Source organism: Haemorhous mexicanus, chromosome 4 (genome assembly GCF_027477595.1).
Source record: "Haemorhous mexicanus isolate bHaeMex1 chromosome 4, bHaeMex1.pri, whole genome shotgun sequence".
Lineage (NCBI taxonomy): Eukaryota > Metazoa > Chordata > Aves > Passeriformes > Fringillidae > Haemorhous > Haemorhous mexicanus.
Genome location: NC_082344.1, coordinates 49,474,548 through 49,689,740, shown reverse-complemented (window position 1 = coordinate 49,689,740; position 215,193 = coordinate 49,474,548). Strand labels below are relative to the sequence as shown.

The window sequence follows — 215,193 nt, the reverse complement described above, 5'->3', positions numbered from 1 at the left end:
GGGTGACATGGTGTGTATTCATAAGAATTACACAGAGCACTAGAAAGGGGAGGATGCATTGCTGCACGTTCTTGCACTGGCCAAAAGGTCCTGTTCTGCTTGCCTAACATCCAGTAAAAACCTGTGATTACCAGCTAACATTACAAGCATCTCTAAGGTGCAAACAACATATTAAATAACGTGGGGGAAAAAAATCTTTTTTTTCTTAGATTTTATCTAGTTTGCAACAAGATTGTTCCACTTAAAAGTTACGAAGAATATTGTGTTAACTGAAAATATTGTGTCATATATTATGTATTAAATTTTACTGATTAAAGCCAGCTTAGAACAACAATTCAAAAGTACCTGAAAATATTTGTACCACCTGAGGCTTCTCAGCCATGTATATTCTTGGTGGGTGCATCTTACACATTTTACTTTCTAGGTCTTTCATTTGCCAGTTACAGGAGTGAAGAGGATTTTGTCTCTAACTGTTACTTACCCATTAAGACTGTTTGTAATTAAGTCAGTAGTTTCCACTGATGCTAATTAGTGTTAATTATTCAGGTTGATTTAGTAAGGAGGAGAAAACTCATGTCCTGCTCTTGATGTCTTCGGTGGTGACTTTTAAATATCCTGTTTTGTAAAGAAACCCTTTTAAATTGGAATTATTTTTTTAAAAGCTAGTGTTCCACTTTGTTGAAAACCGTGTGTTTCATCTTACTAAAAAATGCATATTTTGGCATTATACTTAAAACCATAACACTTCAATTAATACTAATTCCTACGTGGATATATCAATTACAAAGAATTAGGACATCATTGAACACAGGTGTTGTAGTAAAATTGGTATCATAGTGGTGAGCAAAGACTGTGCAAATTTCCAGTATTAAAACAGTACTAATATTTAGACTGTAGTATAGCTGTCAATTTGTCTTCTTGTTACTATTATTTTCTATACATTTTTATAAGCAAACTAGAGTAAAACAAAAGTAATTTTTAAACAACTTTGCTTTTAAATCAAGTATTTCAATTAATGAAATAGAAAACAAGCATAAATTTGTGGAAGATTTAAATCTGTTGACTACTGCATATGCCATGTACAAATGAGCCTTATGTGGGCAAGATGTTTATGTGGCTCACCTGGACTCTGCTCCCGGAGGCTTCCCTGCTGTTCTCACCTTTGGAAGATCAAAAGCACCCTTGGCTGTTGTGTGTAGTCCTCAGCTGGGGTGAGTTACAGGGGGGGAGTGTGGCAGACATGAAATGATGATAAAACTCCATATACTCAAGTTGTCTGTCATACTGTCTGCAGTTGGGATGGGGGGAAAAACAGCTTTAGAGAAATAATTAAGGAGAACAGTAATCATTGGGGCTGTTTTTCTATGAGAAATATATAGAGTCTAGCATCAGAAGCAGGGGAATGTAGAGATAATAAAAGGGCAGGTGTTTTCAGTTCATTAAAACCTGAATTTCTCAATTAAACATAATAATGTGTTTTTGAGAAAATTTTAGATTTGTTTTTGGGGTTTTTGTGTCTTATGTCTCTAAAATTTAGGTAATTAACCTAAAGATAAGTAAATAATTCTAGGGTTCAGTTGGGAAGCCAAATTTGTTCTTTTTTTGTCACCCTCAATATAAGAAACACCGACATTCATGTGTGATGCTAATTAAAGAAAAAAAAAAATAAGCGATTCAGTCTTCCAATTTAAAATGTTTTATACACAAATTGACGTGGCAACCTGACCTAGGCAAATGCTGTTATTCCTTAATGAAACCTGCAGATTTTAAATCATTGCTTGGAAGAGAACTTAATACTTTGTCTTTGCCAGCAGTATACGAAAACAGAGGTGTGTGGTTTTGGTACTTTAAGTGAGCCAGAGGTGCAACTTTGTCTAAAAAGATATTCCAGTTTCGTTTCATCCTCTGACCCTTCACAGGCCACACAAAGATCGTAGTAGCTGCAGCGGTATTAATTCCTGGAGCTAAAGCCTTACCATCCATGCTGCACTATAAATGGTGTGGGGGAGAGAAAGCCTCGATGCTGTGCAAGCACTGACCAGCAATAGCTGAATGGTGTCAGGGGCTCCACTGCTACCACAGGGCTTTGGCCACAGAGGCAAAGAACCCCCCATCCATCTCCATCAGTCTGCAGGGCTAACTCTGCCCCAGCGCAGCAGCTGAGCTGGCACAGGGGCTCCTGCAGATCCCCTGCACAGTACCAGCCCCTGCCCACATTTGGGCTGCAGACATGGCCTGCCCAAGGTAATCAACTCCCAGCATACAGAGTCTTCCTTAAGGCTCCCAAGACAACATGGACATGGCTGTTCTTGGGAAGTGCGGCAGAGAGCCCAAAGATGATTAAGGGATTGGAGCATCTCTCCCATGAGGACAGTCTGAGCAAGCTGGGGCTGTTGAGGCTTGAGAAGGCTCAAGGGGGGGAGCATCTCCATGTGTAATAGTGGGTGGGAGTGGGAGTAAAAGTGGGTGGGAGTAAAACATCTCCTCTTGGTTGTATCTGGGGGAGGTACACGACTGAGCACAAATTGAAATACAGGGAATTCAACTGAAACATCACTTGGCTTTTTTTTTTTCCATGAGGGTGATCAAATAGTGCAACAGGCTGCCCAGAGAAGTTGTGGAGTCTCCTCCACAGAGGTATTCAAAATCCACTTGGAAACAGTCCTGGACAGCTGTAGGTGACCCTGTTTTGAGCAAGGGTTTGTTGCACTACGCAGTCTTCAAAGGGGCAACAACCCTGGGGCTGCAGAAAACTTTCCTACAATTCCCCACAGTGTGATCAGGTAAGTGCCTGGCCAGCTGTGGTGAAATTGACACTTATTATCTAAATTATGAGCTTTGACATTCTAAAAATTACAAGTATAAAAATAATTGCCATTGTTTTGTCTCGGTATTAGTTGTATCTATGTTACAACTTGGGTGAGTTTCAGAATTTATCTTGTTGGTTGCCTCTCCCACCTGTGTGTGCTGCAAGCTCAACATCATCCAAGCAGCGCTGCCCCAGCAGCATTGTCAGTGTGTCCTTTACCATTTCAAGGTGATAGCACAGGAGTTAAACTAAGTAGAACGGCATGATGGCAAATGGAGGGGGGGGGGGGGGGGGGAATGAAATTATATTAGCTTCTTCTCAGTTTAAATCCTCCTGAGCAGGGATGGCTGTATTTTCATGAATACAAACACAGAAATGAGTTTCAGCATGGTTACTCAGCTGTGAGTCAGTCAAGGTCTGCAGGAGCAGATACTGCTCTTGGGGGGAGATTTTCACTGAGCTTCCAGTCCAAAGGAGCCCATTGACATCTGAACTTGTCTTTATGAAAAGACATGTGTGGGTTGCTGGACTATAGCTGTGTCTGCTATCTTTATCTGTACCCATTTGCTTTGCATAAATACATAAAGATGCTGAATGGAAGGAAAGGAACTCCCGGCCTGCTGCTGGCTTTTACGTGGACTCTTTGTGCCACCTAGTGGACCTGGGTCTTCTCCAGTGATCATGGTACATCCTGGAAAGGGTGTTCAGGTTTCTCCGTAGAAATTCTAGATTTTTAGTATTTCTGTAATAAGGTACACTAAACTCAAAGTACAAGACTTGCTAATAGAGCTATACATGCCTGAAGCCCATTCATCATTTTGCTGCTGAGATCTGTGATTGTATCACTTTCCAAAAATTGTTGGTTCTTAAAAAAAAATTTTAAATAACCCGCTTTTACTTATTTCCTGCTCCAGGAAAGTGAAAAGTTTGACCTTTGTCAACAAAGGTCTGATGTAATTATGCAATTTGATCGATCGGAAGGAACTGGGAAAAGCTGGATTCACCTCTTTCCTGGTGGCTACTGTTGAAGTTTTCTCACTCTGCCACCCAATTCTATCTCTTAAAAACGGGCAAGTGCTGTGGAGAGCAGTAAAGCCAAACACAACAAAACCCCTGAATCTTTTGGAGGATTGCTACAAAATTCAGCTCTGGTAATCAAGGTGCTTTGTATCTGTGTATTTTGGATAGAAATCCATATATAGATATGTAACACTAAATGTTAAAAGTAGCAGTCAATATACCTAACAGCCATCTAAATAGACCCAGTGCGTGAGCTTAAACTTCTGAACTATCAGTGCTCTGTAGATTGTGGCTTTAGTTGTGATGGGACTGAACAGGGAACAGACTGTGCCTCCCAGGGCTTGTGTGACTAGTCATCTCTAGAAGACTGCAGGTGAAAAAATGATTTCTAGCAATTAGGGTTTATTTAGAGTCATAGACTAGTTTTTCTCATAAATATCACTTGGATACAGGAATTAACTGAGCAATAGCTCACTAAGGAGTGGGAGAATATCAGTTAATGCCCACCTAAACTTATATTCTTCCTTTAAAACCTCTAGTATTGGGCACAGTCAGAGACAAAAAAAAAAAGGGAAAAGATAGCTCTTTGATCCATCCCAGCATGGATCTTACCTTTTCCTTTTAAGAATATCAGAAGGACCACTTCTGACTGGGCCAAAAAATTAAGGAGCAGACAAAATCTAAAGCTGCAAGGCCTTTTTCTCCAGGGACCATCTGAATCTGGAGAGCTGGCTGACAAAACATACTTGTGTCAGTGATGGAGGATCATGAATCGTGTGACCAATGTTGGTTCTAAAAGTGGAAGAGTCTGGATGGGACCAAGAGCATCATGTGCTTTTACCATGTTCTCCCTGGGAAACTCAGGAAACAGGTGTCCAGCGCTATTAAAGTCTTGCAGTAGAGACCTGAATTGGAAGAGTGGGGCCCCAGAAGAGCTGATACAAATACCGGATTTAAGGCGATGAGAAAGAAGGGAGGCTGATTTCTGTGCTTCTATACTGGGGGACAGTTGGTTCTGGTTTTGTTTCTTGCAGTTTTTCCTATTTTTCAGTAAATTAAGGAGATAAGTATTTGCCTAGCTACAGCACGGGCTAGGTTCTGGATTCAGACTTCGGTCTTGCTGGGAGAAGAGAACAAACGGAGGTTCAGAACGCGGTGCATCTGGAGCTGCGGACCTCTCCTCCTCGGGCAGAGCAACGGTGCTGGGTCCCGGGGAATGCGGATAGACCCGGCTTGACCCCTTCCTTGCCAGCAGCAGGGGCCGAGCGCCGCTCGCTGCGGGGCGCGATCAGGGACGCGGGCAGGGATGCGAGCAGGGACGCGGGCAGGGACGCGGGCGCGGCCGGGGCGCGGCGCTGCGGGGCGCCCGTGAGCGGCGGCGGCCGCGCTGCCATGGGGCGGCCGCCGCGGGGGCGGCATCCGACGGGCTGGGCGGCACCGCGCCCGCAGCAGCCACCGGCGCTTCCCTCTGGCAGCACGGATAGGGAGCACAGGTAGGACCCTGCGCCCCACCCCTTCCCCCGCGCAAGGGCCGCTGCGGTGCCGGTAGCGGGAGGGAGCCTCGCCGCAGACGGAGCTCCGCAGCCTCCCGCGGGGCTCCGCATCCCGGCCTCGCCGCTCCGGGAGCGTTCGCCGTGCGGAGCCGCCAGCTGTCGTGCGGGGCAGTGCGGGGCTGTCCCTGCTGCTTTGTGCTGCCCGCTCTGTGCTACATGTGCCCTTTGGCTCGGCAACGCCAGCGGCAGCAGCCCGGGGGCAGGAGGCTGCGCCGGGAGGACGGCCAGAAAACCCCCCGGTAAGTAGTTCCCTGCCGCTGTTGGGCTGCCTTTGTTCGGTGGAAGGCGTAAGGAGGCGTACGGGTGATTTTCAGAAGGTGTCACTTCACTGCTGCCGCGGAATTCAATGGCTGGGCTGGTTCTCTCCGATTCCTTCTGCTTCCCCTTTGTTAGCGGTTTCCCGGGGAGTCCTGTATTGTTTCAGCTTCACTGAAAAAAAGCAGGAGCTGTCAAAGAGATGACTTTGTTCCCTGCGATGCTTCTCTAGAGCAGCATCGCTTTGTTCAAGCTCCCGTGAGCCATTTGTCACACAAGTGCCGCCGCGCTGCCGTAAGGAGCGGGCTCGGCTCCTCTCAGCTCCGCTCCGCGCCGGGCGGGCGGCGGGGCCGCGTTCCTCTTCCTTTGCCTTCCCAACAGCTGGAGCAGGTAAGCCAGAGGTAATACCATTTCACAGGGGAAATCCATCTCCTCAGTCACAAAACGTCTGTTTCAGCGGCAGAACTGTGTGTAACGCGCATCTTTTCTATGTCACGGAGAGATTTTTAATGAATGACTGTTTGGGGGTTTTTAATTAATTTTGCTGGTGTTGCCACTAGTCAGTTACAAATCTGGTTCTCTGGCTGTAGGATGTAAAACGTTATTACGCCTCTGCTCTGACATTGTAAGTGTAAAAATGCCCAGTTAAAACACAGTTCAAGGAGTAAATAGAGACCTGGAAACCACAACTGTGCATCCTGAAAATTTAATATGCCTGACAATAATGGCACTGAAAATGATCTGCTGTTGGGGGGATGGGACCATGGAGAAAGGGAAGAGTAATTTGCAACCACAGGCCTAATAATAGGTATTCTGTCGATAATAGATACGTAGATAATATGTTATCTTCCCGAACACATTTTCTGTACCTACTTTAAATGGTATTGAATGAAAAGAGCTGTTATCTTAGACTCTGGGTTATTTAAGATAGCTGATAGCAGTAACATGTTTTAACAGATTAAATATGATAAATTAGGGCCAGAACTGACTTTTATTTGGCATTTAGTAATGCATGCTCAGTAAATTCCCAACACTGAAATAAATTTAATTGCACCTTCCATAGACAATTAAGTCTTGTAACTGTACCAAAACATTAATTAATAGGCGTAAATGTTATCATGAGTTTCTTGAACAAAGCCATTGATACTGCAGTAGCCAGCAGTTCAGTGTATTACTTACTTTGGGTGGTTTGAATCCAGGTCAGGAATTCATCAAATAGACAAATTCAACTCTTCCTTGGCTGCTCTCAGTTTATCAGGTTAGACATTCTGTTTGGGATTGAATGTTTCATTGCAGCAATTAGCTTGAATTGAACATTGTGAAGTGTGTTGAAATTTTATATGAAAGTGATTTGTATGTTTATTTGTGCTCCAGTTGGATAATTCCAAGAATTACTGTGGAAATGTTTGTTGGTAAATATGGAACATAGCAAAGAGATAGCTTCTGGTTGGTACTGGGTTTACTTTTCTCCAACAGGAAAATTTGTCTTTATGCACACTGTTCTAAAATTAAGGACCATTTTCAAATACCCACTTGGGCAATCCTGCATTTTAGGGAGAATTGCATCACACTTAAAAGCAAAAATTATTTTTTATTTATATAATGTATAACAGAATTTTTAAAAGTGCACTGGTTGCAAACACAGTTGGTCTGAAGTATGAATGGCTTGCTGGGTCCTGTGCTAAGACACTGACTTTTTTCTTTCTTCCCCACACTCCACCACTCCCCCCCACCACACTTCAAAATTTGTCCCTTATAGGTCTTACTTTGGCCTGTTGTTTTGTGATGTTACTCAGGTAGTAGCATTTGTGAAACAGAAGGGCATTTGGTATCTTTTTTCTTTTAAACATACAGTTCCTTGAAACCTTAACAAAATTTGTTAACTACTAAAAATATTGTTTGGCAATAATTTTTCACTTTAAATACAGATACTAAAAAGCAGCCGTTTTGGTTTCACACTTCTGATTACAGCAATAAAAACAACTTTTGCAGTTTCTTCTGCCTAGGCTCTTAGTCACTCTGAATAGGGTATCTCAATAGGTATCTCAGTCACTGAAAATGGATTTGTCTGTTACTAATGTAGTTTAGAGTCATTTTAATATTCCTATTATAGATGTGTCAGGTAAGCTCTTTTTAAATAAGAAACACATGGCATAATAAGTGTTGAGTGAAATGTGGTGATGAATTTATGAATATGAATATATTTGGTTGTTATTTTAGAATGAAATCTAACACAAACAGAATTTTTATAGACAGTGTTATCTTGAATGACTATGTTTTGACTTTTAGTCCTCACAAGCCAAGAGACAAGACTTTTTTTCATATTCGGAATTATTCATATTTGAAAATTGCTGAATCTGATTGTTGAGAGGGATTTTTTCCCCCTCCCATAAAATCAATGCAGCTTTTATTCCATAAAGGCCCAAATAAGAGAATCATGGCAAAAATGGATAAACCTACCATTGGCATGTTGGAAAAGTACAGTCAATTTTTTTTGAATCAACAGACTCAGGGCAATGTAGTTGCATAATAGCTGCCATCAGCATAATGTAAATGTTGAGATGCTCTAAATGTTGAGATGCTCTAAACACCTGCATGTTGACGTTGAGCCAATGTATTAGAACAAGATAGAATAAAGTTGTATAAAGTGCACTGTAAAATAGAATTGATTGGTGTTAACTAGTATGAGAGAAGGCAAACTAAAGTTACAGGGTTAACTTTAATTACATTGCAGCTTCTACTGGAGGGGCCAAATTTTTTTTATCTGTTATTTAAATTAGTTAGTGATGAATAAAAATTGTGTTTGTTTCCATGGAGACTCCATGAGTTCTGCCTTTAGGGAACAATCAGTTGTTTTGTAGATCTTACACTTATTTTTTCCCATCATTTTCTGAAGGAACTTTTACTCCTTTTGACTCTGCATCACACAATTTATCTCTTTAAGAGCTAAAATATATTTTGCCAGAAGCACACAGCATTTACCCTTGCTTCACACTCAGCATTTTCACTTATACCAGTGAAGCCTTACAAAGAAATAAAATTGACTTGTAACAAACATTTTTTAATTAATGCTGTTCAAGACCGGTGCATCACATGAGTCAAATCACAGTGATTTGGTAATTAAGTTTGGTGGGAAGAAAAATGTAGAGATTTTGCTGCATATTATCCTGGGTAAGTGGCTTACAGTGCTATTTTGCCTCACATTGAGTGAAGCTGATTCAGATGCCACTACGAATGTGTAAAGTACATCAATACATTTTTAAATATAGTTCAGTTTCCTCTTTATATATGTAGGCTATGTACCAAATTATGGGAGTAAAGTTTTTATGCCTCTAACAAGGCCATTTAAGAAAATACTGTCATATGCAGATGATTTTAGTGCATTTAATTCACATCCCAATGTTGCTTTGAAATGGCTTATTGTTTTAATGCTAACACATGTGAAAGCTTTATTTTCTTCTCCATTATTGCCTTGACAAAAACAGTAAGAAAATTATCAAAATACGTAAAACCTTTCCTCACACTTTAGTGTTTGGGAGTGCAAGCTGCTGTGCATTTTGCTGGCATGCTTGACCACGTCTTTCATTACTCAGCATGTTCTGAAAGTCAGCTGTCAGACTTGGGCAGCTTCATAAAGCAGCTCAGTCTAGTGGTTTGTGGTAAGGCTTCTGTAGGAGGATGCCACACGTTGAAGATTATGTTTACTGTTAAGCTGAAATGTGGAGGGAGGGTGATGAAAAGAACTGAAGTGAAATGAACCATACAAAATTCTGACTTTCATGTTGCTCTTCAAAGAAAGTTGATATTCTTCAAAGTAACATGCTGTCTTTCTCTGTGGCTTTTAAGAAAGCTGCATTTGAAACTTCAGCACAGAAAAAAAAAAAAAAAAAAGATACAATTACAGTGATCTGTGGAACAGTTTGGGCCAGATGAGAAAAATAGTGATAGGAAGCCCTGTGAATCTCTATTATCTTTGGGTATCTGTTGGCCCATAGATGAGATAGTTGGGTTGAGTGGATTCATCTGCCAACAAAACCAAAGTGCCTTCCATGTTGTAGAACCGCTTTTCTGTTGCTTATAACTTTGGCAAATTTTAGCCATGTGCTCTGTAGCTCATCACAAGTATTTGTGACTCATGTTAATTTTTATTGTAATTATTAATTAATTGAGAATTAGGTTAGTTGTTTTGCCTTGCTAAAAAATCCTAAGACAGTTCAGAAACATGGTACTGTTCTGCTTTTTAGCTAGGCTCCAGATCCTGCTAAGGCAGTGTCCTTTTGTCCAATCTTCATTTTTACTTCCTTCATGAAGGTCTGCCCGAATTTTCTGTCTTAAGTCTATGAAATGCCAGTCTACAAATGAAGTTAAAATACTTAATCTACACACTATTGTAGTCTTCATACACTTTCAACACTGTAGTTTTCACATAATTGTGAAAATTTTAGCAAATAAAATGAGAGATTACATGTTTATTCAACACCAGTGCTACAGAGTATTTTTAACAGTGACTTCAGTGGTGCTTGCTATATCTGCAGTAGCAATTGAAGTGGGACTGTGGCTGTGCTGGAGACATAATTAAAATTAAGGTTTTCAACAGGACAAAGATGTTGTAGTTATGAGCTGTATAAGGAAGGGATTGGGCAGTAGATCTTTGGAAGAGCTGTGGTTTATGGTAGATTATTCAAGTTGCTGCTGCAATAAAAACAAACAGTGTATGGTGATACATAAGATAGGACAACAGCATGGAAGACACGAGAAGTCCTCCTCAACTGTAACACCATGTCCAGGTAGGCTGCACACTGCAACAAAAATGTCTATGAATTGGAGATTATCCAGAGGAGATGAATGAAAAGAATTAAAATATTTAGAATATATGGCTTATGAATGAATGCTGAAATGTCTGGAGTTGTTTCAGCTCAAAGAATGAAGACTCTCATGGTTAACAAGACAGGATAACTTTCTAATGCCACAAAGCTGTTGTGAAGCAATGCTGTCCATACCTGTGCCCAACCAGACGATATGCAGTGGGCTCGGCAATAATGAGGTTGATGCAATAGAATGGATTACTGAGTTTGGATTTTCATGATTTTAGCATCATTAAACACTGTTTGAGTATTTATCAGGAATGACATAAATATAGTTGAATTCTTTCTGGAGCATGGTGGTGGAACAGATTACTCTTTGAGGTCTCTTGTAGACTCCTTAATCTTCAACATCCATGCATCCTGATGTTAGTCAGATTGTACCTTGTTCCCCAATCAGTGCTGCGTGTGGCAGAATTGCCTGTGTGCAATGTCTCCAGAGTGCACAAGGTTCTGAGCAGAGCAGTTCAGAGCTTTTGCTGTGATCTCTTGGTTTGGATCAGCTCTGACATCCATTCCTCTCTCCTTTCATAGTGATTCCTGTGCTTGGGCAGGAAGGGTGAGGGAGGAAAGTACCACGGGGTCCTGGGAGGAGCCTGAGATCCACTGACATAGGGGAGAGCAGGTTTGGAGAGCACGGGTCCAGATTTCACAAGGAGCCGAGCTAGTAGGATACTACATGAACATGGGACGTGATGGATGTGGAGGGGAGGTAAGGACTGGGAACAGGTGACTGGCACTTGAGAAAGAGGAGGATACAGAGTGAACTAGTGGGTGGGAAGTTGGGTTACTGGCAGGGACTCCAGTATACCAGAAGCCTTAACGATTGCAAAGTGGGATTGACATAGTAAGAAGACAACAAAGAGCCAAAGGAGATTAAATTAATGACTGGGAAAGTTGTGTTGGAGACGATGGGACAGAAGTAATTAAAAGCTGGAAGAAAATTGCAGAGTCTTTCTTCCTAAGATTACATTGCCTTCTAAATCTTAACATTTGTGTTTTAGGAGACCCATCATAAATGATTTCTTGGTCTTTTCAAATGGAAAATGACCACCTGTTACTCCAGAGATCAGTGGTAGGGATTATTCTGTACCATACTGGTCTTAGGTGGGTGAGCAAAATAAAAGATGTAAAGGAAGCATTTTTCAATTTATTTTGGTTTTCTTGGGGTTTTTTGTTTGTTGTGATTTTTTTTGAGATTGACAAGTGAAAGAAAGGAAGTGCTAGAACTTCACAGACCTGTCAGAGTTGTGAGTTGCTAAGAAGAAGGAGGATTTTTTTGTCCTTTCCGGATCCTGTTCCAGGCTTGGTAGATATTTTGCAGTAGCCTACACTGGCCCATCTGGGGGCTATGATGATGAGCAGTGCCATACTGCTCTCAGCCCTGAAGCCTTGGCAGTCATTGCTTCATCCACTGCTCATGTTTGGAGGAAGGACAGACACCCTCAGCTCATGCCATGTGGGTTTTGATGTTCTTCCCGAGCACCCTGTTCCAACATCCCCTGCTGACAGCTCAAGGGTGGGCTGTACTAAAGAGCCCTGCTGTGTTTTTTCTGCCAAGTAGATTAATCTTTCAGCCACCCACACAGCCTGCTGAACACTGTCACGAGTTGCTGGGATCTGGTAGCCTGATACCAACACCTGATATCTGACAAACTGTGTGCTTCAGGTTATTGTGTTTCCTTGGATAGGAGGCCGGAAAAAAACAATGTAGGTAAGCTTTGGAGCACACAACGGTTACTTCAGATGTGAAGGCTCCATTTGGCCCAAAGTTACATCCCCTCATGCACCTGCCTGCTGGAACACCCTTTCCAGCCATAAAAGGATAGATTCCCAATGTCTTAAAGTTCCCCATTCCTGGCACTCTTCAGGAGCCTTTCCAGACAGAGGCTGCGTCAGTAAGAGGCAGATGGGCCTGAAGCCAGAAGGGTCACTGAAGTAATTCTTTCTCAGCCCAGGTGTTTTTGTGGACTATTCTACATTGTCAGAGTGAAAGAGAAGCTGATCACCCATTTGTGACTCTGACAAGATGTCGAAAGCTGTTGTTTGTCACGCAGAACTGTGACAGTAGCATTAGTTGCTAGACTGCATTTTGCCTCATTTTATCTGCACTGTGCTTATTTACAAATTGCAGCTTGTCTGGTTTGAGAAATCACCTTTGTAATGCCCTAGCCCACTCAGCAGGTTTAGCAGAAGGTAATTTGATTCACTCTGGGTGATACATGGGCGAAAGAGCAAAATTCTCAGGGAATTTGACGGCAAATTTTTACTTGCAAATTTTAGCACTTTTGGGTAGAGTAATGTTCTTGGCAAATTTTAAAACAACATTCAGACAAAGTAAGGCACTTCACAAACTTAGTAAACTTTACTAAGTAAACCAAACTAAGTTTACCAAGTTAAGTTGGTGAACCATAACTTATTCAGACACACTAAGGCATTGACTGAATTTTTAGTCTGGTTTCCAATATATTTTGAGAAGAAAGAAGGAAAGGTGTAGAATCACCACTCTAGGATCCTGTGGATTGGGCCAGCTCAGCACACGTGTTGCTGTCTTTTCTTCTGCTCTGGTCTGCTGGGCTCTCCCCCAGGCTGTGCTTTAGAGTTTCCTGGATGTGGCTGGCATCATTTTGGGGCTCACCACAGGCCATGAGGTCAGGCCACCATTCTGGTGAGGCTCAGTGAGGTTGGGGTGAAGAGCAGTGCGTCATTCCACATACACAGAACTCACCCTTGTCCCCCCAGCACTTCCCAGTTCCCTGTTGGTTTGTCCAGTCAGTCATTCCTCCAATCTCCTACAACCTTCGTGTCTGCAGTCAGAGGGGTTTTTTTGCTGAAGGGTTTGTTTACATATCTGAACTTCTGTAAAGCCTTTGACATGATCCCTCACAACATCTAGACTGGGAAGAGATGGATTTGATGAGGGGATGCTAGATGAATAAGGAATGTGTTGGACCATTAAATCCAGAGTCCTGATGGGCATCAGTGGCTGGTGGTGATCCTCAGTGGTCCATATGGGAACCAGTGCTATTTATCACCTTCGTTAATCATATCGACAATAGGATGGAATGCAGTCTCAGCAAATTTGCAGATGGCACCAAGCTTAGTGGTGCTGTTGGCACACCTGGAGGATAGGATGATGTAAAAAAGGGACCAGGACATTCCAAGGGGGCCCTTGGGAATCTCATGCAATTTAACACACCCAAGCACAAGGTGTTGCACCTGGGTCAGCACAACCCCTGTGTATCAAGATAGGCTGGGAATGAACAGATCCAGAGCAGCCCTGCTGAGAGAGAGCCCTGCTTGGGGCTGTGTTGGTGGAGGAGATGCTGGACATGACCCAGCCATGTGCACTCACAGCCCAGAAAACCAACGTGTCCTGAACTGCATCCACTGTGTTGTGGTCCCCAACACAGGAAGGACATGGACCAGTTAGAGGAGGGCCACCAAGATGACTAGAGGGAGGGAGCACCTCTCCTACAAGGAAAGGCTGAGACAATTGGGTTTGTTCATCCTGGAGAAGAGGTGGCTTTGGGGAGACCTAATTTTGGCTTTAGAGCACCTGAAGGAAGCCTACAAGAAAGATGGAGAGGGGCTTCTTACAAGAGCATGTAGTGATAGGAAAAAAGGGAATGGCTTCAAACTGAGAGTAGGTTTAAATAAGATATTAGAAATAAAGTCTTTACTATGAGGGTGGTAAGGCACTGGAACAGGTTGCCCTGAGAAGTTGTGGATGCTCCCTCCCTGGAAGTGTTCAAGGTCAGTTTGGATGGGACTCTGAGCAACCTGGTGTAGTGGAAGGAGTCCCTGCCCATGGCAGAGTGGCGGGGACTAGGTGATCTTTCAGGTCCTTTTCTACCCAAGCCTTTCTTTGAGTCTCTTATATGTACATGGAGTACATGAATGTGCATATAAGGCTATATACCCTAAAAAAACTCCAGTTGTTGCTGCAGGGACTTTCCATCTCCATGGATTTTCTGTGTACCTCTGCATCCCTTGAGCTAACCTGAGTTCACGTGGTCCTAAATTCCATGTCCTTTGCTTTGTGTGTGCCTCAGTTAGAAATTGTAGCTAATTTTAATAATTTTAATCAAATCCAATTAATCGAATTGCTGAACATCATAACTGACTGCAGTTAACAGCTGCCTTTTAAATGTGTCAGTAACTACATAGCATTAAGTAGTCTCAAAAAGCAAGTGTAGATATTTTAAGTTGGACACTAAATATTAGTGACCATGTTTTTGCTATAATCTCACGTATTTACTTTACTTCTGTCAGGTGGGTTAAAAACATCCTCCTTGCCTCCAGTGTGCTCTGCCGTGTTAACCCTTCCCTTGGAGGTCTTTTGGGCCCATCTGTCCCACTGATGACTTTTGAACATTGGGAGTCTTTGACTCCCTGAGATTTGCATTCTTTTGTGTTGCTACTCGTTTGTGGCACGGACACAACTGACCCCAGGTGTCAGACCCCATTTCTCCCAGGGACCAGACTCAGTTTTGCCCAGGCACACAACTCAACTGTGTATCAAATTTGTCATGTGCATTTGTTTATGCAAAACTTGATTGCCCATGGCAAGAAAAGCAGTACTCTGTAATGTGTGACAGAGTCTCAGGTGTCCAGCAGTAAATCCAAAACAGCCCAAGCAACGACTCTCTGTTAGGTCCATGCAATCAGTTCTTTACAGCTGGTGCTATGGACTCTGCTGTTGGTTGTGACTGTGATTATCGTGTAGACTTTACAAATTTTCATTCATTGCTTTTACCACGTGTAAACCACTAATGCAAGCTCCCCACTTTAGTAGCACTGCTGCCTTCCCATGTTATGTAGCTGCTGGATGGTGCTATTCTAAAGTTTGATCCTGCTTTAGTTAGAGAGCTATAATAAGTAGCACAATTTAATATTTGTTTTCTATAGAGAGAAAGATATGTTCCATAAATTCTAAATGTTTTTATACTGTAGAACTGTGACTAGATCTGCATGGCTGGAGCCTGCATGTGGCATTCTGATGATACAATACTGACTGCAGCAGAAAGGTTTGTGAGGAAATGAAACATTTGGTCTGCAGAGCAGAGCGTGGCTGCTGTGGCATAAATCAAGCCTTTGTTTCTGAACAAAAAGAAAAAATTGTCCAACTGCCCACTAAGTCAGCTTTAGTTTTTCAGTTCTCTAACCTGTTAATTCTTATATAATTATTATTATTAATAATAATAATATTAATAGTAAGTTTAGTAATGTTTTGAGTGCGATACTTTTTATGCATGCCATTGGATGCATTTGTGCAGTGTTTTGCTTTTTTTGGGCAGAGCATGCCAAGAAGATGTCTTAAGTTCTTTATAGCCACTGCCTGCAATTCACTTTACTCTTCCTCTAATGCATTTGCTTTATTTGGGCCATAGAGTCATGGAATTATTAAAGTTGGAAAGGTCCTTGAGTCCAATCTTTGACAGAACACCATGGACCATGGCCAGTTTACTGGCTTGTCAACTAGATCGTGCCACTAAGTGTCACATCCAGTTGTTTCTTGAGCATTTCCAGGGACAGTGACTCCACTGCCTCCCTGGGCAGCCCATTCTAATCTTTGATGACTTTTTGAGAGAAAAAATTCTTCCTGATGTCCAACCTGGCACAGCTTGAGGTTGTGTCTTCTTGTCCTGTCAAAAGGCTTCAAACCTCAGAATGAATTAGCCAAATAATGAATATTCTTACATTTTTGAAAAGCAGTTGATGTTCTAAATACCTGAACTGAGACATTTAGGATTTTTCTTACAACAAAATGTTAAAATAGGAGGTTTTTAGTAAAATTTGATAACTCTAAGTGAGTATGAGGGAAATTGGACTGGATTGCTTAAAAAATAATTCTTAAAGCAACCCTCAAATCTCAACCTTTATTTCTAGTAGGGAGAGAAGAAAATCAAACAAAAAAACTATTGACAATTTTTTTTTAATATTAATTTCACCTTTGTAGTGCTGTATAGTTTAGGATAAAATATTGAGTTCATAATTTAAAGCTTTAGAATATTGTAAATTCAGCATTTTCAGACAATGAAGTTGCTTGATTCACAATGAAACAGAAGGAAAATGGGGATAATAGGAGAAACACCTTAGGAAATGCGTTGACTTGGCTTTGTTTTTTGTCATTTTGTGAATCATCTTAATTCCCTTCAATCCTCTCTTCCAAATGAACAAATAACTCCTACTCCCCAAGAATCCTGCTTTTCTTTTTTTTTTTTTTTTTTTTCTTTTTATCTTCAAAAAACAGACAAGTGCAGAAAGAATTCTGGCTGGCACTAATAGTAGTTTTGTAAAAGTTGGTCCTACATTTGCAGTTCTAATTATCAGGAGATATTGAATTATAGAATAGTGTGCTTATTAAAAAATAACACAGTAAAGGTGTGTGCATATAAATTCACAAGTGTGTTGTTGAATATAATGTAATACATAGTAGAATTAATTTTTATCCCAAATAACAAATTAGAGAAACCACAAAATGCATCATAATTTTATAGCACTAGCCTGCCTCATCTCATTTCTGCAGCCCTTGTGTAAATATCAGTCTTACAGCAGCTGCTTAAAGAGCAATCCCACTGCACTGCCATCCCAAAGTGCCAGTGCTGGGAGAAGAGATTTCAGCAGGGAGAAATATGTGCCACCATGGGAGCAGAAGCAGTGCATGCAAGGTTTCACTACATGCTCACTGGAGCGGGGCCAGATTTGCTTGAGGAAAGAGGCAAAAGGAGTGTGTGTTTGTATTACACGCCTCAAAAGTGAGGTCTGAGGACATGGTGGAGTCAGCTCTGCCCCTGGGGAACATGAGTTACTCCTCTATGTACATGTTTATTGTTGTGTCTTGAAGAGCATCAGTGGTTTCACATCTGAGAGATTTGATCCAATGGGGAAGGTGGCTGCTGTCAAAATCTAAAGGAACAGACAGCTACACCATCACAAGTAAACCTGCAAATGATGGCAAGACAAGGCTGCTGGGGGGCTGGTGCTGGGAAGGGCTCTAGCTGTGTTTAATCCTTCAGGCTGTTATCTGGTGACCTTCACGTGTGCTGCTCTGTGTGTGTTTGCTTTGGGCTCTGTGCTCCGTGGCTGGAGCTGATGCTGAATTCTGCTCTGCTCCTCATGCCTGCAGGGACCGCAGTGCCAGCTTTGCTGTTCTCCCAATTAATTGCACTTACTCATTGTTCTCTTGTCACTTACAAGTTTCAGCTCTCTCCTGTGACTTTGAGCTCGGAAGTTTTTGCTAACCTATCAGTCTGCAAACAAAGAGAACATTTGGAAAAAGAGAACCTGTTTTATGCCCTTTCCTGAGTGCAAACATGATTTTTTTAAAGCCCCATTAGTTACATTTGTAGGACCTTACATTCTTGGTCTCAGCCAGCAGAAAAAAGGCACCTTGGTCCTTTTGCTAAAGTGTCTTACAGAGTTGCAGAAAAAACTCATTGTTATAATGAGTTATGAAATTTCAATAAGCAAGCTATAGAATGTCAATAAGTAAGCCCTAAACTTGCAATAATTTATAATATTAAAATAAACAAAAAATGTTAAAATAAACAAAAAGTGTTGCTGCATGGTAAGTAATAAGATACATTGATTAGAATCATGCAGTGGTTACCAGGATATGGATAAGAAGATAACTAATGTCAGACTTTTCTTAGAGAGGTAAGAAGCTGAAGACATTAATTCCTTCAAGAAACTTTTTTTTTTAATCTCTTGGTATAGTGGATGGGAACCAATCTTATGTTTCAGTAAAAAAGGAGAGCAATTAAGCCCTCAATAGCTGTTTCCAGGCTTTTCATTGGGTGATTTAAAGCAGGAAAATACGGACTGATTATGCCATGTGTTGGCACTTTGTAACTGGTAACCACAGAAAGTGAATTCTTTTCTTCTTTTACTGTTCAAAGATTGCCCTCAAAAACATTCCAGTGATGTTTACCTTTGATATTTCTGTTAAACACTGCCAGAGATCCCCTGTGAAGCGGGAAGCAGATACAGATGGCTGCAAACAACTGCAGGTGTTTGGTAGTCAGCTCTTGACTTCTGATGAGGGTTTTCAGAACAGGAATGAAATGTCACCGATATGCTGAAATGCTTATGTGCTGAATCCATAGGTTTACGTGACTGCAGTTTGTGAATTTCTGGATTTAGAAGTAGAATGAATAACTTATGGCTTTGAACTTCAGGAAAGTGTTGTGTTTCATTCTTTGTTACTTTGGCATAAATCTTCTACCAGAGCTGTTACTGGTGTGAAGTACAGCAGCTTCCATTTGTGAATCCTAGACGGGGGTGACAGTGGCATCAACTTTGTCCTTTCATTTTGCTCCTTGTCAAGAGCCTCATCAGCTGGTTAGAGAGACATTTTGTGCTTGGACAGAGGTCTGGCTCCCAGGTATTTTTTGTTGGGCTTTTTTAACCGTTGCCAAGATCTGGAAGGCTGCTTGATCAGTGATATTAAAATAATGTCAGAAGCAAATAAATTAACTTGCAGCTGCTTCGTAGGTTTGAAAAATAGGGAGGACAACTTCACTTGCGCAAGGTGATGTACAACAAAGAGGCTATAAATTTTGTGTGGTCTGTTTGGTCCTTCGTCTTTCCCACAGATAAAGAAGTATGCTGGCTTTTCATTCAGTTGATAGTCATGTAATTTGGTGTGTGTGGTCAGACTGGGGAGAAAGCAGCGGGAAAGCACAGAGACTGGGCTTTGAAACAGCAGTTTTCCACTTCAGGTAATTCTGAGGTAATCTCTTGGTCTGTGCTGCTGAATCTGGATCCCCCTGATAAATTATATATTTATTTTACTTAGAGACAAAATGCAGAAGTGAACAATGAATGACGAGACAGCTTTCTTACTTAAATGGCAACAATTCTGCTATAAAAGTAAAGCACAGGACACCTTTCTGTCCTTGCACAGACCCCCCAGAGTCCTGGCACAGGCAGCTGCTGGCCCAGTGGCCTGGTCCCCAGCTGATGGAGAGGCAGTGAAGCACTGCTGGGCGTGAGGGAATGCCTCTGCTGGGATGGCTCCACTGGTCAGCAGCTTTTATCCTCCCCACAAAATGCTCTGGTCACTTTGTAAAAGATTAAAAGGAGAAGCAGCACTGTGCTGCACTTAGATTTGCTTTCTTGTCAGCCAAATATGTTGTCTCCACCTGACCAACCATGATACTTTTGCTCTTTTTCTGAGCTGCTGTTATTCTTATAACTTATCCCTCATTTATTCTTTTCCCTTTTTCTGACGAGGAAATGCCTAAGATCTTGCCAATGTGCTATACATACTGCCTCATTCTTTTAGTTCTCATACAATTTAGTCATATTTGACATGGACTTTTCTCAAAAAATAATTGGTATTCTAGTTTTTCTTTTATCTCCTACAAGCTGCACTAATATTTCACATCTCCCTCGGGATTCCAGTGTCATAATATTCAACATATTTTTTTTCTATTTAGGAAGATACAAGTAAATATCCCTCATTTTCCTTTCAAAATATTCCTTATTTTCTAAATATTTAAAGAACTAATGTTCATCAACAGTCATTAATTCTGCCGTACAAACTTATTCATTAGTATTTTCTATTTTCAATGTGTACATCTGTTCTGTGCCTGGGGAGATGGGTTGGTCGAAACCCAAATTATTTTCTGATGGAGGAAGCCCTGGGACTGACAGTGAAACTCAGGTTCTTCCCAGTGCTTTAGTGTGCAAATAAACACTGTGCCTCACAGCAGACTTCACAGTAAATAGCAAGGCCAAGAGAAATACACATCTGTTTACAAAGGGGATATTTGCTTTGTTTTTCATGCAGCACATCTAGAGGAGGAATGCAAAACTGGTTCACGGTATGAAATGAAATTAAATGTTTTCACTATGTAAGTTATTTGTTCTTTTGCTTCACTTGAAAACACCTTGAAAAAGAGTGTGATAAAGTAGTGCCTAAGGCAAATCTCACTCATTGATTATCTCTCTACTGCCTGTATCTTTGCTCAGCTATTCCTTGATGCATTAATACCGTACTTAATGCAATGGCTTTTTAATATTCTAACAAATTATAGGTTAATACATGCTAGAAGGATTTGACACTTCTAACTCTAGCACATTGTGATCATAGAATCATAGAATGATGGGTTGAAAGGGACCTTAAGGATCATCCAGTGATCATCCATATCATATGACTGTTATATCAGATAGCAGAGTGGTAGGGAAGAATATTTTGCTTTAGGAAAAAAATTTTTCTCCATAAATTCTAATGTCTGCTAGGGAGACATTAGAATACAAAAAATTCTATGTGTAGAGTATATGTAGAAAATAACATAGAATAAGGAGAATAATATTTTTCTTTACAAATTCTAATGTATGTTAAAGGATGACTAAATTCACATCTTAATATATCGCATGCTGTTAAAAATTCATTCATAAAGCCATTTACAATGAGTTCTTCACAGATTGTTTTCATATCTGAAGGACATAGAGAGCATTCTTGGGTCACATATGCTATGTAGGACACAGGCTTGGCTTTAGTAGTCAGATAATTGTCACAATAATGTATAATAGGCCTGTCCACCAAAGGCACTAGTTATCATTGCTTTCTGCAAATACTTTCCTGATCACCTACATAATTACTGTACCTTGTAAAATACATGGGTGTGAATATATATAAAAATATAAAAACACATCTGTTTAGGTGCATCTGTCGCTCAAAACTTTTTTCTTTTGTAATATATAAAAACCTTTTCTGGCAATGTTCATAAACTTCATTAAAAAAATCAAGTCGACTGTACCTAATCAGATTTTACCTCCTTTTTCCCAAAAGTAACAGATGGTTTTTTGCTCTGCGCATCTTCCTACATCTGTCTGTGTTTTAATTATGAACAGTTGAATATAGCAATAGTGTCATGCCAGTTATCGTCATAATGAAAAATAAGAAACAATATAGAAATATTTTCCTCCACAATATAAACTATGTTTTCATTGCGAGGAAAGTGAACATGTTAATTAAAACTTTCAGGTTATTTGCAGTTTCTTGTTATTAAATGTGAACTCCAGCTGGTCTCTGAGTAACTGAAGGAGCTGGCATTGCTCATCTTGAAGGAAGGGAGGGTCAGAGGAGACCATTTTTCTCTCTACAAGTGCCTGTAAGGAGAGTGTAGCCAGGTGGGGGTCGGCCTCTTCTCCCAGGTGACGAGAAGATGAGTCCAATAGGACAGAGGGAATGGTTTTTAGCTCCCCAGGGGAGGTTCAGGTTGGACATCAGGAAGAGATTATTTTCAGAAAAGGTTCTTAAGCATTGGGATGGGCTGCACACAGGGAGGTGATGGAGTCACCATCTGGGGAGGTGTTCAAGAAACAGCTGGATGTGGCACTCAGTGCCATGGTCTAGTTGAAAAGCTGGTGACCAGTCCGAGGTTGGACTTGATAATCTCAGAGGTCTTTTGCTATCTTAATCATTCTGTGATTTCTACAGCCTCAGGCTGTGGGCACTGTGCTATGGAAGGGGCATGAACTGCTGGGTTCAGCTGGCTGAGTTGTGCTGTTCCCAGTTATGAGTGACTTATCTCAAAGGCTGTGCAGACATTTTTAGGGTAGCACTCTTAGGGTAGCTAATCATCAGAAGTGTTGGATCCATTGAGAAACAACCAGTGAAGGAATTTGGACCTGTCATTCACACTGTCCAATTAAAACACTTCTGATTGAAGATCTCTATTCTGCAGAGGAAATACAGCAAACACAATGTTTGCTGTCCTGATCTAGCCAAAAAAGAGAGCCTTTCTCTGCTTGTCTGATGCCTGGACCCAGCAGCTGAGGCAGTGTGAGGGATGCTTTGTGTCCTGTAGCCAGGCCCTCCAGCTTCTGGTCTCAATCTCTCCTCATTTGCTGGTTCTCTCTGAGTTATTGGAGTTGGCTTTGATGTTTGTATGCAGGTTCATCTTCATTACAAAATGGCAGCCTTTCCTCTTGTGTGTAAAGTTTAACCCAGCCATTTACTTTCAGGAGCATATGGCTGTGTGTCCTTTTTGCCCCTAACCTTGCCTGGACTGAAAACCATGGACACCTCATTGTCAGTGGGGTCTGATCAAATTGTGTGCCCAGTTACTGGAAGGCATGCTCCTCTTCTTGCTTACCTTCGTAAGGCAGTACTCTGCTTTCTCTCAGCTGGCAGATCTCCCATTGATGTGAGCCTGGGATTAAGGTACTGGAGTAAGGAAGAATAATTGTGGAGGTTGCTGACATTTGGCATTGAGAAAAGAGGTTTCCAATGCATTAGAAAACACAGAATTATATAGAACTCTAGGATGTACCATATACAGAAAGGTTGGAGTCTCCTGTGCTTGTGTGTGTGGGGATAAAGAGCTGTTTTCTTAACATTACCCTTTCCCACCACATTATTAATGTAACCAGGAAGACTATATTGAGTTTGGTTATTTCGTCAGTGGGATGGCGGTGGGTTCTTGGAAAAGCCAAACCCTTATTAAGAAAAAAGGAAAAGTGAAATGGTTATCGCATGAAATATGTCTGTTTTTTTAGGCAAGTGGTGCATTTTTTTTTTCTGTACCTACTAATTGCTAAAGAATAAGACTCACCCAGATCTATCTTCTCCTGCTTTAGAAAAAAGCTTTCAGAAAAGTGGGTGACAGTTTGATCTGAGAAGATAGTTTAAAGCTGATTAAATTGAAAAGTATCATGAATATTTTTTATATGTGTTTTCTTTTATACCTGAAGCTGTTTTGTAACTGATCTAGGTTGCATAAAATTTAAAGTACATAAACTGTTTATCCTATTTTTTTCCATTTCTTGCGGACAAATCTTATCTATCTTATACATTCAAGAAAAGCAATACAGTGATTTAATGCCCGGTGGGAGATGGCAGAGGACTCATGACATTATGTCAACAGATGAGGAATATCAGGCAGGTCATGACCAAACACTGACAAATGCAAAACCAGGTTAGAGTCAAAAGACTTTTTGTAGTTTTGGCTTTTATGCAGGTGTAGTTTTAGACCAAACAGTTAACAATTGTTCTTCTGCTTGATTATCTGTGAAAATATATGCAGCAACATCGGAACTGCTTCATCTGGTAACTCAACAATTTGATTACATTGTTTAATGCCTTTGTGCTTCTCAGTTTCTCAAAGCCATCTGTTGGTGGTGTGCAACTGGAGTTAAATTTCTCTTGAAGACATACATAAAAGAAGAGAGGATCCTGGAGATGTTCTTGCATCTTGGGCTATATGTTTGTATGTGCCTGTGCATGCCCATGTTTCAAATATGCATGACATGTTTGTTCTGCTAGTGTCCAGTCTGGCAGCACAGCCTCTGATAGCAGTGAGGCTGGAACTGCATTGGGCCAGACCAGTAAAGCAACAGCCCTCTCTGGTCAGTACAGGACATAACAAGGCTTGACTGAGACATGTAGATGAAGAGGGATCTGCTTCTTGCTAGGACTTATGAGAAGTGATAACTTAGTTATGACAGTCCAAGCCAGATTTTTAATTTATTGTCTAAAACAAAAAAGAGGTCTCTGTGATATGCCTGGGAGCAAGAAATCATCTGAGCTATGCTGACCTCAAGCTGACTTTGTCTCTGTGAAGAGAAAACAAAAAAGAAACCAGCTTCCACTGTTCTCTTGTCTTGCTGAAGGATTAATGAGTTGACTAAGCAAATCTAGATTAAGGCAGCAAACTTGGAGCATCAGCTTTAAGCCTTAAACTCAGAGGAGCATCAGAATTTTTAAAAATTAATCCCTAGCCCTCTTAGCAATTTCTGTGCAGAAACTGGCATGCCCTTTTCCTATCTTCTTAATAAACCTGGTATATTTTCCTGCCAATACAGTGTCCTGGCATATGTTAAGGATCAGTGAGCCTTTGCATTGGGTTCTTATTGGTAATAACAGTAACTTGTTTATTTTTCACTCAAAGATTTCCTGGTATTGAAATATTCATTCAGCTGTCTGTGCTTTAGCTTGATTTCTGAAGATCTCCTTCTACTCTGAAAAGATTTGGAATGGTCGCCAGGATTCAATGGATTAGTGATGCTGCCTTGTATGAAGAGTATGTTTTCACAGATCCTATGTATCCAGCAATGCTGGACTACTGAAACATTCTGTTTTTACTTTTTAATGCCTGAGACAAGCATCTAATGTATGCAATAAATGAGACAAAGGTATGAGAAGAAAATGGTGTAAGGTGACAAATGAGTCACAGAAGCTCGTTGCAAATGAAGAATGTTCAAAACTGTGGGGATAACCAGCAGACTTTGTAACCTGCATCATAAGCCATTTCTGGTTTTATATGACATTTTTTGTGCTCAAGTGATTTGCTATGCACATTACAGATTAAATGTGACACACTACAAAATTTGGAGTGTGTGTGTAACCCAGCTCTCAAGGGAAGGCTTGCTGTCAAGCAGCCCCATTTGTCCTCTGTGCTTTCCATCCACAGCAATCATTTCCAGTTGGCTCTTTGCAAACCAAGTTAACAAAATAAAATGTCAGAAAACAGTTTTGTTGTTGAAAGCAGCCATTGTGATGTGCTAGAAAACAGACTAAACCAAGCCATTCTGGGGCAGGAGACTGCTGTATGGCAAGCTAGAATCTAAATAAATGCATTCTTGTCACCCCAAGGACAGAGTCACAATGCCACTTGTATGGACTGCAGGCTGGGGTAGCCTATCAGTACAGGCATCAAAAACATGCCATGTAAAAATGATTTTTTTGTTCTTGGTGGGCAACTAGGTTGTTCAAACCTTTTGTCTGAGCTTTCTAAAAAGTCATCAGGCTTACTCAACAATTTACCAACATCACCAGTTTTCTATCCAGATAAATGAGAGATGATTTTTGATGGTTTTTTTTGCTTTTGTAAAATGCTACATTTCAAGTACAGACTATTAGGCTGGTTTTCCACAAAAGAACTTTTGAAAAAGAAAGCATGCTGTCTGTTTTGCAGTGAACATGGCATCTCAGAGTTCAGTAGAAAATGCATGCTTATGTGACAGAGAATAGTGAACGCCCTCATGTCCACTTTGCATAATTGTCACCTTGTATGAAACAGAAGTCATTTATCATGAACCAGATATGTGTTTCTGGGCTTTTTGCTGGCTTTCTTTCAGCATGGTAAATGTTTATGGAGACAGCTTTTCTTCTATCAGGGGAAATCCTTCTAATAAGTTTTCTGTGTTTTTAAAGAATAGGACAGAAATCTTTATCAGGTTCAGAGAAAAAAATATTTATTTAGGCTTTTCTGTGCATTTCAGATTTTCTAGTGATTTTTTTAAACTCAGAAAGCAGAAGATATGAACCCAGTGTGGGGATACACTTTTGGTTAAATCAGGAGATTGTTCACTGATAGTTATTTAGAACATTAAGTTCTAAAATTTAATTTTAAAGATGTGTTTTTTCTTTTATGCATACTGTGATGGAAAATCTAATTCTATAATTTACATTATCTGTGTCGAAAGGTTTGTAGTATCTGCTAAAGAGAAGTGATGTGTGAAAGTAAAGAAGGAAGTGTAGAGTTACTGGAGAAGATGAAAGAGAGAAAGACTTTGCGTGCGAATTTTTAATATCCTGTACAGTTCAGCTCAGTTCCTATATCTGAGTCTTTTTGAAAATGCCACCTTAACACGACACTACTTTCTTTTAAATATGTATTTTAATCATGTCTCGGCTGCCATTATTCAGCCCTTATGAAGCTGTTCATTCTTTATACATTGAAACTCTTTCAGTGATTATTTTAGCCACGAGTCTCCTGCAGCACTCTCACTCAGGAGTGGAATCTTGCAGATGCAGCTGCAAGGGCTGTGTGGAAAAGAACAGCGTTTTTCTCTGGTGTTTGACTGAGGGAAACACCTCCAGCTTTGACTGGAGGAAGAGAAGCTGGAGCAGCAAAGTTTGGAGGTACCCTCCTAAACTGCTGCAACTTTTGAAAATCAGTGTGTGCATGGCAGCGATGGCCAAGCCCAGCTGCTTTGCTCCATGGCTGCCTAGGCAGATTTGCAGCTGATGGCAATATGGGGTGGCTGTTTATTTTCAGTTAGTGTAACAAGGACATTCCCTCTTCTTTTCACCAAGTTGATGAACTTCCTTCTGCTGTCTGGGTGGGGAACTTCACAGGGCTGCCACCTCTGTGCTCTCTGCAGCAGCCTGCTGTCAAGGTCTGGGTGGGGACAGAAGCTGGAAAGGCTGCCAGGAGCACAGACAGCCCAGATGTGGGCAGGAGGAGCGCTCTCTGTGTCTGAGGTACAGCTGGCACAGCTGGCTAATAGAGTAAGGTCCTGCTTTGCACCGAGTGCAGGATACACCACCTAATGAGGAGGTACCTGCAATGCTTGTTTTCTTTGTAGTTTGGGAAAATCTGATATTTTTGCCATTGCTTTCTAGTCTGGACACCATGATTGAGAACACTGTCAAGGCTCCAGTGGTCCATCTGCACCAGTGCTACAACTGGTGCTTCTCTTTCAGGGCCTGAGGGGGTCAGCAATGGTGGATGCCTTTAGGGGGAAAACTAGTTCAAAAAAGAATATATAGTCAGATTTAGTGGAATTGCGTCTTCTAAAAGTCTACATTTTGTGGATTCTCATACCAGTCTGCTAATACATTTCCCCATTTATATTAAGAATTGCTTAGTGTTTGCTGTTTTAGGCAACATGTGTAAACAAGAAGTGTTCAGAGCACTGAAGCAGCTAATGTAAGTAAGAGGTTGTAAAACAAATAAATCTGGATAAAGGGAAAAAAACCCAATGGGTGTGTTTGGGAGGGGGTCTCTTTAGCTACAAATATATACTGTCTTTTATAATAGACTTCTCTTCACATGAAGCACTATTCACATGATGAATAGCCTTTTTAAAAAAAAAATACGGCTTCCTGGCATGAGCATCAAGAATTGCTACGGCTGTCAACATCTGTTCTTTTATTCTCAGAATAATTTTTCTGTCTAACATTAGAGGCCAAAAGGATTTCTAACTATGGTGTAGCATTACATTGTAATTTTCCTACTACAGTCAGTCTGGCAGTAAAATTTCTTTCAATGAGAACATGAAGAAAGCAAGGTTGTTTGTATGAATCCAGTGCAACAAACCTCTTCCTCCACAACACTGTTAGCAGAGAAAGCATTCATTTTGTAGAGAATGACACACAGATTTTATGTAAATAAGGGGCAGTTCCTTCAAAACAGATGTTTAACACTTAATGAAATTATTTTCATTAATCACCCAGAAAAATAATATTTCATTCCAAATAATTGCCTGATTGTGATTGACTTTTAAAATGCAGAAGTCTATGAGCAACATTTAAAAGAAAAAGCCCTCTTTGTGTGAGCTTTTCAAACAACTGCATACATCATTTGTGCTTTGTTCCTAGCACAGCCTCTGCCAGCATCTGTGTGAGCTTCACCAGGGAAGCATCACTGGGGTCTTTGGAAGCTATTTTCCAGCCAGCTATTCTGATCCTCTGTAAAGGCTTGTGGTGTCTGGTTGTAAAACCCCATGCAAGAGGCAGATTTTGCAGTTGAAGCTAGCACTGCCCTGAGCAATAAGGTCCAGGATCTATTTTTACTGCTTCAGTAGGATGACCAAGAGCAAGGAGGGGAAAAGCCTGCAGCATGTAACCAGTGCTGTTGGCTGAGGTGGGTGTCCAAATTGAGGGGCACTTTTCCTTCCTCCCCAGTGGTGGGAGGCTGGATCTGTTCCTTGTGTTCCTTGTGAGGCAGGTGAGATGCAGAGTCTGAGATGGCAGCAAGTGAATTTGCTCTACCCCAGGTAGTGCTTTTGCTGCTGCCAGGAATCTCTGCTGGTGAAGTGATTGTTGGCAGGGCCTCCTGCCCTCCTTTTGGTCTGGTGTGGATTACACCTGCCTCCAGCTTTGTCTCCAAATCATAGATATTTCTGGTGTCTGTCGCCAAGGCATCCTAGCAACTGTGACAAAAATAAAGGTGGGTGAGTGCAAAGCTTTTGCTAGAAAGTGGAAGAATTCAGAGAGGTTATAAAGCCTTGTTCACTGTAACGCTTTCTGTCAGCTGAAATTGCTGAAATTCCAGCAAGCCACGGGCACAGAGCTGCCACTGCCCCAGCAGAGAGGAAGGATGTTGAAATAACCACCCACAATCTGATGGGAGAGGTAAATTTATAGTTTTTTTAGCCAAACTGCATTTCCACAGCAGAGTATTTAGTGACATCAATGGCGGTTCTAAAGACCCCAACAGTTTAAATGTTTCATTGATTTATTATTACTGATATAATTTAAACATTTATTAGCAGAACAAGTAGATTTTCAGCCTTTCATAAATGTTGCCTTGTGTACTTCCTTTTAGTCCCTGCTTACTCAGTGCTGTGTTCAGTTGACATATAATGGCACTTCAGGCAGAAAAAGCATTTGATCAGTCTGCCTCTCACTGCTGTTGCTCTGCATATACTTTCTGTTTTGAAGAATGGTAATCCTTTGTATTACACAATCCTCTTTTGAAAAAATAATCCTGGTGTTATGTAAGTGATAAGTAATGTGTCCTTAATAATTATCGTGGGTGGGAATATTTCATCACGAATGCTTTTATCCACATAACTCTCAGTGAAAATCAGGGGGAATAGCACAAAAATAAGTGGCACACAATGTCATTAGGCAGCCAGTGGTTCAATCAGGCTATGAGAGTCCCTTTCCAGACCACAGGTTTCATTTACTTTCAGATTTCCTTGCTAAATATTGCTGCCTATTGCTGTGCCTCCCTTTCCATAAGCACTGATGTTTCCACTAGAGTTCACATCTCTGCTGTGGAAGAATTTTCAGTAAAGCGTTCAGTAAGTTTAATTATTAAGACGCAATATCTGCACTTGGATTATGTCTATTTCCAAATCTGGAACTCTTCTTGAAAAAACTATTTGCTTTTTCTTATGCTTGCAGGATGCTAGGCTGCACTTACTCTGGATAACACCATCTGTGCATACAGAGCATCTTTGAATGCGTGATAGAACAAGCTCAACAAATCCTTAAAGGAGTATTTTGGGGTTTTTTATCTTGTATATCAAAGTGTCAGAATTATGCACTTCCAGCATAGTAAGCCACTGAAAATTTATAAAACTTTAAAACCTGCCTAAAGAAAACAAACATGCTACAGAGGTATTGTATCCTATTCTGTGCTAATCATTTTCCTGACTCTCCTTTACCTTTAATTATTGCACACACAAACCGTCCCAAGTAGGAAATCCTTTATTCAAACAAATGCCATGTTGTACTTTTGTCTTTTGGATTAGAAAAAGATTATTTTCTTTTCATTAGGGAAATTTGTCTTTGTAAGAATTATGAAGTCATTACCATCTCATAAAAAGCCATATCTGGTTTTTCACCCAGATGTGAAATGTCTTTACTAGAGTGATGGTTACACACCAAAATAATAAATATATACAGGGTGTCATGCTATGTGACTGTATCAAGCTGTTAGTTTCAATTAACAACAGCAACTGGAAAAGCAGTCATCATTTCTGTCTACACTGTGTAGGACACAGAACAGGCCTGGAAGCTCATGGGTTAAGTGATTCAGGGGTGCTCTTAGACTGGATGTATGGGAATCTGTTTATACTTCGAAATGCTTTAGAGTTGTAATGTTGTTTCTCTTTTCTGAAAGCAGAATCTTGGGACAATAATGGTTATAAGTAGATCAGTTAACTGTCCAGAAAACTATTCAGCTTTAAGAGATTATGCTTTTGATTTTAGAAAATAGAGGACATGAACAAAACAACCTATTGGACCATAATAGAAACTCCAGATTTGAAAGTTGTTTGCATGCTCACAAACAATTAACATTGCTTTTTCTTTTTTGAACATTCTTTTTCTTTTTTTCAGTCCTTTTTCAAAAAAGAAAAAGGACTGAAAGTGGAGATGGAGTTTGTGCAGCTGACCAAGTTGTGCAGTTGGGCTAGCCAAATGTCTTCTCTAATCTAATTATGATATGTTGTTGGGAGACTAATTGAAGACCCTGGAAAAGCTCATCTGCAAATCCTGCAAAACAGTCCTTGGATGGTGTCATAATCCTGCTTGCAGGATCCAAGTTATGCACTTCTGTGGAAAGTCATGCCATTCTTCCTATGTTGCCCTCATTTTCTTTTCCATCCCAGAGCAGGAGGAACCCCCACCAGCTGCTGACTCTCACTGATAGTAGAGAGGGACAGGTCCAGGCTGACACAGCAGCTGTAACCCACAAAGTCCTTCAAAAATCTGCAAATACAGCTCTGGGGGACAGAGATCCTCACAGCCAGCCAGTTGCCAGGGTGTGTTTTGGAGATTGAAGAGATTCTGTGGATTTTATTTGGAGTTGATGGTTCCAACACCTACTGTTAGCTCAGTCTTGTAAAAGTCTGTGCTCTGGTGATGATAAGATCTCATAGGTCTGAAGATTTCTGTAAATATGTGGCCTTAGAGTCTCTTTGTAGGTCAGGTGAACAGGCTCTGTTTTTAGAAACTTGTCTGTTTGGAATGATTTGTGAAAGGAAAAAGTCTTAAGATCTCAGTAACTTGGAAACACACAGGAAAAAGCAATGCTTTCCTTAGTGGTGTCTTGGACAAGGAGAGGGAAATCCTTTGTGGAGCAGAATGATCTGGTGTGGTTGCACGGACTTGGGTGGCAGGGGCCAGTAAATGCACTCTGAACTTTTCTTTAGATCTGACATTCCAAGCAGATACTTCTATGAGTTTGTCTGGCTCTTTTTGAGTTTGCTTTGGTAAAATTTCATCATTTTATCAATGCCTTCCCTCCCATCTACTAGACTAGCCTATTATTTTTAATACATAGAACAGTTTATTTATTATAGTTTGAATAGCTGTCACTTCTAGAAAGCATCTTCCTGTTGGAAGCAGCACAAGGTCTTTACATGTTTTTTGCTATGAGAAAGCTGTGCCTGGTGGGGGGCTTCTGTCACTGAGAGAACTGAAAATATCCCACACCTTGGGATCATAATGTCAGGCTTACTGTGACCGTCTTGCTGGTGGCTATCTGTCATACTGAATATGTGAAGGCCTCCTCTTTCCTGTCAGCCATTCAGCTAGTGGAATGCAGGCAAAAGTGATGGATCCACTCTGCATTTGCCCTTGGCTCTGGGTGAAGTGAACTGTCAAATGTTCATCCTTGTTGATTTTGACCCACAGCTGGACATTGCTAAGAGGCAGCCTGCAAAATGTGCCACAATATCTGCAGGTGCCCTTTCCAAATCCCTGTATTTCCAGGGCACACTGTGCTGTTCTTGTTCACAGTTTCTCAGCTTGGTGCACTGCCTTGTGTTCTGGCACACTGTGTTGGGAGCAGCATGCTGAGAGTACAGCTCCTCACAAAACGCCATCAGGATCATCCAAACTTGTCCTATAAATTGAAACAGACTTTTGCATTCAAGTGCAAGAGGATATTCTGTGTCCAGGTGCCTCCTTTGCTTCTGCTATGATGGGTTGACCCTGGCTGGACACTTGGTGCCCACAAAAGCTGCTCTGGAACTCCCCCTCGTTATATGGACAGGGGAGAGAAAGTATAAGGCTTGTGGGTCAAGGTGAAGGCAGAGAGAAATTACTCACCAATGACTGTCATGGGCAAAACAGACCTCAACTTTGTGAAAATTCATTTAATTTATTACCAATCAGATCTGAGAAGGATAGTGAGAAAATAAAAACTAAATGTTAAAACACCTTCCCCTCACCCCTCCATTCTCCACCTCCTCCCTTCCAGAGGCACAGGGGACACGGAGTAGGGGCTCAGGTCAGTTCATCACTTGCTAGCTCTGCCACTCCTTTGTCTTCAGGAATAGTCCTATTCCTTCTTCACACTTATCTCAAATTCCTCATCCCACACACTGGGTGCCAAAAAGGACTGTGGTGTGTTGACTTTGGCTGGATGCCATGTGCCCACCAAATGGCTCTATCAGTCCCTTCCCCTGCAGAACAAGGGAAAGGAGAAAGTAAGATGGGGAAAATCTCATGAACAGTTTAAGCAAAGGCCATGTGTAGAAGCAAAGGAAAACAAGAGACTTATTCCCTACTTCCCATCAGCAGGAGATGTTCGGCCACTTCCCAGGAAGCAGGGCTTCAGTATGTGTAGTGTTGCTCCAAAAGACAAGCAGTCCCTTAGCTTTTCCACCTGAGCAGACATCATTTGGTATGGACTGTCCCTGGAGGCAGCTGGGCTCAGCTGTGCACCACCAAGGCTGGGGAGTCCAGGAGAGCACGGTGTGCCCTGCCAGCCATGTGCTGGGAAGTCATTGCTGGGAATAAGCGTTGCTGGAGAGGCATTGAGCTGACCAAAGAACAATCAGAGAACAATCTCCTCTTGAGAAGTTCTGCTTTTGTTAGTCTGGATAGGAAATGCTTGAACTTTCATGGCATCTTCTTCTAAGTTGTTGCTATAAGTTCTGTTGTTTTAGTTAAGCTGTCAGGCAGCCCTGGGAGTTAAGGAATTACATTGCATTTGGCTGTTCAGGTAAGCTTTAATGAGCTTAGTGCTCTTTAATGTAGCTTTTTGACTGGGAGACTTTTAGAACTGAAAGCCTGGAGTCAAAAGGCTGGGCTCTATTCTTTTTGGGGAAGATTGCTTATGTTGGAGGATTGCATCCAAGACTTCTGATCATCTTAGGGGAGGGTGTTTCTCTCCATCTCCCATGTTGTCATTCTGTGAGGGTAAGACAGACAATTAAGGACTTGCTTTGCAAAGTTCCAAAATGTATTAGTCTTTAGGGTGTTCCTAAGACCATCTGTTTAAATAAAAGCCAGCAAAGGTTTTGAAGAATTCAGCAGTTAAATATTAAGTGTCAAAAAAGACACACCTGGACACGGAAATAATTTCTGTTCAGGACTCTGTGTGGAGTGTATTAGGACAATAGCAGTTGAAGACAACGTGGTACAAGTTCTAATGTGCCAGGTAGAATGGTTAGTGAAATTTTGACTTAGAATCAGCTATTGGTTTTGTCTTTCAGACACAAAAAATGTGGAGATTTTTTGGGTTTTGGAAAGAAAAAAACAGATGAAATGTAGGAAAAAAATACCCACTTCAAACTCTCTGAGAGGGCAGCCATGCAAGTAACAGATTTGGCATTAGATGCATTTGGGAGATGAAAATGAAAGATGGGAGTCAGCTCTCTATTACTTGCATGGAACTGACAGACTTTTAGTCTTTTATTTTCAGCAGATAAAATGTATGAAAGCTTGGAACAAGCAAATGGTACCAACTCAAGTAGCTAAAAAAGATATTTTTACCTGTAATTTGTAGTAAACATGAGAATGCATCCAGTTTCTAGTCAATAAACATGGACTAATTATTGCATTAAAGACAGAAGGTTTATTTTTTTATGCTGCAGGTTCCTTCTCCAATTACATTTGCTTAACATAATTTAATAGACAACAAGTTAGTATTTGCACATGAAAACATTTAAGATGTAGGAAGCATTTATTTAATACTTTCCCTCCATTAAAAGCTTTTCTAAGCTTTTAGGTTCTCAGCATGTTTTAATTTAAACCACTTGCGGAATCCTTCCCACATCTGTTTGTCAGGATATTTCAAACAATTTTACAAATGATTAGAAATACACAATGTGTCTTTTCTACAAAGTTCTCCTGGTCTGCCTGGCAATCACAGGTGAGGACAGTGGTGCTCCCACTAGGTGGGGCAGCGACCTGTCACGTTTTTAAGAACTAGCACACTCATGTTTTCTTCTGTGAGAAAGCACAATTTGCCAAAAGCCTGTGGGAACCTGTTGAGAGCCAACCCATCTGGAGCAGACTAGCTCAGGAGATACCTCCTCTTACAGCTCCCCTTGGATGGTCATCCCAGCAGTCGGCACAAGAGCCCGTTCTTTGGAAACACTGGGGTTTTTGCCTTCAGGTTGATGGGATCAGTGCCTGCAGGGCTGCAAGCATTGGAACACCACTGTGCCATGGCCCAGCTGACTGCCTGCACTCCATCAGCTCTCTGCTGGAGGGAGACAGGACAGGATGAGCAGGGAGTTTAGGACTGCCACTCAGAGACAGGATTTAAGGGTAGTCCAGGTTTGGGAATATTTAGTGCTGAAATGCTTAAAAATATTTGGTCTGAAAATAGTTACAAGTGACTTTTGCCTTTGCTTGTATGTGGGATTTTTCTCATAATTCTGGAACTGCTGTTGGAGCAGTAACTGTGCCTTTGACCAGGTCTGTTGGTGCCTGAGTGGAAGTGCTGTGTTGTGTCCCTTGGCTGCTGAGTTTCCATTACGTGCAGGTGCTGTTGATGCAGGGTGCTGTTCTGAACTTGCATTGCACCCTGTAGGAGTAATGAACCAGAACCATAGCTCTGTTTTTTGGGTACCCTCCAATCCTAGAAGTGTAATGGATACAGAGAACACCAGAATGTTCTGCAGGAGCATTCAGACCTATGTGGCACGTGTAAGTTTTCCTTTCTGCACACTTCTCCTTTTCTGGATGTTTCTTTAAGTTGTCTCCATTGACTGTCAACAGATGTGTATGAAGGAGTTTGTTGCCTTTTTTCTACAAGAAATGTGATGATTCAATGATGCAAAGGCCTATGCAGATTATAATGTAATTTGTTCTGAAGGTTGTCTGAACCTTGCTTTGTCACAATGCTTGCCCTGTTTCTCATCCTTAAATTGAACTTAAATGTTCCTTCAATGTCAGATTCTTACTCTTCTAAGAGTCCCTGTTTCAAAACAAACTGTTTATAATTCAGAGTACTCTGTCAGCTCTGCTGGGAATAAATTTGTTTTTTTTTTTTTTTTTTTAATAAGCCAGCGACAATATTTTTTCTTTTGCCTTTAAAAGCTGTAATTAAATGTTTCACTTAGCAGACATTCATTCATGATGATTCTAGTTTATTATTTAATGTTTTTGAATTATATGTATCAGCCTATGAAGGGCAAGAGAGTGATAAAAACACTGAATATTTTGTAACTAATTCTTATTAGAAAAATAAATAATACAGAAGATTCTTTATGTGATGATGGTTCTTCATGTGGTGTTAGAACAAGGGGGAATGGCTTTGAAGTGAGAGTAGGCTTAGAATGGGTATGGGGGAGAAATTCTTCATTGTGAGGGTGGTGAGGTACTGGAACAGGTTTCCAGAGAAGTTGTGGATGCCCCATTCCTGTTCAAGGCCAGGCTGAACAAGGTTTAGAAAAGCTTGGTCTAGAGGAAGGTGTCCTCACCCAAAGGAAAAAAAAGGGTTTGAAGGTGGCAGCATTTCAAAATTACTGAAATCCCTTCCTTTAAAATCATTCTTGTCTCTTTAGGGTCTGAACTTTTTGGGTGGGAGGATGATGGGTTATTGACTTCCAATAAATTACTTTTAATAAATTATTGTTCACTGTAAATCATTCAATAGACTACTATTAAAAGTGTAATACAATCCCAAATGGTTAACATTTAACACTAATGATCTTCAGTTATGAAAAATAGTGACAGTAGATGGAGGAAAACCTAGAAACTGAGATTTAAGTGAAAAAAATAGTATGGATGGAATACTGTGCAATACAATAATAAGAAAAACACTAATTTAAATATGTCCTAATTTTCCTTCTACTCTGTCATTTCAGGCTAGAATTATCAGTATCTTTCTATTAACATGACTGGACAATTACTAAAGGTGCCTCTTACTTTCAAATCCTGGGAGCATAATGTTTTTTTCTGGAAAGAATCATAAAATGCCTGAGCAGCTCCCCCTCTCCTCCCTCCCTCAAATTGCTTGTATGTGGTCTAAAGAAAATTCAGGTTCTACTAAAGATACTTTTTTAATTTCAAAGAGTGAGAGAGATATTCTTTGTATTTTCCTCTGGCAGGCAATATTTAGATACCAAAGAGAGTGAGGCACTTGAGCCTTTTTAAATTATTCAGGGCTGCCATATATTTTACATGAGAAGATTTTCTTGTATATCTTGATTAAGCATAGGAAACTGGTCTAATACAGTAGGCATTCATTTGTAGAATTCCAGTTCCTAAGAAATGAGTATGGGGGGTGTGTGTGTATATATATATATATGTGTGTGTGTGTGTGTGTATTTTACTTATTTATTTATTTAGGTTATAAATTAATATAAATTTTATTTATATGATGTAATTCATTGAGGAGGGACTGGAAACCATTAGTTTCCATGGTTGATTACAGGCTGAATTTTCTAGTATCATAAACACCAGCTAAGGTATGTGAACAAGACCAGGAGCTGGGCTCCATGATCCCTTCCAACTCAGCATATTCTCTAATTCTGCATGACAGCTGTCTGCAGAAAAATATGATGTCGCTCAAGTGTAAAACTAGCAGGAAAAATGACTGTTGTCTATTTTAATTAAGGAAATTGTACAGAAGTATCTCTGTTTAACTCTGTTTCTACTTTTTTCCTCATGGAAAACAGCTTGAGTCAAGCTTTCGGTCTTGTTGAGGAAAATTCACTTGGTTTTAATCTTTACCAATGAAGTTAAAATTACAATAAATGTTTAATCCTAGAGCATAAAAGCCCTGAATTCAAAGATATAAAATACGATAACAGAAAACTAATAGAATTAATCAATGTGTTTGTTGATGGCATACAGGTGTTCCATATACCCACTTGCTAGGCAGCAGTAGACATATTCATCATGAGACACTTCACTAATGCCTACAAACTCATGACACTGTGCTAAATACATTTGGAATTTTGACCTGAAACAGGAATAGAAATATTTATTAAAAAAAAAAGTACTGTAAAGAAAGGCCAGATTACTCCTCAAGAATCAGCTTCTTTTTTTTTTCCCTCCTTTTTATTCTTTTAGAGAAATTTGGTAGCTCTTTAGTGTGTAAAGACCTGCTATTTATTTTTCTCCTTTCTGGAAAACTCTCAGATCTGTTTTTTTACAAATTATCAATGTTATAAAGGTACACTTGTACAAATAAGCTCTTTCACATTGTGCTTCTGCAATAGGTGTGGAGTCCTCTGGCTAAGAGTTTTAGCCTCTCCACTTCCCCTAGAACATGGCTGAAGTGTCATTACCTGGTAGGCTCACTAAAATCTGACTGTTATTACCACTCATCATGGGTACACTCCAGTGTCTAGCTCCAGAATAAAGCACAATGAAATAGGTGGCATCCCACTGCTATGAAAAAAGAAGGATTTCATTATGAATCATTCTCAAATCACCAAGTTAAATTTAGAGTCTTTGGATTTCATCAATGTCAGAAATTTAATCCTACTGGTAGAGTGGAAAATAGAATTGATTTGCATCTAAAAATATTCAGAGTAACCTTATTTACAAAGCAATCCAACTTGTGTAAAAATACTTCTAAATGTGTGTGTGCCTGCTTATATACATCTAAGCAGCTGCTACCTTATTTCTAGCATGAGCAATAAAATAAATAACCTTTAAATGGTTTACATATTTGGGGAATGAACCATAACTGAACATGGAAATCACAGGTTACTGTCTTTGTCTATTTATGGTGATTCCACAAAATATTTTTGTGCCACCCTGGCTGCCTGGCTTTGTCCCATTGCTGTGGAGCATGGGATAAAGTCTCTGGAAATGGTGCCCCTGCACGTGAAACTGCTGCTCACTTAACCTTTTTTGCTATCTGGTTGCAGCATTTTTTCTGTAAATAAAGTAAAGCCAGAATTAAATTAAGTGGAACAACTGCATGTACTACTCCTTAGCAGAGCATTTCTTGTGAAAATATCACTGCCTTACTGCAGAATATATCATTTTCTTTCACAAACTGTGATGGTTTGGTGAGATGTGTACATTTTAAAAGAAACATATTAGCAGAAGTATGGTACAGCAGTTGTCCTGAACAGTTCAGGAAACCTGAATTGCACACTTTGCTGACAGTCAATAAGATACTGTATTACACCAGGAAAACAGATTTCTCAGTGCTTTGTCAATACTTTGGACTTGACAAAAACTGAGACATGTGTGTTCCTTTACTTCAGGGGAATAATCCTCCATCTCCTGCTATTCAAACACCAGCAAGAAAACATGCTGCTTTGCCAGTGTTTGTATCTGTCCACCTTGAATATTTCTTCACAAATTGATTTTATTGTTTCTGTGGAGAGGAAAAAAAAAAAAATCTCACCCAACCAACACAGTTGTAGCCAGCACAAAATCTGTGCATAGTCCAGAAAAGCAAAATGCTCTCACTAGGACATGCTGGAAGAAATCCTGGCTTTATATAAATTAGTGGGCGTTGTGCCACTTACTTCACTTGGAGCAGGCTTTTTCTCAGCATGTGCCATTTAAAGAATTCTGAAAAATTCAGACCAATTTTGGTGGACCAGATGGTTGTGTTTCAACCTCTGATGGTACAAAAGTAACTCATTTAACTTTTTGGCACAAGGGCTGCACCTTTTCAAACTCAAAAATAATGTTTGGAATTAAAACTTGAACTATTATGATAAAATAAGAAAACTGGACTAATATAGCCACATAATGATGTTAAATTGGAAATTAACATTTCAGAGAACAACAACAATTCATAGTGGAAGTCAGGTTTTCTTCCCTAATACCATTTTATTTGCAATTGATGGGAAAATCAAATCAGAAAATTGTTTTATGGCATAGCTTCTTTATTATTTCCGTCATTCATTAAAAAAAAAAAAAACAAACGTGAATTGTGAAACGATCCCAGTTGTTTGCAGTTGATTTAGAAAATCAAATTTGGTACTGAAACAACACGTAAGGACTTCAGGTCAGGAAGGAATGCTCAGAACACATCTAAACACTCTTTAAAGCATGTAACAGCTTTTAATTAGATTACCTTTTGAGCATTTATTTTTAATTCCATTGCTGCAGAAGAGCTGGAATTCTGATCTAATATAATGTGCAAGGGTTGTTGATTTTAACTGTAATCTTCTTGTGAAAATAAGATACATGTCCAACACTTGTTTCAGATTCCTTGCCAAGTGCCAGAAATACAACCTTAGGAAATGACTGTGGAGCTGTCATTAAATTGCTCTTTCCCACAGGAAAAAAAGGCAGTAATTAACTTAATGCAATTTAGCTTAATTAAATTAAATATTAAAAAGTTTTATGTAGTGCTGGAGCACAGAGTGGGTTATGAAGGTGATTTCCAGATGCCCAGGAAAAGAGAGCCCTTTCCCACTTCCACAAAGATGTGCTGCTGAGGGTGCTGGGGTATCAGAAGTCAGTTTCTCTTCAGAGATTCACTTCAGTAAAATACTTAAAAGGGAAATTGAATAGTTTCATCAAAAAAACTCTACAGGACTACTTAGAAGTCTTCCTATTTAGGTTAGATTTCATACCTTTGATGTTGTTTAGTTAAAATGAATGTAAACATGTACTTTCTTTGTACAAGGACAGACTAGCTTCAAAACAATGTAAAATGTGCCCTGTGCTCTGCTCAATATGTGAAAATCTTAAGGGAACTGAGCTGATAGTGATGTACATCACTGAACTGGGGCATGCTTAATAAGAAAATCTGCTTAATTGGGCCATCTTCCAGAGAAGATGTTTAGGCTAAGACCAAATGGAAATGACTGCTGCTTAAAAGGAGCATTATGAGCTACAACAAAAATGTCTTCTAAATGAGGGTGCATTTGGCTAGGGACATTGTATAGCAGTAATTAACTGGGTATTTAAATAGATATGAAATACAGGAGTCTTTTTCTAAACAGAAATAGACTAATAAAGATTATGCCTTCATGTAACTCTGCCCTTACAATTTGTGGGGCTATATAAAGGGCATCATAAACCAATAATGGCTAGCAGCTAAATGAATCCTAAACATTCCCTGTTTCTATATTCTTTTCCTGGTCTGCATTCATTTGCTCACAAGACTACACTCACAGATGATTTTAGACAAGTGACAATCATTGCATCTCTAAATGTTATGCTTTGATCCTTGTTGTTATGTCCTAGAATGCCTTAGAGCTTTCATCCAGGTCTGCTCTGGTGGAGGCTTAGCAATTTATTTCAGTAGCAGCAAATGTAAAGTAATACATAGATGAGTGAACAAGTATCACTTCAAGTCTTGTGTTGGGCTTCTGTTCAGATCTGACAGTTTTGATTCAAATTGGATAATTTTAATCTACATAAGTCTGTTTCCTGAGATGTATTTTCTAAATGCATCTTATAAATGCATCTGTCTTGGTGACAGGTTCTTTTCCAGCTTCTTGGGATGCTTGTTTTAAGCTGTGCTGCATCCTTTGTGTAGAACATTGAGAGGCTTTTGTGTGTTATGATTTCCCCCAAAGCACTGATGTCTCTGAGCAGCAACATATATCTGCACCTCTTATTTGGCAATGTAATTCTGTGGGCCTCATCCTCTTGCTGGGACACAGGATTTTGAAGTCTTTCTTATCCTTAATGTTTGATTTGGTTCTCATCAAATGTAGTACAGACTTTCAAGAATTAGAGCAGGGGCTGTCCATGTGTGTTAGCTGGCATGAAAGATTTCCTTAGGCAGGCAAATAAATGTGATCTGTGCCACAGCTGACTAGGGAAACACAGCACAGGGGTTCGGTGGAAGAGAGGCTGGGCAGCAGCACTCTGTTGGTGTTGTCTAGAATGTGGTCCTGCTCTGCCACACTGAAGAATTACACCTGTATCCATGATATCCTCTTAGATCTGGCTGCAAAAGTGGTGAGATTAGAGACTAGATGTCTTTTCTTGAAGGAAAGATTGATTTGCTGTATAAAATTTTAGTATGCTTTTTGGCTTTAATATTTTCATTTAAATAGCAACCCCCAGATTTTCTTGATTTATAGAAGGAAAGAATTACAAAGAAGTAGTTTTAGAACTAAATTTAGATGCTACTGCTTGTCCATATAAGTCTTACAGCATGTTTTGCGTGCTTGCAGCTGTGGCCAAGGAGAACCTGCAGCTGTTTGCCACTGGCCCTACAGAAAGAAAAGAACACACGGACTGGGTCTGTGCTCCAAGTGAAAGGAAACGGGCTGGAGGATTTAATGCCCTTTTGCTCTTCTGCTACTCAACAGCCAGATGAGCTGCTTCTTGCACTTGCAGGAACCTAAGGCTCTTGGAGGGAGTGGGAAGGAGTGAGTGGGACGACAGAGACTGCCATGTGTGAGTGCTTCCAGGGCTGTGGCCTTTCCAAGTCCTCCCCTTTGGACCTGGCTCCACTGGATAGCATCATTGTGTGAAGGCAGGATAGGAACAGCTGTGCAGGATCATGTGTTTTCCATGGACTGCCTGGAGAACCACATTTTTACTTATATTTCAATGTAGTAAATTTCCTGTCTTTTAAAATGGTATTTAGCCTGGTTCAAAAGGATGTCATGGTTCAAAAGGACGTAGGGAGATGGACTTGGTAAGTTAGGGCCTGAGAAAAGATGGTCTGACTTTTCACCTAGAGAAAAGGAAAATGGTGGTGACAACTACTCCTAAGCAGCATCTACTCCTACTAAAATTTGCTTGGTATTCAAATTTTACCCACTTCCAAAAGAATTAAGAAAGATGAAGAGCACATGGGATGACAGTTCAGCTTTGTCGGCTGACATTGTAGTTTATTTGCTTATGTTTTAACTGATATTTCTATTTCCAATTCTTATTTTCTAACCATAAGAAATATTAGGACCTACTTCACTCTGGATGTGAAAAATTCTGTTTTATTTGATCCTGAGCAGTACTTTCAAGGAAACTGGAGGCAGCAGTCTCCCAAAACAGAGAACAGCTGATATTCTTCCTAACTGAAGTGTAGGGACCTCAGTGACATTGGAGGACTGAGCTCTGTGAAGTGAGGATGCAAAAACTGGTTTGTGCGCATCACCAAATTTCTACAAAGAAAAGTATTAGTTAAAGGTTATTGTCTCCAGCACTAGACAGTAAAATCAGGGTCTGGTTTCATCTGGATGATCCGAAATCTCTAAATGTTTCTGTTGGGTTTTTATTTTTTAGGCCACTGTAGCTGTCAGAGTTATGTTTTCCTGCTCCAAATGTATGTGGGTGTTTGGGAATATGTAATGCAATTAATTATCCAGAATGGATGACATTTCTTTTCTTTACAGGGCTGAAATAGAAGTCAATTATCACTTTAAAATAGCTTGCCTTTCTAGCCTTCAAACAAATAGAGAAGAATATAGAATTTGCATGTGATGACCGCACCCTGTGAAATTCTTTCTCCTATATGCATTTGCTCTCTTTCATGCTATTACAGCAAATAACAGAGTGTTATAGGGAATGATATACTGGCTTGACATAGAGCCCCTGGAGATGGGAAAAGCCTGCTTTTGCCTGAGCCAGTTCTGCAGGAGGAGCTGGGAATCCTGTTGCTTAGCCTAGGTGGTAATGCAAGAACAGAAAAACTATCTGAATAAATTACTCTGAGGCTCAAAATAAGTGTCAGAAAAAGACTAAGCCTTAAATGTTCTACTCTGCAGCAAGTACCTGCAGAATATGAATTTTAGTGTTTTAGTGTTAAGCAATAAATGGTAAAAGAATAAAGACAGAGAGGTCAAGTGCAGAAGAGTTTATCTTCCTGCTCAAAAAGTTGTTTTGTTGCTGCATACAGAGAAGTTTTAGCCTTTTGCCTTATTATAATAGTGTCACCATGAGCCACTGCTTTGCCACTCTTGTAGTTTTTGCCAAGAAAATAACGCGTTCACTCAGTGTCGTTGGGATTACTAGTGGGTTGATTTACAGTGCTACTCAAATTCCAGCTTTGCTACAGAATGTTTATGCTTGTATTTTCTGACTGATTCATTTGTTTGTCTGTTTTCAATTTTCATATGTTTTCAATACACAACTTTCAAGGTGCTATGTGGAAGTAATTTGGCATTTTACCTTTCTTAGCCTTCGAGTTGCAGTCCGCTCCTGGAATGGGCAATTATGGCATGCATTTCTTTCATGAACTCATCTCACTCCAGTTTTGAAACTGGTTACAAATATTTTGCTGCCATATGTTGTGCATTTTTTCCCCATATTCTTACAGTTTTGTATCTTGGAGGGGTGTGGGTGCAGGGCAGGAAGTTTTGTGGATTTGACTTTTTCCCCATGACCAGTAGATACATACTAGTTCTCATCCAAGCTGCCCATTATCTTAAATTAACTTTTCTCTTACATCTCCTACCTCTCTGATGTGTCTCTAGAAGCTCTCTGCCATTCCCTGTTTGCTTTAGTTTTACCACTTTGCAGAATCTGGGGTTTCTGTGCCGTTGTCCCACTGTGTGGTGCAGAACAGACACACACACAAAGATCTTGGCTGGCAGGGAGGTATCCTGTTCCAGAAGCCAAAGCAGCAGCTCTGTGCCTCAGCTGACAAGCCTTCCTCAAAACATATGGTCATGCTAATGTATCTCCTTGTAGCATGGGAGAGGGTGCCTTCATGTAGGAGACACAGGAGCAGCATAAGGATGTGCTCTCCTAAAAATAATTAGGCTGCTAATGTGAGGATTAGATTTGCTTCCTTTCTTGCTGCCTCACCTTTTAAATGCTTAGATACATCATAGCTAGTAATCCTTTCCTGCAATTTAAGGATTAGTGGTGTGGCCAGGTTGGAGTTTCGTAACTGACTCTGGACTGCCACTCACCTGGATGATGTGCTCAGCAGATGTGTTTAGAGCTGGGAGAACATGGCAGTTGAAGTGCCACCAAAATCTGAAGATAAATCCTGTATGTTCTTGCTGCTCATGACAACATATGTAAGCAGAACATCTTTAGCTACCACAAGATCACTCTGTTCCCTTCCAAAGCAGTGTCTTGTGCCGCTTGTGTGCTGACACCCACTCAGCAAGGAATCTGTTCTCTGGCATTTGATTTTTTATTTCTTTCTCTTTTAAAATATAGTGTCTGTCACTTGGGAAGGTGTCCTGTCAATGGCTGTTTCAACACAGATTAACAAATAAAACTCTCTCAACCAAAAGGCCCAGCTTAAATGAGAGCCGAAGTTTGATCCAGGGTTTTGGTTCATCCCCAATTTCTGGATCCCAGTTTTTCAATTTCCCCCCCTCTCCTTGGGGAGCTCAGACCCTGTCCATAGTGGATGTAGGTGAGTGAATACCTGAAAATTTCCTGTGGTTTATTCATAGGGACAGAAGAAATACATCAAATATGCTAACCTCACGATATTTAGAATCCTGAGATTAAATGAAAATGCATTACTCTTTTACAGGGTTGTTCATTGTACCAGACACGGGTTCAGCTTGGTTTGCTCAGAGACTTTACAGGTACCACAGGTAATGTGCAAAGTGTACTTGCTCAAGAGTGCAAATGAGAATGGAATTGGGTGCATGAAAACCAAAGAGAACTGCATAAACAGCTCACTGTTTGAAAAATTGCACAGCTTTTTTCAATGCAGAGTTCCCTTACTGCTATTTGCCCAGCTGGGGTATAGCAACCTCTCAGACCTCAAAAGTAGCCCAGAAAAGTCTGACTTGTTTTTTCTCTGCAGCACAGTAGATTGCTTTATGTAGAAGAGCACAAATCTGTCACTTCAGAGTTACATGCTCTTCTATGAAGACTCACTATGGAAATATTTTTTAAAGAATTTTCAAAAGTGACAGAGCTGCAATGGAGTATTTAAGGTACTGTTATCAAATGCTAAATAATATGTCTCTGTCCAGCAGGCTGTGATAAGGCAGGTAATCAGGACAGTAATGAGCATTTCATTTCTCAAATTGTTTGTGCTGGGGAAAATTGGTAATATTGTGAAACAACAACAGTTTCATTGAAAAGTCTGAAGTGCTGACATAGGCATTAAAAAGTGTGGTGGTTCACTGGCTCATGAGCAAAGCATCTCACTACTGCTAAACATGCTTTGCATTCCTTTACTTGCTGTCATCAATGTTCTTTGGCCACAGATACCACCAGAAGCCTATTGCTCAGGGACCACTGTTTAGGAACACTGTTCTGTCTTTAAAAAGGAGATATTAGTAAGTGAGTCAAGATGAAGATAGGTTTGTGAGTACTGACATTTGCTAGGTGTTGGTATAGGAACAGAATAATGTATAAAGAAAAATATTACACTTAAAATGTATTCTTCTCCATACTGTCGGCAGAAAGCGGTGTGCAGGTTTTCAATTTTAATGAGTCAACCAAATTAGTAGTTTACCAAAAAGCAAAAATCCTTATCATCATCCTAAGGTGTGACAATCCAGGAGTAAAATTTCTCTTGATATCTTCTGGTCAAGCAGTTAAGTTCAATATTCCTAAAAGACCTTGCTGGTTTTCTCTTCTTTTTCTGATCTTCAAATTGTTTGGTTTTTGGTGCTAGCCACCAGGGTACTTAAAATCCTCTTTTAGAGTAACAGATAATTGCATTTATTTTCCTAATATCAAACAGTATGTAGATGGTTGAAAATATTGGGTGGAACTCTTGGGAAATGCAGTTTTTGTCCCACTCTCCCTCCAAAATTAATACTGCTGTGAGACAAGGCTTTAGCTGTATGTTTTTACAGCCTGGAGAATAGATGTTACTCTTTTTTCTTAAAACTGGAAAACTTCATAGCATAGAGTTCAAAAATTCATCACCTTGATGAAAAATATTGTTTTCTCTGTTATTCACTGAAATGGAGCTATTAAAGATACCTGTTCTGGTTTTATTTGCATGATGCTCTGGTAGAATTGCAGCTTCCTGACTCATATAAAATATTTGGTTGTACCCAGGAGGACGTCCTGAGTCTTAGATGATAGTTAATATGGCAGAAGAAAATATAGATGCCCCTAGAAATGGTTTATTGTTGAAATGTCCAGGCTTCTTGTGCAAAATAATGTATTTATGGCATTGAAGGCATCTAAGGTGGCATTCTAGTACCCTTTTAATATTTAATGTTAGAGGGTTAAGTTTGTTGGTCTAATTCTGTCCTGATAATGGATCCTTCAGACACCGGAGGGTCAGAGGGTTCTTTCTCCTCTGTACTTCTGAAGTATAAAAGAGAAATAACAGGCTGAAGGCTACACCCATCAGAAGTCTAGCAACTACCCTCCAAGGTAGCAAAGCATCTAGTGGAGGCCAATATCTAATTTGTAATTATATCTAAGTTGTAATGAATTTGAACAATTTTTGGTGATGTTTTAGCTATTGTTTAGGTGTTGTGGTTGTTTAGACCCGCTAATCTGAAAAAAATTTTCTCAGCTTTTCTGACCTCAGGAGTTTTGGGACAGTACCTAAGTTCCTTTTATACTTAGCTAGCTATTGGGGACCACAAGAATTTTATCCACATGCTTTGTTTTTTGTGCTGCCTTAACTGCTGTCCTGCCTTCTTGCCTCTGTCATGTTGCCCACCCTGATCCCCCTGGTCCTGCCAGGTCCTGCCCTTGCCATTCAGCATCTCACACTAGCAGTGTCATGCCACAGCAATGAACTTCTCATCCAGAGGAGCCACACAGAGGTGCATAAGGTCCCTGCTCTCACAGGCAGCTTTCCAGGTGATCTTATCACCTGTTAAACAGCACTTTGCAGCAGCTGCCAATGTCACATCTCAGGATCTGGGGAGAATTCTTGGCCACTATCTTCTTGCAAGGAAAAGCACACCAGTGCCTTTTAGTGTCACAAATCTTGGTTAACCCTCTGCTAGGCTCCATGGAAGCTGAAAGGAGCTGGATCCTCCCTACATCTGGCACAACACTCAAGTCAGCTTGGCACAAAGATGTTTTTGTGTCACATTTCCTGTAGTTTTATCTCAGATGTGATGGAATAAGGAAGAACCCTGTTCTTGTCCAAGCTGTGCAAGGTCACATCAGGAAGGAAGACAGTAGGACAGTTTATTTCAGTTGCAGGGAGAACTGACTTTATCATAAGATTTAGAGGAACCCACAAATACTCCCTTAACCGTTTACATGCTATCTTTTCCACTTCATAATTCCAATTACAGGACACGGTAATGTGACAAGTATATGACATGCAGTTTAAAACAGTTTTAAATGTACCAGCCACTTAGGGCTCTCCTTATCTGATCTAGCTCAATCCAAATCCTTTCTGGGAGCAGCACAACCCACACTGCAGTGCAGTGAGAGAGGCAGGCTGGAAGCTGCTGTGAGAGCAGATGGTTCAGTGGGCCGCAACTGATTTGTAGCTCATGGGAGCATGAAGTATTTATTGCACTCAGGAGCTATTCTTGTTTAAATACCCTTGCATATTAAGTGCTGCTATTCCTATTTTGTTTCCAGTAAAGAAGATGAACGTGCTTGTGCTAAATCCTTCCCATTGTAAATACATTTGGGGATTTCTGCCTGAAGAGCTCTTTCCAGGTACCCCTGTCATGACGGCTAAAATTAATTCAGGATGAGGTGACAGAAGTATCTTGCTACTGGCCTAAATAAGGAACATTGATAATATCTCCTTCCTGCCAAGATGAGCTTGTAACCTCTAGAGATGAAGGCAACAGAAACTCTTGGGACAGGTTTTGAATGAAAAATGTAATTACTCTTTCTTAATATTGAAAATAAGTAAAAATTAAAACACTTATGGAAACAGTTGAATGGTAGGTATTTTAGCAACAGTGTTTTGGGAAAATTCAGCTCAGAAAGCAGAGAAGGGTTCATCTATTATGGGCAGATACAAAACCTTTTACCTTTAATGTCATGTTTCTTGTCCTTGACCTTCCCTTCCTCACCAGTTTTCAGGAGTCAGTTTTCAGAATGAAATAGAGATCTAAGTTGGAGTGTTTAAGAACAAACTGTGTCTGAACACTGGGTGCAAGTCTCAAACAAGTTTTGTTTCCTCCTGGAAGTCTGGCTGTTTCTGTCCTGATTGGTCTGTGGTTAATTTAGCACAAACTGTCTTGACAAGAAAGTTTTGTACAACTTTTCTTGTCCTGGTTGACCCTTTCACCCAACCTATTCTGTCCTGAGGATTATTTTGAACTGTTTCAGAAGAAACTGGCTGCTCACTCATGGGGAATTAAATCTGGGCAACAGGGAGGTGGTTTCCTTTTTTTAAGTGCTGGAGAAATGGAAAGTCTACTTGCCCTAGAGTCCAGATTTCCAATGTGGTAAGAGTCACGACATGATGTCATGGCTCTTTCTACTGCCTTCACAAAAGAAATAGCTAAAGCCACATCCCCTTTCCATATCTGTAGATCAGAGTTTGTGAACATTCATTTAGGATTTACTAGTCCTGCATTGTAATTAGGGTACTGCTTGAGATATTCTCCCAAGAGAACATCAACAGTTGCCTCCTCAAGCCTCTATTAATGTGTAAGTGGATCTGTGCATGGACTACACTGGAGCAGAGAGGTCTCAGCAGAGCTTTCTCCCAACACTGCTTTATGCTCTGGCATTCAGATGTGCTTCCTACACCTTCCAGACCTTTTTCAGACTCTAGTTAATATGCAAAACATTTTAATGGTGTTTTGCTACCAAGACCATCGTTAAAATGTTGTTCTCATGTAACTGTTCAAGAATAATGATTTTTGTGAGGATAGCTCTGCAGGCAGTCAGGAACCAGTCTGGAAAATGTAATAATTCTCTCTAGAGTGGATTCTGTGAGTGAGTGATACACGAGTAGCATGCTGAATGAGGAAAAAATGAGCACTTGTAAAACAAATACTCTTGATGCTAGAGCCCTACTTTACTCAGGTCACTAGGGATTTGTGTGATGTAGATCTGGACAGTACTGCTCCTCCACAGAGATTTTCACTGCCTAGATATAAGGCTCCCTTCTGTTCTTCTCAAACCCAACTCCTGACCTGCACATTCTTGTTGTGTTCCCTTCACTGTGTCCATGAAACAGCTCGTCTCTTTTCCTCACTCTTCTGTTAAATAGCAGCACAAGTCCATAATTACATAAGGGTTTTTTGATTTGCTTTGTGTGCTCTATGGTTCCTGGTTTGGAGGCAAGGCAGGAAAACATTTTGATAAGTAGAAAGTTCTTGGTTTCCTCTCTAAGCTCCACCCTTCTTGTTCTATGGCTTGTTGCCATCTCTATGCTGAAGTTTGCCTACCCTTTGGATCATAATTCTGTGAAGGGGAGGCATCGAGTCTGCCAGGTTTGAGGTGAGCAGCTGGTGAGGGAGAAGAGAAGGGACTCAGTGAAGGAAAGCTTGAACAACAACCATTTGTCAAAATAGGCCAAAATTTGCTTACATAACAACGACTTAGGTTTAGGAGTCACAACTATTTGTTTGTGTGTTACCACCCTCAATCACAGTTATTTCATTGCACTCCAGATGGCATCTATAATTTGTATTTTAGCGAGGTAAAACAATAAAAAATGTCTAACAAGACTAGTCTTAGACAAGAGAAGCTGTTTCTTTGTAGCTTGCCGACATCTGAGATTTGTTCAGGGTTTCATGGATTTACAGTTCTAAATCCTACTTGCCCAGAGGATCCAAATAGCTGCTTCCAAATTAAAATTCTTTGCAAAAGCTGCAGTAATTTAATGAGAAAGGATCTATCCCAGCCCATTATTGTTGAATAGAGGTGATAACACCTCCTTTGCAGTTCCACACATTCCCTTTGTTTGTGTGGTGAACTTTCCAAAATTAGGTGGCTAATTCTGGCAAGGAAACAAAGCTTTTCTGGTACAAGGTACTTGAGCTAAAGTAATCTGGCTGCAACTGAATTGTTTGGAAATATGCAGGTTGCATTTGGAGAGTATTTGATTGCTTCCTTAATGCATTTGGTTACTGTAATCCCTTGGGACAAGTCTCCAGGGGCAAGAAAGCTTTCTAAAGCACTTCTTCAAAGTTCTGTCTCCATTAATAACTTCATGCCTAGAGAAGATATTCCATACAACAAGGAAGATGCAATTTATAAATTAAAGACTCCTAAGGGAGCAGTCTCTCATTCCATTAAAATCTACAACTGTGAACCTTGCTTATGTGAATATTTTGATTGACTTCTCTTTTATAACAATTTCTGGAAGCATTTGAGAGATTGTTTTTTAGTTTTTTTAAATCAAAAAAAGGGTTAAACTAATCACTCATGCTATAAAGGCATAAATATAGCTCTCACAAATTAACAATTACAATGGACTTGTTCAACCCAGCCCCTACCTGGACTGTGTGAGTACATTAATACCTGTGCACACATCTTTGCATTTCTTCCTCTTCCCTTTTGATACAGTTAAAGTTATCAGTGAAAATCTTATAATTTGCATATAGACCCTGAGCATATCAGAGAGGGATTTTTTTGTGCTATTATAATTAGCTAGGTCTAGCTCTCAGGGTTGCAGGGTGGAGGATAGGATTTGTTACCCGAGAATCTGCCTGTCCCTAATACTCATGCTGAATCACCAATTTTCTTCAAATCAGAAGTCTTGATACGCTCCAGGCTCAAGATATGTTTGTGACATTTAACCTTTGTATGCTTTCAATAATCAGTGTATCAAAATATCAATACCTCTTTTCACAGGTATACCTAAACCATGGCAGGCTGTCTCCCTGTGAGGAATTAAAAATCTTTATCAAGTACTGAAGATTAATTTAGAGAAAAATGGTCAGTCAGTGGTGATTGGCTTTGACTGAAATAAAACACTAGACCTCTGTAGGAAGAAACTTTACTCATAAAGTCACAGAAGGGGTTGGGTTGGAAGGATTCACCACAGTGTGTCATGTGGTCCAACCCCCAAGCTCAAGCAGTGTCATCTTAGAGCACAGGGCATAGGATTGTGTCCAGACTGTTCCTGAGTATCTCCAGCGAGGGAGACTCCACCGCCTCTCTGGACAACCTGTTATTGTGCTTGGTCACCCACACTGCGAAGAAGTTCTTCCTATTCTGGTGGAATTTCCTGTGCATCAGTTTCTGCCCTTGTCTCTTTCCTATTGCTTGGCATCACTGAGAAGAGCCTGGATCCCTTCTCTGGTACCCTCCCTTCAGACACTTACAGACATTGATGGGTTCCTTTCTCAGTCATCTCCTTTTCAGGCCCAGCTCCCTCAGCCTTTCCTCACAAGAGAGATGCTCCAATCCCTTACTCATCTTTGTTGCCCTCCACTGGACCTGCTCCAGGAGCCCCATGTCTCTCTTGCCCTGAGGAGCCCAGGGCTGGGCACAGCACTCCTGATGTGGCCTCACCAGGGCTGAGTAGAGGGGCAGGGTCACCTCCCTCAGCCTGCTGGCAATGTTCTTCCTAATGCTCTGGGACACCATTGGCCTTCTCATCCACATGGGCACCCTGCTGGGTCATGGACAGTTTGTTGTCCACCAGAACCCCCAGATCCTTCCCTGGACAGCTGCTTTCCAGCAGGTCAATGCCCAGCCTGTGCTGGTGCATGGGGTCACTCCTCCCCAGGTGCAGGACCCTACACTTGCCTTCACTGAATTTCCTCCCTGCCCATCTCTCCAGCCTGTCAAGGCCCTTCTGAAGGGCTGCACAGCACCCTGGGGCATTGGCTGCTCCTCCCAGCCTTGTGTCATCAGCAAACTTGCTGAGGAGGCATCTGCCCCTTCATCCAAGTCATTGATGGATAGCTTGGGGAACACCACTAGTGATAGGCCTTCAACTAGACCCTGTGTGACTGATTGGCCAGCAAGAAAGTTTTGTCTTTGTAATATAATTGAAAAATCAGTCATTTTCTTGATCAAAATGTGATTCAGTGAAGTGTCCTCTTTTTCTAGGAAATCTATTAATTTAATAGCATGAAACAGATGTCTATAGAAATGTACTAAGATTCTGTACCAGTTACTCTAAGAGCTGTTAAATTTAAGAAAGTCTGGCACCCTCTTCCGATTCATTGTATTCTAGATATTTACCTATTAAAGTGCAACAAAAAAAGCCTAAGAAGTCTACAAGGAATATGCTGGTATTTACCTGGAAGAGTTCCATCCCAGCATTTTTGATAAAATAATGTAGCTGTGACATGGTTTGTTGGTTATGTTCGGGTCTTGGACGACAAGAAGTGACAATATCAAAGCTTTTGGAGTACTCAGGAGGATGTCCAGAAGGAAGGTCACATAAGAATTGTGAAAAAAAGTTGCTGTAATAAATGGAGAAGTCCCAAATGTCTTCAGTGCAGGACAAATCCTGCTGCCATTGCCCGTGTCATGCTTGTTTTGTGAAAAAGAACTTCTAGATGTGTTTTTGTGAAAAGCCTTCTAGATGTGTTTTTTTTTGTAATATGGGCAAGGTTAGTACTGTCAAGTTGGGCAGAGGGAGTTGTGATGATTTTGCTTCGATTGAGCCAGCCAGGAGCGCCTTTCCTGCTCATGACTATCACACTGAAAAAAACCCACTGGTTCCACTCAAACCAAACCAAGGAAATATTTTTACAATTTTACAGAATATAGCACAATTTAATGTGAAGTATTTTGACTCCAAAGAAAATTTATGCAGTAGACTGTGTTGGATGAAACCAATTCTGTAATCTTTAGTTTTGACGTGAGCCAGGTTATAGTGTTTGTCAGTAGGAATGTATAAAGCTTTTAATATAAACTAAGAATTTTACTTTTTTTCCTGCTTTATTTCCTTCTTCTTTTTTTCTGTTTTTTTTTTATTTTTTCCCCTTTTTCTAACAGTATTATCTGGTTTATTGTACAGTAAGCTGTGGACCAATTCTTAGGCTTTTACTTCTAAGTGGTAAATGGACACACTGATTGTTGGGGAAAAAGCATAATTTTGTTAATTGTGATCAGATCTATTCTTCATACTGCCTCTGTTGCTAGTGAAGCCTAGAATTTTTCAGATTTGTTCATTTTTTGTTTCAAGCAAATGAACTTTTGTATCTCTCTAGCTATCTTTTGGTAACATTTTGTGTATTTTCCAACATTCACTCCTTCTAGCATAGTGAATGATTTTTTTAATATCAGGAGCAGATGGACTTATCAAAGATTTGAAGTTGTATTTGCCTTAGGCATGCATGCTAGACTGGTTATTTAGGCTCCTTGAACCTAGACCAAAGATGGAACAAGCTGGAAACATTCACTCCATGCTTTTATGTAAATTTTCATTCTATTCTGAGATCCTGGCAGCAGTATTCTGGGACCAAAATTTCTGGTAGTATTTTGGTACTTCTTGGAAACTGAAATAGAGCATGCAAGATCTTGTGAAAGCTTCTTAGACATTTTATTTAAAAATAGCTGTTGAAAAGAGCATTCCCAATTATAGCCAAATGATTCATCTGCTGGAAGTGGGGTATCAGCACTGGTGTTCTATCTGCTCACCTGCTTTTGTTGCCATAGCAGGTCCCCATGTTCCATGCTGTTGATATATACATGCAGCTTCTGTAGCTGGCATTCAGGTCCCTTTAGTTTTCCTTCCCAGCTCACTTGTTTGTACTTCCTATAGAGTTCTTTCCTACCTAACTGCTCGCATCAGCTGGATTTCTTAATTCCTTGTGAGGGTCATGGTCATTCCAGCACCACTGAGAAATCATTTATTCGTCACTGGGCAATATCTGAAATACTGAATTGAAAGCAGGCAGGAAGTAATTGAAACAGTTTTTATTTTCTGATGTCACAACATACCACTAGTACAAATATCATCATCTGGAAAAATGGTTTGTAACTGGGTCCTTTTTAGTGCTCAATATCACTTTCATTTGGCCATATTTACCTAGCTATCGGAAAAGGGGGAGAATTAAGAGAAAAAAATACAAGGTCAGTGCACTGAAAGTCTCATGGGAGTTGGGCTCTCTGGGTTTAAAATGGTACAACCAAAAGTGACTCTACGCTTGGAATAATTCCTTGGTGGTGAAGAACCTTTTGCCTGTCAATAACAAACTGTGGTGGGTTGACCTCGGCCAGCTGCCCACCCAGCTCTCTCTCCCTCCCTCTCGACAGGACAGAGGGAGAAAATACCACTTCCCAACCCAGCTCCTTCTTCCCAGGCTCATCTCATACACTAACAGACATCAAACACACATTTCAAAACACTCAAGTTTTTTTGTCTTGGTACCTAATTACATAAAAATCATCCTGATATAACAATTAAATAAGCATTTGTTGCACAGCATGCTCTGCAGGATGCGCCCCAAATATGTAATGGTGGAGCCTGCAACTGAGCTGATGGTGGGCTTTTCCAGGTTCTCTGAGCTCTACCAGAAGAACCTGCTCCTCCAGAGAAGCTGTGGTCTTGGTTTGTTGTGTTGCTGGAAATGCCTGGTAGACTGCACATGTCCATGGAAATACCACAGCAGTCTTTTTTCTCCATCTCCTTTCCTCTCCCTTCAGGGCATGCTACTTGAATGGGTTTTCTTTCAAATTTCTGTCCATTTTCCTACTCTCAACATCTTCTTACCAAGAGAAAGGGAGCAGATGTGTCTCTGCCACTGGCAGTTGACATATTTACCTTCTACCAGCTCATTGGTAGAGGTGCCCTTTTAAGGATGTTGATGAAAAAGGATGAGAAACATAAAATTGATCCACAGGCTTGTGACAACTTCTTACTGCTGGGATAAGAGTTCCAAAAACATGTTGGATGCTTCTCAAACTCAGAAAAAGACACAGTGGTTATCCAGAAGAGTATGCAAACCATATCATTAGAGCAACAGCAGCCTAGGAAATTAAAAGCATAGGAGAGCTTCCTAATCCCTACATCTTTTCACATGGAGAGAGAAGGCTTCCAGAAAATATCTGCAGGACTGAAACCTTATTTGGTGTCCCAAAACCACAAAGACAAAGGCAAATGCTCACTGCTGTGTTTGTGCTGTACTTTCACAGCTATCTCTCATTCACTTCATACATTTTCTGTCTGTCACACTGGCAGTGCTGATGGCACAACCAGCCATACCTGGAAAGGAAGATCTGAACTGCTTTAAAATGTCACTGACTTGGTAGGATGTATGGTGTTCACCCCAAACTCAGTCCAGGAGATTTTCCTGGTGATAGAATAATAGATAATTGGTGATTAGAAAAAGCATCCAGTTAGAATCCTTTAAATGCTGTGATATAGATCCTATTAATAAGTTCATACTAGAATAAAGAACTCATTTTACATCTGGTTGCTTTTTAAAATGTCCTTTTCATCTAATGTATATTTTTGTAAGAATAGCTTCTGCAAAAAATGCATTTTCCAATTTGAAAATAAACAGAGTAAAGATATTCATCTCTTGCTTCACTTTGCTGGGAGACAGAACAAATTAAGTGAAGGAACAGCATGACACCAAATAATAAGCAGCACACATTCATCTTTACTAGAACTGAAATTGTAGCCCACTACAATTACCAAAAGATAATTTTTGAAATATCTATATAAAATTCTACATGCATTTTCTTGAGATTAAAAAAGATGTAGCAGGAAGGCCTTACAGTTTGGGGAGGAGGAAGAAGCTTTTAGAATTATTTCTTATTTATTCTGTTGTTTAATTCAACAAAACCACGAATGTCAAACTGGCATTTTTCAAATGTGTTCCAAGATATGCCCCTGAATAGGTGATGTGGGAAAAAAGACAAAATTTCTAGCAGAGCTGTCATTTTTTTCGAGTCAATATTTGATATTTGAATAGATAATAATTAGATTTAAGCTGTGTAAAAGGTCACTTGCCTTATTAACTGTTTTATTTAATTCTGCTGACTAAGGCTGGGGAGTTTTTTATTTATATTTTGGTAAGATCACATTGTGAAATGCAAGTAAAAAATTTTTTGTTGTCTGAAGCTTTCTTTAATGTATTGTAAAAACCTGAAGATTGGTTGTGTGTATATATGCCTAAGGGGGTGAATAGCTGTATTTTTGCATATGTTTTACAGTTTTATGTTTTACTTATCACCAGTAGTAAAAGGTTTAGGAACTTTGCTGCTGGTAAGGGCCAGTTCTCAGTGTCAAGTGTAGAGATATTAATGTGCTTTCTGGAAAAGTTATATATTTTATTCATGGAAGTGTCATGGAATTGAAAGAAATATTGTTCCATGGTGTTTGGTGTGGGTCATTTCGAGAGTAGAGTAAACTAGACAGTAATGATTTAAGTGATTTTTTTACTTCCTTTGAGTCTTTTGATTTTGTCATAGTTTTACAGAACCGTTTTTTCACAAACACCCATGCAATTTCTCTTCCACTACATGCAGTGCTTTATTAAATGAACACAACAAACATTGAAAGTCCTAAGAAAAAAATTATATATCCTTGTATTTCATAGAAGACTGACAGATTTTAGTACAGCAAATTATTTCCTTTCCTTATCCCTTCCTGTCTCTTGGTATTTAATACATCTCATATTTTATATCTGTAGGATAACCAGAAACAATTAAGGAAACTATTGGTCCTTAGCACTTCATTTTCTACCTTCTCTCTTTTAATATGTGAGGGAGAAAATACAGAAGGTTACAAGCTCTTCAGGAATGGAACTATTGATTTATCACTAAGTGATATTAATCTCATCTAGACAGCGTGGCTTTTTGCATATAGATTTCTTGCAGGGAAAGAGGGCCAAGTGTCTGTGCAATCTCAATTCTTGATTTCCAGGTAACAGGACTACAAGAGAGGAGAGAAGAACAACCCCTTCAGTGCCTAAGCAATGATACATCAGTATGAGAGAAGCAGATGGGAACTTTATGTGACAACAACTGAAACACCTGCCAGGATGAGATACTGGGCTGCCAGTAACCATCAACAACAGTTTCAGAGGCAAATTGTCATATTAGGACAGACTAGCTGGAACAATACAATACTTCAGTTGCTTGTATAGCTAGCTGGAAAACAAGTTATTATGTGTACAGTAAAGGCAGCTTAGGCCATTTGTCAGGTGAAATCATTGCATGCAGCTGGAACAACACTCAGCTGAGTTCTTTTGCTTTGTTAGCATGATGAAGATGCCAGTGCAATGCTCCCTCTGTAATTTCTCTCTACATAGAGTTAAAAGTGTAGCATATCAGTCACAGAACTGCTGGCTCCAAAGAATTGTCCAGCATGGATTCATTTGGCTAACTTTACCAGACACAACATCTCTTCTGCTGTGCCAAAAAACCCTCATTTTTTTTCCCCACAGAAATCTTTCCCTTTGGGTTTCTTTCCCTCAGAGATGATGTTTACAACCTCATTGGGAGATCTTGCAGTCACCACATCCTGTCTCATTTAAATTCTCTTTAAAGGAGTGCTGTCCTCTTGAGGACATTAAGATACCTGTAGTTACTGGAAAAATTTGGAGTAACCGAATTTTTTGTTCTAGGCACTGCAAAAGTCTCTGTCAAATGCCATATCCTTGATATCACAGGACTTGGATCTGTAATCCTTATTTCATGTAGCAGCAGCTTTACCCGTGTGCAAGAGGCATTCTCCTTGTCTGACTTCATGGCAGCAGCTGCCCTTTGTTCCTGACTTTTGCGGGCAGCCTTTGCCTCCTGTGTCTTCCATGTGAGTGGGCCAGGGAGCGTGTTTGGCTGGAGCAGCTGCAGCCACAGTGAAAGGTGAGGGATCTGGGCTGAAAGGACAGAGCCCCAAAAAGCTGAGCTCCTGCTGGCATTGCATGGGGTGTAGGGTCCATCCCTCGGTGGGGCTGGCAGAGCTGGGTGTTACTGAGCAGAGTTTGTGTGTTTGGCCCCCACCTTCCCCAAGATAGGGCTGCATGCCACAGGCTGGACCTCGGTGGTCTGTATTAACAGCCTTGCATCATTTATCAGCTTAGACACAATTACTATTTTTGTGTTCTTAAAGCTAGCAAGATGTTTTTTATGTCTATTAAAGGCTTCACTTCAGGCAAGCCTTGGATGAAACAAAGAGATCAGGCAGGGTTCCCTCTCTTAATTATTGAACTGTGACCTCATTTGTCCTCAGAAGCTTCTGCTTTTTGCCACCCATGACCTGTAGGGGTTGAGACAAAAACACAAAGCCTGTCAAGAGGGATCTGCAGTGCCATCAGGATGGATACTCTTGTGTTTACTGCCCACTGGTGCATGGCACTGCTGACTAGAAGACTTTCTACCTCTACAGAATGTTGGGTTCAAGCTTCTCTAGTTACCCAAAGATGAGGTCACTCTGTTCATTAATGATTCATTATTATATAGTGCCTTTCTTCAGAGAGCTTCCAAGCCAGCTGGCAAGTTTATATCTGCATGAGTGAGTGCCTGAAAAAAACTGTTAGTGATTTCTCCAGACTGAGGACCTGAAAGAAAACTTCCTTTTCTCTATACTCTTGGGTACTCAGTAGGGTTAGGCATCATTACTCCATGAGGCATTTGATGCCTGTGCACTTTGTGATGTGGCATCCCTCAAATAGGGGTTTCTTAGGCTTTTTCATTCCCTTTTTCTTTTTCTTTCAAGTTCATTTGACTGAAGTTTTTTGGTTGGTTTTTTTTTTTTACTTTTTAAATAACTTTTACTATGGTACAGCAGGATCCTATTCCACCAACAATTTTACAGCCTCATTTGAGTCAGCCTGTAGCACAGAATTCAATTTGTATCAAGTAAAGGGAGTGGAAACTGGTCACATAATAGTGCAAATAATTTTTTTAGCCATGTCTGGAAACAGTGTGGTTATATAGCCAGGAATGACCCATAACCATAGAACAGTGTTTTGAATTACACATTTAGAGGATGAAAAGTAACTGGAGGATTTTGCCATCATAAATTAATCTTGCAGCATTTAGGGCCTGTGTTATCATTTAAGGTACTGAAAAGAGGCAACTTTTTTTCCCCCTAAGCGTTAGAGGTTATACTTGGCACAATAAACAGAGAAGGAAAATCATAGATCTTGCTAGTGAAATAAAGACATGCTAATAGATGATGGTTTTTTCTTTCAGAGTGTATTAGGAGCATTTCTAATTGAAGATGTTTGTGGTACTTGAGAAAGAACATGATATATTGTTTTAAAAGAACATGATCTATTGTGTCTATTGTTTAAAAAAAAAACCCCAAAAAGCGATGTCTTCTTAAGGCAGTGTTGCATACAAAGTGTTTGGAAAAGAAACCAAAGCACAGGGAGAGCCTGGGTTTCCATTTATTCCTAAATTCTGCCATTCTAAGCATAACTGACACACAATAAAGTGTACTTTGATTCCCACTTGTGCAAGCTCTGGTAGTATTTTGGTAGTATTTTGGTGCTTCTTGGAAACTGAAACAGGGCATGAAAGAACTTGTGTCCCCATGGCTAGGGACAGGTTGTGGTTAGGCAAGCATGATCAGAGAGCTGGATGGGATAGTCTGACAGAGAAGCTCTCTCTAGCACCCTACAACACAGGCAAAGCTTTAATTTGGTTTAGTTCTTTTTCAGCATCAGTGAAGGTAAAACTGCAGCGTGCCCTGGCTGTGCTGCAGGACTGTGGTGCATTGGTCATTGCAAAGATGCACCCACCTTCCTACTGCAGTGCCATGAAGCTCCCCTAAGCCCAAGAGAGTTTCCCCTTTTCCATGTTTTATCAGCAGGAATATCATGCAGGTCAAACAGCCTCATTTACCCATCTGGATGTCTCCCAGTGTCTTTGATGCAGCTTTGAGGCAGACCTGTGCTAATATAATTAACCTTCCCTGCCCCTGGCTGTGCTGGAGAGAAGAGAGGGAGCACAGAGGTGAACAGGGCACACAGGGGCTGGTCAGCCCTGCAAAATCTGCATTTTTCATATTAAGATCTGACAGATTTTTCTAACAAGACTATTTCTACCATGTAGTTTGGGAGATCAAAGCTTCTCTTTTACCCGGTCTTTTGCTTGCATTTGGATTTTATCTCTATAACCTTGACTGAATAGATGAGTTTTTAATGGTGTCAGCTTGACCCAGGGAAATTACAATGTCAACAGCAATTGTTCTGCAGGTCTGTTAATCCAGTTTCATCCTATTTACTCATGTTGTTGTTTGGCTTGTGATAAATAGGGTTGTACTTGAAAGAAAAAAAAATAGGAAAGTTTTCAATTATTTGTTTCTTAATCATGGGAATTACTTTCCTGGTTTCTTCCCTTCCATTTTCACAGAAACACAAATTGTCTGAGTTTGCAAGGCACCTCTGGAAGCCATCTGGTCCAACCTGCTCAAGCAGGCTCAGCTAGAGCTTGTTGTCCAGGACTCTGTGCCTTTGGGTTTTGAATATCTCCAAAGGATGGAGATTGCACAACCTCTCTGGCCAACTTGTGTCAGTGCTTGGTCTCTCTGACAGTTAAGAAGTGTTCATGATGCTCAGAGGGACCTCCTGTGTTTCAGTTTCTGCCCATTGCCCCTTGTGCTGTCCCTGGATACCACTGGGAAGAGCGAGGTCTTCCATGCATCCTTCGCATCATTCTACCTTGTTGCCCTTGTGTGTATTGTTCAGACATACAGGCTTGAAGAATACTGCTGATAGTCAGCTCAGATCTTTTTCAGAGGTTTTTGGTCATTTTTTTTCCTTCTTTATTTTCTTTCCTGGGTTTGCAGCTCAGAAGAGGATTCCTTGCAATGCATGCCGGAAAATAACGGTGTAAGGAGATCTGGGAGAATTCTCCACTCCCACCCCTGCCACTCCTGCCTCTATTGAAAACTGTGATCAGAACATTTTTGCTGCTTGTTTTTCCATCAAGCAGCTGTATGAATTCAATGACATTTTGTGAAGTGGAGTTCTAGGACACAATACATATCAATCGTAATAGGTATGCTAAGTTACCAAAGCTTTTAATCCCAGAATTCATGTGCTCCTTTTTGAGATATTATTTATTAAACATGATTTTTATATTTTCTGTTATTTGCAGTTATTTTAACTACTAGTTCTGGATGTTTATCTTCTTACTTATCTCTCATGAAAACATGTGAGTTTAATTTTGGCTGAGAAGTGAGCACATATTTTGCCCACCATGTTTGGGAACTTTTGTCTGCATATAGAGTAAAAACATAATTTGCTACTCTAATTGGAGGGATGGATAGGAGAGGTACATTTGATGGTGTCCTGGAAGCCCCTTTTGACTCCTATATATGTTTTGGTTAAGAAATGTGTAACTTGCAGAAACCTAAGAAAAGGCAGGCCAGATCATAATTGCTGGCTTTTTTTTTTTTCCTTTAATGAGTTGTGGTATTTGCAGTGAGGGGATTCATCAGAGGTTTGGACTGTTCAATTCCCCTTGAACAGTCCAAACCTCTGATTTTGGGAAGGAAGTAATAATGTAAGTAATAAACTTACTCTGCCATTGTAAAATTCTGTGTGTATGTATGCACATGCATTTTTGGGAATTGTGCTACTACTGCAGGGGCTGAAGAGTCAAACCCAAGTTTGGCACCATGATAAAGCATTAATCTGATCTAATATGATCTCTGGAGTTTATTTATTTTCTCAGCTTTGAACAGTTGTGGATACTAAGGATGCATTATCAAAGACAGCAATCCAAAGTAATTGATTTGTTCCATGTGTAACACAGAACAAGCTCAGCATCTGACACAGAGAAATTAAGGTTTCAGTGGCCACCAAAGTGCCTGAGTGTTCTTTTGGTTTTGGGTTTAATTTAAAGCTAAACCTTGATATCAAAAATATGCTATAACTTGCTAGTAAAACAGCTTGTAGTACTAACTTCTTTCCTAAGCCTGACCATGCTGAAAGTGTTTTACTGAATTGTACTGCTTTTCCTACTGCATGCGAGAAGCTCTCCTTTGAGGGCAGGCTGGGGGAGCTGGGGCTGTTAAGCCTGGAAAAGAGAAGGCTCCAGGGAGACTTCAGAGCACCTTCCAGTACCTAAAGGGGGCCTGCAAGAGAGCCGTGGGGGACTTTTCACAAGGGCATGTAGTGATGGGACAGGGGGGAAAGGCTTTAAGATGAAAGAGGGGAGGTTTAGATCAGATATTGGAAAGAAAGCCTTCACTGTGAAGGTGGTGAGGCATGGAAAGAAGTTGCCCAGAACAGCTGTGGATGCCCCATCCCTGGGAGTGCTCACATCCAGGCTGGATGGGGCTCTGAGCCACCTGGCCTCGTGGAAGGTGTCCCTGCCCATGAGGGGGAGGGACACCTTGAGTCAGAACTCAAGGTCCCTTTGATCCAAAATGATCTTTAGGTCCCTTCTGATCCAAACCATAAACCATACGGTTTTAGGATTCATAGCTGACTACTCACTGTAAGCTTTTATCCGTAAGTAGTCTGGAAAACACGTATGTTTTAACTGATATTCCACATATTTTAACTGTGTACTAAATGCATTAATTTTAGGTGTTATTAAAATTAATTTGAGGATCAAATTTTAAAATGTGCTAGCCCTGTTTTGTTTCTAGTGCATTGATCTACTATGTTTTAAAGAAACCATTTAAGTCATAGAGGGTTCTTCTTATTCATGATATGAAACACTGAGTCATAGTTTTCAGTATTTTGACAGGCAGGTATCTCCACACTCTTCTGCTTTTTTCAGGAGTTGCTGTTGGTTTTCTCTGTCTGATGATAATTTTTATTCTTTAAATCACAAGCTTTCTTTTAATTTTAAAAAAATATTCTGTGAGTAATGTTGATTTTATTTACCTGTGATATGCAGAACATATTTCCTCTTGGACCGTTACTCGGTTATCCTGAGAAGTTGAAACATGCTTTTAGAAGAATGGGGACTTAATAAGCAGGGAGAAAAGATCTAGTGGACAAATATTTGATGGTTTGCCATGCTTGATTGTCTACTAGTCTTGTGTTGTGTGGCAAAATAGCAACCGTGTGGACTAGGTACAAGAGCAACTATTGTCTGGATACTGAAAATAGACCACGTGATCAATTTACCACTTGTAACTCTAGCCTTACAGTAGGTATTTTCTGGGACTTGCTTTATAATGGCCTTTCTCTGTTCTAAAGTTTTGTCCTATTATTATGTGTTGAGTTAAAGTATAGATTGTGAAAAGATAAAATGCACAATGGAGAGGTCTGTGTTCTCAAACAAAAGCTGAGGCTACTTTTTATTTCCTGATTTCTGCTCTGCTCAGAATTGCATAGGTCTGGCATCATTGCTTCTATCAGGTACTTATTACTGTGAGATACAGTAGTTTTCCCTAAGTGTATGCAGAATGGGCATTTGCTTAGCTTTCTGTGTAGGAAACGTATTTCTAATTCTGCAGTCAAATTTATGGCTCCATTGGAAAAGGAGAGTATAGAACAGTTTCCTGAAATAATCTTTCAGGATCCAAATATTCCATGCTGGCCTGTCTTCAGGAAGTTGCTTTTCTCTGAAATGCTTCCCAATCCATCTGTCTTCATATTTTCCCCTGAGAATTAATAGAGTGTTAGTAAATAGAAGGAAGACCTTTTCTGTTTGTCTGTTACTGCCAGGGCATCTCCTTGTATGCATCTTGAGCTTAATGGTTTACCCTGACTGTGCTTTAAATTTCTTTTTCTTGCACCTTGAACAATGAAGGTCTGTTTTATACCCAGGAGTTCAAACTGCTTTGAATTCTGATTTTTGAGAACAATAAGCTAATTCAGAACTTGTCCCACTGCTCCCATGCTTCCAAACCTCACCCAGAAGAATGAAAATGGCTCTCTATAATGGACTGGTAGATTTGCTGGTTCCCCTGGGATGCAGGCAAGGCACCAGACCTGAAGCCTCTCAGTTACAGCAGGCTCCTTATTGCAGGTACACTGAACTCCTGGTTTCTGTGATGCCATAGCCACTGCCATCAGTCACTGAGGTGCAGAAAGAGCAGGGAAACCTGTGAAATTAGCACACTGAGAGATGTTCTCTGCCCCGCCTTTAACAGCACGATGTCTGCAGGGCAGGGACCGAGAGGCTGAGTCAGGCACTTCAGATGCATGCAGGATTTAAAGCTATGAACTAACAGAGATCTTTGCACAGGCAGTTGGTTACTGGGGGTGCTTTCTGGTGACAAAGGAAATGTATTCCCACCTGTTTTGCCAGAACCACATTGGCCTGATGCAGACCACAAACTTTCCATGCTCAAACCATTGCACATGCTATTGTCCATGCTGCATCTCGAGCCCAGATAAAAAGAGTGTAGTGCTGAGTCTGCATGTGAAAATTAGATTAGAGGTTGATGTGCAGATATGAGATTTAACACCTGAAGTTCCCAGTTACACATATGCACCACTTTGAGACCTTCACATTTTGTCATACGCATTGGCAGTACCTTTATTTATTTATTTATGTTTTAGAATTGGCGTGGCAAGCTCAGGATCTTTTCATATTGCTTTTTCACCTCTCATTCACACCTTCAAGACACTCTGAGTATTATGAGTGGTGCAGAGTCAACTGAGTGCTAATTTCTCATTTCTCAGCTGAAACAGACTGCTTTGTTCAGGCACCTTTGCTAGCAAAAGTGCAATTCTAGATAATCTGTCTTGGCAGCCTGAGAGCCCTCACCAACATTTAGTCCTTGAACTTCAGCAGTAATAATTTAATGTTGCAAGCAGTTTGATTTGATTACCAAGAGCCAAATACACACTTACCCTTGTCTTGTCAAGTGGGGCATGATTTAATCTATACACTAATTACATTATTACAACAAAATACTCTTATTTGTGGATGCTTAAGGATATAAGGATGAATGAATATAGGAAATACTATTTAATAACTGATAGAGTCTAGGAATAGGATAGTTGCTACAAATTCCCTGTCTGATCCTTCTAGTTATATGTAAAAGGAAGTATAAACATCCCTGAGAAGAGCAAAAAAAATGGAGGAAATTTTTGAATAATACAAGGTCAAAATGGCAAAATTACAGTTAAATTTTTCAAAGTAAAACTGGAAACTAGTGAAACCAGGAGAAAAAAAAATCTGTTAAAAACCTTGGTGCTTTGTTCAATTTTGCAGGTTGTTTTCACCTGTCTAATTTTTTTCTGTTTTGTAGTGTATTCAAATAGATTACTTAAAGTTTTTTTGCAGTAGATACATTTTTAATTTTAAAAAAGGCATTTAGTTATTTTTTGCCAGAAAAAATAGTTAAAACTTATTTCTTCATACTCTAGTAGAGAGAAACACAAAGATATTATAAGCTCACATTTTAGTTTTCTGAAGTTATCATTTTTTCATTTTAAGAGAGCCATACATGGCATTTTTATTTCAGTCAAACTACAGTAAAACCAGTGACATATTTTTCTTGAGATATAATTGATTTAGAACTGCAGAATGTGACTGGAAGGAAAAATAAAGAAGTGCTGCCATTTCACTAGTTAGAAAGAGCAAAGAAAGACCATTTTGTATGGAAGTCTCAGAGGGAAATCCAAAGCTAATGAAAAATTTCTCAGGTTGCAATATCTTATTTTTCTTTCTCTCTCTTTTTTTTTTGCTTTTTATACAGCAAACATCTCAAACCATTTACAAGAGATGTGGCAGACAAGAATTGCTCAGCTTATAAGCACCCTTCAAAAGAGCGAAAACGCAAAACCATCACTCTTAGGTTTGCCTAGAAAAGTTGAACTAAAGTTCTTTCTTTTCCACTTATACCTAGGCAGTCTGGGAGGAGAATGTTAACCACTGGTCCCTAGAAGCATATCCTGACTTCTGATCACTTATATTAAAGAAAAACACCCGTTTCAGAGAGAGTACAAGACTGTGTGGAAGTAGAAAATACCACACCCCACCTTAAAAAGGTAAGAAAGGTTTTCCTGCTGATGCTTTAACAATGGGAGTGATGTCTTCATTTAACAATTCATTATGTTAAAGGCAGAAGTAAAAATTTAGACAACTGAACTCTAAAATATTTATTTAACCTGCGTATTCTAACTTGGAAAAAAGGATTCTTTTTGTTTTAAAAGGGAGAATGCAATGAATGTGTTCCTGAGCTTAAAACTATTTGTTTTGTAGCTTTTCTGTGTGTTGTGGAAAAAAAAAAATACTGTGTAAACCAGAAAATATTATCTTTCATGTCAAGCACAGAAGTCTTTCTTAGCCATGCTAAGTGTTACCTAGATTTCCAGTGTACCATGCAAATCTCACTTTGCCAGGACATGCACAGCGTGCTTGCAGAATGCTGCTGCTGGGAATTGGTGCTAAAGAGTGATTCTGCCATTTGTGCTTTTATCAGAGCAAACCTGCACTGTTTCCCTTTCTGCTGGGTTTTGGATTGACTGGTTATTAATAAAATATTTGCAACTCTGCTTCCTTAGATGCTGCAGTTCTAAAAAGTATTGGAAGAAGCTGAAAACAGTTAAAACATACTGTACCCAGAATGTTTTCCTCTGAACATGGAGTGACAGCAACAGAAGATTTTTTCCATTCAGATTTTCTTTGCACACCCTCCCCCCCCAACCTTTTATTTTTTTTTTTTTCTGTAGAGAATGTTGAAATTCAGATAATTTCTTTCTATAGCAGCCATTCTGTAACATGGTTCCAGGACAAATGTGTTCATCACATTTGTGAACACCTACTCTACAGGACATATGTATAAATTTTGATTTGGAGTCTATCTAACTTAGAAATGCTGTCTTTGCTTTTGCACAAAGCAGTATGATTCTGATGTTTGAAGCTGTTGTGGTTTTAGAGAATCTGTGCTGTCTAACTAACCCATATCACCTTGTAAATTCAAATGACTATTGGTTACCTATAAGTCCTGACTTGTGACTGTCTTGCCAAAATGTTTGCTTGGCTGGTGTTTTATGTGGCAGGAGAATGAATGACAAGCAGGTGTCTTTGACAACTCTTCTGAAATGATCAGCTGAAATCCATTGGCTTGCTGCTGAGAAACAAAGGTTCTGTTTTCTTGAGATAGTTATAGTAATTTTGACATTTTTCTACCATAAAAACATTCTTCACCTCAGCTGAGGGTACAAATGTGTTTGTGACATACCTGTTTGTGAGATGGGGTCTGTTAATGTACTACAGGCAGGGCACATTCTCATTTCTTCAAAGCAGAAAGGTAAGAAATGTGCCACCACCAATGGAAAATGCTCTTTGAGTACAGGATGCTTCCTACCTGCTCTCTCTAACCCCATATTTCCATGCCATTTTTATGCAAGGATTACAGATTCTGAACTATCTTCTCTTTCTTTTGGATAGATTTAATTTTTGCAAGCAATGCAGCCTTTTTCAAACAGCACGTTTTATATTTTGCCCAGAAAGATACAATACCCATTGGCTTAAAATACAGATGTTCAAAGAACAGTCTGTGAGGGTGGTCAGGTACCATAGCAAGTCCAGACTGACTAATACAAATTTCATAACTAAAATATGCAAGATATAGGTTTCTGTATAGAATTTGCATATAATATTTCTTCCAAGAGAATTAAAGCTACATTTTTTTCTTACAGTGTACCCAGTGTTCTTTCATAACCACCCACATATCCTGTTGTTAGAATATTCTGCTTTTTACTGCAGAAAAAGTCCAAATCTTTTTTAGAAAGTAATTTGCAGTTAGTAGAGAATCTGCTTAATGCGTGAGATTCTCGTTAATTTGTGAATGTAGTGTTAGTCAACTTTTGAACAAGATTATTGAAGTCTAATATTTTCGGTTTTTTCCTAATGCAGACAATTTTTTTTCTAGTTCATTCCACCATTTCATATTTTCTAAGCTAAAACGCTCATGGCTTCAGACTCACATTTACTGGTGATCCTACCCAGCTTTTCCAGAGACTTCAGATTTCCTTTAAGGTATTTTCCATTAAAGCTTTTTCTATTTTTATTTTTTCATTCTTCAAAAAAGCTGCAGAACAGGAAATCTTGTTCTTTTATATTCCATTAATATTTTTCATTTCATTTGTATCATCCAAAGTTTTTCCCCCTTTACTCTGCAATTTCTTGTTCTCCTGATTTTGCTTCTCCTGTTTTTTATGTTTGCCTAGTTCATATTTCTATCTTACAACACCTGATGACTATGGGTACATTTGGTTGTGTCCTTTCCGTCCCTTCAGAGGAAGTAAAAATAACAAAGTTTTTCTGAAATGAGTCACTGTTGAGTAATTAGCTATGCAAAGAATCTATTTCCCATTTTAATGAAGAAGGGTCCTGCCAGGAAGACAGAGACCTTGGTTTAGTCAACATTATGTTGCAGCATTTGTTCATGATTCATTTTCCAGATTTTTAAACTTCTCTTGTATTATTCTGGCAATGAGTTTTAGTGATAAGCCTCAACAGGAAAAGTGCCTTGATTTGTGAAACCTTTGCATATTAATGTGAACAAATTGGTTGTCTTTTCAAATTTAAAATCACAAAACCAAACAGGGAGTCTCTCACTGTAAATGGACTCGGACTTCATGCTCTTCTGCAATTCAGCCTTCGCCTGTTTTTGTGCAGAGCAGTGTCATGTCCCTGCTCCAGCCCAGTAAGGGAGTGACCCCACGCACCTGAGAAATTTGCTTATTCAGTCCATGGTTTGTTCATCTGGTGCCCCTGGCCATGCAGGACTGGGACCTGGGGTAGTGGAGCTCAGCAGGATGGCTTCATCCTTACAAAACTCACCTGTGCTTACTGTAGCTGTACCTGTCCCCTGTGTTGTACTTAGAAAGAATCAATTCCTTTGTTGCCTCCATGACCTGAGAAGTACAACCAAGAAGATGGCCTGACAGTGGCAGCAATCTGAAATGATGTTCACAGATCCATGGAAAGTATTTTCTGATATGCAGTTAATTAGTAAGCTAAGCATATCACATCATCTGCAGAACTTTGCAGCAGGAGTTGAAAACTGGGGTGGTTACATCCATCTGCTAATTGTTGTAGGGCAATAATTACAGTAAAAATGCTCAAGATTTTGATGATGTGAAACCTATACTGTAAATATCCAATAATTGTTTCATATTTCACCATTTGGGGAGTCTGCTGGTTGGGTGTATTTCTCTCTGTGGCCATCATGAAGGGCATTGGTGGTTACCAGCTTCTGAGTCTAGGCACCTGGTCCTTCTCTTGATAAGAGTTGTGAGACCCATGCCTGATTTTTACCAAGCTGGCAACCAGTAAGGTTTTGGAAGTTGAGAGATTTGGCTATTTTAATAATTACTGGCAGGAAAGTTGGAGGGCAGTAAGTAGATCTATTATCATATGGAAGCTACGCCAGACAATTTTGGGATCCTCCAGAGAGCCGGGAGAGAATGAAGCAAAAGGCTCAAGCTCCTTCTGCAGAAATTTTGTCTGAAAGGTAATATCATCATGCTGAAGAGCAGAGTTATTGTTGATCAGCTCCTTTTGAAACAATGGTATGACAGCTCTAAATAAAATAACAACGAACAAAAGAAGTTGTCATGGCCCATTTTTCATGTTTCTTTATCTTCCCAATATATAACAGAACTGGCTACCTTTTGCATCTGCTCTGTTCCATGAGAAAGCTGCCCAGTATGCAAGAACTTGTCTTGATAATTTTGCAGTAGTTTTTTCTGCTTTTACTTCCTTTGGATAAGATGGATGGTATATTTATGTTAAAATCAGAGGAGTATTTATATTCAGCCTCTAAATGCCTGTATGTTTCTGAATTTTTGTGCTTAATACAGAATAAGAGCTTTAGGAAAATGAATATTATATGTTCTAAGGCAGAGCTAATTCTTGTGAAGTGGTTTGATTGCAAGAGTATAGCTTGATTGTAATTAAAATTGTTTCTTTCTTTTGGTCACCAAGTTATAATTTGAATTGAAATTATTTTTTCTTAATTAGATTAACTAGTTCTAAGCAAAATTTCCATGCTCACCAGAAGAATTCTGGAGCACCTTATATTTTAAAATGGGGTCCAAACTGTGCAACTTGATGATTCTTGAGTTTTTTCAATGTTTTCGGAATTTCTTTTGGCAAGCCAATATTTTCAGAAGGCCAGAAACCATGTTTGCAAAATTAGGATTAGTTTCTGTTTTGGTGGTTATTTTTGGGATCTTGCTGACAACGTTTGATTCAGGTTTAGTAATTCTGTAGACTAGGTTGTTTTAATTTCTTCTATGCTGAATTTTGAGAGAATATTGAAGAGTACTGTAGGAAAAATTATCTGAGGGCAAAAGGTGATTTATGCTTCCTCTACTACTTTTAGAACTGGGTCAATTAAAGGATTCCCTATGGTAATACTTTTTTCATTTCTGCTTCTACGTTGCAGTTTCAAAGTTCAAATTTGCATCTTAAGAGTACTTAGGAATTCAGGTTCATAGGATTAGGACAGGAAAAATTGACACAAATCCTGATTTGACTTTGCTAATGAGATGTATGTGTTTGTGATGTTCTGCCTCAGGCATCTGACAGTGGTTAAATAATCTTAGAAAGTCAGGAAAAGACACTCACATGCTTAATTTTAATATAGTTTAGTGCTTTCTTGAGCTGAAAGCTCACTCTAACCCTGGATTTCAGTGGCTGACTAGGATGAAGAGAAGTAAAGTTCTTCAGGAAATTCTAAAGAGAAAAGAAACCCAAGTATTTATCAGAGGTAATTATTAAATGTCATGTTAAATGCTGTTATGGCAGTGGTCTCTCTGGTCTGTATTCAAGGACTTAAAATTCCCTGTGACCTTCCTCCACTACATCCAAATGAATCTCTCAGCTGAAATGCAGCTCATGGACTTAAGCAGCTTTTAAAAAGCTTCTTGGAGATCTGTAATGTTGTGAACTGAGAGTAGACAGAGGTGTCTCCAAGATAAGGTCCTTCTTCAGCTCCATCATCTTTATCCTTAGGTTAGGAGGGGAGCTGAACTCTCCTGTAATTTTTGGATAATTTCCACTGAGATGATTGATTTTTATTGATAAAACCCAGGCTAAAACAATATCCTACAGTGGTGGTTTGTGTCTTTTGTAGTTTCTATATTGCATATGCTGTTGTCTAAAATGAGACTTCCCAGAACCAAAGATTGGTTCTGTAGATGAAGCAAGAGCACAAAAAGATATATAACCCACAGGCTAATTTCCCTAGAAAAGCTCTTCAAGGACTTTTAAACTGTTATTTTAATCTGACTATGTTTTATAGAGGACAAATGTTGTAATTATGAATGGCTGTAGTATTTTCAGATCTAGAAGATACAATGTGACATTATAATGCTCCTATGTAACATAGGTAGTAAAAGAACATTTTATTGAGCCTATTAATGTAGTTGTTTATTCTTTGGTGCAATTTAGAGTATGGGAAACATGCAGCTAGATAATGCAGTCTGAAGAAAATGAGCTCTTGTAAATCCTTGTGCTTCTGCAACATTCAGGTAACTAACACAGTGCTTACACTATAATACTGTTCAATGCTATTAAGCTATCTAATAAAACGTTCTTGTATAGCACTATTTGTTTATTATATTAAATAGAAATGCTATTTATAATTAAAGTGTTTATTAAATAAACATTTAACATTATTAGTTTCCATTAGTGAACAGAGGAAGGAATGCAGACAGTAAGAAGAAAAACATGTCCTGTACAATATGATTTACTTATTACAGAGTTCTGCAGTTCCTGGGAGTTTTGACTGACAGGTCCTTGTTATGAAGTGCAGTTACAATTTTCATATGTTGAAGACTTCTAATGTAATGGTATGTCTGTTGTACCCTTACAATGCTGCTACTGCATTGTTCCAAATCAGTCTTAAATGTAAAACACTTTAGTGCATGATTTAAAGATAAGGGAGAATTTATCTTGCATTTGATTTCAAAATCTCAGTGGTCATATAAATGTGTTGTGCTATACTTCTTGTTTCAATAACATTAAAAAAAAAACCCCAAACCCAAAAACCAAACCCAAACCAAAGGCACCCACAAAAAACATGGCTGCAGCTGAAAGTGATACTAACCAAAATGTTCAGTCTGAGGTACTGGGTACTGATGATTCAGGTACTGTAAAAATAAACTGGGATTTTAATTGTGAATTAAAGAGACAGAACACATTTTCAGTTTATTTACAGAGGAAACCTCTTCCTTCCTCATAAATTGTTATGAAGGATCTGCTTATGTCTGAAACTTATGTCTAAAAAATGTAGATGTGACCAGGCTGGTCTTGCAGTTCTTTCTCACTGCAAGTGTGTCACCCAGTGTCTTACATAATCTGGAGCATCTCTGAACACTTGGGATAGCAAGACCCAAGTATTTGTGTAGGAATTCTAAGATATGGGCTTTTGCAGCAGGAACAGATTTAGTGTTTTCTTTCTTCCTTCCCTTTTCTTTTTTCTTTTCTTTCCTATTATCTCAAGCTGCAGCAATGATCAACTTAATTCTAGTATTTGAACAAGAGAGTCCTAGAAATTATCTCTAAGAAGCAATACAGCATTCAGTTTATCTTGTCTTCCTCTTTCAAGTGTAGAACTGGTAATTTCATTGTATTTCCGAGTACCATGTTAAGGTGAATGTACCTGCACTTCATGGGTGTGTCCAGTTGTTTAATATACTCTGTTTAGAAACTTCTCCTGATGCTGAATTGAAACTTTCTCAGGCAACATTTTGTCATAGAAAACACTCAGAGACTCCTAAACAGCCCTACTAATTTCTTTCCTCTGTAGTCTCACTTCAAAAATTAAAGTTTAGAACCGAAAGACAAAACTATCTTTAAGGATTCAATATGTAATCTTTCTATTCCCAAACTTATTGGAAGTCCTCTGCTAAAGTATAAAAACAAAGCTGCGATAAGGAAATCTCCAGTGATAGAAATATAGGAAGGAATTATGGAAAACTAGATCATGAACAAAATAACTCTTTTAGATTTCAGTTCAGGAAGTGGCTTGAGGGTAAATTAAACTGAATTCTTCAGCTGGGGTTTCGGTGTCTTAGTTTCAGAAATTGTTAATGAAAATAATGCCAGCTATATATTTTACTTCTGCTGAAATTATTAAATAGGCTGCCCTCATGGATACTTGGACTTTTCCAAGGGAACTGGCCCCACAACTTTAGAGTTTACAGGCCTGAAAATGCATTTTGGAAGACTGCCGCGTGAAAATGAAAGGCAGTCCTTAACCTCAATAGCTTAGTTACTTGTAATTCATATTAAGTGCAAAAGGGAAATCCATATAGCCTTTATGATGTTTAAATGAAGATGTGAATGGATGAGCCTAAAATCCAGTCCATTGAGGGACTGTAAGAATATGTATGAATGAAGAGATACTGAACTTTCTTATGGAAACCTTAATGCTGAAAAGCATAAAACGTTTCCTTAGAGGACTGAAATGCCTCTTAATCTCTAAAGAAGTCCGACCTGTGTTGGGAACCAGTTACAGAAGCTGAAGTTAACAGTGCTCTCTCTGCCTTAAAAGATTTGTATTTATATTCAGCTTACTAAAAGCTAGATGAACATGATCATCCTAGGTCATTCCACCTATGATATTTATCACATGAGTGCAACAGAAAACACCTGGGCTGTTTGCCTTCCTTAGGAGTGCTAGACTGTTGGAACCAGCAGGATGTTTAAATGGTAGAAATTTGGGAAAGACTTTTTGTTTATACTAAAATAGATAGTTGAGTTAATTATGAAATGGGAGTGCTGATTTTTAGATGCTTCCACTAAATGCCAGTTTCTCCTTATGTTTTTAAGCAGCTTGGCAGAACTATGCCAATTTCTCCTTATGTTTTAAGAAGCTTGGAAGAACTATCCAATGGTAGCTCTTAAAAGTTAAAATACTGCTGAAAGTTTTCCTCATAAAAGTCATCATACATCGTGAACTGTCTGTTTTCCACTAATTTCATGGCCATGACTTCAGAAGTCCCAAAATCCGTTAGGCAGTGATTTTAATCTTTATTTAGGATTCACTTGTAGCTAATATTGTTTAAATTCTCTATGCCTCCTTATTTTCCTCCCCCCTCTCTTCCTTCTGTCAGCCCTTCATCCATTTGCCTTAGAGGCCCAGGGTGGATGAGTCAGTGATTCCAATCTGCATTTGCTTAGATACCAACTCCCTTTTAGGCATAGCATTATCATGCTTTATCTCAGTAGGTAGTCATGCTTTTTGAACAATTTTGACATCTGGAACTTTCTTTTATTAGATGTAGACTGCTGCATTCCTTTCTATATATATTAAAAAAAAAAGACATGATCTCTGGGTATACTTTTTAAAAAAATCCAAACCACCAACAACCCAGTTCTTGACTGCACAGATATCACCAATCCAATGAATAGACAAACTGGTTTAAGCTTGTGTGGATCCCTCACTTTCTTGTCTACTTCTTGGTTGTTCCTTCATCTGTGGTCACTTGAATAGGGGTCTTCTGCCTTCCTGCCTCTCCCTGGTCCTCACCTGCTCTGCATAGCCAGGGAACCCTTAATACCTCTGGCCCTGCCAGACCTTGTGGCTCTGAATTTTACCTTGTGTGACTTGACAAGTTTGGAGGGAAGATAAAATTATGTCTCTCCTGTGGTAATAGTATGTCTCTCTCCTTGTCTCTCCTAAAGAACAAACTGCAGATATCTGGCATAAGAAAGGCTGAAAAGCCAAAATACCTGATGAGAAGCAGACCTTTCATGCTGCCACCACAGCAACAGCTGAGTGCCCGAGCAGGCACAAGATGTTTCTGAAGCACCCTAAATGCCACAATAGCTTGATGTTCTGGAGCTGCACCCACATGCCCAGATTAGGGGTGTCTCACTTGGAGGACATGGGGAGGGAGAGAACACTTTTCACCCTTCTTAATTCTCTCTTCATCTGTCAAGCTGGGAGGAACCTGGAAGGGGAACACATGATTGTATTGTTCTGTGTTAATTATTTTTCCAATTAGCCAGAGCATTGAAAATGCTTCTGTCTCTTTAAAATGATGTGGCATTTTGTGCTGTGGCTACTACCAAACGTGAAGTTGTTTGAGTGAAAAGAATAACTTTGTGTGTGTTGAGGTGTGAGGTGACCTCATTATTCCTAAATCTGTTCCTGTTTTGTAGCACTCCTTATTCAGCTCCACTCTTTCAGCTGCTCAAGTGTTTTTATTTCTGCTCTGGTTGTGTAACAGATTTTTTTTGAAATGTCAGAATCACGGCAACATAAGTCGATTAGTTTAACCAACCTGGCAGAAATTTAGCTGCTCATAGATAAGACAATAATAGAGCAATATTAAACAGGGTTTGTGGCTTAATAAGATAAGAAGCAATATTTAACAGGTTTTACTTTGATGGAAGGCTGTTGATTAATGCAAGACATGCTTCATTCCAACTGAGGCTTCTGGTAAAGACATTTAAAAAATTATCATTTTGCCTTTGCTTGCACAAAGTCAGCACTTCAGAGAAGTATTGTGTTGAAAATTCTGACAAATGGTATTCCTTGTCTGCCTTCAGAAGGGAGTGTCACAGGGAGTGTTAGCATGCACTCTGCAGTCTGTGCTTGCTCCAGGGCAGAGGTGCACATCTCCAGGGAAGTGCTGCTCCCTTCAACCCTTTGTGCTTTTGCTTTTGCTGAGGACTGCGCTGCTGTAACTGTTCATCTGAAGGTGGGGCACCTGTCCACTCTCAAGGAAACAGAAGAAGTCTTTCTCAAAGCTCACTCAGTGGGCTCCAGGCAGCCTTGCTAGTCATACTTAGCAGAGTTTGTTTGAAGAAGATTAGATGACTACATTGCAAATGCCATACATTGACAGGTTTTTTTATGCTAACTTGAAAGTTTTACCATTCGGACCTCCAGCATTAAAGGGGCAATGAGAAACAGGATTCCAACTATGCTGCTTGAGAACTCTCTGTCACCTCCTGAGAAGTTCCCATGGGACATGTTTCTCTAAATAATGCATCCCACCTTTTGTACAGTTAACCACTCATTAGAAACTTCCTGGCTCCAGTGGTTTTTGCCTGCTTTCATTCTCTGCCACTCTCTCTGGATTTCTTTTACTAGCTTCAATATTCTCCGCTGACTGCATGTAGCTTTGGAGCACTTGAGTGAGTTGGTGATCTGTTGGGTTTTTAACAAGCAGGTAAGTTTTCTGACAAAGTGTGCTTCCTGGGTTAAAGGTTTAGTGCCTATGCCAAATCTATCCTTGCATTAATAACCTCCACATCTACGATTATATATAACAAGCTTTTATAAGTCCCACTGCCTCCATTTCCCGTTGCATTGAAAATAAATCAAGATTAAATTTGAGTTAAACTAAGATGGCAAGAGGATGCAAAAATTTCAGTTTGGCATCGTGCATTGCATTGCTACTAATTCAGGAAAAAAGAAGACTTTTTAAATGTCCACTGCATTGCACTTTTCAGCTATTAAAACCTATTTTCATGCAAGAAAATGGAAGGAAAATACTTTTTCTCTTTAAACTTTGCATTGTTTGATTTTGTCACTTCACCTTTTAATCCTCTTTCATTTAATGTTTTGATGTGTAACAAAAGCTTATGTTTCAATTTTCATCCCCACTTAAACAGAGTAGCAGGCAGTTTGAGTGTGACTGAGATGAAGCTGATATTAGGAAATTACAGGTTGAGTGGCTTCTGCCTCTTCATTACCAGATGATTGTCCACCACTTATCTTCATGCTTGCTGTCTGAGTGATGCTGCTTCCCTGCTGCTGGTACAAAAAGTCCTTAGATAACCTGGTGTGACAATTAAACACTACTAATTGTCCTCAGCTAGGAGACTGTTCTGGGGCTGTTCATGCACCTCCAAATTTGATGCTAGATTAGGTACTCCCTCTAAGAGAGGTACCCCTCAACACCCGTGCTTTTCAGTACTGCAATATTCATCTGTTGGTCTCCAAGGTGAATCTTAGTCATGGGGTTTGAAGTGCAAAGGACCTGAATAGCTGCAGAATGTGCTCAGGGCAGTGACCACACCTGAGTACAGGGAGTGTTTGCTCAGGAACCCGTGTAGCCTTTCTGATGGTCCTGAGCCCTGTCGTAAGCTCTCGTGGTCTTAATTAACCCTGGCTTGCTGGCTGTTTGGAGGGAGGCTGGATCCAGTGTTGTGCTGCAGGAGGAAGGCTGGGCAAAGTGATTTATTTGCTGAAGAGAATCTTGGTCTGTCAGTGAAGAAAGTAGCCCTTATAGATGGGTCAAAAAGCCATGTATTTAGTCAGACCAGAGCAATTTCATCTTTCTATTCCCCCTTTTTTTAAGCTCTTTCTAATTAAAAATTAAATCGAGTGAAAGTCATTCTCTCGGTTCCTGAGAATGCATCATTAGTGAAATAAAATGTGTCCCTAAAGAAAGAAGTTGCTGAAGTCATTATTACACATAAATCTTGCTATATCTGCCAAAACAAATCTGTATGACATACCTCAGAGGAGAAAGCAACAGGGGGATATTACTCTCAAGTTCTTTATTTTATCTTCTCTCATTTCCAGTTCAATCCCATTTGTTTGTGTTTAGGGGGATTATTCTGTAAGTCAGTATTTGCAGTGCTTAGAAAAAAAGGGACTGCTAAGCAGCCTGGGATTCCTCAATGTTTCTCCACATACACTGTTTTTAATTGACACAGAGGGAGATTTGAGAAATCAGATACTATTAAATGCACTGTGTACAAAATAGATTAATTAAAATTTCTCTCTGCTGAAGCTTTATCTTACTTCAAGAGTCTCTGCAATAGATATGCAAATGCCAAGGACCTCTGTTGAAACTAGATGACAACCAGAAACTTTGGTTTCACATAGAGCAAGCACAATTTTGTCTGGATTTTAAATTTTATGAGAAACATTTTTGTCTAAACACTTTTGGGATATGAAGGCCTAAGCTTAGCAACTTGTTGCTGGTCTTTGGGTAAAACTTGTAAGACATGATTTTGAACAAACCCCAAGCAAGATTTGAAAAGGCATCCCTAAACATTAATTTCCTGTAGAGGTTTTTACTGCATGGTAAACTACCTGGTTCCCAGGAGATTTGGAAATCAGATCTCCTCTTTCTCTGCCAAACTACAGATCTGGGAGCGTGGCTTCACTGGGTATATTTTCCCTTAAGCCCTGGTTGCTAAGGTCTGTCTGTGGAAGAGTGCCACCTTTGTGAAAGGAGCTACTGGAGCCATGGGAAGTTCTACCCTGAGCACAGGGAAGTAGGATTTGGCTCAGCCAGTGTTGGCTGAGAACTGTATAAGGAAGCCCTTTTAGGATTTATTCAAAACTTTATTGCTTTCTAAGAGGAATTTGCATCATTGTTGCTTCTTTCATGAGAAATAATATAGACTGCTTGTGCTGGTCTCCCTTTCATGGTACTATAGGATGCTTCAGGAAATACTGGTCTAGCATAAATTTTCTTGGAAAATGCAGCCTCCAGATGTCATGGTAGTTATTGACATTAAACTGTTCTTGTCTAGATAAAAACATGGATAATATAATAATACCAGGATTATTCTTACTTTTTAAAAACCACTGCTGTTATTCATAGCACCTATAAAGAGTTGCCTAGTCATCCCCATTTACCATATTGCCCATGTGGGAAGGTAATGCTATGTTTGGCTTTGTGGTTGGGGAAGACTGAGCAAAAAGCTGTTGTATAAACTAATGTACCAAATGAAAGATCAGCTGGGAAGTCGTACCTTTCAATCTGAAATCATCTTGGCTGTTGCTAGTTGATATTTCCCTTAGCATTTTCCACAGGGAAAGTGCAAAATAAGAACAGAGTGCTGAAATATACACCCAGCTTAATTTGTAAGGCTGTTCCTACAGACTTCCTATCACAGTACAATATGTCCTTCTGAGTTCTCTTTAAAATCACAACAAAAATAGCCAAACAAGTCCTTCTCTTTGGTGATTTCATGGCTTCTGTTTCTTCCTCAGAGAAGATCAAGTCTGAAGTTTCTCTGACTACGTCTGAAATTGTAGGCATGATCAATTTGTTTAAGAAACCTTGTAAGTACTTGACTGCTGGAGCACATGATGTCCTGTCATTCAAAAGCTCACTGTTAAGTTTCTGTGGCTTAGTCTGGAGCACTTCCAGCTGGGAGCTGGCTGAGGGGGGAATGTGCTGTGCTTCTTGTTTTTGAGTAGGAGCTGCTGCTAATGTATGTGCTGCTTTTGTCCATTTTTATGGCAGGTAGAATAAGGAGTGTACATGTGAAGCACAGTCGAATTCAAACCAGAGAGGTTATTCTGGTTAGTGTTTTTGCCCTGAGGCATTACTTGGGGGTTGCTGCTCCACTGTGGGAAACTTTACTCCTCCATTTGTGGTACGTCAGATGCTGTGCTTTACCATGCCTTTTGAAATGGTCCTTTTAACTGAAGAAAGTTTAGAATTTATGGATTTAAATTTTTAAGTAAATAGAAAAATACATGCTTTTTTTATGGTCATCTGGATTATTTTTCAAAGTTGTCAGAAAGTTTGTTATTTTAAAGCTTACTACTGTAGTTTTAATTTTGATGGGTTTTCCTATGTCAGTTCTCAAATATCTTTCAGTTGCTCTGATACTGACTCAACATAATTCCATTTTTATTTTTGCATTGGATTTGCAGGGATTCTTCGACAAATGCAGAATTTATTTGAGCTAAATGTGAATGGACTGAAGCAGTGTAAAGTTTGTACTTCTGTGTAAATAGCAAGCATGCTGTCAAGCAGTGGTGTTGGATTCATGTAGTGGTGTCCTGTTCACCTTTTTGTTTGGGGGGGTTGGGGAGGGGGGACTCTGGGGACAAGGGGCCATCCAAAGTGTTTATAACAAACAAGACTTGCTTTTACTATGACATGATGGTTAACATTGTAATATGTCTAAAGCTTTAGTCTGTTTTCAGATTTCCCCATTATGTATCTATTTCAGTTCAGAAGTATTTGGTGTCTCTGTTTCCACCGGATTGCATGATGTTCTGCATGAGCTTGTGGTATTGAAAAGGCAATAAGGGGGAAAAAGACTCTCACTTGATCACCAAGAGCCCTTCAGAGCAAGGCATGAAGCTCCCCTGTCACTGTATCCCTGTCACAGGCAGGTTGAATGCCCTCCCAGGGAAAGAAAGAAGAAAGAAGGAATGTAAAAAAAGGCTTTACTTCTCAACAATTTCTTTAATTAGCTCCAATTACAGATTTAAATGATGGAAGTAGTAAGAAGACTTATTTTGCATGTACTGTTGAGGAATTCATGTAGGAAGAAGAGCCACAAGTGTTTGAAATACCTGGCTAGCTGTCTGTTGTCATCTGTTAATAATTCACATGGCTCTTTCATTTCAATTTTGTTGAGAAAAAGAGAGTAGGCTTGACACAAAGAAGCTCTTAACTTCCTTTGTAAAGGAGTGGGAGTACAGCGTGTCCATTCAGTACAAAGAAAAGAATTTACTTTTGTGAAGTTTTCAGGCTTTTTTAGGGTTTTTTTTTGTAGGCAGCTTCACCAGTGGACTGTGGGAAGGAAACTGTTTCTCATGTGGCTTTTTCACTTGTGTTAGCTATTGTTAGTTAAGCCATAACTGAGCTGCAAATTCCAGGTCCAGACTTTCCCAGAATTTGGTGCCTGCTTTTATAGAGAATAATTTGCTCTACAGTTGCCACCAAATAAAATGGTGCATTGCTGTCTTGCCTTATACTGAGTTTGTGGTGGATCTCTGTGGAGTCCTACCACAGAGGCTTAAAAAGCCTGGCAGACAGTTGCAGGGCATGACTCTGATTCAGTGTCACTGTGACACTTCTCTGAAAGCTGCTGTTCCAGAGAACCTTTGCCTACAACCACTGCCTTGTATAATTGAAAAGGGATTAGCTAAATTACATGTTTTCTCTGAGGGTACTTGTGTTCCATGGATGGGATTAAAAGCAGAAAGGTAGAGAATATCTACAGTTTGCCAGCATTCCAGCTGAAGTGAGTGATGACATTTCTGCATGCTTTGGTGGTCTTGTTCACAGAACCTGCTTCCCTGATAAGGCTTTATTTTGTCTTTAAGTCTCTTTTCTATCCTGGTATGTGCAATGGTTTCTGAACTCCCTTCTGCTCAACAAACTTACCCTGGGTAAAGCACAAGTTTTGAAAATATTATGCAATTAAAATCTTGTTGGTAATGTCTTCCCTGGGATGTTTGTTTGTTTCTGTTTCCCTAAGAAGGATACATTTTATAAAGAGGTAAGTATTTTGTAAAGAGGTAAGAGACTTATCTTACTCCTGCATAAGTATTAGCAGAAATCTAAAAGATGAGAATGTGAACACAGCTGATTTATTTATTCAAGATCTCTCTACTTAGGATAATAATGCTTTCTATAGATGGAACATGAAGTTTTAATAGCTCATGGGTGGAGACAGACACTAACTGTCTCACCTGGTCATTTGTAATGAAGGCATTCATTATTTTTGTCCTTTAATGTTTCTTTCAGAAAAGCTGGAATGTATGGTCTGCCTGCCTGTCCCCATGGGTCAGGACTGAATTGCAAATTACTCCTCTGCTGCTTGAGCAGACTGGCTGCTGTTGGAAATGTGACACTCAGCTACGTGGAATTCTTGTCTGTACCAACCTTGCCATGCCTGCATCCATTTTTCCTGAATTACTAAACAACTTACCCTTAATGAGTTGCAACTAATTAGTACCTCTTGCTTTGCTATACCTGTAAAATTATACTTCTAGTAAAATGCTTCATGAACTAATTAGATATCTCAACCCAGTTGACTTTTGTCCTCTTGTTTACTGGTTTCTCACTAAATAGTGAGATTAAAATCTTGTCGTCTTACTTCAGAGATGCAATCTCTTCATGTTCCTCTCCCATTACAGACTACATTTAATTCTTATTCTGGAATGCTGTTTCCCTAAATGAGGTGTCCTCTTTACCCTGTGGAGCAGAGTGCCTGTCCCATTTCACAGCATAGCCCAAGGCAGGGATGACCAGCTGCTCTGTGGCCACACTTGCCCCAGGTGATGACTCGGGTGCTGAGGATAATAAGAGGCTGACACTGCAGAGGGTGCTTGGGGTATCCTGCAGAACAGGTACAGACAAACCTTACCAGTCTGGTGGCATGGTCCAGCAGGGCAGGGCAGGGACACACAGCTGTTCTCAGTGAGGTCAGGTCCTCAGCACTTACAAGCTATGGCATGGAGCCCATTCCAGCAGAGGAGAGCAAGGTCCTGGTTTGGCTAGGCTGCCTTGGTGGCTGTGCCCTTGCCCATGAACACCTTGAGGGGCTCACAGCCATCTTGTTTTTCCCCACTGTGGATCTTGGAACAAAAACTCTTTTCAGTAAAAGAAACTATGTAAAGTGAGCCCCCTTCCCCCTTCAGTTTGGACTGCTTCTGGTGGAGACCAGGTAATGCTGGTGTTGCCTCTCTGTGTGTTCCCCAGGACAGAGGTCTTCAGAGCTGCTTCTTGGGACCCCGCTGTGCTGTAAGCACTGTGTTTCCACCATGGCTGCAAAGGTGATATCTTTCAGAGAGTTGGTTTCTTGGGGGCTCTGAGGAATTTTCTACAGGAAGTTTTGTGGCAGACGGTTTAAGTAAACATTTGCTATTACAAGGAAGCAACACAGACTGCTGTATCTTCTGATCCTTCCTGGGACCTTGCATGCATTTTAAGGGCCATCCTTTCTTCCCCCTTTCTTAGGCCCAGCTAATTTCAAACCCTTTGGTTAAGGGGCTTTTGGTCTCCCTTAGAGTGATGTGCAGTGCATGTGGTGTCCATGCAGCAGTGGACTGCCTTGAGTGCTGCCAGGCTGAAACACTGGCCAGCTGGCAAGGCCTGCAGCTGGCTATCAGTTCCATGGATATACAGATCCCTAAGGCACCTTGAGGAGGAGCAGATACAGGTAGACAGCCCATTTCAGCTTCTATCCTGTCCCCTTGCATTTTGTTCAGAATGTTTTATTTAAGCAAAACTGGTAAAAAAACTTCCCTCTGCTTTTAGAAGAACTTAGTAAAAGTATTAAAGTATTTTTAAAAGCAGTTCAAGTAGCTGTCTATTGCAAAGTAGTAGAGGCTGTAGCCAGGAGGGTGTGGGTCTCTTCTCCCAGGCAACCAGTGACAGGACAAGAGGACAGTCTTAAGCTGCACCAGGGGAGGTTTAAGCTGGACATTAGAGAGAAGTTCTTCACAGAGGGGTTGATTGGGGATTAGAATGGGCTGTTCAGGGAGGTGGTGCAGTCGCCATCCTTGGAGGTGTCAAGGAAAAGACTGAATGTGGCACTTAGTTCACAAGGTGGTGTTAAGCCATAGGCTAGGCTTGATGATCTGAAAGGTCCTCTCCAGCCTAAATGGTTCTGTGACTCTGCAGAATCTCACCACTCTCTTATTTTCTCTTGTTTGATTAAGTGGCTATTCAGATACTCTCTGGATTGCCCTACCATTAGTGAAGCTTTAGGCTGCAATGTGGGTGGTGCCCTTACAGGAATCTGTTTACCAAACCCAAGTACAGATATTTTAACATATTTTAGTCACATGTTTTACTGTGATTTCTGAAGTGGCACGTTAAAAGTTAGTAGCAGGTGCCCTCCTGTTAATGAATCTATATCAATATGTATGTAATGCCAGGCATGCAGTCTTTCAAAAGTTTTTTTTTTTAATTCATCAGTGATCTGCTGTATGCAAGTACATGATAAATTTTATGTACATGTAAGTTTCTGCACTAATTTTAATTCAGCATTTATTTGAACATCAATAAACCAGTGATTTCTCAAGTGATGCAGCAGATCAGTTGCCATTAGCCAATTTTCAGTTTACAGTCTGAAACACTTAAACTGTTTGTGCAAGTTCATCAGCCAGACAGCAGATATGTGTAGTATTAACTGTGACCAAAGCAGAACAAATTGCATTTGTTCAGAGTCATGTTTTCTGCAAACATATTATGAACAATCCATATCCTGTAAAATATATGTCATCCCTCTACCATAAGATAGAGACATACCTGGTAAATCAAGCCCAACTAAAACCCAGAATATCTGGAGAGTGTCCTATTTTTTTCTGATGTGGTGTGTTCATTAATTTTAGGGTTTATCTTCAAACAATCTACAATGTAAGAACAGGAAAAAGAAAAGGAGGGAATGTGCTTTTTCTTGCAATTGAGTCATATCCTCTGGTGGAAAATCCTGGAGGAGATGATGTTCTGCATTGGCATTACAATGTATTCCTGCCCAGCAACTGACATTTTTCTTTCTTCCATATAATATGTAGGACTTAGTCTGAAAAAGTCAAAAAGAAGGGTGAAGGGGTGGGAGAAGCCTAAGCTTAACTTGTACACTCCTATTGTTGGCAGTGCTGTCATTTCAAGTATCTAAATTAAATGGTTCTTTCCTCTGACTGTCCTGGGTGGGTGTTACTGCACATATGGCTTTTGGGCTTTAGTCTGCTCTTTAAAAGAAAGATCAAGTTTAGCACAGTCATTTAGAGCATCAGGATTTTTCTGAAAATGCAGTATAAAGCCTGGCATGAGGATCTGGAGATCTAACAGAGGGGCCAACACAGAGCACTGGAATTAATGTTCTCTTCATTCAGGACTTTTAGGTGTGTTGCTTTTCCTCTTCTCTAAGCCCACAGGACAAAGCAACAGCTATGGTTGTTTCCATACTCATATTTCACAAATCTTTCAAAAACATTAATGGGAGCAAGGTTTCAAAAAGTAGAACTTGGATTTACTTTGAGATTCTTTGCATTATCTCAGTGTCAAAATATGCCACAGAGAGAGAGATGTAAACATATCTTGAGGATATTTGGTCACATGATGGAAACTGATTGTATTTTAAAACTTTTTTCTTGTTTATTATATTTGTACTGTTAGAATTCTTTTCAAAATTGCATGTCTTACTGTAACTCTCTGTGATGTTTTACAGAGATGGAAAAACACTGACTCAGCTACAGTGCTTGTAGTCCAGTAGGTTAAGAATAGGTACAAAGCAAGTAAAAAGGGTTAAAACTCAGTAAGTGGTCACCTCTCTCCTCTGGCCCAGCCCTTAGGGAGCTGCTCTTGGACCTTGAGTTTAATGAGTAGAGCAGGAGTATCAGGTGGAAGGGAGTTTATGCAGGGTGTAGAGAAGTGTGTGATGTCAGAGAAGCAGTTAAGGAGGGGAGATAAACGCAGTTTGGTCAACCTGGGATTCCTCCAACTCTCATTGTGGACTTCCCTTAGCTGGACAGTCAGGGCACCCAGTCCTGTACCTTGCTGCTCACAGGGATCCAAAATTTTCTTCAGCAGCTGGACTACAGCAAGTATCCAGAGCTGCTGAAATGGATTCCAGCTTCCATCCATTCTAGACAGACAGACCCTGGCACTAGTCAGATCCAGGACAGAATTTCTGTTCCTTGGTCTTGCCACTGGACTGGAGCAGCTGGGAAGTTATCTGGTCTGCCAAAGTTATCTGATTACCCTGTACAAGTAACATTTTCTGGAGTGATGGTGCATCATGAGACATAGCACTTGGCTGGTCCCTGGGGCTGTCACAGCTGCTGCAGCCCCTCAGAGAATGACAGACACAACCTGCACTCCCAGTGTCTTTCCAAGGCTTACAAACTGCATACTTGAATAGTTTTCACCCAAGGGCCCATCTTGATGTCATATCCTGCAATTTACAATGCATTAAATTCCCTTGGCTGTAGTTCTGTTTTACCATCCTCACTAGCACATGGGACCTTGTGATTTGCCTGGCCACCTGAGTCCCCTCCATTCTTCGTTCTGGCACGTAGTAAATGGTGAATAAATTCCAATATGGGCAAAGTGATGTTTCAGAGAAAGTGCTGTCTCCATTCTCAGTGAAGTTTAATCATGTTCACCTTGTGCAGCTAAATTTGATGTATTTCACCAGTATAATGAGGATAATGCTTTGTATTCTCAGCACAGTGAGACAATGGGTGATTACAGTGATCAGTCACATCCTGGCCTGGCAAATCCTTGCCTGGAACCAAAACAGCATGAAAATGGGAAATAGTTTCTTCTCTTTGCTCTCGTTACCTAAAGGCAAGATGTTTTAAAAGGAAATATCTGGTTGTCTTAGTTGTCAGGGATAGAGAGAGTTGTGCTTTTGTGCAAAAGCCATTTTGAATTTGAATAATTTTAGGTGTTTATTAAAATGTTTAGTTTTATAAATGTTTGAGTATCATCTCTTTATGGCTGCTTCTCTTCTCCTCTTTAATTTTGCTTCTTCATGAGTAATTAATTTTATTCTAGCCTCATAAAATAGAACAGAGAGGGAGATTTCATTTAGCATCACTGTAGTATGATGGATTTTTTTTCTATTTTGATGTTACAGAATTTATAAAGAACCCTTTCTTGATATTTCTATTTAAAGTAGAAATCTTACTTGGTTAACATTTAAAATAACACTGCTTCTACTTATTAGTGTTATATGTTAATATACTCAGTGTTAGCCAAATAACTGTGATGGCAAAGTACATCTGAGTGTTCTATGAAGTGAATATTCTAGGTTTTGCAAATACCAGAAGAAAACTATTCAAAACTTTTTATCTCTTAGATATTTATACATAGGTCAAAAAATAAAATTTCATCAGATTTCTCTGTTTTCCAGTCAGTAAGTGCTTCAAGTGATGTCTCACTCCTCTAGTTTTAATTTTGGAAAGAAAAAGCAAACCAAGAACCTCAATCTTATTATTCTGTAGATTTTGATACATTATGACAAGATGAGGAATTGAGTCAATTTTAGGGTCCTTTTCTAAAGCAGATCTAGTGTCTGAGAAAGTTGCCAGAACTTCAACCTGAAGATTTACAGTCCCATTCCTATCACAAAAATGTCTTAATTGCATCTTTTGTCTGTGCTTGATCTGGGTGGTGAAGACAACTCAGGCTGAGGTCTCCAGTGTGGATGTGGGAAAGCAGCTACCTGTTCCCAGTCCTGTCTTTAATCCGCTCTTTCTGTGTAAAAGTTTTTTGAGATTTGCCTTTGTTCCTCAGCCTGTTGCCCGCTCTCTGCCTGGGAACAGGTGATGGATAAAGAGCAGCTAGGTTAGGTGTGTGCAATGCTAGCATAATTAGTGATTAATACTGATGATCAGTTTTATCTCCATGGTCTGTTTAACTGCTCAAAATCTTGTTTCTAAAATTGCTGGTAGGTAATAGTGTTGGTAAGGTGCTGGCTCAGGCGGAAGTTTTTTTGTTAGCATTGCAGTCAATATTAAGACACTAATTTCATCCTTCAGCTGACAGTGGTCTATGTTACAAATACCAGCAATTTCTGAAAAAGCTGGAAAAGGCCATCTAACCCAGGTGCTCAGAAGGGAGATCCAGTGCAGACTGGAATAAGGAAGTGCCAGCAGGAGAGGTGGCAGTGCAGCACAGGGGTGTTCTCTGTGCCGTGCCAAGGAGAGACTGTGACGCTGGGGATGAGACAGAGACAGGAGGAGTTGCAGGCTACACACAAGTCGCTGGTTATCCTCTTCTACTGACATGCTCAGAAGGCAAATCTTGTCCTCAACAGCATGGGGAATGTCTCAGTGCTCTTCTGCTCCTCCTGAGGATGATAATCTGGGCCTGTGTATGCAGTGAAAGCTGCTCAGACAATGAAAATCCAGACGTTCGTTAAATAGGTAATTTCCAAGACTCAAATCGGATGCCTCAAATCTCAATCTGGCCACAATTTGTGTCAATATCAGAGGATTTGTTTGTCAGAAGGAGCAAGTGAGCCTGGCAGGGTGGTTGGAAAGGGAAGCATGCAGCAGGAAGGCACAGGGGCAGCAGTGAGGAGCCAAAGGTGTCCTTCTGCCGCAGCTTTGCACAGCTCCAGGGGCAGAGATAGTTCCATGGGAGAGCACAGTGCTTCCAGGCTTTGGAGTGGAACACTGAGCAAGTTCTTTGGCCCCTGTGCTGCTGGCTGAAGTTACTTCCTGTGATATTTTGGGGATATGCCAATCTGGGGAATGAGTGCCACGATTCCTTCTGTCTACATTGCCCAGCAGAATAAGGAAGTTGAGGTTTGGCTTCCTTCAGAAGTTAAGAAAACCTCAAGCACTCAACAAAACAGAACTGTTCCCAGCTCTGTGCTTCTATTCACTCTGATTTTCACCATGCAAACATTGACTTTAGTCTTTGCTTTTTACCAAAGTTTGCTGGAGAATTTGTGATTGCTATGGTTTATGCAGCTCTTTTCTTAAGGTATTGTTTATTTCCTTTATTTTGCTCTGCAGCTGCAAACCACAATAGCATGATTTAATTCTCTGAAATCAGAGATCAACACAAGTTGTTGTAGTTTTTTTAGGCATATTCAGGTCATATTTAGCTTGGTTTTCAGGTTGCTCAAATAAGGGGGTTTTGTGAATCTTTGCAAAAATTAGAGATGATCCTGATATTTTAGTTCTTTAAATCTGGGGCGGGGGGGGGGGTGGATTTACTGCCTTCTGTTCAGCTCTACCCTTATAAAATTTAATGAAGAGCTTATTAAATTAATATGTCTGCTGAAGTAGTTAATAATTTGCTTAGAATAAGACCCCTTTTACTCCTGTGTTTTCCATATCACTTTATAATTCTCAGAACTGTAAAAGAAAACACACAGGCATAAAGTAATTATTGGGGTTTCCCATTCCCCTAATCTCCCTCCCCTTCATTTAGAGCTACACGTAGAACTATGTTGGAACTTTTTAAAATGTGTTTTTACTTCACTGTGGAACTGCCCTAACTCAAAAGGTAGATTGATAGTTTCAAGAAAACCAACTAATATCTCATGACTGGGGAGTAAGTAAATTCATAAAATGAAAATTTTAGTCTCTCCATTTAATCTGACCTATTTAAAATATTCTAGCAGTTCATCTGAATTGCAAATTTAAAATGAATATATGTTTGTCATTGTAAAATGTATTATACTAAAACTGTGCAAAAGTGAAAAAGTGACCACTCTAAGTCTGTAGTGGTCTCAGTTTGTGTTAGGCATTAAAAGCAGAAATAATGCACCTGGTTTTGCACCATGACATGAAATTTGCATCCAATAATATTGCCTTTATGTGACATTGAAGAGAGAATTTGTTTTGTGTCATAATGACTCAGTAATGCATTAGTTTGTTGTTCCCCTTAAAAAAAAAAAAAGGAAAAAAATTCCAAATCCCAATCTAAAATATATTGGATGCACCTGCTTTCTTACAGCCTTGATTTATTAGCCCCTAGTGATTTATTAGCCAGTGGGCTCTCTAGCCCCCTGCTTGGGCAGTAACCTCTGCCACTCCCCTGAGTGAGCCCTTTCCAAAGGAGAACATTTAATTTTTGCAACAGCACCATAGTGCTGGCTTATAATTATCCTGTGATCAGCTGGAGTGGTCACATCTGTCTTCTTTGGACACTTCTTTGCTTTTTCTTATTGAAGAGCTCAGCAGCATGCTGGTAGCACTTCTGCCTTACCACTGAAGAAGTTTGGTCTATGCCTCATACTCTCTTCATGAAAACTTCATTAAAATAACATTTTATATGGTAATTTCTGTGATGGTGAAATGCTCCTCCTCTCATTAGTGGAAAACTGGAGGTGGTATGGATCTAAAAATGTTGGCCAGTGCAATACAGGGTTTATTTGGAGGTGGAGAGGCATGAAAAACTGTTCCTGTAGCACAACCCCTTGCAAGAATGATCTTATAAATTGTGATTTGAGTGTAGGATCCTGGTCTGTCAGCCTGTGCCTGCCTTGAGGAGGTATAAATCACCTCTGCAGCTGGGGAGGGGCAGTGGGAGCTGTTTGTCCAGTGCACGTGGCACTCCTTGGACTTTGGACTGCTCTGACATGGGGCCTCAGGGAGGTAACTTTGCCACAGGGAGGTTTATCTTTTCACACACAGCATGGCCAGGACTTCTTTGAGTCAGGAGTTTTCCCACTTAAGAAATTAACCTGCTGAGGGACTCCAATGTTTTACCTTTTTTTCCTCTGAGAAGGAAATAATGCTCCAACATCTCTTTATTGCATTGACATCAAGTGTTTGAATCACCTCTGGAAACCTCAGATAAAACCCAGCACACCAAAAAGGATGTCCCATCATTAATAACTTGAGTTGGTAACCCTTGCACTAACAAAACAAAGCTTTCTCCCTTCTGTTATGTAATATTTTGTTGGTGAATCAGAAGCTATTGTGGTCTCTTCCTTTCTAAGAGTCTTACATGCATCACTGCATCCAGAGCTATAATAAGCAGGTTTTATCTTATCAGGTATGTTCTGCAGTGCAGCCCAGCATCTTGGGAACATCTATTGCATTTACTTAACCCTTTCCCAAATGTCCTCGTGGCTATGAACTCCACTACCCATTCTTACTGTCCTCAGATATGAATTCTAACTTTCTTTACACCCTCTGGCTACTCTCTGTGTAGCCTGTAACTGGAGCTTTCCCCTGGAAGAAGAGAACTCCTGGGCCTCAGTAGGGTTTGCTCCCGAAGTTTATACTGATTTTTTCATACTGTCTTCCCTGATGGGGTCTCTGCTGTCCCCAGCCCACCTCACACATTCCCAAAGTGAGCTACCTGCTCCAAGTCTGGTTGTGTTTTTTGGAGGGCAGTGTCTTCTCTGTCCCTAAGGTGCTGCCCAAGAATGGCAGTGGGATGGATTAAAAAGGCAGAATGACAGTGTTAAAACTAAGGGTTGGATGAATGAGGCTTTCTGACCTCTAGGACCACTCATTGTGATGCTTGATGAAAATAGAAGGCACAGAAATACAAGGATTGGCTGTGAAGTCTTTGATTAAAAGGTGGGGAAAAGAGAACAGGAGCTCAGAAATGAAAGGAGAATTTTGCCATAGAAAATGAGACTGAAGAAGTGGATATTTCACTCAGCTCTAGTTCGTCTTCTTAAGAAGAAATGTTTGTCATCCAAACATTTTGAAAATTTTTTTTATTCCTCCTTTTCATTCATATTTCTTTGTTGCTTTTAAAGAGCACTGTGCCAAACCTCATACTGTGGAGATTAAGTCCTTTTACCTTCAAGAGGTATTTCCTTGTATATCAGGAGAAGTGTCGAAATAGCTCTTTCCTTGCTCTAGATGATAAAGCATATTATATGCTGCTTGAACATTAATGGACTCTATTATGATGATTCATAAGTGTCTCCTAAGAGCTGACTGTCTCAGCTACATATGGTTTCTGTGGAAAATATGGTCTTTGGGAGGACAAAAAAACCAAAAAATGGGCTGGTTTTTGTGGAAATGTTTTTGCTTCTGTAGATGGCAAGGGAAAATAGATTTTTCTGGAAAGTAAGATTCATTCTTGCTATGTTATGGATACTTTAGGTAGTATTACTAGTTTATATCAGGTAATCCAAGAATACCCCATCCTCTCTGGGGCAAGGTTTGCAAGAAATACTATCTCTTGTAAGATCACCTGATACTCTTGGAAAAACAGGCAAGTAATGGCCCACTATTTTTCCTTTGCTTTGCCTAGGTGTTTCATTAGACCATAGTGACTACACCAATTTGATGCCTTCAATACCTCTCAATCTTGTTTTCATTTAATGTTTCTCAGATATTGATGTTATGTCAGGTGATATTATCTCTGTCAGCATGGGACTATTGCATGCTGTCAGCTTTATGACTGTTATGTGCTATCACTAAATGTCTCACAGAGGTGAACCCATTTCTGAGAAGTTACTTTATTGAATCTGAGCATCAGACTTTTTTTTTTTTTAAATGTCAGTCTTTATTCTCTGTATGCTCTCTGAAATATTTCCTTGGGTTCTTTTGTGTTTGTGCCTGCTTTGTATGTCTGGACTGTGTCCATCTGTCAATCCCAGCTACCTATGGAAGAGATGGCAATAGATTGAGGGCAGGTCATGAAGGCAGAAAGTGTCCAGAAATCAATTTTCACTGTGAAATCAGATGTGCTACCACAGGTACAGGAGCTCACACCTATTTTTAAAATATGGGAACATGGTTAAGCAGAGCAAAGCCTGCTCTCTTCCTCCTTGATCCCCAACAATTTATTCCACTCCTCCTTTTTCTGGAGGAGTGGAAACACTTCTCCAGGGAGTGCTGAAAATTAATCAGCAAAAACAAGCATTTCTGGTGTCCCACAGAAATGGATGCACTGAGATGTGGAGTGGGTGGGAAAGCTGGAAGCAAGTGCCAATCCTAGCTTGTCCAGGGAAGCTCTATGCCATTAGAGCTGGGCAAGGGGGAGAGAAGGCATCTGTTTTGGTGGGGACCTGAAAAGCAAAGAACTTTTTGCAGATGCCCATCCAACCCAGGGCTCAACAGAGCAGTGCTTATTGTAGTGAATACATCTGAAATATTTTAAAAGAGCATCAATAAGCATACCGTTAGCTTGAAATTGAGGTGTTTTTTTTAATAGTGATACTGGCAATGTGTACCATAGCAGATGCAATGAGAAATGTCAGTCAGCTTGCCCTCTTAACAACACCTTTTAGTCTCCTTTCCCAGCTTGGCTGCTGTATTGTGCCTGCAGCCCAGTTACCCACCTGTCCTCTCTGCCACGCAGTTCTTAATGCTACATCTATATGGATTTCCATTCCCTAAATTCATTATAGAAGTATCTATTCCATTAAATAATTCATGTTCTCATTAATCTAGTTTATTACACCATATTTTATAGCCATTAAGTTCACTAACAAAGAACGCATAATTTTGGAGACGGCTTCTGTGCAATATCTCATACTATGAGAAGTGTCATAGACAGGTGCTGCATTTCATACAATGAACAAAAAAAAATCTGTGAAATCTTTACAAATCCCATCTCAAAACTGGGGCTTGAAAAAGCTTGATCATAAAAACTTAAAATTCAAATTGACAAAATGAATTCCACTTCTATTTTTTTTTTTTGTCCTCAAGAATTATCTTTCTACCCACCAGCTGATGCATGTGCTTGGTCAGCTCTGCTCAGAGATGACCTGTCCCCCAGGTTTCCTCACCCACACTGCTGTGAGTGCCCCCAGCACCACAGCAAATAGGAAAAGCTGCAAGGAATCAACACCCTGTTCAATATTTAGGTGTCTCTTCTTGGATTATGTGAGTCTTTCCGTTTCTTGTGTTAAGTTTGTTTTGCTTGAAAACTGTTTTTCAGATATTTCCAGGGACACTGACATGTTCTGTATCCCATCCAGTGGCATAACCTCACCATTGCCTGTTGTCTGGAATACACTGCTCACTCCCTTTCCAATAGTTTAAATCTCTTCCCTCTACAATCATGGTAGTTAAGTCTTTGTTTGGTCTGTGCGTGTGTTGAGGATTCTGTGCTGTTTTTGAAGGGGGGCACAGCCTGGGAATCCCAATGGAATTGAGCGGTTTAACTGCAAGCTATTTTATGGGGAAGTGTCAGCTGGCATGTTGATAAGACTTTGCCAGCTGGAGTCCAAAGGCTGTGCTTGATTTCCTGGCAGTAAAGGCCATTGCACCCACCTTCATCCTTCTTGGAGAGCACAAAGAGAGACTGCAAGAGGAGAAGCTGCTCCCCTCTCTCATCGGGAGTGGAGGCACCATGTGCTGCCTGCGTGATGCCAATTCTCTCTGCTTTAACTGGCTCTGTGTTACACACTGCAAGTCTTTGTGCATCTGACAAATTATATGACAGGTTACAGATTATTCTAATCTGCTCTGCTACTCTTCTGGTATCTGAGAAGGGAGCGCCTGCCATATGTGCTGTGTTATCCTAGCTAGTGTATCCAACCTTGTTTATCTGTCGCCTTCACACCTTATGTGATTCTGTGATTCAAAACTGGTTTACTGTTAACTGTTTACAGTGATTTGAACAAGATAGATTTGTCAAACAGACAGGAAAAAAGGTTTAATTGCTTATTTCCCCTGGTCTCCTGGGGCTGGATCTGTAGGATTCCATTAAAGTGATTAAGGAGAGAAGCAAATGGCATATGTAAACTGACTTGTTTCCTGGCTCTCCCAGCAATTGTCCTTGTTGCAAGTTGACACCACTGAATGTCCCAACTTTCATCCTTTCCTATCCCACTTTCTTCTCTCAGCAGTAGAGATGGACAGAAGGAATGAGTTGTGTTTGAGAATTACAGACTCAAAAGGCTTTTGTGCAAAGAATTGTCTGCTGCATTGCTGATGTTTGGAATACTTTCTGTACTTGTTTTACTGTTACAGGAAGCATTTCACCCTGCAGTATCATCCCACATCTTCCTCCATAAGATCTTGTGAAAAGTTTACATAAACAGACTTTGTCTTAGAGGTCAGGCATTCCCTCCTTAGAAACCTGGCAGGATGGAGAGCAGCATGTGCAGCCTGTGCAGGGCAGGGTGTTCTCTGGCTTTGCAATGAGTCACAAAGCCTGATTTAAAGAATTCATGCTCAGTAATGTGACAGCTGTGATGATGGGTGTGCAGCAAGGAAACAGCTAGGGGACATGTTAAGTCACGTGGGGAAAAGCAGATCTTGGCTGCAGATAAGTGTGTTGGTTTTCACCCATTTTGATGAAATGAAAGCTGTGTTGACCTGTTACATTTGTTCAACACTAGACTCATAGTTGGTGAATCAGTACTGTAGATTTAGAGTCAATGAGGCAATCCACAGTTATATCTGAAGATCTCAAAAAGAGGAGGGGACAAGAGTAACGTGGATGAATGACATGGTGAGAACCTTTTCTAAAAAATGCTGTAGTTTCATTGATTTATGCAGTAAATTACATTAACCAGCAAAATTGGCATAATGCAGCTTTCCCTTTTGAAGAAAGCTGAGGAAGAAAGCGAGGTGAGAACTCTGAACAAATAGCTCTTCTACCCAATCTTGTGTCTGATACTGATGCTTTCTGTCCTGTATGCTCTACCATTTGATTTTTGCAGTCTGTTTCTGAAGTGCATAAAGGGCGCAGGGCAGCTGTGGCCACGAGCAATAATTTCTCTCTTTCTCTGCATGATTGCCTGCCTGTCTTTTAGGGGTTTAATACAGGAATATATTCTAATACATATAAATACATTCTACGTGTATCTAAAGTCAGAACTGAGCAGCAAGCCATTGGTCTGGCTGGAGATGTGAGTTGCTCTGCTCATGGAAAGCAGGGCTGGGAGACAGGTAATCTTCCATACCCCCTTTTCTTCTACATTGGTAAAACTGTTGCCCCAGTTGTTTTTTTTCTCATCTGCTTATTTGAAGTCAGTGATTCTGGACCTGAAAGTTCTGATGCTAGGCCTGAATTTGAAGTTCATAATTCAGCTTTTTATTTTTATGCTGCTACATTGATGCCCTGATGTTCTAATGAACCCGCATGAATGCTGTGTATTCTGACTGCTCAGGAAGAAGAATTACATTTGTGTGAACTTCTTATGGATCTGTAAAGGAAGTGCAGAATTACTCTCTCTTGTGTCTTTGTACTTTCAGTGTAGATTTCTTACTTCATCCATGATCAGGTACAGATAGATGAATTGTGTGTAAGTTTGATGCCATGCTGGGTTCAACTCGGACTCTCTGGTACTATGCTACTTTGGAAACCACTGGAAGTAGCCAGGTCAAGATATGCTTGGGCACATTTCTTCCCTCTAAAAACCCTTCAGAGACTCCTCCAGTGACTACAAAGGTGTGTTACCCAGGTGTGGCTTTACCCTGGTTAAGGACAGCAGAGAAGAGTGTAAAACCCAAGGTGGAACTAAAGAATGCTATTGCACTACAGAAGATACTCAAGGTTTCCTGGTCAAAAGTTCCTCCATGCATGTACTTTGCAACCAAACCAGGGCTTTCTGCAGAGCCCCAACCCACAGGAAAAGCAGAGCAGCTGAGGCAGTGTGGACACAGCCTGAGAGGAAAGCACACACAGGAATGTAATTAGCTCATGAAAATATTTGCCACCAGTACAACATGATGCTTCTCAAACTAGATAATGATAGGAGGCTGAATGCTGGGGTTAAAAACCAAAAAAAAACCAAAAAAACCCACCAAAAAAAAAACCCAAAGAAAAAACTACCTTGTTTTAAGTAGACTTAATGTAAAATTAAGATAAAGCCTAAGAGGAATACAATGCTTTAGCAGTTATTATGTTTTATGTATTCTCTGATTCATCCCAGCCCTGAGAAATTAACCCGTTCTTGACAGCAGTTAACAAGAAAGACAAGGTACTTCTTTTTAATAAAGGGGGAGATGGTAGTTTGAAGTTGCCTCTATTTTTTCCAGTTACTGGTGAAAGAAAAGAGGTTACTTTTTTTTCTGGTTAACCTTTTTATTTCTTGTTCCTGTCTTCATGTATGTTTTGTGGTTTTGCTGTGCTTTTTTGGTGTTGCTTTGAAAATTTCAGGGTCTCAAGGAAGAAATGCTCAGCCAAATTCTGTCCTCAGTTACTTGGGGCAAAAAGTCAGAGCAATGTACTGACTTTGCTGATATAAAGCTGGATGTTTATTGAAGTAACCCAGTACAAACCAGCAGAAATTTATCCTTTTCTCTTTGTTCATTTGTAAATTGACCTGTATAACTTGTAAATAACTAGTTACGAGGCTAAAACATAACTAAAACACGGCTGTTTTCTATTGCTTTCAATTCAAGGCAGAGGGTCCAGCCCCTTCCAAAGGGACGTGACCAAAGCAGTGTTTGTCCGTTGGTAAAATGCTCAAAACCCTGATATAAAACCTAAAACCACTGCAGCGTTACGCTCTGGCTTTGCAAAATTATCCATCCAAATGTTTGGCTGCAGATCCTTAGAGCCAAGGGCAGAGGTTTGAAAGCTGCTGCCCTTGCTTTGTCAGTGTGACGCGTTCCAGAGGAGGCTGCAGCCCGGCATTCCCATGGCGAGCGCCGGGCTGCTCCGGGCTGCTGCCTCTTCGCTCTTTGCCCCCGCTGCTGCCCGGAGCCGGCGGGCGCCCTGCCTCAGCCCCGCCGCTCTCTCTTCTCATCTGCAGACAAGAAAAGGGCAGGCAAATTCCAGCCTTTCAAGAAGCTCTTCGGCAAGAGGAAGAAGAGAGAGCCCGCCTCAGAGTGTGAGGAGCCCAAGCTGAAGCCCAGCCACTCCTTCGGCAACCTCTGCGACGGCGCCTTCTCCGCGGATGAGGAGCCGGGCGGCGGGCTGAGGTGAGTGCGCCGCAGCTGCTGCCGGCCCCGCACTCACAGAGCGTGTTCCCCCGGCTTCTGGCGGGGCTAAACCTCAGTTCTGCCTCTGCTGATTTGGCAGCGATTTGTACATTGCTTGTTCTGAGGCGTGTGCATCTCTCCTTCCTCGGAACGTGACACCTGCTGCTTTAGACCTCAAAATCTCGCTGCTTAAGGGGCACGTGGGCTGCTCTGCAAATCAGAAATCCCGGGGGGAAGCAGAAATGAATTTGAATCCAGCTCTGTGATTTAACACAGAGCAGAGGTTTTAGTGGCACCCCTGTTTTTCAGACTGGGAAAAGAGAAACTTGAACTGGCTGTTGTAGATACTTTATTGCATACATTTCCCTGCAAGGTGGTATCTTGGCGTTGGGACAGACACATACTTTTTCACTGTATCCCAAACAATTTTTGCCTTGTAATTGGGGTCAAAGAACAGACGGCTTTTATTTTGAACCAATTTGAATATAGAGTAGAAGAGGGGAGAGAGGCGCCTTAAAATCAGATCATATTCCAATGACAATGGAGGGTGACAGAAGGACAGCATGAGAATTTTCTGTGGGGATGGTGGGAGTAAGAAACTGTACAGAGTGAACAAGTCAGCAACCTCTAACTAGGAACAGGAAAAAACCCCAAACCAAACAAACCCAAACAAATCAATCCTAACAAAAACCCCCTTACCCCAATAGCAGCAAAGCCCCAAGACCAGATGCACAAACTCCTATTGTCAGTAATACCTATTTCACTTTCCAATGGCTCATCTCAGAGAGGTTAGCTGACTCCTGATCAAAGCTTGCTGTTTTGGAAGAAAAGGAACTGTTTCCACTGGGAAGTGTATCTGGAAGTGTAACAAAAAACTCTGAAAGGGTAAAAAAACTATTCCAAATTCCTCTGCTCAAGAATGAAATGTGTATCCAAAGCGTCACCCTGAGCAGTATTTCTAATGGTGTCTATGAAAACATGATTTTAAAAATTATTTATTTGGGGGGTTTTTTCACTCTGGGTTTTTTTTCCATTCTGTGAAATTCCTTGAGTACCAGATTTCCTTTTGGTTTCTGTGGTGTGGTTTTGTACACCTCTTTTGCTCGTCCCAGCTTTTTCAGAGAATCAACGCTGAGTAAAGCCACGCTGCAGCTGGAGGTGTGACTGACCCTGTTGTGATGCATTAGCTGAGTGCCAGGCCACTGGAGGAGGTTTTAGTGCCTTTTCCCTCACAAGCAAACTAAATGGCATCATCTCACTATCAGGCATTTCCCACTTGGCATGGCTGAAAGTGCAGTGCTGCACCCAGAAACAAACAGTGATATGGGAACTTGTCCTGCTCCTCAGCAGTGACATGAAGGTGTGGCAGACCTTGTCTGAGACTCTTAAATGTTTGCATTTTTAAACCCATTACATTTTCTAATTAACAAAAGCATTAAAAGTTAGCTTCTGGTGGAAAAATCAGACTGTACAACTTAAATCAGAGAGGATTAGTGAATGTGAAGGGTCCCATGTCTCATCTCAAGTGGACCATTTCTTTCTGTGATTCCTCAGAGGTTTTGGCCTGCTAGGAATACTCAGTCAAAGCTCTGTTTTTCCTGTCAGTTTTCATGGTGCAAATGTGGGTGGGATTTGATGATAATTTTCACTTTGCAGGTAGTTTTTGCCGTGTTACTCATTTTACAACAAGCATAAGTGTTTGGTGCAGTGTATTCAATTGCTTTTATAGCTTAGTTTGGCCACTCCAGTCTGTTTTCAATGTCTTCCATCCATTATATTTTTTAGCTTTTCCTGTAATTTCAAACATTTATGAATTGAGTACAGAGATAGACTGTCTAACTAAAATAATACACATCATTGTTTACAAGTTATCTAACAGTAAATGCATTGCCATACTTTCCACTATTCATACAGAAACAGACTAGAGCAAATACAAATAACCAGTAGTATATGTACATAAGCAAAATCCTGAGCAGTTCTGTAAAACCATTTGCTTCAAATTCTTTAAGAATGTACAACAACTGTATATTAAAAAAAGCTTAATAAAAGTTCCAATTTTGCAGGAAAAGCTCAGGGATGTTCCCATTCCTTTAATAAGCTATATTTTTTCCTCAGCCTGCACATGAGTTTGTTATCTACAGATGTGTCCTGTGGACATTTAGCTTTGTTTTGGGGAGAGGAGATTGTTGTTTTGAAAATATATTAAGGGAGGAAGCTGCTTCAGGAAGGTAGAGACAAGCAAATGAATGAGTGTAGGCTGAGGAAGACATCTGTATTGCTTCCAAGACCTAAGCTAGTATTTCACCTAGTGCTGTATTGGCTTACAAGCCTGCTCACAGCCAACACCTGACTCTCTAATGGAGGCTGTGCTAACTGGCTGATGCAGACATGCCCAGAGCAGGGCAATTTAGGTAATCTCCATGTGGTGTAGATTGACTAGCTGAGTTGGAAGCAGCCTGAGAGATCTGCCTGTCCATCCTTTCTCACATCCTGGATTCATCAGATGCAAATAACTTGCTTGGTATCCTCCTGTATGCACACTTTAACCTCTTTATTCATCTGTGTGATTTTGCAATACCCAGGTGGGAGGTTTCCTGCTGCAGTTCGTCTTGCTCTGCCTGGAATTCCTTTTCCTGCTTCTATATTGCCCTTCTTGAGTTTACAAAGTTAAAACTGTATTCATTAACTTTCTGTCCTAACCATAAGGGCTGGGAGATAGAAGGTCTGACTGCAAGAAATCACCACAAGTTTGTGGAGCTTCACTGAAGCCTCCAGAAGCTTCTGTTCTGAGGCTATGATTTGGCATGTTAAAAGACTTTATATTTGTCTTTTTTGTCACAGTTGACAAATACTCAACTTCTGAGCAAGCATTGTGAAGACAGACCTGAAAGGGTACCTGTGCAGTGCCCTACTAAAGTTTGTCATTCTGGCTTGATGTGCAGAGGCAGTGGGGAATTAAATTTCTCTTATTGGGGGTACAGTAGAGTACCTCTCCTTAGGCTGAATGCAGTGTTTCAAAGGACCTGGAATTAGACCTGTCAGGTGTTTAGGACTCAAGTGTGACATCACTGACCTTCCAGGAAAAAGTTTCTAAGCAAACTTCAATGTCTTGACAGTGACTGCCACAAAAATGGGACCCCTTTACTTCCAGCATTGGGCAGTTCTGTGTGAAGCAATCTAGATCAACAGTAAAAAGTGATCTGTCTACCCACATGGAGTTTCAAAGAGCTCCCAAGAAACTTTCTCTCTGTTTCATCCAGTTTTCATACACTGGGTATCTTTTTTCCCAGTGTATTAACTGCATTTCTGCCACTGGCATTTGCCAGTTCTAATTTCCTTTCTAAGTGCCTCATTTCCAGTGCCTTCTTGACTCCAGTACAAGTGCCTTGTTGCTGCAGTATTTGGTGTCCATCTTCTCCTGAAGACTTCACCTGATCAGAGCTCTGATTTAAGCAAGTATCTCTTCAAGCCCAAGCAGAGCAAAGCAACATAGGGGCATTGTAAGAAATTTTGTTTTAGACAAAAAACAAGCTTGGATTTTCCTTGCTTGTGCCAGCTGACATGCAAGCACCTGGAAAAAGGTTCTTATTTCTGGGTTATGAGGCGTGTCAAGGATGTTCCAGAACAGAAAAGGTTATGGCTGCACTTTTCCATTTGCATGGCTTTTTAAAATAAATTTTATTACAGGTTTTGGTGAAATCAGAGTTTTTTCTCTCTTTTTGTAATTTATATTGCAGCCGAGTAGCACAGAAATTGGAGCCACAAGCACCCTATGAATGGCCATTTCTGATGTGTACTCAGCAGCATGTGCCCAGAGCAGAGGAGTAGGGAATGCCTTCCTGAAGTGGTTCCTGGTGTCTTGAGAGAACATAAGGCTAACATCACATGCAGTATTTCTGCTGACCTTAGCTTTTCTTGGCACCTCAAGTCTTGACTTCCTTCTATTACGAGCTTGCTGAAGTCTTTGTGCTACAGAAGCTTTCTTCTCAGGTGTGTGATCTGGGACATTTCACTACTTGCTCCAATTTTATCACCTGGTAGAAATTTGCAGTAAATGCCTTTAGCTTGCCTTTTGTTTTTCCAGCTGCTACTTGAGTGCTAGGCTGCCTGTAGTTTGTATAGGATCCTGAGAGCCTTCAGTAGAGCATGTTTCTGCAAGTGTTGACATTTTATATCAGGTGCTGCTCTGTTTCTCCTTTTTAACTGGTCTTTTGTCCTCAGCTCTGACTAAGACCAGCTTCATTTTCACCTCAGTAATCCCAGAACTGTTTTCACCCTGGTCTTCACTTCTGTCACACAGGCTGTCTTGCTGTACTCTCCTGGAAGTTTAGGCTGTCTCACTGCCTGCTTGTCCTTTCCCTTGCCTCCCTTTTGGATGTTTTTGTTTCACTCCCCCTCCAAATCATCATGTATTTAATTTCCTTTCAGGATTCTGCATGGCAACTGAAATTTTCAGCGGCTGGTGAGGTCTAGGGCTGGGCTCTAGATAAAACAGATTTGTCACCTGTATAATGTACTGTCTTATTTCCTCTTCCTTGCCTTCCTTATCAGCTAAATGCAGTTTCTATATAACATATTCCTGCCAAGGCTCATGTAGGCTTTTCAATTCCTTTCCTGTACATTTTGCCATATTTCAGGGCAAATTTTGTGTAAACATATGCTGCTATTTGACTAAAGTGTGTCACATGCAGTGGATTGTCAGGTCAAATGTGGAAGGTGGAATGTTTAGAGCCCTGTTCCATTTACTAGTCTGCATAGTTTTATGCTAACTGCTGAATTAGTCACATCCTCAAGCTGCATTAGGATCCGCTTGCAGAATTACTGTAAACCAGGGTCATGCTTTTCTTTGCACATGCTGACACTTTCTGAGATTAGACAATTAATGAATAATTACATGAAATTAATTTGTTGAGAGCCACGTATTCCCACCCAATTACCTTCCTGTCAGGCAGCAGGAAAGGCAGAGCCCCTCCCTCAGGGGAGGCAAGCAGGACACCAAGGGGATCCCAGAGCAGGAGGGGTCCATGGTCACGCTGCAGCTCCATAGCTGAGAAGGCAGGGCCAAGGGCAAGCCAGGAAAATGGTCTGCAAACTCAGGTGTGAATCAAAGGTCTCTGTGACCAGGCACGGTTTTGTCTGAGCTGCAGACCAGCACTTCTCCAGCACGGCTCAGGCAGGGACCAAAGCCTCAAGTGTGAACTTAAATAGAACTCCTGGACCCGTGTGTGCAGGTGGAGGCTCCAGATGAGGCTGATCAGGGACATTAGAGCTTGTTAGTGCACTCAGGGCCTTGATACTTCCCATGGTTAATTTTATGGCTCTAATTATAATAATTTTAGTTATCTTATTAGCATGATGCATCAGCTGCTTAAAGCTAGGCTTGATCTCTACTTCTAAGAAAAGGAAAATCATGGTTAAGTTTATAGGTTCCCTTGATGAGACCAGACTGGAGCTTTGTATTAAGATAAAGCTTTGTGATATCTTTGAAGAGAGCAGGGCTACTCTGAGCCTGGCTGCACAGCTCATCGCTGGCATCAGTGGGACTTGGATGGGTCATAACAGGGACACTGTGCCATCTTCCCAGGGTTAGTGCCCTGAAATTCAATGTTCCTGGAGGTGATATGAATATATATTTAGAATGAATGCAGAAATTATCTCTAAGTTCACTTCATGAACAAGATTCCCGTTGAAAAAGTCTCTCTTTTGTCTGTTCAGACTGTGAGGCCCATGTTTATGGGTTTGTTAATGCAATGAAGTCATGTGCTGTCTGAGCATAGCTCTAACTCAGAGTCATGTTGCAGCATGAACAATATTCCCCATCCAGGCGTGAGTTAGAACCAAAACTCTCTTTCCAGCAGATGAAAAAGAGGACACTAAAAATACATCTCAGAATTGCAATCCATTTCCCTCTATTACAGTATTAATGCATCTCTGGAATGACTAGGAAATGCAATTTATGTTTTTCATCTCTGGCTGCCCTGGAGACATTCATGGGAGATGCAAAATGTTGAATCAGATTTCTTTTTTAAAACAAAACATCAAGTAGAGGCAACCTATCACTGCGCTTGTCATTTCCCTCAGGCAATATTCTGGGAAGTGGTTCTCAGTTTCCTTTTAAGAGATTATGTGAAGGGTCAATACCTGGCTAAACCAAATTCATTCTTACTTTGCATGCTTTTTAATTTCTTTTATTGTTTAAAAATGGCTTTATGTTAAAAAGTTGGCTTTGATCTTTAACGACTACAGAATTGGTTTCTAATGGAAATCTACAACAGTGAAAGTCATGAGACTCTGGGTTTTTTGGACTTAGTCTCTAAAAACACAAAAGAACAGAACAACTCATTCCTTCCCTTTATTTTTCAGTTTCTATTTCTAACTCTTTAATATCAGAGTGGGAGGAACATTTATGACACACTAAAGAGGCAACTGGTGGTGTCAGATTTCTGTACTCTGGTAATGCACCAGCATGGGATTATATAAGAGCTGAGGTCCCAGTACTCCTTTCTGGAAAAGCCTCTCCTTTGTAAAGGATCACACATTTTTCTTTAAAAGAAGAAATAGCTCTGGAGAAAGATAGGGTCTAAAAACCCACAGCACCAGTGTCAATACAATGATGTTGCATTCTGCGCAAAAGTGTCCCTGCACGAGCTCTAGTGTGGCTAAGGGTGCAGTCCCACAGCAGTAAATATTGATTGGTGTCTGACTCTTTCCAGCTTCTCTCTAGATATGCAGCTAGCATGGAAACTTGTGTCAGGATTTGCTCAATTGAACCAGGAATTTGTGTGGATTTTTGGGTTCTGATTTTTTGGGGGGATTTCATGTGAATGGTGATCACTAGTAAGGCACAAAAGAGGTGATGAGAACACATGGAGAGGAGGATAAAGGGAGTGTGATACCTCACCCAGCCCTGACTTGAGGTACCTAGAACTGATGGAAAATCACATCCTAAATAGATCCATAGCAGTGGATGGCTGAGGAAAGGTCCAAAGAGGGTCTCTGTTTGTTGCACTTCATGGGAGAGATGTAGGACTTTTCCTGTAGGCTCAGGGTGGTCCCATTCTGCTGGGAGGGATTTGTTTCACATCTTCTAGTTTCTTACCATACACAGACACCTCAGCAAGAATGAGTAATGGATAAAGACAAAGAGCAAATGAAATTTAACTTTGCTCTCAGTATTAAAAAAGTAGTTTTGAAAATTTGTATATTGCAATTGAAATTGAAACATGATATTTGGGTTGCAACACATCTTCAGAGAGAACATGTTCAAGGATTTGTTAAAAGTGCTTTGTATTTTGATATAGCACATCCATAATTCATGTAATTTAGTCAGGTTTCTGAAAGTGAGTCAGATGATGATTCAACTATTTTCAGCACAAACAACCTCTGAAGTGTCATCACTGGAATTATCAACAGAAGTGCTCATAAACTGATGCCCCTGTTTTCCCACATCTCTTGGAAGTGATATGGAAGTTTGAAACTGTAATACCTTCAGCCATGGCTATGACTGTAGCCCATATCTCTGTCATACTGTGAATTTGTTGGAATCCACTCCTGGTATTGACATTCCTGATATTCCTTTTAACTGAAGGAAGAACAGTCCGTAAATGTGGATTGTGAGGATGTTATTGTATAAAGACTTTTGAGAAAAACTTCAGAGATGGGTAGCAGCAAAGGAAACTCAATTATTCATACTGTATTATGACTTAAAAGAAATTCAGTCTTTCCAAAAGTAGAACATGAGCAAAGTGAAAAATGCAGTGGAAAAAGGACCTTTGTGATATAATCTGTCAAATTCACAACTGGGAAAATGTGAAAGGATTGTGGGCTCCAAGGGAGTAAAATAAGAGACCTTTCAGAAAGTACAAGTAGCTTGGAAATCACCTTAACTGCTATTTAAGTTTGCCTGTAAAAGAAACTAGGTTACTATGATGTGTGAATATCTTTTTTCTAATGTTCTTTAGCCTACATAGATATTTAAACAAAATTCCTAAACTATTTTTACCAGTTGTTGGACACGTGGCTAGCAGAATTGCTCATTCACCCACTTCTTAACTATTCAGCATATTTGCAAAGCATTTCGAAGGGATAGAGTAGAGAGCAGTCTGGCATTAATTCACTGTGAGGTTTTAGTGACTGTTTCATGTTCTCACAATTTGGAGGATGTTTTATTATCAAGTCAACAAGAAAACAAAAGCAGAAACAAAACTTTTTGGATGCTTGTCCTTTTTTTACGAAACAAAAATGTGTGTGCCTTGTAATGAGTGTGGGGGGAGACAGAGAGAGAGAGAGGCAGAGCAGTTGGTGTCTGGGAGAATGTTGGAGATGCTGTAATTGCTTAGCATGGTCCTAGCCTGCCACTGGTACCACTGGGGGCACTTGTCAAAGACAGGGCTGGATTTTCAGTGGTGATGTACTTATGGTTGCAGGTCACATGGAGCTGCCAAGCTGCTTCATGTGACCTGGTGTCCCCAAAGGAAGCTTTAAATGAAACTTTGGCAAGTTTGCAAGCATGAGGAGAGATTAGATTCCTAAAAGTGTCCTCAGGTCAGCAGCAGGGTGGGGGAGATTTTCACTCACAGCCATGCCCCAGGCAGCCCTCCAGAACTGACCTCTGCAGTTCTTTTCTTCCATTTCAGAGATGGTTCAGGTTTTATCAGGCAATTCCTACAGTCAGAGTATTCCTGCTGTTGGTCAACAGCAGTTTTGGGGTTTGAACTCCTGGTAAATTCTCTTCAGTTTCAAAGCTGCAGGTTGGCTGCTCCCAACTTCAATATTAACAATTCATTAGTAAGGTAATGAACAGCTTCCAAACAAGTCACTGAACTCTTTGGTGCCTGAATTGCAACCCTTGCCTACTAATTAGTTGTAACAAACAACACAAATATATGTGAGGTGTCTGATTTTAAGTAGGAGAAGTCCAACCCACTGGACAGCAAAAGGAGTGGATGGTGTTGTATGCACAGTGAGCAGCTGTGAGACAAAGCCACAAGTATCTGAGCCACAGCATAGCTGGAAACATATTTGAGAGAGGATCCTCTCTGGAGAACAATATGACCTGGACCTGCATTCTCAGCAGATCTCTCAGCTCAAAGGTAAATAGCAAACAGCCAGTTCCCACTGGCCTTGCCTTCTGCACCTGCATCAGGCTCACACACTGAGCAGGGCAAACGCAGGAGGGCTTGCCATGGGCTGGTTTGTCAGATTTGGCATGTGTTCTTTCTACCTTGTTGAGTGCAATGATGGAGCTTTCAGTTCAAACAGACCTGCACAATTACATGAGAAAAGCCAACTTTCACTCTGTTTCATGCCAAACCATTAATTTCCAGGCCTGCTAGGAATTTGTCTCTGTGTAAGGGACACTTCTCAAATTGTGCTTCACTGGTTGACTCCTGGCTGGCCAAGCAAGGCAGAGGTATTTCAGTGCCATGCAATTTTCCCACAGCTCTCTGTACAGACTGAGTCACAGCAATTTTGTATAGAAACCTTTTTAGAAGCAGTTTAGAAATATAATTTTATGGTTTCTAATAAAAGATTTCTAAAAGAAGCTTTAAAGGTGTAATACCTTTAACAGCCAGAGGCAATTGAGTTGTGGGTTTTATATATTAAAAAAAAATCTAACATAGAATATGGCATCAGTTAAATGTTCCTCTTCTTCCATGGCTAAAAGTGTTGTGGAATATTGACCAGCTCTTTGCCTGCTTATGTGTTGGTTTGTTTCAAATAAAGCAGTTGCTCAAATATTAATCTGGATTAAAAGAAGTTTTTCAGTTAGTCTGTGATTGTATGGAGGATGAAATGATTCGGAGAACTGTGTGTGTTCTCCCTCCTGAATTGCATTCATTATTTTGTGAGTGCAAAAGTATTTTATACGTAAATGAGAGAGAGGGAGAGAGTTTGGGGGACTTTTTATTTTCAGGTTACTTCCAAGAAATTCTGTTACAAAAGTCAAGAATAGTCTATCATCTGATCTGTTTCAACAGGGTTATGTAACCATTATGACACTCTCCCTTTGTAAGAAAAGATTATTGGTTTTACTTAAAATTCCTCAGGGAAAAACAAGATGAAATTGTAATAAATACATTCCCAACTTATTTGATTCCAAAGTATGAATAGAAATATCTTGAACACTTCATGAACAATTAGAACATTTTAAAAGGCAGAAAAGATAATATACTGATCTTCTTAAATATGTGAAACCTAATTTTTCTTGTTCTTTTACTTATGTCTTTCTCTGGAAGTATCATCTTCCTTGCTTTTGCTGAAATACTTATTTATAATGTTTTTATCATATGTAGAATGTTATGTTGGATAGATCTGTATCAAAACTATATTTTTTTCCCTCCAGATAGTTTTCTGAAACTATAAATGGGTTCTATAAGGTTGCCAACAGGTTATTTAAAGGAGAGATTTACGACCTTGCAGTTGTTCTGGTTTTTTAAATTGTGGCTTTATCATGATTATAGATTATGGGCTTTTCACTTACTATGGAATATTGTAGGTGAGACAAAACATGACTTTCAAACAGATACATTTTTCCCTCAGTGTGCTCCCAAAACTACTAGCCTTTTTTTTTTCCCCTATGTTTTCTTACAATTAAATTCATTAGAATGATTTCTGGTAAATTAAACCCCTTTTTTATTTCATGCCTTTGCCTGTGGACTTCAATCAGAGCCATAGAACAGGTTCATTGGTGACACACCCTCCTCCTTGGCGTCAGTGCTCAGTTTAGCAGCAGCACACGGGCATTTCTTGCTCTTTATGGCTAATCAAGGACACCCAGCTTGGTGCAACAAGCTTCTTAGCAGTCTGGGGCTTTGGTGATAACCTTCTATTGTCAGTGTCATCGTGCTCATGGCCGTAGGAAGTGCTGAGTAATCAGCTAAAGGAGGCAGCTCTATACAAGTGGCTTCCTGCACTGTAACACCTCTTTTTGTGTGACAGAGCTCCCTTTGCTTGGCACCTGCTGTTTGCTTTGGCCAGGAGTGACAATGTGTCACCAAGCAGTGGCAGTAAGCATGAAAGCACTTTCTTAGATATGCAGTCTGGCAAGGTGTGCCTCAGCACCATGTAGTCTGTACCCTGAAAGTAACAGATTTGAGGCATACAAGGAAAATCAGTTGAACTTCTCAACACTCCTATTACAAACACCCAACTCTAGGTCCTTCCAAGGAGTAAGACTGTATGTAAGGGAATTGTGCACCTCCATTAAACTTTTGAAAACAAAAAGTGTTCTGATGCCTCTCCTCTGAGGATGTACAAAGCTTTTATGTAGAAAGCAAGAGGTGATGGGGTGGGGGGAACCCACACAGCAAATCCATACAGCAGGACAACTATGATATGAAGAGTCACTCTCATAAATTAATTGCAGTACTTACTTATTTGTTGACTGATTTTTTTTAACAGATCCTCCCATTATTCTATGGGCAGTCGAGCTTTTTCCCATGACAGTATTTTCATACCTGATGGGAGAACAGAGAGTGAACAGGCCATTCAAGCAATGTCACAGGAGAACGTTTTAGGAAAAGTCAAAATTCTTCAGGTAAGAAATTGGAAGTGGGAAAAATATTTAAAATGTGGTGGAAAATGGTCTCCATGTTAAATGTGCATAAAGATGGGTTGCTTTTCCTGTAGCCTTGGGACAGTTTTTCAGCCATGTTAAGTTCTCTGGCCAAAAGCCATGGCAAGTAATTCAAATAATCTGCAGAAGTTCCAGGTTTTTGTCTTGAAAGGTACAGCAGTGATGCTGTAAACATGTCTGCAGAAGCATCTGCATGCGTGGGACTCATCTGAATTGAGCTCATGGTTTTGGCATGTCCTGATCTGTATGCCTAAGTCCTACAAATGTGGTAATGAGAGAAAAAAAGGAAGGCTGTGTTGAGGGCAGGGAATGGCATGCAGAGTGAGACTTCTTTGCATAGCCAAGTTAATTATATGTTTATATGTATTAGGTTTTTGTCCTCCTTTTTCTCACTGCACTTTCAATGGTTTTCATTATATGTTTATCTCTCGAAAGCATAGACAAAATATTTGGGCATTTGCTTCTAAAGAGCTTTATATGATCCGCTTTCCCTTCTTTTCCAGGACTTTCCCATTAGTGCCCAAACTAATTTTTTGCTTTACTCCCAGTATATCTGTAAGATTCCCAGCTTTACGCCTTTCTAGACCTTGAGAGAGCTGTCCTTCAGAAACATGTTGCACTTTATTGTTCAGGGTGCTGGCATATCCTGTCAAAATGCTGATGAATTTTTAATGCTGTGCAAGTGCTGTTACCCTGAGGATGACTAGCAAAATACCATTGATTTCTGTTACCTCTGAAGTCTACCCATGATCCATCTTTCCTGGTGAGCGAGTGAGAGATCCTGAAATTGGACAGCTCCGACCTTCAGGATGGAATTGTTCCTGCCTGCTGCCCGGTGCTGTCAGCAGACAGAGCACCTGCACAGTGCTAGCCGTGCTGACTGTGGGTGAGCTCTGAAGTAGAAACCACATTAGGACATCTCCAATTCCTCTGTGCTGGCCTTTCAGCTTAAATTTCCCTGGGTCAGGTGGATTCGGTGCATGCTATTTTCCAGGCTGGAAACCATTTTATTTCAAATGACTGCTGACTCCAGGTAAAGACCAGAGGTATGTGGGCCTGTCCTGCAGTGTCCTGCAAAGCCCACCAACTCTTTCAGGGAGCTGTGCCCTGCCTTACTGTTGGATTTGTTTTCTTGGCCTCCATATACTAGCTTTTCTCTGAATAACTTTTCACTTCCAGAGTTGTTTTCTCTCATATCAAAACTCAGCTTAAAATTCTCAATGGAAGTTAGTGCCTTTGCTAAACTAAGCCACCTGAGAAAAAGTATAGTTAATGCAGTTGGTAAAAACCGGGTTCACTAAGCAAATACTAAATCAAGAAAACTAGAGCAAAATGTCACCCCTGAAAGTCGCAAAATAAATAGCCAGTGGTACTCTCTTGTTCATGTGAACTTTGCATAAGCCTTTTTTTAGTGTGGTTAATTGCATGTATTTTAAGGGACAATATTGTTTCAGCTGCTTGATGTAAAAAATGTGCTTGCCTTTTTATTTAAAACTGAATGATGGTAGTTCATTTTTGTCATTTTAGTGTGGCTGTAACCCAGCCTGCAACATACCAGATTCATTTTTCAACTCTGATGATGGTGATGAGAGCCACTTATTCATTCAGAAAAGGAATGCATAAGGAATGCAAATGACATTTTTCAGCATTTACATGTTCACACAGACCAGTCATACATTCATCTAAATGTCCATTGATTTTTTTTTCTAACCCATTTTTTTGGAAAGCCTCCCTGTAATAAGCCCGGGGACCACTTCTTGTATCTTCAAAAGTTGCTGCCCACCCTGTAACTTTTCCCATTTCTCTAGCCATGATTTCTGCAACTGCTCCCTGAGTTTTAGGAAAAATTCATGCCAAAATCCCATTGCACATTTTAAATTGCCCTTAGAGTTGATTGCCAGGTCAGATGAGTTATTTGGACTGTCATTCCTGTTTGAAGGTTTTATGCACTACATACCCCATCCTTTTTTTCCCCTGCTATTCCCTGAGCCAGTGTTTGCTCTGTGATTTGGCAGTCACAGAAAAGGTTTATGCTCTGTCTTCTGATACAGGAAGCTTCTATCTACTTTGAAAACTTTCTGCAAGCTAACTCCAGCTGGGAATCTCTGTATTTCTTAAAGCAGTGGATTGAGAGGAGGCAGTTCTCTCTCTACTCCTTAAGGCAATTCTGTGGCCAGCTTCCAGCATCACTGTGGCTTTGCCAGGCTTGCATGTCAGGCTGGAAGCACAGCACTTCCAATTTCCATTTACCTGGCAGGTAGTCTGCAGTAAAGAATTGTTGCCAGGATTCCATGCCCATTGCTGACTCTAAACTTACTGCATTCTAGATGGAGATCAAAAGCTCTGAAGATTTTAACCCTTTTCAGGATTTTTTTGTTTTTTTAGAAGTAGTACAGAAAGTGTACCTGGAAAACTTAAATCTTTTTTTGGAAAAGTCCCCACGCTTACAAACCTGAGAGACAGCATGGTGAAAAGGGTTTTGAAATCAGAATAGCAATGCAAGCCATTTGATACTGATGGTGCTGGATCTCATTCTGGGGATCACCAAAGTGTTTCTTCCTTCTTGTCTTTCATTTCTGCTAACTTCAGAGTGTTGATGAACCCACAAAAAATGTTGTGTAATGGTGCAAACTCCATAGCAATCTGGGCAGCGGGCCAGCCCGTGCACTGGTTCAGCTGCTTTATTGTGGGAATTCTCTTTCTAATTATGCATGAAAGGTAAATTAGTTCTTTCTGGAATTGCTCTCATTTGGTTTTATTGATTTTCAGATTGGCAGTATTCATCTTATCATGCTTTCTGTAAATGGATTTGGTCATGTTCAAAGGTTTAACTATGTGCTAGAACTCAGGCTGAGAAAAGCCTGACCTCTCATAAACCTCCAGCAGCCCTTTCGTATCCTGAAGTTATTTTGCATTGGCTGAAGCCATTTGGTGTTGTAAAAGCAGACTTTTCCTTGTTCTTTGGAACTGCTGAGATTTATCATTACCTAATTTTTAAGATCCGGGGTAGAAAGCCAGCCTGAACCTGCTCCCACAAGAGGTGGTACACAGGTACTGGTACTCTTAGTGTTGAACTGCTTTGGTTTCTGGGGATCTGTGGCTTTACTTGTCTTACAGGGCTGTGAATGAGACACAAGGAATGTTTAAACTGTAAATCTAGCAGTGTCAGAAAAAACACCACAACCCAGCTTTTGGAGATTCATTTTACATCCTTCCATTCCAGAGGTTACTCTGTTGGTTTTCTCCTCCCATCAAAGTCTTAAAACAATTCCCTGACATTTTGTAGCTGTAACTCTTCTTCTTACCTCTGATATTTGACAGAAATGGTCAACAAATGAACAGAAGAGAGTTTTTATTTCACATTTTCTTTAAAACTTCAGCAAGCAAAATGGAAGCTTCTTTAAAACATTGGTTTCCTGAGGCGTCTACACTATTCTTTCCCACTTACTGTGATGATGCCATGGTGTGGCCCTTTCTTCTCCACTGCTTGCCTTCACTGAAATTATCTTGGGTCATCTGACATCTGTGCAGCTGCAGCAATCAGCTGCAAGAAATATTAAAGATTGACTGTGACATATGGCTTATGGCCTCTAGGATCTACTGGGTTGCATCCTTTTTGTTTCATGTGGCCATGTAGTTTAAAATAAACCCTCTCTGCTCTGTAAAGCTGTAAAGCACCTATTTATTATACAGATATGAATTATGAGAAAACATTATTTGTGAATCCAAACTTCTCAGTCAAATACAAAAGGAATATTTTTAAAATTCATATTTCCCTGATTTTGTAATGCTGAATGACCTGTATAATTTTCTCCTTGTCAGACCTTATGACTGTACAGTTTTGGATTACATTTCTTTTAGCCATTAGCATATCTTAGCTAATACCAAGCTAGTGCTTTCCTCACTGTGCATTGCACATCTGTATTGTACCAGCCTCTCCCAAGGTATCTTCTGTTTCTTATTGCCCAGATCTCAACAAAGCTACAAAACCGTTTTTCAAACCTCAAAACTATTATCTTTTACCATGATGGTCTGAATTTTTCAGAATTGGGAGTGAATTTTCACTTCATGATCGCCAAGCTTTGTATTTCTTACAATTAATTGCTTTGTTGCCAATATTTGCTAGTGCCACTGCAGCCAAACTGTTTTCCTCATATTTGAAAATTCTTCTTGCTTTATAAACTGAATTTATCTTTTTTTTCTAAATCATTCTATCATTTCTTGGGCAGACCTTCTTTTTCCTATGATCATAGTAATCCCTGAAAATGAGCTTCCTTTCCAAGGAATTAAAATTTTCCTTCCTTGCATCTGCTTTGCTTTAGGAGAGACTGATGTGACAAATGCCACAGATGCTGTATCTTCAAGCCTCTCCAGAAAATCTTCTCTTTACACATGAGCATGTGTAAGTGATCCATTGCCACTGCACACCAAAATCCTCATTCGTGTCTGGATTTGTTGCACATGCACATCTCTAGAAGTCTGTTTACAGTTTGCTCCTTCACTGTCCTTCTATTTTGGACTCTCCCAAAAAGTTTCTACAACTGTAATGCCCCTAACCACATGCTGCTCCAGCAATGGAGAGTGAAATAATTTCCTCCCTGCATCGTTTATCCAAAACGTCTGTGCTAATTCTTGTTATTTTCCTAATTTTCTGTAGGTTTCCATGTTAATTTTATACCTGGATTATTTTCTAAAGCTATACCAATATAACTTTTCACATGAAGTTTATTTTCTCCTTGATTAAAAAAAAGCTTATGTGGGGTATTTAATTTGTCTAGATATGCTGCAGGTGTTCCAGTTTGGATTAAGCAGTGGACTCGCTTCTATACTTCACCATTAATTAAGTGAACTCTCTTCTGAGCCTAGAAAAGAAATTATAAGAGAGAATATAATAGAAATGCCTGAAATCATGAGTGGAATTGATAAAATGAATAGAGAACAATTATTCTGTCTTTCACAGCATGAGAGCACATGAGCAACAGTTGAAACCAGTAACACTTCCAAACCAAAATAACTATTTCTTTAAGCAGAGTTGGACTGTACAAAAATTCCTCAAATGCCACAAATCATTGGAGCATTTACAAGTATGGGGTCGGTATAGGCTCACCCTGTTCTCATGTATTCCCAAGGCATTTGATTTTTGGGTTATTCTGAGAGACTGTACAGGACCAAGTGGAATTTCGACAGCGTGCCTCTTTTTAGGACAAATGTTAATTAAGTCATTATTTTCCATTCACATATAATTAGAAAACATGATTTCAATTAAGTTTCATTATATTTAGGCATTGCAAGCAGATATGAAGAATAGATGTTTGAGTTGAAGGGGAAATATGACCAGCATTTCTTGTAAGCCTTGTTTGAATGGAATCAGCTGAAATAGTACACTCTGTTTTAATGATTTTTAACTGAAGAGAGTAAGCAGCTCTGCAGATCCAGTTCTGGATTCAGTCCAGGCGTGAAGCCCTAAGAATGGTGTGGTTTCAGGGGCCTGAATCCAGCAGACATGCAAGTAGGCATGTACACAGAAGAAGAGACAAATGGCAGTGAGAGAGGAGATGTACAGCCTGATCTGGGCTCTTTGCCAATTAATATGGAAAACTTGTTCTGTGGCATTTCCTATGCAAATGCAAAGAGTGCTTTGAAAGTCTGGGCTTTTTTTTATCAGCTGCAGGTGCCAGACAACGAAGAACAATTTTACTTAGGAGCTTTATTCCTTAAGTTATTAATGGGAAGCTGGTGTCTGTTAAGTAGTATCACATTTTAGCAAATTATTTTGCATTAAATAGAAGTGGGCCTGTGTCATGGTCCAGTTACCAAGAAAGATTTTAAAAATTGGATGAGTACAAACTTATAATTTTTTCCTAAATTCCTGGTATTGATTTGCCTGTATTAGATGTGCAGACCTGCCCTTTACCTCACTATCACACTGACAGCCACCCAGGTTGTGTGTGAATAGAAAAACTGTCTATCTTAAAGAAACCTCATGAATCTTCCAGGAGAGAAAAAAAAAAAAAGTGGATGAGGTAAACTTGGCTTGGATATTGTCCTAAAGCTCCCCTGCAGTGTGTGGTAGCTGAGCTGGTTTGGAGCTGAGAGGGTTTGTGAGTGCTGTGGAAATGTTTGTCCCCTGGCTGCAAAGTGAAGGACCAGGAATGCCCACTGGAATTAATAAGGCTGGAAGTGGGAGGTGCAGGCACAGAAAGTTCATCTGTTTATTTCTGCTTCTGGGTGACAGATTTCAGAGCAAGATGGTGGTTTCTGGCTGCTAAATTACAAGTCTTCTTGAACAAACCAAGTGAGACCAAGGTCCTTTGACTGAGCCCAGTATGCATCTGTGGAGATTTTCAAAAGGCTGTTTAGTCACAACTGTGCAATGGCAGAAGAACAAAATGCAATGCCTGCAACTTCTAATGACTGGCATTGCAAATAATCCTCCTTAGGCAACAATCATCCACAAACTGTCAGCACAGGGAATTCTTAACTACAGAGGATTTATAGTTATGTGTTCAGAAATATATGTCTAACTGAAACGTTCAAGAAATGTAAAGCAGATGCTCCTTTTCAGGGATTATGGCCTCTTCTCAAAGCTCTTCCATCTTAAACTGGTGTATCTCCATCTCTGGGTGAGACTATTTGAGTGTTCTCCCAAGTAAAATTTGTGGGGTTTTATTTTCTTTCACGGATGAAGCATTTTTAGAATTTTTATGATCAACCAGGTAGAAAATGCGTCAGTGTGGAATTTTTCTGAGAGGGTAATTGCATTGCATTACATTATAAGCACATTCTAAAAAAGATCAAGAAGCAGGTTTAGCATTACTCTCTAAAAAGAATAAATTTGCTCAGTAGTTGCAATGAGCTATTTGAGATTTTGACATTCGCTCATTTGGTATTTAGTGTCAGCTTTAGAGATTAGAATGCACCAAAAGAAACTGGCCAGTGGAGAGCTGCTAGTGGAGCTTTTATGTTTTTTAAGACAAATCAAGATTAAAAAGGCCAATAAATAAATAATACAGAGAAGCACCTTCTGTTCTGGAAGGGTGAGGGTTACTAAAGTTTATTCCTCAATCTTCAAACTAATTTATGCCAGTCTGAGCAAACACACTTTTAAAGCTTTGAAACAATTAAAAAAAACCCCAAAACCAAAACACAGTCACGACTGTGTACAGTCCATTAATATTGAGGATAGTAAATTTCTTGGAAGTATCAGGAAAATAACATTTAAAACTTTTATATACAGAAAAACACACTGCTACTGCAGAGCCCTCAGGCACCCTTGATGGCAATTAAAAAGCCCATTCTTTTTCAAGCATGGACCTTTCTCCACAACAGCTCCATCACCAAACTCCCACCAAGCACTGCGCACACACTCGCATTAAGAACTTGTCAGAAGATCAAAAGGGTAACACACCATCCCTTCATCCAAAACACACTGCAAGCAATATGTTAATGTGTGCATGTTCCCACCATGAACAGATGCACAGATCCTTAGTTTCCTAGATGTTTGCTCAGCAATACTGATAGTTCCAGTTTTCTGCCCAGGAGAGTTATTTGTCTAGGAATGTGACTTTAGGAAGAAGAAAAGAGCAATCTCAACTTAGAAAACACATTACCAAATTAAGATTTTTTTTTCTGAAATAATTTTATTCTGATTCCAATATTTAGAAGGCCTGCAGGAGTAGAGCAGAATTAAGGGCCTCACATGATCTCATACAGATCATTTTGCCCTTTCCAGCTCCCATGTACACAATGGAAGCATGTGAGATTTCAAGTCAGAGAGCTGCACCGCTAACACAAAAGCCTGCAAGGACTTGGTGAAACCCTTGCCTTTAGATTATGCCAATAATCCAGGTGGGAATAAAAGTTTGCCATTCAGAACTGCCCACTATGCCAAAATGCTTTAGGATTCAAATTTCACTACTTTCTGCCAAAATTCAAATGGACATAAATTACTGACTCAGTGAGGAGACTGAGAAAAGCTATTCTAGTTTAATAACCTGATTATGAAGAGTTTCTGCATGTAATTTTTTTTAAATGGCTCAATACAGAGAACTGTCAATGTTTTTTGGATAATATGGATTAACTTGATATAAGACTCTAGCCCACTGGGAACTATGGCAAGAAAGACTCATCTGACCTGAATTCCTTTAGAAGATATCTTTCCTTAACAACTCCTCAAGTGTGCACCGTGCTACTGATTCTATGCTATAAGGAAAAAAAAAAAATCCTTGTTTTACCTACTATCTACTCCAATCTTCCACAGCTCTCAGCAGCAAACTTCTCTTAGGGTTCTGTGTAAGTACCTGACATTTCCATTTAACAGAAGCTGCACAGTTGAATTACTTGTTCATAGTATCACAAGACAAAAATGGAAGATCCCCTTTGGAGAATTTCCTGTCCTTGAAAAACAGCAAAGCAGGAAAATAACTCCATGGTCCCTTCCTTCCTAATTGAGACTGACTCCCTGAAATATTTATTCAATATGTATTCATAAATGTTCTTTGTTCCATTTGCTCTTTCTAGAGAATTTATTCTCTCTTTTGCAAGAAGTTCACATTCAAAGTCTGTATGGTACATGTCTTTGCAGTACCCAGGGCTGCAATTTCTTTAACTCACCCTGCTAGAAGACACTTAGTACACACTTCTTATTTTATTAATCTTATGCTTGATGTAATTCAAGAGTACTTCCTTATAACCCTTGACAGAAGATTGCCTCATCATGGAAGATAAATGGTGGGAAAGCTTTTTTATCCATCCATCCATCCATCCATCCATCTCTTGCATGTCCCCTGCCTAAACTTCTTCGTGCAACAGCAGTGAATGGCAGCGCTCATGAGCATGAGCAGACATGAGTTTGTATATTCTTCCTATGAGATCAGGCATTTAAAAGACCTGGGTTTCCCCTCCTTTGAGAATTTGCCTCTCTAAGGCAGGGTTGTGCCAAATTTAACATTTGAAACTCATGTTTAAACATTACAATAAGGATACCTTTTAGAAATATAAATGCATGAGATGCAGGGTTTGAGGGCTAGAAAAGAAAAAGTTTGCCTTTTGGGGTAGTTTAATTTCTCAGTGTACACTTTTCTTATAAGCTGAAGCTTCACAACAATAAGGCTTCATAATTAGCTTTTATAAACAAAGTTTAACCTAGAACATAGATTTAAAAAAAAAGGTTGAGAGTTTAAAAACTCATAGTAAATTTTCAAAATGTTGCCAACATTGTCAAGAACTTGAACTGATCATCCAAAATCAGAAATCATGCAGTAAATTCTTCACTTTAGTCACCTTGTGGGGAGAAAGAAGAAAGAGTGCCTGCCCACCATGTTGCAACAATGCGAGCCTCAGGATGTTTTTGGGTTTTTTTGTCCAGAGTCAGAAGTTGCCCAGAATATGTCTGTGCAGCTTTCAGGCAGAGAAGGGGCACTTGCTGGACTTGACTTGTTTTGCTTGTAATATAAATACCTGTTTGGTTTGTTTTATTTTTCTTGTTTTTCAGCAACAGTTGGCCAAAAATATAAAATTTCGGCAGCCTCCACAAATGACAATTTCTGCAAGGACGATGGGGGAAGCAAATGCCAGTACAGAAGATGATGCATTGCTCAGCAGCCCCATGGAGACTGAGAGCCAGCAGGACACGGTGATCTCAGACTGCAGTAATAAAGTAAGCACTTCACATTGACGTGTCCGTGGCACTGGAGCAGCGCTAAAGCAGCGAAGTTCACCGAGGTGTAGCAGATGTTTCCAGTGAGGCGTAGCAGATGTTTCCAGCCAGGCATAGCAGAGCTCAGTGGGCTGTTTTACATGGGAGGGATCTCTCAGCTGGTGCTTCTTGGCCTGGTGGGAAGCGTGCTCCTGGCATCCTGAGCCAGGTCACACAGAATTACTGGTTTGAGTGTTTGCTCTGGGCTTCCAGCAGTGCAGACATTACTTCCAGTGTTGCTAGAATACAGGAATTTTTTCTAATACAGAAAACATTTTAAAATATGGACTTCCCAGCAAGGATAGTTGCTCACAGCATCAAATACCAAAAAGGACAATTATTTCAAAATGAGAGGTGAGTGAAGCCTAAGCCTGTAAAATCCTAGGTCTTAGAGTAAGTACACATATTTCTCAAGGATGGGAGCCAAAGGTTAAGAAGGGGGAGAAGCATTCTGAATGCTTCCTAAAATAAAACTTCCAATATAATTAAAATAATTGTTCAAATTATTCATGGAGATTTTGATGCTGTGGGCCTTTAGGTGTCCAGGAGGGTCTTTTTCACATGGTGAGTGAGGAGAGGTCTCTGGAAAGCCTCTAAGGCAAGACTGGCTGAGTGTGTTGCTGTAATGGCAGAAGGGAGTACAGTGGCAACCTTCCATGCCAGGAGGCTGGCTTTGTGCCTGGGAACCCTTGGGGAAGGATCCAGCACCCAGAACGTACCCATGGCCTTTAGGATCCTGGGGCACCAGGGCATGAGCCTGCACTCATGTTCACCCTCACTAGTGCTGGCTCTGTGAAAGGCTGAGGCAGTGAGAGTCCTGTGCAATCCATGCCTGTGTTCAGCCAAACACACTGAAGGGGCATTTATGGCTGAGCTGGCCCAAATTCTTCATCAGTCTTTAAGGGACAGCATAGCTCCTCTGTGACCACTTTCTTTCATGGTTGTGGCTCAATCTGCCAGGGAGTCGGGCATTTGGGTAGGACCTGCACACTCACACCTCTCCCGTGGAGATCTGGAAAGATAAAAATTAAACCAAATTAAAGTATATTATTTTTGCCTAACAAGTATTCCTTCTGGTGTGATCAGGTAAGGTGAATCAAGAGCATCCCCTGGGTCTCAGAGTGTTTAGTGGGACTGTGGACAGGCTTTGGCAATGCACTGTCTCTGCCCTGCTGCTAGAAGAGTCTATGTTTGAGCAGATTCTCTGCAGACTGCCTTCTTCCTGGATCCTGCAGGAGACCCTAGTGTCACCTGCTGACTTCCTGCTCAAAGGATACAATAATTCAAGCACTAAAAACCCGCTAGAGTATATTTTGTGTAACACAGAGGGAGAAATTCAGTTCTTAGCAGCTACTCTTTAAAATACTATGTTTTGAAAACAAAATTAACACCCCTTCCCACAATTCTTTTTCCAAATACCGAAGGAGCATCTATCTCTACTCAGAGGCAGTTGTAGACATAAACAAACCAATTATCCATAGATAGTGTCAGCCAGAGCATTCAGTACTTTCCTTTTGTTTCTGCACACTACTAATTACCTGTGTTATCAGAGAATTCTCGTGCATGACAGCTTCCCTGGTTTCTACTCTTGCCTCATCTGCTGGCCTCGTAACTCCTTGGCATGTGTATCTACTTAGGTCTTGGGGGATGTGGTGGCTTCTGTAAAAAATTGATGACCAGGACCACATAGATCTGCTCTACTTTGTGCAGGTTTCCTCTGGTGCTCTGTGACTTCTGATATTCCCAACTGAGCAACGTGGACTGGTGGCAAGAGTTCTGGGTTCAATTTAACCTGTAGTTATGAAGCTGAGCTTTTAGCCTTGATATTAGCAATCATATGGTTGGGATCATGGGATCCCAACACACATTAGGTTGTGAAGTAATACTGTGATAGAATGATTAAAACCAGTATTTCTGGGTGTGATGAATGCTGCTTCAAGCCCTGTGCCTTGAGAATTCCTCACCATGATGGCTTGGAGAGGGACAGTAGCTAAAGAGTCCTAGTTCTCCAGGCTTCCATGGCTCTGGGGGACTCTTGGCTCTCTAAAAAGAGTCATCAAGAGCATGGAGTTGAAACTCCTTGCAGCACAGGTAATGCCTGAACAGGCTAGTATCTTTTTTCCTTATACGTAAGTCGGGAGAAAATAAAATCATTAAGACCTGATCAAAATCCTACAAGGCTGTGCTCTTTCTTTTGTTTTGGAAACTGATTATCTTGTTAAGGAAGCCTGAGTGTTTTGCCTTTTGTAGTGCTGTATAGACAGCAGTGATTCAAGGAGCAGTGAAGACAAGCTCAGAGCATTACTTATCCAAGAATTACTTATCCATCAGACCTAAAGAGATAGGAAAGAGGGAAAAATCCTATCCTAACATACACGACTTCACAAGTCCTTTGAATCATAATTAATTGATCTTTTCCATTTTAATACTTGTTTGTGGTAATCTTTTCTAGTCCACTGACACTCCAGATTTCTTGAGAAAAATGAATTTTCTTGGAACAGGATATGAAATGGAAGAAAAGGTAAAAAAACTTTCATACTTGGTTTGCACTGAGTTGCATTCTAATTTTAGGTATTAGAAGCCTGACAGTTTCTGTTTTCATACCTTGTTTGACTGATCATCCAATATTTTGTGAATGCTGTGCAGTTTTGGAGCTAGCAGTAACTAAGAGTGAGAAATCTTAAGAGCTGATTGCAGGAAACAGCAGAACCCAGTCTCTGCCAGTCTTGCAGCATTCCTCTATTTGATGTATTAATCACAGAGTCATAATTTTCATAAGTACTTTTAATACTTTGTTATGCCTGCATGTAATTCAATAAGCATATGCAAAATGTTCCCTCAGCTTTTAAGTAATTGGTTCCCTGATTAGCATATGTTTAACCTCAGAAGATTACAGAGCTGTCTTGAAAACAATGTATGTGATTTCTTTCCTTACAGAAGATGTTTTCCCCCCTTTTTTTTTCTCTGTCTTCTTTTTCCATTTGTGTTATGCCAAATTTCTGCAAGTCTTGGGGTGATAGCTTAATGACTTATGGAAGAGACAGATGACAGGCTCATTCTTACATGCCTAGACATACAGTTCCACTATTTATTCACAAAAAGAGTCTCACTGAATCCCTTTGCTTGTATTTGCACTTTCTGAACCCAAGTTTTTTGAAGGGCACAAAAATAAAGCCCCCTCCAAAGCCAGTGTTGTCTTACTTTAGTATTTTGCTGTTTGGAGCTGTCTTGGACAATTCCACATGACTCTGGAGGGAAGGTTTTCCACAGGCACTGTGCCAGTCAGAGATCCAATGCTGCAGTCATCTCCCATGCAGAGAGTACAACTCTGTAGCTGTTCTGTTATGAAGCTTAGATAAGTCAATCTGATTTGCTTCTGCCTAAAGTGTATAATCTAAATTATTTAAAGATGTAGATCTTTTTTCTCAGTAAGCAAACTTTAAAATGTCCCAGTGTTTGATGTTGCTTAAAACCCTGCCTGTGCCTTTCCCATTCCCAACAAGTTCAGAGTAAACTGTGAATAAACTTCAGGAGAATGGTCTAAGTAATTTTTATGTGAAAACTATAAAAATTTGTAGTACTGAAAATGGGAAACTAGAACTGCAAATTTCATGTCCAAAGTTTGTAATTTGTATAAGGGAAAGCCAAGGTTTCTAATTTTTTTCTGCTAATAATGCCTTTGAATTCAAACCTGCAAAGATGTGTGTATGTGTGTGTGTGTGTGTGTGTGTGTTTGTGTGTGTGTGTAATTTATTTATTTATTTATTTATTTATTTATTTGACAAACAGCTTAATAATGGTTTCTTGTGTTTGTGATACAAACAGGTCACTCCAATGAAGTCAGCTCGGCCAAAAAGACAGTTTTCCTGTTCTGGCACAATCGAAACAATCAATTTGGATTCAGTTCCACAGGCTCTTGCTCGTCTAGACAACAGTGCAGCTAAGCACAAACTGTCAGTGAAGCCAAAAAAGCAGAGGATGTCAAGACAGCACAAGAGATTGACAAAGGTATTAAATGACTGGCCAAACAGTCAGTGGAGAGAGTTTGCTTTTGAAACTGGGTACAAAATAACCATAAATGAGTGTACCAGGATCTATAGGCAGAGGACTTAGCATCCGGTTTACACTGTTAATTACCTGGTACCTTAGCTGGAGAGAAAATGAAAAGAAGTTTTCAAATTGCCTGTTGATACAACTACTACTTAATCCTGAAATTCTTCCACTAGGATTTTACATTAGGAGAGTTTTCTGATTCTAGTTTTTCTAGTAAAAACTTGAGGTCATAGAGGCCTGAAGATATGTGCTGCTGTTAATGCTGTTAATGCTGCTCTGATATAGGCATTCAGATGGCGCAAAATTTGGTTGGGAAAAAACATCAGATTCTCTAAATTAGGCATGGATTCTGACAGGGGTAATATCTTATAAGAAGGAATAAGACTTAAGAAATGTAGCTCTTACAACAGCTATAGACAGAAATATAAAGTTGTAGCTTGGTACACTTACTGCACATCTCTTTTGATTTTTATCCTGACATCTTATTCGTTCTTGTAAATGGGACAAGAGTATTCAACTGCACAGGGCTCAGGAGAGGCTGCTTCCCTTTCTTCTGCATCACTCTACTTGCATTTATCACTTCTGTAATGAAGAAATTAAATTTAAACCTCTTGTTTATACAGTGGTTAACTGTAGCCAAAGGATGGCTCAAAAAATGATAGCTGGACAGGACACTAGCTGAGCTGTTTTCCTAAAGGGAAGCACTCTTCAGGTACAGAACAGAGCAGTATTCCTGGGCTGTGCTATCTATATATGTTCCCACGGTTCCTACAATAGCGCTGGAGTCTCAGCACAGCTAATGAGGAAGATATCCTGGCTCAGGATTTGTGAAAAGAAAGCAAATTGTGTTTCCCTGAGGAGTGTTCTTTCCTGGCTAGCATTGCAGTGCTTTTCTCTGCAGGCAACAGCTCTGTCTCTGCAAGTATCAAATTTGAAATTAAAGAACTGGCAAAACAATGCCCCTAAGCAGGCATTAATTATTTCAGGCTTAAAGGATGGAGTTCTAAGTAGCAGAAGAAGAATGGGCATATGAAACTCATGCTCTGTTCCTTGGGCTTCTGCAAATTTGAAATGGCAGGTCTCAATGTACACCAAATGGAGATTCAATATTTGGTGTTATACTGCTATCACTCTTGGGGTGTTTTCTTTCTTTTAAAGGCTATCATCTGAATAGGGGAGAAACATGGGATCTGTGATGATGTAACCCATGACTTGGGGTGGGGTATGTTGGCTCATCTAAATTACTGCTTAAATTGGTTTTTTTGCATTTGCAACTCTTGGTTCACTGTGAAGGATAACAAGCCAACAGGCAATGTTCAGTAACTACAAATTTGTCTCCAATTTTAGGGATCACAAAGTTTAACAATAACAGAATTTGAGCCAGAGGACCTAGAAACTCAGCTGTATGAGGACATATACCCAGGTTATAATGGACGCTTCACAGCAGACAAGCTAATCCAGGACAGAGATGAGCAGAAGCAGCTTCAGCTGGCAGAGGAAAAAAGAATTGAAGATCACTGGGGTATCCTTGAAGCTGAAAGGATAAGACAGATTGTAGAAATGGAAGAACAAAGAGAAATGGAAGAAAAAAGATGCCAAGAACTTGAGGAGATGAGAAAAGAACAGGAAAAAGAACGCTGTGAAGAAGACAGGAGGCAACACCTTCTTGATGAAGAGACATTGAAAATAGAAGAGCAAACATGCCATAAAGATGAAAGAAGACTGATGAAGGCTGAAAAAAAGCAAGAGCTGGAGGAGCAGATGCAGAAGGAGTTGGAGGAACAGCAAAGACAAAACCTTGAGAAGAAGAGGCACTGGGAAGCAGAGGAACAACAGAGACGAGAGTTGGAGGAGCAGAAGCTCAAGGAACAGCAGGAACAGAGACAAGAGCTGGAGGTGCAGAAGCTCAAGGAACAGGAGGAACAACAGAGACAAGAGTTGGACGAGCAGAAGCTCAAGGAACCGGAGGAACAGAGACAAGAACTGGAGGTGCAGAAGCTCAAGGAACAGGAGGAACAACAGAGACGAGAGTTGGAGGAGCAGAAGCTCAAGGAACGGCAGGAACAACAGAGACAAGAGCTGGAGGAGCAGAAGCTCAAGGAACAGGAGGAACAACAGAGACAAGAGTTGGAGGAGCAGAAGCTCAAGGAACAGGAGGAACAGAGACAAGAGCTGGAAGTACAAAAGCTCAAGGAACAAGAAGAGCATCAGAGACGAGAGCTGGATGGGCAGCGACACCAGCAAAGGGAGGAACAGCAGAGACTAAAGCAGGAGGAAGAGAAGAACCAGGAACAGAGGGAGCAACAGAGACGAGAGCTAGAGGAGCGGAAGCACCTGGAACAGGAAGAGCAGAGACGTCAGGAATTGGAGGGGGAGAAGCATCAGGAATGGGAAGAGCAGAAGCACAAGGATCTGGAGGAGAAAGAGAGACAAGAGTTGGAGGAGCAAAAGAGGCTAGAACCGAAAGAATTAAAGCAACATAGGACTGAAAAAGACAGTCAAAAGGAAGAAGAAAGAAACTGGCTGGAGGAACAAACAGAGCTCAAGAAAGAAAATAAGGAAGAAATACAGCAACAAGAACTAGAAGAGAAAGAGTTTGAAGAAGTTGAAATAAAACTAAAGCGGGAGAAAGAGCCTGAGAGCCTCAAACAAGAAAAGAAACAGGAGGAACAACGACAGCATTTGAAGGAGAAAGAAAAGACAGAGAAGGAACAATCCCAGCAAGTGACAGATAAGAAAAAGAAACGGGAAGAGCAGAGGAAACACAAACTCACAAAACAAATGCACATGGAAAGTTCAGACTGTGTACTACAAGATGAACTGAAGCAGCAAAAGGAACAAAATGGACATGAGCAGAAGGTAGACACAGAAGGACAAAATCTTCAGCCAAAACAAGAAAAATCCTTGGAACAGCCACAGGAAAAAGATCAGTTGTGTTCTGCTGGAGGGGCTGCTAGGCATCCAGCAGAGGAGAAGTTCCAAGAAGGATCAAGTTTCCAAAAAGTCAAACAGCCAGAAAAGGGGACTAAAACAGCAGAAGAAATACTAGCCCAGAAACTGAAAAAAGAAGTTGAGGCTCAGGAGCAAAAACGCATAGGGGAAGAGCTTCGGTGGCAAGAGGTAGATGAAAGACAAATGTCATCCAGACCCTTCACATTTCAAGTGTCTTCTGGAGACAAACAGATCATATTTCAGAAAGTAAATCTGAGTCCTGTCATGCCCATCAAAGGAGCAGGACTCTCTTCTCCATCTGTCAAAGACTGCCGGGTGCACACTACCAGTAAGGGCTCTCATTCCCTCCCATCATCTGTGTGTGTACCCCACACAGCTATTTTGGTTACTGGAGCACAGCTGTGTGGCACAGCAGTGAACTTGAACCAGATTAAGGACACGGCTTGCAAATCATTACTTGGCTTAACAGAAGAGAGGAAAAATGTGGATATTCCCTCTCCGGAGAAGTCCGAGAGAAAAAAACAGGATCCCAAACCCAGCAGCAGTAAAATGAAACACGCACAAGAGGCATTGAACAACCAGGCTGTATTGGCTGAGTGGGCCTCTATCCGCTCCAGAATCCTAAAGAATGCAGAAAACAACAAATATAATGAGAGAGACCGAGTAACTGCCTGCAGGCACAGTGATGACTGGACACCCCGAGGACGCGGTGCTCCCCACGGCAACTTGAGGAAAACCCTCTCTGCCAATGCAAAGTTCTCCATAACACCAGCATGGCAGAAATTTTCAGACATTTCAAAAACCAGTTCAGACGCTGAGAATGTAAATGTGACAAAAGGCAATGAAACAGTAGCTGTGGGGAGAACCACTGGCTCATCTGCTGATTCAAAGGAGGATGTGGTTTCCACTGTTAAGGATAACTTAACTGAAAAGCCTAAAGAGAAAATGGAAACCCACAGGGAAGTGACAGACAACACTGAAGGCTGTAAATTTGCAAAAGATCTTCCATCATTCCTTGTTCCAAGTTTTCCACATTCTATGGGGAAGGAATTACCCCAGCCAGAACTTCCCAATGCTCTGGAAAATCAGCAGAGTAACAGCACAAAAAAAGCAGATAAACCACCACCAAATGGAGAAGAAAATGTTTCTCCTTTTGGGATAAAGTTAAGAAGGACAAACTACTCTTTACGTTTTCATTATGATCAACAGGCAGAGCAAAAGAAAAAGAAAAGATACAGTGCAGGAGACAGTTTTGATGGTGTGCCTGACCCAATTACCTCAACAGAAGGTGAGAAAGAATCCTCTGTTTTCACGCCACAAGAAAGTACCTCTCCTGGCACTGGGAGAGCAAACATCCCTGGTAATTTAAAAGAGTCTTCAGTTACTGTGGTGGAGTTTTCAGCACCTGTGGGCACACCAGTAGTCCCACCAGCCACGGGCCAGAGTGTTCTACCTGCTCATGAGAAACCAGCATGCAAGTCACTGGTCCCACAGAAACCTGCTTTAGCTCCAAAGCCCACCAGCCAGACTCCACCATCATCTCCTCTCTCCAAAATGAACAGATCAAACCTATCTGAAATGCTGGGGCAAAGGGTGGCTAAAGCTGAATCAGACGGTGGCTGGAGAAAAGAAGACAAAGCAAATGCAGCCCAACCCGTACCATCCAATGACTACAAAAATGAAGAGGAAGAAGTCAAAGAAAAGAAGTCATTTTTCCCATCTCTGAGTATTCCATGGAGAGAAAAAAATGACAAAAAGCCTGAGCCATTGAAGAAAGGTATGTGTTTCTCAAAGCAAATTTAGCTATTATCTACATTTCCAAATGAGATACTGGAGGTCCAGAGGAAGACATTTGGTCTTAAGTTATAATTTTTACCTGGCATATTACTTGTGGAGGACTGTCACTGTGCTTAGGGTTGTCTGAATGAGTGTGAATTCCCATGCCCACAATTTAATTCAGAAGCCCATAAATTCATTGTGACCAGTGCAAAATACATAAGAAAATTAATTTCTAGGAGGTAACAGTAGTGTGTGTGTGCTTTTCCTTGGCAGAGATGTTACCTCTGCCTCTAGTGAGTCAGGTGATGGACTCTGTGGTCCATGGATAATGGTGTCATCAGAACAGATGGTGTAATTTTTAAAATCTACGTTCTGTTGCTTCTCTTTTTAAAGAAATGCTATCTAGCTTAAAAAAATATTAAGATGTAGGTCCCCTTATAGTGAGCAAATTCTTTATTTAAGCAATACAGCTGGTCACAGCAGTCTGTGTTTCAGAGGCAGTCTTCAGTGATGGAAACAATTAGAGTAGCCATAATGTCTCCTCAGAAGAGAATTGAAAGCCCCCGTGTCCTGAAATGGTATTTTGTACAAGAGGGAAAATTACCCTTTCAGAGTAAGGACACTCAAAAAACCAAGGCAGGAATTCAGCATTTCATTGGGAATCCCAATTTTTTTTCATTCCTGAATTTTTCAAGCATCAGGACACTTCTAAAACAGTATCTCAGTGGAACTGCTGACTTTTTATTTCTTTTTCACACACACACACACACACACAAAAAAAAGATAAATTTGGACAGCTGGGTGAGTGCGTCTAATTCGGTCTTATTCCTGAGGCATAAAATCTGTTCCAGGATTTGTTGTGCAGTCGGCAAAGGTCTGTGACTGACATGGCATTCAATGGGCTTAGCTCCAGAATTTTCACAAGGTAGTTGTAGGGGTTTTCACAAGACAAGAGATGTGCATTACTCAATCAATTCTTGTCATGTTTTCTTTCAGAAAAGCCTGTTCTTCAGAGCAGGCACTCTGTAGATGGCTCTAAATTGTTGGAAAAAGTGGAGACTTCACAACCACTTTGGATTACATTAGCACTGCAAAAGCAAAAGGGATTTCGTGAGCAGCAAGCTACGAGGGAAGAGAGAAGACAAGCCAGAGAGGCAAAGCAAGCAGAGAAACTGGCTAAAGAAAATGTAAGCAATCTTCAGAAACCTGCCCATTAGAAATGCTGACACCATAATTATTACTGTTAGCTAACTTTGTTATGTGGGAGTATTTTTTTTTATGTTTGGTAAGACTTCATAAAAGCTAAAATGACTGCGAGTAAGAAGTATTCTAAAAGTCTGGAGTTATCTCTTGCAAAACTGAGACCTCTGGGAGAAAATACAGTGCAATAGTTTGGCAATTTAATGTAAACTCTGAGGATATCAGGTGGTAGTTAATGACAGTCATAAGCAAAACTACTGTGCAGGGGATGGAACAGGAAAATTGTGTGCAATGTGGCTCTTTCAGAGCTTACGTGAGATGTTAACCTTTAATGCTTAGGGAATAACAGCTGGAAAATGCAATTATAGGTGAATATTAGTAAGTCTGAATTTATTTTTATTGCAGCATGTACTATTTGGGTAAAATGCAGATGAACAAAAGTGAACAATCGTGATACATCCACAGACCTAAAGCAGGCACTGAATTCAATCACTTCTTTCCTGTTCTCCAAATACCTTTTTACTCTCCATGGCTTTCTGTTAGTAAGGGGAGCATTTCTGCTTGCAGTACCAAAGTGACACTGCACAAAACAGTGATGTTCTATATATGTATCAAAGATGGCAAAAAGGCAGAGTGTGTGGATAACTAAATACATTTTGCCGCTTGTTTTGAGAACCAAGTTTCTGATGGATACATGCATAACCTGAGACATAGACAACTGATGGAAGAAAACAGCAGTGGGTGTGAAGATGCTGACAGATGTACACTATGTTTCAGTGCTGTATTTAGCAGGGAGGGCTGGCTCAAACTCTTCAGTGCTTTGACTGAAATGACAACATGACAAATTAAACTGTGTGGTGGGTTTTTTAGAGTCTTTAATAACTGTTGGTTTTAGAAGTATCAGTGTTGTGAATCTTTGCCGGAAAGGACAGGTGATGAATGAAAGCATCAAGTGTGTCATCTCTAACTTGTAGCCATTACATGACAGACTTTCACACTTAGCAGTTTTCCTTCTCTGTTCTAGGCTGCAGTAAGTAATCAGTCAGATAACAAAAGTAGCAGCAGCAAAACAAGCACACTGCAGAAATCTACAACTCAAGAAGGAGAGAAGAAAATTGAGACTGCTGTGTCAAGACTAGAAAGAAGGGAGCATCTAAAAAAGTCAAACACCCTTCCAACTTCTGTGACAGGTACAGTTGAGAGATTCAGATTCACTCTAGGAATAAGGCACTTCAGAAATGGTATTGCATGTTTTTGAGAAAGTGATATACTACTCATATACTACTGCTGGAATTTCAAATGCATTCTACAGAATAATACAACTTATTCCCATCTCATGTGCTGACCATTATGATGGAAATACATAATTTTAACAGACTTTTACCAGTCTTTACCAGGTTATTAAGGCTGCACTGCTGCATTTCCTTAGAATAGCCCCAGTTCAAGTTAACTAAATTAGGCTGTCTCCCCAAGCCATATCCAGCAGTATTTTTGGAACATGACTAATGCACATTAGAGGGATCTGATTTACTGTAAATTGCAACTGCAGTACTGTTTTGCCTTTGGGTTGGGGGATAGCACAGACAGGGAATGATATTTAACTTGTACAAAGAGTATTTGTGCAGGAAATGAAGCATGTTGTGTTCTCACACCTCCCAGTTTGTCAAGGAGAAATATTCACCCCCCCCAATATTGGAAATAAGTATTCTCGTTGGAAAAATGCAAAAAATAATTCAGTTGAAGGTAGTCTGTTACTTTTAATCTAGGACTTCTCCCTCCCAGTCAAATATTTGGCATGGTAGGCTGGAACCAGAACCTACTGCTTTATCTGTCACTTCTGTTAAGCTGAAACTATCCCATTTTTAAAAGGCAGGCAAATTAAAATAAATACTTCTCCAAAGGGCATAATATTTGGGGCGGCATGAGGTGACTGTTGAATTACAGACTTATATATTTCTTATATTTCTCTAGTTGACAGTACTCTTAGGGAAAAGGTCTTGGAGTGGATAGGTGTCAAAGAAACCTTTCTAAAAGTTGTGCAAGTAAAAAGCATTTTTGAAAGTAAATACATGTATCAGCTGTATTTGGTACATGTTCAGTACCACTTTACACCAAGAACAGTGAAATGCAGCTATTGAAAGCAATGAGGTGACTTGATTTGTTAAAGGCTAAACCAGTGCTACTCCTGCATTGCAGACTGTCTCAAACTGAAAACCCCCTACACTTACTTATATGCAGTTGATTCAGCAGCTGGATCTTCACACTGCAGCTGCACACCAGAGCAGATGTCCCTGAGAACTTCACTTGGAACACCCTGGGTTGGCCGAATGACCTTTAAAGGTCCTTTCCAACCCAAAGCATTCTGAGATCTTGCATAAATTGCCCAAAATGTTCATGCTTTGCAGCATGAACTCTTTGTCAAACTCAAAGGGGATCTATTGCAGCTCTACCCCCAAAGACTCAGCATGGTCTTATGCTGTACATGGTCAGTTCTAGCAGAAATCAAACTCCATCACAATAGAAGATGCCAAATTAGATCAAAGGCCCAAACCCCAATTATCCAAGGTCATTCTGTCTGCACTTCCGTGACAGTTCAGAAGGAAATTGAGGAAGAATTACCAATCTTGAAATACCTAAAGTGAAAGGACAGAACTCTATTGGCCCTTAAGAAATAGTGACTGGATTTCCCTGTGATTACTCACTATATCTGGAGCCAGGCAGCCTTTAGCAACTACACGTATATACAAGTATTTGTGGGTAGTAAGACCCATTTGGGCTTCCCACAGTTAGAAGAGCATTTAAGAGAGAAGACCAGCCTAAGATATGCTTAAAATGAAAGTCTGCTGAGTCCTCCTCTAAGGACATTAAAAAACACCCAACTTGAAGGTGGTGTGTTTCAAAATTGCAGTTGTGTCATGTACAACAGGAACTGATAAGAGTGTGGGACCTTTAAAACAGCCTAAGTTACCACAGTATTTAAAATAATTACCTTTTCAAAGTGTCCATCAACAGAAATTGCTGCTGCTACTGTTCATTTACTTGCAGATAAAATACATAGGATTAAAGATGCATTAAAAAGAAGGACAGAACTTTTTTTGGTATCCATGCAATTTTAAAGTTTCTACACAATTTTAAAGCTTTTATACATATTTAAAACCTCAAAATGAAATGCAACTAAAAGTAATGAGGAATCTGAACAGTTAACAAAAAAAAAAAAAAAAAAAAAAAAATTGGCTCCTAAAAAAGAAAATGTGTACAGGGAGGTGGGGAGGTTAAGTGAGGAGTTATTTTGTAACTAAGATTTTTAGAGTTACTCCACATGTTTGAGACAGGACTCATTTCTATTCAGGTTGCCTTCGAGAGCATTCACTGTCTCAGAATTTATTTTCCCATTTGACCTCTACAATACCTCCATGGTTCTGCTCTGTGAAGTTGCTTCTTAGAAATCATTTGTTTATTAAACATATTTTCTTATGGAGACAGCTGTTTGTCTTATACTACTTGGAAGAAAATGTGGCAAAGAGCCAGTGGGGAAAGCATGTTTCTTTTTCAGGACAGTCTCTTGGGCAGGGTTAATTGAGGCAGGAAGCTATAGGATCACCTTCTTCTCTGAAGAGGGAATCTAAATACTGCTGAATACATTTGGTTTACATGCATGCACCAGCTGCATTACCAAAGAGAAGAAGATCTCTAGCTTTATTTCCCATTGTTTGCTATGGTGCAGATGTAATTAAAATGATTTATTTAAAGAGGAAGACTAGCAAATTGGAAATATTTCCTTTGGATATCACAAGGACTGAAAATTTTGTCCCTGCTTTTGTGAGCTAGATTACTTGGAGTCACCTCTGAAAAAGGAAATCTTCCTAACTTGATTATTTTGCTAATACAGTAAGATTTAACTGAAAATGTTAGAAATAAATATCTAGTGCTAGAATATCCTCACATAAAAGTGAAATCTCTAGAATCCTGCAACAAAGCACAGAATTCAACTAATGTTGTTTGGTTTTTTTTCCTCTCCCTATCCTATAAAATAGTGGAAATATCAGATTCTGTTCCAACAACCCCAGTGACAAAGGAGGTGGCCAAGAGATTCTCTACACCTGATGCTAACCCAGTGTCAACAGAACCAGCCTGGCTTGCGTTAGCCAAGAGGAAAGCAAAAGCCTGGAGTGACTGTCCACAGATCATAAAGTAAACTGTAAAGTTTCATCTCTGTTGCTGACTATTAATTGCTTTCTTTTATTTATTCTGCTTTTTACATGACAAAACTGAAAAATGCATGTATTGGAAGGACTAAAAACTGATTACCATTTTGCTCTAGCTCACTGTAAAGTCTACTCAAGTCATATATTGATTGCTTTCACAAATAGCTAAAGAAAGTCATGGCAAAAATCTAACTGCCAGACTCTCTCAAAAACTTAGAGAGGGCTCAGACACTGGATGTAAATTATAGCAGGTATCATAATAAGGGCCAGAATAGAATAAGAGTTCAGACGCTTCTTAAATTCTGTTGCTATTCAGTTCTGGAATTTTAGATCTCTGTGTCTGAGATCTCAGAAATTTTTTCAGAACTTCATTGTTGAAATTAAGGAAAGATGCATGTTTCCTTCTCTTAAGTCATAATTTATTTAAACATGTTAAACTGTATGAACTCTCAGTTCTGCCTGCTATTTTAAAGCTTTTTCCCTAAGGAAGAGCTTCAGGATACATTATTCCACATGCAAATGCTAAGTGATGGTACCAGCCAAACGCTGAGGCAATTTCTTTAATCATAGGATTAATACACTACATCTATATGCCCTCACTTCTAAGAAGAAAACAATCCTACTTAAAAAGCCACAATTTTTAAACAAATGTCATTAAGCTCTCAGAAAGAAGTCAGGGATTCACTGTTTCTTCTAGTCATTTGGGTGCATCACTGTTTGTGTTTGGCCATATTTATGCTGCATAAAGACAGTGATTGTGCATTACAATTTAAATCAATTGACTGGAATTAAACTGTTCCTGTGCGAATGCAAATTCCTGTAGAATATGTCTCAGGAAGTTCCCACAGGAGTAGGACTGGCAGAACTGAAGTTAACTGAGAACTGAGAGGTAAGTCAGTGAGAGTTTTTAGGAGTTTTAACTCTGCATTCTTCCTGATTTTACTCCACATGCAACTTCAGGCAGTTCAGATAACTTCCTCTACTTTGACCAATATAGCCAGAACACTTCAAAAATAAGTTTACTTACCCCATCTCAGGTATCTGGTGTGGCAGTTGAACACTTTATTACTTCACATAACTAAAACAGAAATGTCCATCCCCTCCCTCTTACAAAAAAAGGATAAAGTCCATAGATGGAATAAAAACGTCACTATCCTCAACATCCCACAGAAATCTCCAGGCCTGAATTTTAAAATGTCACCCTATTAAATAAATCAACTGAGTTTGTTTTACAAGGAAGACTTTAAAAAAATTTGAAAGTCTCCTTCTTACAACCATAAGGCTCAAAGGAAACTTTAAGCCTACAACATCATAAAGGGAGACATTTTCATAAAAAGAAGTTACATCATTATAGAATGATACAACATATGCTTCATGGAAGTGTTTTAGACAAACTGCTGTAAGCAGCATGAGAAACAGCATTTTAAACTACACAGGAAACAGAATGAAACCTGTTGTACACTCTGTTCCTAGAATCAAAAAGGAATTTCAGCAAAAATCATTGGCAAGTACAGCCTTTCCCACCCAACAGAAAACAGGCTTAGTATCATGGTTACAGTAGCACAAACATAATGGATGTGTTAGATCGAGTGCATGTGCAGCACCAGTTTTGCTCAGTTTCATATTTAAAACCAAAATCTCTAAAGTAACCCTTACCAGGAACATAAGTAATATGTTTTAAGCAGAAATGAGACAATGCTGCTCTCAAATGATTGGGAAAAACACCCAACTTAATGCCTTCAATGTCCGAAGAAAGAATTGGCCCTCTAATTCCTTTTGCTCTGCTAGCACCTGGAATTAGTGCATCCTAAAGTTAAATTTATATTTTTTTCCATGTTTTTATGCCTGCAGTATGGATATGTAATAACTAAACTGCCTGAAATCCATCTTTACAATTATTTATTGGGAGGGGGAGCCAGGTAGAAATACAGAGATGGTGAAGTAAATCAGGATTAAAGATACTGATATTCTGAAAAGCATAGCAAAATCAGGTGCTATTGTGCATGACATAAGGATGCAATTTTCCAATACAATCCATTTATAGCACATAGAATAGAGCTTTCATTAAGGATGGTCCTAAGCTAAAGCTTCAAAGCAGAGTTTTTTTCCAACCATAAAGGTATCTAGTGTAACAATGGAAACTGTATTATGTACAGTACTTGATGGAAACATTTCTAAAGCGTACATGTGCAACAGTAACATTTCATGTTAAATTAACAAAGATTTGCACTAAATACCAATGAAGTGAAGTTTTACTTTGCTTTAGCTTTGTTGCAGCCGTTTCTGATAAAGTATTGGAAATCTGTAAAAATAAACCCAAAACACTACTACCCAGTTTAAAACAGCAAAAATGTTTTAAGAGCCGAATAAACCACTATGTAGTATATTGTCTCAATTTTTTGTAACTTATACAAACACAAAATACCATTTCTTTTGACAAGGTTATATATGATTAACCTCTATGTTCATATAGTAATGTATAAAAACTACAAGATGTATAATTGTGGGGTATTTGTTGTGTACTTTTTTAATTTTTCAAATGTTTTAAAGTGCAATTGTTTATTATACTGTCATTTTAAATCTTATTAAACTATAACCTGGTCAAACTTATCTAATCATTGATACATGTCCTCTGTGTCTCATTTTGCTAATCATGTAGTTCAGGTCTGCCTTACAAATAGAACTTTTTATAGTGCTACAACTGTACTACATGCCACACAGGATTCAAAGTAGATGAGAACAAATAAGAGTTTCTACTACACTTCTTTTAGAAGACTCCTAGGAAATGCTCTCAGTGAAGTGTACTTTTGCCACTGCAAGTACTTGATTTGCATCACCAAGACCACTGGTACTTATTTCTAAGGTGTTAAAGAACACAAAACCCAATTTACACAAGCTTTTATTAACAGTTCTTGTGAAAATAATGTAAACAGCATTCATTCAAATATCTTAAAAAATTATTTGACAGTGGTTAATTTGAGCAGTGCACAATTCATCTTGCAACTCATACTGTTCCTGTCATTGAAATTTAATAAATATTCATAGAGTTATTTCCACTTTAGAATACAACAGGCAACTCCTACTGACTTCAATGGAGTTTAAGCATATGCTAGATTAATTAAACCATGACAGGCCTATGTCCACAAAAGATGAACTATTCTGTTTGTACAAACTGTAGTAAACAGGTCGCTCCTTCCAGGTACATGAAATTCAGGCTATGTCTCCAGAAATCAGATAAAGATAGATTCAAAAAAGGACTTGGGCTAGCTTGCCTGGCACAGAAATCCTGACAGACAGACAAACACTAGTCTGGTGCAAGGAAGAGACAGGCACAGGCGAGGAGGGACTGAGAGAAAGCAGTACATTCCTCCCTTGGAGATAAGCCTGCTATCCAAGCTGTGGAATGTGGCACCTTACACATTTTGTCCCCTCTCTGGCAAGGTGCTGAGCAGCCATCCTCTCTCCATCCATGGACACTGCCTGATGCAAAATCCCACCTGATAAGCCTGAAAGGAGCATCTCTTGCCTGCTCCAAAATAGGCAGAGGGGCAAAGAGCACCTGTGAGCTCCTAGTTTACAAACGTAAACAATAACAAGGAAGCAGCCTAACATCTTAGCTGTTACTTTTCCCTGCTATATACAGATCTAGACAATAAACATAATCATTTCTACAGCCAACAACAAGCTTTGTTCCCCATACTACGGGCGAAGAGAAAACCTCGCCTGGAAGCTTATCTACTCCTTCTGCTGTTCCACTCTTGGCATTCAGGATCCACACTTTGCCATCTGTAGATACTGCTGCCAAGAGAATTTTGTTATTTAAGTCATCACTTTGGAAAATGAATGGTGTTCCATATACACTTGAAGTGGCTTCAAATTTCCACAATAAATTACCCTCCATGTTACAGCAGTAGATAAAGCAGTCATGAGAGCCAAAAAATATTTCTTGCTTAGTTAAACTTGAGAGGCATGGAGATGAAAACACTGGCCCATTAGTGGAAAATTGCCAAACCTACAGAAAGAACATAACAACTCATTATCAAAGGTTTTTTACATTATCAGTTTTACAGCAACTATAATTTTTAATAGACTCATTATTGATAGCAGAGCATTTCATTTCAAAAGCATATTAGATTTCAGTGAGGGCTGATAAATCTTTGTCAAATTATAAATAAGGTTTTACAGAGAGAGTAAGCAATAAAAGTCTCATAAAATAGATGTGGAAGAGGGAAGAGTTACTACCTTTGGTGAGGCCCACATAAAAGTGGCCAGTTTGGGAAAAGAATATTCTTGGGCTGTTGTACAATTAGTAATGAACATCAAGAATCCTGTTAATATGTCATTCTTTGCCAGAAAGGCATATATTCCTTTTGGAATACAGATTTCCTCTGCTTATGCTAACAATGTGCAGATCCCTACTCAAGAGAGTATCAGGTCAGCAACACTGCTGCAAGCAGAGAGCAGTGCACAGATGGACTAACTTGTATTTCATAACCAGAAAAGGCTCAGGAATTGCCATAAATACTGCATCTCAGGCTAACAAATGAATGGTGTCAGTTGTTTTACCACCACATACAAACTACAATTATTTCTGAGGAACTAAAAAAATACTCTCACTTAATTCAAGGTGAAGGCTTACACATATTTTACTGGAATTATGATTTGACAGTTTTTTGACAAAAGCATAAAATTTCTAAGAAACCTTTACTTCTGAATAACCATCATCTTATAGAAGAGATACCTTAAGCCTGCTTGGAAAGCTCCAAATGAAATAATTTCATTTGCTGGCACTAAACTTGACAATTTACTTTGGGTATAAGGTCTGAACTAGAAATTCTTTTACTGCATCAAGCAACTTGAGTTTGTGATTTTGCCATGGACTATCCTAGGCAAAAAGTTTTTCTACTTTCTCATCTCTAACAAAAGGCACTTTTATTTGGTTCACAAAAAGGTATGTGTCAATCATTAAGCCTCAGAAAACAGTCCTAAAAAAGTATCTTAATCAGGGTTTTGTGATGGACATAAAAACCTAACAACACTTTTACCTTTTCTCCAGAATGAGTGTAACAATATAAGTTTCCATCCACACACCCAACACAGATGTAGCTCTCATTGCAGTGAGGAGAGGAGAACAGTGGTTTTCCAAGGTTACTTTTCCAAATCTTATTCCCTGTCACCTGTAAATGGCAGCATGGAATATCTGATGCTTAACACAACTATAAGAAACAGCACAAAACAACCCTTCCATCACTGCCTGACCCAGCCCTTACATAGTGTGGAATAAAAAGCCAAACCCCAAACCAAAACACCAACAACAATAACACTCACGCAAAACAAAAATATAATCAAAACCTAACTTTCTTCCTCACCATAGGCAAAGTAGTAATGATAATTAAGAGTGTATTAGCAGTAGTTGTAATAAATGCCAGATTCAGTTTTTTTATTTCATTCCCAGCTGCTCAGTATGTGACAAGGGCCAATGAAGCAGAGATACTTTGGAATCAAGTTATATTGATACTCCATGGCATGTTGCAACTCACTATCTATGACTGTCACAATGCATTCCTACTGTATCTTGCACATTCTCCAGAAATTAAGATTATTCACAAAAATGGGAAGGCACAGACTCACTTGTAGGTGGGTTTCTCAGCTACCTCTTACTGTGGATTACAGAATAAAAAAAATCTTTTTTTAAACACTCTTGCTGCAAAACCACACACTGGTTTTCTAATTTCAGACCAGTTACTACTGAGGAGAGTTGCAGTGGGCGGAAAGTAAAGGTGATTAGGATTGATTGTGTGAGTACAGAAACAGTAACAGCTGCTTCTAGTCCCTGCTCCTTTTATCAGGCAGGACCAGCTGTAAGGCAACAATGCCTCAGAAAACCATGAAATTGCTCCACATCTATCAAGAATGCCATTTCCCCAGTGCAAAGAACAGAACTGCACACTGAGATTAAAAGGACAGCTCTTAAATATGGGGAGGGAAGCAGTAAGAAGAATGAAGGGGCTTCTTTCTGCATTCTGTTCTGATTTCTGTATTTTTTTTTTCCCAATACTACTGTCAAAAGAGGAGGGGGCAGGAAATAAATCTACAGACTTGCTCTCACTACCTGGTTATTGATATGGGCATGACAAGAAACTGACTGCAACTTTGACCTATGGTCAGCATGTGAATTCAACCAATCACTTCAGTCCTCCTCATCACCAGGTGGATTTCTGAAGTATGGGAAGTATTATGGTAACCTTGTATATCATTATAATGCCCCCAAGTCAAAAATATTCCATGGTAACATATGATCATCTTCCCTTTCATTAGAATAGCAATCTTAACTTCAGAAATACATTTGGCTGAAAGATGCTTTAGCAAAGGTACATACTGGGTTAACAGCCAGTAATAGTCCTCCTAGTGTGGCAACATAGAGATGATGTGGAAATGAACTTAGACAAGGAGATGAAAACACAGCTCCACCTTCGCAGTGTAACTTCCATATACACACCTTTTTCTGTAAGTACATGAAAAAAGAATAATAAACAATTTTTTAATTGAGGTTAGAGATCATCATGTTTACAAAGAAAGACCTTTGAATGTCAAATATTATCAAGTACTGCGTTTACTCAGCAAATACTAGTTAAGAAGTGAAGACAATCTACACACTATGACAGCAACACATGTGCCATTGGCTTTCTCTTCCAGTTAATAAAATAAATTCAGCTAAATGAAAATGCAGCATCTGCCCCTTTTATTTCCCTTTTGCCTCCATCCTCTCATTTACAATGTAAGATTGAAAACCACAGTTCTATTTCTAGCTAGGCACCCTATTCTGAAACACCTATAGAGAATTTCATAACTAAGAAACTTAAGATTTGGTTTCAACCAGGACTAATAGCACAAGAACCACAACTGAGAACACCCCTAAAACTGTTTACTGTCACATAATTCTAACCCCACTTACAGTAGGCCTAACTTTCAGAAGTGTGATTGAGGACTCCTAAGAATACTAACACCAGTGGAACTTCTTCTGGTGCACTATAAATAGTGTCTAAATTGGATATTTATTGTTCTACAAGTAAAAGTGAGTCAGTGTTCTTACATAAATATCCAAAGCATACACGTGTTGGTCATGTGATCCAATGTAGACCAGTCCACTGGAAGGGTCTACAACTGCAGAGCTTTTCACAGTGTCTTCTGTGACAAAAGTCCAGTGTATTTCTCCATCACTGCTTTGAAGCACATACACTAAGCCATCATAACAACCTATGTGGAATAAAACATGATGGGGGGAAAAAAGAATAATGATTATTTACATTTGTGGTGTAACTTACGCTGCCAGTTGCACCACTGCTGGAAAGAAGTAAGATTATTCATAAGGTAGAGTTTCGAAATATTTTCGGAAACTTCTCCTGTGTTTTTAGCTCAAAGGTTTTTGCTGATATAGTCAAAGATGATTGTTCTGTGTGTTTTTTCTAAGTTACATTTAGAATATACTTATTTCACTACCTTTCTATCAAAATTTTCAGTAGCAATAGTAGAAAACACAGCAAATTGCTGAAAAGGGAGAACACAAATTTTTTTAATTACTTCTTTGTCTAGGTTTTGTTTCTGAAAACAAAGGTGTTAAAAGAATAAAATTTGTACATTTTCTATTGAAAACTGAACTGTCATCATAGAAACTCCTTCATGTTAATGAAATATTCAATTTTATGATCAAGAGTGAACAGCAATCAAAATACAAACAAAAAGATGGCAACATTAGAGTTGCATTAAAAAACTTCACCACTTGGCCATCTGTGCTAACCAGTGACGTAGATGTATTAGCTAAAAAGATGACATCAAGATAAATAATGGCAACTCCACTGACAACAGACATGACAAAACCAAAAAAATTATCCAAACACATTCTTTACATTTCCAAAAAGAAGAGTCAAATGAGATAATTAAACTCTGTAAAAATAGTATGAGGTACCACGTACTAATTTCTAACTCTATCAATTTACCAAGACATTTTAAGGCTCCATTACCTTTCTATACTTCAAAAAAATCCCAAAATCAACAGTTTAAATGTCACACCTTAATCTACCACTAAAAAAGAAACTATAGCAATTGATTATTCCCTATTTATAAACTGGGATAGAATAAACCACAAGTGTTTATGTTAGATAAGGTCCATCACTAGTTATCAGGAAACTTAAATTGCTTCTTCCTTCTGTTTCTATTTTACAATATATTAGTTCTGAGGCAGATATGGAAGTTGATGGATGGAGTACAACCAGAGATAAGAAATGTGATTCTCTGTCATTCATCTTGTATTTAGCAGAAAAAAAAAATTGAAAATGAAGGCTGAAACAAAAGACATACCAACAACAATGAAATTTCCACACTTGGATACACAGGCAGAAGACTCAATACGATCTCCAAGGGTCTTCTCCCACTTTATTTCTCCCAAATCTAGATTAATTGCCTGCATTGCATGGGAGTGAGAGCCAATATACACAGATGCAGATACTTCTTCTTTAGCTGGTACTATAAGCAGTGGTGATGCATCAACACATTTTCTTGTGTTTGACTTCCACCTCACGCACAATGCCAGCTCTGCCACTGATGAATGACTACATTCTGCATGGATTTGCTGAACAGAGGAATGGTCATTTTTATTTGCCTTGTTTTCAAGTGTTAACATTCTATTCTCCAGTTCAGATTCTTGCACATGGCTTTTCATTACACCTGGAATCTTGGAATGCAGAGAGGAGGGCTGCTGTAGTGGTTCCACTCCTACCTGTACTGTATTTTTGGGCTGCACAGAAGACTTGGTGAAATTCATAGAGAAAAAACGATTTCCTCTGTTCAGTGCAATAAACGGAATTAATCTTGAAGCAATCTCAAGACCTCTTTCAGATGTCAGTTTAATGTATTTTCCATGGAATTCATCTCCACTGTTCCCTCTTAATTTTCTTTTCACAGCATTATCATGATTCTTTGATTGTTCTTCATCTGCAAACAGCATTTTAAGAATATGTCTGTAAACCTCTTCAATTGAGTGGCTGAGAATAACTTCAAGGAGTCCTGGCACAGCTTTGCCTACTAACATCTCAATTTCTTCATAAAATCGTAGTGCCTTTAGGGAGTCTCCACCACTGTACAGAAATACTGCATCTTTAGAAATTCCAGTGGAATCACATGGAAGACCAAGGACAGACTAGAGAAAAAAAGAGGGAAAGAGGCATCAGTCCATAGGTGCTATACCATGTCCCAAACCTAAAACCTCAGGTGGGGTAAAATCCACCTGAACACCTAGAAGTTGTGCTAAAAATGAACAATTGAGAAAATTCATTACTCTGCAAAAAATCATTGAAAAATGTTAGTGCCAACAGAGGGACTGACAGAACAAGAACTGGAGAGGAACAAGGAAATAGGGACATAGTAATTCTGTACTACAAAATGTCTTGCTCAATTCCAATTCTGCAGTCTAAGGAATTAAAGGGAATTGTACTATATATTGATTGGCCATTTTCAATACTATTTATCAATGACAACTTTGCAGATATACACGTCTTTTGATAAAATCCGTTTGATAAAATCTTTTGATAAAATCAGTTTAGGTGCTTTATTTCAATAACAAAGCTTATATAAACTGTTCTTTTTTATTTCTAAATTATTTAAGTAACCTACTTACCTAACTACTTTTGAAGTTATAAGCCCTTCAGTTCAGGAAAGATTTTGCATTTGGCATTGTTGCTACAACAAACAGCAATAACTGAGTTGCCTCTCATCACACTCCCTTGATATTAAGTCTGGATGTCAAATCCAAACCCTTTGGTTTTGGAAGCCACCTTCTGCCGTCCATAATGGATCCAGGACACAACTAATCCCCTGGGTTATCACTTCATTAATGTGAAAAGGATCGGCACAGACAAATAAATACACCACATTTACTTGTTAAGAGTCCTAGGCCACACTTAATCCCACTTTCAGGTGAAACTCGTAAGTCCACCTTTGAAAAACAAAGTAATACTGTTTGGCATCATATTTCAATACCTTGAAAAACAAGTCTTTAGCACAGAAATTTAGAAACAATCCAGACAGGCAGTCCAAGAGACAGTTGTGCAACTGCACCATCTATTTAAAAAAAGGATTCTTTTATTTACAATTATCTTGAGAAATAAGAAACTACTAACACAGCAGCTAATTTTTTACAAAGCTCCCATGTCCCAGTTCCTTGTTTTCTTTAGTGATACCTTCTTTTGGCATGTGAAGCAGCATTCAAAAAGCTACTGACATTACATTCTTTCTATGCTAATTGCTTACACCTCATAGCCTGCAGTTTTATCTGATAGAGAAATAAAAATGACTCTCTCTTGGCCACTGCAGAGGTACTATATTTAAGTATTAACTGAATAGAATAGAGCTGTACTGCTTAAATCTATAGGCAGCTGGAATGTTCTGGTTGCATTAGTCATACTTCTTAAAACTGTTTAATTCCTGACACATGTATAATGATCCACTTGCAAAGATAAAAAGGCAGCTCAAAATACTACCTTCCATAAATACTGCAATCTTTCCCACAATTCCTCTGCGTCACTCAGCTTACTGTCACGCCTTCTGGAGTTTAGATGGTTCTGGTAAATCTTGTTCAGTTCAGATATATCAACTTTGCCTTTGTAGAAAATAAAGGACGATTTTTTTTCATTGCTTGTTTAGCATTAGCACTTTCAAAACTTGCTCTGCCCAAATAATCACTATATTCTCATATGTATTTCCTTATTCATACTCTACTGCATCTGCATTTTTTTACACAGTTGATCAATTACATGAAAACCAGTAAGGTTTTTGAAAAATCTACCCCTCCCACAGAATCCCACCTTCAAGACCTGCTTTTTCCCCAGCAGAAGTGAGGGTTCTGTTGCAGACTGCAACAGGAGCAACTGAGGTAAGAAATGTGCAGTGTTAAAATGAAACTGATTTTTCTACTACTCTTTGACTCTCAAATAAAACACCATCAAGAAAACATAATAATACAGGGCCATTATTTCCTACTAGGCATTACTTATCTAACAAACATCTTCTAAAAGCATGAATCAGATACTGGATTTTGCTCAATAAAAAAATTAAAACAAGTGGCAAGGGTTCTTAATAGCTTCATTTACCATGTGATGTTAAAGGCAACGCTTGAATCACTACAATCTCATCAGGCACGGCATAAGCTGGTAGACGCTTCTGGAGCTCTTTAAATGTTTCTCGCTCTTCAAAATCATCTTTGGGTAAAACAAACAGGATAAGTTTTTCCTGTTGGTACCAGGTAACTGCACAAGCTTCTACCTGGCAAAGATCTTCAGCAACCTGTAATTAAAAAACATCAGTCTTGTTTTGAAATGCATTTCATCAATAGAGAAAAGAAGAAAAAACAATGAGAAAACCACACACCTTTAAAAACTGTATTTTTCTCACATTCCTACATAACATCCTATGAAATAGCTTTTTTTGTAGCTGAAACTTGTACTTCACATAAAAATAAACTCAGAGATATATGTATTATTTGCCAAAATGCCATGAGCAAGATATAATCCAGGACTCTGACATTCAGTCTTGAAGAACAATTGCTATACTCAGTACTTTTCAGATGTTTATACATTTCTCAATTCTCCTGGAAAAAACCATACAATCAAACAGATTCCCAAGAACTCAGAGCTCCTCCCTAGATTATATGACTAGATTTTTTTTTATAATACACCCACCAAATTCCTTTAGACTCCTAAAAGTCATCTGAAAACAAGCAAATACCCTTTTCTGATGATAACAATGTGTTTCTTATATCTGCCTTTTTATAGTGGCATGCTCTACTCTGTGGATGTGAGCACTTACCTGCTGCAGATATTCAATATTAAAACGTTTACTGTGACGTTTAATCTGATTGTCCTTCCGACCCAAGAAGAACAACTTTGCATCCTTCACTCTTACAAAATCCCCTGTTTCTCTCATTGTACCCAGTGGCACAGTTATTTCATCATCAAGAAAGCAGACTCGTTCTTCACCACCTAGACAAAAAAAGATTGTGGTCATATATATAAAATAGCTAACTGTAAATAAAAATTATAGAGAGTGTTTTATCAAATTCTCTTAAACTTTACCATAAATTATAAGAAATATTGAAATATTATTATCGATGTCCAAACTTCTGCAATATACAATTTTGGCTAAGCAGTTAATTCAGTTATTACACAGAAATTACTTCAACTGAGAATGTCAAAATACAAGAAGGGTAAAAGACATCAATATAACAAAGGGATAGTCTGCAGATAAAATGATGGTAATTTCCTGTTCATCATTCCAACAACCTAAAATACTATCAGAAAGTTCCCAGCCCAATCGGAACTTAAAATGCTGTATTAATCTATATATCACAGGCAAATATCAAGTAAAATAATCAATATAGTATTAAAACTCAATCAATTAAGAATAGCATCTTAGAAGAATTAGAAACATAAAATAACCTATAAATATTTGTCCCTCGCCTTCAAGAACTGCAGATCCATTGGCATCTCTGACCTCAACTTTGGTTCCAAGGAGTGGTGATCCCAAAGGTATAGGAAAATCCATTCTAAATATATTAGAGAGAAACAGTAGAAGTTTTTCTCTTCTGAACACAAAACAATTGCCCTAGAAACCAGCATCATGTAGTTTTTAAAAGACTGGCATTAGAGCAAAGGAAGATTCTTGGGACTTCTTTCTACAAAATTTTAATAAATTGATACCTTCTTTAAAAACGTATCAATTTATTAAAAATTAAAAACCTTATCAGTGTGCATGGGTGTCACTGATATATACCAGAAGACCCCACAGAACTATAGAAAATAAGGCCTGAATAGACCCTGAAATACCCTGAGAGAACCTCAATCATTTCAGTTAACTTTTAAGTCTACCAGATTGAAACATCCATCAAGTAACCAATCTAAGCATGTGTAACTGCTTTCTAACTCATTTTTTCCAGCCTAATTTGAGCTTTTACTCTATTTTAATAAGTACAGCTAAGAAAAGCTCAGAAAAAGATTTAGAAAACGTTCAGTTCTGAAAAGACTGAAATACAAGAAACTGTCATTTCAATGTCATGTAACTATTATAGACTTCTCTTGAACTACTGACCAACTCCTTCCTTTCCCTTCATTCTCCAGCCCCTTCAAGCAGATGCAGGACATCATTTATTGAATATAGAAGCTATTTCTGAGTGGGAGTATAGAATAATATATTTTCTTCAGTAAAGCAAAACTCAAAATTTAAAACTTAAAGCTACTTTAAATAACTTTGGCATGGATTCCAGTTCAATTTCTATTTTAAAGTATTACATTTTTTGTTTGAACTCAGAAAAAAATAGTTTTACATGAGAATGCAATAACACTTCATGACAATCCACCATTTTTAGTCTTCAAGGGTTTAAGCACCAGGTTAATATATCACATCATTTGTGAAAACCACCCCATTCTGTAGGATACATTTAACTCAAACTGCATGTATAATTATTATGGCATGGAACAATCACACATTTCCGAAAGAAAATTAAACAGTGAGATAATGGGAAGTACCTTTCATGACTCTATAAAATAACATGAAGAAAAAACACCAAACAACGAAACAAGTCAGAAACTGAGTGAAATATGACAGAGTGATAAATGACGAAAAGAAAGTACTTCTTGAAGTTTTAAGTTACTGTGAAAGTTTGGGTGAGCCACTTTGGACAAATTTCTGTCACCCACATTACTAAAATAGGGGAAGGGGGGCTGTAGTGACTCATGAGACAATGGATTAGTCTGTTTCTACATAAACCCCAAATGTAACTTCTACCAGTATAAACACTCATGAGGACTCAGTAGCCCTGGTAACAGCAGAGTGAGGTTCTATTTCTGGTGATTTTCATCATTCACATGCCAAGACATTAAGAACAGTGAATTTTCCTACCTAAAATCAGCACTAAAAACCTCCTCAGGAATCTTGTAGCAAGTGGCCCAGCTTGACACTTCAGTAATACCATAGAGATTAAAAATGCTTGTTTTGTTCTCCTTGTGCTTCCAACTTTTCAAGAGACTCAGTACAGGAAATGCTTCACCACCAAGTGCTAAAACACGAAGTGAAGTACTTGCAGACAACACTCTTGATTTAATAATGTGAGCTCCAAACCTCCTGAGAAGCGTTGGTGTTGCCTGAATGATACATAGTTTAAAAAAGGGAGAAAGACCTGTTACATTTTATCAGTGTATTTGTACCTCTCTTCTGGTATATAGCTGTATTATGTACTTTAAAACATCTACATACCAACCATCACAACATACCAACCATCACAATGGTGTTTTGTGAGATTTTCTTCCTTAAAAGGCCTTTAATGAGTACTATCAGCATAAATCTATGTTCTTCTGCAAAGCTTCTTCTTTACTCAGGTGTGTTATAGGCTCTCTTTTGTGTCTCAGCTATTACCTCAAGTGTATGCACATTAGTTCTTCTGTTAATTACTTGGAAACAGAAAGCAACACAGTATTCTGTGTTATTGTTTGAGCCTTTTTTCCCTTCATTCCAGAATGTTACAGCAAAAATATAACCTAGACATCTGATTAATGTGCATACAAAACATTTAAAGACCTTACATAACGCTAAAAATTCCTAGGATGTCAGATTCTGGGTTGGCCCTGATTTATAGAGCAAATAGAACATTTACAAGAATAGGTTTTTCTCAAAGCTTTCACTAAAATAAGCAGGGGGAAAAGATATAAAACCGAAATCCCCCAAACCCAAATCAGCTTCCTTTCAGCTATTCCTAGAAAACTACAGGTGATGTAGAGCCCTTTCACTGAAAGGAAAAAAAACAGTAAATCATTTTACCAGGCACATTTCACTCTCGTTCTTGCCTACTTTTCTAGTAAGAGAACTGGAAAATTAATGGGATTATTCCTTACCAGGTTCTTTTTTTTCTAGTAATAGATGAAGACCATCTTTTTTCAACTGATAATTTTAACATTATTGAAATTTTAGCAACAAAACATGTGAAAACAGTTATACACTTCCCTCCCTCATAATTATTTTTGGATTTCTTGAGTCTGCTCAAAAAATTCAATGGGGGAGGTAATGTCTTTCTATTTTTTAAGAAACATCATAAAATTACTCATCCATCAGTTAAGCTGTAAGGAGAAGATTTTTGTCAATAATTCAGCTGAGAAGCCCCTCCTTCAGAGATTAGGATAGTGATGAAAAAAAACCCCACAAAAACAAACCAAACTTTTCTTAGAAAGTCTTCTCAAAAATCTTCATTCTTGAATTTTTGCCTTTCTCTATTACTGCTTAAAACACTTAACAAATATATCATTAAAGGTCTTAAAAGACATTTAAAAGGTCTTGCTCATAGAGACCAATATCTCAGAAATTTTTTTCTAACAGCAAATGAGCTAAACTAATCATGAAACTGGTGTATCATAGGATAATCTACACCATTTATAGCAATCCTAACAAATAAAAATAAGAGCAGAGAATAGTTACAAAAAATTTGTAACTAATAGATTTTTTCCTGCTGTGGAATCTTCAGCCAACTACTCATTAATCTTAAATTTAAACCCTACAATCTCAGCTATCACCATTCTTCCAAAAAAAAAAAAAAAAACCAAAAAGGGACTGGAACAGGGTCTGGAGCACAAATCCTACAAGGAGCAGCTGAGAGAGCTGGGGGTGTTTAGCCTGGAGAAAAGGAGGCTCAGGGGTGACCTTTTTGCTCTCTACAACTGCCTGAAAGCAGGGTGTAATCAGATGGGGGTCAGTCTCTTCTCCCAAGTAGCAAGTGACAGGACAAGTGTCCTGAAACAGGACAGGACTACAGGTACAGGCCAGGCTTATTCAGCCATGCTGGATTCTTCAAGTAAATTTTGCAAACTTAAAAACTATTAAAATTGAAATCATAGAGGAGATAATCTATTTTAAGACATAAGAGATGCATAAAGCCTCACATAAGCAGGTGACACGAAAACAGTAAGTATTGCTCTGAAATCAATTATTACCTTGTTCTCATTATTGTAAAAATGACAAACATTTTACCACCTTATACATAGCACTGGTTTAGTTGTGCTGTTAGCATAAAAACTAACATTAAAACTTAAAACCTGTTTATGACAAAATACTCCAAGATCAAGCCAATTAAAAAGTGCTTAAAATGTCTGTAATGGTTTACTCTATTACCAGATTCCTCAGAACAAAAAGTTTAATTAACAGAATAATTAATTAAATTCTTAATAAGTAAAGGTTTCTTAAAATAATCTTCAGCTCAGTGTTTTCTATCACAAAATGTTTGAGGTTTTGATCAAATGGTAATTTTCTAGACAGCTAACAGCTGTTTGTCTACAACAAAAAGGATAGCTATTGCCTTTGAGCAAGAACACTCCTGTCCTATTAACACTAGATTCTAGGCTGACAAAAAAGTAGTACCCATTAGTAGAAGTGAGAAGCAAGGAACTGGAGACACTTAGATTTTGCCTACCTGCAACACTGTCACGTGGTGGTGGTGAAACAGAGCAGCAGAGAGCTCCACAGGCATCATTTTAATGGTGTTTGGTACAACAAGAATAGAGGCTCCACTTGTCAGAGCCAAGAACAATTCAACCACAGACGGGTCAAATGTGAGAGGAGATGCCAGGAACAGCACATCATCCTGTGTTATCTCAAATATAGATCTAAAATAAGAAAGCTAGGAATTACAAATCTGTTGCATGCAGTCAAAAAACCCTTCCCAACTGAAAGAATGAAAGCGTGAAAGAAATGCATTAGCAAAGCTCAGATCTTACAGGCTCTAAATACGTAGACATGTAATTTGAGCAAGAGCTCCTGGACTGTAACTGTTGATTTCACTAATGATGTTTTATGAAGATACCTACCATACTACCCAACAATAGAGTTTACTGAAAGGCATATTTCAACAAACAGATGCTCATTAAAAAAGGATAAATATAAAGAAAGAAAAAGCAAAGAAGAAGAAAGGAAAAGACAAGACAGGAAAAATACTGTATTTTCCATAATAAATTTTTAAAAATATGAAATGAAACAGAAGATATCTGGCTAGCCTAAAAAGGAATTATGAATTAAGAACTACAGAACACAGTAAATATAACTGTTAACAAATGATTAATTTTATTGTCTATTTCTTTTAAACCACAAGCCAGAAGATGGTACAAAACTTAGAGCAACAGTGCACTATTTGAAGCACAGCCCCCAAAAATGAAGGCAAAGCATTATTTAAGTATAATACTGATAGAGAAACAAACTGTTATATGATTCTACTTCAAAATAAAAGCAAAAAAACCACAAAGGTGGATAGGGAGGAAGAAGTGAAGCAGTGTCAGCAAAAACCCTATGTACACTCCTCTGAAGTATTACAAAAAATCCTAAAAGCATTAAATTTGTAAAAGCTTTTGAAAGGAAAACTGAAAACCACACTTACTTACTTAAGATGCTGAATATTAGGCACTATACACTTATGAGGCACTCTGACTATTTTGGGGATCCCTGTAGTTCCTGATGTATGCAAGACATATGCTAACGTGTCTTTCTGGCCAGTGTCCATGTATCCTGCTTCTGATGTTTTCACTTTGGTTTGATCTGGGCAAACTCCTGGCTGTGAGCTACCCACAGCTTTGAAAGGTTCACATTTACTTTTCATATTGTCTGCTTCTGAACTGAAATCAGTGTTGTTTGAGCTCATTTGGAAGAGAGTTAGACCAATATGTTCTATGGCATGGGAACTGTGGTAAAACCAGCCAGCATGGGACATCTGGAATTTCTGCAAGAGAAAATGAACAATTCAAACAGCGGAACTCAGGAGGCACTGCTGTTGTTTCATGCATGCAATGAAACAGAAAACAGCATTTCATACAAACAAGCTGTGATTCTTCATACCTCTACTTTAGGAGGACACACATCAGACAGCTATAAGCGCATGTATTTTTATAAATTAAATATGAGTAAATACAAACTTCATAAATGCAAAATAAACAGTTATCTGAGCAAAGGGAAAAAGGAAATGGAAAATATACGGAAAAAAATGCTGCAAAAGACCAAGAATTGTAACTTGTCTATTCCCTTTGCAATGAGTGAGGGTTTAAGATTTGGGATAAGTCAGAAAAAGAGAAACCCAAGTATTAAATGCAGGAGCTTTTTTAACTACCGCAGATTTCCAACTCTTAGCATTGATATATAAAGAAACAAGTCTGGAAAAGTCTTCCAATATCAGTGCCCAATAAAGTTGCCTGAACAACAGTGTAACAGGAAAGAAGGCAATTGTTTTGAAGAACAGAGAAACATTTTGTACTTTTGATTTTAAAGATGTTCCTTTCTGAATAAGAAAGACAACCTTTTGCCATGAAAAAACAAAAGTACTCCATCCAAGCTAATTAAAACAGAATTCAATTTGCATATCTACACGTCTAAATTGCCCTTTAATGCTTTCTATAGCAGCCTGAACACTTACATTTATTTTGTCATTCTCAACAAGAACATACTGAAGCTTGCTTTTCTTCATGAAGTAAGTGGATACGGTTGGTGGTGTATCTGGATCAATAGGTGCATAGGCAGCTGGAACTTGAAGGATTCTAATAAAAGACAAATGTTTTAAAACAATTTTTTAAAAATAAGAAAATCCTCTTAGATTTTGCTAAAATTTCTTTTATGCCTTTATAGTTGCCTGAAATAGAAATTATAGTCATAACATGATTTTTAAAGATCTTGTTGGTAGCAAAGTAGGATGAAAATCAGTGTTGCTTTTTGGTCTTTTACAGCAAGGCAAAAGATTAAAGCTAGATGAAAACTTTCAATATTATTTCAGGCCAAGCAAGTCAGTGATGACAATAGGTATCACTGACATCAACAGCATCACATTTTAAAACCTTCTCATATTGACTAGAAACAGAAATATAACCTTTCCATTTATCTACATGCAACACGTATAAACATATTCTAAAAAGCAACACAAGCTTGCACGCTGAAAACACTTTCCTATGAGTGCAAAGAACGCAGTGTAAGAAAATCTCAGCAGGCCCTGGGATGTCTTTCCTACAAGGCAGGTGGAGGAGCTCCAAGTCTCGGCGCTCCCGAGAACCAAAGCGAGTGAGCGGCGACTGAAGCAAGAACCGTCCCCAAAAATCCTCACATCTGCTCTGCTGTTGGGTTCTGTACTGTATGTCCTGTACTGTACGTATAATTTATTTATTATACTTCCTCTCTGTGCAAGTGGCTTGTCCCTGTAGCTGCGCCAAGGTCCCGAAGGGAGACATGGGAAGGGCAGCATCCCACACAATCCTACAGCCACTGTGCCAGCAAGCACTTAAGCCTGCCCTGCATCACACAGCCGCCAGCTACTCGCAATGACAGAGGCAAGAATCAGAGCCCCAGCACATCCATCCCCCTCACACAGCAAAAGAAAACTGTTACACTCTGTTCATTGGGATACAGGACAAATCAGACAGCAAGGGACATCAGGATGCCGAGTTCCACCTCCTGCTCAGGCAGAGCCAGCTGTGACACCAGACCAGGTTGTTCAGGTCTTTCTCCAGTCAGGTTCTGAGCACCTCCAGGGATGGTGCCTGCAGAACATCTCAGAGGAACCTGCTGCACTGGGGCAGAAGCATTTCTCGACTGGTGAGAAAGTTACTCAGTGCTTGTGGGGGATTTATGATTGCTCTGCTTTCTCACTCCACTGAAATACTTATACTCCACTGTGAAACCTCTTCTGGTGCCATTCTGTATTTTACATGAGGTGTGAACAACAGGAAGATACCGGCACAGGCCATGCCCCCAGGAAGCACAAGTGCTGCTGTATTCATCAATTGAAAAAAATAGGCTAGTGATCCTGTGATTGTCTATTCCATCATAAATGCTAGGAATACAAAAGATACCTATATAAAGGATACAAACATTAGAATCCCTCAGCAGAAGCAGGATTTTAAAAATTCATGGATTAAAATGAGTGTTGAGATCACAAGCATTTCAACTTCCTACCCATCAGTTAATCAACACCACTTTAATGTTACAATGCTCACTACTTCTTTCTGTAATATTTGTAATGGGACATTAAATGTATGTTCATTTACCTTAAAACATGGAATTTGCATTCAGAACATCTTTTTTTTTATAGCCAGCAAGAACATTCATTAAAAAAAACACACACAGTCCTTTTCTCAATAGATGTTTTCTGTCAGATCCCTTCCAGTTTTAAACAAGCAGAATAAATATACTGGTCATTAGTTTTTTCGTATTTCTATAAACACATTAAATCACTTTTAATGAAGGGATGCGGTTACAGACAGTTTACAGCTTTAAGGCTTAAGATTCAGAAATATTTTAGCAATGGCTTTTCAAATGATTGTCATATTGCCATCTTTTTCCCTAAATGATGCAAGACTCCAGCATTGAGATGGCACTACTATGCTATTACAACAACATTTTTGTTGTTGTTAAAAATATAAACAAACTGTAAAATTTGCTTTAACAGAGATAACCTTAAAAAAAACAATACAAAGCAGAAGCATTCAAGCCATTACCCTAAGATCCAAGACGGCAGGTTTATTCCTGGATAGCAGTAAAGGCCTATTTCACATCTGCCTCGTTGGTCACAGTGCTTTTGAAGGAAAGCTGTCAGCTCCACGGCCAGCCCGAGCACCGTGGCGTAGGTGCGGAAGGCCGGGGGCTCCCCGCGGCACCCATCGAAGCGCACCGCTGCCCGGTGCGGGTGCAGGTCGGCCGCCCGCGCCACCAGCTCCTGCAGCCTCATCGCGCCCGCATCGCCGCGCTCCCTGCAGGAACCACACAAGACACCGCCTCACTTCAACACTTCAGCCGGACTACAACGGCACACTAAACACCACCAGAAAGGAGAGGAAAAAATAAGATCCACGGCAGAGAATACACAGCTCTACCACGCCTTAGACTGCAAAAGGTGCAATGCTGGATTCTTGACTTGTACTGAGGTAGTTGTTCCTCACCGTTACAATTTTATTTTTAAAGCTGGGCATCACTGAATTAATAACTTCATTAACACAACTTAATTAATTAGTAACTCTTTCAATGGAATTGTGAAATACGAATCCTTCCTTCACAAGCAAAAACCCCCAACACGTGAACTTTTGAGGCACTGCTCGTGCTGGTGCGCGTTTCTGCCCCGCGAGCCCTCCCGCCAAGGCCTAACCGGTGACCGGACAGATCCACACTTTGGCCCCCGCTCTCCTCTTTCAGGTTACCCCGTTTCCACACGGGTCGGACACGGGACGGACAGACACCGACACCTCCCGTCCGCCACACTTCCCGGTGCTCTCCTGGCCCCGACCCAGCCCGCCAGCGGCGGCGCCTCCGATTGGTGGGACGCGGGAATGCCGTGCTCTCATTGGCCAGCGGCCGTCGCGCCTCTTGCGTATCATAAGAAGCGCCTGCTCCGCCAGAGCCATGCGCTATTGTTTCTGAGGGAAGGAGAGAGGGAGAGAGGAACAGCGAGTGCACTAAAGCCTTCGCCGCTGTCCCCGGCAGACATGGGAAAGGGGCTAAAAACATATGCAGATGGCTCGGGCGAATGGCAGCGTTCCCCTGGTCACGGTCACAGTACACTCGTCTCGGCCCCCGCGTGTCCTTCCCCTCCGGCCCAGAAGGTGGTACGGGTCTTCCTGCCGGTGGGACCGCCGTGGGCGGGCTGTGACGTCACGTCCGGGGTACGGGGGCGGCGCTCCGCTCTTCCCGGTGCTTGGAGCGGGAGGGCGCTGGGCTGTCCCAGGAGCGGTCCCTGCAGCAGTCCCTGGACTATCCTCTGTAGCGGCCTCTGCAGCCAGCTCATGCCCGGCTCCCGGCGGGGCGAATGGCGGCAACCGGGGCTGCGCTTCCCCCCGGATACGGTTTAGGGCCGCCAGCGGGAAGTGAGGGTGAGGGCAGCGGGAGCCGTGCTGGGGGAAGGGGGCACCGGAACTGCCTGCCCTGGGGGCCGCGTGCGTGATATAATGACACAAAGTCATAGAACCATGGAATATTAGTGATTGGAAGGGACCTTAAAAATCCTCTAGTTCCAATATCTGCTGCGAGCAGGGTGTTTTCACTGGACCAGGCTGCTCAATGGCCCATCCAGCCTGGCTTTGAGCACTTCCCGGGATGGGGCATCCGCCTTCTTTGGGCAGCCTGTGCCAGTGCCCCTCCACCCTCACGGTAAATGATTTGCTTTGCCTACGAGGCGCATTCAAGGTGTCATTAAAAAAGCCTCTGCGCATGGTGCTGGTGATGCCTCGGGGACGAGTTCACAGCCATTTTTAATGTTTGCATGGGAGAAGTTAGACATCAGCTTTCTACTGTTTGTCACATTCTCTAAGTGATAGTTTGGCACAGTTGCACGTTGGTAATACAAAAGGAACGGTTTCACAGTAAAATATTAATGCAAATAGCGACACCTAAAGCCAGAGTTTTCCACTTCGGCACACTTACTGGTGTGTGTGTGTTGGCTGTATGTGATAATATCTAGTAACCTGTAGCATAAATCCGGCTGTCAGAATAGAATGACACTTAAAAGTATCTCCTCTTTAAGTCAAGATTTTGAAAAATACGTAATAAAGATTCAGCATTGCAGTGCATCCAAAAATTACAGTGTTCACAGTAGCAGACAGAATTTCATTTCCATAATGTGGAGGGGAGAAAAGGCAACAGGACTAATTTTTTTTAAAATTAAAATTATGCAACCCAATGCTCAAATCACATTAATTAATGATAAAACAATTATTAGGAGACTTCAAAAATAGCATTTTGTTCAAAGCACACTAAAGAGAATTTGCACAAGTTTCATTTCCAGTCCGGTGGACTATTTCAGACACATAGACTTCTTACACTGTGCATCTAAATGTTTATGTCACATATAAAGGGCTCCTATTTGTATTTGATGTAATCTAAGACCTCAACTTAGCCCTTCTAAAAATGATTTTCTTTTTATGGTGGGAAATAGAACAGTGAAAAATGTTCACAACAGTTTTTCTGTTTTTTTCATACTCCTTCCTGGTTAACCTGGAAGAGGGGGTGGTCAGTGTCCACCCTGTTCTGGTTTTGTTCAATTTACTGTCCAGATGGACTGTTATGGTTCTTTTAACAAACCAAACTTGCTAATTATAAGAGATCCACATACATCCCCCAATGTGCAGATCTGGGTGCTGATGAATCCCCATGCTCATCACATCTGGGTTCTCCCACAGTTTTGTCTGCAAGTAGGTTCTGATTCCACTGCACAAGTCACAGTCCTGACTTCATTAAAGCATGTGTATTTACATGCTTTTTCAAACTAGGACTTTGTGTTGTGATTGTCAATGAGGCACAATTGCTACAAATCCCACATAAAACTCCCGTTTGAATTTAATCAGCAATCTTGTAATTCTCAACTATATGGAAAATGATGGGAAAGGAAGAAGCTCTCAAACTTTTTATTTTTTTTAACAGTTTCACAAACAATTATAAGGCCAAAATACACAATATTAAATAGAAAATCTAAAATTAAGTAGCTGGTATTCGGTGAGAAAGACTGAGGTATACAAACTACTTTTAAAATTGTGCGGAAATCTGCAATAGTTATGAAAAGGTGCTTTTCCATTTTCAGCTAGTGGTTCATTGTCCAAGTGATCTTCCCAAATACCAGAAACTGTGACCAGCTGAACACAATGCATGTAACAGCTGATGGTTCTTCAGAACACTTGACATTTTTTAAACATTACATTTATTCTAACACCAGTAATGTAGTAAAATAAGACTATAACCAAAACAACTTATGATCTTCATTTGATATATCATTTTTACTGATAAGTATGGAAAGTTCAGGTTTTTTTAGTTTACTTTGGATGTTGGCAAATGAAAAGTACACTTCAGAAATTGTCAGACTTGTGCCAGAGAAAACAAGGTGTAAAACAGAAAAAAGAATGGCAGTGCCAAGTATTTTTTAGTTCTTCCACACTATATTGGCAATTGATAGAAGCACACAAAGATAATGTAATTACATGACTTTAAAGCAGAATTTTAAAGTTAAAAAACTAGAGAGCTTTTTGGCTGAGCATTTCCCTGAGTCTTCATTTTTAAAAATCATGTTAGACATCATATGCATAGGATCTGTTACAAAGGCCTCAATTAAAAAAGGCTGTATGCAGAAGTTCGAGACTTCTATTCTTAAAAAACCAAAGCAAAAACTGCTGAGGAAGCAATTTCAGTCTTCAGAATCTGGTATTTGTCCTAAGGAGAAAAGCAAACTTCAGATACTTTTGCACTAGGACTTTGACAATTTCAAGTTACATCATCACATGATTTGTGCTTTGTGAACAAGTCCAATGGGGGAGCTTTTAGGGCAAGACCAAAACAACAAACTTTGGGACTTCTACATAATTAAAAAACCTTTGGTTTTTATAGCATTTTGTGAGAAAATAGAAGGCACAACTGTGCATCAAAACGATATGATTGTGTATTTTAATCTACTTACATTGTTTTCATCAGCACATTGGACTTTCTGTAAGTCTTTACTTAAAGATGTGTTTTAGTAACAGTAATTAGTTAAATGTCATAAGGCTTCTGTTTGACCTAAATGCAAGAAGGCTATTTAGCAAGAAGGCATCATTGAAAAAGGTACATTCAACAAGATATGAACTGATGTCCATCCACTAAAAGTTCACCATTCCAGCTCAACAGGATAGTCTCCAGTGAGACACGCTGTGCAATGACCAAGCTTTCCAATAAATGACTTGTCGGTTTTGGGGTTGTTTTGTCTTGCTTTGATGCTTTCTTGCACAGATGATACCAGCCCCTCCACAGAAAGATATACAACACTGTCTGCTCCTAGAGGAAATAAAAGATCATCAGTTAAAGCTGCAATATTGTACCAAATGCAACGCTCTTGGGAAATGCGGTCACATTATCATATAGTTCATGAAAGAAAATGACTGAAAAATTTTAAGATTGTCGTATGTCTTGCCCTTCTCAAATGCTTTGTGCAAGGAACAGACTCACTGAAATCTAGACAGAAGGTTCTGTTGGGAACAAATATGTGACACATAACTGCAAACACAGAACCAAAGTCCACAGTGTATACTAAGACTCCCTGAACTCCTTGTAGTCTCCCAGAGTTAACTTTAGTTCAGGTCTGGAAGTAGATGTGTGTGTGGCTAGTGCTTCCCAAATCTGAGCACCAAGGACTACCAAGCCTCTCTGGGACCTGGAGGAGGGGAAGACCATCATATTAAAAAAAAAAATCATTATGCAATTCATGCAAATTTTTTAGCAGTAGGAATGTTAGATAGCCTTTTCATATATTAGTTTTCTATCCTTTGCACTCATGGGGTGAATAATACTTAAAAATGAGATCCTATAAACTTGAAATATTTCCATAAACCTTCACAATAATTTCAGGAAAAAGATTCCATCACAGTATTAGACACTGAAAGTAAGTATTTAACATAGGAAATCGGAGTTTACAGTGGAACATAAACTGTCAATCTATCTTTTGTTCTGCTGCAAACACGACTCAAAATTGCAGGTTTTTAACATTCTTTGATTGGTTTCAAATGTCATTTCTTTCAAAGTGAAATACATAATGCAGTTAAAATTATTTACATAAATGTCAATTTGTAGAAAATTCAGTGGGTGTTTACAAACTCTAAATGTATTTTTATGAATACCTCATAAGTGAAACTACATCTGCTTTTCATTAGAGGACAGATTTTCATTACTTATTTTCTTCCTAGTATTTTGACTGCAGTAGCTTCTTTTTGTCAAGTTTCTCCGAAGGAGCTTTAAGTATTGGGAAGCTTTGTTATCATACTTTATTTGCAACTTATGCTTATGCAATTATTCTAATACTTTCTATTGTTTTGGCAAATACAGCTCCCTAACTATGTTAAAAAAAAAACATATGTAGCTGAATTGATCCATAGAGTACTCAAACAATGCAGAAACCTAGCTTACCAACCTTACAGTTCTTTAGTTAGTTTTGCCTGGTGCCTTGATATGTTCTGCTTTACTTTGAAATACATTATAAAATACAGTTGACAACTCTTACAAGAGGAAAAAAAAAAAGAAAGTAGCATTTACCTATATAGTTTGCAAGATCACGAAATTCAGGTCTGTTTGCAATGAGTTCTTCTTTAGTTGGAATGTTTATTCCCATGTAACAAGGAAATCTTATAGGAGGTGAAGCTACACGGATGTGCACCTGAATAAAAATAGTTTCAAAACAGGCTGATGTAAGTTGATGGTCAGCAGATAATAGCAATGTCTCAATTCTGCAAGTGGTAATGAACACAACACAGCACTGCACAGAAACCATTGAAGGGTTAAAAGTAAGATAACATTTTTATCAGATGCCAGCACAGCAGGAGAAGGTAAGACAGTTTTAGAACTTTTTTTTTACAGTATTTCCTAATGTTCTTAGAAGGTTCCATCCTGATTTTACTTCTCTTCTGTGGTGTTCAATTCTTGATAAACAAGTTTCCGCTTACAAAATCAAACATCATACAGGACATTTTTGCTCCAGTGACTGAACTGCGCACTGTTTAGCTTAAAAAAATCTTTTATCAATTAAAAATGGTGCTCCAGTGACTTAAGATACGTGACATTTACAGCAGTATATGGTTGTACTCTTTGCACTTCCACAAGTCATACATCAGGAATACTTGGTTTCCTGATCTTAACTGATTTGTATTCCATTCTTTTCTTATTTGCCACATAGGGCTGTGTAAGAGAAGACCTGTTCCTGTCAGCCCAATCACCCAAAAGTCACACTCATACAAAAGAACCTTCTTGACCTATCTTCACACTAAACATACACTAGCCATTGTTTTTTTCCATATTTGCCCTTTTAAATAAAGCAACAATGTACAGTAAAATGAAGTCAAGCCCCTGAGCTTTAAACTTCCATCAGCTTCCATTTACATCTGTATTATACTGACTTAAAATTAACTTACCTCTTTGGCTCCTGATTCTCTCAGTAGTTTTATTATGGGCGAAATGGTATTGCCTCTCACAATTGAATCATCAATGATAACAACTCGTTTGCCTTTAAAATTGTCAGACAGAACACCAAACTTCTTTGCAACACCAAGCTGCCGTAACCTCATATTTGGCTGGATAAATGTTCTCCCTACATATCGATTTTTACAGAGTACTTCAACATACGGTAATCCACACTGCAAACAGGAGACAGTTAAACAGAATTAATACAGAAGGACTTGTTAGTCTCAGGTACTGTTTTTTAAAGTGACCTTAGGACTTAGTATGACTTCACAGTAACCAAAAAATGTTTAAATACCATAATGTAGAGGAATAACTACAGAAGAAACAAGGCAGGTGGCTCACTAGGAGTAGCCTACGTACTGAAGATATAGAGCTTTATCAATATGCAACTCTAACAGCCAACATCATTATAGTCCATTACAAAAAGAGATGCGTATAACAATGCTTGGGGGAAAAGAAAGAACAAGGTAACAAGGTAACATTTACCTTTTGAGCATAACCAAGAGCTGCTGGGGTTGCAGACTCTGGAACAGTGCTGACCAGGTCTGCTTCCACAGGTGCTTCAATCGCAAGCTGCTGCCCACATCTTTTGCGGACTGAATATACCATCTGACCTACAAACAGAAAGAAGTGTTTTTCTTGGTATGAATGATTCACACTTCTCAGTCTTCTGTATGAATTTCTGTGTCAAGTTGAAGGCATAGAAGTCAGTCAGAAAAGTTCCAGAACTAATAAGCAGTTATTTGCCTAAGGTAATTTTTTATTTCCTTCCATAATGTCACAATCTAACATTCACATTCGTATCACTATATGGAAACTAAAATCCAGTTTGCCCTAATTGACTAACTAACTAAAGGTCCTGTGGATGTTACAAAATCTATCTGCAGGAGGAAAGAAATAGAAATTATGCCTTCCTGTTCATAACATGCATATTCTACTTTTAAACTGCTTTTTCCAACAGACAAAATTTATGCAATCCTTCTGTCTGCTTCTGTCCACTTACTGACTTTGAATCAGTTGGCAAAATTCACCCTGAATTTAGTAAGGAAATAAGAGGACTCAGAAGTTTTTAAGGTCCTACAAAACTTGCAACGTGGGAAAGAACTGGAAGTATTGTGATGAGATGAGGCATAGCAAAAGCTACAGCAGCAGCACCAAGGAATGTGAGAAGTAAGGATACTGAAGGGTAAGGTGATTGTGAAAGAAAAGGAATTCGGGGTGAAACTGGCTTTATAAGGGTGGGGAATTGTACTGGATCAATGGATAGCATGTCCCTAGAAATCAGTGAAGGGGTTGTTTGCCAGATATGAGAGTCCTGGCTAGTATTTTGAGAGCTTCTATTGAAATAATAATTAAGCATTACACTGACAATGCCAAGTACTTAGAAGTTAAATTACAAGCATCTTCCTGAAATGACAGTTATTGAAAAGAAAAATATCAAAATAAAATTATTTTTTAAATCCTGTTTCACCAGTCTAATTTTTAAAATGTTTCCCAAGAACCAATAAAGTCCCTTTCTTCAGTCTCTCACTTTTAAAAGATCTTTCATCTACTTTAATCTCATGTTCATGGACATTTTCATCCTTCCCACAGGACTATGCAGGCAGCCTATCTGAGGCTGTATCCACATTCAGAAACAGGAGGGTGATGTTACATGCTCCTCCTGATGAGTTTTATCTCAAAACCTTTGTCGGCCCATTCTGTCCCAGCTGCGCTCTGTAAGCTTATATCCAGTGGTACTCCACTATGATCTTTGAGTCACTGTGCTCCAGGATAACATCTCACACTATTTAGGGAAGAGCTTTGTATGTAACATTTTTGTACCTTCAAAAATACTGTCTGGTCTTGCAAAATAAACGTATTCAAAGATGCAGAATGCCGATGGATCTCCTTCAGATCTTCGTACAACATCCAGTGTCTGGACATCATGTCTGGATATTTTCACTATCTCCCCAGGAAGGACCTCCCGATAGTACCTTGAAAAAGAAAATACAGAGAAGTTAGAAATGTCCTCAAGCTGGATGATAATTTTGAAGTACAAACAAGAGCCAACTGACAGGGAAAAATGTTTTTGAACATCCTAACACGACAACTTGCTTCTATCTTAGGATTTGACCCTGAAGCATTTTAAGACCAACACGCTAAGACAACTGACCCTGACTAAAACTGAAGTCCGAATTAATATCCAAAACCAATAAACTAAGTAAAAATACTAAACTTGGTACCAGAGAATTATGGTACTTGTCCTGTGTGTGAGACATATTGTACAGGCTTAATTGAGATTGAATATATTTTAATAATATAGTCCTGTATCAATACTAGAGAACTTTTCTATGAACGGTAATAAACCTTACAGTGCAATATAAGAAATATAATCAAGAAAAGAGGTGGTACCCAAAATAATCCTGCCTCACAAGCGAAATCTAGAGAAATATCTGTCTAGAGATGATAGATAGCTACCCCCAAATGACATAAAGCTGACTAAAAATGTACCTTCTATTTCTCAATTCTGCAGAAGTATGGAATAGTTAGGTTAAAGTATGGAATAGTTTAAGTGCATTATGTTGAAGTGTTTAACCTTATAAAATATTTTTCTATATTCTTTAGTGAGTCTTCAGGTGGCTATTCTAATATCTAAATCTATCCCAAAATACTGAAATATTCTGGAGATACAAATCTGAGGTGAGCAAGTCTGTGTTTATTTACTGGTCAGGTACTAGCAGCAGCAAGCAGCACTAACTACTGAAGAAGTTTGGACAAAATGGCGTTATTGAAAACACACAGGATTCAGCTGATTGTCCTACATAGTGAGCTTTTCTTAACAGAAATTTCAAAGAAGTTTCAGAAAACAGTTAATTTTTTTCTAACAAGGAGGCCAGTTTACCAAATAGCATATGCTATAACTCAGATTATTTCAGCCTGTGTACCAGTGTAACTTTTCTGGAGGTGAAGAATTATTTTGTAATGCAACTATGCTGCTGAAAACGAGGGCAAAATGAATAAATTATATGGGTAATCAGGTATAATCCAACAAGTAAGAGGCATTTGCTTTGCTTTACTGTTACTTTCTGCACACGTCATTCTTTTTTTCCAATCATCTGTTTGAGAAAATAAAGTGGCAAAAACCAGGACTAGCAAAAACATCCTCCACAGCAAACTAAACTTTGGTGTCTTCATGTTGTTATAATTATGATATTTGGCAACTTGGGATTTAATGTTTAATCACTGTCTAAGGAAGAGTTTTCAGACAAAGTAAGAATCAGGCCACTTACTCTGCACCAATAGACAAAAAGCTGCAGGACTCAGAAGAAACAACCCATCCTTCTGTTTCAGTGTTATCTTTTCCTGAAGTAAAAGAATTCAGTTAGAATTCAGTTAGAGCCCCCAGCTTTTGCTACCATGACCCCCCCCCCAATCACATTTTTGCTGCAGTATCTGGTTTGCTATGGTGTGCAATTAAAGACTATTGTAATTTCTAACTAAAATGTATATCATTCCACTGTTTCCCCCTTTCCATTATTTAAAAAAATCCCAAACACATCCACAAAATAAACATCATAAACCTGTTCTAGGCAGAAGTGGAATAACGGCATCGTATTCACAGCTCATGAAGAGAAACAGTTCAGGTAACTACCTTTGTTATCCCTGCACTATTTCAAACTTTTCAAATTCTAGTTCAGTGACTTTAGATAGACATAATTACTTTTGTTGACACAAGAAAATCCTTACTTTTCCTAGGCTAAATTGTTTGATAAATGCTTTTGATTACAATGGATGCTGGATTGAATTCCAATGAGAGTTTTGACAGTCAACCATAGGAAAGATATAATTGTGTCACATAGAGTAGGAATGTCTATATACTTTAAAAAATCTTGGTAATTTTTCTTGTGGTTAAAATTACTCAGTTTTCTGAAGATATGGAAGAATTTATTGCTTTGCCTTTGAATTATTTTAGTCTGCAACAAGTGAAGATATTTTGTTGATATAAGTGACAACTGAAGGTATTTTGTTGATATAAGTGACAAGTGGAGAAATTGTTGATTTGCAGGCTGAGCAGGAACACAAGGAATTTTTCCCATACACTGCTTCTGTAATGGTCCATTCACTACATGTGACAGGGCTGCTTGGAATTCAGAGATACACTGCAAGTAATCCAGCACTTTTTGCCCACCTTACTATAGGAGAAAAAAGGAAGAAACCAGACTTTCTATGTTTCGAGACATTGTCCTGAGCAACTGGTTTTAAGTGGCCTGGCTTGAGCAGGGATTTGGACCAATGACCTTCAGAGCTCCCTTCCAACCTCAACCCCTCTGTGATTCTGTTCATCATTGCTTTCTTGTTTAAGTAATGTGAATTATTTAAATTGTATTACAGTTGGGATCCTTAACTGTGGCTATCATTAGGCCACTAAGATTCCCTGTACCTGGGGATGAAATTTTGCACAATTCCTATAAATGATTTTTTTTTCTTGGTAACTTTTTTTATTTTTCAAAACTGATTTTTGCATCACATATTTCTACTTACACATCAGTAAGTGTAGCTTTGTTTACTTATATCAGTGATTTCAAGCCTACACTATGCATATGGAGATTCACACACACACAAACATATACATACGTAGTTTACCTTTTCCATTCATATCCCCGACTGGAATAAGGCGACCAATGCAGAGCGGGCGATTCCCATACGGATCACGTACTGCATAGATTATGTCTTTATGCATAATTAGCAACGAATACGAAGTTGGAGTTTCCTTCATTAAGTTTTTTATTCTGGAATGAGACATAGGTGAATATAACTGTGTGCCACACGAAGAGCTGTGTGCATTTACAGCTGCATCATGCTGAGGTGCAATGGCTGGGGCTGAGTGTGAAGCCCATGCTCCTCACCTTGCCACCCAGTCGGCCGTATCGTCGTTTTCCAGTGGCGGTGTGAAAGCCAGCAGCTGGGTGATCAGCTCGCTGTCAGAACTGGTTGACAGTCCCACACCATGCCGCATAAGCTTTTAAGACACAAACCAAAAGTGCTACCAGCATTAAAAAAACAATCTCAATCACACCACTCAGGTTTGAACCTAACAACACCTTGGTGCAATGAACAAACGTTTCACAGTGCTTCAGGTGATCACAGCATAATAATGCCAAATTTCTTCCAACAAACCAGCTATGTTAAATGAGGTCAGACAATCTTCTATGCTAGCACTACACTTTCCCTTCTTCATCTCATTCCTTTGCTCTGCATGAAACCTAAAGTAATGCCACCAATATTCAGGGCATAAATTCATGTTTGGGTGATTTAATTAGCTTTGTGCATCCTCTGGGAAGAGAGTTAAAATATAGAAGAGAAAATATGAAATTGCCTATAACAGATCCAGAAAGATGTATCAAGGCAGAATCCCCTTCAGAGGATTTTTCCCCCAAAAATGGTTTATTTTGATTAAGGAGCTCTTTCATAACCCCAAAAATACACAAAAAAAATTTGGTACTAAGGAAGAGTCACAGCAACCGTATTGCTCACTTCTGCCTCACACTCAGAAAGAAACAATGCCAGAGCCCCCACAGGAGGTACTAACCTTCCTTCTGAGTTGTGCAGCATTTGTTAGCTCCCCGTTGTGTGCCACAGCAATCTTCCCATGAAGAGTCTCTACAACAAAAGGCTGGCAGTTCTGAAGCTCAGAAATTCCTGAGGTGGAGTACCTTGTGTGCCCAATACCAAGGTTTGAAGGGTACAGCTTCTTCAGGCTGTCTGCACTGAAGACGTGGTTTATAAGACCCATTCCCTTTGGGAAAAAATAAGAAAAAAAAAGTTCTGTTGGTTTTATTTTCCTGGTGACTTAGTAAGTTCTTCTGCTTAATGCTGATATAGTAGTATTAATAGAAATTTAAGAAAAAAGCAAATAACCTGAAAGATATGGGAAAGAAAGAAGCTGAGTAGGTCACGGTGCTATATCACATACCTTTAGTCCCATTTTTAAATAAAGCAATCTGCATTTTTGTGCTGAGAATTTTCATGGAACAATCTATTCCCTGACTAAAAATAGATACTTTTAAGGCTGTGGTCATTATGTGTCTTGTAACATCCCCCGTGATTCTCTCAGCTTGAGAAAGTCTGTGTGACTTTCTCAGGCCTCCATTCTTAGATTCTGTTTATTGCTACCTAGGGGTAAAGTAGTTGCCACTTCCTTGAGTCTCACTAAGAGAGATTTACTCATCCATCTCCTTGTGCATAGTCTGTAACAGTATTATTTTCTTTTTAAGATTAAAAAGAGCATCAATGCTCTTCCAAATCTGCAGAGTTAACAGAGTGCAGGGTGACTTAGGTAAAACGTCTTTGTGACATCATTAGCATGCTCTGGGTAACTTCTGTGTGTCTGCCACTGTATGCACAGAAACACCTATCAGGACAACGTTGGCAAGTTTGTTTTAAGCATTCACTCAAGACAGGTAGCAAAATGAGATACTCTGACAAAATCAAAACAGCCCATCAAGCATGTTACTTTTTCACTAACTACACTGTTTCTTACCAGAAACTAACTTACATGCATCTCACTTAAGATACAAAACATTTATTTGCATTTTACCTTGTGCACTTTGAATGCCTGGGATGACTCTCCATCACTCGTCACAATTCCAGCGCTCTCCTGGCCCCTATAGACAAAATAAAATTAACATAAAGCACTGACATGAAAATGAAACACTTTAACATGCAATGGATATAATTTTTAATGGTATTTTAACTTGTTGTTTGTTGTTTTATTTTACAGACTTATAATTGCTGTGTTAATTGCAGGTTTCTTGGCTGTGTTATGCTTTATTTCAAGACAGTCACATAAGGTTTGTGCCTAAGTCCACTAAATTCTGTGGGAATCTTTTCACCAAGAGGTACTGGCTCAGGCTCTTAATGGACTTCAATTTCAGTACAGGCATAAAGTAAAAACAGATGCTTAAGTGGAAAAGCCATTTTTAAAGGCATAATGGTCTAGGCGATAGTACTAGGTCCTATAATGCTATTCTATTTCTGCTTTGGGTGGTCAGATGTTATTCAAAACTGATGGTGTTGCTTAAGGGAATGGATTGTCTTTTCCACTGATCATCTATGCAGAAGCTTTTGCATTTTTGCACTTAGGCTGACAAGCTAGCATTTACACCTCTAAAACCTACACAGACCCTCTGACGAAAGCATCTGAGTGCATAAACCTAATGTTCAGCTTCTGAACGCAGGCAAAACAAGTCTGATATTCAAATGTCACTGCAAATGGAAATACTTCTCTTAAGTACATCAGCCTCGGGCTGGCAGTTGTGCTTTGTTGAGCAGAAGAGCTGATTCAGCTGAAATACGTGTGTTTTCCCTGTCCTGCTGTCTGTCTTCCCCAGCCCTTCCCCCTGCTGGGTCCCCTGGGTGTACCCCAGATCCCCAAGGCAGGCAGAACACTGTACACTTGCCCACAGTTTGTAATCCAGTCCTTATCCATTGAAAAGGTCTGCTTTGCAGATTAGATTTTTTTTGGAGGCTGTTTCATCTCCCTTTAAAAGACTTCCTGAAATAAGGCCGTGTTGCCTACAAAAGAACTGCTGCTATGTGCCTGTCTGTGCCTGTAATACTCATCAGGACTTTGGTGGATGGGTGAGGTCCTGCCCACTCTCATATATAATAATGTCTGAATAGGAAAGATATTTTTCGTAAAAAGGGAAAGACAATTGAGGTCCTACTTGTGCACTGGACTGATTTAACTCAGCTGAAGTCACTGGAATTATTTATTACAAGCAACAATAGAATTGGGCACAAAAATCAATAGAATGGATGCTAATCTACAACTGACAATGCTCATTACCAATTTTCTCCAGTTCATAAAATCCTTTTATTTGTTACTTGTCTCAGTTGGATGTAAAGCAAAAATGTTGAAGAACGCGTGCTTACAGAAAGCAAAACAAACCAAACTTCCCACATATCTGAAAAAATTTCCCCTGCTAGTGACACAGTTCTTCAAAGAAAATCATCAGAGATGAGGACGTTCTTAAAGCCATTTACTTCAACTCGGGAAGATATTCTATCTATAAACATGAAGACTGGTAGTAAGATTTAAGGGTTGATGCATTGCATTCAGCAACTTATAACTGCAATGTTAATATTACAGGAAGTTTCCATTTCAATACTGTCATGGTCTCTTTAAATAGTAACTAAATCACTAGGAAGAGAGAAGCAGAGACCCCAAAGAAGGCCTTGGTCAAGGCGCTGGATTACATCTTTCACTTAGCACTGACAAAAGGCATGGGATCTCAGTGTCACTACCACAATGCCTGCACCACTTTTCCAGCTGAGCCAGACTTGAAGCATGCCAGCTTTTATTAAAACATCACCAATATACAAAACGTGTCTCTACGGCCCGCAGTTCAGAGGCAAACAGCGCGCAGAGATGTGAAGCTGTGGGCAGGACGATCCCGAAGGCGACCCGTGTGGGGAAGGCTCGGTCCCGCGGCTGTGCCCCTCGGAGCAGGGGCGGCCCGGGGCCTCCCGGCAGAGCCCACGCCACAAGGGGGGTGTGGGTGTGTGTGTGTGTGTGTGTGTGTGACGTTGCTTTGTTTTGTTGGTTTTGTTTTTTTTTTTAAGGAACGAAACAGACTCTTTTTGCCTCTCTTCTCACACCCTGGTGCCCCCACTGACTCCCGAAGAGGAGTCACAGCAGTCAGCCCCGGCCCGGCCCGGCCCGGCCGAGGTCCCCCCTCCCCGCTGGCGGAGCCGCTTCCCTCGCCCGGCTCCAGCGCCGAGCCTGCTTATTTGGCAGTGTCTCAAGTTACTCCCCTCAGGCAGCTTGAGCCAGTAAAACTAGATCCTTTCATCTCGGCGGAGCTTACTGACAACCAGCCGTCTGGTTTCCTAGGAAACAAAATCTTGGCTAGAAATAGTGAATCATTTCCAGGTCACTTTCAACATGGAGAGTGGAGCAGGGAAGCATTGGACTGAGGAGGAGGTTAAAGCCTTGTTAAGCGTCTGGTCAGAAAAAAATATCAGAAAGCAACTGCACGGCACCCTGAGGAATAAAGGAATATTTATCTACATTGCTAAAAGGTTGCAGGAGTTGGGAGTGTGCAGGGACTGGAAACAGTGCCGTGCAAAGTACAAAAACCTCAAGTACGAATACAGAACGGTTAAATATGCCCACAACTCTGGGGATGTCACTAAAACCATGAAGTTTTTCCATGATCTGGATGCCATATTGCGATATGAGCCTGTCACACAATTAGCAGCAGAAGAAAACGGCAGGTGTTCTGCGACTGAGACGCAGCTGAACACAAGCCCCACAACAGACAGCATGCAAGGTAAAGAAAAATATTTTTGCTTCTATTTTTCTCTCTTTGCTTAAAACTCAAAGGAACAAAACCGAAGCCCGACTTGGCTGGCGCTGGAGCGGAGGCTGCTCAGCCCCGGCAGCGCTGTTAGAAGTGACTGGATGCACGCCTCGCGCAGGGGAATAAAATGTTAGCACCCACCAGTGTCGAAGTCTGTAAATACAGTGTAATTCCAGCAAAATTACGCTAACTGCCTGTATTGCAGCCTCGGTGAGTACTTGCTAGTGTCCAGGCTCCTGCACGGGGTGGAAATGCTTAATTAAAATAAGCTGCTTTCCTTCTCTTTGCCTTTCATTCACAGTACTTTGGAAGCAGATTTTCTAGAGCTCCAGTTAAGATGTAAACATAAAGAAAAAGAAAAGGTTGAAACTGTCAGGGTGTTGTAAAAATCATTATTTGTTGTGATACAAGTGAAATTTAGGATTTTTATTCTTATTTCTCATATATATATCAGCTTGATATTTAGGTGTGATGACTTAAGGTAAATTATTTTATAAGGAGTTTTACTTTAATATTCAAGAAACACATGCGTGATAATCTCTCATTAAAAACTCTAGTTTAGCAGTGAAAGTAAAAATTATCATATTTATCAGACTGTTATGCGGCAGTCCAAGTGAATACAGCTGCCTTTATTCTGAAGTGGGTTTTGCTCAATTATTTGCATCTCTTGTTTTATTCAACCTTCTCTGCATATGCATTTAAGCTCTGCTTAACATTTCATTAGGGTCAATCTGCTGTTTGACATCACTCAAATCTCCTTGTCACATCCTAAATGTCACTGAAGCACAAGCCCCAATGATAGTTATAAGTACCAAAATAAGATGACTAAAAAGAGAAATTAAAAGCTTAATTTGTTCCCAAGCTATGTAGTAATTTACATTAATTTTGTGAATATTTTTTAAGAAAACAAGAAACTTAACATTATTTCCAGGGGTCATTGTCAAAGGCATATAAAAGAGCTGGACATTGAGTTTGTCCTTGTACCATTCCACGTCTCCCTCTACAATGCTGTTTTACAGATCTGAGGAAAAGAAATTGCCATTTTTCATTGTCATTGTTTACCTTAACAAAAAGCTTGACCCTTATTTGTCATCAGTATCAGAAAGCCTCTAATCTGTCAAAGTCACTTCAAATTAAAATGGCATTTTTATAATATTGTAATGTGCTCTCTGCACTGTGAATTGCAATCCATTTTTAAATTTAAACTTGCAGAACTGAGGCTTATACAAGCTGATACACTTTGAAGACTACATGAAATCAGGATAGTGTCCTACATCTGAGGATCTGCCATTAGATTATCCTCTGTGTTTTGATGTAATTTGCACCTGGTAATCCTAATTCTCATCTGCTTCAGACCCCTAGCAGATTTAAATCAGCAAAAGTTAATTTCAACTGTGAATCCCAAACTATAGTCAATCTATAAAAATAATTACCCCGGGTGAGACATGCCTTGTTTTGAAGCACTAGGACAGTCTGGTTTTAAAGCTGGTATAATTAAATATATCTCTTGATTTCACAAGCACTTCTGTTACTACCTCCAGAAAAATAAAAGCAAACAAGTTTAATGGATAAACAAAAATTAAATGCAGCTAGCTGTAATAATGCAACACTAATGCAAAAATTGAAATGCAAAGATTTCTGCAACAACCACAACTGAGCTGCAATGAAAGCACACTAAGATAGAAATGTGTCCTGCAGCTATGCAGAATGCATGCATACATCCACCACAAGGGGCTGAGGGAACAGCTGTGAGATCATCAACTTTCTTATTTAAGAATGCAAGTCAAGCAACTAACACTGTACTAGAGGCCCAGTCCTATTCCACCTTCAGTCAGAGTCCGATGCCTGCCCAGCCCAGTACTTTGAAGAGCACTTGTAAGGCTAAACTGGCATCAGTGGCTCTACAGCTGATGCTCTCAAGTCCTCCTGCAGGGGCAGAGCTGCCAGTGTCACTCCCACAGAGGGAAAGGCAATCCCTGTCACAAGCAAAGAGCCCCCTGCTCCTGCCCCAGCAGCAACTGCAGGCCCCCTCCTGGGCTTCTCCCCTTCAAACACGGTCTGTTGCAGGAGAGGAGAGAAAAATGGTCCCTCACTTCTTTCAAAAGAAGCAAAGACATCTCGTTTTGAGGGGGCTGGAGGAATCAAGGATGTCTAGGCTCACAGCTTTGGTAGCAAAAACAAAATGCTATCAGCAAACTAAAACCTGTGACTAATAATACGTGTCCACCATGAACATCTTATTTTATTTTAAGAAATTGGTTGCTATACTGATTTGTCTTTTTAAAAAGCATGACAGGGGACAGGGCATGTTCCCAAATAATACACTGTATATTTACCATTCTGCTTAGCCTCAGTCTCAATATTCTTATGTATGCTTAATGTAAAGATGCAAAGCATGCCCTTACATTATCTCAGCTACTGGGAGATTGCTGGGAAGGGGGAGCAACAGGAAGGGAAGAAAAGAGACTACTTTTTTTTATAGGAATGAATGGCTATGAACACTATTCAATAGTGTTCCCCTGAGTATTTTTCATATGTGGTAGAATCAGTTTTCTTTTGAAAGTGTATTTGAAGAAATTATTACTGAAAATATTAATCAAATCTGAGAAGGGTGTCTCAGTACAAACCTGGCAGCAACACATAAGAGTTCCCAGCTTGTTCATGAAAAGATAACACTTTATGCATAAGCACATGCAGAAATGTAAGCAGAGACGTTCATGCTGCCCTCCCAAAACACATTTCAGAGGCAGAGATGTAGCTTAAATAATCATTAAGAAAGATACAAGTCAAAGCGTTCACTTCTCTTCAAGTACAGTTTGTGTATTATTGCACTAATCAACAACGAAGAAAATCTACATGAAGTGGTGTGCTATGAAAAATGGTATCTTACATTAGAGTTCAAATGAATGACCTTGCAATTTTGTTAATCAAGTTAAATCAAGGATTAAAAACCAAAATACATTATTTTAAAAAATATTTGCCTAGTAATTTAAGTTATTTACACTTTTTATATTTCTTTCTTTATGTTTAAATATTAAGGCACTGGTCACCTTGCCTGACCTTCACTTTACCTCAGCAAATGCAGAAAGATTACAGCTGAGCAGAAACGCATCAGCAATGACTGGCAGAAAACTCAGCTACTAAAATGCAGGAAGATCTTTCAGAAATGCTGACATAAAAGTGTCACTTATGCATGGTTTTCCATGTCTGCACTTTTTAACATGTCATTGACAGTATTTCATATAGTTTTTTTTTTAAACAAGTGTGCAATCATTGAGTAGCTTTTGTGGTATAGTAATATCTTTTTGTGGTAACTGTTCTTACTAAAAATAAAAGAAGTTTCTCTTTTAATATAACAATGTAATTAACCTTCTGCATGCTAGTGCTGATGGCACACTCAGAAGCCTTCCAGGAGAGAATTTATTCTCCTTTCCCTGGTTTGCTTTGCTGCTCTTAAGCAGCTGAAATGCCAGTCCTGTGGCTGGAGGTGGAAGCAGGAGCAGCATTTCCTGTCAGGGAAGCCAGGCAGGCAGCTGGGAGCAGTCAGAGATCAGGCCACTGCATCTATGAGTCATAGTCAGCCTTGCTCAAAGTCAGGAGGGTTTAGGATAATGGTTTCAAACGCAGTTTTTGGACGTCAGGGGTAGGAGATTGCATCCTAACAGCACCTCATTACTGCTCCCCGTGAGGAACTACCGCAGAGCTGCGGGCTTTGATCTGGGTGCCCTGCCTGGCTGGAGCTCACAGAAGCTCAGCTCCTGTACAAAGAAGCAACATTTCAAACCTCCTGTCAATGTGGTATGTAGAAAACAACACACTGCCAAAGGACAACTTACAAGTCTGTACTCTGTGAAAATCTAGCTGGTTCTGAACCTGACGCACATATGCTGCTTTTTATACTTACACAGCAATTGCTATAATGTTCCCTTTTAAACAAATGTAGAAAAGCTATGCTGGAAAAAGCTAGACTTAATCCTGACAGCTACAAATACACCTGCTGTCAAGTCACAATGAATATGGGTTCCCTCCCCATACTGTTATTACTAACAGTTATTCCAATGATTTCCAGAGCTCTTTGCAGAACATCCTGATTTTCTTCATACTCTTCTAGGAATTTATTTTTGTTACATAAATGGATTTGTGATTTTATGAATCTATGTGCAAAGTCTCCTTTTATTTGTATGTCTCTTACTTTACATTATTATTTACCCTGAATACTGCATCAGAAGAGCATACAAGTCACTAGAATCAAGTCCGTTTCAACCAGAATTTTTAAAAGCATTTCAAACAGGCTTCATACCCAAGACATAAAATGATTTGCCTCCTATAACTCATGTCCCCTGTATAGAGACAGCTATATTAATTTAAAATTTAATTTAACTATAAATTAAGTGTCGAGATTTCCAAGTTAAAGATCTTCTCACAGTGTATGGACATTTAAATTTAAACTTCTAATTTAGTCCATACCTATTTTTCATCTAAAAACTCTTTCCTTCCCAGGTGAAATACCAGTTTCTTTAGAAGATGATGAGGATGCTCCACGAGATCCACTACTTTTTATATCTCATGCCAGACCAGTGCAACTAGGTATAGTATGATGGTACAAAGAGATCAAAAACTAAAAAGCAGCATGGGTGTCACAGCACTTCCTGATAAACACTGTCATTCTGTTTCTGATCAGTATAGCTTTAATGCAGCCACCCTCTGGCACCATCTCTTGCCAGAGCTAGCCCTCAGCAGTGTTGTGCATCACTAGACACTGACCACTGTGTATGATGTACCAGCTGCATGACCCCCATTTGCATGCAAAACACATCCCATGCTATAGCTTAATCATGTTAAACTGCATTAACCTCAGTAATTTTGTTAAATGCCAGTGGAAAGTATGCCAAATAAGAGAGGATACCCATGTCAGCTTGTGGCTTTTCCCTAGCTCATTTTATTAAATCATGGATGCTTAAAGAAACATGAGGGAGTGGCCTGAGTCAGGAGAGAGATGCAGAGCAATCCAGACTTGCAGAGGTCTCCAGCATAAACCTCAAAATCACCTCTCCAAGAAAGGACTGGTCAGCAATGTTTTAGTCCAACCAACCACAGAACTCAATTGGAAAATGTCCTACTCCAGTAGCTTTGCTCAGCAAAGTTACACCCTCTAAGCCTTCGTATACATTCCAGTCCAGTTACAACAACTTCCATTACAAAATTTGCAAGGTGCCATATTTAGAAAGAAAACAAGGCACAGGCTAAGCCTATAGCTCGGTTGGAAATGAACTGACTAGTGAGAAATACTGGCCTATACAAAGAGTAAAGAAACTTTATTCCTCCCGGATGCCCCCGTGCTCTATGGCTTTGACTGGGAAGTGTAGAGTGCACCTCCTTGCACTCTTTGTCCTCTCTTCTTGTCATCTTAACTAGGCCTTTCCTCTCTGGCCTATCTGATGTTGGCAGTTATCATCTGTGGCAGTTCCTATGGTTTGATTTACCAGTAAATCAGCATTTTCTTTCACTCCCTCAGGAAGAAATGGAGAAAGCACAATTAATGTGCCACCTGAAAATTACCCATCTCAACTACACTGCCAATGACCTGGCTGCTGCAGAGTCCTGGTTAACTCAGGACTATAAGGAAAAAAAAAATCTGTTAAAACAACGTATTGACAACTAGAATGAATTATGGAGACTAGCAAAGAATGGCATTATCTAGGACAAGTTTGTTCCCAGATGGGTTATTATAAATGTGCTCCACTGAAGTGTACAATCAAGGATCCGATACTACTGCCATCACACACATCTCAGCGGCTATAAAGTATCAAAACCCCATAATCTGGTTTGCTCTTCCAGAAAAAGACACTGACAAAGGCATCACTGCAGTATGACTGTAAAAACCTGTCAGTTACTGTGCATTTTCATGCTGCTTTATTTGATCATGCCCTGGAAATGGTTTTGGGTTTGTTTATTTGGGGTTTTTTAGTTATTTTTGCAAAGCTTTAGAAATGCATGAGAAATCCCTTTCCAAACTAATCTTTTAACCAAAACAAAGTCTTAAAGCAAATTCATAAATACAAATAAGGAAACATTACAAAAGTAAAATATATAATATTTCACTGTTTTAAGTTATTGCATGGGTGGCTACCTTTACCTCATGTTAAAAAATAAAGTAGACTGGAGAAAATGAAAAAATATCTTAGTTACGCAGAGTAAGACAACTCACACTGAATTTTACTAAAAAACCACCAAATATTTTTGATTGATCTGCCCTGAGAAAGGTGCAGGTTCTGTGCCATGAGAACTGGGTTCTAGCACACAAATGTTTTACTTAGCCAAAAGTCTCCATTCCTCTGCTCCCCACAATTCGGGTGCTTTGTTAAGAAAGAAGAATCAGACTCTTTGGATCCTTACGCAGGTTAAATCTCTCTATGTGTGTAAATACTAAAGTATGGCATGTATGCAGAAAGTTAAATCTGGATGCTAGTGTCAGTCAGTGACTTGGGGCCAATTTATTATTGTGCTCATGCAGCACATCCCATCTTCCCAACAGTTTTCTTCTCCTCTCTAATGTCTGAAGGACAAAGCAGCTCATCAGATGCTCCCAAAGGTCTTACAGGTAAAAATTTAGTGTATTAGGACACAGAAGAAAGAAATGTTCTTCTTAGATTAATTAAATGTACATGTGCTATCTTAATATTTGTCTTCAAGTGAAAGCAAAAATTGTATCAGAATTAACAAAAATGCTGACAAATTAATAACCAATAGCTTGATTTTAACGTCACCTCTGCTTCATCTTTCTCTGGAGAAACAAGTGTCCTTCATTTCCATTCTCTCTGTCATTTCCCCACCCCAACCACCCAATGCAGGTAACAAATCTGTGTCTCTCCCCTCCCCCACACAATGCAGGTAATCCAGCGTCAGCAGTAGAGGCTTCCAAACCACCAGCTTTGATTCCTACAGTAGCAAATGAAGGAGGAAAACACTGGACTGTTAATGAAGTCAGAGCTTTGATACGCATATGGTCAGACAAAAGTATCCAACAACAACTGGAGGGGACAGTGAGAAATAAAAGAATATTTGAGCAGGTTGCTGCTAGACTGCAAAAGTTTGGAATTGACAGGGACTGGAAGCAGTGCAGGACAAAATACAAAAATCTGAAACATGAATACAAGAGTGTAAAAAGTGCCCAAGACTCAGGGAGTACGAGTAAAAGTATGAAATTTTTTAATGAACTGGATGCTATTCTGGGACACTGCACGATGGAACAAGCAAGTAAATCAGATAATGATGAAAGTGAGAGGCCTCCAGAATGGACAGAAGCAAAATCAGAAAAGGATTCTTTAGGTAAGTACTTCAACTACCCACATATCATTTAACATTTTTAGTTTTTCAGCACTAGAGAGATCTTAAAAAACCTCAAAAAGCACAAACAGAGAGATTAACCAATTGGCTGGTGTGAAAAAACACTAAATAGAAATTTACTGTTTTGTCCAGTAGTTTTGTATTTTGTTATAAGGTAATATTTAAGTCTGAGTGATTTCCCTGTACTTTTTTAATAAAACTGAGAAGCAAAAGGAGGAAAAAAAAGATGAAGACAGAATAAAATGATACAGAGAGACAATTCCAGTCAGAGTCATGTCAGAAGACACTATTTCCAGTTTAGATAACAGAAACGGATCAGAGAGACAGTCAGACTATGTTACTGGAAAAATTAAGACATTGAGCAAAAGAAATCTGTAGTAACAGACATTGGTTAAAAAAATTATAATCTAAATTGTCTTTCTCTTATGGTCCCAAATAGCTCAGTTTGATTGGCCTTTGGAGCAAGACTCCCGAACTGGTGAGACAACAGTGAAAATAGCAAAAGGAACAGCACTAAGAATGCTGGCAGAGCCTGCCTTTAGTTTTGGGTGGTTATTGACAATTAATGGTAATGGATGATCAATGCAGAATTAGAGTAGACTGATGAACCTACACTACCCAAAAGTTAAAACATTTTTATTGGTATGTACAACCAGAGACATGCTTGTTGTTTAAGAACAGAATGAAACATTAAACTTTTAGTTGAGGTGAGGGGATGATACTATGTTGGCCAAATGTAAGACTAGAAGTTAGTAAAGTAATGGGAGAAGTCAAGAAAAATACTACACAAAGACAGTCTTGCTGAAAACTGTGAGAACATTTTGGGGAAGATTCACTCTTCAGTTGCCATTTCTAGACATTTTGCTAATGCATCTACTTTGCCTGCTGGCATAAAGAGCATCCGAGACTGGATGGACTTTTTAATTTGATACACCACAGCTGTTCTTCTAAAGTATAGAAATTCAGTGCCATAATTAATTTAGCATTATTTACACAGAAATGCCTGGAGACACAGGTGAAGAGGACTCTGTTAGTAATACGTCAGAAGACCTAAAGGTTGCAGATATAAAGAAAGTTTCTGATTCAGGTAATCTGAAAGTCTTCTACTTTATATAAATAATTTAATTTTAAAAATAATTTTAATTTTGTAAATTAAAATTAATTTCTAAAATAAGCCCAAATTGTAATTACAGGTAGAAAATTCAGAGACCTAAAAAACTTCAAAGCAAGAGATAATGTCATAGAGATAACAATCATGTACTTATGTATACATTTACTATGTCCTGCTAAATTTGATTAAATCAGTCCCCGTAAATAATAATTTCAAAGACGTGTGATTCAGAATGTAAAGAAGAAACTACTGGTTTAAGCAAGTTGAGAACAATGTCCTACTACATGTACATTTACTTAAACTATGTGTTCCAAAGGATTAGAATTGTTCAGTCTCCTGTGCATGAACTAATAGAGCATCTCTTTTTCACAATACATAATCAGGATACAATTGTGTAAATGCTCATGTCAGGGGATGAAAACTTCATTAAGGAGTCTCACTGAATATGAAGGTCGTATGCGCTGCTCTTTACAAAGAAAGATTATGGGTTACATCTGAAAACATAAATTTCAGGGGAAAGAGAAGTTTAACATTCAGCTGGAGACACGTGAAAGTCTCTCAGGCTGACAGGTTTTATTGTCTACAACAGAGCACCTCATGTTCTCTTTCAGTATTGTGAGGCAGAATACAGGCTAAATTAAGCATTAAGGAGTAGTCTTACAGAATTTAAAATGGACTTATGTAAACTTGAAAGATTTTAATATCAAATAAAAAATCTTCTGACAGATGATGTTACTGTAAATACTACTCCAGAGAGTCGAGCAGCTCTGCATATACCGAAAGAAACAAATATAACAAGAAAGTAAAGAGATAGTTGTAATTTAAGGTATACCAGACATTAGCATTTTTGGGTTTTTTCATTCAATAGCAACTACATTATTAAATTTAAATTTACTAACAAATAAAAAACCCCCCGACATTTTACCAGCTCACCCAGGGCACTTGATGCATTCCATGGAGAAAAACAGGTTGTCATGAAAAGTGCATTGCCTATAAGGGACCTCATTTTTAGAGACACAAATATGAAAGAAATAAACAGCATTTTGTGGGATCCAGTTAAGACTGCTTAAAAAATTATTTAATTCAATTTCTCTCCATCAATAAGTAAAATTATGACATACATATGGACAGTAGTAAGACACTGTAATAATGCCATGCTTCAGCAGTGCTCATTAACTGTCATCTGGCAGTTTTCAACTGCCTGGTGCTACATAAAATGTAACTTCTTGGACTGCACTCTTCCAAATAAGTTTCATTTATCCATTTAAAATGAAGTTAAATGAATATTTCTAGTAAAGTTCTGAGTACACATTTCCGTCATTTAAGATAGGTGTAGGTGTAAAGATATCTGTAGTTTACCTTGGTTACCATCTTCCTTTTCAAATATGTGTATTTTAATTACATAGTTTCTTTGTTTCTGGGTAATTGTAAATGTAAATGATTTTGTGGGGAAATATTAAAACAGAGTGGTTCAAAAGTGTCTGTGGCTCAGCATATCACTCTTAAGACTATTTTTCAAACTTCTGTGGGGGAAAAATGCAAAACCACACTCCAAGGCAAAACCAACAAAAAAGTTCAGTTTGCAAAATTCTTTCTCTCATTCCAAAACAAACAATACACACTCAAATAATTTTTTTTTTTTGCAGGTGGTAAAACACACCTAGTTGTTAATTTTATTAATGGTGACATAAATAGGTATTGCATAAAGCAGAGAAAATATGTACTCTTTTTATGTTACAATATCACGGAGACCCTTTGTTCTAATTGTGGTACATGCCTTTACTAGACAGTCCAAGTAATTTTGAAGTAAGAAACTGGTAAGTAAAGAGATTGTATGTAGCTCTGTACTCATAAATATACATGCTGATAAATAGTGAAAAGGCATTGATACATTACATTGGTTGTTTGATATGAGTAATGTCTCACAATCATTGGCATTTCGGATGTGACTTTTTTTAAAAGCTTCTGCATATTCAACAGAACTTTTGTAGAAAAGTGTTTCTCAACAGGCATGGAATTATTAAATTTATAGGTATTTTTGTGCCTTGAAAAAAAATTTGTAGAAAACCCCAATTTGGCATAAATGAGAATTCATAAATTCTGTTAAAACTCATATCTGGGTATCTTCCTTATCAGTTAATGTACTCTGCAACCAGAGCTGTAGATGCACTTGCTCATATACACACACATATATATGAGTTAGCCTGGGCAGGCATTGCTTTCTGGCACTGCAGCTGTGTAAATGCACAGAAGATGCATGAGCTGCTTCAGAGTGCACATGCTTCTCATGATCTTACACGTGAATCTGATTTTGGAGCCACAGTAACACTGTCACCACTGCCAGTCTTTATAAACAGCCCATTTGGGTTTGCCATACTCTAGTAAGAAAAACACTAAGGTGGTGTTAGTCAAAAGACACATACACCAGTTTCAGGAGAACAACTAGTTATTTGATGTGCCATGCTATTGTTTTTCTCCTCTGCCCATATGAATTTGCTACTCAAAATGCAGCAAATGCTCACCTGAGAAGGAGAAGACAGATGTAAATAAACCCCCACAGCTCCTTGCACAGCCTGTCCTAGTTCCTGACACGCTGCTGTCAGCACTGCCCAGCTGGGGGAGCAGAAGGACCACAACAATCCCCAACCCGTGAGTTTTCAGCTAAAGAATCCTGTGATAGGCTGGGAACACTGCGGGTTGCTCTGTCTTTTGGCAAAACATACCCCACATTGAATCATCTGCAAATAAAACATTATTTAGTCATTTTCACTGATGTTTTCAATTTCGTGGGATCACTTTTAGTTGTTATAAAAGCAACAAATCTATTCAGAAGAGTCAATTACTTCAGTCTATGCAGTCTGTCAATCCAAACTCCATGTACATTCCACGTGTGTCAGACTTAGCAGTAGGACCACAGAGTGTATGTATAGGTGTTTGATTAAATTTGAAGTGCTAGGGAACTACAGTGGAGATGAAAACAGGTTTCTAAGAAATACCAGTAGCCTGATGTTCTTAAAAATACCTACTGCAAGTATTTTATGTCAAACAAATTCCTTTCCTTGTCTTAATTTTCTTAGGATTTTTGATAGCCCCTACACTTTACTAGATGTCCCCCTCAGAACAAATTTTAAGTAGTGACACTTCCAAGATACATTCCTAAGCAAGGGCTTTTTAGCAACCTTGTTGTTTAAAGTTAAGATCTTAAGTTGGTACATACTCAGGCACTTAACACTGGCTTGAACACTTGCTGCTGTGTGCAAGGAATTTTAAAATGTACAGACATAAAGTCAAAAGATAATGTTTACATACATATGCCCCAGACTAGTGTTAAGCAGTGTTTCAGAAAAGTGCAAACCCAAAAGTTCTTGATTATTCACTGCCTTAGCTAGGCATATTTGGGCTGCAGACAGAAACTCTTAACTGAGCACCCAGTTTTCTGTATCCTCTCTCATAGATCTGTATGACGGAGCAGCAACTTTGCAAGTTGTTGGAGTGGAAACAAAAGCCACACACTGAAAATTTTCCCTAGTTTTAACATATCCCAATTCCCTATTATCCTATTCAAGACACACATGAGAGTAAGGATTAGGAGACAAATTACTAGTCTTGCCTCATGAGCCAGAAAACAAGATAATTAGTGATGCTGACAGAGTGCCAAAAGAGAACAGAGCTTGTATCAGTCTGAGAGGGTGAAAGGAAAGACTGTGACAGCATTGCTCAGGTGGCCTTGTGAGCAGTGCTTCAAACACAAAGTAGAGATTAAGCATATTTGCTGGCAACTGTCTATAGCTTCACTAACAATTCAGATGGAGCCACTGTGTTTTATCCATGCCAAAAACTGTTGATGGCTTGTTGTTTGGCTCAGTCTTACTCTTCTTGTGCCTTCCCTCCAAAACTCTGAAAGGTGCCTTAGAAAGAAAAAAAGCCAAGCTCCCTACCCACATTCTTGGCTCACCAAAAAAAAAAAAAAAGGAAAAAAAAAAAAGCACGTGATGCTAGTCACATCATAAAGAACATCTGATGCAAACCAAGCTGTATTGATCTGGGGGTAATTTTTAATAAAATGGCTCTAGATTAAACTTTATTGCTCAATGTTTAGGGGCAATATTCTTCAATGGACTGAGAACAGGCTGGGAGCCAGAAAACTGCTGTCATTGATCCATGATGTGGCCTTCACCATTTAATCTCTGTAGAGCAGTGTCCTCACTGGGAAGCGAGGATCAGTAAGACCAATTGCATCATCCACCTGCCCATACCTCTGTCCTAGGGCAGAGGGGTGGAATTTTCCCTTAACACCAGTGGGCCAATGGCAGAGGAGTGGAGATCTCCTCCCCATGGAGGGGAGCCCAGGGACACCTCTGTCACCCAGCTGTGTGATGTAAACCCCTGCAAGCTGCAGCAGCAGAGATGCTCTCAGGACAGGCTTTAGTACATTGTCTCCATCTGGCAGGAAGCCTTACAGATCAACTGACTAAGCACAGCACCCTGATGCGTCAGGGTCTCTTGCTCCTTTTTGGGGCTAATTCAAACACTCTTGGCATCAGTCACTTGGGAGTCTTTCAATAATTTCAGTATATATTACACCCTTTATGCAAGTCACTGTCTTGCCTGTTCTGCTTCATAAACATTTGTCAATAACTAGATATCTTACACATCAGTGAACCATTCTAGTAATTCTGATCCAGGTTAAAATAACTTAAGAGTTTGCACATGTAACCCATAAACTTATATACTGCAGCTGTTATGTGATGTTCTGGATTTACTTTATAAGCAGGTACACTCTGTTCTTAAGCATATTACTGCAGATAAATGGCAGCTTTAATGTGTTAAGGGAGGAAATCTTTTAACAGCAGTTATCAGGAGCATTCTGAGTAGTTGATTGTCAAGACATCACTCAAGATGTGTTTAGTTAATAAGAACTCTGTAAATGATTATTTTTTACAGAAATCGTTGAAGATGAGGGGGACTTAGCAAACTCCACCCAAGCAGCTCTGGAAGCTACACAAATAAAGAAAGAGACAATTGATATAGGTAGGTCAGGACTTTGTCATTATAGTTTTAACAGGACATTCTACTTTACTGGGCATTGCAGATTCCAAAAGTTCATGTGTTATTCCAGCACATTACACTTGTTCTACTTCTGGGTTATGATAAATGATGTATTTTGTTTGATTTCATAGTGCAGAAATGTATGAACACTTGTTTCTCCTTCCCATAATTATAACAAAATCTTATTTTCCCAGGCAACATGCTCCTTTTTATGATGAGTATCATTAGTCTGCAATTGATTGTGACACAAATATGGTTTCTCTTACACAGCTGCTAGAGAGGATAAAATAGAAAGGTAAATGGCTGTCTCAGAAACTCAGAACATGTTATACATTGTCTCTATTTTCAAACTACTTCATGACTGCACTTAGTATCAGATGATTTACTATCAAGCAATTTCCATACATATATTCTGAACTATTTTAAATATAAAACTGAAATCAGTACCTCAGCAATATGTAGAAGTCATATATTAAATGATAAGTTATCAGGAGAAGATTTGTTTTGTTTAAAATGTTAAAGTTTAACATTAGAACACAGTAGGGATATTAATATTCTGGAATAAATGAGCATAAAACCACAGATGATCATGAAAAAGACATCAGAGGAAATAATGATGGCATTGATATATAGTGACCTGGCACCCTGGATCAAAATATTTGTTACAGTAATGCTGTTTGTACGCAGAAGTTAATAGAAAAAATAATCAATTCTAGTGATTGTGTGAACAGCAATTCTTTGGCCTTTGACACTGCAAGTTTCTACCATAAGAATATTTCTATTGTATGCATCAGGCATATTCCAGGCAAGAGCTTCGTTTTCAGCAATTATGTTATCTGTAGTTTGGATGTTGAGACATCCATCCCATGCTAGACACCCTTTACAACTGTTTGCATTGGCTGATCTTGATCGTGAAAGACAACTTTAGTGACTGTGACACTGAGGACAACAACAGAGCAATGCCATCATAACAATGACACACAGGAACACAGATGACACTGAGGATAAAGCAAATCTGTGACCCTGAAAGTTGAGACATAGCGAGGTCACATGAATGCAAAGTGAAGAATGAAATGTCATGCAGCTCAACTGACTGTCTCATACACACAAACTCCCTATCATGTAATATCCAAGTGAACACAGTGATCATGCAAGTCAGCACTACACAAGTGCCACTGCCAAAGACAGGAAGAGATCAGAGAGCCAGTACAGTTGAGAGAATGAGCACAGAAATGGAAGACATGGAGAGGTTGGTTAATGGTTTGGAAAAAAAAGGAATCTCTCAAGAGTCTAGGAGTAGACCTACAGCTCTGTTTTAGCCCATTTCCACCAGCTGCAAGTGTTAAGGAAGAGGCAAGAATTTTCTCAAGAGTTATAGGGTGCCTGTTTATGAGAAAACCCACCTTTTTTCTAGGATCCCAAGTAAATCACATACACATGCTGATGAGAGTATGATTTCCAAGTTTTCCACAGGTACAAAAAATATTCTTGCATACAACTTATGAAAAACAAGTGTTTGACAAATGACTGAAGATAAAACAAGTTATAGAGCAAATATGAATTCCAAGTATTAGTTTGTGCATATATTGGTAAGCACCATTATAGAAAGCACATCAAATGAACATGCTTATTTACAAAGAATCTTTATTTCTGACAGAGTCTAAGGAAGCACTCAGCTGTTCAAAACATAAAAAGAATATTTATTTCTACCCTTTACCAAAACCAGCATTGAACATAATTAGTCTATGACATCCCCTAGCAAACAATGAAAACTAATCTTTCTCTTCCTCCAAAAAGTAAGTCCACACAAAAGCAAGCTTTCAGCCTCAGAGTAGTCCAAGCATGAGAAAATGAACACAGAATCAGCAAAGCTGGGTTTTGATGTTCATAGACAATTTCAGTAATTTCTCAGTAGGCAACAATGAGGTTGCAAATAAAAAGAGACTTCAGGGTGTTGGAACAACTGGTTAAAGATCAAGAGCATAAGTAGTCTTCCCTTCTTTCAGTTGACAAGAATGATGTGGGAAGAAACCAGGAAGAGCCAGCAGATCACTATCTGGCTCCAAGCTTGGTGACACTGGGAAAATACTGGAATTTTTAATCATGGTTCCATGACATCAGACTTGCACCTGTCTCAAAGGGGGGGAAAGGATCTTAGCACAGAAGTTCGCAGAACTCACTGAAAGAGCTTTAAACTAAATTAGCAGGTGGGAAGAGATAAAACCAGACTTTAGTAAGAGTAACATACTTTTAGAGAGTAACATGCCAGTGTTTGAGGGGTGGTGTTCTAGAGAGGTCCTTCGATCTGCTGTCTTAGTAGTCAGGGAATGAAGATCAGCAAAGACATACAGGGGTTATTGATGTGTTAGAAACCACAGAAGCACCTGAGAATAACCATGTAGAAATTAGAGCTTTTCACCCCCAAAAGATGGTGGGGCCAAAAGCCCAGCTGTGGTGCATCCACAGCAGTGCAGACAACACGGGCAACAAACAGAATAAGCTGGAAGCTATTGTGTAGCAGGAAAACTATATCATAGTTTCCATCTTGAGGAATAACAGAGGGATAACTTGCACAGCTGGTGTGCTGCAATTCATGGCTATAAACTTTGCAGAAGGGACAGGCAAGGAAGAGGAGACTGTTAGGTACTCTATGTTAGAGAGTATTTTGATTGTCTAGAGCTCATGATGGTGACAATAGTGTTGAGGATGTATGGGTAAGAATCAGGAGAAGGCAACAAGGCAGGTTGCCTGGTGGGAGTCTGTGTTTGACCACCCAGCCAGGGCAAAGAGGCAGCTGAAATATTCCATAAGCAGCTGGGAGAAGTCTCACAGTCGCTGGCCCTTGGTGGGGGGGACTTCAGCTGACCAGATGTCTGCTGGAAATCCAACAGAGCAAAGGACACAGCCTAGGAAGGTTCCTGGAGTGTGCGGCTGACAACTGCTTGACACAGCTGGTGAAGGAGCCAACTAGGGAAGGTACCCACTGGACTTGGTGTTTGTGAATAAAGAACTGGTAGTGGCTGGAGCCTCTTGGCAACAGCAGTCACAAAATGGCAGTGTTTTCAGTTCTTGGTGAAGTAAGGAGGGAGCTCAGCAGTGGTGGACTTGAGCAGTGGTGGAGTCACTGTCCCTGGAGGGATTTAAATGACATGCAGATGTGGCACTTAGGGACTTGGTTTACTGGTGGACTTGGCAATGTTAACTCCATCCTAAATGATTAGTGCTTCCATCCTAAATGATTCCATGATTCTGTGATTCTTCAAGTCTATAACTGATGGGTTAGACTGAGGGCTTAGGACACTTTAAGGTGGAAATAGGTGTTTCCTACAGAGGATGACAATAATACTAGCAATTTATTTGTCTAAATCCAAGTCTATTTAAAACTGTGTGTTTCTACAGATGATGATTCTATAAGCACTACCTCAGAAGAGAGATCTTGTACACCAGTAGCAAAACAGATGGTTGGGACAGGTGAGTATTAATTTTTATGCATTTATTATGAAATAAATCACACTGTATTTTCAGTACCAAAGCTGGAGCAATCAGATCTCTACTGTAAACACAGCTCTACTTTCCTGCTCCTGATTCCACTGTAGCTTCATTAGTAAACTTAAAAATTAGTCTCATACATCTTTTTTTTTCATGGGCAAAATTTGTATTAATACTGTAGTTCAACTTTGCCTTCTATACATAATCTAATGAGCACCATCTGCCTACTTCTGACTATTTTCAAGTCTGAAGTTTTTTCTTCTGTTGAATCCTAAGTACCTTTTCATTTGCACATTGCCATTTTAATTTGAAACCACACTTCTCACCAATGCTGGGATCTTTAAAGCTTCATGATTACTGCTTTTCTACATGTAACACTTGGATACATATGTCTTTAATTTCACAACAGTGGCACAATTATAGCGACAAAATGTTGAATTTTAGATGCCTTGGAGAAACAAGAGATTCCACTTGATACATATTTTGCATACTTAAGAGAACACAATTGTGTATGGATACTAAAATTATAAAATATTTAAAAATATAAAGATATAAAATATATAAAAGATTAAAATATATAAAACATTAATCATTAACTGATTAAATACCAGTTGCAATTATGCTTTCATATATGTATATTTAGCATGCATTTATAGCATTTACAGTTAGGTATTTTTTTATTTATATTTTCAGACAATCACATTCCCTTGGAAGAAGCACAAAATCACTTTAAAGTTATTACAGTTAATGATACAGGAGCAGGAAAACACTGGAGCGATAATGAAGTTAGGGCTCTGATAAACATATGGTCAGATGAAAAGATACAACAAATGCTTGAAGGGGCGACAAGAAATAAAGAAATATTTGAGGAAATTGCCAGAAGATTAATGAAACGTGGCATAGACAGAGACTGGAAACAATGTCGCACAAAGTACAAGAACCTAAAATATGAATACCGAGCACTGCAGAAAGAAAATGAGCATCTTGGAAATCCCAGGAGAAAAATGAGATTTTATGATGAAGTTGACTGTATCTTAAGAAGGCAGCCTCTGGGAACCTCAGGCTGGGGATGTGAAAGCTCAAGTCTCCTATCAGGTACTAAAAACTTCAGTGATGAGATAAAGTGCTTCAAGTGAACTTTCTAAAGTCACCTGTTTAAGCCATACTGTAGGTGTGAAATGTGTGGCCAGAAATGGGGAGGGAAAATAACTGGGGAAGCTGTATCTCCATGGTCACATAGTGAACACTTAGGAAACTCAAGTGGTCTATGGAGACATGCAGAAGTGAGAATATTAACAAAAAGTGAAAGCACTGAAGTGTTGAGTGTTATTGGAGAATCTGCTTTTGAAAGCCTAAGTGACATACAGTGAAATGGTGTTAGAACACATGGCAGGTTTTAGAGGTCATACAGCAGGCATGTAAAGTCTGATGGATAGAGAGCTGCAAGCTCATACTGTTTGGAACTGCAGAAATCTGTAGCAATCAAGCCAAGTGCAAGGACTCCAAAAACCCCAAAGTATATTAATTCAATACACACCACAGTCGAGAGAGAGAAAAATCCAGGACAGTGATGTTTATTTGAGCACTTGTAATAATTGTATTAATTTTGCTAAAGTAGATTCAGTTTTCACAATAGAGTTTGCCTCTATCTTCATATCAAAAACCCTCTGATCTAGGAACCACACAGCTAATCTTGTGTCTGCTGTAAGGGTTCTCGTGACTGGCCAGCTGCTTCAGACCTCAGGGATACCAGCCCCTGCTCCAGGTAGATTAAGTGCTCTCATAGAAGTAACTGAACCTCTGCAACTTAGGGTTCAGTGACTTAAGGTAAAGCAGAACTAGTTGTGATTGTTCTCAATACGTTAAATAGTTTGCAACAGCACAAATGTTAGTTGAGGACTTGAACCATTTCTGCAGCAAAGGCCAGGTGGACAGCTTGAGCAGAACCAGCCTTAAGCCAGCTGTGCTCAGTCATGAATCAGAGCCCTAATGTGGTGTCCAATGGCACCACCCAGTAGTGCATTAGTTGCAGCTGGAATGACAGCCATAGAGCTGTGGGATGACAGTTTTCCCTGCCTCAGTCTTGTGCTAGATCACATTCTCAAGACATGTATTTTCTTCCAAATAAAGAAACTGAATATATTACTGTTCGTTTCTACTCTCCATGAATGGCATATGTCAACACCAAGCATGTTGTCAACACCAACAACCTACCTGGCTGTTTTACATTTTAGCATGCTGGAAAAGGATTGTGTAATCTGTGAATGCTGATGCAGTGGCCAGTAAAACAATAACCTTTCAGAAAAGAAGCTTCAGTTATTAAACTGTTCGAGGCATCTGCCAAATAAATGTGTCTTGTCCTAGGGTATTTGTTTTTGTAGTATAAAACCTTTAGGTGTGTAATTGACTGTGCCTTGAGAATCTCAACAAAAGGGTTAGTCACCTTATTCTTCTCTTCTAAGTTTCAGTGGGAGATGCTACAGCAAACACAGGATCTTTGAGTACCAAAAGAAAAACATGGAATGATGGTAAGAGCCCCTGACTTTCAAAAGCATCTATACACTGCTTAATTGGATGCCAGATTATTATATCCAGTATTCAAACAGTTAAAAAGCCATAATCCTAGAACTTAACACCAAGCTCCAAACCAACATTCTCCTCTCACCCACAACAATCAGCAAAAGAAGAGTTCTGATAGAAATGTAGGCCTAAGGAAAATTGCAATTTATTCATTTCAGTCCTCATCCCTGGTATAAATGAGGTAAACATCAGGAAAAACTTACCTAATTTATAAGAATCATATGCAAAGAAAATATAGTATTTAAAAAACAAGGAGTCTCAATTTTGTTGCTTAAGGGAAAGAAGGGACAGGCAGTCATGGATGTGATTTTCTCATATTACACTACTGTGTCTGTAAACATGTCTAATGTTTTGTACACAAGAAAACAGGTTAAGACAGCTGTGTCAAAGACAAGATGGAACAGAGAATCATGGAGAGAGAAAAATGATGAGAAGGATAGAAATATGTGGCATGTGATCTGATATGGGGAAAGTCAGCAGCTTATTTTTCTTCCTGCAAAACTGACAGGCCCTAAATAAAATCAAACTATGAGAAACAAAAAACTTAAGTTTTAAGGAGCTTTCCACTATTTTTAATACTAAAATGATATCTACAGACAGATGAAGAGAAATTATCTAAACATCACATTTTTTTAATTCAACCCATCTAGTTCACCAGCACAAACTGTACTAACTCTGCATTTAATCACCCTGTGTGATTGAGTAGACTTTCATTTATTGCCTATTATGGAAGTACCTCTTGGAGAAGGCTGTAGCTAGGCAAAACTGAAAGTGTGAGATATAAGTGATTTTTTACAGGGGCTGCTGCATTCCTACTCTCCATTATACAATGATCCCTTATACAACACCAGCAATGCCTGCCAAAAGAGCAGATCAGAAGAACAGCTTTAGGAAAATCCAGCATGTGCTATACTTCAGTGTCAGCAGTTCATTGACTTGTGCACTCTAACCACGTACTTTGCTTTTGTCCACAGAGGTGTCACCTGTTCCACTTAAGAAAAGTGCTTCTGAAAACACCATACTCCACTTCCAAAAACTATTAACAGAGAGAGTGCACACAGTAACAGAAGGCAAAAAGTTACTGTTTGAAAGGCTTTGTAAGCAGGAAGAAATGCAAGACCTCAGCAGAACACGGATGTATACTGATCCATCAGCCATACAACAGGTTGGTTTCACTAACTTTCTATGAAATTAACATGCAAATAGATTCTGCCGGGTAGTATGAAATGAAATACTTAAGTGTAGGTTACCCAGATGAGTACATGCTTGCTTCCCTTTAATATAGTCATGTTCAGTCATTTACACTAAAACAAGGTGTGAGTTTCCATCATAATCCTTCACTATGAGCTTTTAGTGGTGATGTCAGTAAGTAAAATAAAAAATATGACCTCTGCCTATATATCTTGGTTCACCTACATGCCAAAATTAACAGCCTTAACCGAAAGAAAATAATACTTCAATTCATCAAAGAAAACATGTACAGTTGAAATTTCATCCCATCATTTCCAATTACCATCTCCATGGTCTTCCTAACAAGTTAGTCCTCTGCAATTAACCAAACAGTTGAAGACATAGGAGAACCTTTTGGTTAGGCCGGGCTGGTGGGGAAAATACAACTCTTAACTCCTTAACCAGCATTTACCCTCCTCCTAGTCTCTCCCCCTGCTTATGTTGGTGTAGGAGAATGCTAAAGGCTTGCAGCAATGTGCAGCACTAAACTGGAGAATTCAGTGAACCAGAAAGAAAGTATATAGAATTGATGCCTACATAGAAGGGGCAGGCATGAATTATGGTCCCTGTTCTGTACTGGGCAAGGGGTCTGTTATGTCCAGTAACCCACAGAAAACATAGAAACAGTGCAGGGAACAATGACATGCTAAGAGACAAATGCCATAACTGTTATTCTGCAAAATCCTACTAGCCACTACTTCATTTTGTGGTTGTGTAAGTACTTTATGGTCTGTGTTACACTTGCAGGGGTTTTCTTTCAGCGTATACCAGCAAAACAACTTTCTGGATCTCAGTCATGTTTGGGCATAGATCTACACAGCCCGGCCAAAGCCAGGTCAGTTCTGGGCACATACAAAGGCACAACTGAAGTCAAACAGTCATGTCCTTATTGCAGCAGCAACAGCCACCAGGTTTATTTACACACAGAGGCCTAAATGCCATCCCAGTCTCTCTTCATAAAATTTTACATAAAAATATTACTGGATATAATACGTTATTTCCTGCTCTATGCTTAATTATTGCCTAGTCAATTTTTTATGAGACATTATGAAGGCAAATACTTTCCACCAAGGTGGATTTAATCTGCCATTTGACTAGCATTTTTAAAACAATTCTGAGAAGTCAGGAAAGAGATCCCTAGAAAATATTAGTTTTTTGATAATGTTAATTTATACAGTGACATGGATACACAGTTTTTTCAGTGTATGCTTATCTACCACTTTTCACATTTTACACTGATTTCTCAGTATAAACCTTCTTTGGTTTGTAATACTGTCACCGAAACTATAATTTCCAACAATACTAGTATCATCATTGGTTTAAAAATCTTTCTTCTCTCTCGCTTTACAATGGGTTGGTTCAAAGGTACATCCTTGAACTTGCATTGTATTACTTGCATTCAGAAGTGCTGTCTTTGGAAGGAGGACAAGGTTTGCCCCTTCTATCACAGCAGTCAGGTATCTATAGAACATGCTGAGTCAGCTGAAGACCTCACCATTTCCACACTACTAAAACCACGTGTTACTCCTTCCACATGTGAAGCAAAAAAAGTGTGACCCAACCCTAATTTGCACCAGTACATTTAAAAGTTTAGTTCAATTAAATTATGATTTAAATTATTTGCAGTAACTGTACTGAAAATAATATGGGTAACTTAAATGTTTTGCTCTACCTTCTCTGTTTCATGCATGCTAGGGTGAACTTGACTTGATAACTCATTCCAACAAGATTCCCCTTTTCTACATGCTACTCTTAGTAATCCAGTTCTTGCTGGATGCCCTATACTAGTTCATCTCACTAACCTCAAACAAGACGAGCCCATCTAGTAAGAAAAGACCCTAAATGTTTTTTCTGTGTGAGTTAAGTAGCTCAGCAAGTTCCCAGATGTTCCAGGAGTAACTGAACAGCTGAAAAGTTTTTGTTGCAGTGTGCCTCTCCTTTTAGAAGAAATACTAGCTTGAGGGAAGCAGTTAGCACTGCAGAGACGACAAACTCCACTTTAAATTCTGCATGATGCACAAAGATACAAATCTTTCCAAATCTTGCTGTCATTCAGTACAATGGCCCAAAGAAACTCTTTATCTCCTTCCAGATAAAAAAATAAAGACTTTTAATTCATTAAAATCAGCAGACTTTTCAAGAATCTGTATCTGCTTTTAAATGCTGATATTCAGGTGAGAACAACACAAATGCACTGAGGCAAACGACTCACTGAATTCTTAGCAGGTCAGAGCAGAGAACTGCAGAGCACACTTGCAGTCTTTACTTGGAAATGGTTCATGTCAACACTAGGTGGTAGACATGAAGCCAGAACTGACAGAAAAAAAGAACACAAGTGTGTTTACTTTCCAAGTAAAGGGTTTTTTCCCTCAGAAAACTTTTCAGAGAGCAGGATTCAACTAACAAAAAAATGTTTGAAGAAGGTGAACTTCCCTTTGTGTGGAATCCCTTTGTGTGGGATTCCTCTTCTATTCTGCTTTGTGACTGCAAAGCATAGCTTGCTTGTTGCAAATGTTTTGTCAGAATGCTGTCTTCTCCCTTGCAGTTCATTTATTGTCGATCAAAGATGGAAAGAGATGTCAGATACAAGATGGGGCATTTGCATCATCTGATATTTGTGCACTACTCCCATTTATACAGATAACAATTAATTTAATTGAGACAGATAAAGTGATATCAAGACAAACTTTCTTCACTGTAGTTGTAGTTACAATTCCACATAACTTTTTGTTTAGAAACAAAATTACCAGGAATGCTGATGTTTAGAATTCTGGTTGTCTAGAGCTATGACCTGTCTCCTGTGGACAGCATCCCCAGAGGTAGTGACAACAGGCTAAATAGAATGTTGCTAGGCCAAAGGATTTCTCAAAACAGTCCCTTCAGAAATAGTTAATCTAACTCGTCCTTCCAGTGTATCTTTATATCCACTTAAGCTTTTGCTGTGGCTCTTCTGTCTCTGATCACAGCTTTACATTTATTACAGTCACACAATATTTAGTCCAGAGACACTAATAGACCAGTGACATGGAACATGGGCCACCATCTGACACGTGCTAAATGGTTATGTGTAGGGAACTACCACAGGACTGCAGTGGTTTTTGAGGAAGGCCTTTCTTAGACATAGATCCTCAACAGAAAGGCCAGACCAAGTCAACATGTTCATGTTGATCCTGGGAATCTTAATATAAATTAGATTATGAAAATATTCCCAAAACCAAGTAATGATGGCAAGAGCATCAATCCTATAAATAACAGAGATTTTTGGTCTTCTCCCTCCTCAAATATCTGCATTACTGCCAGAGAGCCATTAAGATTAGTGTGAGAGCAAATCTGTCTCCTCCCCAGTTTGCAAATGGCAATACTGAGACTTTTCAGTTGTAGCAGATAAATGGAACTACTACCACTCAACTTACAATAAAAAGCTTCATTCTTCTCTAAAACACACACATTCAGTAAGATGAATGGGTCACTTTATACATCTTTTAATAGGACTGCTGGAAAGTCCTCTGCATGACCTTTAACATTATTTGAGAAACTGTTTGGGCCAAAGGCTTTGAGAATGAGCTTCAGGAAGCAGAAATGCTTGCACTGATGGCGGATCAACAAGCACTATCTGCATCATTGGCTTTAAAGACTCTGCCTACAGTCATTCTGTTTCTTACACAGCTAGGTCTCCTTTGTCTTGGCACAAGCATCCACATGGCCAACTGTCTACCCAACTGACAGAACTGATTTAAATTAAAGCTAACCTGATAAAAAGCCCCTCCAAACAACCCTGCCTTTTTTTTTTTTTTTAATGGGAATGGTAATGTGGCAGATAGTGAAGCCAGGAGAGTTTAAATGAACTGAGCTACCCAGTGATAACATAGGTTGCTGCATACAACCCTCCCTCCATGCAGGAGGCTCAAATTTAAGGTATGGGCAGACAAGCCAACCAAGCAATCCTGTGAAAATTACTGGAGAGATGTATATGGATGACTTATGTACAGTCAAAGTACAGAAGAATGAACAGTCTCACCCCAGCCCTCTAGCTAGCCTAGTGTAATGAAAAGTCTGGCCACAATAAACATAACGGCTGCCTCAGAAATGTCCTCTTGTATCTCATGTTTTGCACCATTTCCCTCTTTTTTTTCCCACTCCTTATAACATTATCTGGTAATGTTATAAGCTGGTAACTTAAGCTGGTAACGTAAGCTGGTTACTCCACATTTAGAGATAAATGCTCAGACTGAACTACATTTTGTGACATGTATATTGAAGAGACCTCAACTTGGTTAGAATGAAATCTGGCTTCTCTTCACTTACCTAAAAATGAGTGTGCAGGAACCTGAGCCCTGCAGGATGTAATGTAAAACAACCTAGCAGATGGAAGAGCTCACCACAGCAAAAAGGCCTTTCTTCTCTCTTCTTGCAGGAGCAATGTAATTAAGCCAGGCTGTCACAACCTGCAGCACACAATGGCCTAAAACTTGAACCAAGACAGAACTAAAAGAAGGGTTTTTACATCTACATTCTGTGTCTGAAAGTACTCAGGGATGTTTCACCAGTGCATAGAGCAGGAATCTTATAGTAAAATAGCATCAGACTCAATCACTGGCTAGGCAAACCTTGTACCCTGTATATTCCATAGGAAATTGACAAATAAATATGATTAATTACAAAATTTGGTATTTAGATAGTTAGGACATTTGACACTGCACTTCTTGCACCTGGGAATGTTGAACTCATACAGTGTTCTTGAGATGAAAGGAAAAGATAAATACCTTACATACCAAATTATCAGGATCATTACCTGTAGCATATCTGAGTTCCTCCAAAAATTCCCATCCAAATACTATTGCAATTTTAAGCTTTTTGATTGAAAGATTCACAGTGTAAGTCACAATACCAATGGCTTGCTAAATAGCCTTTAATAAAAACCCTATCTTGTAGCCAAAATGTTGTATATAAAATGTAGATGAACATTTTGATTATGCTATATTGAATGTAGGTATTTGGAAGGATGGCTAATGGGAAGCAACCAGTGACTTTAATAGATTGAATGAGAAGTGTCTTAACTTCCATTGGTGATTATCTGGGTTCTGTTATATGAGTTTTAATAATGGACAGTAACAGGAAAGGTACCAAAAAATGCACTGGCCAAGCCTCCACTGATAACAAGTTCCATACACAGGCCCAGCTGAGACAAGGGATATTCCCTGACTTAATGGGACTTCAACCTTCATAGAAGATGGCTTTTAAAGACTTTTTCTAAAAATGAGTACAAAGCTGGTACACTCAGGTTTCAGTACACAGTACTACTGCCAAAAATATTTTCCAGAGAATTTTGCAAAAAGTTAACAGAAATCACACTTCCTTGAAGATTAACTTTGCCAATTTGTCCTGGTCAAGGACTCAAATGACGTCTAATAGATTTGTAATTCAGAGTAACTCCTCCTCCCTCCCTCCCTCACCGCCCCCAAGAAAATCCTCTCCTTACCAACATCCTCTGATTTGATTTTGGCATGCTGTCATTGGATTTTGCAGTGACTTTGTTCCCTGGCTTACAAAATGCAGAGATGATTTAGACCATCTACTTCTAAGACTTGTTAATGTTGATGCCAGAGTAACATGATTTGCTTGAGCAGAATTAAGTTAATGAGAATTCACTGCTAACATAGCTGTAAAATGTTACCATGGTGTCAAGTTAAATTGATAAAGTGTTTTAAGTGTGTTGAAGGCCTTGATTAGACTGTGAGTAAGAATATACTGGTTTTTGTTTTAATTCACAGTTCACCGTTATAAAGTTAAAGCCAATAAAACGCTCTGTTCTAATTTCTGCTACAAAGGAGTGAGAATTTAAGCCTCAACAACTAGCAGTGGCTTTTTAATTATTAAAGAAAAATGCAACCCCAAACAACTTTTAAAGTTGTTTCTGCTAATGTCACAATAGTGAAACTACAAGTATCTTTTGTCTTTGATTATGAGCCTACTTGTGGGCTCTTGAACTTTTCTTACATATATACATCAATTTTTAATGCAGAACAGTTTCAGTGAGTGAAGCAATAAGCACTGCTCGTACACACCAATGAACACATGCTTAAATATTTTGGTTGCTTGATGCAGCATACAGAGTTTCAAACATCAACAGTGAAGAAAATCAATGCCACAATAATAAAAATGATCAACTCATTCGTGGCCATTTATCAGAAAGAGCCAAGTCCTTCACCATGCTGCAACCAGCTGTATCAGAACACAAAGCACAAAGAATTTTTGCTGCATGTTTTTGTGACATCTAACAAATACTCTGGATTTTTAAACATACAGGTGAGATTTCCAAGATTAGAAACTATAACATGTTCTCCTCTGTGGCCCAGGTATCTCAGAAATGCAGCTTGATACAATGCCATACTTTAATATTCTGAATTATAAAATCTAAGACAAATTAAGGGCCAAATTCTGTAATTTGATTTATTGCACAGGACTAATTTGAATATAGAAGAACATGCTTATATCAAAGGGCAGTAATCATTACATAAATATCCTTACTAATTTGAAGGTGATGTCTAAGGACTGTATTTTCTAGTGGCCAGTCAAATTTCTGTTAACAACGCAGGCCTGACTTGGATAGCCCATTAATATTTACTATAATCTTCTTTCATATTTATTTCTTTTTAAAGGCCTATGGTTAAGAGACACGTCTTCATTTTTTACTTTAAAACCATGGGCCTAATGCAGTTTACTGATTCAGTTAATGCTAAGCTTTAACTCTGGTTTTCAAGAGACAATCCAAAAAGTAAAAAGAAAAATAGCTGTTATCTTATTACTTCCTCATCGGGATGCCAGCTCTTCTACCCATCGTAATAGGAAAAATGCGAAGAGAGAAACATTAGCAAAGAAAATAGGAACATTAATAACTCAGCTATTGAACAGAACTTTATTGAGCACTTGCAAAGGTATACTTAAAGGAACAGACTGTTTCACTTTTATAGGTGCAATGTTTATGCCTTTAGGAAAGCATCCCTTAAAATTTTTGACCATTACTGAGTTAGATGAGAATGAAAGGTAGTGCATATATGCCTCTAGGTGTGTAGCTTCCTGTAGAATTTGTGAATGAATGATGAACCATGGTATAAACATTGGTGTGTACAGTTGTGTCCTCCACAGGGGATATCTGATATTAAAAAGGTCAAGCAAATTAAATATATTTGTCAAGCGCCCATCAAAGGAAAAAGAAAAAACAAACAAAGCATATTGAAAAGTTGAAATAAGGTTGCAATGAAAATTGACACATTAAGATGCAAAATAATGAAAATACATCAATCCCACCTAAAATACTCCAGGTCTACCACTGTAACTGTAAGCACAAAAAACGTAAGATTATTTCCAACCTCTTCAGAGAAAATCAATGCAAGCTAAGATGAGACTATTGTTTCATTTTACATGAAAACCATGGCTTTGTTCCTGGGACTTTGGCTGTATCACTCCCAATAAAAACATTTTGGTGGACACTGGCAAAATATATATACCTGCAGTTCAAAGAGAATTATCAGCATACGAGAGTCAGTAGGAATGCAGCATTTTACTAGGAAAAGTATATGAAACTCTACTGTAATAAACAGAAAATCTCAAAGTAAACTATTTCCTATTGTTGGTCCAAAATCAATTTCAGAGCAACATTTGCATGTCTGTGACTTCAGAAATACAAAGAATGTATTTTGTCTATTCAGTGCATGTGTACTTACCCATGCCCAGGTTACCTAGGTAGCCCACCTACCTAGACTGTCAGGAGTGTGTTTACATAGCACACTTTTTCCAGCTGTGAAATCAAGCACAGCAGACAGGCTCAGCATGTACTACTGAACGATCTTGTGCTTGTCTAGCTGTGCATGTGCTCTCACAAGGACGATAAACCTTTCTGGCACCACTAAAAAAATGATTGGTAAATGTCAGTCCATAACATTATTATTTTGAATACCAACTAAATGGAAGCAGAACCCAAACTTTATTCTGTAGCTCTGCATCCACATGGATGACAGCGAATCAGGTCTGTTGTACATTGCCGTAGACACATCAGGTAGAAGTTTTATTGTATTACGATGATGAATCTAAACCACTACCGCTAGTAGGAGCCTAAAAACACTTATGAACTGCTCAGTTTCGGTAGCCTCGGATTGTGTGACTTACACTTTAAGGTGAGCATCTCGAGAATGACGGCCGGGCCTCGCCGCGACTCCGGCAGGAGGTCACCGCTCGGCGCGGTTGGGACGGGGCGGCGGGTGCATTCCGCCGTGCGGGGCGTAGCCCACCGCCGCCCCGCTCATCCCCGCCGCCGGGTGCTCATTCCCGCCACCCGGAGTTCATCCCCGCCGCCCGGGATGCGGCCAAGCCGCGGGTTCCGCGCAGGGAAGTGCGAACGCCCGGGCCGGTGGCGCGGGCCCGGTAGCGAGAGCGGGTGCGACGCAGGCGAGATGCGGCCGAGGTCCAAAGGCGTTCGACAGCTCTCCTTCGGCGGGACCGGCTCGGGAGGCAGGAGGCGGAGGGGTGTTCCTTGCCCTTCGCCTCCGGGATGCTGCCGGGGCTGCCCGCTGGGGCGGAGCGGAAGGGACCGCTCGGAGCGCTCCCCTTCTCTCCCAGAGCGCTCCCGCCGCCGGAGACCCGAGGCCCTCCAGGCTGCACGTGCCGCCGCACGGCCCCGAGCAGCCGCCGCGGCCCGGTCCGACACCGAGCCGAGTCCGGGCACATCTCGCCCCCGCGCCCCTCTTACCTGTGCTGCAGCCCCACCAGCCCCAGCGTGATTACATGGGGCACGTCCAGCTCCGTGGGCCACGCGCCGGAGGCGATGCAGCCGAACACGCCGCACTCCTCCCGGATGCCCAGCTCCTCCAGCTCCATGGCGCGGGCAGCACGTGGTGGCGCGGCGGCCCCGCTCCAGCTCCCTCTCCCGCTCCCGGTCCCGCTCCAGCGGCTTCCACGCGCTGCTGCCGGCGGCGCGCTCAGCCCACTACGCCGCTCCGCCCGGGGATCCCGGTGGCCCGCCGGGCGCCTCCCGCCCACATTTACATACGGGGGAGGGCGACACCGCACCTCCGGCCCGCTCCACCGCCTCGCCCGGCCCCGCCTCCCCTAGATTCCACTCTGCCCGCCACCCCGCGGGGCGCCCCAGGCCGAGAGGATGTTTGCCCGCGGGGTGAGGATGCGGAGGCCGGGGCCCGGGCGCGGCGTGGCGCCGGCATTGGCCGGGCAGAGGGCCGGGGCTGTGTTTGCACGGGATGGGGGTGGGGGGGGTGATGCTGCCGTCCGGGGTTCGCTCGGGGGGCTCGGCGGGGCCGCCCCGCGGCGTAGGACGGCGATTGGCGGGCGGCGTCGCGGCCCGCTGCCCGGGCTGCCCGCCCCTTCCGCCGGCCCCTTCTTACCCCGGCTGCCGAGCCCTGCGGCGTGCGCTCAGGCTCTCTCCTCTGCCCTAGGTGCCCGCGCCTGCTCCCGCCGCAGCCATGGCCCCCGCAGCATCAGGTAACCGGGCGGCCGTCGGGGGTGGGTCGGTCGGTTGGTTGGAGGTTCCTCTCTCGGGGGGCCGTGCCTGCTCAGCGGCTTGGGGTGTAAGTTCTTGAGAACCAACTTTTTCCCGGAGTGATTTTAAATTTTTGGGGTGTTTTTATTTTTTCGTGGGTAGTCGCTCCTACGCGAGGGTGGGCACGGCTGCAGGAGAGGTGGCGGGGGCGGCTCCAGGTGCAGGATGCTGGGGGCGGCAGGCGCCCCGCGCCGCTCGTGTGGCGGAGCTCCGGGATTGCCCCGAAGTTTGAAGGAAAAAAAAAAGCAGCGGGGCTCTTGGCCGCCGCGCTCAGGCGGCACCTCCCGGCTGCCCGCGGCGGTGGGGGCGGCCGGGCCGCGGCTGGCGCGGCCCCTGTGGCGCCGGACGGGAGCCTTGAGAGGAGCTTTCGGCCTCTCTGCTGGGGAAAACGTGGCCAGATCGCCCCGTGGGTCGCGGCTCAGGGAGTTCCTCGTGGTCGGGGACTGCAGCGCGGGGTCCTGCTGGATCCCCATGGACTCGAAGGTGGTGGCTCTGCGTGCGGAAGTAAACAAATCTTGCGATGCAAAAATGACTTTTTTTCTTCTTTTTTTGTGTTTTGTGTTTTGTTTTGGTGTTTTGTTCCTCTAGACCTGAAGCTTGGCAAAAAAGTTAATGAAGGTAAAACGAAAGAAGTGTACGAGCTGCCAGATATCCCGGGATGTGTTCTTATGCAGTCAAAAGACCAAATAACGGCGGGAAATGCAGCCAGGAAAGACCGAATGGAAGGGAAGGCTGCCATTTCCAACACAACGACAAGCTGTGTGTTTCAGCTGCTTCAGGAAGCTGGTCAGTGTTTTAAAGGCAGAGTGTGTATGCTTGTATGTTTACAGACGTTATTACGAAACAGTATTGTTTTATAAAAGAGTTTAACTTGCCTTGAGGCTTTCGTGGTTTTTTTAGTCTCTTTTTTTATTAGCTTTTAATTGTGCTTTTCTCTCTGGTACTTTAGAGCTGGGTGAGTGACTTGTTCATTTGGAACCCGAGAGTATCTGCAGTAATCTAGTGTTGCAGATAACTGCAATAGTTTCTCCTGCTTGTTTGGACATACCTCTAATCCCGTCCTCTCTGCTTTTGTCAATTCTTCCATACCCTACACCTCCTACACCTCCTTACCTGTAACTCTGGGCTGGATGCATCTGCCTTGCTTTACTATGTATGCACGCATAGAACACTTCTAGCTAATGTTACTACCACACTATGTCTAAGCATTGTGAAATCTGTGTATGTAAACTGAAACATAAAATTAGAGTGTCTTTTCCCCCCCTCAGTTGTGTGTTATAGCAGCATAAACTTCAGGTAAGCTTTGCACATAACACTTGCGAGGACCACATTGCAAAATACATTTATCAGTCTGTATTGAATGCATCAGGAGCTTAATCTTTACCTTAAAAGATTCGAAGTATTTCTGATGCTATCAGTGAGTTTTATAGAGTACATAACTTAAGTCACGCAAGTAAGTTTAGCACCACACTTCCAAAAATGGAGCCAGTAACTTTGCTTTGAGAAAGCATTTTAAAGTCTTTGAGTAGTCGGCAAGTTGCAAAGAGGAATTTGTGCTGGTGCTGAGTCTGCTAACAGTATTAGAATACAGGCACTACTAAGCTTAGCTAAGATTACTTATAACTGTATGCTCCATGTGCTTTGAAACGTTCACACAAAGAATGCTTCAGGCACCAGCTGAGTTACTCTAGAATTTGTAGTATCTGTTACAAGGTGTGGTGATAGCTAACTGTGAAGTCCTAGCATGGTTCATATGGGGAAGAGAAAGATGGTTTCTTTAGAGTTATAACTTTGTCTCAGCCCGTATTTTAAGAACTACTTACACAGAAATACATACCATGTAATTCGGTGTAATCCTGAGTCTGGGCTTTCTCGGGAAACCTGCTGTGAATACACTACTAAGAAGCCTCCTAAGTATTTGATTATTTTTGCAGTTGATTAAAACTTCTAATTTTCATTTCGGAGCAATTAGTGAGATGTTTCGCCTAATTCTTGAATGGTGATAGTTAAGATAACATTCAAAATACTTCATAACTGACAGATGTGCACTTTTAACATGAAGAAACCATTCTGTTGACCTCTCAAAAACCCATGAGTGGCTAGTATTCATAACTTCCACAGGTGCCATTCAAAAACATGCAGAGTAAACTGCAGCTGCATTTTAAAACAACAGAAGAACTGGGTTTGAGGGTTCTTCTCCAGTTTCCTTCTTTCAGTGGTGTAAATGCACCACAGATAGTGGGAATGCCTTGTTGTAGAGGGTGTTTGTTTGTTTGCCTTGCGCAACTCTTCTTTACCTGCTCTTTCTGAGGTGATGATTTACGAAGTTCTGTTAAAGTTTCTCTCCCTTTTAGAATAGAGCTAATGTCAGCCTAGCAAAAGCACACATCTGCACTGATGAAAAATGCTGTTGTGAACCAGACAGGGGCCTTAACATGCATTTGATTATTTAAATCATTCTGCTGTTGAAGGAAATGCGCCAAACTTTGAAGAGTCAGTGTTCATATTTTTAAGACTTTTTGTTTCTTCCTTAATGGTTCTGGAAGTGGAATGGAGTAGAATTGCTTGGCTTGACTGAGTGCAGCTCCTTTGCCTTCTGTTTCTGGCAGATGCTGACTGGGCTTGGCAGTTGTCTTGCTGTGGTCAGGTATGCGACACAGAGTCCCCAGGCAGGTGCAGAGCAGAGCTGCTTTACTGCAAAAACCAGGCCTTTTTAAGCAGTTAGCCTGTTACCAGCTATGTAGTTTCAAATCGTAACAAACACAATTCAACCAGCTACCATAGCCCACAATGTGAACACATGATGGTTATATAATTTGTTTTTCTACCTCTGGGTCACATTCCCATAGCCCTTTTTCAAAGCCAAAGTAACAGGCCTGAGCCATGATTTTATAAGGCCTTCCTTTTGTAAGGTTTTACCTATCTGCAACAGTCAGGGAGAAAGGTGGAACTTTCCTCAAGAGTGAAATTTTAAAAGAGCTGTTTTGCACTTAGAGTGCTGATCTGCACCTTGGCTGCCCCTGTTTAATATGGGGTCTGTCATTTTACAGTTATGTAAGAAGGTTGACTTGTTGCAGCAGGTTTGCACATGCTTCTGAATCTGTCTTTTGCCTAATAAATCAAATCACCAACATCTAGAGTCCTAAATAACTTATTTTGTGATGAAAGGGAGGACAAAGCCATTCTCTCTGCCCCACCTGCTTTTATTAAGCAAAGTAGTAAAGACTACTGTGCTCTGTTACTCCTTTGAAATGCTCCATCCAATTACTGTTCAATCTATAATGAATCTTTCACCAGAGGACATGGTTGGGTACTTGGTTGCTGCCATATTTTTTTTTTTAAACAAAAACACTGTGAAGGATAGATTTAATTTTTAAGGCTCTGTGAACAAAATTATTTTCAATAATAGGATTTCTGAGTTACGAATGTTGTATGATAAAATTGGCAAAACTAATGACTTGTGGAAGATACTTATTTTGCAAGGCTGGAGTGGGCTTAAAATACCCTGAAGCGATTCAGTGTGTCCTTTAAATCCAGGGAAGTCCAAGTACTTAAAATTAAAAATGTTGGTGACTACTGTTTTAGCTGTGGAGTGTGCTTACTAATGGAACTAAGCTGCCATCTTTTTATTTAGGCATCAAAACAGCTTTTGTCAGGAAACAGAGTGACACAGCATTCATAGCAGCTCACTGTGAAATGATCCCAATTGAGTGGGTGTGCAGAAGAATTGCTACTGGCTCCTTCCTCAAGAGAAACCCTGGTGTCAAAGAAGGATATAAGTTTTACCCACCCAAAATTGAGATGTTTTTCAAGGTAAGTTTCCTTTCCTGTGATGTTAATCAAATTTAAGCAGAGCTAAAATTCTGTATTACCTCCTTTAAAATGCTGACAGATAAAGCAAGTAGTGCTAGTGGCTGACCAATCCTCTTACACTCAGTAGTTTTGCCATTCTAATGTTTGCTTGCATTCTTATCCAAAAGCTGTTTTGTCCCAAGTCCATACAGTAGTGGCTTACAGTACAATCAAAGAATAACAAACGAAGCTGTACTGAAAATTAGAAAAATGTAGGTATAAGGGCTTTTTAGGCATAAGCTTAATACATCAGCTGAAACAGATGTGTTGATATATTTGAAGAAATTAAAATAAACAGTGGTTGCATGGTGAGGGTAAGTAGCTAGCTAGTCATTTAGGATTCTGAACTCCTTTAGGAATGTGTGCTTAAAGATGTATCTGGTGAACTGTAATCTAAAGTGGTTGTGGTGTACCCTGTTACTCTTAAAGATGGTCAGGTGTTACAGCAAGTGTTTTCAATGTTACTGTCATTTTTTTTAGTGCTAAGCATAAAATACTAGTTTGAAGCCTGTACTTGTTACTTAAAAAAACCAAAAAAACAAACCAACACAGAAAACCTTGTATCTTCTAATGGCTATTTTCCTCTCATAGCAAGCTTAAATTGCATCATGTATTTATTCTGGTTTTCTTAACAGGATGATGCTAATAATGATCCACAGTGGTCTGAAGAGCAAATAATCGAGGCAAAATTCTGTTTTGCTGGACTTACTATTGGCCAGACTGAAGTGGATATTATGTCTCGTTCCACTCAAGCCATTTTTGAGATCCTGGAAAAAGCATGGCAGCCCCAAAACTGCACTCTTGTAGACCTGAAGGTATAAGAATCTAATTTCTCATGATCTTGGTTTCAGCAGGAAAAAAATCACTGTATAATTACTAAAATAGGATTCTTACTGTCTTTTTAGATTGAATTTGGTGTTAATGTGCTGACAAAAGAAATTGTTCTTGCTGACGTTATTGACAATGATTCATGGAGACTGTGGCCAGCAGGAGACAGAAGCCAGCAAAAGGACAAACAGGTGGTGTTTTAATCTTTACCTTCTAAGTGAGCAGGGGAGAAGAATGAAGAAAGTAAAGCCTGCAGTTTACCATCTGCTTCCAGAGTGGCATTTTCTAGGTGGTCTTACCTTGTTAGAGTAGTTTATATGGTCTCTTGTGTCCAAGCCTGTTCTCATTAAATAGTTTATCTGGTTTATGGTAGGAAAAAAACCCTCCATCTTCAGCTGGAAGATCCAACAGCACTATTGACTGGAGCTGTCATAGTTAAGTGTGGGATTTCCAGGAATAAGGATTTCTGACTTGTGCAGATAATAAAATAGTTGATAATAGATTGGTGGGAAGAATAGAAGCTTTGGTTCCCAGGTCTGCCTCCAAGTTTCTCAGTTTATTCAGAGATGATTTATTATTATCCTCTACTAGTAGAGATCTGGTGATACTTAAGAGGGAACTGCAATGAGGATGCTTTTCTTTGTTATTTATTTTGGTTAACTGTGAACTCCATTATGTTGTCTCCAAAAGTGTTGCTTATAGCCTGTGCCCACATGAGGCCTGAAAACAAGTGTGAAACAGAACTTGTCCTGTATTTAAACTTACAGCATTTGTACATCTCAAATATCTCTGAATTACCAGATGACTTGTTATGAAGGAGCTGGTTTGGGAATGCTGCTGCCAGGAGTTTGTCATGGTTGTTGAGACTGGTGACAGAGAGCTTGTGAGACAAAGTGTTGTAGGCCACGGGGAAGATTTCAAAGTGTACCTGGGAGGAAGAGTATTAATTTTAAATTGGGAAGAAAAACTGCTCTGTTGTTGACTTGACCTGAATTATGTAGTAGCATGCTTGAGTGAATTGTTCTGACAGTCCCCTAAAATAAGGTACATGATAATATCATCTAGAACCTAGGTTGATGCAGTGCTACTGCAGGCAATCATGTCATTACAAATCCAATTTTAAAGAAGTTGTATGTTTTTCCTTAGATTTTCCCTGTGGAAAGCTTCCAAAATCTTAATATCCCTGTGGCAGAAAGTCTTTTGTGTTGTAAATGGGCATAAATTGCAATGTAGAAGGCTGTTTATGCCTGGAATTGCTAGAAACTGTGCAAATATTTCATTTGAGGTATAATAATAATTCTTACCAATTATGGTAGCAAAATTAGTCTTCTGTGTACCCAAACCACATTAACTTTGTCTGCTGGTTTTGGCTGGAGTAGGGTTATTTTTCCTGACAGTGGCTAATATGAGGCTGTGTTTTGGATTTGTGCTGAACAGGAGGTTGATAATAAAAAGATGTTTTTGTTATTGCTGAGCAGAGCTTACACAGACCCCAAGGCCTTTTCTGCTTTGGTACTGCCACACTGGCGAGGAAGTTGGGGGTGCATGGGAGGCTGGGAGGAGACACAGCTGGGACAGGTGACCCCAACTCACCAAAGGGGTATTGCAGACCTTGTGAAACCATGTCAGTATAGAAAGTGTGGGGGAAGGAGGAAGTGGTTATGGGAGACGTTTGAAGTTGGTGGTGTTTGTCTTTCCAAGTCACAGTTCTGTGATGGGCCCTGCTCTCCTGGAGATGGCTGAACACCTGCCTGCCCATGGGAAGCAGGGAATGAATTCCTCCTTTTGTTTCGTGTGTGCAGCTTTTGCTTTGCTTGTTAAAATGTCTTTATTGCAACCCATGAGTTTTCTCAATTCTACCTTTCAGATTCTCTCCCTGATCTCTGGTGGGGGAGTGAGTGAGAGGCTGTGTGGGGCTTGGCTGCTGGCTGGGGTTAAACCACAACACTTCAATGCTTTTATTTTCCTTTTTCCAGTCCTATCGGGACCTGAAAGAAGTGACTCCTGAAGCACTGCAAATGGTTAAGAGAAACTTTGAATGGGTATCAGAAAGAGTGGAGGTACCTGTTTTTATGAACAACACATCTAGACTTTGATAACTGTGTGCCTTCAATCCTGTTGACTGCTTTTATTTCTCCCCTCCCTCTCCACTCTTTTCTCTAGTTGCTTCTAAAAACAAAGAGCCAAGGTAGAGTTGTGGTGTTAATGGGATCTTCTTCTGACCTCAGTCACTGTGAAAAAATAAAAAAGGCATGTGCAACCTTTGGAATTCCTTGTGAATTAAGAGTGACTTCTGCCCACAAAGGGCCAGATGAAACCCTGAGGATCAAAGCAGAATATGAAGGTAAATGCCAAGAAATACTGATTTGGATTGACACAGCATCATGTTTCAGAATGACTTGGCAACTTAAAAGATTGATGTGGTGTTTTTCTATTTTTTTGTTAAACAGAACACCAAGCTGTGTTACAATTGTTTCATACTTGCTAGTAGCATGACTGTTTTAAGTAATTTTGTAGTAATGTATTGTCCTACTGTGCTGCCACACCTTCCATTACGCAAATCTAACCCCTGCTTTTATCTCAGTATCAGAACTGCTTTGCCCAAGCCCTGATCGTGTTAAGAGATTTATTTAGTACCTTGCTGGTGATGCCAGTGTTTCTGAAACAAGGCAGGACAATATTTTCTCAAGCTGACTGAATATTCTCATGTGTTATATTAGGCAGATGTTGCTCCCACCATGTTTTTTCTGTTTGATGGAAACATTCTTGCTTATTACTTTAGATGCCATGAGAAAATACCATGAGAAAAAGATGCTTGCTTTAAATTACTCTCTTGGCCAAGAAGATCAAGACATCTCTTCAAAAGTGTTTCTGGCCTAGCAGAGGAGATACAGGAATTATTTATTTCTGTGGGAGTATACACATTGTATGCATACCATTCTGCTTGGTGAAACTATAAATGTGGTAACCATAGTTAAAACACTTACTTTGAGGTGAACTGTTTCAGATTTAAGGAGAGGAACACTTAGAGATGCCAGAGGTTTAATGGCTGTGTCCTCTATAAAGCTAAGCAGCACCTCTTCCTCTTATAGAGACTTCCCCTCAGAGGCAGAGTAAGAAATGCTTATTTCAGCTGTGTGTGAGATTAAGATGAGATTAAGATTTCTTAGAAGATATTTCTGTAAAGGAGGAAGTTGGACACAAAATATTAGTGCTTTGTTATGGAATTGAAAAGATGACTGCAAACATAGCTGTGAACTCGGACAAAGCTCATGAAAACAAGTGGTAGAGAACAAGGTGGATTGCTTATCTCTGAATGTCTTCCTCCCCACAGGAGATGGAATCCCAACAGTGTTTGTTGCAGTAGCTGGCAGAAGCAATGGTTTGGGGCCAGTAATGTCTGGTAACACTGCTTACCCAGTTGTCAACTGCCCTCCACTCTCAGCTGACTGGGGTACTCAGGATGTGTGGTCCTCTCTCAGACTACCCAGTGGTAAGATGATCTTCTTATGCTCTTGTTCTGATCTAGCTCTATTTTTTGTTGTTGTTCTACTGTACACAGAAGGGGCAAAGCATTGGAAAAGCAGCTGCATCAATACCAAGCAAAGTCTGTGGAAATATGTCACATGTAGGCTTTGACTTCTTAATGGCAAAAAGCCCAACAGACACAGCAAAGATTACATAGGAATAATCTTTATAAAAAGTAAATCTTGGCTTATCCTTGCTAAACATTTTATTTTGGAATTGAAAGTAATATTAATGGGAATTTAAGTAATTGAATTTTTATGCATTTTCCTTATGCTCAAAGATCAAATAGTATCTTTCTCAACAATCAGTGTAGGTGAACCTCAATGCTTAACTACTAATTCAGTGCATTTTTACCTGTATTATTTTTAATTTTGTTAGTAACTTGAGTGGAGGTCCATAAATCTGTTACCTCTGTATAAGAGTCATTTGCATGATGGCTTTTGGTGTGAAGTGCCACAAAGCAGTCATATTAAAAGTAATGGAACATGTGACACTTCACTGGCTTTAAAACTGGATCATGTGGCTCCTGGAGGCTGAAACAAGCCTTGTCTTAAATTGTTCAAGAAAATGTTTTGTTTGACTATAAACTATTCTTTAGTAAGTGGCATTCTCTTCTCTGCAGGTCTTAGCTGTCCTACTACTCTGTCACCTGAAGGAGCTGCCCAGTTTGCTGCCCAGATATTTGGGTTAAACAACCATTTAGTGTGGGCCAAACTGCGATCAAACATGCTGAACACCTGGATCTCCCTGAAGCAGGCTGACAAAAAACTTAGAGAGTGCTCCTTGTAAGTCACACTGACAAGTAACTATTATTAGTTCCACAATGATAATGGCGTGTGCATATTCATTCATATTAGGATTTACCCCTGGATGAGCTCAGAGGTCCTGCATCATTTCTTGCAGAAGAAAGCATTGTTAGAGCAGAATAGGAAGTTTGCTGTGTCGTCATCCTTCCCTCGTGTATTTTTTAATATAACAACTAAGTAGAGATGGGGAAGTAGTATTTTAGGTACTCCTAGGTACTCTTTCTGTTGCTCCAGAATGGTGCTGTTCTGCTTTTTAGTCTATACTGTTAACTACAGACTATGTCAAGAGAATGATTTGGTGCAATTTAAAGAGAATTCAATTAGTCTTCTGCATTTCTGTAACAGTAACATTCTTCTATAGTATTAATGTATGTCTTGAACCCAATTAACTGAACTGGACTGCTGACAAAAGCCAGTGTTGATACTGTTCTGCTTGCAATGATGGTATGCTTTCATTAGCAATAAAATGGCAACATATGCTGTATTAATAGGAAAAAAGTGTGGAAAAATGTCTTAAGAGCCTGAAATAAATACATGCCTTATTTTAAAAATGTATATACATACATGTATCTTTTTTAAAAATATGTATGTGTATATTTACCCCATTGATATCTTTGGAATGATGTGATGAAGTTGACACCAATTTGCTTGTTCATAACAAGCCAGAAATACGAATGGCTTGAGTGACCTGTAACTTGGCTTGTTGCCTGTTTGCTCTAACTCTTGCCTAGTCCAGGCTTTGTCCTTTTAAATACTAGGCAGATCTACCTTCAGTGGTTCTGTAGGGGCTATGTGATGATGTTGGACTGTCTTCATACACTTCAATAACTATAGCTATTCTGTGTCTGTATTTCCTCACACTGTTTCTCTGGAAATATTACTGAACAGGGGAACAAATACTAAAACAACAAACTTCTGGGGGGAAATCTAAGCATGACTTTCTTGTCTTTGCACACACCAGTCTTCTGAGTAGGTAAGATTCTAACAAATATGCAATTACTCAAAGTATGTAACACCTATGCTTTTACAATTATAAATAAACTATTGAATGCAAATCTGCTTCATGGAGATTTATTGAATAAGTACACTCAAAAGTAGCTATCAGCTGTGGTATGTAGCTTCAGGACTTCAAATTAGGTAATAATCTTGTAAGAAGCTTATGCAGTAAAACCTGCATGGAGCGCTATTAGGTGTCAGCCTTCTGAAAGATGCTCTGCTACTTGATTGTCTCAGGAGTGTTGCTTTGTTGGTGAAGTACTCCTCTGTGATGGTGTGGGTCAGGCTTGCCCTATAGAGAGTAACTGGATTAAGTGTTGCTGCTGGCCTTCTTCACAGGCACTGACCTCATTTTGTGTGTATCTGTGTGGAAAAGCTCTAAGCAGTGTTCCCTTGAATGCAAGGGTTTAAAATTGGTCAAAGCTTATCCTAAAGTAAAAGAACTATAACTCTTTCCTTAAGCATTAGGGCAGTTGCTTTTCTAATGAATCTTTAAAGGAAGTGTCAATAATAGTGAGGATTAGTGAAGAACAAAGAGGCTGAAATTCCTCTGTGGCATGATCTAGATGAGGGCATTTAGTCTATTATTAGCAAATTTGCAAATAACATCAACTTAGGCTGGCATGTTGATCTGCTGGAGGGTAGGAGGGCTCTGCAGAGGGGCCTGGATTGATGGGCTGGGGTCAGTGGTGAGATTCAACAGGACCAAGTGCTGGCTCCTGTACTTTGGCCATACTAACCCCAGGCAGCACTACAGGCTGGGGTAGAGTGGCTAGAAAGCTGTCAGAAAGGGACCTGGGGGTGCTGGTCAACAGCAGCTGAACATGAGCCAGATGTGCCCAGGTGGCCAAGAAGGCCAATGGTATCCTGGCCTGAATCAGCACAGTAAGACTGGGGAGGTGATGATCCTCCTGCACTGGTGCAGCTGCAGCTTGAATGCTGTGTCCAGTTCTGGGCCCTCACTTTAAAAAGGACATGGAGATACTGGCCCATGTCCAGAGAGGGGCACCAAGGCTCATGAAGGGTCCAGCAAACATGTCCTGTGAGGAACAGCTGAGGGAGCTGGGTTTGTTTATCCTGGAGAGGGCTCAGGAGGGGCCTCACTGCCCTCCACAGCTCCCTGAAAGGCGGCTCTGGTGGGGAGGGGTTCGGTCTCTCCTGCTGTGCCTGCAGTGAGAGGACAAGAGGAGATGGCCTAAAGCTCACACCAGGGAGATTCAGGTTAGATATTAGAATTTCTTTTCACTCTTAGTGTTGTCAGGCATTGGGATAGGTTGCCTGGGGTGGTGGAATCACCAGCCCTGGACATGGTCAAAGGTGTCTGGATCTGGTAGTGGGTGATAAGGTCTAATGGCTTAGGGGTTGCAGTGGTAGTGCTGGGTAGATGGTTGGACTGGCTGGATGATCTTAAGGGTCTCTTCCAATCTAGATGATTCTATACTGTATTTGTGGAAGCAGTGACTTCCAAGTAAAGATCCTCAGGACTGTGGGGTTTTTTTTAGCAAGCAAACTATTTACCAGGTTAGTACTTGCCTGCATACTTGCTGAGGCACATCTGAAAGCATGCCAACAGCTCTCCCGACAACACACTGATGTTAACTTCAATTAGCAGGAGAATTAATGGGTGAAGAGTCCATGCTCTTTAATTGGCTTGGGTGAGTGAGTTGGATCATCTTATCTTGTAATCAGACAAGCACCAGAGCCAGCAACTGTAAGGGAGTTTGCAGCATTTCTTCCTCCTGGAGGCCACAGTCTGCTCCCGCAGCTGCATAACAATACACAGCCTGAGGGTGAAGTTACACAACAGGTGAAGGTGTAATTTCCTATTCGGCCCTACCCAGCACTACACTGGGTGTTGGCTCTGATGGGTAATCAACCTGACAAGCTTACTAGCCACCTGACTCCCCTGCACCCTGCTGGGATACACAACTACAGCCAGCCACTGGTGTCTTTTCAACCCATGGTGCTGTGCTGTCTGCAGTCTTCCCCTATGCAGTAGCAATTGGTAATAGATGATGATTTGAGTGTTAACACCTGAAATACTCTGCTTGGTCTCTAGGTTCTTTACTCACGTTACTTTAACCCGGATTATACTAACTTCATTTGTAAAATGATGCCAATTTACATGAGGCATGAGCATGCTAAGTGCTTTAGTTGCCATAGAGATGGTCATTCTTCAACTTTTGGATGAGGTGTGTTGTTTGGGGGTTTTTTGTGAAGTCTGTACTGAACTTTCTAGCTGCAAATCTTTGCTTGAGCAGTTGTCTTGCAAAGAAGCACCAGGACTCAGCAGCTGACATTAACAGTGTGCTGCTGTGATCAGCAGACAAAACCTGCAAAGTCTGTCACATCTGCAAGGATTTTCTGTAGCTGCCCTTAAGGCCAGCTGCCCTAAAGGTCAGCTGTTTAGTTCAGCTGAAACTTCTTCACAAAGCTTTTGCTGTTCAATGAAAATACCTCCCTTTGATTTGGCATTCCAACTATTACATTGATGAATAAATTGAAAATTGCTCCAGCCAGAAATTGCTCTTGTAGCACTTGTGCTTTTCTTGGTCCAATTTAAAAAACAATCCTAAGAAATTCTTGAATAAAAAAGTGCTTTTATCTTGTATTATGTAGAACAGTTAATGAAGTTTATTTGTATTTGGCAAATTGAGTTGAAATGCCTGTAATTAAGGTCTTTTAAGCACCTGCCAGTGGAACCCAGGACCCTGAATTAGATCATGTCCTAGTTAACAGTTACCTGCTTAACAGTAAGTGTTTTTTAAAGATACCAGCAAAGAACTGTTTGGACTAAGCAGAGGAAAGTGCTGACAGCAGAACTTCTTTTACATCCTGCACTGCTTCAGGTACAGGTGAGTGGCAGCTGATGCTCAGCCTTGCTAACATCATTTCATTTCCACAAAAAAAGCCATACCCAAAGAACTCCCATTTTGTAAAAGTGAGGGGAAAATCAGCCATGGCTCCCACAGGTTTGTTCTGCATCCACAGCTCAAAGGTTACAGCATCTATCCAGAACACTGAAGGTATGTTTTTAAAATCTACTGCCTGTGGGGAGGTGTAAAAATGAATTGAAGGCCTAGGAGAGAATGTGCTTTAGACTTCTTGGGGATGGCATTAAAGCAGTCCCTGTTTTAAAGGAATTCATACCCACCAAAAAAATCATGATTGTTCCTCCACTGGAGTGCATTTGGACCTTTTCTTGCAGCCTCAGTGATTTCTTTAGCACTGCAACTTAATTGTGACATAGTGGTGGAAAATCTGAGCCATGTTTTAAAGTAAAATCAGAGGTGCCAGTTGCACTATATTTGAATTGTGTTGCAGTTGGCATTTTCATCTGTGCATTTTCAGATGACACTTCCTGTTCAAAACTTCCAAAAGCTTACATGATTGCTTTTTGGGCTGAGGCAAAAATAAAGTGTAAATGTTGGAACACTCAAGACTTGTTTCAAAGTATGTACTTGAGGAGAAAGTTATAAAAGTTTCATCAAGGGTTAATTAAAAAAACCCCAATACAAACTCAGAATTTCCTGCAGAGCTGAAATGCCTCTAGAATTGTACTGCAGTCCCAGTTCCCATATCCCTGTTCCACTTGTGATCTAAATGTGTGCATTCAAAGTTCCTCACTGTTGCTGTGCACTGGCTACCTGGGTGAGAGAGACCTAAAGCCACTTAAACATCTACTTGTGCACTTTTGCAGAAGCATTTTAGATCATAACAGGGCAAACCAGCCTCTTACTAATCGTCCTTATCAAGATACACAAAGTTAGTGTTCCAGTTGGGACCTCAAAGCACATCTATCCACACAAAACCTAACGTGCACTCTGCATGTTAGAGCAGCCACCCTGATTGTAAGCAATTTGATCCCCTTGCTGCTGGAGGAAAGGACAAAACATAAGCTTTCCCTCAATTCTTAGAAGAGTGCTTTAACCACCACAGGCATGCAGAGATCTGTGGGACTGGAAGATCATGTCCTCCCCTTTTCCCCCACGCTGTCTCAGTTTGTTTCCTTAAGTGAGCTTGCCTCTAGGGATTTGGGTTTCTGCCTTGGGAGTCTCGAAGCAGGCCTCAGACAGGTCCTGTTATCTTTCTTCTGTATGATGACTATGAAATGTCAGCTCAGCTACAATAGGGAGCTTTCTGCAGGACAGGATTTACTTCCTGACGGGTATTCCCTGAGTGCAAAGGTGATCTTCCACAGACTTGTTTTTCCCTGTGGGAGGTAAAATTCAAAAATTCTTTAGGAAGGAATGAAGATGCATTTGCACGGAAGTTGGTAAAAGAATGAACTGTAACAGCTTCTCTTCTCTCTCTCTCCCCTCCTGATGACAGATGTCATCACCAGTAGGAGGATATCTTCACAGAAAAATAGTACAGCAAACAAGCTGCCAGAAGCTTAACAGATGCTTGTGAATATCAAGCAGTAAGTTCAAGTCTTTTTCAATGACAGAGCTTTTTACAGAAAAGAATGGGCTGTCTGTTCACTTGGTGCTTCCTAGACCCCAGGATTTCATCCAGCAGGCAGCTGAAGCATCTGGTGAATGGGTTTGATATGCTGGCAGAGGAAAGAGGAGGGCCCCTACAACGAACCCTCAGTCAGAATCAAGTGAGGGCTGATGCAAAAGGGGAAAAAAGAAGGAAAAAAACAAGAAAAAAAAAAAGAAACATTGCCCCTCCCCTTACAGCACTGTCAGGGAGAAGCTAGTAGCCCACTTTGCCCCTCCTATAGCTCTTTATGCTGATAAAAATATTCTGACAGACCAGAAAGCACTTGAGCACAAGGAACCAACACTCACTCGAATAGACAGTATAATTAAGATGCCAAGCTCCAGAGAACTTGCTTGGATTGGAAAGTGACTGTATTTGTCTTAGTATGGCACAGCTTCTGGTTTCCCATTACATCACTTCCCTTTTTTAACACTTAACATCTACTAAAGGCCAGCTTCATAGCTAGTACAGGTTTGTATTCAGTATGCTTTGAAAGTTATTTCCATTATAGGACATTCTTCCAACTTACTTACCAAACAAAAGCAAACCCCTCAATTGGAATTGTGAAGATTTCCTTACCAACTACTTCCTTTCTAACACTCAAAACATTTTGTCCTAGAGTGTGTCATATGCTCATAGGCATTTCTGACTCAAATTTAACTACATCACTTCTACAATCAAGAGTGGATTTTTTTTTAATCTGTGGTGAAATTCTGCTACTTGTCTTTGCTTCTAAAAGTAGTTGCAGTCATGAGCAGACAGGAAAGCATAACTTAACAAAAAACAAGGATCAATAGACTATTTTGTTTTGCTTTGGTAAAGGCCTTAGAATATCTTAAATCCTATGATTAAACATTGTACAGCTTTAGGTTTTTTGGGTTAATTGTAGAAAAGTGCATAAAGGAAAGGATAATGGACGGATTGCAGCATGATACCATTGATACTATCCTCCTTAAACAGGTATTTCATCTACTAAGTGGAAACCCTTCCCATTATAAATCCAGGTGTAGATAGCCAGGTACTGAAAAATAGCCACATTGCAGCCATGGTGAGGTGCAGGCCAGGCAGCTGTGGTTTGGCAACTGCTCCTGACAGTGCTCAAAGGCAACCATTCTCTCTGGGAACTGTCCCTGCCCCAGTGTCAGGTGAGCAGAGCCTGGTGCTGTGGGGCTCCCTCATGCTGCTCCCCAGGACTCAGCAGTGCAGGTAATTCTACCCTACCATACTGTCTCATTTGTAATTAATGCAAGTGAGTCTGAAGCACAATTTGAGTTTCTAGCAGATATTTACCCCCCACACACATACTGATGCAGAGCTCCAAGGAATGGGTTAGAGCATCTAAAAAACCAAAAAATGACCAAGTTTTGTAAAGCATGTATCGATGTTGGAATCTGGCCTCATTCATGGGGTTCAGAGCAAACATCTTTGTACTAATGTTCTAACATCACTTCAAGTTTCACTCCTATCAACATCTTACAGTCATCTTTGCACACTGTCTTTAAAGAAACTTACGGCCAGTAAAAGGCCCACAAAGAAATAATTTGCTCAAATTAACGTGACAAATACTTGCCAGTTGCCAAAATAAAAATCAAGTTAGATGGAGAAATATAAAGCTGCCATTTCATACCAAGAAATGGAAGTTTCTAAACCAAATGTTTATCAGCGTTCATCCAGGGCAGCAAGCTGCTACAAGAAACGACGTTTGGTAAAAGGCTGGAGGTAAATATTAATCATAAATTAAGAATTTCAGTGAGATCTCTGGCCATAATTAAAAAAACTGGGAAGAAATCCTTGCCAAAATACACATCACTTCCAAGCAGGTATTTCTGAGTATGGTGACTCCACCCCA

The 215,193-nt window shown here is 39.8% G+C and overlaps 5 protein-coding genes across 16 annotated transcripts; 2 read left to right on the top strand and 3 right to left on the bottom strand.

Moving 5' to 3' along the window:
* Nucleotides 1-4,974: 4,974 nt before the first annotated feature.
* LOC132327000 (proline-rich protein 18-like) lies at nucleotides 4,975-84,992 on the bottom strand. The gene is made up of 3 exons (XM_059845670.1): nucleotides 84,902-84,992; nucleotides 5,845-6,018; nucleotides 4,975-5,792 (listed from the first exon to the last, which is right to left on the bottom strand). Exons 1-3 carry the CDS (start codon nucleotides 84,990-84,992, stop codon nucleotides 4,975-4,977), a joined length of 1,083 nt encoding a protein of 360 aa, XP_059701653.1.
* CRACD (capping protein inhibiting regulator of actin dynamics) lies at nucleotides 65,582-134,741 on the top strand. Of its 5 annotated transcripts, XM_059844787.1 has the most exons (11): nucleotides 65,583-65,699; nucleotides 96,499-96,667; nucleotides 108,071-108,206; nucleotides 117,739-117,903; nucleotides 120,395-120,463; nucleotides 121,768-121,950; nucleotides 123,343-123,891; nucleotides 124,129-126,724; nucleotides 127,723-127,913; nucleotides 128,951-129,116; nucleotides 131,961-134,741. In XM_059844787.1, the coding sequence occupies exons 3-11, from the start codon at nucleotides 108,087-108,089 to the stop codon at nucleotides 132,119-132,121; spliced, it is 4,200 nt and encodes a 1,399-aa protein (XP_059700770.1). In that variant the 5' UTR covers nucleotides 65,583-65,699; nucleotides 96,499-96,667; nucleotides 108,071-108,086; the 3' UTR covers nucleotides 132,122-134,741. The 5 variants fall into 5 exon arrangements, with proteins under 5 accessions (XP_059700768.1, XP_059700770.1, XP_059700771.1 ...); XM_059844785.1 differs by lacking the exon at nucleotides 96,499-96,667 and having other exon boundaries at nucleotides 65,582-65,699; nucleotides 123,343-126,724; XM_059844788.1 differs by lacking the exon at nucleotides 65,583-65,699 and having other exon boundaries at nucleotides 96,437-96,667; nucleotides 123,343-126,724.
* A 271-nt stretch (nucleotides 134,742-135,012) lies between these two features.
* Nucleotides 135,013-153,460, bottom strand: AASDH (aminoadipate-semialdehyde dehydrogenase). Of its 5 annotated transcripts, none has more exons than XM_059844792.1 (15): nucleotides 153,380-153,460; nucleotides 152,684-152,996; nucleotides 150,616-150,736; nucleotides 149,594-149,928; nucleotides 148,633-148,825; nucleotides 146,079-146,320; nucleotides 144,620-144,726; nucleotides 143,991-144,163; nucleotides 143,276-143,468; nucleotides 142,667-142,785; nucleotides 140,490-141,327; nucleotides 139,225-139,388; nucleotides 138,511-138,636; nucleotides 137,177-137,308; nucleotides 135,013-136,143 (listed from the first exon to the last, which is right to left on the bottom strand). In XM_059844792.1, exons 2-15 carry the CDS (start codon nucleotides 152,911-152,913, stop codon nucleotides 135,745-135,747), a joined length of 3,372 nt encoding a protein of 1,123 aa, XP_059700775.1. In that variant the 5' UTR covers nucleotides 152,914-152,996; nucleotides 153,380-153,460; the 3' UTR covers nucleotides 135,013-135,744. The 5 variants fall into 5 exon arrangements, with proteins under 5 accessions (XP_059700775.1, XP_059700773.1, XP_059700774.1 ...); XM_059844790.1 differs by having other exon boundaries at nucleotides 152,684-152,935; nucleotides 153,380-153,455; XM_059844791.1 differs by having other exon boundaries at nucleotides 153,328-153,446.
* A 2,102-nt stretch (nucleotides 153,461-155,562) lies between these two features.
* On the bottom strand, nucleotides 155,563-198,320 carry PPAT (phosphoribosyl pyrophosphate amidotransferase). Its single transcript, XM_059844799.1, has 11 exons — nucleotides 198,043-198,320; nucleotides 165,724-165,790; nucleotides 164,716-164,922; nucleotides 164,033-164,145; nucleotides 163,770-163,915; nucleotides 162,416-162,488; nucleotides 160,968-161,119; nucleotides 159,630-159,757; nucleotides 159,095-159,316; nucleotides 158,223-158,343; nucleotides 155,563-156,971 (listed from the first exon to the last, which is right to left on the bottom strand). The coding sequence occupies exons 1-11, from the start codon at nucleotides 198,168-198,170 to the stop codon at nucleotides 156,805-156,807; spliced, it is 1,524 nt and encodes a 507-aa protein (XP_059700782.1). The 5' UTR covers nucleotides 198,171-198,320; the 3' UTR covers nucleotides 155,563-156,804.
* Nucleotides 168,058-208,915, top strand: PAICS (phosphoribosylaminoimidazole carboxylase and phosphoribosylaminoimidazolesuccinocarboxamide synthase). 4 transcript variants are annotated; one of them, XM_059844794.1, is made up of 18 exons: nucleotides 168,058-168,460; nucleotides 172,991-173,077; nucleotides 175,382-175,819; nucleotides 176,835-176,924; nucleotides 181,893-181,979; nucleotides 185,397-185,468; nucleotides 186,180-186,581; nucleotides 187,949-188,014; nucleotides 189,041-189,231; nucleotides 198,743-198,788; nucleotides 199,435-199,632; nucleotides 202,481-202,659; nucleotides 203,334-203,513; nucleotides 203,604-203,717; nucleotides 205,503-205,586; nucleotides 205,690-205,870; nucleotides 206,861-207,019; nucleotides 207,677-208,915. In XM_059844794.1, the coding sequence occupies exons 1-18, from the start codon at nucleotides 168,073-168,075 to the stop codon at nucleotides 207,841-207,843; spliced, it is 3,129 nt and encodes a 1,042-aa protein (XP_059700777.1). In that variant the 5' UTR covers nucleotides 168,058-168,072; the 3' UTR covers nucleotides 207,844-208,915. The 4 variants fall into 4 exon arrangements, with proteins under 4 accessions (XP_059700777.1, XP_059700779.1, XP_059700780.1 ...); XM_059844796.1 differs by lacking the exon at nucleotides 172,991-173,077; XM_059844797.1 differs by lacking the exons at nucleotides 168,058-168,460; nucleotides 172,991-173,077; nucleotides 175,382-175,819; ... (4 more) ...; nucleotides 187,949-188,014; nucleotides 189,041-189,231 and adding an exon at nucleotides 198,357-198,465.
* Nucleotides 208,916-215,193: the final 6,278 nt, after the last annotated feature.

What these genes read in the sequence shown, in the direction of transcription:
- LOC132327000 (XM_059845670.1), bottom strand. Translation starts at nt 84,992, where the DNA reads ATGGATGGAAGCTGGAATCCATTTCAGCAGCTCTGGATACTTGCTGTA. An exon ending in GGATCCCTGTGAGCAGCAAG is followed by an intron (nt 6,019 to 84,901) that starts GTACAGGACTGG and finishes TACCTGCTCCAG; the next exon opens with CTGTTGGGAAGGCAAAGGAA. An exon ending in GAAGCATCGCAGGGAACAAA is followed by an intron (nt 5,793 to 5,844) that starts GTCATCTCTTTG and finishes GAAACAATACAG; the next exon opens with GACTCCCCGGGAAACCGCTA.
- CRACD (XM_059844785.1), top strand. Translation starts at nt 108,087, where the DNA reads ATGGGCAGTCGAGCTTTTTCCCATGACAGTATTTTCATACCTGATGGG. An exon ending in TCTCAGACTGCAGTAATAAA is followed by an intron (nt 117,904 to 120,394) that starts GTAAGCACTTCA and finishes AATCTTTTCTAG; the next exon opens with TCCACTGACACTCCAGATTT. An exon ending in CCTTCCAACTTCTGTGACAG is followed by an intron (nt 129,117 to 131,960) that starts GTACAGTTGAGA and finishes CCTATAAAATAG; the next exon opens with TGGAAATATCAGATTCTGTT.
- AASDH (XM_059844792.1), bottom strand. Translation starts at nt 152,913, where the DNA reads ATGAGGCTGCAGGAGCTGGTGGCGCGGGCGGCCGACCTGCACCCGCAC. An exon ending in CCTAATATTCAGCATCTTAA is followed by an intron (nt 148,826 to 149,593) that starts GTAAGTAAGTGT and finishes TTCTTATTTTAG; the next exon opens with ATCTATATTTGAGATAACAC. An exon ending in ACCACGTGACAGTGTTGCAG is followed by an intron (nt 146,321 to 148,632) that starts GTAGGCAAAATC and finishes TGTATCATTCAG; the next exon opens with GCAACACCAACGCTTCTCAG.
- PAICS (XM_059844794.1), top strand. Translation starts at nt 168,073, where the DNA reads ATGGAGAGTGGAGCAGGGAAGCATTGGACTGAGGAGGAGGTTAAAGCC. An exon ending in TCAGCTGCTTCAGGAAGCTG is followed by an intron (nt 199,633 to 202,480) that starts GTCAGTGTTTTA and finishes CTTTTTATTTAG; the next exon opens with GCATCAAAACAGCTTTTGTC. An exon ending in CTCTCTCAGACTACCCAGTG is followed by an intron (nt 207,020 to 207,676) that starts GTAAGATGATCT and finishes TCTTCTCTGCAG; the next exon opens with GTCTTAGCTGTCCTACTACT.
- PPAT (XM_059844799.1), bottom strand. Translation starts at nt 198,170, where the DNA reads ATGGAGCTGGAGGAGCTGGGCATCCGGGAGGAGTGCGGCGTGTTCGGC. An exon ending in CTGCACAACTCAGAAGGAAG is followed by an intron (nt 164,146 to 164,715) that starts GTTAGTACCTCC and finishes GTGTCTTAAAAG; the next exon opens with CTTATGCGGCATGGTGTGGG. An exon ending in CGGGGATATGAATGGAAAAG is followed by an intron (nt 162,489 to 163,769) that starts GTAAACTACGTA and finishes CTTTTACTTCAG; the next exon opens with GAAAAGATAACACTGAAACA.